The 275,015-nt window shown below is 42.5% G+C and overlaps 4 protein-coding genes across 10 annotated transcripts; 2 read left to right on the top strand and 2 right to left on the bottom strand.

The window, feature by feature from the left end:
* Nucleotides 1-6,123: 6,123 nt before the first annotated feature.
* On the bottom strand, nt 6,124-58,084 carry MATCAP2 (microtubule associated tyrosine carboxypeptidase 2). The gene is made up of 7 exons (XM_073332893.1): nt 57,646-58,084; nt 38,899-39,587; nt 25,743-25,886; nt 24,531-24,663; nt 23,122-23,427; nt 22,406-22,503; nt 6,124-9,819 (listed from the first exon to the last, which is right to left on the bottom strand). Exons 1-7 carry the CDS (start codon nt 57,671-57,673, stop codon nt 9,658-9,660), a joined length of 1,560 nt encoding a protein of 519 aa, XP_073188994.1. The 5' UTR covers nt 57,674-58,084; the 3' UTR covers nt 6,124-9,657.
* A 20,974-nt stretch (nt 58,085-79,058) lies between these two features.
* On the top strand, nt 79,059-120,812 carry ANLN (anillin, actin binding protein). 3 transcript variants are annotated; one of them, XM_073332882.2, is made up of 25 exons: nt 79,059-79,184; nt 86,863-87,016; nt 87,606-87,902; nt 88,363-88,703; nt 89,469-89,688; nt 91,316-91,509; nt 91,654-91,761; nt 92,298-92,418; nt 93,421-93,537; nt 94,068-94,303; nt 96,132-96,283; nt 96,933-97,080; nt 98,381-98,516; nt 98,914-99,096; nt 102,562-102,688; nt 104,308-104,356; nt 104,438-104,497; nt 107,104-107,142; nt 107,503-107,524; nt 108,258-108,370; nt 110,007-110,060; nt 113,037-113,123; nt 116,328-116,435; nt 118,741-118,913; nt 119,368-120,812. In XM_073332882.2, exons 1-25 carry the CDS (start codon nt 79,167-79,169, stop codon nt 119,489-119,491), a joined length of 3,381 nt encoding a protein of 1,126 aa, XP_073188983.2. In that variant the 5' UTR covers nt 79,059-79,166; the 3' UTR covers nt 119,492-120,812. The 3 variants fall into 3 exon arrangements, with proteins under 3 accessions (XP_073188983.2, XP_073188984.2, XP_073188982.2); XM_073332883.2 differs by lacking the exon at nt 110,007-110,060; XM_073332881.2 differs by lacking the exon at nt 110,007-110,060 and having other exon boundaries at nt 104,308-104,497.
* A 2,981-nt stretch (nt 120,813-123,793) lies between these two features.
* Nucleotides 123,794-259,369, bottom strand: AOAH (acyloxyacyl hydrolase). 5 transcript variants are annotated; one of them, XM_073332885.2, is made up of 22 exons: nt 259,220-259,368; nt 258,268-258,419; nt 236,918-237,013; nt 229,297-229,363; nt 227,583-227,682; nt 210,888-210,947; nt 194,170-194,240; nt 192,392-192,452; nt 191,839-191,909; nt 189,674-189,722; nt 188,747-188,795; nt 187,435-187,529; nt 175,192-175,283; nt 171,568-171,650; nt 162,695-162,731; nt 158,491-158,565; nt 150,506-150,678; nt 148,364-148,422; nt 148,219-148,278; nt 145,528-145,624; nt 134,214-134,290; nt 123,794-124,399 (listed from the first exon to the last, which is right to left on the bottom strand). In XM_073332885.2, the coding sequence occupies exons 2-22, from the start codon at nt 258,416-258,418 to the stop codon at nt 124,271-124,273; spliced, it is 1,752 nt and encodes a 583-aa protein (XP_073188986.2). In that variant the 5' UTR covers nt 258,419; nt 259,220-259,368; the 3' UTR covers nt 123,794-124,270. The 5 variants fall into 5 exon arrangements, with proteins under 5 accessions (XP_073188986.2, XP_073188988.2, XP_073188987.2 ...); XM_073332887.2 differs by lacking the exon at nt 259,220-259,368 and adding an exon at nt 259,134-259,187; XM_073332886.2 differs by lacking the exon at nt 259,220-259,368 and adding an exon at nt 258,880-258,984.
* LOC140907306 (uncharacterized) lies at nt 137,431-139,263 on the top strand. Its single transcript, XM_073332896.2, has 2 exons — nt 137,431-138,155; nt 138,743-139,263. The coding sequence occupies exons 1-2, from the start codon at nt 137,573-137,575 to the stop codon at nt 139,261-139,263; spliced, it is 1,104 nt and encodes a 367-aa protein (XP_073188997.2). The 5' UTR covers nt 137,431-137,572.
* Nucleotides 259,370-275,015: the final 15,646 nt, after the last annotated feature.

Below are 275,015 nucleotides of genomic sequence, written 5' to 3'. Positions count from 1 at the left end.
GCTTTCAAGCCAAACCAAACCCTGCAAATGCAGCCGACTGTCTCCAGCTCACGCTGTGCTCCTTCCTGCTGCATTCATCTCCACCAGAAACTCCGAGGAGAAAAGCAAAACTTAGGCAGCTTTTGTGTGTGTGTGTGCGCCTAAAGCAGAAGCAAAAGTAGTTCACCTTTCCATAGCCACGTTGGCTCCGCAGTGCTGACAGTAACACAAACTTGGGCCTGTCAGCAAACTAAGTAGATGGGATTCAGCCAGTGCAGAGAGGGGCTGGAACATGATGGCATCTTTACAAGCCACTTTATATTACAGGTCCGTCCAAGCTACAAACTTGACTCAAGATCTGAGTTTTGAACACATACACCCCAACACCTATTCAGGATGTTTAGATCTGGGGTGGGAGTGTTTGAGCTCTTAGGGACACACAGGTCAGATAAGACATTCAGATCTGGAGCCAGTTGTAGATTCTGAATCCATCCAGCCTTAGGGGGTGTTTTGTGGATCTGGGTTTGGTTGGAGCCTATCACTAATTGTTAATAATTATAACCACACACTAATTCAGTTAGTGTCTGAGATGCTGTGCTTTCCAAGTGACCAGCTCATATGATTCTGCATTTTACCCTTTCAAAGGAGGCACTATTCTCAGAGCAAGTTGTGAAAACTGACAAGGCTGCTTACTATATACGTAAATCTAGAGTAACTCCGGAGCCACTCTGCATTTACACCAGCAAGTGAGATCACAAGTGACTGGAATTAGTCACACCAATGTAAATACAGAGTAAGAGATAAAGTTGGTCTACAGTTTTCTTCCATGCTCAGGAAATACAGTCCATGAAGTGATAAGACCAAGATTCTCAAGGTCTCTGTTCACTTTTAATTGAACAAATGAAAGCAAGATTTTTTTTTTTTAAGGCAGCTATGAAAATGACCCACCTAGAGTAAAGGTATGTGGATAGCTATAGCTCAGAGCTATTCACCTCAGTTAATTCTATCTGATACCAACCATTAGATAGGGGGCCTAGTAAAGTTGTCTATCTTGTAGGCAAGTTTGCTTTGTTAGACACTAGTATTTTCCTTTTGGTTCCACTTTAGGGTGTGTCTATTTTTTTGTGAACCTAGTTTATATCCAGCTTCAGATCAGTTAAGAAGAATTTCACTAGATAAGACTGAATTTGTGAGATGTTTAGTTCTCTATAGTATCATTTCTCTCCATCTCCTTCCCCTGCACCACATACCCAAATTGACAGACTTCTTAGAACACACAGGACTAAATCCTCCTTGAGTTCTTCAGCTGCCTTGTCCTGTTGACTTCAGGATCTGGCCTATGCTGTGTACCAACTACCTGGTTACCAGCTTGTACAATTAGGAGAGTGTGTATAATACACGGCAACTGGTCGGAGGACTTCAGTGACTTATTTAACAACACAGTGTTCTAAATGGTCTGCAGAAATAGTCTGGCTCTGGGCAAAATGTTTCCTGAAAGGTCTCTGAGGCCAATATAGCCTAAAAGAGTGAATGCCAAAAAGTGATTAAATGGGTAATTCTGTCCTAGAGATGGATTTCATCAAGCTGATTGAGTGATCAATGGCTAGGGGTGAATCATACCTAGACAAAGATCTAATGTTAATCTATCAAGCATATCCTCACTCTCTCAAACATAACATCAGATTCAGTGTCCTTTCAAGAGGCTTGACCATGGAACTGGCCTTCTGATTATGCGATGTACTGCTATGTGGCAGATTCAGGTTTGATACCGACCATCACCTGGGCAGGCGATATGGGAGGGCTGCAAATATTTACTAAATAAATCAAAAGTACCCCGATGGATTTTAAGGCTCTTGTGGGCAACGTGTATATTTCCCCCTTGAGAGAAATGAAATATTTTTGATCTATGTATCTTGTAGGACTTGAATGACAGTGCAAGAGAGTGAAATTCTCTATGCAGAGAATAGGTAAAGTGTGGCTAGTGCAAACTCCTCCACAGTACTGAAACTTTAAAACTAATGTTTTTTGGTCACTGCCAACCTTACTATATACCACATCAAAAAATAGCCTGTGTTAAAAGACCATTAAAGTTGCAAAGTCAAGCACTCAAAAATAGTAAGCGATCATGTTAATTAAGACTGTATCCTCATGCGTAGTCACAAGGGGGGCAAATTGATGTTGCATGGGCAACCTTAATGTTGGTATTTCCTGACTTTGGAATACTTAACTTTTGGGTCATCAGCACAAACCTCTACCACTGCTAGCTGGCAGCAGTAGCAGGTATTCATCCTGAATGTGGACCTGTCACTACAGGAGCATGAGACATACACATTACCAATGGGTTTCCCAGCTATGTGGGGCGGATGTGAGGATATGTATGCTGTGTCTTTAGATCTGTAGCAGGAAGCCAGGCCAGAGAGGCCTAAGGAAGGTTCTAGGCAGAAGCTCTGCAGTGACACTGAGTAAGTGCAGCTTTAGGGACAATTTCCCGTCTTCTAATCATGTTCCTTGTTCAGTATTAGAAGAAAGTGACTCTGATTCTCGTTCTCATGTCAGTTGGCAGCAAAGACGGAGACTAGTGCAAGGAGGGGTGGGGGAAGGAGACTTAAGAAGGGCTGTAAATGGATGGAGGGTAGAAAGATAGACAGGGGACTGGGAGAAAAGGGTGTAGCGAGGGGTTGGGAGATGTGGAGGTGTAACTGAGGCAAGAAATGAGGATTGGAGGTAGGATATAGGTTCAAGGTAATACGGAGTGTAGAGTGGGAGGATGGAAAGAGATCAGATTGCAAAGGAAGAGGGGGAGGACAGATGAATTTAAGAGACAACAGCAGGAGGGAAGATTGTGAGGCTAGCAAAGAACAGGTGGGGCAGGACCAGCGACTGGGAGGGGAGGAAATGGGGAAGTGGGCAGGAGAATGGAAGCTGAGCTGGATGGAGTGGGGCAGAATGACAGGGGTGTCTAGGGCAGAGAACCAGGTGTGTCTCCCATTGCACTCATGGTAGGACACCCACAACATGTTTCCATTGATGAATCAGAGACCTACTGGGGTTGGAACAGCTTCCTTCCTAAAAGGTCCAGAATCAGAAGGCAGGGCAAAAACCAAGGTGATTTAAAAACACACAAACCCCAACATGGTATTAAGCCAGTTTTAAGCCAGCGTTTTGGATCTGGCTCATAATTTTGGAATACTGGGGATAAGCAATCCTGCAGGGGCCTGGAAGTGAGCATGTTTCTGGGGGCAGGGGTGACAAAAGATTGGGAATGAAGAAGTGCAGCACATGGTGTGACAGGAGGGTAGCAGGGAGAAAGGAAGGGAGGGAAGAGAAAAGAGTGAGCAGATTGAAGCACAGAGAGTGAGCAGAAACAGGGGTCCTGATAATTCACTTCAGAAATCTAGTTGCCCTAACTGCAGTGGAAATTTGGCTACAGCAGGCAGCATGGAATTACCTGAATTGGAATCAGGCCAGGACATTGGGGCAGTATTCCTAATCTTGTGAAAGGGATCTCAAATAACCACCAGTGACAGACTTCAGTTATACGTCTCCTCAGGTAGATGGCACCTCGCTCCAACAGTGTGCACAAGATCATGCTGGGGAATTGATACAGTACTGGCTTGGAGAAGAGCACCATCTGCTGAACCGCTAGCATCGATTCCTGCATCACTGGTCTTTTTCTTGCTGTTTTCCTATTCAGACAGATCCTTATGCAGCATGATCCTGCATGCATCATTCCTATGATGGCTTATTCTCTCACTGTATCATCACAATGGTGCCAGGGACCTCTGTATTTTCATCCCAAATGCTTTGAAGAGCCTGCAGATCCCCTGGACATTTGGGACACCATCTAGTTACAAATAATAGATTAAAAAGAACCCTTTAATTTGGTATTACCATTTTATGAAAAGTGACAATTTTTAAACTCCAACTTACTTTTCAACTCTTTATGCCATTCGTGTACTCTTTTTTGCCTTTCTCTAAGTTTAGGCAATGAATGTCTGTTTCACTTCTGTTTAGATTTTGTTTGTAGCCTTCCATTATGGGTGTTTTGTTTTGTTTTTTCCAATGCTACAATGCATCACCTGGGACTATTTAAATCAGAACCAAACTTGGTTCAATTAACTCTTTTTATTTTATATTTATTTCTTAAAAATATTCCCCTTTGTCTTTCTTTCTCTTCCTCCTTTCCCCTCCCTGCCATCCTAAACTTGGTAACGATGACCCTTCAAATATCTTTTGCAAGAGACTAACTGGCTTAGTCTTGTGACGTGACCCACTTCAATCCAGTATCATGCCAAATATGTGGCAATGAATATTCACTGTGTTTATATTATAATATAAAATGTCCACTTAATTAGTAGGGCTTTTTTTGTATTCTGTGATTTTTGATGTTTCATTTCTCTTTGGTTTGCCTTAAAAATATTGATACTATTTGTATGTTTTTTTGCAGTGCTACTAATCTGTGAACGTCTCCTCCTTATAGCAGGTCCAACCTGTAGAGCTGCTTAGATTAGGTTCAATGGGCAAGATTTTTAAAAGTAACTAGTGATTCTTGGATGCCTTGGTATTTATGTGTTCAGACTGAGACATCTTACAGGGACCTTGTCTAGCTCTGGCCGGGCAGCGCGGTTGCCAGACTTGCTGCTCAGAGCAGCACGGTAAGGGGCAGAGGGTCCCAGGGAGCAGTCAGGGGACAGGGGGCGGTTGGATGGGGCAGAGGTTCTGGGGGGCGGGGGCAGAGAACGGGGCTGGGGTTAGATGGGGAGGTCCCACGGGGTGTTTATGGGTGGGGGTCCCGGGAGGGGGCGGTCAGGGGACAAGGAGCGGGAGGGGGGGCTTCTGAGCGGAGCAGTCAGGGGGCGGGAAGTGGGATGGAGTGGATAGGGGGCGGGGGCCAGGCTGTTTGGGGAGGCACAGCCTTCCCTACCCAGCCCTCCATACAGTTTCACACCCCGATGTGGACCTTGGGCCAAAAGTTTGCCCACCCCTGCTCTAAGGTGTCCAGTGTGGTGTAAATGCTCCTTAGAGGGAGGCTAGAGTCTTCCCCCTTATGCCTTTCCTCCTTCATGTCACTCTGGACCTTGTTCTCCTCTCATATACATACCCCAGCTTCACACTGACTTCATTTGAGTTACTCCTGATTTACACAATTTTATGTGAGTGGAGGATCAGGCTCTTTGTTTTTATTTTTAAACTTGCTGGCTGTCCCCCTGTACCACTCAGCTCCATGATTGCTATCCCCTCTCACAAGCTAAACAGGATTGGGCCAGCTCAGTACTTGGATTGGAGACCTCCCCAAGCAAACCCGACGTGTTCCAGAAAGTGGTGGCGGTGTTGATTCAATAGGGGACACACTACTCTTAAGAGTTCCTACTGAACCAAGACCCCAGGCAGCTAAAAGCTATTTCCTGTATAAGGCATCTTCCATACAAGCTGTTTGCATACCCAGAGCTGTTTCTGTTATTGACAAAGGGGGTGGGAGGGACTGCAGTGCTGCCTGCAAAAAATAATTAGTATAAATTTAGGGCTGGTCAAAAATTTTCCATCAGAACAGTTTTTTCAAGGGAAAACTGGGTTGTCAAGTAAATGAAATTTTTGGTGAAAAGTGTCTGCGATGGGCTTTTTGTCTATATATTTAGAATTTTGACATTGTAGTGCCTCATGGGTGTTGTAGTTTGCCCCTCCAGAGCAACATTGGTCCTTCAGTGTGGAGAAGTTTGCATTGCTGCTGCCCATGCTGTATCTGTTGTGTGAATTAAGAATGATCGTTTATAAAGCTGCCTAACTGATGACTTGCACCAACACAACTCAAATGCTGTAAAAGAGATCTAAGATATGTTCTTGTCGTACGTCTGCCACTGCAGTGGGTCTAATGAATTTCAGATTGGTACTGAGAGCAAATGGGAAATATTCCATCAGCTATGTTCTATCACCCTGAATTAGAGTTGGTAACGTATACACGGCTATTTCATGAGAGTACAGTACGGAGGAGAGAGAGGGGGAGGAGAAACCTCAACTACAACTCCCGAGAGACAGAGTGGCAGCATTTGGCAACTGAAGTTTTGGAGAAAAACTCTTGGGTTTCAATTTTTGCTAAAAAGTCAGAATTTTCCATGGAAAATTTTGATAACTTTTTTTATTAGTCATTTTTGCCAAAATTGTTCACAGTTTAAAAAAAAAAATCTGACTTGCTCTAGAGCTAACAGGGCAGTGAGCCCCACAACTCTTTCACATCCTAACTTGTGTGTTTACATTTGAAACATTTTTTTTGCATCTAAAGGTCTTAAAAGTGATTTTAAGTTCAAGAGGTGTGACTTTTCTGATGAAGATCAGGCTCGGAGTGGTGGTGGTGAGGGGGGCGGGGGAGATGGAAGGGCGTGTGGGACACTTTAGTGATATTCTTCACTTTTCAACTTAAACAATTATTAAAGACCAGAAGTCTGTTTTCACATTAGAGACATTGTGAGACTTTCTGATCATGTGAGTTTCTATGCAGTATCATCCACATACTTTATTACAGAACTTCAATACTATGACAATAACAAGGTCCATCACAATAAAAATTTCAAAAAGTTTACAAAACTACCATTACAAATCTGAAACACTGTTACAAAAGAGGCAGGACAAGTTAGGTGCTGAAAAATAGAGGTTGACATTTGTTCCTGTTTCAGTACGATGTTATGCTGAGACATCCATGCTGACACTTCTAGAATCTAAGCTTGTGCTGGGGTACACCTATTCGCATAATGGAGAATGGTAGAAGTGGAATGGCAGCAACTTCTCTGGGGAAAATAAACCCCAGGTCTCTTAAAGAAGAAAAATAAGCCCCTGGAGTTCACATCTGCAAACCCACAGAGGGGTGATGGAGTATCAACAGGCAGTTGAGAAGGGGCTGTAACCATCATATTGTGTAGTAAGGCAACACATAAATGTAATGTTTTCAGGGACACCATTATTGTAAATATAAAGCGCAAGACTATTCTCATGACTACGATTGGGTTGCTTACGCATGTTTGTATTGACTACAGAAGTGATTGGAGAAATGCAGGGGTATTTCAGTTAAGAAAAGTTCACCTCTAACGTACGGCCCTTTCGCAAAGAACGGGACATATGGAACTCTTCTTCAACACAGTGGGCCAAATTAATCTCTGGTGTAATTCCACAGACCTCAATCCAATTACCCCCAAGGATGGATTTTTACCTGGAATTTTCACATTCAACCTTTGACATGTGAAAAGTCTGATCTGCACTTCTGCTGCTCACAGCAAAATAGCTGAGCTGACACATTCTGAATGTCTAGGTGCATTACCGGACACTGACGTGCAAATATTTCCACCAGCTTGATGCAATTGTACAGCACCTCCCCAGGTCGCCTGAAGGGCTTTGAAACAAAGCTAGGCAGGCAAGGCTAAGACTGATATTTTGGGGGCAGAAGGGAAGATTCACCCACTAGAATTCAGAGATTAAGAGTCTGAAGCTGTTAAACAATACAAAATTAAGGCTATTCTGAGGTTCTTGGTCCATGTTTTATAAAACACTCAGATCAGCACATTTGCTCATTGAATTCCTGGAGCAGCTCAAATGTTTTTCTTTTCTTTTTTTTTCAAGCAGGCAGCCACCACAGCACACACACGTAATAGTACCTTAAAGGCAGCTGGTTTTATGGGTTATTCAAAAACTTCAAAAGCTCTAGGCTAGGTGAGATCCCCACTGGTCACAAAATGTGGTGTTTAAACTTTAAATCTGGAATGGACACCATTGTACTTGGTGTAAAGTCGGAGGCTTTGGGAGTTATTCCATTCCTTAATCAAAAGCCACTAAGTTCCACACAACTGGATGCCAGGGGCTGGATTGTCATTCAGCCGGATGCAGCCATGCTGGGGAGTAAGACCTCCCTACCCCCATGGTGTGTCTGCATTAATGTTCCACATATCGCAGGCAGCTCCTGCTGTACAGGAGGAGGGGAGGATTGTGGCCAGTATTCCCGCTGCAAAGCAGGCCACTTTGGCTCCAGTTCTCTTCCCCCACCTGCCGACCCACTGACCAGCAGAGCTGAGCCAACGTGGGGGTGGGAAAGCAAGCTGAACCCTTTTCACGGTGGCGGTACGCTGCTCCTGTCCCCACTCCCCACAGGCGCAAGGGAAGGAATTGTGAGTCTGGGACTCTTCCAGAGGCACAAGGGACTAACGGCTGCATTTAGCCTTGGTAAAACGATCTGAATTAAACGTAAGCCCAATACTTTAGGTGCAAAGCTCAGTTCAGCATGTGCTGTGGTGCCATTATTCGCGCTTTTCTAATACCCCAGACTCAGAAACTGTGGTCTCTGTAGGGAACAACCCTCTTGCCTTGCCTAAGTTAGCCGTTTGAATAGACGACCCTACACTGAGGTGTTTTCGCTATGTGTTTTGTATGGCACCCACATTTAAAACAGAGCTCAGGATGCTTCAGGTGTGCCAGAGCTCTTCAGTCGCTTTGCATAGTGGACTAGGGCACTTGTGAATTTTGTCATCCCCCCCGCCCCCCGCATTAAAGTTCCCAATCCGGCAGTGAGCTCCATGAGGGCTGAGCTCCTTGCAGCATTAGGGCCGAAACCACTCCAAGTAACCTAAACACACGCAGGGTTCAGGTGCTAGAGCGAAGGGGTGCTTTTGCTTTTTGAAATGAAATATGGCTCCATATCTGGATTCATTACGTACATTAGTCAGAAAACTCAGTTCAGCCCAGTCCTTCTTCCGAACCACTAGCACATTCGATTTGCTAAACATGCTAACTGGGTCCTTAAGGGCAAAAAAAGGCCCTTTCCTGCAACTCCTCCTCTTGAAACCTGTATTGTACAAGCCAGAGGAGGACAGTCACTTCAGGGAAAGGCATATATACAATGCTGCAACAGCACATCCCCTCTTGGGATTAAGAGGGCAACTTTCTAGCCTGTTTACACCCATTTAAACAGCAACCTCAGCTGCTGCTATTTGACACATGAAGTGTGGAAATCACATCTTTCTAACATATCCAAACTACAGCACTGTTGTGCAAGGGAGAGTGTCTGTGCATTGTGACCTTACAATGAGGGAAGCAGTATACAATGCGGTAGAGTTAAGAAGATGGTGGCATAGTCTACAGCAGTTCCGCAATTTTGCTGCTGTGGGGGTTTGTTGTGAAGGCCGTGACCAGAAATGAGGCCAATGCGAGTGAGCCAAGGGGAAAAATTACAAAACACAGACTTTAGAAAGAATAAAAAGCAGTATATCCTAAAAGCAAGACATTTCGAACGATCCTCCTCAGTGTACAGAACATTTAAGGGACAATGGGACTGACCAGTTACAAGGGAAGTCCTAAATGATGTTCACTCCATAATTTAATTTGGAAGAGGCACCAAACCTTTTTAAAAAAAAAAACCAAAAACACCCACCAATATATATTATGGGAGTGAGGAAAGAATCTCAAAGAACTCTTCTTTTTTTTCTCTTTTTTCCTTCAAATAAACATTTCTGAATTGACAGTCTGAGGTTTGTATTTTTTTCTTTTTTTAAAAAAAAAATTAACAAATCTGAATAGTCAAGATTTTTGCCAGATAACAAAACAAAAGTTGATTCATTCTAGTTTTGCAAGCTGTGGTGAAGTCTAGTTCTGTATAACCGGCTGCATACAGAACAGATTTCAGGTAAAAGAGACTGACTGACTTTACACTATGAGATCCTTGAGCTCTTGGTCAGTCAGCTCATTCACCTCCATGATCTTTTCCAAGTGTTCCATGTATCTGACATGGTCTTGCAAGAAGTGTGGTACTCTCACGTTCTCTATCACCGCAAATTCCTTCAAGTGATCCACATCCTCGTAAGAGACCTAGAGGAGAGGACAGGGGGTTAAGTCAAAGCTGTACCCATTTTGCAAACTGACATGTCTAAAACACCCAATTTAATTCCCCTCCCATAGGTGACAAAAGGATTCCAGGGCACAGGTGTTTTAAAGCAGCTTGTCAGAATCCTTCTCTCAAAGGGATGGTAGGGTCTGGCTTTACGCATGGTCCAGTAAAGTGTGCATTAGAACATGAGCCCAGGGAATTACTAAATCCTTTCAAAGGAGGCCTGGTTCTGCTTCCACTGAAGTCAATGAACAGACTCTCAGGGCATGTCTACGTTACAAAATTAAGTCGACTTAAGTTAGGTCGACCTACAGCCACCACAGTAATTAAATCAACCATTTGTGTCCACATTATGCTCCTTCTGTCAGTGGTGTGTGTCCTCACCACAAACGCTTGCACCGACGTAAGTGGGGCAGTTCGGGGCACTGACAGCCAAAGCCCCCTACTGCCCCAAGGCAAACAGCTGTCAAAGGCAGCAGCAGACAATGTAAGTAACGCAGTGTCTGCATGGACACTGCATCAACTTAACTATATCGACCTAAGTGCTACGCCTCTAGCAGAGGTGGAGTTGTTAGGTTGGCGTAGTGGGGAAGTTAAATCAGCAGGAGGAACACTGTAGTGTAGATGCTTACACAGTCTACTTGGTCTGTAGTGTAGACCAGGTCTTAGTGACGTCAATGGGAGCAGGATTGGTGGCTGTTAAGGATGAATGAACTGGTCCGGAAAAACTGATTTCCTTCCCATCCACAAGGATGGCCTTTCTTCTTCTTTTTTGACATTCCTGTTGTACGTGCCAGCAGACAACCAGTTCCTTACACTGGGGCAGATTTCTCCTTGCAAACCTTACGTGCTCTGGAGCTTTCCTGACAGAGATGCACAATGCAATTGGGACAGGGGTGCTCTGACACAGAAGCCACCATGTGAGCAAGATGTGAAAGACAGAATGAGCTTGCGCACATGAAGGATCAGAGCTATTGCAGGCCTCTTAGGTGATGGGGAAGGGATGGAAAATCTGCTCTTACACATGTTCACATGCAAGGGGAGGGGCAAGCCCCATGGGAGATGTGAGGAGGGAAGGGGGGCTGTTGTGGCCAAGGTTTGGGAAACTAGAAAGGGATATGAAAAGGCTCTGTGGATGTATGCAGACTGCAGGGATGGCAGGAATCATAGAGTCATAGAAACATAGAATATCAGGGTTGGAAGGGACCTCAGGAGGTCATCTAGTCCAACCCCCTGCTCAAAGCAGGACCAATCCCCAATTAAATCATCCCAGCCAGGGCTTTGTCAAGCCTGACCTTAAAAACTTCTGAGGAAGGAGATTCCACCACCTCCCTAGGTAACGCATTCCAGTGTTTCACCACCCTCCTAATGAAAAAGTTTTTCCTAATATCCAACCTAAACCTCCCCCACTGCAACTTGAGACCATTACTCCTTGTCCTCTCCTCTTCTACCACTGAGAATAATCTAGAACCATCCTCTCTGGAACCATCTCTCAGGTAGTTGAAAGCAGCCATCAAATCCCCCCTCCTTCTTCTCTTCTGCAGACTAAACAATCCCAGTTCCCTCAGCCTCTCCTCATAAGTCATGTGTTCCAGACCCCTAATCATTTTTGTTGCCCTTCGCTGGACTCTCTCCAATTTATCCACATCCTTCTTGTAGTGCGGGGCCCAAAACTGGACACAGTACTCCAGATGAGGCCTCACCAATGTCGAATAGAGGGGGACGATCACGTCCCTCGATCTGCTCGCTATGCCCCTACTTATACATCCCAAAATGCCATTGGCCTTCTTGGCAACAAGGGCACACTGCTGACTCATATCCAGCTTCTTGTCCACTGTCACCCCTAGGTCCTTTTCGGCAGAACTGCTGCCTAGCCATTCGGTCCCTAGTCTGTAGCTGTGCATTGGGTTCTTCCGTCCTAAGTGCAGGACCCTGCACTTATCCTTATTGAACCTCATCAGATTTCTTTTGGCACAATCCTCCAATTTGTCTAGGTCCCTCTGCATCCTATCCCTGCCCTCCAGCATATCTACCACTCCTCCCAGTTTAGTATCATCCGCAAATTTGCTGAGAGTGCAATCCACACCATCCTCCAGATCATTTATGAAGATATTGAACAAAACCGGCCCCAGGACCGACCCCTGGGGCACTCCACTTGACACCGGCTGCCAACTAGACATGGAGCCATTGATCACTACCTGTTGAGCCCGACAATCTAGCCAACTTTCTACCCACCTTATAGTGCATTCATCCAGCCCATACTTCTTTAACTTGCTGACAAGAATACTCTGGGAGACCGTGTCAAAAGCTTTGCTAAAGTCAAGAAACAATACATCCACTACTTTCCCTTCATCCACAGAACCAGTAATCTCATCATAGAAGGCGATTAGATTAGTCAGGCATGACCTTCCCTTGGTGAATCCATGCTGACTGTTCCTGATCACTTTCCTCTCATGTAAGTGCTTCAGGATTGATTCTTTGAGGACCTGCTCCATGATTTTTCCAGGGACTGAGGTGAGGCTGACTGGCCTGTAGTTCCCAGGAGTCCTCGTATGGTTCATAAAAGTTTTGGGGAAGCAGCCAAACTCTCAGTGCTAACATGACCCAAGCTTCCAAAGCTTTAGTTTCATCCCCAATAATTCATTTGTGCTTGTGCAAAGTGAAATAAAAATGTGTCATTCTAGTCGGAGGGCTGCCACCTCTGAGTTACAAAATATCTGGGACATACAGGATGATTTGGGGCCCATAAAACTGGACAGCTGGCAGTGTGTACTTAGCTGTCTTAGGAAATCAGTATCTCCAAAAAGGAATGATACTGGGAAAACTTGCATAGGTGGCAACCCAATTAGTAAGTAATTTGTTACAAATTATGATTGCAGTATTGGCAATCTAAGCATTCCAAAATGATGAGTAAGGTCTCAACGATCATGAGATTGTTACAAAAATAATAAATTATGGGTTTATTTTCTTAGCCTTTTGAGCCTTCAGAGTGCAGGTGGATGATTTTCAAGCATTTCTCCGCTACCATACAGACTATATAGTTACTTTTTAAATGACAGCTGAGATTCTCACATCATTACTACACTCCAGGAGCTGGGGCTTTAAGAAAAACTCCAAATATCCCAAGACTCCTGATAAAATTATGAGAGTTGGCAGCACTGTGATTGAATCGTGCAGGGAGGAAGAGTGGAGGAGTGCTGGCTTGGGTGTTAGCTACAAGAGCCATTCCCCCAGCAATGTCCAGCGTGATTGGACTTGCACTGTTGTGCCACAGGCAGGCTGAGGCATGGATGTTTCTACTAACTGGCACGCCACATTTCACTGAGGCTGTGTTGTGCCAGATCCTCTTCCCTAGAAGTCTCTTAAGTACAAGGTTGTAATCCTGCTCTGCTCCTGCATGGGGATGGGGAATGTTCTCATGAGCATTTTTGCAAGCTCTTACCCTACACAACTACCTGCTTCTCTTTGCTAATCGATAGGGCCCTACCAAATTCATGGTCCATTTTGATCAATTTCATGGTCATAGGATTTTAAAAATCATAAATTTCATGATTTCAGCTATTTAAATCTGAAATTTCACGGTGCTGTAATTGTAGGGGTCCTGACCCAAAAAAAGTTTTGGGGGGATCACAAGGTTATTGTGGAGGGCGGGGGGGACTGCAGTACTGCTACCCTTGCTTTTACACTGCTGCTGGCCGTGACGCTGCCTTCAGAGCTGGGCAGTTGGAGAGTGGCGGCTGCTTGCCGGGAGCCCAGCTCTAAAGGCAGAGCCACGGCCAGCAGCAGCCGCCACTTTCTGGCCGCCCAGCTCTGAGGCAGCAGCGCAGAAGTAAGGGTGGCAATACCATAACCTGCCAGCCTTACTTCTGCGCGGCTGCTGGTGGGGTGCTTCCTTCAGAGCTGGGCGCTTGGCCAACAGCTGCCGCTTTCCAGCCACCCAGCTCTGAAGGCAGCGGAGAAGTAAGGGTAGCAATACCGTGACCCCCATAAAATAATCTTGCGACCTCCCAACTCCCCCCGCCCGCTGCAACTCCCTTTTGGGTCAGGCCCCTCAATTTGAGAAAGGCTGGTCTCCCACATGAAATCTGTATAGTATAGGTTAAAAGTACACAAAAGACCAGATTCATGGTCTGTGACGTGTTTTTCATGGCTGTGAATTTGGTAGGGCCCTACTAGTCGAGCATGTGCAGTTACTAAGTTAAAAAAACAACAACTGTCTTTATAAAATTAAAACAACCTTAGAAATTAAAATGTTTCTGCAACAAGGGATTTCAGCTAGAGCTTTTTGTTCATTTTTAAATAAGGAACAAATACAGTACATACCATTTGTTTTTACAAAATGTGGTAGGTGGCCAGAGAGTTTTGTAATATTGCATAGGTTTCTCCCACCCCCACAATTCTCCCATATGCTATTGCAGGGCTGGAAAGACATGTAGCTTCTCTAGGATATAGCTTTAATCACAGTGTAACAGGCTGGCAGTGATATAGCAGATTGGGGAAAGAGTTAAAGAAAGTTCTGCTGACTCCCTGAGGCAGGTGGCTTGTCAATCCATCTATACATAATTGGGTGGGGTGGAAAGAGAGGATGTAGGGTTTAGACTGAGCAGTCTGGAGGAAGATTAGAAGCAGCCACGTCTGGGGAGCTGCTCTTATGTTATCGTGTCATTGTTACTTAACAACTCCACGCTCCAGGAAAGGGGTGAGATTGGACTTCATATCGTGTGCAGACTGTGTTCGTAGAGCATCTTGGGAAAGACACCTGCTTGTGCACAGATAAGTCTTCTGAGCTACAGTGGAAAAATAAATCCTGATAAAAGAGAACAAGCACAGGCTAATCCAAGTCAAATGGGAGACTTACTGTTTAAAAGGACCATAAAAAGGGAAGATCTACATTACAGCCTGACTAGTGCAAATATGGAAACATCTAAAAAGCCAAACACTAGCTCAAGTTAACTGGCTGTGTGCAGGGAAGCTATGTGGAAAGTTGCAGGAAATGGACTCTTTCCCCTAACTCTGGGGACACGGCCCTGAGCACTGCTGTGTACAAGGTAGGACGGCTGAGGTTAGATGCCTACAAGATGTCACAAGTTGACTGGCCCCTTTTAAGAGGAAGTGGTGTCCAGTGCACCTGTGATTCATCAGCTACCTCCCACATGAGTTTAAGTGAAGGCCTTGGGCCTGAGAGGGTTCCAGTCAGGAAAGAACCAGGTGAGAGGTGCCCGACAGCCTGAGGGTACAGCTACGCCCCAATAAAAAACCTGCAGCGCCAAGTCTCACAGCCTGGGTCAACTGGCTCAGGCTTGCAGAGCTTGGGCTGTGGGGCTAAAAACCACAGTGTAGACGTTCAGGCTCGGACAGGAGCCTGGGTTCTGAGATTCATCCCCCTTGTGGGGTTTCAGAGCCTGGGATCCAGCAATTTTTAGTCCCACTGCCTGAGCCCAGCAAGCCCAAGTGTGACCCAGCCCAGCAGCAGCCACGCTGCAGTTCTTTTACTGCTGTGTAGACATACCCTGAGAGAACCAGGCAAACAGTAAGTGAGAGCTGCCAGAGACCAGGCAACTGAGAGGTCCCTGAAGGAAGCTTTAGGTTGTTCCTGGGGGAAGGCTAAAGACAGGGGAGCAAGCAGGGTTTGCTGGCTGGTCTTCCCAAGCCAGAGGGCTGAGGGTCCATGGGGTATTAGGGATGTTCCCTAATTGAGGATGAACTCCCAGCACAGAATCAATGGGGGATCAAGAAAGAGCCTGGGTGTGGTGAAGATGCTGGCGTATGGTATGTGCTATGCTGATGGACCCAAGGATGTGGCATTTTATAGACTACACACACTGGCTGTGAGAAATGGACCATGCTTGGGACTTTGGTTGTGGATCTGAAACTATATTTTGGCAATATTCTGCTCCCCGCCCCCTGCAGGTATCAGTGAGTCAAGAAAGCTTGTGTGGAGTTACTGGGGACTCCGAAGGAGGGAGACTGAAGCAGGTGCACCTGTCATGCAGTGGCCTCCCGCTGGAGAGCGCTGAAGGCAGGGCCACTCTATGAGGCCGCCCTTTCAACACCCTGCCTTCAAATTTCAAGCCCCTCCCTCCACAGGACAAGGAAGTCTTTATTTTTGTTTCTTACAAAAGGTCAGATTCCTATCTGACCTGAATTTACCCAGGTGCTCAATAGCTGTGATCAAACTATGCCCCAATCAAGCTGCATTTCCCCCAGCCACTGCCATCACTAAAAATGGTATTTGGCAACATTTTAGGAGGGAAAGATATGACTCACTACATAGCTCTCTCTTAATGTACTTTCACCACTTTGTGCAAGCAAATCTATTGTACTGGGTAAAAAAAAGAGATTTTTGCTTTTGAGTTTATTTTGAGGCTGATTTTTCTGTCACGCTCGCCAGATTGCTTTCCAAAAATGTATATTTGTGACATTTTACATTCTGACTTTAAAAATTCTTGGATTTAATGCATTTAGGAATTATGTGCAATGTATGAGCTCTATTTCTGTTGTCTAGCTTAATTTGTACATGATTATCACATTCTGGGCTGTAAGGATTCTAAGATTTAATTCCTAGCAAACCATTGCAAATCTCTAAAATGGCTACTTCTCAATATTATTTCTCTCCGGGCTTCAGCCTCTTTCATCTGTTTCTCCCCTCTGGGCAGGCCAAGCGGCTTGCACAGCACATTAGTCTTACTCTATGCATTCCTACACACTGCTGTCTTCAAAATACCAAGTAAAATGAGAAGTAGCAAAAGAGAGGACTTTTCCTGGGATTGACAAGGCTTTCAGCACTGGGGAAGGGAAGAAGATATAGAAACTCCTCAATGAGCACCATACTAAACACATTCCCATGATAAATCAGGGATTGATTTTACAGACACATTAATTTAACTATCAATAAACTGTACAAAGTAGTTATTCCATTTTGGACCCATACAGAACTTGTATTCATGGTAGAAAAATGCCAGAGGAAAATGCATATCTTGTGATCTGTCATCTGCTCAGAATAATCCATACATTTGCTGCAATAAGCCATGAGAACATTTTCTGATTTGCAGTGAGAATTTCCCAAGTGAATGGCAATCTTCACTATGATTGGATCCTTTACTTTTTCAAGTTCTTTCAGCAAAGCTTAATATTCTTTTTGGAACATCAATATCCTCTTTTCTTTTTTTTTTAAGTTGGTCTCATCATAACACTTCTTTATCATTTGTCAAATTCCAGTGGGAGCTTTCTGTTCATATCTGATGGCAGAATTTGACTTTCTAAGAATAGCCACTGCTCTTACATGCCTCTGACTTAGTTTTCTTGCAAAAGATACATGTAACAAAATGTATTAAAATTATATTAAAAACCCACATTAAAAGAACACTAAAGTTGCAAATGCCAGAATGAAGGGTGTCTGTGTAACTGTACTTTGGCCCTCTTGTGTGCATACATTATGATACACTCTAATAATAATTGCATGCTCCCATGCTATGTTTTCCACAGGACCTCTGCCTCTTTCAGTGCACAGGATAGGGACAGTGCTTACTGATTCAAGATTTCTTTTAATCCTCCTCATCACTCAATGTGTAGTAGCCACAGACTACATTTATTGCACACCATTTAAACCCTGCACCAACACAAAATTATTAATTTCCTCAAGGGCTTTTTTATTACATTTAATCAGTGTTATATCTCAGTGTTTCACAAACAATAATGAATTTATCTTCACAAAATCCCTCTGACATAAGGTGGTGGTATTGCCATTTTACAGATGGAGAAAAGGCACAGAGATTAAAGCCAAATTTGTCAAATGTGTTGACAAATTTTTGGTGCCCAATTTGAGGAATCTAGTGCTTGATTTTTTTTTCCAGAGTACTTAGCATTTTTATAGCAGTTTATATGTTCAAAGCACAGCTTCCACTGACTTCATCTGCAGCTGGACGTGCTCAGTTCTTCTGCAAATCAGACCTTAGGATCTCTAGTTGGGCACCCAGAAAATGAGGAACACACAGTTAGTGATCGTGTGTGAAAAGTTTGGCTTAAAAGACTTGCATAGCATCATATATGAGTTCTATGGCAGAGACAAAGATAGAATCTAATTTTCCAGGGTAGCATTCAGCTGCCTTAACCATGAGACTCTCCTTTCTTTTCCTGCAACTCCCTGCCTCATTCATTACACACCTTCCAACAGCAAATGTGGGAGGGGTCCTCCAGGAATACTACAGCTTCACACATACACCAACTCCTTTCATTCCCTGAGCCTAACCCATCCTGTGCACTATATGAGGCTGGGTCCCATGAGAAAAATAGTATGTGATTATGTAATTGTATCCAAATGCATGCACACAAGGGGTTGCACAGGAAACCTTAATTCTGGCAGCTCCTAACTTTTTGAGCACTTGATTTTGAAACCTTATTGTTCTTTTAAAGTAGTTTTTATTCTATGTAATTTCCTAAAGTTTTAATAAAACAAAACTGCAAAATCAGAATTTAGATCATATAGAATTATGTGGGTCATTGGCATGGGACCTTTGGATCCACAGCTCAGATTTTCACCACTTTAATAGAGTACGTGGTAGCAGAAGTCGGCTATTATCCTCTATATGGACCAGCCACTAGACACATAGGACCCTAAATAATTTTGAGAATCTGGGCCTAACTTCCACTGAAATCAATGAAATGTGGGAGCCTGTGGTGGGGCAGTGCCCCACCCCCATGCCAGATTGGGCTTCAACAGGCCAGAGCAGCTGCGCAAGGCGGCAGCCAATCAGGGAGGGCCTGTTAGAGCCAATCAGGGCTAGGCTAGGTCCTATATAAAGGCTGCCAGGAAGGGAGCAGGCAGTCTCTCCCAGGTTTTCAGAGGGTGAAGTGCTGTTTCCTGTGTGAGGACACCCACACCTGAGGGATCTCCTACCTGGTATCTGCTGGGCTGTGGACCCTGAGAAAAAGGGCCTAGCTGGTGCAAAGGGGCTGAAGGGGAAATGGCCCAGGGAGAGAGACTGACAAAAGGAGAGAAGGAGGGTAGGCAGGAAGGCTGCTGCCAAAGGGTCCCTGGGTTGGGACCCAGAGTAGAGGGTGGGCCTATGTCCCGTCCCCCCCCACTTGCACTTCCACCTGGCCGTTAGGAGTGGCCATCATGGACTGCACCAGACCCTGCCAAAAGGGGTTAGACTTTGGGGTGTAGTTGGCTATGGTGGCTGAGGCAAAGAGAAGGACTGCTGATAACACCAAACCCCAGGAAGGGGGTGAGACCAGAGCAGTGGGCACTGCTGGAGAGCAGTGTCCTGAAGAGGATGCCGCAAGCTGGGAGCAATGTGGGTTGAGATGCTAATCTAGGGTGAGAGATGGATGGGACACCACTGGTGAGGGTGCTCTGCATGAACTGAGCTAATTCCCAGGAGGTGCTGCGGTGGTGAGTCCCAACCCTGTCACAGAACCTAAATATTTTTGAGGGTCTGGGCCACAGTTTGCAAGTGGGTTTCACACCTATTTGCTGACAGCAGAGGAATGCTGAACTTGGGACTCCTGGGTTCAGGTCTAGGTTCTGAAGGGGAGTGTGTTCAAAATGGTTCTAGATCTTTCAGCCCCCACCCCCCAATGCCCCATTCCTCCTATCCCCCTCTGCTTGTCTTCCCTCACCCTTTTCCATTCAAGCAGTCTACTTCCTCCCGCTTATTGGCACCCAGGCAACAAAGAAGAGTTGAACACTGAGTGCAAAGGGAAAATAGTAGCCCTGCTCTCAGTTCCAGTGCCTGATGCCACAGTGGCCCCTGGCAACCAGAAGGAGTGATTGCAGGAAAACATCCTGGTCAGCCCCAGCAATGCTATGACAGAGCATGCTCAGCTGAAGCCTTACCAATACCCACAATTTGATTATTTTAAAGACCCAGCTACTGGAGTCCACTTATTACCTGAAAAATCTCAGCTTTCATTAAAATAAAAATACGTTTCTAGCCCAAAGAAAACCACCAACCTTAAATAATCCAACACCAGAAGACAAAAGGAACAAAACTTATTATTTTAAACACCTCATCATTTTTAAGCCAATGTCCTGATTTTTGAGGGGCTTGACTTGTGGATTTTTTTTTTTAAACACTGAGGGTTAGTAGTACTGAAGTCACTCTGCAGGGATGGCACATGCTCAGTTCGCCTGGCACACAGGAACTCTGGGGATTGAAGTCCACAGAAAGAACCTTCAGAAAATAATGCTGCTAGCCTCTAAAATACATCTGTTGAGTATGTGTGAACTGTGATTTTTTTTTCTAGAGGCTTATAACTTAACAGGGAAATCACAAAGACATCAAAAAGCACATCCTCGATACCAGAGTGACTTCCTGTCAAATTTCACATCTCTGCTCCAAACCATGGAAGCACGGCAGCTGTAAGAATTTTTTAATATGGGCAAAACAACATATTTTCCCCTAACCAACAGCTGACCTGTTTTGATGGAAACTTTCCCAAAAAAGTCAGCCTATGGTAGACCCTCACTGTGGACAATTTTAGCCCAAATGGTAAGGTCCAGCAGTTAGAAACAACTGAAAATAGATTCTTATCATGGAAAATGTTAGACAACCTTGACTATAGATATTGCTACCACGGACACCTATAAATAGTCCATTTGTCACATGTCTATCCAACGTGACACATTATTTATATAGCTTAATATAATATGGATCAAATGTAACTCCAGTGGATTTGGCCCATTGTGTATTTCTAAATGGTTTGCAAACAAGAAAGCCAAACCACTTGGCAACATCTATATGTCAATGACTTCTGTTATAGTTTCCTTGTTGGTTGTATACTACTAACCACATCTGCTTTCTCTCCATATAAAGTACTTCCCTATAATTTTCTCTAGAGGGCAGGAAGCAATTTATGACCTGAGTCAAATATTCCTGACCATGCTTCTGAAATGGAGCAAAGGCCTTGGATAGACCAAGGTCATTCACTGCCTCTCCTAGACATCAGTCCCTGACGTTTCCAGCCCCTTCAAATATGAGGAATTCGTTCTAGCCTTCCTGAAGCTATGTAGAGAAAGAGGTAACATCAAATTAAGTTTTCAAGTGCACAGCAAGAAGCCTGCCAGCGGTTATCACTGAAGCTGTGGTGAAACCACTACATGGAAATATTACCAATGTGCCCCACTACTGCAGGGTCCAGATAATGGACCACATGGCTAGCAGCAGCTAAGAGAGGGGAACCTTGCTTGCACAGGACTCTGCTTAAAGTGGAACTCAGTAGATTTTGTGGGAAAGTCTGTTTTAGTGGTTTCTGCAAAACTTGTACATTGAGGCAATTTCTACAATTTCATGTAATTCCTCCCCCTGCCCGCCCCCAGCTGACACCCAAAGGGCCAAAACATTGGTCTGTACGTTTACAGTGCATCTGGGAGCAAGCCTCCCAGACCAGTTAGACAGATTCATGCTAACACGCTGAACATAGCAGTGTGGATGTTGCTGCATGGCCAGACACCTGGGCTCGCCACCTGAGCTCGGGCCAGGTGGGTCCTGAATGTGGCTGGGGCTCTAGGTGCTAATATAATACAAGCAATAATAGCACCCATTTATAGATGAGCATACTGAGACACAGAAGAAATGAGCCTTCTAGCCCAGGTAGACTGATCTAAGCTAGCTATACGTGAGCTAATGAACTAAAAATAGCGGTGTGGCACCAGCAGATGCTCAGTATAGCCCCTACCCCTCCGCCCCCCAGCTCAGACCCAGGCAGTTGGGTGGGCTTAAGAGCCCAAGTTTCCCCTGGTGCTGCAACATCACACTGCTCTTTTCAGCACGGTAGCTTGAACCCCGCTAGTGCAAGTCTGTCTAGCCAGGATGGGGGGCTCGCTCCCAGCTGGAGTGTAGACTTACCCAGAGATGTTAAGTGACTTGCCAAGTTGGGAGCAGAGCCCAGGATTCCTGACCCTGTGTCCTTCTTCAGCTACTAGATCACACTTCCTACTCTCATCTGAAAGTCAAATCCCACATTGGGGTTATGAACTGGTGGCTACTTCCCTGTATGTGCAGTTAACGCTGCAACTGGGCTAAAGGAAACTTTTGTCTGCAAATACATTACCTGCCATTGTTACAAACACCTAAGATAAAAATGATTTCGAGAGAGAGAGACATTATTTCTTTTTTATTTCATTTGTGTACTTTGTAGATTTGACAGCACTTTGTGTAAGTCTGCCCATTGCTCCTGTTGTTGCAGTGCAAAAGGCCCATGCAAACAGGGAGGAGAAAAACATTTTTAAAAAACAGAGAAATGTGACTGTAAAACCACAATCTGTCAGGTATAGGGTGGTAGGAACTGACAGGAAGGTATAGGTCCTGAAAGTACTTCTGACTTACTATTTGAAATTGACTATATTTCAAGTTGGTGGTGTCTCTTTACTATAATGTACAGTGATGTCTGATTTTACAGACAGTGGAGATTGAAGATCAAGGTGATGCAAAGGGCACAGCACATTTTAAGACAACACCTACAGGAAGTGATCCTGTCAGGTTCATGCAATTTAACAACTATTTAGGAAAGTGCTTATTAAAATGATACTACTATTGCTTCTGTTCGGAGATTGATTCCACTCACCTTTCCAAGAGCCATCAGCAAGTGGAAATCGATAGACTCCCTGTATCTTAGGATTTGGAGGATGCCATCCAAGTATACCTGATCCTTACTGAAGCAGCCTAAAGGAATCAGAGTCATGGTATTGTTTTCACGCTTTTTCAAAGCAATGCATTTGCCAAAAGTAATTGTACACAAAATTACTTTACTTCCTGCCATAGGTATTTTTGTCCCAGGACTTGCAAAATTTACCTGACGCTCATTGGCTAAAGGATTAAGCCTACTTGAAAGACACTAAGCAAAGGCACCGACCGTTAGGCAGACTGGCTTACTGGGAATCTCAGTGAAAGGCAGGGAGCTGAGCAGCTTTAAAACCCCGGGTCACATAAATTTGCAGCACTATCATAACAAGCTCTGCCCAGGACATAAAAAACAAGGGAGGGCAAACTGTGAACCTAAAGGTCTTGACAGTGTCTCCTTTAACATCCATTAAAAATTCCTTTACCAAATCACTTTGAAAGTAGTAGGGAAAAAATACTGGTTTTCATCTCAATCATTGTTTTAAATGAAGGATCCTTGCCACTTTATAGAATCCATTTTAGAAAACAAAGAGTTTAACTTTTCCACAATCCTTTGCACAAATCCTATCACCTGCCAACAGAGCTGTAGAGGCCCCTTATTTTGAGCAAAGCTTTTGGAGAATGAAGATGGAATGTGCTCAAGCTACATAGGAAACCAACCTGGCTGGGAAGTATCAGTCCACCCTCTCTTGGCTCGTACACAGTAATCCCACCTAGTGTTGGGGTCCTTGACAAATCTCCCCACATCCTGGAACAGTTGACTGAAGGACATTTGGCTAGCTTGATAGACAGTGTAGTAGAGAAGGGCAGCCCTCCATAGAAAGGGGTCTTTTCGGAACAGGACACTGTGAATACTCGCCAGGCCTTCCTCAGTAGGGTTGATTGGCTTTAACCCAAGCTTTTTACGTCCATTCCAATTGCACCAAGGCTGGCTGTTGTTGTTAATACCTCGAAAATAATGAGTTCCTAAAAGGAAAGAAGCAGAGAGCTTAGAACAGTAACAACCAGTGTCTCAAATAATAGTAGAATTAGCTACCACAGGAGCTAACTAAGTTTAGGATCCAACTTCAGGATTCTTACCTATTGGGACAATGGGGGACTGGGAAAGGAGGTAACTTTGGCCTTGATAACCGTGGAGAATGTAATCAATGGTAATTAAACGAGTGGAATCACAATCATCTAAGTGCCAACAGTGTAGGGTGTCCACCGGGTGATTCCAGCAGAGATTTTCAAAAGGACCTATGGGATTTAGAAGCACAAATCCCATTGAACATTGGTGGAACTTTATGCTCCTAAATCCCTACAGGGAGATTTTTCAGAAGTGTCTAACCCACTCACATTTCTCTAGTGTAGACAAGGCCTTGCTGTGGATGGGAAGTGGGGAGAACAGAGGAGGGAAGATTCAACATGCACTAGTATTTCTTTCTCCTTGAGGCTGATCATAGAGCATTACTGCAGTTGTAGAGGAGGCTGTTGCCCTGGAATAAGAGGGTAGTTATACCAGTGGTGCAGGGCATTCACAGGCATAAAACCTAAAAGAGTAACTTGATCAAAGCCATTGGATTTCATCTGGGTTTGGTCTACTAGGGTTTGGCAGGTTCACCCAAAACCTAGAAAAAGTTTGCGAAAAACTTTCTATTATCCTGAGCTAAATGTTTGTAACTATTCTATGTTATAGAGGTTTTTATACCATGGTCATCACTGTAGTGTCTGAGTGCCTTCCAGCAGTGCATTAAGCAATATGACTACTACACATACGTTGTGTTGTTTGTTCTCTCATCCTCTCTCCAGATAACTCAAAAAGGGGGATTTGCACAGATTTGGGGTTCACTGGCAACATTTCTCACATCTACATCTCTCAAGGTACTAGTTGGGTGTTTTAGTTCTACTGTATACTACAATTATAAATAGTCCTTTCTTATGCTTTACCACATCTACGGTAACAGGAGCCAGAACTCCTTTTGGGTTTGTACAACGCCTAGCACATTGTCCGCGTTACTGAAAACAAATAATAAATAGGAATGCACATATTCACTCCGGCATGAAGAATTCAAAACATGTGTCCATACCTATTTCATGCCTCAGCATCCCTTCTAGCCAGTGCTCACGTGCAGTGGAAACATTGATAGTCAGAGTTGGGCGGCCATTCACCACTGTCATTGAGGCACGAGAAAGCAGGTCCTCAGTGAGATGAACTACAATCTAAGGAGAAAGGAAAGCTTGAGGCATAAAAAAGTTCTTTTCCTTTCCTGCTTTTTGCCGCTTCTATTCTCCCTCTCGCTCCCCCAGCGCTCTGTCTGGACTCGGTCATATGCTGCTCAATGCTCTTCCCAACAAGAGGCAAATTACCCCTGTGTTAAGGTTTTGTGTCTCTAGAAAGGTTCTGTTCCCCTGTGCCTGTGTGAAGCCTCACTGACTTCAGTGGGACTTTGCATGAATATAAGGGTTCAGACATGCAAATTAGATGGCAGAATTGGAACCTAACTGTCCTAGAGGGGAAACAGTGAAACTGACTGAACAAAAAGTGCGGTCAAATGCACGAAGTTAACAGACTAAGAAAAGAGAAAATAAATTGTCTTTTAAGTCATTTATTGGAAATTTGTATATTACTAGTAGCAATAGAAAGTAAATTTTAAAAAAACAAGCTTGACAAACAGGTACTTGTTTGTCTGAGTTTTTTTTTTTTAAATTATAATTATATATATCAATGAGGTCTATCCGGTAAAATTCAAAATCCAGCACAGCTCTCCTGTTTAAACCTAATTCAGCATAAATGTATAAAACAGGAATAAGAAATATAGGAAGCAGCAAAAAAAAGCTTTGCAATATAAGATGACTGCAAATTAGAGGAGTTTGTGCTGTGATACGGCATTAGAAAAACTCAGCGCAGGTTAGGGCAGACATACACAGTAGTGACTAAATGGGGATGTGCTACGCTACAACTAACTGAAAGGCTAAGGGAGGAGAGTTGTTATGTCAGGTTCACCTCCAAGTAATAGACTGAAATTAAGAATGGGAACACATAATTCAAATAGCAGGAAAGCTTCCTGATGTGCTCTATTCCACAGTGTAATAATCTCCCAAGAGAAGTAGTTGGAAGCCACATTGTTTAGATCATTTAAAACTAGAATGGACAAACCCATTAGAAAATATACTGTAAGGAGCAAGTCTATATTGACAAGGGATGCACTACTAGATAACCTTATAGGTCTTTTCGATCTCTAATTTCTGATTCTGTGATTAAAGGGGAAGCTTTTTCATTGATCCTGTGTGCATCCTACCTCACCAACGCAGCCTTCTTTCACCATGTACTTCCTGACATGATTCCAAATGCGACTTTTTGGTAGCAGGCTGCCTCCAGTAGCCTGCTCAAACTTTTCATAGCTTCCATATTTCTGCAATGTCCTTTCCATAATATTGACAGACTGTAAAAGACAAAAGCATAGCAGACATAAGTGCAATAAGATTCCAGATGCAGACTAGCAATTGTATTACCTCTGTAGCTACGGGACAAATGGTTGTTTGTTCCCTTTCACTCTTACGGGATGCATTACTGAACTCCTGTAGTTACATATAAGCTATTACCCTCAGTAATCAACTTCTGACATCCTCAGAGTCACGTATGAATGCAAATACATTAAGAAAAAGTTGCAGGAACCTGGTTTACTCGTCTTAGACCACCATGCCCCACACACCTACTATTAGCTCAGTAAATGGCAACCAATTCCCTCTACGACTTTGGGAAAAGTCATTTAAATCCAAATACTCAATGGGAGTTAGGCACCTAAATACCTTTGAGGTCTGGGCCTCTTTGTCTCAATGTCCCCATCTGTAAACCAGAGATGAAAATACATCCTTCCCTACTCACAGGGATGTTCTGAGGGTTAAGGAGTTAGTACTTCTCTCATTCAATATACAAATGAGAAGCATTATTACAATCTCTCTGTTTATTTTTTGGTATTTTTTAACTTAGAAGTGCTGAATCATGACAGAGCATTCCTGATGATGACTGATATTTTAACCCCTCTGTACAATGGATGCATGTGTTTGGAGAGATGAAATGTGAAGGACTGGGAAATCTGTTCACAGTTTTCCCATTTAAATATAGAACTATTTTTTCTTATAAGCACAAGAAAGGAGGCAAAAACACTTGGCACACAAACTGATATTAAGTGTATTTATCTGGAAATGCTTACACTTTGTTGCTGAAAACAGAACTGAATATATCTAGCACAGCACAGTGTTCAGCCCTGTATGATGGGAACTGAGGTTACTGTGGCTGAAGATCTTATAGGAGAGATGGGGATAGCCCAATTTATTTTCAAATATGTCATTTAGTGCATTCCAAAGACAATAAAATACTTATAAGGATCAATTTTATGATTCCAGAGATATGTCAACTTTAGTAGGAATGATTTAGCAGTAGCAAAGCAGGGAAGAGAACTTCAGAGACAGGATGACTGAGGAGAATTAAATTTGTTGGGAGAATTTTTACAAACAGCTCCCAGGAACTCCATCCAGCATATCACTGCCAGTATTGCCAACCACAAATGTTAAAAAATCATGAAATTGACTTAACAATCATGAGATTTTTAAAAATGGTTTGAGTTCTTTTTATTTCCCTGCTGATTTTTGAGCCTTTAAGGTTCGTTTGGGTCACATTTTCAAGCTTTTCTCTACAACCATCAGACCTAGAAATCTCCTTTTTTTTTTAAAAAAAAGCTGATATTCTCATATGTTCACAAGACTCCCAGAGCTGGAGCTTTCAGACAAACATGAAATATGAGACTTGCTATAAAACTATGAGAGTTGACAATGTTGCACTGGACTGTTTATAGAAAGCTACCCGTCTAAGATGATGTGACATCATTTCAAATATATTCCTCCAATATTTCTTGTTGCTCCCTTATTTCAGGCCTCATCCTAGTGCCCTCAAATACAGGTAATATGAATGGGATTTCCGCATCTGCACCATTTTACAGGACTTGGCCTTGAGTAAGTATCTCTGAGGCTAGGATTAGACTGCAGTCACTGGGCGTGATTGTAGTTTGTATAGACATACCCCAAGCTAGCTTTAATCTAACTTGCTTAGGTCCCAGAGTAGTGAAGCGTAGCAGTGCACACTTCAACGTGGGCTAGCCCCGCAAGTAATTACCCATGCTTCCAACTGAAGTGCATGCTGCCACAGCTTCACTGTTCCAGGACCTGAGCTAGCTAGATTAAAGCTAGCTTGGGTATGTTGACTCGAGCTGCAATCTTGAAGTGTAGACATAGCCTTAGTTTCTTGCAAAAATGAGATTTTAATGTTTTAATTATGAGAACTGCATCTGCAAACTGTGTTGCTGGTTATAGGTCTGCTCCTTCAAGATGCTGGAACCTCCCTGAAGAAGAGCTGAATGTCTTCTGTTCACATTGAAGTTAGGAGGAACTCAGCACCTTCCCTTGGGGAGAGGATCAAAGCGAGAAGGAACCATACTTTACCAATGTTAGTCACACTGCTAAGCCTTACTGTATTACTGGAAGGTGCCCAGATGCTACAATGATAATGATAAGAACCTATATAAAATAGATTAGAACAGGACTGAGCCTTACCACATGAATACTGCAAATATACCACTAATAATAATGGGAAACTCAAGACTTTTTTTAAAATGCTCTGACTCCCAGCACACTGAGCTAATAAGGTGACCATGCACACTGTTTGCGACTAGATTGTTCTGATATTTGGGGAACTTTGTGGGTAGACTTACTGTCCACAAAATATGATTAATTTAGAAACTTACACAGGTACAGATAGTCTTGTTTTGTTTTAACTAAAACTGAGCAATGCCAAACAATCATCATTGGAACACACTATAATGTTATACATGAGACACTCTTTAAGTATTGTAGCTCTTGGCTGAACATGAGAGAGATTCTCTGAATGCTGAACAAATATTCCACACCATTTCTGATATTTTCCTATGATGAAGCTTAGAATGCTGCCTCTCACACTTATTACAGTATCTGAAGGGTCTCCTGTAAGACTGAAGGCTCTAGTCAACTATGGCTATCAGCAGCATAGTTTACTAAATTTAGCTCTAACGAAGCCATTCTTTTATTTCTATACAAAACAATAGAAATATTTTTGTATAGGTTCAGGGGCAAAGGATATATCTGTGTATTATGTGTACAGTAATTAGCATGACCTTTCCTCCCTAACAGACATCTGCGCCTGATTTGCCAAATCAAGTTATTTACTGAACTGCTTTATAAGTGACGTGAGTGGAGTGAATAATAATCTGGACAGCATAGGAGTAAGTGAGATAAAAAGGAAGTTTTCATTATCGTTGGAGCAACCTGGCCAGATCCTCAGGTACATGCAGCTACGTTGTGCAGCACTGCCCGCACAATCCGTCCCCAAAGTCAGAGTATCTGGCCTTGGAAAGCTCACTCCAGTATAAGCAGGATCTTTAGTGCTTTAAAGCCATGTAAGGCTTTTACACCATCCCCAACTCCCTCCTGCTGCTGGAGCAGAGCAAAGAAAGTGGCCAGAAGGCCCCATACCATATTAATGGCCCATACAAGCTGCAGTTTCAGCCCACTGAGGCCATCTGCAGCTGGCACACATTAGAGAAACCCTCAGCTGTTCTAACTTACATTGGATAACTGGCCCCTGCTCAGGACAGTCCCAGGATCAGGGGAGTGCAAAGGTGAGCCTTAAGTCACCATTGCCCTCCCCTTCAGACAAGAGACCCCTGGATCTGGCCAATAACCAGCAATAGAACACTTAGAGTTTTCTCCTGTGCCCCCTTCAGCCAATGGGATTTCTGTCATTGATTTCAGTGGGAACTGGATCAGGTCCCATTACCAACAAACACACCAGTGAGTAGCAGTAGTTCATATGTTTTAATTTTTAAAAAGATTTTCTTGTAAAACCTGAGGTGATTATATATGTGTGTGTGAGCATATACACAGCATAAAATCATGCACACGTCTCAGGTTTATGATGGCATCACAAACCACTTTACTTTGGCTCTTGTGGTTACTGAGATGTTGTCCGACCCCTGGAATGTGTGTGTTCAGCTGTACAGCTCAGTGCTCAACAGAGGGTGAAGCTTCTCTTTTGAAATGATGGTATGGAAAATAAATCCTACAGATAGGAAAAACATGAAGCTATGGAAACACTGCATTTAAAAACAATCACATTTTTAAAAATATTTATAAAATATAGAGGCTGGATCCTCAGCTGTAGTAAACTGGAGTAACTCTGACTTCAACGGAGTTACACCAGTTTGCACCAAATGAGGATAATTTTGAACATTCAAATAAAATTTAGTGAGTTCTGTTGTTTTCACTCGTATGTTCATTGGCTTATTTGAGAGGTATGGGACTGAGTGACGAGAACTATGACTGGATGTGTGTACCACAAGCCTGATCCAAAACCTACTGAAGTCAGTGGGAATCTTTTCAGTGATTTCTGTGGAGTTTGGATCAGATCTATATAGATGCCCAGTTGTGAGTGGGTCTAACGGGTAAGCGAAGTTTAGAGGAATTGCCCTACATTAATAACTGAGTTATTTCTCTTGCAACAGATCAGGTCAATTCGCCTTATTTAAAAATGACCTCAGACAGATTATGTGCTAGTTTGTTTTTAAGGGAGGAATATGAGTTCCTTAAAGGTGGAATAATTTGCTTGGTTCTCACAGACCAAATCTTTATTATTAGACCCTATTCTTCCTGGGTAAAACCCTTGTGCGGAAGGGCAAGCACAAGGCCTATACATCAATGAAGTAGGGTGATCACCTTTTCAGAAGGCAAAAGCAGGACACAAGCAGGAGCCCCCTGCTCCACCTCTTTCCTCTGAGGCCCTGCCCTGTGGCCAGCCCAGAAGCTGGAGTCAGGCCATGGTAAGAGGAGCCTGGGCCACTGTGAGGAGCCTTGGACCCTCCACCAGGTGGGGGGAACATGGTGTCTGAGAGCAGCTCCTGGCCCATGTCCCCCACCAGATGTACTGCCCACAGCAGTCCAGGGTCCCTGGGTGTCTCTTACCATTGCCAAGCTGGCCACAGGGGAGGGGCTTAGGGGGTTGAAAGAAGGCGCAGGGGTGGGACATCATGGAAAGGGGGAGCTAAGGCCCACCTCAGCACTCCCCCCACTGGGAAGAGGCTGGCACCTAGGGTTGCCAACTTTCTAATTGCAGAAAACCAAACACCCTTGTCCGGCCCCTTCCCAGAGCCCGGCGCCTACCTCGCCCCTGCTCACTCCATCCTCCCTCCCTCCCTCCGTCACTCGCTCTCCCCTTGCTCACTCGCTCATTTTCACCGGGCTGGGGCTGGTGGTTGGGGTGTGGGAGGGGGTGAGGGCTCCATCTGGGAGTGCCGGCTCTGGGGTGGGGCCGCGGATGAGGGGTTTGGGGTGCGGGAAGGGGCTCCAGGCTGGAGCCAAGGGGTTTGGAGTGTGGGAGGGGGCTCCAGGTTGGGTCAGGGGATTGGGGTGGAGGAGGGGGTGAGTTCTGGGAGTGTGGGCTTTGAGGTGGGGCCAGGGATGAGGGGTTTAGAAAGCAGGAGGGGGCTCCAGGCTGAAGCAAGGGATTGGGGTGTGGGAGGGGGTATGGGCTCTGGGCTGGAGGTGCGGGTTCCGGGGTGGGGCCAGAAATGAGGGATGCAAGATGAGGGAGGGGACTCCGGGCTGGGGCAGGGGGCTGAGGTGAAGGAGGGGGTGAGGGCTCTAGCTGGGGATGCAGGCTCCAGGGTGGGGTTGGGGATGAGGGGTTTGGGGTGCAGGAGGGGGCTCTGTGCTGGGGCCAAGGGGTTTGGAGTGCAGGAAGGGGCTCCGGACTGGGGCAGGGGGTTGGGGTGTGGTAGAGGGTGTGGGGTGCGGATGGTGCTGAATTCAGATGGCTCCCAGGAAGCGGCGACATGTCTCTCTAGCTCATACGTGGAAGGGCGGCCAGGGGGCTCTGCGTGCTGCCCCTGCCCACAAGTGCCACTCCCACAGACCATGGTTCCTGGCCAATGGGAGCCTGTGGAGCTGGCACTCAGGGCAGGGGGTAGCATGTGGAGCCCCTGTGGATGCCTAGAAGCCAGAGGGACATGCCGGCCACTTCCCAGGGGCCGCACAGAGCTGGACCGGGAGCCTGCCTGCCCCGCTGGCACAGCAGCCAATTGGACGTTTAGCGGCCTGCCAGGATCCCTTTGCGACTGGGAGTTCCGGTCGAAAATTGCTGGCTGTTAGCAATTCTCAGGCTCAGGGGATAAAAGCAAAAAAGAAATCTAATACTCCTGAGGGCATTCTGCACCAAAAAATTAAAAATTCTGCACACAATATTTTAAAATTCTGCAAAGTTTATTTGTCAAATAAATGTGGAGGCGCAAGGACCACCCTTCCCCAGAAACACTCCAGGGCCCTGCCCCTCCATGCCAGGTGCACCAGGTGTGTGCAAGCAGGCACAGCAAGGGAGGATCCAAGTGTGGAGGGGCTTAGTGTGGGGGGATCCAGGTGTGGGTTGAGAGGGTTCTGTGTGGGGCAATCCGGGTGCGGGCAGCTCAGTGGTGGATCCGGGTGCGGGTGGGTCTGGATACACAGGGGCTTGTTAGAGGGTTCTGGGTGCAATGGTAATGGGACTCTGCAGGGGGGTCCAGGTGAAGATGGCTGGGGCTCAGCGGGGAGCTCTGTGTGGGGGGGGATAGAGCTCGGCAGGGGGGTTTGGGTGTGGGGAGCTCAGTGAGGGGGTCCAGATGCTGGGGAAGTGGGGTTCAGTGGGGTGGGATCCAGGTGAAACTGGTTGGGGATCGGTGTGGGGGATCTGGGTGCAGGTGGATCATTGGGGTGGCCCAGGTGCGGAGAGGGGGAGGCTCAGTGGGAGAGTTTCAGTATGAGGGGGTTTGGATGCACAAGGGATGGGTGGATGGGGGAGCAGCTCCCTGTACAGTGATCCATCCCCTTGCAACTGAGGAGCGATGGGTGCAGGAACCACGGGAAGGGGAGAGTTTGCAGAGCTTCCTACAGCCAGGGGAGAAATCTGGATGCCGTGCAGGGGAAGAGGGAGTTCCATCCTCCCCAGAAAAGCCGGGACTCTGAGCTGAGCCTGGCACAGGGTAGGAGCCACCAGCTGAGTCTTCCCCAGTCCCACTCCCCGCCCCACAGTGATTTTCCTCTCTGCTGGCTGCCCCAAGCACCCGAAACATACTGCTGGGGAGGGTCATGTGACCACTCTTGTGGTTTCCCTTTGCTTGCCCGTCAGAAAGTCATTTTTCTGCAGGGAAGCAAAGAAATATGTGGGGGACATAGATTCTGTGCATGTACAGTGGTGCAGAATTCTCCCAGGAGTAATCTAAGCAACATTTCATTCTCAGTTTATAGTCCAGTTTGTTTATTAGTCAGAGAACCTGTGTGCTTTTTCCAAGTTTTTTTAAAGGCTGAATTATCAAGTTGTTCTAGCCATCTTCTGATATTCATTTTAAATAGATGTTTTCCTGTCACTGTGTAGATTCTGATATGTACTCTCATGCTTGTATACATCACTTATAAGAATAATAAGTTCCCCACTTAGTTACAGGAGTGCAGTTTACTTTCACTGAATAACCTGAATAATTCCGTACAACAGTTCTTCAGTTTCTCTTATAGTGTACCAGATCTTTTAAGATATTTATGTTACCTGTTAGTTGCTATATATATCTGGATTCACTGTCCAATCAATTTAATTTCACTCTTTCATTTAAACAGAATATCTCCTTTAGTATTTTATCCTTTGGCATAGACTTTTCTTCACTGCTTTTGAAACAAGGACATTCAAGGAAATCAGTAGGGGAAGCACCTAAAATGCTAAGAACTGGGCACTTATTTATCGTCTTTGAGGCTCAAATCCCTTTGAACATGCCACAGATATCTGCATTCACAATGAAACTTAATTGACCAATAGTCTCTTATTCTGATTCCCAGCCCTCTTTTCTTCTCTCTTTCTTGTTCCCACATCTATTCAATTCCACTTCTTAAAAATGAATAGTGGATAGGTTTTACCAAAATGTATTAAGATGCTGAAAATAAGAATTTAAATTAAATTTAACAGACAGTTCTGATAGGAGAAATTACTGCACTAATTGATCAGTAAAGGCCCAACTCTCCCATCCTTACTCACACTGAATGAACTCCCTGCAGATTATAGTACTACTCAGCATAAGGGTAGCAGAATCTGTCCCTGTGCGTAAAATCCAGTTCTCATAAATGCCAATGAGAGCTTCTCAACTGAGAGCTAGATCAGGCCCTAAAACTTTCTGTCACAACTATGTTAAACTTCATAATTTAACCACAACAATAATACATTAATTATATAATAATCAGTAATATGTTTAAGCAAGAATGAACAATAGGGAGTGTCCCAGGCTAGGATCCTGCCACACTTTGAGGGGGTTGTTAGTCATGAGGCCAAAGGCAGAGCAATGCAACTCCCCAAGAAGCCGTAACATGTTGTATCAGCAAGATCCATGTATCTTTTTATCCTTGTAAGTCTAAAGTCTGTGCAATCATTTATTATGACACTGCCTTTAAAAAGCTCTTAAATAAGTTGATCAAAACTGTAATAAATCCTTTGTGAAAAAAGTTTCATATTTTGAATTCTGTAAATAGAAAAAAATGTTAAAATCATTCCTTTAAAAGTAAAGTCAAAGTGCTTCACACACATTGCTAAAATTGGCTTCTCTACACTCTTGTGGGGACTTGGGGAGGTAATAAATGTCCCTATTTACTAGCTGGGAAACTGACTCACAGATAGGTTAAGGCCAACATTTTCAGAAGTGGCCGCTGGTTTTGAGAGCCTCAGTTTTTGGAAGTCCAACTTAAGATACTTCAGGCAGGACTCTCAGAAAGTACTGAACACCCACAACTCCCACTGACCTCACTTGTAGTTGTGGGTGCCCTGCACTTTCAAGCCCTACAAGTCTCAAGATGAGCACACCAAGAATGGAGGCAAACAAATTAGAAGCCGCTTTGGAAAATTTGCTGGTAAGTAACTAGCTCAAAGTCACACAGCAAGTCAGTAACAGAATCAGGAATGAAATCCAGGAATCCTGACTCCTGTCCCCTACTTTGATCACTCAATTTATCTTAAATAAAAATAAAAACTTTACAAAAATCTTTATTTTACATATTTTAAGTGGCTTCCTACTCCCAAGACTTTCCCCAATTCCTTTTTTTCTCCTCTTTTTCCACCCTAGCCACCACTTGAGGACCTTCTTTTTCATTTAATTTTTACTAGATGCTGAGTCGGAAGCAGCATGTGGCATTAGCATCATCTCTGTTGTTGGGGTGTGGAAGTGGGAGTAAGAAGGCAGTCCTCCCGCATGCTAAGGGCTGCTAAGAGATGCGTCCCAGCAATGGCTTCAACATACTGTTTCTGTCAGAACCAAGTATCTCATCAGGGCTTCAGAGAGATGCTTCAAACACGAAGGGCAGCCCGCACTAGTCCCGGTTCAACTTTTTTTAAACATTAAATGAAAAAACAGTTCTCATTGGTGGGGACTAAGCCTTGTTAAGAAACAGAGATGAATAAGGAGGAGGGAGAGCTGGAAGGAATCTTGAGAATGAAGTTGGGCAAAAGGAGTGGCAAAGATGACGAGAATAAGAACTAATCTCTAAAGCTAGGGAAGGGATGGTATCTGAAAAGAGCACGATAAATTAGAGTGATGACAAAGGACAAAGGGATTGAGAAGAGATTTGAGGATGTGGATGAAAATATATGTAATGCCTGGCGCTGAGTAAGTTTGTTCACAACATGAAAGCTCATAGATAAAGGAAAATGAAGAGGTTTAGTAAATGCAATTATAGGTAATCTTTAGTAGATAATCCTCCATTTTGACATGGTTTAGAGAGGAATGTTGATATTACCTGTGATGCAGTTTAGCAATAGAAGCAGCTCTGACATATGGCACTGTCCCAGAAGAATGCTCTGCCATTTAACTAATCAGAATGCAGTATTTTCTAATACTACTTCATTATAAATAGCAGTGAGGAAATTTCTTTAGAACACTGAACACAAATGAAGCTCTCGGTGACAGGAAACTCCGATCACTAATGCTAGGCTAGGAGTTTCTGTAAACCAGTGGATGGAGCACTGGCCTCAGAGTCAGGAGACCTGGGTGCTATTGCTTGTTGTGTGACCTTGAGCAAGTCACTGAACCCCTCTGTACCTCTATTCCCTATCTGAAAATGGGGTTTGTGATACTTACTAACCATTGTAAAGTGCTTTGAAACCTATGGATCAAAAGCACTATGTAAATATTAGGTCCTCATTCCTGTGAAGAGGTGGACAGAATCCTTTGAGGATCATGAGATGAACCCTTCTTAGCTAGATGAATTCAACTCCAATGGAGAATAACCTATTAAAATATGTAAAAGTGTTGGGATAGATTGAGGACACTAACAGCAGCCTAACCCATCCACAGTGCAAATACAACCATTGTATGCTCTCACCTGATCCAATTATAATAAACATGGTTGAGCTGTGTTCATGACACAGCCATGTGTCAACTGAGTTTGTGTGTCCACAACTACTACACTGTGCAGTCTGAGGAAAACCTGGGCAGTTATCCCAGTGCCAAAGTAAGGTACAGAGAGCCTGAGCATAGGCAGTACCTGCAAAGATGAGACAATGCACTGTTCTTCTGCACAGAGCTGAAAGAAAGGAAAACTAGCCAAACCAGTTACAAAGACATAGTCAGAGGATCAAGTCAGCAGTATTACATTCCAGGAAGCCAATCATGGGTAAGTTGTTAGAAATTTATTTGGTTTCTCTTGTAGAAAGAAAGCTCTTCCAGAATAATTATGGTAACCAATCAAAGCCTGAGAATGTTGCAAAAACATTGAGGCCTATGTCCTGTTATAGGGAAAATGCTTTATGTACTGTATAGAGCAGTGTTTGACTATAAACTACTTGACATACTGGGTACTGTTTGTTAACTAGTTCCAAGAGTTGAACTGTCTCTTCAGAATGTATCAGTCACTATAAAAGGCTATAGAGTGTTCCCCCTTCGCTTCCCAAATTCATTTTTCAGTTCAGACTTCCAGTTCACACTGAAGTGAGGCAACAACTTATATGGCCCACATCTTAGCAAGAATATACAAGTTCCTGATTGTCATTTTGGATAATATGTTGGTTCATATGGACAAAATCTGTAAGAGTCTAAATTCAAAACTGCAGGAAGATGAGGTTTTCTACAGTTAATGAAAAGAATTAGTGCCATCTGCTGGGATTGGTATTATTTGAGTTATGACCACTGATATTTTGTTTATTTTAAGTCCAGAATCTGTTTATTCAATCCTTAACAAGTCAGACTTTGAGATGTTATTTCTTATAATTTCAATCACTTAAAATAATGAATTTGATCAGCCACTTGCAGCTCTATCTGGGAAGAGAAGTTTTCCCTTGTTACGTGCCTGACTAAAGAGAAAACATCAGAAATATCAGAGTTCACTGGACAGAAGACAAACGTGCTGCATTACTTTTGTATTATGATATTAAAAATTGTGATTCTCTGCATTTAATTCTAAAGTAGAAAAGCTTAAAGTGACACATCAGTCCCTAAAACCAGACAGCATATTGCTGAGGAACCATTCACTATTAGAAAAGGCATGCATTTATTATTACAGTGTTTTGGTTTACTGAAATAGGCTGAAAGAAATCAAACCTTTAAACAGGTATTTCACAGGTTTTTGTATATGCGATCTTCACATAAAATCTTTTTAAGGTCTCATTTTTTAAAAAAATTCCAACATACCAGGCTGAATTGTTTGTTTTTTCATAATATCACTAGCTCTTTTTTAATTTAAGTGCAATCTGCAAAATTTAGTTTAACAATAAAACTATTGTATTAGTTATAGACAGAAAAGAGGACCTGAATTTAAAATCATCTATTTTTTTAATGCTTCTAAAATTATCCAAAGAGCAAATGGACATTTGTTTAAAAAAAAAAAAAAAGACAGAAAGAGAAAGAAAAAGCCAAATACATATGCTCCTCAATAGAGGATTTTTTTGCCACTTTTTAGGACAGAGTAGATAAATTATAAATTCTATTTTTCATAATGGTAATAATCAAACCAAGCTAGTGGGTTATATTAATATATATATATTAATATAAACCTGCAAACTACACCTTTAAATATCATAAGATAGCTTGTGAATCATGAAAAAATGGATCTCTGAGCACATCAGTGGCCATAAAATTCTCCCTAAAGCAGATGTTAGAATCATAGGTGCTTGTTTTTTGTTTTAAATTTTTGCACTGAGCTTCTTTGTTGTTTTGAAGTGAAATAATTTGCCTTCTCATGCTCACAAAACCAGAAGCTACTACACAATGACAGGGCTTGTAACCAGGGCATCATTTACAATATTGGATTCTTTGTTAAACACATTTTCCAAACACCCTTTATTTCCTAGGCTAGTCAAGGACCGTACCAAAAAAGCACTAGTGGAAAGAGGGTCACTTCTGAAACTGGGTAGATAAGCACTGACTGTCTTACTTTGTTTACAGTTAAAATAGTTTAAAATTAAAATAAAAACATTTTGAGCCTGAGAATACATAGGTAGGAAGCCACATTACTAAAACAAACGGAAAACTCTGCACATTTGTGATCAGACAAACAACATCATCCTAGTAACCCACAATAATCCACACTGAAATTAGGCCATGTATCATAGGAAAACTGATTTATGCAGCTTTACCTGTCCCTGGAACAGAATTTCAGTCACAGTCAAGGGCACTGATTTGCTGCCTGACTGAGCCGGACGCAATGTGAAAATCCTTCCAAAGCTAATTAAACCAAATGAAATCAACACATGCTTATCCAACAATCATGACCTTAAGACAAGCAATAATGAATGTATGATTGCCCCCTAAATCCCTGTGTCATCAAGAGGACTGGCAGGTTTTCTAGGCTCTTTCTCTCTGGCGCCCTCTTGAAACATATACAAAAAAAGCCTACTTTATTCACTGTATTTTTCGTGGATTACATCCCATGTAATTACTATGGTGGTCCCTTTCATGCTTTAAATGGGGTTAGAGCCACAAAATGTTATAGTAAAATCTTTATCCATAGAGCAAACTACTCAAAGAAAACAAGAAATAAAGAAAGACATCTAGTAATTAACAGTTTGTGGACAAATCCTTATAGATTATGATAGTATGTTTTAGGTGCTTTAGTCCTGAAAAAGATTTTTAAAATCAAATCACGTTCAAAGTGAAAAGGCTGCTATAATACAGATGTGCATTCAGTACTTCTAATGTAGCATATAATTTGTATTCTGTCAGATGCCGTATTTTCATACTCTATTTTAATGTAGCCTGTTATGAGATAATGAAGACTGTTCTCAACTCAGCAAACAAAGCCAAATGCTGTCTTTATAAGTGGGAAAAGGTACTACAAAGAGGAGTGAACAAGGAACATGTGTAACAATAACTATACCTGTTTAAGAAACTTGTCGGATGCTTGGCTGTGCTTAGCTAACACATTTGGCAATGCAGGATTTGCATATTCAAATTGAGGATTATAGGTAAAATCAGACTTGAAGAATTTAATCTTCTCTTTTTCCACATTGGAAGGCTTGATAGCCGTTAGTATACAGAGTTTTCGGCCAGAGACATCTACCTCTTTACCATGGCTTTTTGACAATTGAGGATGCTTTGGCTTTGGTAGACTAGAAAAATAATGTCTCTTAGCCTTGCTTTTGGGTCGAGGTGGCAGTCCTATGCTGTTCCCTGCAACGGAAATACCGTGTGTAAACTTTACACTGCTGGACGCTGGGCTAGCGATAAAGATGGATGGCTGCCTCTTCATGCAATACCAGCCACTGCTGAGCAAAGGTAGTGGGACTTTGATCTTGCGGTGCTCGTTGCTTCGCGAGGTAGTAGAAGACTTGGTGGACTTTCTGTTCCTCTTGTGGTGGGCAGATGACAGCTTTTGAGAGTGGTGTTTTTTCTCCTCTTTGCTTTGCAGAAGGACATTGTAGCTACTGCTTCCTGTTGTGAAAATATCCTTAAGGATTCCAGAGGACAGGTGCTGAAGACTGCTTTCATTCTTAATGATCAGCTTATGTTCTTCTGAATTTAAGACTGATTTTTTAGAGAGCTCTTGCTCAGGCCAGTGAAGTTTTTCTGCATTTAAAAAAAAAGAAGAAAATAGAAAGCTAGAACAAATCTGACTGTTCTGTGATGACACAATAAACAATACACAATTCTTAGGACCTAACAGAATAACAAGTATGAAACAAATCTGAATACAAAGTAACTTTTTACATGACTACAACTACCTTAAGACAATCTTGATTTTAAGATAAAAGGAAACGGGCGTGTGTGTGTGTGTGCGCGCGCGTGCACACATATTGTTAAACAAGCTAGATGTGGAATTTCAGACCTAATTTGCACAAGCAACTCTGCCTATCTCAGTGCACATCTCAGCGACTACCTTGTTTAAATTCAGGTGCTGTTCATGTGTACACACATTTAAATAGTTCAGCTATATAATTATCTTTTCTACTTGTGTTTACTTTGAAGCAAATTATTATTATCTTTAAAGATTCTTTCAAAAAGTAATTGCTGTTTAAAAATATTGTGATCCTTGAATTATACAAGCAGTAAGAGGCAGTCTGTAGGTGCACCTCACCAAAAGGGAGACATGCCTCAGAAACTCTCCTCTTAGGCTATGTCTACACATAGGGCAGCATGTAGAGTACACACACCATACGCCCCGCTAGCATGGGTACAAATAGCAGGGAGGTACAGCTTAGGCAAGTAAAATAAAGACACACCAGTACCGTATGATTGGAGAATTGCTAACATAGTTCCTATTTTTAAGAAAGGGAAAAAGGGTGATCCGGGTATAGGCCTGTTAGTTTGACATCTGTAGTATGCAAGGTCTTGGAAAAAAAATTTGAAGGAGAAGGTAGTTAAGGACATTGAAGTCAATGGTAAATGGGACAAAATACAACATGGTTTTACAGAAGGTAGATCGTGCCAAACCAACCTGATCTCCTTCTTTGAGAAAGTAACAGAATTTTTAGACAAAGGAAACGCAGTGGATCTAATTTACCTAGATTTCAGTAAGGTGTTTGATACCATGCCACATGGGGAATTATTAGTTAAATTGGATAAGATGGGGATCAATAGGAAAATTGAAAGGTGGATAAGGAATTGGTTAAAGGAGAGACTACAATGGGTCCTACTGAAAGGTGAACTGTCAGGCTGGAGGGAGGTTACCAGTGGAGTTCCTCAAGGATCGGTTTTGGGACCAATCTTATTTAATCTTTTTATTACTGACCTCGGCATAAAAAGTGGGAGTGTGCTAATAAAGTTTGCAGATGATACAAAGCTGGGAGGTATTGCCAATTTAGAGAAGGACAGGGATATCCTACAGGAGGATCTGGATGACCTTGTAAACTGGAGTAATAGTAATAGGATGAAATTTAATAGTGAGAAGTGTAAGGTGCATTTAGGGATTAATAACAAGAATTTTAGTTATAAGCTGGGGACACATCAATTAGAAGTAACGGAGGAGGAGAAGGACCTTGGAGTATTGGTTGATCATAGGATGACTATGAGCCGCCAATGTGTTATGGCCGTGAAAAAAGCTAATGCGGTCTTGGGATGCATCAGGAGAGGTATTTCCAGTAGGGATAAGGAGGTTTTAGTACCGTTATACAAGGCACTGGTGAGACCTCACCTGGAATACTGTGTGCAGTTCTGGTCTCCCATGTTTAAGAAGGATGAATTCAAACTGGAACAGGTACAGAGAAGAGCTACTAGGATGATCCGAGGAATGGAAAACTTGTCTTATGAAAGGAGACTCAAGGAGCTTGGCTTGTTTAGCCTAACTAAAAGAAGGTTGAGGGGAGATATGATTGCTCTCTATAAATATATCAGAGGGATAAATACCGGAGAGGGAGAGGAATTATTTAAGCTCAGTACTAGTGTGGACACAAGAACAAATGGATATAAACTGGCCACCAGGAAATTTAGACTAGAAATTAGACGAAGGTTTCTAACCATCAGAGGAGTGAAGTTTTGGAACAGCGTTCCAAGGGAAGCAGTGGGGGCAAAAGATCTATCTCGCTTTAAGATTAAACTCGATAAGTTTATGGAGGAGATGGTATGATGGGAGAACATAGTTTTGGTAATTAAATATTCATGGTAAATAGGCCCAATGGCCTGTGATGGGATATTAGATGGGGTGGAATCTGAGTTACCCAGGAAAGAATTTTCTGTAGTATCTGGCTGATTAATCTTGCCCATATGCTCAGGGTTTAGCTGATCGCCATATTTGGGGTGGGGAAGGAATTTTCCTCCAGGGTAGATTGGAAGAGGCCCTGGAGGTTTTTCGCCTTCCTCTGTAGCATGGGGCATGGGTCACTTGCTGGAGGATTCTCTGCTCCTTGAAGTCTTTAAACCACGATTTGAGGACTTCAATAGCACAGACATAGGTGAGAGGTTTTTTGCAGGAGTGGTGGGTGAAATTCTGTGGCCTGCGTTGTGCAGGAGGTCAGACTAGATGATCATAATGGTCCCTTCTGACCTAAATATCTATGAAAAAAAAAAGCCTTAAGCTATATACGCTTCCTGGCTCTCTACATGTCCTAGCAGTGCCTCTCCTGTCTACACTGCTATCTTTAGCCATGTAGTGTTCCGCTGACTCCCCAGTGCTGGAGCCCTTCCCTACCATAGGGAGCTGCCGGAGCCTTTTCCTGCTGCAGCGAAAGACTCAGCAGTGGGCAGATGCTCTGGCAGGCAAGAGGCAAAGGGGAAAGGTCCCTGCCAGAACCTTTCACTGTCGCTTTTAGCTACACACAGCCATATGGCTGTTGTCTGCTTTTCACTGCGGTATGTAGCTACATGTACCTACATGTCACTGCCAGTGTAGACAAGACCTTAGACACAGTTCCTCAGGGACTCCTCTGTTGTGCTGGAGAGGAAAATAATGTGTAAAGTCCTTTAAGAGTTTCAGAGTAACAGCCGTGTTAGTCTGTATTCGCAAAAAGAAAAGGAGTACTTGTGGCACCTTAGAGACTAACCAATTTATTTGAGCATAAGCTTTTGTGAGCTACAGCTCACTTCATCGGATGCGTACTGTGGAAACTGCAGCAGACTTTATATATACACAGAGAATATGAAACAATACCTCCTCCCACCCCCTTGCCTACAGACAGCCCCGCAACCTGAAGCAAATACTCACCAACAACCACATACCACACAACAGAACCACTAACCCAGGAACTTATCCTTGCAACAAAGCCCGTTGCCAACTGTGTCCACATATCTATTCAGGGGACACCATCACAGGGCCTAATAACATCAGCCACACTATCAGAGGCTCGTTCACCTGCACATCCACCAATGTGATATATGCCATCATGTGCCAGCAATGCCCCTCTGCCATGTACATTGGTCAAACTGGACAGTCTCTACGTAAAAGAATAAACGGACACAAATCAGATGTCAAGAATTATAACATTCATAAACCAGTCGGAGAACACTTCAATCTCTCTGGTCATGCAATCACAGACATGAAGGTCGCTATCTTAAAACAAAAAAACTTCAAATCCAGACTCCAGCGAGAAACTGCTGAATTGGAATTCATTTGCAAATTGGATACTATTAATTTAGGCTTAAATAGAGACTGGGAGTGGCTAAGTCATTATGCAAGGTAGCCTGTGTCCTCTTGTTTTTTCCTACTCCCCTCCCCCAGATGTTCTGGTTTAACTTGTATTTAAACTTGGAGAGTGGTCAGTTTGGATGAGCTATTACCAGCAGGAGAGTGAGTTTGTGTGTGTATGGGGGTGGGGGGGATGTGAGAAAACCTGGATTTGTGCAGGAAATAGCCCAACTTGATTGTCATGCACATTGTGTAAAGAGTTGTCACTTTGGATGGGCTATCACCAGCAGGAGAGTGAATTTGTGTGGGGGGTGGAGGGTGAGAAAACCTGGATTTGTGCTGGAAATGGCCCACCTGATGATCACTTTAGATAAGCTATTACCAGCAGGACAGTGGGGTGGGAGGAGGTATTGTTTCATATTCTCTGTGTATATATAAAGTCTGCTGCAGTTTCCACGGTATGCATCCGATGAAGTGAGCTGTAGCTCACGAAAGCTTATGCTCAAATAAATTGGTTAGTCTCTAAGGTGCCACAAGTACTCCTTTTCTTTTTCCTTTAAGAGTGTGATTTATTCTCCCACATGCATCTAGTCTGCGCTGCAAGACACTGAATAGTAGGGGCAGAACCACAGATCTCATCTACCTGCTACTCTCAGCCCAGTTGCTCCTGGTATGAGAAAGCCACAAGTGCCCGGGCTCCAATGCAAGCAGCCCTAATGTTACCACACAATGGAATGAGGAGTACCTTAGTACTCCCTTCTCCTCTGAGCTGCTGTGCTATCTAGCCTATAAATAAGCCCCTTCGTTTTCAGTTTAAACTGATTTTGACTGAAAAAATCCCACGTTTTACAAAAAGTATTATTTGTTTTTTTCTGATTTTCACCCTATTTTTGTGTCATTCAAATATATAAAAAATAACTTGTTGTAGTAGGAAAATACAATGCATTGCATGAGATATATGTATTACGATAATACATGAGTCTGTGTGTATATGCAAAGCTACCTGTTGAAGTACGGCTACATGTATTAGTCTGGAAGATACATACAATAAACAAACAGGCACGCACGCAAGCTCTGAAGTGCATGCACCTCTGAACGTACTGATGAATCTCACACCCACCACATACACATTTCAAGCTGTTAACAGATAATGGTTTAAATATTTGACACACTAAAATGAGAAGAAAACAAAAATCTGTAGCAGAATACCTTTCAGAACACAAAGAAGTATTAGAAATTTAAAAAAAAAAAAAACAGGAGAAAAGGGTGAAGTTAAGCATATGTGCTGCAAATGGTGTGGCCCAATTATTAAATGCAAATATTTATAGGCTGATAGTTCTAAGTCTACAGCAGTAAACTGTTTATTCAAATTAACATTTTTATTTGGGGCTTAGATATGCATTGCTTTTTAAACTCAGAGGTGGCATTGTCTTTTTAGTTCTGTTTTAGTTCTGCAGCAAACCACACTGAATGCCATTAATCAAAGCATTAATCTACTGAATACTTTTTTTCCCTATCCTTCTGTCCATCAAAATAGATCCCAATATTTACCCAGAAAAAAAATATTAAGATTTTTCCACCAATTTTCACCTGTTTTTATTGTTGTAGTAATAAACACCAATAAATTCCTGGCAAAAATTAAAATAGCCAAAAATGAAGGGCCCTACCTATAAAGAAACTGTCCCTCTCCAGAAAACTCCCCAGAATAAGGTCCCAGAGAAATGAGGAATATCTAGGACGTGCCAGCCCCTGCGAACAAATTTCAACATGACAAAAATGGTAGGGTATATTCAGGTATTTAGTATATTTCCCCAAACTCACATTTTTAGTTGCCGGGGGTTTATCAGCTATCACTTAAAACCCTCTATTAATTAAGACTATTAAGAAAAGAGAGCAATTAGTACCAAAGCCATTTATAAGGAACTTAACCCCATTTGCAAAACATCTACTCAAAGCTGTATAATATCAACACTCAGCTGGGTTTAAAAAAATGTGCTTTAAAGTATAAAAATGACAAACTAAACTAAATTCAACAGGCAAATAAAGTTCCTTAAGGTCTGTGTAGCAAAGAAGTGTGGCCTCCCTCTGAGATTGACAGTAAGGGAGGCCCACATACCCCTTGATGGGCGGAACCAGGAAGTCCATGCCAGAAGCAGAGAGGCGGGACAAGAATAGGAAGCATAAAAGGCGGGCCCTGTAACTCAGTTGAGTGGGAATTGTTGAGGGAGACAGACATGCTGTGCTTGCTGTTGGAGCCTGAGTGAGACCTCTGTGCAGGAGGCTCCTAATCTACCCGAACAGCCAGGCATGTCTGATGCTGAGGATTTGCTGGGACTGCTACTTGCAGTGTACCCTGGGGAGATGGAGGATGACCCTTGAATGCAGATATGCCTGATGGGGAGTATAGGAAGCAGCCATGGGGAACTAGACCACTGTCTGGCAATGGTGCTGCTGGAGACATAGTCACTGTTTTGTGGGTGGAGTCCTTGCTGACTTGGTGACAGAACACTCTGTCCTGGGCTGGGACATGGTGATGTTGGGTGGGCCTGTGTCCCCCCTGAAAGCCCACCCCGGGGGGGGGGCAGTAATCCCTATCTTTAGGGTGGGAGGCCTGCATTCCTCAGACACCACAGACTCTGCTTGGTGCTTGTCCCTTGTGTGGGTCCCTTGACTGCTTGGTGCTCACCCCTGCCTGAGGGCTAGAGTATTAGACTGCAAGGTGCCTTGCCCTGCCCAAGCGCCTGGGCCCCTGAACGGTCCCTAACTACTTTACTGTGCTTGAGGGTGGGAACTCTAAACTGAGGCTCTGCCTCAACCTATGGGCTTAGGCCCTGAAATCATTTGCTGCTCTCCCTTGCCTGAGGTTGAGCCCAAGAGACTGCTAATTCCACCCCCCCTGCCCCCTCCCCCCCCCGTCCTTTGATAGACTGCTACTCCAGGGGCATGACAGCAAAGAGGTGTGGCCTCCCTCAGAGATTGACTGTGAGAGACAGCCACACACCCCTACAGGCTTACTGACTGTGTTAAATCCACTTTTGCAAAGCCAGTCCCTTGTTCCCCTGCTGGGCTGTGTGGTAGGGCAGCTCTAATGGCTTGGAGCCCTACTGGCTTCAACTCTGCAGCTGGTTCCTTCCCCTGCAACATCCCTCAGGGAGGAGGGAATCTCTACAGTGCCAAGCACTGGCACATAAAAGTTAATACAGTCTCCATCCATATGTAGCATCTGTGCTGATTCCTCATGGAGTTAGTGGAAGAATGATGTGCATTTCACTGGCCCTATCTACTCCTCCCAAGCAGATCCTCAGCACTACAGTTGGGCTTCTGCAGGGCCTAAGGGACTAAGAGGGTAGGGTTGCCAATTTTCGTTAGACATATTCCTTGAGGTTTATCACATGACAGACAATAGAACATTAACAAAGGGATCATTAAATCCCTCCCAGGTAACTGAATCAATAATTTAATTCCAGCTTTGTTTTCCTAGTAAAATTAGACTTGGCTCTCAGAACAAATGAGACCAAAAACACCATACCACTATGTAAGTTTTCATGCTTTATGAATTCATTTTCATTTTTCACATTGTACAAACTCATGTTGTTCAGTGCTACTGGGGATACTGGTGCAAGCAGTAAACTGATCAAGATACTGTGGTCTCACATTTTGCATGAATGTACACATCTAGAAATGGGGAAAATACCACACAGTCTTGGTGCGTCCTTCCAACACTGAAAGGATGGAGTAAGAAGTACAGTAGAACTTCAGAGTTACGAACACCAGAGTTACAAACTGACTGATCAACCACGCACCTATTTGGAACCAGAAGTATGCAATCAGGCAGCATCAGAGCCAAAAATAATAATAAAGCAAATACAGTACTGTGTTAAACATAAATTACTAAAAAAGAAAGGGAAAGTTTAAAATTTTTTTTGACAAGGTAAGAAAACTGTTTCTGTTTCAATTAAATGAAGATGGTTAAAAGCAGCATTTTTCTTCTGCCTAGCAAAGTTTCAAGGCTGTATTAAGTCAATGTTCACTTGTAAACTTTTGAAAGAACAACCACAACGTTTTGTTCTGAGTTAAGAACACTTCAGAGTTATGAACAACCTCCATTCCTGAAGTGTTCGTAACTCCTGAGGCTCTACAGTATTTTCCCTGCTCTGACAAGCAGATATTATGTAAGATTAGTTTTGCTTTATGGTCAATTTGAGAGACTTCCTTTAGGCTTGGCACAGAGATGGCTTCAGGGCATTACAGTTCAAGTTTAATAAAATCAGTTTAATCAACGCAGGACAGATTGCTTACCTAGCTTATTTTGCGTATACTGTAGTGGTGTGCAAAATCACAATTCCCAGCATAAAGAAAACAATATCAAGTATCTGTCCCACAGAGTATGGTGCAGTCAGGATACTCTCCAGTGGGCTAAAGTTCACAAGCCACATTAGTATACATATACTGCTACACAATGAAAGGTCCTTTTGGCAACAAGAAAAGGATTGCTCTCATCTCTTTCTTGGGGAGAGGGTGAAAGGAGGAAGGTAGGGAAACCTACCTTCAGGCATATATTAAATATAACAATGTGAGGCTCTTTGACTTTAAGAAAGGTGGATGCTTGAAAACTTGCCCTTTAACAAGTGACCTCAACCTAGTCTCTAAATGTTAGAGTGCCAATCTGATTGCCGGATCATGTGAAATCTTACACAAAATTTTGGGCACACAGTTTTGGTTGTGCATGCAAAACTGAAAGTGTATATTTGCTGACCACCTTTGAAAATTTAGCCACAGTATTTACAAAACAATTAAATTCCAGCTATCTAACGGTGGAAATTTGTCACCTTTACTATGAACCTAACCAAAACAGTGTTGAGGTAGAGAAGGGTTTTCTATTGCTACAATGTAAGCAATTCTTTGGAACTGAAGAAGCATGTCGCAAGCATATCTAAGAAATGATAAAAGTGAAATAGAAGTAAAATGCAAAAAAAACCCAGTCCAAAATAAAATACAATCCCAGAGATTCTTGCATAGGGTGACCACATCGCAAGTGTGAAAAATCGAGACGCTTTTATTTTCAGGGGCATAGTTGCCTATAGAAGACAAAGCCCCTAATACCAGGACAGTTCTGATGATGGTAATAGGATGTCTGGTCACCCTACCCTTGCATCAATCTAATATCATGTACCTATTTGGGGATGCACGTGCCAATGGAGCTTTTGGGTCGAAGTACTACTGTCTTGGCAATCCATGAATGGATCACCCAATTATCTGCCAAACTCTGCATAACACAGGGCAGCAGCAGCAGCAAACAATCCGAATGCTGTTGTGACTATCATGCATATGTGGGTGTTGCGGTCTGGGCTGTAGATTCCCAGATCCACGCAGCTCAAATATATGGTAAATGTTCCACCAACTGCCACCTCCAAATCTGTAGTTAGATTTAAATGTGCATTCTGCAAGAAAAAGCCTTACAACCATCTGCCAAACACCGTATGGGCTCTTTAAACGTTCTCCAACCTAAATTTACACAGAATATGACCAGGATTAATATTGTGTGAGACACATTTGTGTTGGAAGATAAGGGTCAATGGATGAGCCAAAAGATTTGAATAATTATAACAGACATTATTTTCCATAGATTATACAAAGGTCAAAAATCGTGTAACTGTTGTGCTGAATCCTCTATCTGATACTGTAATCTTCACTACTTTATTTTCCAAAATAAAGTGGAAGGGACTGACATTCTGAGATATAATGGCAAAGTATCCTTGAAAAAGTGTCGTGAAAATTCAATTGTTTTGGTGTATATAATCAATTAAACTGGTGACTGATAATGATTAAAACATTTATGTTATTTTACTTGCCCTGGGCCAGTGACAGGTGTATATAAACCTGATTTTTTCAGTGACCTCTCACCTCGGTTGTGCCATGTCACTGCCAACCTGTGGCACTGTATATTTTTGGTGTCATGACACAACTGAATAGTAGGCATGAGACCAGCCTGTCAGTTCACTGCTATACATGCAAACAGGCCTCAAAATGGTACAGTCCTTCTTGCAAAATAAATGATCGATTTGCTGTTTTTTCACATTGTTTTCAACAATGATACAAAGAAAAGCATATCCATTTTACTTCAGAAGTCCGAAATATCAAAAGATGATGCTAAATAATACTCTCATATACCTGAATTTATTCCGCTTGAAACACATTAAAGTTTTGAAATGTCATTATGATTGTTTTAAGACATGGCTACAATGTCCCTTGAAGACCTCCATGTGGAAGCAGGATTATATCTGCCCCAAACAGTCAAACAAAATTCTTAATGGCACTAAAAGCCTCTCGAGGATTGTTCCCAAATCCACAGGATGTTCTTAAGTGCTAATCTTGGAGCCTTCACCAGATGTGCAGCCATACATGCAGTAGGCCTGGTTTCCCGCTTACTTACACCAGTGTGTATTAGAGTAGCTCAGCTGAAATCTCTGAAGTAGATGAGAGGAGACTCAGGTGCAATAATCTTATCTTCTGCCTAATGCCTCTACATCTGCAGAGGCTGACACACTTCAGTTGCTCCATCTAAGAGGTAGAACATTATTTGGGCCTGAAATGTCCTTCACTGCAGCAAATATCAGAAAAGTTGGTTTTGCAGATCTGTTAGACTGACTGAGGACATGGTGCACAGCCATATTTGCTCTATATTTTGTGTGAGCAGTGCCATTAGGTGTGCAAACAAAAATGTACAAGCTACACACAAAACACTGTCCTTGACCCATATGCTCCCAACTCCAATACACTGCAATGGGAGTTTTTTCCGTACAGGGCAGTATCAGATCTTAAAGGAAAACTGTCCACTTGAAATCTAGTATACTTTTTAATGTTAGATACAAGTAGTTGCAGGCCCTCTACCGCCCCCCAAATCCTTCTGCCAATTGTTACAACCACTTCTTTTTTTTTTTTTTTTTTTAAATTTCCCTCCCCTATTACTGCATGAGACCTACACAATTAACAGGGAAAACTAACAGGGAAACAATGAAAGTGATTTGAAACATTGCTATCAAATGCACACAGTGAGTAAACTAATGTTATTTTCCTCTTTTTTTTTTTTTTGTCATTTTTAGTTATCCTAAGAGCTACAAGTAGCAAAATAGGCCAAATAAATTTAGACAATGATTTTTTCCTTAGTTTGATGGTGTCCCTTTTAAGTGCACAGTTTATATATACACCATTAAAGACATTCCTCTTTCTTTTCCTGACTGCTAAGAGGGAACCTTCCATTAGGGCTGCCACCCAACCAGGTCTTACCCAGAACAGTCTGGTTTTTGGCTTCTGTGTTTGGGTGCCATTTAGGGTTGCCTGGTGTCCAATTTTTGACAGGATACTCCAGTCAAAAAGGGGACCTGGCAACCCTAAATGGCACCTGAATGAAAAGTTTGGTTACCGTGGGGTGGCGGAAAGGCGCCAGGTCATTAACCCACACTAGCCACTGCTCAGCCGGAGCTGCCTCCTACCTGCAGGCAGGCTCTTTCAGATGATCCAACAAGTGATGGCAAGGAGAGCGACTGATGGGGGCAGGGCCTTGGGGAAAGATGCTGAGCATGAGCAGCGCCTTGAGGGAAGAGGCAGAGCAGGAGCGTGGCCTTGGGGGAAGAGGCGGGGCAGGGCCTTGGGGCTCCTGTTACCAATGATTGGAAAGGTGGCAACCCTACCTTCCACCTTTTTGATTGCTAGGAAGGACTGGGAGCCCCCTCCCCTATTTGATTCTGAGATCTTGTCCACACTTACAGTGCTGTTGTAGCATTTAGTAAAGATGCTACCTGCGATGATGGGAGAGCTTCCCCTATCAGTGTAGGTACTCCACCTCTCTGAGAGATGATAGCTATGTTGACAAGAGAAGCCCTCCTGTTGCCATGGCATAGTCTACACCGGGAGTTCATTTGATATAACTGCAGGATTACTATTGAGATCAGTGTGAGTTTTGGGTTTAAAAAATTATATGTAGCATATGGCTGTGATACTTTAGGGTTCAATCCAAGCCAGTAGGGCAGAGGTGGGCAAACTATGGCCTGCGGGCCACATCTGGCCCGTGGGACCGTCTTGCCCAGCCCCTGAGCTCCCGGTCGGGGAGGCTAGCCCCCGGCCCTTCCCCTGCTGTCCCCCCTCCCCAGCAGTTACACCGCCGCGTGGGCAGTGCTCTGGCCCGCCGTTCCTGTCAGGCAGCACGGTGGCGTGGCTGGCTCCAGCGTGGTAAGGGGGCGGGGAGCAGGGGGGTTGGCTAAGGGGCAAAGGGTCCCGAGGGGCAGTCAGGGGACAGGGAGCACAGGGCAGTTGGATGGGGCGGAGGTTCTGGGGGTGGGGGGCAGTCCGGGAATGGGGAGCAGGGGGACTTGTATAGGGGGTGGGGTCCGGGGGGGCGGGGGTGTGGATAGGGGTCATGGCAGTCAGGGGACAGGGAGTGGGGGAGGGGGCGGGGTCCTGGGGGGGCAGTTAGGAGCAGGGTGTCCTGGGAGGGGGCGGTCAGGGGTCAAGGAGAAGGGGGGTTGGATGGGTCGGAGGTTCTGAGGGGGTCGGGAAGTGGGGGATTTCTGACTTAATTCTATTTATTTCAATTTATACAACAGAAAATAAAATTAAAAAGAGCATCTGTTCCAGACTCTGGGCAGCTCTGATGACCTCTCTAAAACTATGTGATATACACACAGGTTCTCTCAGTTGATCCCACTACATAATACCCAGCAACTGCAACTGTATCACAAAAACACAATACCTCTGACAAAAAATCATTAGAGTCCCTTAAAACCACATTATCCCAGTTTGGCTTTCTCCATATCTTTTGCTCCCCTCTGCAACACACACACAGAAGCTGCGAACATTGAGGCCCTACCCAAGTGTGCAGTCCCTTTCTAACACCGGTGGATTAGCTTGTACACTGACTGGGTAGTTTTCTCCTTATTCCCCTTTTCCTGCAATTAAATATGAAATACTTTCTGCAATATTATGGCTGAGTTCTTAACACACACAAGTCAAGAAATTGTCAGGATTCCTACAGCAGCTAAAGCTCAGGCACACTGAAAGTTCACAGAACAGCATGAAAACCAACACCATACACTGTACAGCAACAGAAAATATATGGGACTTGATTCTGATTTCTCTTACAATGGTTTTATACTACTATAACTCCATTTACTTAAGTGGAGTTACATGTGATCTATCCCACTGCAAAAGGAGACTCAGGCCCAAGACTGGGGATGAGTTGTGGTTGTTGTGGGAGCCATAATTTTGCCTTTCGTTATTTGTGTATGTGGCACCTCATCAAAATGTTGTATTAACATATATTTTGCATTTATAAACTGCATTTATTTTAGCCTATGCATAGCTTCAGATCATGTAGAAACACAGTGGCAGCAAATATTTGTTGGAGGTTATTAAAATTATTACTATAGATTTAAATTTCATATAATTTCTTACTGAAGTTATTTGCTTTCAACATCTAGAAACTGGCATGTTAATACCATCATTTATTACATTGTAACTAAGCGCCTGATCTGAAGTTCATTGAAGGGTTGTTTTTTTCCATTGACTTCAGTGGGCTTTTGATCAGCACTTACGGCCAAATCCTGGCCCAGTGTACAGCTTAAAGATTGAACACCATACCAGGGATCTCTAAAAAGGCTTGGTGGAAGAAAACTTCTCCCACCTAGGCCACCTGTGGTCATTCTTGCACCCCCAAGGACTGGGTAATTCCCAAGGCTCTTAAATCTTGCTCTGCAGGTGGAGACAATGGAGTGAATGGTTTGGTGGATCTTTGTAGTCGCAAATCTCCCTGGCCGTTCCATTCCCTGCTCTCAGCACATAGGGAGCCCCTGTGGAGTTAGGCTGCATAGCACACAAGGAGAGTGGCCTTTGCTGCATTAGGGGCAAATCCTGTCCTCTCACTGTACTGATTTTGGGGAGAATCTTTGCACGGAGGTCCTCAGAAAGATTTCTTCCCCAGCCCACCCCACCCGTGTGTTTAATTGTGGGAAGGTAAAGATATGGCTGTGATTTTTTAGTTTTGTGGCTGTCATTTTAGAGCATGACTCTCAAGAAGTTACCCTAATATGATTTTTTTTTCTATTCAGTAACAGCGACCACACACAATAACATCATGTGTTTGGCTATTTTGCAGGAAGGCCAAGTAGTTTACAGCATTTCATGTACAAAATAATAAAGTAGCAAAAGTCTAAAATGGAAAGCTGTAGGGAAGATATCTCACTAATTTCTTTAGGACTGATGTCCTCCCTCTGACTCATCCCACAAATTTCCAGTTATGTTTTTTTGGGTATTTTTAAACTTGTAAACAATTCAGTATTTGTCATGAATATTTAATAGATGGTACATGCTCTGACTGTATTGAAGACTCAAGCTAATGTGCATTGTTTGTACAGACAGCTGCAGAATCAAAATTCTGATGGCTATGCAATATCATAAATGTATATGTGCACCAGATTCTTATTTAGCGCAAATGACAGAGGCCAGTGCTTTTGAAGCCTCAGCTTCAGACTCCTAAACCCTCTTTCACTGTGGTACTAAGTGACCATGGTTTGCAGCACAGTGACAACAAAAAAATCCTGTCTGGCCAGCCTTTTCTTATAATGATAAACATATTCCAGCTGACTCATTATTTATAAATTATATTGCAGTAGCAACCAATCTCTGCAGTAAGCAAGGAGGCGACCGATCCAAGGATGGGTGCAATAAACAAAGTGTGTTTGGCTCTGTAAAAGCACATATGAAGGCACAGGATGTGAGTCACTGCCCTAGGGCAAGTATAAGGCCTCTCTGGGGAACAGCCCCAGTACTAGGGAACCCTATGCAAAGCATAGAGTGACCTGGTGCCCCCCACTATAGGGAGCATTCTGAGGTGGAACAGTGATGTATTGGGTGAGTATGGCTAAGGCAGACCTGCATTCTGGTGATTCTGTATCCGTGCAAAAGCTTACAAGGGCTGCTGAAACAGGGTCATATCTTAAGGTGGCCTTCTAGGCTGCCCTAACCTACACAGGGTCTGTGCAGGACTCTGGTTGACCATGAATAGGGTAGGCTTCAGCCACCTCCACTTATTCCCTGTCCTGGTGATGAAGTTGGTCCATGGTCCCTACCTAAAGAATTTACAATCTACAGAGACTTCATATGTATAGGTGCATATATAGTACATATGACACGGGTGGCGGCGGGGGAAGTATGTTAGAATGATTGGATTGCAAAGTAAAGAACTCAAAAGATGCCTGTGCAACCTTAACTCAGCCTCCGTGTGCATCTGCATTATTATACAGTCTTTATAAATGTGAATTATGTGTATAATTATGGGTATTTAGTCAATATTTCTTTTTACACTCCTCATTCAGTAAGCCTCAGGAATTATTTAATGCACACCATCCTAACCCTGCACTTAATACTAAATTATCCATTTCCTCCTAGGCATTTCTATAGTGCTCTCACAATGGTAGTATCCGGGTGCTTAAGACATTAATGAATTTCCCTTCACAATACTACTGTGAGATTAGATGGTGGTATTATCCCCATTTTATAGCTGGGGAACTGTGGCACAGAGAAATTAAGGCCAAAATTGTCAAGTGTCCACTAATTTTGGGTGCACAATCTGAGACACCTAGGACCACATTTTTCAGATACTTAGCATTTTTAGACAACTTTAAAAGTTTCCAAGACACTCTCATGTCTGCTAAGTCTCTATCTGTGTGAAGTGAGATTTTTCAGAGGCTCACAACGTGGGTCTTACAATGGAAAAGTGTCGGGAAACCTGAGCCATATAGGCGGTGTGACCAGCTCTGCCATTGACTGAAAATGGTTTTTAATTGTACAGCTTGTCAGTAAGCTCAATAAAAAGAATAATAGCTAATTTTCATGCCATCACAATAGCTCATACATTAAAACAGATAATTGCCTATCAACAGGGTCTACTCTGTGTTATGAAATACCTGCAAAATTAAATTTTAGAAGTCAACACTGGTCATAAGATTCTTTAAAAATTCCACTTAACATTTGTATCTTGCAACCTAATATCTGCTATTCAAAGTGTATTTTTTATATTAAAACTATAAATTTAGCTGCAAGGGTAAGTTTCAGCCCACTGGCTTCAACTGGGTTCCAAGCATGATTACTCTGGGTAAGAACCAATGGTCCATCTGGTCCAGCATTAGTGGCCAGTGCCAGATGCTTCAGAGGAAATGAACAGAATAGGGCAATTTATCAAGCGTTGTTCAGACTCAACTTCTGGCACTCATAGGCAGAGCATCAGATTGCATCCCTGAAATCTTAGCTAATAGCCATTGATGGACCTATTCTCCATGAACTCATCTAGTTCTTTTTTAAACTCATATATACTTTTGGCCTTGAAAACATCCCTTGACAATGAGTTCCACAGGTTGACTCTGCGTTGTATGAAGTACTTTCTTTTGTTTTAAACCTACTGGCCTAGGTTTTGGGAAACCCCTGAGACTTGTTACATGTGAAAGGGTAAATAACACCTCTTTATTCACTTTCTCCCCACCATTCCTGAGTTTATAGACCTCTATGTATACCCCTTAGTGATCCCTTTTCTAAGATGAACAGTCCCAGACTTTTAAATCTCTCCTCATATGGAAGCTGTTCCACTCCCGTAATCGTTTTTATTTCCCTTCTCTATAGTTTCTCCTATTCTAATACATCTTTTGGAGATGGGTGCCCAGAACTGCACATAGTATTCAACGTGTGAGCATACCATGGATTTATATAGTGGCAGTATGATATATTCTGTCCTATTATCTATCCCTTTCCAAATGGTTCTTAACATTCTGTTAGCTGTTGTGACTGCTGCTGCACATTATGCAGAAGTTTTCAGAGAACAATCCACAATGACTCCAAGATCTCTTTCTTGAGTGGCAACAGCTAATTTAGACCCCATCATTTGGATTATGTTTTTCCAATGTGCAATGCTTTGCATTTATCAACACTGAATTTCATCTGCCATTTTCTTGCCCAGTCACCCAGTTTTGTGAGATTCCTTTGTAACCCTTTGCAGTCAGCTTTGAATTTAACTATCTTGAGTAATTTTATATCATCTGCAAACTTTGTCACCTCACTTTTTACCCATTTTTCCAGATCATTTATGATATTATTCAGATTCAGTAGCAGAATCAGAACCTAAAATTAATACCTTCACGGTTAATAATTTAAGATTATTATTATTACTGTACATTTCTAGGGGAGACTTCATCTACTCTCCCCTCTAGTTCTTATTTTTATTCCTTTAACTTCCCCAAGTACTGACATTTTCACCATCACTCAACTGACAGTGCCACTATCAATCTGAAGCCATGCACATTTTAAAAGCCGATACAGCTACTCAGGTTAATGCTAATTAAAAGCAATCCTAATAATGAGCATAACAATGTCTTGTGACAATGCACTTACAATCAACTCCATCATGCCCCCTCATTGCTGGACAGGTTTCCCAGTGGTGGGCTGTATTGGCCAGAAGCACTTTAAGAAATTATGTACAAAAATCTTTTAACAAAGCAATTGTATGGGGAAAAACAAAACAAAACTGGTTTCAAGCTACAGGAAGTTAATGGGATATCCCTGTAGTTTAAAAGTAATTATATACAGTACTGTACATATATTTATTCCTATATCTTGCATTTATTATGTAGTGGTACTTTTTAATTGGTATTTATAGTCTACGCTGCTTTCTCTATTGTTGTTGTTATATGGTAACTTTGCACAGTTCTCTAAGCATATTAGTGGCAAAGGGGTAGGAAAGATACTGAAGAAATAATTGTCAATACTTTTCACTACTATTATTTTATGCTTTATTTACTTTTGTTACCTCTCTTTTGTGTTTTCATTAAAATGCTGTAGTTACATTTAAATTCTACAACTTCTTAGGATCGAAGGGTGCCTCATAATCAAAATTATTAGCATTCTTGTTTAGTGTTTTATTTGATTTTTATATTGCCTCTTTTGTTCTCTCCTTTTTTCATTAAATTTAAGCTGTTTAGGTATTCAGTATCCCAAGTCACCTTGTCAATGAACACCTGGGAAGCGAGGGGTTTATAAACTAAGTGAGATCATTTAGTATTTTATTTGGTTGCCATTTTACTGTTTTTTTTTTCTGTTTTGATATCATTTTTATTGATGTTGCTAGGAAATGTTTGTATTTTTGCAAGGCTGTGCCCTAGAACATATATCAGCAGGTGGGAGATGGCCACTTCATGAATAAAATTACGAGTCATTTAGTATTTAATTCGTGGTTTGGTTTTTTTACTATGGCTTTATTCCAATGTGATCGTTATTCATTATAATCATTATAACAGTGCAGCATCCCAACTTCATCAGGGGACAGAAGACACCTCAGAAACTAAATATTATCAGTTTAATAATTTAATGGGGAGGGGGGTATTTAAAGTCCATTTAATGCCTTTTTTTTTTCACTTTACTGCTTAAACTGTTGCTTTCCTGCTGTAGCTGGCAACTGCAGGAATAGGATGGGAAGGGAAGGATTGAAATCGAATGGTAATAATGATAGTAATGAATAGTGATACTCACCAGTGACACGGATGGATTCAAGCATCATTCCTCTTGCAGTCTGTGTGTGTGTCTACCTCTCCTGCCCTAACACCCTAAATATGCCCCCTCTGCATGGAGAGCTGTGAGACACAGGCAAGGAGCAGGATGGAGATAGTATCCTCCTTTTCTTTATCCACAGGCTGGTGAAAGAGGGAGGCAGGGGAGGAGAGGGCTGAGGTGGCTGCAGCAGTGGGGAGGGTGCAGGGCTCTGTGCAGCCTGTCCCCCACCCACACCTAGCAGCAGCTGCTGCCTCCCCTACTCCCTGCTTCAGGGACCGCAGGAAAAGGGCTGGCTAGGCTCTGTTGCTTGGACACTCGCCAGCCTTCCATGGCACGGCACAGCCCTAGGGCGAGAAGGTCGGAAGAACAAAACGCAGCACCCGCGCAAAGAGGGAGACAATGCGGTTTTCCGCATGGAGACTACAAGTCCCAGCATGCAAAGCGCTACAACGGTTCCCAGCAGTCCTATGCACAGCCGGGAGCAAAGTGGAGCATTGCATCCTGGGATTTGTAGTCTGGGAGGGAGGTTAAGCAGCGTTGCCGACCCCAGATACGAGGCAGTGCTATGTATGCCATAGCCGGCGTGGAGATCTTTCTTGCACAGTGGTCTGTGGCTGACACCTCTCCATGCCATTGTAGGCAGAGTTGGGCCAGTACCCCTACTTTTTATTTTTCCAGTTTGATCTCTTGTAATTTTACTCTAGTTGATGTAAATGCAAATACTGGACCAAATTCAGCAATGAAATAAATTATAGTGTAAGTTACACCTCGGGTATAACGTAGGAAAATGGATATAAGTGCCCCAGTAATGTGACTTGTGCCAGTTTAACATTCAGTGCATGTGCAAACTGAGTGTGGCTTATACACAATGAGTTCTCTGGGGCCCGAATTGAATCTTAGCATAAGCAGTGTCAACTCTCACTGAAGTTACTGCAAGTATCCACTTACACTAGGGCTGCATTTGGCATCTGAGAGTTTGGGTGATGCTGTGGATACAATTCAAAGCAGGGAGGTTGTTTGCATTTCTTGTTATGACACCCATCCATCCTTTGACATGTAAGTTACCCAAATTTTAAATACCCACTAAGTGTCAAATAGCAGCAAATTACACTGCCTTGACACATACATTTGTTTGACCAACTAACATACATTTGTTCTGGGAGGTTTTTGGTTTTTTTCAGACTTCAGAATATTACAGAGATAAATATTTTTGAATCTGACTCTGTTGGAATACACTTGGTACAGTAATATATTTTGATTTTTCTAAATGGTCAGCACTTTGTTGACACTTTCAGTCCCTGTTTTCCAATTATGTACAATGTCCAGTAATTGAATTAACCATTTAACAAAAATATACAACATACTGTATATAACTTTTTTCATAAATCATAATAATACAAAGTCATGACATCTGATTGTATTAGGATGTAACAGAAAATGAATGTCCATAAGCCCCAATTCTACAGAAGTTAAAAATCTCATTCTGAGTCCTACCTGATAATGTTTCATGGAGCTCCATGAATCCTCCTATTGGATATCTTTAAATATAGAATACAATGGCTGAGTAACTGGGCTCTCCCCACATAATGCTGATCATACAGATTTTTATCTTCTTTCTATTCCTGTTTATAGGCCATGAATCTAGATAGCAATATGTCACCCATCCATTTTTGGTAGTTTTCTAAATGCTTGAAGCCCCCAGGCTATGTACAAGAACCTAAGGAGAACAATAGGATACAAAAGCAATGTTTAAAAACTAGGCTTCAGATTGTACTACAATACAAGCAGTCACAGTTCAAAAAAAATGGCCTTATGCTTTTCATTATCATCACCACAGCTTTATATGTACTCAAAAGCAGGGATATTAAACTCATTCTGTGAAGAGGGCTAAATGACATTTTCAGAATCTATACTAATGTGTGAGCTAGTACTGAAATACAATTATACATAGTTGAAGGCTGACAGACTTTAGGTCATTTTTAACTTGAATTCTAGGAGTAGAAAGGATTTGCACTCTGTCCAAAGCAAATCTAAGCTTAACCTATAAACAAATGGATCTAATCTGTATATTTATAATAAATCTTGATAGCACTGGAGTATCCAAACCCACAGGCTTCACTACAAGTCAAAAAAATCATAGGAAATTAATAAACACGCTGTTTAAATATAGATAGACCAAGCTATCTGTGGTAGGTTAGAGTCTGTTCACAAGCCAGTTATCTCTTCACATGATATCTGGCAGTTATAATAAAAACAGCAACTCAGTTCAAGCAATGCAAATAATCAGAATAAGAGAATAAATTGATTGGTGTTCACCAGTGCACTCAGGTAACATGCTAATTTAGCACATCTTCCATGTGGTGTTCGCTGGTGGAGCTCCTACACAGCCACGTCAAAAGTTTAGAGCCGTCCTCCCCACCGCAGAACCCTGAGGGCCAGGGGGAGCAGAGAAGCAGACCTTGCCTTCTCTTCATCAAGGGTGAACTTCCATGGGTACAGCAGCCCTCACTGGCATGGGTGCAGTTTTCAGCAAATACCACTAAGGAATCTAGCCCACTCTCAGGAGATATGAATGAGTTCTGGCTGTAGTCAGCCAAGTGCTAAGCTTGCTAAGCTTGAGTCAGGTTCATTTTGGAGAAGTACACAGGTCCTGCAAGTGGTAAAATAAAGCCCTCAGTGGTAGGTAGTGGATATCTGTCTGATAAAGTAACTTCATTAACTGTCTGCAGACTGATGTAGACTCAGAGTTTCCTGATTTTTCTCTGTTTTACTGTGAAGTTGGGGATGAAGGGAGAGTCCTAAATTGGTTCAGTGGATCCTGAAGGTAGCTTAGATCCTGGAGGTAGCTTAATTCAGTGGAGTCTTGTGGCCACAGCCCAGAGTCACTGGAAGCCAGAGCATTTGAAAAAATTAAATAGTTGCAGTTCACCTTCCTCCCCCAACTCCCACTAGACATCTTCCTATCCTTTTTTGGCTACCTGCCAGCCACTTTTCCATGGTTGTTACCTCTCCCTCATATCTCATTTCTCTCACATTCACACTCACTCTTGCAGTCAGTCATCTCAGTGTAAGCAGAATGAAGGACTACATAGGGTCCCAGTGGTTTCCAGAGGTGGGGAGCCCCTGAGAATTCAGTGCCAGTTTTCCTGTTGGTAACAGGAGCAGGGAAGTGGGGAAAGCTGCTCAAGGAAATTTTCCCTGGCAGCAATAGCAAGCAGCAGTGAGGAAGCAGGGTGCTCAGTCAAGTGCCCAGATCACCTCTGGAGTGGCACTGATTGTATTCTGTGCAGTGTCTATTGAGCAGGGGTCATTGCTGCACATGAGCTCACCCTAGAGGGAAATCTGGCTCACGTAGTCATAACAAGAATCTAGTGCACTTAAAAAGGTACCTGAAACCTGGTACAGCACCGCAAAAAGACTCTGCTCTCCCTGGAAAGTCAGTACAGTTGGAGAGTGGGTAAAACACTGCAGGGCTCCCCTACTTCCACAGAAAAGACATGTCTAGATAAACTGGGGATGCAGCTAGCATCTGTTTGGGAGGATGGATGTTACTGTGGGGAGGGGTGGGGAAGTCTTGTACTCTGGGGGATGATGTTTGGGATCAGATGATAGTTTCCTAGAGTATGAATATATTAAATAGCAGGATTCCTGAAAACAAACAAATCTAAATCCCAGTTTCAACCTATTCACCCATTGTTAGGAGATAGAATGAAAACTAACATGGGAACGGAACCTGGGATTTAAAATCTGCACTTCAACATTGCATTCATTCCAGAGATAATTTCACTTTCTTTGGTCAGAAATATAATTATTTGACCTACTTGCATGTAGAAAAATATCCTTACAGGAGTATTATTGTCTGTATGTGCATGATCCAGAAGAACAGAAAGATATTATGTGGTTCCCTACTCTGTAGCAATTTAAGTAATGCTGCCAAATCACAAGCTGTTTTATTTTTTTAAAATAATCTCTGCTTTATTTTGTTCCTCTCGCTGTGTTGGTCCCTGTGTTCGGGCTAATTTCTGCTATCCATGAGATCCTACTCTGTTCAGAAAGATTAGTACAGACCCAGGGTAGCTGAAATAAAAAGTTCACATTATTTGGCCCAGACTCAGAGCAGTCGCAGTGGAAGGGTCATCCCCCATTATCTGGTTTAGTGGTTCTGCTAACTGCTTGACTAGTTTCTGACCAAACAACTTCACTAACAATCTGCCTTTAATTGATTCTCTTGTCTGTTGCACCTTTTCTAGAACCTTCTCCTAAAGTCTCTATGACATCGCTGTCTGACTGGATTCTAAAGTTCTCCCTGTAAACAGCGACTATGCGACGTGTTTAGAGAGGCCCAAATCACCTTACTTGTGCAAACCACCCTATTCAATGGGACTACACCTTTAAGGCAAGCAGGTACTGTCCAGATTTTTCTGAAAGAGTAAGACCTGATGCAGGGCCTAATTAGCCTGAATTCAGGAGCTAAATTCAGTGGTGGTGTATGCCAAGGAACTCCATACAGCCAGCACAGCCTGGAGTTAGTGGCACAGCCCGAGAGCAATCTGGTACTAAAGCTGTTTCCTGATGGAATCATGAGGGATGGTGGCACTGGAAATACTTCCTGCCCCACCTGATTGTGAATCCCTGGACTGTGGCAGCCATTGGTCATACAAAATTCCACCTTCCTACATCTTCAAGAGTTGATCTCATCCAGGGACGAGTTTAATTGACTGAAGAATTTGGATTTATGTCTTTTTCCTTCCTATTGAACTTAGATCACTAAGTTTTACCAACTCTGGACCAAATCCTGAAGTCCTTCCTTAGTTTTTGTTCAGTCTTTACTCAGGCAAAACTCTCACAGAAGGTGGAGGTAGTTTTCATTAAGTAAAAACAGAGATAAGAGTTCAGGATTTGGGCCTAAAAAACCTCTGTTCTTTTAATTTATCATACCGATTTCCCCGGTGCTCTTCAATCTTGTTGGAGAGCAATAGTTCAAATCCCATTTTGGGTACTTTTAACAAATCAGATATTTTAAAGAGGAAGAGATTTTGTAATAGATGACCAAGAAGAGCCCCTGAAGCTTTCTTTGCATGTGGATCTCAGTGCTCTCGTAGAGTTTGGTCCTGCACTATGGAAGCTTTGCCATTGACTTCAGAGGCCACTGCCTCAAGCAACTCTGGCAGGAAGGGTCAGCTGCCTCTGCAGCTTTGTCTCATTTATGGGGAGCCAGTCATCAGGGTCAGGATCTGCCCTTTGTCTAGCCTGGCCAGGGTTGTCTCCTCACCAGTCCTGTGGAGTTCCTCAAGGTCAGGCAGTACAGCCTGGGAGCTCTGACCTTTTCAATGAAGGCCCTCCATGGCGGGGTATCCCCCTTTCACAGGGTCTCAGAGGCAGGTGCGGCAAGGGCAAGTGTTCAGCATTCAAACATAAGCTCAGAGGGAGAGAGAGAACCAAGACAGTGCAACACTCAAGCTTTGTTTCCTGCTCCACATATATATTCCTCTTTAATCTAGCACTTTTTGAAAGTAGACTTCCTTAAGAGTCTGGATATTACTCTATATATAAGCCTACATACTATAGCACCCCCCTGTTGGGAATCTATCTTTCATAATAGGAAGCCCCGGTAGCAAGGCAGTAGTGTGGAGCTACAGGGTCTCTGCATAAGTAACACTGGCCTCCTGTGGATCCCAGACTTGTAGAAGGACAAGCAGCCCCTCTCCTCCTCTCACCCAAAACAGCACCACCAAAATGATGGGAATCCTCTGAGGGAATCCTTTTGGTGTTTTCTTCCTTTGGGTTTTACTGCAGGAGGAGGTGGTCCTGCCCATAGTCCATGGATTATATACTACTGCATTTGTATTACACCCACGCATTCTATAACACTGTATTTGTATTAGACCCATACAATACATAACACTGCATTTATGTTAATATTAGTATTTTATGTATTATTTTCAGAGGCTTTTGCGCCTCATTGATGTGCATGCCAAAATCTCCGTTCCATGTCCCTTTAGTTATAGTTAATCTACTCAATAATATTTATAAAAGCAGGACTGAAATGTTTGGGATATTTAGTTGTCTCTTGCAATGCCTTCTTGTGTTTATCTGAGTAGCTTAATACTGCAGCAGAGATGGCTATGTTAATAAAGTCTCTGCAGTGTAGCATGTGAAAAATATTTTCTACATTATATTTAGATTAGATTTGCTCACAGCACGGTAGCAGTTTACCCTCTTACACAGCCTCTTGTTAATTTCAGCAGTGCTTATATATTTTAATGTAAAAATAGATTTCCAGTTGCAAAATGTTTTAAATAGTCTTAAAATCCATTAGTTGTTTAAGTCATGCCCTCTAGTGTAAACATGTTGTTATTGCATAAACAATTTCTGGGGTCACTGCACCCACTTGTTAGAATAAAAATGCAAAAGAAATGGTAGAGAAAGCAAGGTCATAAGCCAATATTCTATCCATAAGATGCAGTTTTTAGGCCATGATTCAGCAAAGCTGTTAAGCTCATGCTTGTGTGCTTGGTATTCAGCAAAGCACTTAAGCACATGTTTATTGTGTACTGTCAAACAGTAATTCAACATGACAAGAATCAGTCCTTGGCAGCAATAGAGTACTGAAAATTATTAGCTTTTGAATTTACTGCATGTTGCGCCACCAAATTGTAATTGGTTTAATTGTTTTATCAAAACAAATTTTCGATTAAAAATAGCTTTTCAAATAAAATCTTCCAGGTTTTAAAGCGTTATTTTCTCAGTTTTTCAAAAACTCCTTCCAAAATACAAAATATGATACTATGTTATGTGGGATATAATTAATGATGTGATTTTGTCATTTATTGAGTCATTTTACATAACCAGCAACCACCGTTTTGTGCACATTTGAAGCCAGATCCTCAGTTAGCATAAATAAGCACAATTCCATTGAAATACTTCCATTTTTGCCATCTGGCCGTTGGTCTTTGTCAGGAGTTTTGTGTCAGCAAAATGTCTCAGCTGTATTGAATGGCAAAAGATAGAAGAGAAAGTATTTAATAAATTAGACACAAATGAAAGCGGTCTTTGTCTTCTCCCCCTCCTCTATCTTTCTACATCAATGATGAAGTCTGAAGACTGAATTCAGAGAGGTCCTGGGAAACCTTCTATGATTTTGTGATACAATATTACACTGAAAAGATTAAGAATGGAGCAACGTTTTTCAAATTCCAGGGAAATGTTTCTTAACCTACATGGCCCTGGAAAGATGCAAAGTTGGATTGCTCAGACAATGTTTTTCTTCAGCAGATTTCAGTTTTGAAAGCCTGCTATTGAGTTGCATGTAAAGTACATTTCAGCAATTTGGGATGGTGCTCCAACAATGACAGAGAATTTGAAATGTATATATCTTTTTGGTTTCCTTACCTTAGGTTAAATGTTTCAGCCCCTATTCCTCTAGAGCAGGGGTCTCAAACACGTGGCCCACAGAGCTATTTCCTGCGGCCTGCCATAGCTCCCCCACCCCCCAAGTGCACCACATCCTGCTCCTCCGCCTACCTCCCAGTGCTTCCTGCTGCCAAACAGCTGTTTGCTGGCACTTAGGGCTTTCCAGTAGGCAGGGGTGGGAACGTGTTGCACTCAGGGAAGAAGGCAGAGAAGAGCCGGGGCCGGGCCAGGGATTTGGGGAAAGGGTTGGAATAGGGGCAGGAAGGGGGTGGAGTCGGGGCGGGGACTTTGGGGAAGGGGTTGGAATGGGGGTGAGGAAGGGGTGGGAAGAGGTAGGGCAGGGGTGGGGCCTTGTGGAAGGGGTGGGGTGGGGGCAAGGCCAGGGGCAGAGGGAGCGGCTTTTGTATCTTTGTATGAAAAGGTGTCAGTGATGTGGCCCTCGGCCAATGTACTAGTCTTTATGTGGCCCTCATGGTGATTTGAGATCCCTGCTCTAGAGTAACTGGGTGGGTATTAAACTAATATTAAAACAGGAGGGTAAAAAGAGGGAAGATATGAGCACTCAGCACAAAATCGAGATGTTGAGAACAAAATTAATCAGGGACTCAAAGGGAAGAGAAAAAATTCTTGGATTGCTTATACCCAAAATTTAGGAGTCTGGGTAACAAGCAAAAAGAATTGGAATTGCTCATTTATGAGCATAAATTTGATCTAGCTGGTATTACTGAAATTTGGTGGGATGATTCATACTATTGAACTGCTAAAATAAATGGTTATAATCTATTTAGGAAGGATCGAGGGAACAAAAGCAGAGAGGGAGTGGCACTCTGTCAAAAATAGCATTACCTGTTTTTGAGTCACTGGTAACTCAGAAGACAATGATCTTGAATGCTTATGGATCAATATCCTAACAGATAAAGCACAAGTTGGGGTATGAGGTGGTGTCTGCTACAGATCATTAAACCGCACAAGGGAACAGGATGAATGCCGCCTTATACACCTATCTATAATATGTATGATAATATAATATGGCAAAATTTTATGATGAGAGTAGTCAATCATTGGAAAAATTTGCCAGCGGCTGTGGTGGATTTTCCATCACTGACAATTTTTAAGTCAAGATTAGATATTTTTCTAAAAGATACGCTCCAGGAATTATTTTGGGGAAGCTTAATGGCCTGTACTATGTACAGGAGGTTAGACTAGTTGACCACAATTGCCCCTTACTAACTGTGGCATGTAACCTGTCATTTAAATCAGCTTATGTACCAGATGACTAGAGGATAGTTAATGTGATACCAATTTTTTAAAAAAGCTCCAGAGGCAATCTTGACAATTACAGGCTGGTAAACCTAGCTTCAGTACCAGGCAAATTTGTTGAAACTGTAGTAAAGAACAGAATTATCAGACACGCAGAGGAACACAATTTGTTGAGGAAGAGTCAACATGGCTTTTGTAAAGGGATATCATGCCTCACAAATCTATTAGAATTCTCTGAGGGGGTCAACAAACATATGGACAAAGGTGATCCAATGGACATAGTATACTTCCACTTTCAGAAGGCCTTTGACAAGGTCTCTCACCAAAGATAAGCAAAGTAAGCCGTCATGGGATAAGAGGGAGAGTCCTCTTCTGGATCAGTAACAAGATAAAAGACAGGAAACAAAAGGTAGGAATAAATGGTCAGTTTTCAGAATAGAGAGAGGTAAATAGTGGGGTCCTCCAGGTATCTGTACTGGGACCAGTACTGTTCAACATATTCATATATGATCTGGAAAAATGGGTAAACAGTGAGGTGGCAAAATTTGCAGAAGATGCAATATTACTCAAGATAGTTAAATCTGAAGGAGCTGACTGCAAAGAGTTACAAAGGAATCTCATAAAACTGGGTGACTGGGCAAGAAAGTGGCAGATGAAACTTAGTGTTGAGAAATGCAAAGTAATGCACATTGGAAAATATAATCCCAACTATACATACAAAATGATGGGATCTAAATTAGCTGTTACCATTCAAGAAAGAGATCTTTGAGCAGAGGTGCTGATTTTGTGATTTCCCCAGGGGTACTGGACTCCCACTCTGCGCCAGGCTCACCTCCCCCTCCACCCAGACCCTCACCCCCACCCGCCTCTTCCCGCCCCTGTTCCACTCCACCCTTTCCTCCAAGCTGCCACTCCTTTCTTCCCCCTCCCCCGGCCTCTTCCTGCTCGCAGTCCTTGCCCTCCCCTCCCAGTGTCTCCTGCACTCTGCAGAACAGCTGATCAAGGTGAGTGGGAGGTGCAGGGAGGAAAGGGAGGAGCTGATCAGTGGGGCCCGCTGGCAGGCAGGAGGCGCTGGGGGTGGGGGAGGAGCTGATCTTCAGGACTGCCAGTAGGTGCTGAACACCACACCCATGGAGTTAGTGACTATGTCTTAGAGTCATTGTGGATAGTTCTGTGAAAACATCTGCTCAATGCGCAACGGCAGTCAAAAAAGCTAACAATGTTGGGAAACATTTGGAAAGGGATAGATAAGACAGAAAATATCATAAAGCTACTATATAAATTCATGGTACACCCACCTCTTGAATACTATGTGCAATTCTGACCCCATCTCAAAAGGCAAGGTTGGGGGGAGCAGCTCTCGGCCCCTGGAAGGGGCAGGGCTGGGGGCAGACTCCTCCAGCTGGCCCTTCAGCGCTGCCCGGCCCGCACCGGCTGGGGCTCCGGTGGTGATTTAAAGGGCCCGTGCCCTTTTAAATGACCAGGCCCCGGGGCAGCTGCCCCTTTTGCCATCCCCTCCCCCCCCCCGCATCAGCGGCCCTGCTGGTATGGTCCTTAAAGCATTGCCACAGCAGCAGTACCGGCCCCTACCAGTGGCTGCTTTCTTACCGGTACGCTGTACCAGCCCATACCGGCTTACTTTCACCTCTGACTATTAACCAAGGTCATCGAGGTGCACACCCATGCGCTAAGTGTTCCTAGCCTCTAATTTCCAGAAACTGGGAGTGAACAACAGGGGATGGATCACTCGATGACTGCCTGTTCTGTTCATTCCCTCTGAAGCATCTAGCACTGGCCACTGTTGGAAGACAGGATACTGGACTAGATAGACATTGCTCTAACCCAGTATGGCCGTTCTTATGTTCTTTGGGCCTTGGAATCTATTAATCTTGGTCCTGCCACTTCCTTATACCTAAATTGTCTTTCTGAAGGTTTTTCTGGAATCTAGCCTGTCTGACAAGAGGTTCCTTTTGTTGGTGGAATGCATTATTTTTTGTCTCCTTCCATGTTACACTACCTCTTATTCTATTTTGTCTTCTGATTTCTTCTTTTCCTTTTTCTCTTCCTGTTCTTCCACTTCCTTCTTCTTATCTCCTCAGTGGTATTCACAATTCTCCATTCTTCATCATCTCCTCTTATTCCCCACCACACAACCTTCTGTTGTTTTTATCTTCCAACCTCTGTTTCCTCACCACTTTCTCCTAACCATTCTTAGTGTTAGATGATGCATCTGACCTCTAACCATAGCAGTGCTCATCTATCTAGATGCTTATATGGCCCCCATCTACGCAGACTATCAGCATTTATGTGGTGCTTATAATGCAGGGGCAGGCAAACTTTTTGGCCTGAGGGCTGCATCAGGTTTAGAAAATTGTATGGAGAGCCGGTTAGGGGAGGGGGGCTTGGTCCTGCTCCCCCCCCGTCTCCCCCTCCCCACTTCTTGCCTCCTGATAGCCTCCCCCTGGGGATTCCTGCCCCATCCAACCCCCCCTCATTCCCTGATGGCCCTCCCGGGACCCCTGCCCCATCCAACCACCCTTTCTCCCTGTCCCCTGACTGCCTCCGGAATCCCTGCCCCTGACTGCCCCCTGCTGCCCCATCCAATCCCCCCTCTCCTTCCTGACTGCCCTCCTAGGATCCCTGCCCCCATTCAATCACCCTCCGACCACCACCCTGAACTCCCCTGCCCTCTATCCAACCTGCCCTGTCCCTTACCACGCAGCACAGAGCACCAGGTCAGGCCAGGATCTGCAGTTGCGCTGCCCCAGGAGCTCGCAGCCCTGCCGCCCCAGTGGTGCAGTGAGCTTAGGCTGCAGGGCAGGGGGAACAGTGGGGGAGGGGTCGGGGACGAGTCTCCCAGGCCAGGGGCTCAGGGGCCGGGCAGGAGGGTCCTGCGGGCCGGATGTGGCCTGCGGGCCATAGTTTGCCCACCTCTGTTCTAATGTGTAATATGAGTGGTGCTACCAGTGATAATTGATGAGATAGCTTTGCCAGAGGCCAGGAGTTTGGGAATGGGGGTATAAACCCTATATGGTCCCCTAGGTGCAGTCCCAAAGTCTAAAATGAACTCTGTGCATTTTACCAATTTTGAAAATGCAATATATTTTTCCTTTTTTGCAAAGATCAGATTGAAAGAGTATTTTATTCTTTTGATACTCATCAGGCTGGACTAATAAATTGATGCTGAGTTTCAAATCGTAAAACAAAGTCTCAACCATACTGAACATTATATTGCAAGAGTTAGGGACCTCATGTTCTCTTACTGTGGTTGTGCTGATCACATATCTCCCACTAAGGTTAATGAGAATTATTTCTGTGATCCGAGCATAGATAGTTTAAAGCCGTGCAACATGTGAACTTGCACAGGTTGCTTATTCACATTCCCTCACCGTTGTCATAAGTAAATTTCCTTTCTGCCAAATTTGCCAATATATAATGCCGAGATGATTTTCACGTATATTCAGAAAAGTTGTATGATCAGCTCTGGTTCTGCAGAGAGAACAGATCCTAAGGCCTTGGTTACACTGGTGGTGGTATGGAGGGCAGGCCTAAACTACAGTGAAAAGCAGACTGCATCCAAATCTCATATGTAGCTGCATGCAGCAGTTGAAGGCTCTGGCAGGCTGTAAGGAAAGGCTCTAGCAGCAGGGAGCTTCTAGCAAGGGTGAAAGTAAGGAGGTACGGGCCGGTACGGTGTACCGGTAAAATGTGGCCACCGGTACCGGCCGCTACCGCCTTACTTTAAAGCACTGACATGGCAGTGCTTTAAGTGCCCTTAAAGGGGCTTTTGCGCCCCCCCCCATTGGTGGCCCTGTCTTTTCTTCATTATTTGAAGACTGTTCAGCCACGTTGCTGAGGTATAACCATCTTTTTTAAGGTTTCAGAGTAACAGCCGTGTTAGTCTGTATTCGCAAAAAGAAAAGGAGGACTTGTGGCACCTTAGAGACTAACCAATTTATTAGAGCATAAGCTTTCGTGAGCTACAGCTCACTTCCTCAGATGCATATCGTGGAAACTGCAGCAGGCTTTATATATACACAGAGAATATGAAACAATGTAGAAGCCCTCTACACCAACATTCCACACAAAGATGGACTACAAGCCGTCAAGAACACTATCCCCGATAATGTCACGGCTAACCTGGTGGCTGAACTTTGTGACTTTGTCCTTACCCATAACTACTTCACATTTGGGGACAATGTATACCTTCAGATCAGCGGCACTGCTATGGGTACCCGCGTGGCCCCACAGTATGCCAACATTTTTATGGCTGATTTAGAACAACGCTTCCTCAGCTCTCGTCCCCTAAAGCCCCTACTCTACTTGCGCTATATTGATGACATCTTCATCATCTGGACCCATGGAAAAGAAGTCCTTGAGGAATTCCACCATGATTTCAACAATTTCCATCCCACCACCAACCTCAGCCTGGTCCAGTCCACACAAGAGATCCACTTCCTGGACACTACAGTGCTAATAAACAATGGTCACATAAACACCACCCTATACCGGAAACCTACTGACCGCTATTCCTACCTGCATGCCTCCAGCTTTCACCCTGACCACACCACACGATCCATCGTCTACAGCCAAGCTCTGCGATACAACCGCATTTGCTCCAACCCCTCAGACAGAGACAAACACCTACAAGATCTCTGTCAAGCTTTCTTACAACTACAATACCCACCTGCAGAAGTAAAGAAACAGATTGATAGAGCCAGAAGAGTTCCCAGAAGTTACCTACTACAGGACAGGCCTAACAAAGAAAATAACAGAACGCCACTAGCCGTCACCTTCAGCCCCCAACTAAAACCCCTCCAACGCATTATTAAGGATCTACAACCTATTCTAAAGGATGACCCAACACTCTCACAAATCTTGGGAGACAGACCAGTCCTTGCCTACAGACAGCCCCGCAACCTGAAGCAAATACTCACCAACAACCACATACCACACAACAGAACCACTAACCCAGGAACTTATCCTTGCAACAAAGCCCGTTGCCAACTGTGCCCACATATCTATTCAGGGGACACCATCACAGGGCCTAATAACATCAGCCACACTATCAGAGGCTCGTTCACCTGCACATCCACCAATGTGATATATGCCATCATGTGCCAGCAATGCCCCTCTGCCATGTACATTGGTCAAACTGGACAGTCTCTACGTAAAAGAATAAATGGACACAAATCAGATGTCAAGAATTATAACATTCATAAACCAGTCGGAGAACACTTCAATCTCTCTGGTCACGCGATCACAGACATGAAGGTCGCTATCTTAAAACAAAAAAACTTCAAATCCAGACTCCAGCGAGAAACTGCTGAATTGGAATTCATTTGCAAATTGGATACTATTAATTTAGGCTTAAATAGAGACTTGGAGTGGCTAAGTCATTATGCAAGGTAGCCTGTTTCCTCTTGTTTTTTCCTACCTCCCCCCCCAGATGTTCTGGTTTAACTTGGATTTTAACTTGAAGAGTGGTCAGTTTGGATGAGCTATTACCAGCAGGAGAGTGAGTTTGTGTGTGTATGGGGGTGGGGGGGATGTGAGAACCTGGATTTGTGCAGGAAATAGCCCAGCTTGATTGTCATGCACATTGTGTAAAGAGTTGTCACTTTGGATGGGCTATCACCAGCAGGAGAGTGAATTTGTGTGGGGGGGTGGAGGGTGAGAAAACCTGGATTTGTGCTGGAAATCACTTTAGATAAGCTATTACCAGCAGGACAGTGGGGTGGGAATAGGTATTGTTTCATATTCTCTGTGTATATATAAAGCCTGCTGCAGTTTCCACGATATGCATCTGAGGAAGTGAGCTGTAGCTCACGAAAGCTTATGCTCTAATAAATTGGTTAGTCTCTAAGGTGCCACAAGTCCTCCTCATCTTTTTTAACCTATTTTGGTTTTCTGAGCCCTATACTCTGCTGACCTACAACCTCTTTTGAGCAACTCCACTGGCACAGAAGGTTGCAAACTTGGTGATCTGGGGAATTTCCTATGGAAAGGGATTCCTGGGATGGCATGAAAGCAGTGTACTACCAGCTTGGAGACAGCAGAACTGTAGGATGATTTGGGAATAAAGTTAAGATCCCAACTGCTTTAGAAAATTGAGCCATTTATTAACATGGTTGTGAGTGATCCCCTGATACGCTCATGTTTGTAGCGTTATGAGTTATTCTACACGGCGATTTGTATAGATCTCTCAAAATTAAACCTGTCTGCACTGGAGAGGAGGAAACCATGTTCCAGGGCAGAAGCCACACTTGATGGAACAATCCCAAATAAACTCTGCAAAGGATCCTCCCTCTTAGCTCCCTCACCTAGGCTAAGTAACTTGCCCAATTTTGGAATAAATATCAGAGCTGGGCCCATTTAGAAGATTGTTTCTCCCAGTCCTGTGCACTAGATAATGGTCCGATTCTCCTCTGCCTTGCACCTTGAGCAAATGTAAAACACTGCCAGATCAGAGGGGGAGTGTTTTGCACCCATTTAGCACAGATGTAAATGATGGCACAAGGTGCAATGCTGTGGAGAATTAATCTTTGTGTATTTCAGCTCTTCAGTTCCAGGAGCTGTTTCAAGCACTGTGCTGATTAGACTAGCTCTTAATGGGTTTAATTGATGGCAGCTTTAATTGACAGTACTGAGAACAGCAGCCAGAGTATAAGAGCCATCTATATTAGAGCTCTCACTACAGCAGCTGACCCAGCATGAATTTTTATGAAAATGACTTAGTGTAGACAAAATTCTACTGCATGTAAACATTATAAGAAATCTTTTTGAAATGTCCTCATTACTTAGATGCAAAGGCAAATAACTTCAGTGTAAGCTTTCACTTTGAATTGTGTGTGTTGTATCTATCGTATAGAAAGGGAACTGTTCTGTACTGTTTGGAAGAAGGCAGTCGGCTAGGATTTGTCTCTCTAATGCATGGTTCCTCTAAGTTTGTCCACAGAGCTAGGAACGCACTTTGCATGCATAATACCTCCCAATTGTCTTTGCTGGTGGACCACCAGGATTGTAGACGCCATCCTGTCAGCAAAGGGCAAGGTTTAGGTCCTCTCAGGATTAGAGTAGTGCTTCATAGGTGAGTAGTAGGGTTGGGCTGCACAGTCTGGCTAGCTCCACACTGTGGACCATAATAAGGCAAGGATTTTGTCTTCAGTGTTTAACGCACAAGTTAAAGTTTAACGCACAAGTATCTTTAAGGAAGAAAGCCAGAGCTAGGCAGCATTTGGCCCAAACTTTCCAAGTGAGATAAGAAGGTGCTCCACTTTATTAGTCATTAGATACGTGCTTGTCCAGCTCTTTGAAAATGGAAAAATTCCATATGACTTGTGCAAGTAGTTTTTGTCGGGGAAATTGACAATTCAGGTATTTATTTTAATTATTTATTACCATGGTAAAAGGCAAGTGACTAGTTTCTGTGTCTGGGCTGCTAGTTTTCATGACAAATTTTTAAAGCTGCAGAAAGTATTCTATATCTACTTTGGATTTTATCGTTTATTACCCACAGGATTCTCTTTCACCACTGCTAGATGACAATTGCCAGCTGGCAAAATGGAAAATCTGATGGTCTCCCAAATTGATCTCTCAAACCAATCTTATGATATTTGGGTGCCTAACTCACGATATTTGAATCCCTGAGAGTGACAATACGGTGAGTCCAGTGCATAGTGCTGGGCATTGTTTCACCTATCCCCAAAACAGAATTCCTTGCTCTCTTTCAGTTTTTCAAATTTGTAAAAGATTATTTGATGTCTGTCTTTTGATTCCTTTTTAGGCCCTATGGAATACTAAAACTCAGTATTAATTTACTTGGAGAAAAAAGTGTGCCATTGTGATGAAACCTAGTAACTTTAGGTCCCTTGGCCACTGTTGTGCTCACAAGCCTTTCTGTAGCATTGTTCCAGAAGACTGACCACCTTTGAAGCCTTTGACTGATAAAAAGATACCATGTTAGCAGGATGGTCTAGCGGTTCTGCCACTGGCCTGGAACTTGAGAGACCCAGGTCCAATTCCCTGCTCTGCTATAAACTCTCTTTGTAACCTTGGGCAAGTCACTTAGTCTTTCCATGCCTCAGTTCCCAATCTGTATAATGAGGATAATAGCACTTCCACCCTGTGTGTTATGAGGATAAACACATTAAAGATTGTAAAAGATTTTGATATCTAACTATGAAAAGTGCTATGTATTATTAGCGATAACAGATAATTTCCTTTGAGAATGCCGGTATATAAATTTTCCCAGTCACATCAGCCAAATCAAATCACGTCAATCAAATTGATAAGGCATTTATTAACTACATACTGAACAAAGAAAATAAACATATTAAGATTTCTCTAAGTCAGGGGTCTCCAAACTTTGAGACGAGGGCCATATTAGACTTTTGAAGGGGCTTTGTGGGCCGAAGCGACTGTGAAAGAAATTAAATGTATGCAAAATATATGCAAAATTGTTTAAAAAACAACATTACTCTATTGTGTCTCTGTTGCATTAAACTCTAAATCGGGTATAAAAGTTAATCAATGCAGGTACTATAAGTTGGCTCCCCTTTTTGGGTCTGCTCTGCCCCGTACCTGCTCCCTTCTCCCTCTGCCTGCTAGGCGTGCCTGCTCTGCTGAAGAAAATGACAAAGGATTGAAAGTTTGGCTGTACTTTGGTAAGAAAAGCTCCAGGTTCCCATTGTTGTTGGGACTGTTTGGTTCGATTAGTGCTGTAGTTAAAATGTAACCATTATGAAATTGTTCATTTCCATCTTCTTTACTCCATTTATTGGAGATGTAATTAAGCATCTGGCTTGTATTTTTACTCTTAGGGAGGGGTCCGTGCCTGCTCGGCTGCAGCAGCAACTCTCCCCTAAGTTGGCTCCCCTTTTGGGGGGACACTGGCTCCCGGGGGCATTCACCCATCCGCACAGCTCAGCTGAGCTACTCCCCCGCCCCCGAACCCACGTGAGCTGCTGCCGGCAGCCCCTCCCCCGCCTGCTCGGTGTGCCTACTCAGCTGTTCGCTTCTCCCCTGTTGGTTGGAGGGCCGGACAAATGCAAGCCCCAGGCAGGATCCGGCCCGCGGGCCATAGTTTGGAGACCCCTGCTCTAAGTGTATCTTAGTTTCATTTTAAAGACTAAACTCAGAGGGTTAATTATTGACTATTTGCACCGCACACAGTTGAGCAAAATTGTGTACAATATACTAATGCAGCTTGACAATGTCTAAAGGGGAATGGATGGACTTGCCAAAATGATGCCAGTATTCACCACTGTCATGTAATTAGGATATGTTTTGTACAAAGTATGCCTTGTCTAGCAGATCAAGACTTTTAGAATGATACCTGAAAACATCTTGTTGGATTGTATGTGCTATCGCCGTATGTGAAGTTAAAAGCTGTGTTTGTGTTACTGAAACATGTTGCGAGGTTGAAAGCACCCACAAGCAGCCTTTCAGGTACAACAGTAAAAAGGCTAAACAATATTAATGGCTTCTTGAGGAAATGCACACAAGCACAAGGATTACCCCAGGAACTGTGTACAATAGAAACCTCCCAGAGGTAGCACTGCACAATGGAAACTGCTTGATCCAGTGAAGGACAGTAATTCACACCGTGTAGAGTCAAGTACAGGAATTTATTACGCACAGCGCTGGCAGAGTGTCACTTTGCTTATTAGGCTCAGAGACACTGCAGAACAATTAATTACAATAGAATATATATGGTGCTCATTGGGCAGAGAGAAGCAACAGGGATGGGTTCTCCCAAGCCCCTGGAGAGGTTCTAGCAGCAAGACAAGATAAGCACAATAAGCCAAAGGTCTAAAAGATTACATAATGGTTCCATCCATGGCCCCAAATTAACATATTGTTGACACACAGGTAATTACCCTCAAACTATGTCTATTAAAGTATATAGGTTAAAGCATAATTTTGGGGTCCAGGGGAATGAGCTAGCAGCTCTCTCGGTTGACCAACAGGAACATTCCTAGAGATTTAAAGCAAAAAAGGTAGTAATTAGTATTTAACAATGACAATTGTTTAGAGGTTTACCCTTGAATTTCTGTGGGCTAGGATTGGCATACATCTGTGAGAGGAGGATGTCATTACTCATTTCAATCATATTAGGCCTCTCCCTAACTCTGTCTAGAATCTGAGGGGTATTGTGCCACTATCTTCTCCTTGCATTAGGGAGTTAACTTTGAGGCCTTTCTCAGCGCTTCGTGTGCCTATAACTCATGATAAGGATGCCCAATTACATTCGGAGTTAAGCTGACTCCGCTCACTGACTTTAAACACACAAAGTTGTCTGTTTACCCCAGCTTTCTCTTAGCCATGTATTGTTCTTTGTTAGCTAGCCCTCATCTGGGCCTGTATGAAAAGTTCTTATCAGAAATTGTAGTTAAGATCTTACATCCACAGCAAATGGATTTTGGCCCTTCACCCAGCTCACAGCAAAAGAGCTTTCTAGCAAATGGGAAGAAGATATAAAAGGGGGAAAATGAGATAATGAAGGAACCTCACTCTCCCTACAACAACACACCTGGAAACACCTGAGGAACAAGGGATGAACTGTGGAAAGGAATTTCTAGCCTGTGATGAAAACCTGGAATTCTCAAGCTGCAGAGCCACGGCAGCTTGTGCCTTAAGAATCTGCAGCCTGTTTATCACTCAGGGTGAGAATTTGCTAATTCATATCCTACCTATCTAGTGTGTTAAGCTCAGTTTGTGGTTTTGTTTATTTACTAGGTAATCAGCAAACGGATCAAAGCAATCACTTAAAATCTATCCTTTTGTAGTTAATAAACTTATTTTATATTTTAATCTATACCAGTGAGCTTTGATTGGAGTTCTTGGGGAAAATCTCCACTTGGTTATCACAAGTGTGCATTGTTCTCTTTACATTGAGGGAGAGGCAGACCGGGTTTTATACTGGCCAGATTTGACTGGCCAGATTTGACTAGGGCAGGACAGTACTGCTCTGGGTTCCTCACCTAGGAAGCAGGATGTGAATGCTGGTGAAATTGCAAGCTTGGAGGGCTTTGCAACTTGTTACAGCAGCACAGTATGAGAGGGAGCCCATGCTAGTGGGTCAGAAGGCTCAGTGGCACCCCAGTTCCAGGTGGCGCCCCGGGGGGAACCCGTCACAGTGCCCCTAGGTGCAGTATAGTGCAATATGGTACTGTATATACATTTGAAAGAGTGCAGTGGCAGGACAGAGTGCTTGCATGGCGGTGCAGAAATACAGGCTAGAGCAGCACTGCATGATCCCACTGAGTCTGCATATGTAACAGAAGATGTAGTAAGTCAAACTGGAGCAGTTCTAAAATTGCATTCCAGGGAGCTGAAGACCTCTTGTGCATGCACCAGGTGTTTCATGGGGATGTCTGATGATACAGCCTGCTGGTTCTTGATCCATCTTCCCTTTGCTGTGGACTGCATGTTGGATGTCCTGCTTTCTATACCTCTTCTATCATTTATGGAGTCTTCTAATACTACAGCTAAAGAAATTGATCTTTTACCCCCACAAGTAGTGGCTTGTTCTTTGGGAGAAGGAAATGAAGTCTCACCCTTCTTACAGTTGTGAATGCTTGTGTGGTCACAGAGCATATTATAAGTGGTATGTCTCTATGGGGACTCCAATGCTGCTCACCTCCCATGAGCACGTTCTAACCTCTGGATTGAGAGCTGCAGCAACCCCCATTACATGTGGCAGACTAAGGCAGATTCTCATCAAATACAAAATCAGTGACCATAAGCTAGAGGAGGAGGCTGGGAGAATCGTAGCATGGGATAGGGTACATCTAAAGAGGAACAGAGAGTCACTTTCTACTCCAACTATAGCACAGTACAAAAGACATCTCCATACATGTCATCTGAAGTGACAATGGACTTCCCATTTCAGTGCAACAAGGAAATGCTGTTCGTGACCTTGGGGAAAGATGGCAGCAGAGCTGGAATAAAGCCTGGGCATTATTGTCTAAGTATTTCAAAATCTCAGCTTTTGAAGTGTAGTAATGGCTCTTGTGGGTCTGAAGAAAAGTTTGAAAACATGAAGTGCGTTTAAGCGCAGCAGCCCTAGTGGCCTGAGGCTGCAGAGAGCCTGAAACAATTGCTCCGAGAGGGAAGAGTCCATGCAACCTATCAGGGTGGTGATGCCAAGATGCTGTGCTTTGTTCAGCAGAACGCTGCTCTGACCCCAACCACTAGACAGGGCGGGTGGAAGGCAAGGGTCAGGGCTAGGGTTGCCAACGCTCCCGGTTTTGCCAGGAGTCTCCAAGAATCGGGCTCTATCTCCTGGAGGCTACAGAAGCAAAGCCCTGGGCCGGAGCCTGCACCCCATTGCCCTAGTGAAAAACAGTGAGTGAGGGTGGAGGGAGTGCGCGGGGCAGGAACTTCGAGAAGGGGCGGGACAGAGGCAGGGCAAGGGTGTTTGGCTTTATGTGATTGGAGTGTTGGCAACCCTGGTCCCTCACCCTTCCTTCGGCACCCCTTTGCCGGACGGCCAGTGCCTATGTCAATCACCGCTTTTATCCCGCCCCTTTCCCACTCCTCTACAAGCAAGGAGGATCGGGATTCAATCCGTGGGTTAGGTTGCGCGGAGACTTCTGCACGCACATGCGCAAGAGGGAGGCTGGGGGTGCCTGAGCCCGGCTATCACGTGACCGCTCCGGCCGGCCCGAGGGCGGAATTGTCTCCTGCGGCGCCTGCGCCGTGGAGGCGGGCGCTGAAATTCAAAATCCGAAGAGCGGTTTGGGGTGGTGGTTTGGCCACTCCCGGGGCAGCGCGAGAGGGGACGGAGTCGGGGGTGCCGGGCGGCGGCAGCAGCAATAGCAATGGACCCTTTCACCGAGGTGAGCGGCCGGTCCCCTCCCCCACGGCGGGGGAGCTGACGACCGGGCTTGGAACGGCCCCCGTGGGAGGGCGGATGGGGGCGCTGGGGTGTCGGACCCCGTGGGGGGAGGGTAACGCTCAGGGCGGCGGGGATCGGGGCGCGGGCGGTCGCCGCTGTACGCGAGCTCGGTGTGAATCGATTCTTCCCCGCCCGCAGCCCAAACCGTTGCTCTTTCAACACGCTCCTGGGCTGCGCCGTGCCCCGCTGAGGGGTGGCCTTGGCAGTGTCTGCGGGGTGGGCGGCCCGTGGGGGTGAGATACCGCCTCCCCCCCCCCCCCCCGCGCTGCTCCCGCAGCAAAGCTGGCAGAGAACGGTAAGGTGCCACCCCCTGCTGCCGCCGCCGCCGCCGCCGCCGAAGCCGCCCTTGCTTGCGCCCTTGGTGCCGGCTGCTTCCCGCTGTCCAGCCTGTGGAACGTGGCTGGCTCCCGCCCGCTGTGTCGGGGTGCGCAATGGGCGGCTCGCTCGTAGCACGGGAGAGACTAGAGCAGTGGCTCTCGGACTTCTGTACTGTGACCCCCTTTCACAGAGCAAGCCGCTGAGTGCAACCCTCCCTTATAAATTAAAACCACTTCAAAAATCTATTTAACACCATTATAAACGGTGGAGGCAAAGCGGGGTTAGGGGTAGAGGCTGACAGCTCCGCGGCGCCCCCCCCCCCCCCGTGTAATAACCAAGCAGGGGGTCCCAACCCCAGGTTTGAGAACCACTGGCCTAGAGGCCATTGGGCAGGGCGCTCCCACTTAGCGCGTCTAGCAGATGTAGCCACCCTTGTGGAGTTTCTCCCTTTCCTGACTTTATCATATGGTCAAGGCGGCGGCTGCTTCTAGGATGATTGTTAGAAGTGGCAGTGCTTAGGTGATGTGTGGCTTCTAAATACAAAATGTGAAGTCAAGGTGAACTGAGTGAGGTTGAACAGAGTCTGAGTCTGTATGGTGGGTGCAACTGATCTAAACATGCTACTTGCAGAAAATAAAACATCTGAAGAATTGTCCTAACTCCAAAGAGATGACACTGAGGTACTAACGTGGAGCTGACTTGTGTGACTTGTTGATATGTTGTACTGAACACTAATGGCCTTAAGAAGTCTAATTTACCCTTTTTTAACCGAAAACATTTGACTCTCTTATCAATCAGTGTGTGTATATATACATTTAAAATGAATGGAGATCAGATTTTCTGCTGTGATAAAATTTAAAATCTTAACTGAGACTGGTCTAAACAGTTTGTGCACTGATGTAACTGAAGCTTAAAAACGAATTCTATACTGATTTTAGTTAAGTTATTGCAGCCTCCCCCATATACACTCTTAAACTGGTTGAAGAGTATCTGAATGTTTTACTGTGATTTAATTTAAATGATTGGAAGAGAACCTGCACAAAGAGGTAGCACTCATTTAATTAAATTGGAGCACAAACTAGCTCTGCCCTTAGTTTATGTTAAAACGGAGTCCATCTAGTTTCTATGTATGTAATGTTTGTTATATATAAACAACTTAATGTTGCTTCCTTAATTGGTAATGGGTGACCTGATGAGACTTGTATTAAATTCCTTTTCAAGTCTAAACTACTGAACTGAATTTAAAATAGTTTTGCATGGTGGGAAGTATTCCAATATGCATACAACCTTCTTGTACATAACTGAATTTTGAGAAGTACAGGCTGGAGCTGTTAGGTTGTTCCTTAGAGTAAACTTTATTCAAATATTTCACAATACTAATGGGTACCTCTCTCCAGTGCTTCAAGAGAGAAGCGTCCTTCAAGTAACAACTTTTTGGAGGAACTGATTCCACTATTTCTGGAAAGGAGTATGATATGCTAATATTGGTCAGCCTTCAAGCCTAACACAACTGTCCTTGAACTAAAATTAAATACTAAGCAACATCTGCTTAATATTTTAGATACATGAGTTGTATAATATATCTCTTGATAAGCCTCAGGCTATGCCTACACCATGTACCTTACAGCAGCACTGGTATGCAGTGTAGCTGATCTTTGTCAGCAGGAGACAACTCTCCTGCTGACAAAATAAAGCCACCCCCAATGAGGGGCAGTAGCTTTGTCGGTGGGAAAGTGTCTTCCACTGACAAATCGCTGTCCACGCTGGCGCTTTTCATCAGTAAAACTTTTGTTGGCTGGCGTGTGCAGGATTTTTTTTTTTTCCCTTCAGGCTCCTGACCGACAAAAGGTTTACCGATGAAAGTGCAGTGTAGGCATAGCCTTAGATACAAAAACTAACGCAGATCTTGACTTCTGAATGTCAGCTAACAATTTATCGCTGTCTTGTCTACACTACAGACCTATATCGATGTAACTACATCACTTAGGGGTGTGAAAAATCCACCCCCCTGAGCGACACTGTTATGCCAACCTAACCTCCTGTATAGATAGTGCTATGTTGGCAGGAGAGCTGCTCCTGCTGACATAGCTACCACCTCTCTCTCATCAGCTTAGTGTCTTCATAAAAGTGCTACAGTGGTGCAGTTACGCCTATGCAGTGTTCTAAGGCCTGGTCTACACTGGGGGGGGGGGGGGGATTGATCTAAGTTACACAACTTCAGCTATGTGAATAACTGAGTTGACATACTTAGACGTACTTACTGCGGTGCCTTCACTGCGGTGAGTCGACTGCTGCCGCTCCCCCGTCAACTCTGCCTGCGCCTCTCACGGCAGTGGAGTACAGGCGTCGTTGGGAGAGTGCTCGGGGGTCGATTTATCGTGTCTAGATGCAATAAATCAACCCCTGCTGGATGGATCGCTGCCCACCAATCAGGCAGGTAGTACGGACATACCCTTAGTTTAGACATGCTGTCAAGGTTCCTTCCCCACCCTGAACTCTAGGGTACAGATGTGGGGACCTGCATGAAAGACCCCCTAAGCTTATTCTTACCAGCTTCGGTTAAACACTGCTACCACCAAAGTGTTACACAAAGAACAGGGGAAGTGCCCACTTGGAAACGTCTCCCCCCCCCCCAAGCAATCAGGTTCTTAAAAGAAGAATTTTTATTAAAGAAAAAGTAAAAGAATCACTTCTGTAAAATCAGGATGGTAAATATCTTACAGGGTAATCGTATTCAAAACACAGAGAATCCCTCTAGGCAAAACCTTAAGTTACAAAAAGACACAAAAACAGGAATGTACATTCCATTCAGCACAACTTATTTTATCAGCCATTTAAACAAAACAGAATCTAACTAGATTGCTTACTGACTTTACAGGAGTTCTGACCTGCATTCCTGCTCTGGTCCCGGCGAAAGCGTCACGCAGACAGAGAGAACCCTTTGTTTCTCCCCCCCAGCTTTGAAAGTATATTGGTCATTTTGGTCAGGTGCCAGTGAGGTTATCTTAGCTTCTTAACTCTTTACAGGTGAAAGGGTTAAGTGTCTACCCTTCCCTTTATATTTATGACACATGCCCTTAACAATGTTTGGCTGTGTAGGGGAGAAGTGGAATAACTTGGAACCCAACACTTGAATGCACCTTTAAGATATGATAATAGATCATGCATGCACTGTGTATACATTTAGTTTATTATATATTTAGGAAGTATGTTTTTATGGCAAGTACTAAAAACTGTGAATATTCTAATTAAACTTCTAGCCCTTGGCAAAACCCTTACACAACACGGTAAGACTCTTCCCCCCCACTCCCCCAAATGCCAGTGGGCTTCAAAACTAATTCTAACGGTCACTTCAAAGTGTGGCTTACTCATCAAGTGTGTGAGAGCAGAATTTGAGTTATGACTATTACTTGGAAAACTTGAGTATGCTGCAAACCAGTAAAAGTTTGAGCTCAACAATGGAGCTGCACATTCTTGTGAAATGACATCCTAGCAGCAGCAACTGAAATTTAGCTCAAGCTGGGCTAACGGAACAGAATGGAATGTAGATGTATATTTGAATTACTCTGGGTGTCCCACCTTACACGTGCTATTTAACTATTCCTTTGCTGCATATTTATTACTTAGTCTCTGCATCTGAAAATTTTCTCTCACATGCATGGTTCCCTGTGCACTTCACTTTTTTTGTGGGGGAAGTGGGGTAGAGCAAGGGAACAGGGTGGAGTCCAAAACTGACATGCAATTTGTCATTATAGGCGCTCCTGGCTTCATGTAGTTTCCCAGAGTCCTCCTTTGTTACAGAAATTTAGAGTCAGTATTTTGCTTTTACACAGAACTGCTGAGATTGACATGCCATTAGTCATACAACAAGAACATAAGAATGGCCATACTGGGTCAGACCAGTGGTCCACATAGCCCAGTATCCTGTCTTCTGACATTGGCCAGTGGTAGATGCTTCAAAGGGAATGAACAGAAAACAGGGCAATTATCAAGTGCTCAATCCCCTCTCACCCAATCCTGCCGTCAGAGGCTTGGGGACACCCTGAGCATGGGATTGCATCCCTGACCATCTTGGCTAATAGTTATTGATGGACATATTCTCCATGAACTTAACTAATTCTTCTTTTGACCCCAATTTTACTTTTGGCCTTCGCAACATGCCCTGGCAACGAGTTCCAGGTTGACTATCAGTGGATAAAAATCCATTATTTAAAAAAAACAATTTTTTTATTTAAATCGGGTTTTGTATTTAAATAGGATTTTTTTTTGATAAAATGTTTTTTGAGGAAAACAACCTGTCTAAAGATATCTTTGAGTTATAATATATCTTAATTAAAACTATCTCATCATGTAATAGGGATTATAAATTCTAATTCTATAGTATGAGACAATATATTCACGTAATGTTTAAGAAAAGTTTTGTAAATGAGTTCCAATAGTTCACGGATTAGGGACCCAATTTTATGGGGCCCCAGAGGCTTCTGTATAGATTATTTAGGTTAATCTTTCTATCTATCCAATGGGACTCAGTGCTGAGTCTAGAAGATACCATCAGAGATGCTTAGTTTTGCAGTTCTCAGACTGTGGATTTGTGTCTCCAGAGATAACATGCTTTAACAGCAAAAATGTTTTTAAATAAATAAAATAATATATAGAGGTGAGAAATAACAGACCTTACCCTATTGTCCCTCTGCAAATTTGTGTACACAGTCAATCCCTTAACTCTCTCTAAAAGTGTAAAGTTTCAAAAAGTTCAGTGAATAGAAGATTGTTGTGGGTGGAATAGATCTGGACAAGAAGAAGAAGTCTGGAGATAAATGTGAGAAGTGTGGGATAGGCAGTTGAAACAAAACTGAAACTGTTTGAGCAGCATATTCCAGAAGTCTTGAGGTCTTTGAGCGTAGCCTTCATTGGTTTGAGATCTACCATACCAGTCTCTCACTAGAAGGGAAAACCTACAATGGCAGCAGGCCGTAAAAGAGACCCAGTTTGGGTCTCATCTGTCTGAGTTGTGAAGAATATATATTAAGGGTATAACAACCAACAAGAACGCACTTTTATATAGAAATCCATGATTAAATAGAGTCTTCCTGACTAGTATTTTAAATCAAATCCACCCTGTTGACTATGCATTGAGTGAAGAAGTACTTTATTTTGTTAGTTTTAAACCTGCTGCTTATTAATTTCACTGGGTATGAACCTGGTTCTTGTATTAAATGGAGGGGGTAAATAACACTTCCTTATTCACTTTCTCCACATTATTATTGATTTTTATGAACCTCTATCATATCTTCCCTCCTGTCCCCCCCTTAATTGTCTCTTTTTTTCCAGGCTGAAAAATCCCAGTCTTTTTAATCTCTCCTCAGATGAAAGATGTTCCATACAACTAATCACTTTTGTTGTTGAGTTGGGGCGATCAGAACTGTACACAGTATTCAAAGTGTGGGCATATCATGCATTTATATAATGTCATTATGATATTTTCTATCTTATTATCGATCTCTTTCCTAATAGTTCCTAACATTCTGTTAGCTTTTTTTGACTGCCGCTGCACATTGAGCAAATGAAACTTTGTCTAAGACTCTGAAGTCTTTTAGACAGTTAAACTCTTAAATTTATATTTGACTGCCATGCATCAGGGAGGATAATGGGATACAACAGCTCACAGAATTTAACTACTTTGTGCCATCACCACAACACAGTGCTAAGTGCTGCCTTTTCAAAGTGAATTAGAACTTTCATAACTGAACTTTGTCTCAAAGTGCTTAATTTAGCTCAAAGGAGTTTGTCATGCTTAAAAATTGATTAAATCAAGCAGTACTGTATTCCTTAACCAATATCTGATACAAATACTTTAATTTTAAATAGTACTTGAAGGCAGAGTAACTCCAAATATCACTTGTTACAACTTCTAAACTTTCATTGAAGTGATTTATAAGTAATGAAGTGGGTCAATACAACCAAAATGGAATGTGAACTATAACAATCAGATCAGTTGATCAGAAGAAATATCCCATATGTTTGGGGCGTAACTGATATATCTTTGTTTAAATCTTTCCTCTTTTAAATGGAATACTTTTGTCAGTATAAAGACAAATTTTGTGGTTTTGTTTTTTTCTGTCTAGACATGGTAGTGCAGATCTTTTTTTTAATGGCATCCTCTGCATCCATGATATCTTCAAAATGCTCTTCTTTCATCTCTAATCCCTACATCCCTTTGGCCATGCTCACTTCAGAACCTGTTAATGGTGCACCTCAGTCAGCTAGAAGGGTTGCTGTAGAGCAGAAGTCGGCAACCTTTCAAAAGTGGTGTGCCGAGTCTTCATTTATTCACTCTAATTTAATGTTTCGCGTGCCAGTAATACATGTTAACATTTTTAGAAGGTCTCTTTCTATAAGTCTATAATATAACTAAACTATTGTTGTATGTAAAGTAAATAAGGTTTTTTAAATGTTTAAGAAGCTTCCTTTAAAATTAAATTAAAATGCAGAGACCCACCCCCAGACCGGTGGCCAGGACCCGGGCAGTGTGAGTGCCACTGAAAATCAGCTCGCGTGCCACAGGTTGCCTACCCCTGCTGTAGAGAATGCACATCTGCAATACAGCTGGCATGTACACCAATTTTGGCAACTTTGTTTAAAAAACAAACAAACTAGTAACCAAATACTTGGCTGTTTTTTAGCAATGCTACTGTCACAGTTTAGAAGTCAATTGTCACTAATTCACTGTTAGTCACTGTCACTACTTATGAATTTCTTTATTTAGAAGGATAGTGTAATTAGTAAGCTTGCAACATCTGATAGATGTACAGTCTTTTGTTTCCATAGTGAGAATTTTTTGCATAGGACAGTGGTCCCCAAACTTTTCAGCGTTGTGCCCCTCGTGCCCCGTCCACGTCTCCTCCACACACCTGTCCGTGGATCCTGGGGAGGTGTGGAGATGCTGTGGACAGGAGTAAAGGGGCTGGGGCCGGAAATAGAGCTGCGGCCAGGGGCTGAGGCTGGGGGCAGTGTCGGGAGCTGTGGCTGTGGCCAGAGCAGAGCTGGGAGTGTAGTGGGGCTGAGTGGTGCTCTCCCCGCACTCTCTGTGGGGCCCCGCCACGCTCCCTGAACATTCCTCTGTGCCCCCCTGGTGGGCACACCTGACAGTTTGGGGACCTCTGGCGTAGGACGTTAGAAACATGTAACTGAGAACTTACTGTAAAAATTCAGGGTTTCAGTAATTTATACTTTATTAGTAACACGCGTTTCCACTAGAATACCGAAGTATGTAACAATCTGTGCCTTTCTAAATATTTTAGAAACTTCTTGAACGAACCCGTGCCAGGCGAGAGAACTTGCAGAAGAAAATGGCTGAGCGACCCACAGCAGGAATGAGGCCCTCGATACAGACAAAGAGAACGAGAGAACCTTTGTCAGAAACTAGTAACCAGTCACCTTTGTCCGGTGAAGAAGGTATCTTGAATAGGCATAGTACAGAATAAGAAACCTCTTGGAAAAATCATATGGATCACTGTTTCTATGTGAAAATTCCCATTTATTTCTTTCGACACATACTACTTTGACTAAAAAAATACTACTTTTTAGCACCAAAGTTTAACGCTCTTCTTTCTAAACTCAGCAGTAAGGGATGCTATTGCCTGCGTTTTTAATTAGGTCCAAAATGTGACTAGCCTCTAAACTGGTGGCAAATGTCTTGCAGATGACGAAGTAACTTTAAACTATTAAGTGGGCACTAATTTAAACACATCACTGCTATGAAAGTCGCTCGCCTTAGTTAATAATAGTGAAACACATTGGGGAATGCAGAGTTTAAAGGGACAATCAAGATTTGATGATGGACATAAAGACTGGGCAACTATTCTCTTCTCTTCTCTCCCTCCCCCCCCTCTTTTTTTTAAATGAACTCTTACATAAGACGTAGTGGGGGGCTTAAAAATTAAAAAGCTGTTTCAGAAAGATGAAGTATGTCAGTACTTTTAATTGCAGGCTGTGAAGATTATGGCTGATAACTGACTGGTTCAAATACTTTTAATTTTTACAGTGAAACCTAGTACAAAGCCATCCCCATCAAAAAGGCTGTGTTCTGACAGCATGGAGGTTCCCGTTTCTAGTGCCGAGAATAGACAGCCAGTTAATTCAACTTCCATGAAACCTCTTCCTCCTGAGATGAGGGCACAGCCACAAGCAACTGCAAATAACAGGGCTCCCTCAGTTCAGCCTGTTCCACTGCTTGTTGAAAAGGAAGAACAGAACTTGAAATCTGAAGTACCTGTAGCCCTTACAGTCAAAACACGTATGCAGAAACTGGCACAACAGCGACGTTGCTGGGATGATAATGGTATGTCCCACTTCATAGAATTTAAAAATTAAACCGTTTGTCGTGACAGTGGTGTAAGCAAGCACAAGAAAAAAATTTTCTCAGTGACTGTTCCTGACACAGGATTTCTTCACAAAAAAATATAAAAGTCAGGAATTTAATGTTAATACTGTAGGAAAAGAAATGGGTGTCCAAAAAAAATGAGAAATCATTGAGAATACACCTTCTGTACACTCTCTCTCTAATAAACCCCATCTGATTTTTACATCATTGTTAAAATTGATGTAATCAGGTTTTAAAAATTTAACATTTCTTGGGTTCTAGTGAAATAATCTGCCATTGTCTTTGCAAAATAACCTAACTCGTTAACAATTGTAATTGAGTTGCTTAGGAACTCTATTTTTACAAAAGATGGACTTTTTCTAGTGTCTTATGTTTCAAAAAGTGTGTGTAGCTCTTAACTACCTGTCTTAATTTTCAGATTCATCTGAAAGTTCTCCCCTATCTCCCCTCCTATCAAAAGAACAGGCCGTTTCCCCACCCAAACAGCCATCTCTCACAAGTGATACCCCAGTGGGGAGAAAAGGCCGTTTAGCTAACCTTGCTGCTACAATTGGTTCCTGGGAAAATGATCTAAGTCATCCATCTGCAAAGCAAAACAATACACAAGAACAGCCTGGCACTACTTGTTTATCCAAATTGTCCACTACAAGTGAAGCATCTGCTCCAATCAATAGTGGCAGTGTAAAGCAGGAAGCTGCATCCTGTTCTCAAAGGGCTGTTGAGGTATCTGTAAATAAACCAGCAACCTCTAAGATATCGGTGAGTGATCAAATTTAACAACTAACCTGATGTCTTTTTATTGTGGGATGGATGTTAACCCTTACATGTCTAATCTGAATGTTAGTGACAAATGATCATGACCGTTTTAAAATGAGTAGCCTTAATTATTTCTTGCTTATTATTTCAATCTTAATACTGTTGATCATCTGACACTTAAATGGTATCATAAGCTTCTTCTCTTTTCATTGCAAAAATTAAGATGGGCCATATGAGCAAGAGAGGGGAGCAATGGCTTCCAAATGTATGTGAATTGCACTTCTTTTTAGCCACCAGTGGGGATTTGTAAGAGTGGCACACTCCTTGAGTAAATTTGACAGGCAGGAATTATGCGGGTATGGCGTTTAGAAATCAATTGTTCATGTGATTAATTGCGACTCAACTGTAAATGTAAAGGTTTTTATAAAATGCAACTCAGACATCTGAAAGTAGTAGCATCTGTTAAGAAAACTATCCCATTCATGAACTTGCAGTGTTCCACTGAACTTAGAATTAAGGTTAGATGAATATTAAATAATATGTACAACAGGTGGCAAATTACAGAATCAAATATTGAAAAACTGATATATTTGATCTAAATGCTTTAAAGGCATCATGTAACTTGTTCTGCCTTTTCTGTTGCTCTATTGGGAAATAAGAGCTATGTGCAAAATTTCTTCATCTAGCCTTTTCTGGGTGAGTGAAGAACGTGTGGTCTTCCCATTTAACTAAGATCATATCCATATGTATATTTCTTTTCCTCTTTAGGGACCAAGTTACTTAGGAAAAGCCTCTAGAGTAACCAATCCCAATCCTAAGGAATCTGAGGTACCACAACTATTAAAAAAGAAGCCGTGCAGCCCCCAGAAAACAGAGGAACGTAAGCCAACAGTAAAACCAATCTTATCGCAGCCAGTTCAGTCCAAAGAAGAGCCAATCAAAAGAACACATGTGCAACCTGAACATAAGGATAAGCCTACAACACCAGGTAAGTGACTGTGTTTGTTTTTTAAAGCAATGAGTGATACAGTTGATTTTTAACCCTTACCTTCAGTTTTAAATTTAACTTACTGTAAATGTTTCCAACAAACTGTACTAATCTTTTTTTACTGCGGTCCAAAACTACGTTCCAGCTAATGCTGGTCTATACCATGTAATGGTTAGCTGTTCATATTCTGAATTATGGCTTAGAATTTCTTGTAACTTTCTACTAATAGAATTCTAATCAAGCATCCTAGTAGTAATTTAAGAGAACTTCCATAAATATAGCTTCCATATTCTCATCTTTTTCTGAACATAGTTCTCAGTAGAACCATTTTAAACTGTGAGCTAACTTCTTTGTAGATAAAGAATATTTCAATCCCTTTAAAACCAGGTTTCAAAATTTTGGTGGTTTTTGAGCCCTTTCTGTGGTCTGCTGAAGGAATGCTCTCTCAGGCCTTCAGCAGTTGCCACTCTGGGTAGGGATCAACATCCCTTTCCCTTCTGACTAGGGGTTTAGGCTTACAGCACCTTTGACCATTGGGATCATAATGAATTGAATCAATTCAAGCTGGCCTTTTATTCCCAAAGTTCTGTCTTTGTCTCCTGTGTCTTTTGAGCCAGTCCCTAACCAGTATATCCAAACCACCCCAATGGATGGTACTTTTCTGGAGCTATTAATATTCCCAGTCACCGCAAGAATTACCCCCACTGTTTCTAGTTCTTGGCGGAGCTGCAGTAACCCTCCATTATGGAGTGGAACATAATCCCTCGCCTACAACTATACATATTAACTTTATGGCAGTTATACAATACTCTCCAAAGACACTGCATATGGTTGTGATATGTCACACTAGCCAACTTGGTACATTTAAAGTGATTTGCAAATTATTAAATCCTATAGGTTCTTGCTGCATATGGACCAAAGAGGTGTTCGGTTGATATCTTACACGGGAGTTACAGCATGAAACTTTCATCCATTCCTCAGTTTCTAAAGATATGTGTATAATGTCTGGATTTTTATGAGAGCTCTTCTAGTGACTCTTAATGATGTGACACTAGAAGATCTGGGAAGACTGCTTGAAAGTAATCAAACAGTCTCTGCTACCTAGCTGATCACCTTTACAAAGAACTGAGCTGGACTGGCAAACTGAACTTTATTTATTTAAGGATAGCTCTGCAGTTTTGTTTCACTAAGTTTCTCTTTCCAAGACTCACTTAGAGTAGAAGACAAATCTATGCTATTATACCCAACAATGCTATTTTAAAGTAAGGTAAATGCCAAACCGCTTCTCCACCTTGTATTTCTCAGCCATGTTGTACAGACTTGTGAGTGAGATCTGGTTCTGGAGAGAGTAGGTGAGGAAGCAAACCATTTTAACTATCAGCTGATGGACCTTTGTTTGCATTGAGAGACATCTCACACTCTAAACTTTGATTTGCACTGCTGTAATGTCCATTAGTCTTCTGTTTGGAGCCAGAGCAACAATTACATGCTGAGCATGTTCAAAAGATAGTGGAGTAAGATATGCAAAACATTGAAGGCTTTACAAGAAAGCAACTAATGTGTCTATGGTCTAAAAATTGTTAGAAGTGTATGATTCTTACAAAGTTTAAAACCATTGTTTTTGTAGGGGGATCAGGAATCAAACCCTTTCTGGAACGTTTTGGAGATCGCTTTCAAGAGAATAGCACTCAAAGTCCTGCTACAACTACTACTGGATACAGAACACCCATTATTACCCCAAACACAAAGACAATCCAGGAAAGACTTTTCAAACAGAATGAAACATCCTCCACTGCTAGTCTAGCACAACAGCTCAAGCAGGTATGGTTTGCTAAATTTTAATAGCTTACTTATAATCTTCAGGAATGTTTCTTAATGCTCTAAAACTGCCAAGGGATTAAAAAACAACAAATAGCTACAGCCTACAGTATGTTCTTATATAACATATATTTCTCTTCTGCTTAGGAACGTGAAAAAGAACTTGCTTGTATTCGTGGCCGGTTTGACAAGGGCAGTCTGTGGAGTGCTGAGAGAGGTGAAAATTCAAAAAGCAAACATCCAGAAACTAAAATGGTAATAATATATGTTGGAGTGTATTTTTGACATACCCATCTATAAATGGTCAGGGAACCCAGAACACATGGATAAGCATGTAAATGTACAATAATCTATATTAATCTTTGCTTGCTACAAAATCTTAACTTTTTAAAAATACTTGAAAGGAACAACTTATAGTGTGTGTACTCTTGAGTATATTTATATCTGCCAATATTTTAAAGGAGAATTTCACTTATTTATTACTGAAATTCTAATAGTATCTCAACATTAGGTTTGCCTCACCTTCAAGGTGCTATTTTGCAATGTTAAAAATTTGCCATTCTGGATATATAGTGTTTTAATAAAATACTTCTCTCCATGGAATCTGACTTGCTGGGTCATTGCATCTGAGTAGGAGCCTCCTAGCTGTAACTTTATTTTCTAGTCTTTGAAAATTTGTTTTGAATAAGTAATAAGGTTGTGCCTCGAATGTTCAAATATCATTTAGTTTTACAAGCCACAAGTTGCAGTACATTCTGAGACTGACTTTAGTGTAATTTTTTCTTATTCAGGAAAGCCAAGCTCAAGCCTGTTCAAAACAGCTCGCTAGTTCAGATGCTACTTCGTTTGTAGCAGCAGAAAAGACCACAGCATCTGAGATACCAGTAAAATCTGTCCCCTCAGAATCTTCAGGTGAGAACAATCCTCCTTGAGTTGATATGATTAATATTGGTGTCAAGGGTTTAGTGTTCATACTTTTGTTATGAATGTTTGGGACTCACAGCACTGGTTACAACTGGGCATAGTGTATAGGCATACCACTTCCCCATGTGCTGCCAATGCATCTTGATTCTGACACGTAACATCATTGCACTTCCAGTCCTAGGCGTCTTTAACAGACTGTCAACCAGGTAATAGCATTTATGATACAGGCAGATGTGAACTAAAATCACAAACTGGCATTAATATTTTAATCTGACTTGTGTATGTAGGGAGTGGAGACAGTATATGTGAGTGCTGTAACTACCCATACTGGAATAATAAAACTGGGGAGCAACCCAATTGAGTGTAAGACTTCCTTCCTGACTTCTGAGAAGCGTCCCCTTTCCTTCAATGTGATAGGCATCATGAAGCAGCCAAGTGTCTATCACTGTAGGGGAGGAGGAGTAGCAGCAAGAGTGGGCTCCCTGAATCCGGCAGGATCTGGGAGGCTTATAGGACACTCCACCAAATACTTAACAGTCAGGGAATGAGAACTTAGGTGACCTGCCCCATAGAGGAAAAAGGGACAGAGTTCCCCTTTAACACCCTTGTGCATAGAGATGCTAGGCTGGCTCTGCATGCCCAAACACAGCTGTTGAGGGCCAGGTGATCTTCTGCCCCATTTTTTTTTTGTAGTGGGGTGGCTCCTATGTCTTCCTTCGGAGCAGAGTGGCAGTCTGTCAGTACTGTTCCCATCCAAGTGTCTCTCCATTCAGGGAGTGGGGGAAAGAGTCTTCCCCAGTGTCCCATGATGTTCAAAATATTTCAGATTAAAATTTAAAAACAAAACAAAAAAAACTTATAGTAATATTTTGTGGATTATTCTTTTCTTCCACTTGTAGGTTTATGGACTTTTTAAGAATTAGAAATCTTGGATAGTTCCGGCCATACCTGCAGAAATTTTACCTTTATTCCTTTTTTTAAACTTCCCAGACACTTCAAAATGTGAAGAGACTGAAAAACTCAGTCCTCTGAAGACCACGTTGCTAAAGAATACGCTAAAAGTAGTATCTGTCTCAAAGCTTGAGCAACTTACAGAGAAAGAGAATGGTTTGTAACCCTTCATTAGCTAGTCCTAAATAAGCTTGTTCACTATTATTTTGTCCAACAAAACATCAATTTCCCGCAAATTAAGTGGGCTTCTAGTTCAGCAAGTGTCTTTTGCTATCAAAGCATATATTTGAGATCAAATTCATATGAACATTACCGGGTTTCTTTAATTATTTTATTGTAATTGGAAAATAGAAATATATTGTGATATTCAGACTTCAAAGGAACACAAGAAGGCTGGTGTGTGAACTTATCGCAATGAAAAAATAACTGGTCCTACAGTGATGAAACACTCATTTAATTTTAAGACCTCCATTCAAAGTTGGGATTTGTTCGCTAAGTGCACCTTTAACTGATTTCAAGTGCCAATACTTTATGGAGTTATAGAAATAAGCCAGCAGAGAACCACTTGGAAAATATTATTGCATCTTCTATTTAATTACTTCCGCCTCTTTTTTTAATAAAGATAAGTGCTTTAAATGTACTACAGGATATGCTCATAAGTAACCTTGGGATCTCTGACTTTTCAGATGCAGTATGTGAAATTGAGATGAGTGTGAATGATGAAATGAATAGCTCAAAGGTAATAAATGACATCTTTGATGAAGTTCTTCAAGAGGATGGGCCAGACATAGAAAAACTAAAAAAAGAAATGAGTATGAACCTGGAAGCTGAGAGTGATGATGAGCAGGAAGAGTCACTGAATATTTCATCAATGTCTCTGCTAACTCCGTTAGCAGAGTCTGTTGGTGTTGTAAGTCCAGAGGTAAGAACAGATATTAAATACAGGGATCTACAATTTGACTGTACGCCAAAAATGTTATTTCATAAATGTTTGTATTATGTATTGTGGTCCCTGAACAACTATGAATAAAATGTGAGACTTTTCTATTAAATCAGTGAAATATTTACATTCTTGTCCTCCACATTCTTGCCAAAATCCGTCCAATTTAAGCCACTGTGCCTAAACATTTGTTAAAATAGCATGCAATCCTGTTTAACCTCTCTTCATAAGAGAAGCATCATATGCCTTGGGCAGTACGACTATCCCCACTTATTCCATGACCTAATCACTGATGCAGAATTTTTTTTCACGGGGTTTGCTCCCTAGTTTTAACACTCCCAAAGCGGCTCTGTGAGATCTCCTCGAAACAAACAGCATCAGCTTGAAAGTTTAACTCTGGTACCTGCTATTCGCTGCTGATAGTGCGAAGGCAAGGGGAAAATAGTAGTTATCATCCTCTTTCCCTCTTTCTATTTTAGCATACTTCACCCATGATAAACTGTGCTCTGTGGCTTGAAAGAGGTGCACACCAGCTGTTTTATTTTTCCTATGACTGTCAGTTAGAAAGAACTGCAGTTTTCCCTGGTACTTGCCCTTCTGTGGTGGGGTGTGGTTGCAGGGAGGAGGGTCAACTAAATCACTCTGGCAACATTGTTGCAACTGTCTGCAACCCCTCCCCAGTTTAACAGCTGTTGTTTTATTTGTGAAGTGGCTGCATTTCAGTAATATAAAGCTTTCCTTTCACTTCTTAACTTTCTTCATAACGATCAACTTTCTAGAAATGGAACAGCTGAAAGATTATTCATGTTACTTCTTGTTTTCTAAAGAAATCATAGGGCTTTGCAGGTCAGAAGTGGTGGGGACAAAACTATATATAATCTACTTTTTTTTTTTTTTCTCCATCTGCACTTCATACTGAACCCTGGACTTCTTCAAACTTTCATCTAGTGAAATCACTGTGTAGTGGTGGAAGAATCATAAGAAACATTTTGGCAAATCTTCCTGCTATGTGATTCTGGGGTTATAGCTTACAAGATAGTTGCAGCTTGGTGTTTGCTTATATAACAAAAATGCTAAAGAAAGATTAAACTCTTATTTTACATAGGGTTTAAAAGTACAACTAGAAAAGGAACATTCTGACGCACTGCTTCCAAGAAGTTATTGTTAAATCACATTACTAGTCAAATACTTGACTTCAAGATAGACACATCATCTCCAAGGAAAGGCTTTACTTAGCCAGAACTCCCATTAATGTCAGTGGGAACACTGGCTGCATAAGGATTGCTGACTCTCGTTCTTGGTCATCAGTCAGAATCTAGTAAATTTGTTTCTGGTCCTAGATACAGTGCTGTCTGTTAGAATAAAATATAACAGAACTAATTATGCAATAAGATACTTCATCTTCCCTTAAGATATTTTAAGGGTTTGTGTTTCCTGCTAGTGGATCTCAGCTTAATGTCAAGCTGACAGCATCGTGTTCTTAAAGACTAACTATGTTCAAGTTTCAACCAACCTGTCAAAGTACCTAAAGGGGAAGGCAAGGAACAATCAATTAAACTGTCATTGTATATCCTAAGAGTATTTGCAAAGTACAGTATAAATAGTTCTTCTGACTTTTTTATGGAAATGTAAATATAGGCAAGGGGTTGCTTACTCAAAGGGAATGTCTGGGAAGAGTAAATAAGGGTGGAGAGACAAGTAGAGGTGGTGGGAGCAGAATAAGCCACATTTAACTGGCCAGTTATTTATGATGCATACCTCCTCTTCCTCTTCCTCCTCCTCCTTCCCTCCCCCCCCCCCCCCCCCCAAGGTTTTTGTTTCCCCTAATAGGTCAGTTGCTGAAAGCAGCAGTATAAGTGATGAAAGTCCAAAGTCTGGCAAATTCCAAAGGACACACGTCCCTAGAGCAGAATCTGGAGACAGTATTGGCTCCTTGTCAGAAGATCACAACCTTCTATATAGGTAACAAATTTTCAGAGGCTTTGGCTTAAACATGCAAATCAAGTCACTGTGGAAATATTTGGCATTATTAAACTGGGTACCTCCTGGAGCGGGGAAAGACAAGCTTGAAAAAGCTTCAGTCTTTTGGCCCCCAACAACAGACTATTTCAGTGGTGTAGCTATGACAGGTCTTCATCAAGAATTTCTCTCTCACTTTCATAGAGTTTAAGGCTAATAGTGTAGGCCATTAAATTCACCCAGATACATCTGTTAAGACTCTAGTTAGACCAAAACATTTCAGTCCTCAGGGAAATTAAACTGTGTGCCAAAGGTAGAGAACAGGAGAAAACCAGATGCCACCGATGCCAGAGACCCCTGCAATGGCAGTGAACTGTTAAGGTGAAATGCCCAGATGATCCCAGCTGGCAATTAAGCCTTCACCAAAGGCTTCTTCTCTACATCTTTATTTAAAAAAAAAATTAAAAAATCATCTTTATATTGCCACAACCTTAATCTGGACAGGAGGTCGCAATAAAATTGCTCCCATCTAAATGTGTTGACTTGGGCATTCTTCAGAATGTGTGGGCCAAAGCATCAATGCTCTAATGTAAAAGGGTGTGCTGGACCCTAAAATGTTAAATGTATCTAACACTTGATTTCTTTTAAAAAGCATTGATGCTTATCGATCTCAAAGATTTAAAGAAACAGATCGTTCTTCAATAAAGCAAGTGATTGTTCGCAAAGAAGATGTTGCTTCAAAACTAGAAGTAAAAAGGAATGGAACTTCTAATCAAGTTAATATTAAACAGAAAATGCAGGTATGTGTAACTTTAAAAAACAAACAAACACCTAGTCTCCCATTTACTGCTTTCTTGTGGGTTTTTTTTGTTTTTGTCCTGTATGTGCCACAGACAATAAATGTTGCGTAGACTGGCAAAATTAAGGTATTTTGGCCAAATTTAGGACTCTTATATTAAAGACAGGACAAATGTAGCATCATTTGATACGTGCTAAGTACTTTTGGTTCTGTATAAATTTTAATGGAAGCTGTTGTGTGAGGCCATTACCTGTGAGCCAATAGTCTGGAGCAGGGGTGGGCAAACTTTGTGGCCCGAGGGCCTCATCAGGGTTGTGAAACTGTATGGAGGGCCGGGTAGGGAAGGCTGTGCCTCCCCAAACAGCCTGGACCCTTCCCCCTTCCACTTCCCACCCCCTGACTGCCACCCTCAAAACCCATCCAACCCCCTCCCCTCTCCCTCCCCCCAAGCTCCTTGTCCCCTGACCGCCCCCTCCTGAGACCGACAGCCCCAACCCCTATCCACCATCCCTGCCCACTGACAGACAGCCCGCCCCCCCACCCCGGACTCCCACGCCTATCCAAGCCACCCCCCCCCCCGGTCCCCTGACTACCCCCCCCAAACCTCCTGCTCCTTACCCAACCTCCCCACCCCCTTACCATGCTGCTCAGAGCAGCAAGAGTTTGCAGCCCTGCCGCCTGGCTGAAGCCAGCCATGCCACTGTGCTGCCTGGGAGGAGCAGCAGGCCAGAGCGCTGGCGGTGCAGTGAGCTGAGGCTGCGGGCTAGCCACCCCAGCCGGGAACTCAAGGGCCGGGCAGGATGGTCCCGTGGGCCGTAATTTACCCACCTCTGGTCTGGAGAGAACATAGCTCTTTTATTGGGCACTCTTGCCTGTTCTCACTAATCTACGATACTGCCATTTCCAGGTTTATGTAGGAATTGTAACTGTAGCTTTAATCATGCTGTGTTCTGACCTTACTCCCTTGCCTACAAATCCATCTGTATCTCTCTACCATGTATCTCCTAACTTTTCGTGAGCAGCCCTATTGAAGGTGGTAACTCCTAGAACATTCCCCACTTGTTGCCTTGTCACATCTGTACTGTTGTCAGCAATGGTGGAAGGGAAGAGAAACCCTTGAGAGTAAAACTTCATACTGTAAGATTTATAGTTTGTCTAGCTACGTTTCTACAGATTGGAGGAAACCATTTAAAGAAAATGCTGTTCTGAAGGCTTTCCTCTTGGATACTAGCTCAAAGAGTAAAATTCTTTTGTAACCTCACTCTTTTTTTTTTTTTTTTTAAATTATGGGACTATGTTAGGAGCTGAATAATGAGATCAGTTTGCAGCAGACTGTGATTCATCAGGCCAGCCAAGCTCTGAACTGCTGTATTGATGAGGAACATGGAAAGGGGTCACAGGAAGAAGCTGAAGCAGAAAGACTTCTCCTTCTTGCAAGTATGTCTTAAAGAATGGCTAAAATTCAGACTCATCCTTTAAATTACAGAACAATTTCTGAATGGTTGAAGTTTTCAAGTTAACAGGCCCAGGAAAATCCAGTTCAGATGGCAGTCTGTTGTTCTCTCTTGTTATTAGGGATTAGTTATAATCCCTCTTCTGAAAGGAAGAAGTGATTAGGTGGGTAAAGGTCACTTGCCCCTCCATTCTCCCACACCCTTCTGTTAGTCCACTATACTTCCTTGCACAATTTCCTCTTGCATATTGGCACTCTGTCCTCAAACACTTCATAATGGTACACTTACCCAATAAAGGAATTGATAGCAAATGGTACTTAGCTACACCCTCTCTCCACTTTTTTTTCCCTTGTTCCAATTTAAATAATCTCTCTTTACAGCTGAAAAGAGAAAAGCTTTGCTTGAAGAACTCAACAAATTGAAGAACGAAGGACCTCAGGGCAAAAAAAATAAAGCTGCTTCTACGCCCCGTGAATTTGCTCCGTCCAGGGGATCTGTTACTCTTTCAGAAATGCGACTACCTCTGAAAGCAGACTTTGTTTGCAGTACAGTTCAGAAACCAGGTAAGGTGCTTAGGTGTAACTTAGAAAATATATTTAGCCTGCTTTGCTTGCATTTTAATCATTATGATTGTTGGTGTTTCCCACAAATGCCATGGTATTTGAAAAGGAGATTGTAGTGACTGTAATACGAACCTGGTTTTAGCTAAAACTTTATTCTAAGTTCTCTTAACGGCACCTGTCATAGTATCTGAGCACCTCCCAGGAAACAGCCTGACTGCCTTGAAGTAGGGAGGAAAAAATGAGACCTCTGGACTGTTTTGGATCTTGTAGTTCTCATTGCATCACCTTTTCTCACCAATTTTTTAAAAGCTAACGTAAGTGACTTAAAAATCCTAAAATAAATGTCCCATGGATGGATTGAATGTCCCATGGATTCTGGGGATGTATCCCAGAATTCTTACAACCATAGTTATCTGTCATTGCTCTAGGGCTTGGTTTATGGTGTTTTGTGGGAGAAGTTGTCTGTCCATAGAATCATAGAATATCAGGGTTGGAAGGGACCCCAGAAGGTCATCTAGTCCAACCCCCTGCTCAAAGCAGGACCAATTCCCAGTTAAATCATCCCAGCCAGGGCTTTGTCAAGCCTGACCTTAAAAACCTCTAAGGAAGGAGATTCTACCACCTCCCTAGGTAACTCATTCCAGTGTTTCACCACCCTCTTAGTGAAAAAGTTTTTCCTAATATCCAATCGAAACCTCCCCCACTGCAACTTGAGACCATTACTCATTACCATCCCACAGAACTTGACTGGAAATGCTCTTAGCCCACCAACACATCCAACTGAGCCATTTTTGTGTCTGCGCAATCACTGTAACTGGGGTCAGCAACATGGATTCAGCACTGACGGAAGAACTTCTCCTGCTTGTGTTTTCACTACTATTTCAGCATCAGGTAGAGGATTTGTGAGATGCTAGTGGTCATTTCAGGAGTGGTATTTGTCCTATTGTAGGCACTTCTCTGATGGGGGATAAAGACTCTGAAATCAGGGCCTTTGGAAGCATAAGATTTGCTCTAGCTGCTCTACATGTGTCACTGCTGAGTCATCTTAAGACCACAACTCTCCTTTTTGTCTTCCTGGGGTTGTGGCAGAAATATTCCTACAATCAGTGAACAAAAATTCCCAGACCCTCTATAATAAAAGCAGGGATTTAATATTAAGGAAATGCTATAACACTGACTTCTCACAGGAATAAAGAGGCAATATTATTGAGTACCCAGTTGCCTAGTCTTTGGATGGATTGCTTTCATAGTCTGGTTTCTCAGAGAATAATTTTTGTTCTGAGATGCGGTAATGCCTGGAAATGATTCATAGGAGAAGAAAATCCTGAATGAAACCTGTTGTCAAGCCCTTTACAATAGGGTAGAAGTTGCAGATTTAGGTGATCCGCTAGCAGTTGGTAAAAATGTGGCAAAAAACCCCTGTCATCAACCTTGAATTTCAGAAAACCTTGATTCTCTTTAGCCGGCTGCCTGCACTGTATTCTTCCAGTAAGGTGCGAATAATATCGTAAAATAAGCCTATTTGGGCCCTGATCATGCAAATTAATTTGACTGCCTATGTGGAATAATTAGGTCCTTAATTAATTAGTATAAATTGATGCATCCAGAACTAGTATAGTGAAAATCCTCTGAACTTCAAGCTGTTCTTATCAATAGACCAAGGAAATGTAAAAGTAAACTTCCTCCTTTTGATACGGTACCTCATAACTCACTAAAAATGTTCAAGAAATTCTGACTTCCTCTAAGTCCTGGTGTTTGGAAAAAAAATCTGATCCTGTAGTTTTCCCTGATGTTTTGAGGGGAAACCTTGGATTTTAGTTCTCTACTTTCTGTGCTGTTTAAACTTGCTGTATGAATTTCTGGACTATATCTAATATTAGCCTTGTATCAATGTGGATGTTGAATTATGAGGTTTTTTGTTTTAAATTTGCTCAGTGCATGTTTAACCTAGGGTTGCTGAGGAACAGGAATAGTTACGTTTCAAATTAAATACTCTTTCTGAAAAGTAGTCCTCTGTCTGCTTGGTGTGTCTAAATCAAATGAGTTGAGAAGAGTTAAGTTAAGATCTAAATTTGTTAAACATGGATCTGAAGGTGCAATATTTCATCTAGCCAAGCTAACTAAAATTGTATCTGCTTAATAAGTTTTTGAAGGTTTTTGCTGCAAATACTTGAAAAATTACTGTGCCCCGTGGTGGTTAAATCTGACCATTTGCAAGCTTGCATTAACCAGCACGCTTTATCCAATGTCAGTGATTTATGTAATACCACCAGAAACTTCAGTGGTTTCTAATGTGTTAACTGCTTTTTGCAGCACTAAATTGTGAGGATAAGATTTGGTTCAATAACTCTTATTGACTGCATGCGATAGCTGTATATCTTTAAACAGCCTGTTTTTACATATCACATATCATAAAACCTAAAATGTGAATTCTGTTAACATTCTCTAATGTGAATCTTGGCAGCGGGGATGCACACGTATCTGATGTGATACTTGCTTTCTATCCCCATGTGTTACAAACATGCTGCTGTATTTTGTTCCCTTTTTAGTGATTCTGTCAATGGTGTTATATAAATTGGCCAAAACCATTTTTCATTTTGTATCTCATTTGCAGTCAGGTTGCTATGTATTCCACAAATGTGGAATTTGCCATAATTGTGCTTCAAAATCTCAGCTTTCATTTTTTTGGTGGAAGTGTTCTGCTTTTATTGTTGAAGAGAACCTCAAATGTGAACAGTGTAAGCCATTGTCTGTCTGAGTCTGCTAAGTTCCTGAACCAATGCCTGAGAGAACTGTTCCAGTCATCTCATTTTGGGTCCCAGGGACTCTAGGCAGCTGTGGAGCTTGTTATCTTTCTAAGATGCCACAGAACTCAGCACTTTTGCTGTAGTTTGTTTGCTGCAGCCAGATACCCAGGATTCTTGTTTTGCCTCCTTGCCCTGCTCAGATATGCCTGCAGCTGCCTCTTACTCTGTACCTTTCCCTACAAGGGGGAATTAACGAGATGACAGTATATACTCCTTCATTGTTCTACAGATGTAGGCAGGAAGGAGAGGGTTAATGAGCCAGGGAGCATAGGAAGCTAGTATGCAGACAGGGTAGTCAGGCTGTTAAGAGAACAGAGCAGCAGCAGAGGCCTGTAGAGCTAAGATGAGGAACTGCTGAATTTTGACTACAAGCTCCCCTCCATTCTCTGGCATGTAGTGGGTATGGGTAAGACCTAGATGAACTACCCAGACCACATCTTAACTGATGAAGCCTGGAGAGCTGGACTGCCTGAACATAGTGAAGAAGAATTAATCGCAATTTAATTCATCAAGTATTTTTGACTGAAATATCTGTGGAAGGTGAGAATGAAGGGTATTTTCACGGCCATGCAATAAGCTAACTTTGTAGAATTTGGGGTCCTTGTTCCATGGGGTGCACTGACCCTACTTACAGTGATCATCTCAAATCTGTCCACAGAAGCAGCAAACTACTACTACATAATATTGTTGAGATCGGGAGCAGAAAACATGGTAGCAACTCCCGTAGCAAGCACCGCAAATTCCCTGAATGGAGATGCTCTTACTTTTACTACAACGTTTACTCTGTAAGTACCAAAAAAACAGTTTCAGAACTCAACTAGCTGGCTTTTGAAGAAAAGTATACCTGAGAATCTTGTCTAAACTAATTTAAAATGTTAACCTTTCTGTAAGGATATTATATTCTACAAACATTCACAGGTCTTGTGGCATGAGTATTTTCTTCTAGAAATATTTGGAACAAACTTTTTTCCATAAAGAACAATTTCATGAATGGATTGGTTTTTCTCCCGTCATCTCTTGGATACCTGCAATGGCTGATTAGTCACTCTCCCTGAGAGAGTTTTCTGCTGGCTGTAATGACTGACATTCTACTAGGCCATTTTTGGTTTTTGTTGTCTCTGACGACAACACTGTTTTGGACTAAAATTTAACTACGTACCTGTCAAATGTTAGAGTAATAGCTGGCTTAAAGGTATTCTTTATAATAATGTGAGTTTAGTTGGATGATTTAGGATGGGATATATGCTATTTTAAACGGTAGACTTGGAATGATAAAAATTTTTGTGGTAAATGTCATCTTCACTAGTCATGCACAAACAAAGAAATGCTGCTTCAGAACTTATTAGTTTGATTTAAGCATATTTATTTTGTGTGTATTTTGACATGTGATGTTGATGATTTGTTTTAATTGTTATATAGCTTTAACTTTTTGAATCTCAACGTCTGTCATTAAATGTCCGATCTCTTCCCCCCGCATAATTTCCTTGAATTGAAAATTGACTGAAAAAATGCTTAAACGTCTATATCCTTCTAGATTCTGCCAACCCTATTAAAAGTGAATATAATATAAAATTTTAAACCTTGGAAAGTGAGAAGCCATGCAAGGCACTGAAACCTATTTTGAGGTGATGGTAAAGGTAACTATTCTGAAAAGTAGTAGTCTATGTAACTTTTGGTCTGGAGAGATGAATCTGCATTCTGGACATACTATTGTCCTGCTGTAGGTGGGACACTGTTCGGAGGGAGTGTTTACAACCTAATGTAGTACACACATTACATAAAACCCCTTATCTTATGAACTAATTGAGGATTGAGAGTTCATAAAATTGAACATCTCAAAATAACAGAAGGTGTGATGCATAAATTGCAGCACAGTGCATTGCATCACTTTCTTGTACTTCAAACCACTGCAAAGAGATTTCCAATGCACCGAAGGCTTCACAATGTGAAGGAATATCAACTTGTTCTTTAACATCACTTAATCTTTTTTTCCATTTTGGGGGAAAATGATCATATAATCGAGGTTCTATCGTATTTCACTTTCTTTTGCTTGTGACATCTGGAATCTATCTCAAGATAGCAGTGTATTAGTCTCAAATATTCTAATGTTTCATGTGCTGGAACGCTTTGTTTGTTGAAAACAGGTTTGTAGTAGAGATGGAAAAGACTTTGACAGACCACCATGCGTGCCTGGAAGAGCCATGCTATGATGTACTGATAAAGAATATCTGCTATTACATTTTATCTTAGATTCACACCCAACACTTTTGACTACTGTAGATGTTGCTTTCAGAATAACTAGTTACTGTGAACCCCTCTTCTGTTTTGAGGGGATAACTAACTTTTTAAAAACACTACTGGCATTATTAATGCTTTTAACTATAGTCTACTCTCTTTATTTTAGGCAAGATGTGTCCAATGACTTTGAAATAAATGTTGAAGTTTACCATTTGGTATGTACTTGTCTTTTTATTAAAAGGCCACTTGGGGGAGCCAGGCACTCTCCATTTCTCAAATGCTTTCTTGTCTTACAGGTACAGCGGAAAGAAGGCACAAGCACTACTGATAAGAGGAAAAAGGCAAATAAGTCAAAGGTAAACACAAGAACTGACACACTAGTTCAATAAGAAAGGTACACTAGAAGCAATATAAAGCAAGGAGAGAAGAACTGAGCTACAGTCTGTTTTTAATATTGAAAGCGGATGCAATTTCCTCTTACTGATTTGGTTACTGGGAAGTTTTCTTCATTCACAAAAAATCTATATACTTACCTTTCATCACTTTACCTTTTCTTTTGATCAGTCTGTTTAATGTACTGTCTCTCTAAATGTCTTTTTATATTTGAAGTCCTTCAACTGAGTAGAATTGAGACTTGGCCATCTTCACGTGGCACTTAACTACGTCAGGTCTGAAAGTTCGTTGTTTTTCTCTTCTAGCAGTTTTGCAAAGTGGCACGCTTTCCAAGCTTTCATCTAGTACAAGACATTTTTGCCTCTTTGGTAATGATTCTTAATGTGGCTCGTTCCCTTCTCTACTGCCTCACGCTCCCAAACATGTAAACTGTGTGCCAGTGCCCTGTACTGCAGCCAGATGGTTAAAGCCCTGCGAATCTGCAGATATCTGCTTTACATCCACAGATATCTGCATCCGTGAACCATTTTTGTGGATTGTGGATAGATGTGGATCTAAATTTTGTATCTGCACAAGGCTCTACAGATTGGTCAATGGAAATGTATTAAGCACCTAAAATTAGAAAAAGAATGTTGCCAATGTAGTCATTGGGATAAAGTCAGCAAATGCTATTTTAATCAGATTATCATTTTTTAAAGCAAACTGAAGCTAGTATAGAGTGCAAGCACTAATTACAGGTCTATGCACAGGACTATGACAAGCTACGGTATTTAATAAGAATAATGAGTTAATTTCCCTATTCTTTCAGTAAGTAAAGACACAAATTTTGGCCACTTCTGAAAGCCTATAAGTTTGTTTTTGTTTGTTTGTGGGTTTTTTGTTTAAATTTAAAATATTTGCTCTTTTCGTATTTAGTAAAATATATACTTCTGTGAGTTAACCTTTTGGTATTTTGAAAATGTGTGTTTTGGGGAAAGGGCAGCAGTATATCACTACTATAATGGAACAAAGATTGAAACCTTAACTGTGGTGTTTTTCTATGACTAAACATTGGCAAAGATTACTATAGACTTTCCAGGACAAATGAGACTGGACTTTGTGGCTTAAAAAAAAAAAAAAAAAAAAAAAAGCTTAACTATTTTTTGGGTGGGGGAGCAGGGGACTTTGAACGCTCTAATTTAAAACAAAGAACCAAAAGTTTGTCTCTTCCCCCATCATCCCCGCCTGCCTATGTAAATTAGGCTCCTACAGGACATAGAAGGCTTGCTTGGGCTTAGCTCCTGCAAACGTTGGCCTTTGGATTTCCTTTTCCTTCAACCTTCCACTTCTTTTCCCATATAAAGATGATCTTGAGACCTCTTGTGTGCACTCTTCTCTCCCGCCCCCAACCTACGCTGTGGTAATCTACAACTGTACAGATCCAGGGTTGGAGGTGTGAAGTACATCTATTCAAAGTACCCAATAGTGCTGCAACTCCTTAGCTCTCACTTCTGCTGAGGAAATTGGTTGCAGCTGGGAGAGGACAAATGGTCATCACAGAACCAAGATCTTACTTTTTAAGATCAGTTTTTGCTCATTGAAGGATTTTCATTGTGTTCATAACTGACTGATTAAAAACATTTTGAGTGTCTTGCCACTTGCCACAGACATCTTGAGTGGAAGGGACTGTCTGATTCTCTCTCCCTTGTCCAGCTGATGCAAGCCTGAGAATCTGAGATCCTGGGTCCACCTCCCTCCTATGTGCTGTAGTTTCGGGGGTGCTTCAAAGTTTGCCAGGAACCAGCCTTCTTAGAAGCACTGCATTGACTTGTTAGCTGGAACTGCAGTTTTTCTGTTGTCTAAGGAAGGGAGAACCAGGACCATTCAGTAGGTACTTTTCAGAGCTCAGTGAAAGTTTGCAGGGGTCAAGTCATCTAGAAAACTTTCTCCATTCCAGCCCCCTGGCAATCGGTCTACTGTATCTGCTTTTGATGACAAATTATCTCTTGTGTATCTTTTCCCATCAGTTGCAAGGATGGACTTGTCTTGTTCTTAATTACTGTTCATGTATTTTTCTCTTAAACTAAACAAAGCTCCAGGTAATATATTTATGTTCATTTGATAAGTTAAACTTGACACTTGTCAATACACAAGAACACAAACATTAGGCACTCATTTACTTACAATATATGCATTATTTGATTCTCATTTCAATTAACTGCTAAACTTACTAGAGTAACAGATGCAAGTTGAGCTGCTAAATGCACCAAAGATTTGCACGTGAATAGAAGGCTTGGATATTCATTTTAAAACACCTGCTGTCCAGACCCAATTAATGTAAATGTATGTTTTCTACCTCTTGATCTGTGTATTTTATTACATGCTTCAGTGGAATTATTCAACCTTGAGTCTTGGGTATAGGAAAACAAACCTGGCTGACTCAGGACAAGAGTTAATCACCGGTCAGAATTGCTTTAGACCATAAAACTTGAATGGCATTTTTATCATACATATTAAAACTATACTTGGTTTGAACTACAATGTGCAATCTGAAATGTACTTGGCTTTCATGCTATCTTGTTTTTCATAGGTTATTACTCCAAAGAGATTATTGACATCTATTACTACTGTAAGTACTAGTGTAATACTCTAATGACTTCTGGAAATTAAATTGCCTTTTCTAAAAGCCATGTTCACACATGCTGAACAACATTGTTTCCCTACTTCAGACAGCTTGTATCTTCTTTCACTTGAAACTCGAAACTACCTAGCTTTCTATCAAGCCTTTTCAGCACATAACCATGAGCTAGTGAGCATTCTAAATACATTAAAAAAGATTAAAATTAGTACATATGCTTTATTTTTAAGAGATCTAGAATTTCAAGTGCAGTGTTTGACTTAAGACTGGTCTTAATTTATACAAAGCAAGCTTCTAAAATCTGTTGATTTCTCTATTTTCTTTCCCTAATGAATCTTTCTGTCTTTCCAGAAAAGCACCCTTCTTACGCCAGGTAAGCAAAACCTAACCTTTTTGTACCAAAGGGAATATCTATAATGCGGGGTAGCGAAAGCAATAATAATCTCTCAACAGGATTGTTTTGTACTTAATCCCAAGCTAAATTCTCAGTTGGTGTGAGTCTTGAAGCTCTGTTAGTTTACACCAGCTGAGAATCTGGCCCCAAGTTTACATGTAAATTATTGCTGTGAGTAGCTGAATTTTACTGTACAACTCTAAAATTTAACATCTGGCATCAAATATTTATAGCATCCATTTTTTACCTGGAAAAGTGTGTTTTAAGTAAACCAACACTTGGTGGTTATTCTATTTTTAATCCATATATTGGGCTCTGTTGCTTTCAACAGATGCAATATCGCATAACATAATTTTGTAACAGTCTTGTTTGTTGGAGACTAACTCTGAGAACCAAAGTATCATCAATGTGCATTTCATTGGCACTTCTCACATGTCTCTAGTCCTAACTTTGAGGAAATAATCTCTGCTGTATGGCTTCTGCCCAACTCTGCATAAATGCCCTGTGTCTCTGCCTTTCGCAGGGATGAGGCACAGCCCATTCATGCAGAATCAGGGGAGAAGTTGCTAGCAGAAAAATCATCCTTCCCTTTCCATTCTTTCCATCTCTTACTTAATATTGTAGTGTATGAGCCCAGCAACACCTCATAATTTTGCATGTTATGTTGTCTTAACCTTTTTCTTTTTATTATTATTTTTTTAACTCATCACAGTCATGGCCAGTCCAGGTGGCCCCAATGCTGTGCGCACTAGTAACTTTGTACTTGTTGGATCTCACAAGATTTCACTGTCTTCAATAGGGAGCTCCAAATTTACTTTGGACAAGGTAATGGAACCTATTTTTCACTACTACTTCAAATATATCCGCGTGCTACTGTGAAAGAATGGAATTTTGCCTGGCCTTGTGTTTCTAGGCAATATTGCTCCTTAAAAATAAAATCATTTAAAAATCTTCAGACAATACCACATCTAGTTTTTAGAGGACTGAAGTACAGGTTTGCAATACAAAAAAATCTAATATTTGGCACTGAGAACCACTGTTACTAGGACTAAATGTAAGATACAGTAGCATATGGCCACCAGTGCATTGGTATCCATTCTTAGATCAACGAAATTTATCAGAAGTAAGCTCATTCATGCAGGTCTTTAAGAATGGTCTATAAACAGCCAATTCTAAAAATATGCTATAACCTGAGAAATAAACCACTTAACTGTTCAATTATTGTCAGAAGACACATTATCTGAATTCCTCTGCACTGAATTTCATTTGGAGTTGACTTTAAACAAAACCACAACAACATTCTTGCCATGTAACTGATACTCCTGACTATATTTATCTTATGCAGATTGAATTCAGGTACTAATTAAAACTTTTGTTAGCCTCCATGTTCTTCATGATGATGGATTTTTAAAAAATGGAGAGCTGTTTTCTGTAGAGCTTGTCTTGTGTAAATATGGCTTTGTCACAGTTGCATTCCACGTAAGTGAGTGACTCTAGAATTTGTAAACACTAACTGCATAACAAAGAGAAAAAACAGACCCTTTACAATGTAAATACCTGTTAAACAATTTTATTACTATATGCCAAGAGCTGGTCTAGTCTGTTACTTTTTTATATTTGTGCAAGTTAACTCTTGTTACTTCAAGAATTCTCCAATAAACTTTGAAGTGTCATACTGAAGTCTGGTAGAGAAGGATTGGACTTAGTGCAATTCAATTCTGTAGTAAGGTATCTTTATAGACCATGACAGGCTAGGGATTTGCAAACAAGCTCCAGATGCCAATTCTGATCCCCTTTGATGCTTCCTTTAATTCTTTATTTAAAAAAAAATTTAAAAAATTTTTTTTTCTTTTTTGATTTGGGCCTCTTGTGGGAATTGTTCTTGGGTTATTAAGCACTTGATTTGGTTATTGGAGTCTTCTGGTTCTTTGGGAAATAGTGTCTTTTTTACCTTTGTGCTCAGTGCTTCATGTTTGAGTACTCTCCTTTTTTGGATGGGAAAAGTAAATTATAAAAGCCATCATGATCATCTGATAGTGTTTGAATGAATTTATGGGCCAAGCTGGGAAATACAGATTTTTTCCTAGAAATCCTTCTAGGAATATCATTTTAAGATATTTAGTTTCTCAATACCATAAATGCACATTGTTATACAGGAAGAGTGGAGATCTGACACTGCTTACAATCACGTGACTTTTTTTTTTTTAAAGCTTTAGCTGTGTCCTGCCCCTCAACTGCACTGAACTGCTTTTTAATTTGCTTTATACTTCCCCTTATGGGGGCTTAGATGACCACCACAGTGGTGTTGCAAATGCTTCTGCTCTAATATCTTATAATGCAAGACTGAATGCAGAGAGAGGAATGAAACATACTCAAATGTAGTTTTATGCTGCTTTAAAAAAAAACAAAAAACCTTCATTTCACACCTAGTCACATTCAGCATATTTCTTTTTTTCCCCAGATAAATTATGGAGGGAAGGAAAGAGAGCTACTGGGCTTTATGTTCCAGGACAAGGTTGCTATGTTTACTTGCTTGTGACTAAAACTTAAGACACTCTTTTCCTAGTGCATGTTGCTCATGTCTGTTGCTCTTCTTCTGCAGTAGTTAGAAGTTGAAATCTTTCTAGAAGGACACTTACAAAGATTCTCCTAATAACTTAGCAAATTGGCAAGTGAAATATAATACAACTGGGTCATTTAAAAAGAAATCTCTGCAGTGTTAGTCTGTCCAGCATGCTAGAACTCAAATTTGTTTAAATGCCACCAAAGCTTCCAAATTTAAACTGTTGGTTTTTTTGTTTACAAACTAATGCTGTCAAGTGATCCTACTTCCATTTTTCCACACAATTCCATCAAAGGGATAAGGTTGACTGTTATGCTTCTAGGATAGAAGGGATCAGAAAACACAAAACACTTAGCATCCCACAAATTCTATGGCTTTTTCTCTAAATACTTTTCTCCTACTGTTAAACAGTCTCCACATATGTGTTAGCCTGCTTGGCAAGCTTTTAGGTAACTTCAGACACCTCAGCAGGCGCTTGCATCTTAGTCTAGTTCCCCTCAGGTACTCTCCCACACTTTGAGGTGTATGGGGAAAGGGGTCCCTTCCTGTCCTGGCATTGTCTCTTAAACCCTCAAGTATTTGTGGAGAAGTGGCTTATCTTGAGCCACTTTCTTTTTTTTTCTTTTTCTTTTTTGCTTGGTTTAGCTTAATAGGGTCTATAAGGAAAAACAGTGTATTCCTACAGTCAACATGCCAATATCCATGTCCATATATAGTATTCATAAACTACAGAGAAGCTCCAAGTCCATCAGTGTTAATGGTAGTCCCAGGCTAGGTTACCAAAGGTCATGGACTAGAGTTTTCTCTCCATGCAGTTGTCCAGCACATCTACCTCTCATTCAAGAAACTTCAAAACTGAAGGAAACTTTGTCAAGAGAAGCATATTTCTCCCACACAAGAGGAGGTCTCCAAGAACCCTTCCACACACAAAATAGCTGGCAGTAATCCCCAACTCTTCTTAGTCACTTGATAAATCTGTGTCAACTTGTTAGTCACATGATCAAGAGCCTTCATTAGCTACCATGCAGCTATATTTAATAACTTTCCTATCATTTACAAAGTAGTTTGTAACTATGATCCTCACTGGAAATGAGAGGGGAAATAAGGGAGCCAGACTAACTTGCTTAAACTAACTTTTCTAAAGTGGATTTTACTGTAGTTTGATTGAATATAAGTAACTTTCTCTTGGCACATAGTAAACTATGGAGCCATGGGACTTCTTTTGTTGTAAGCAAAAATCCAGCATTAGTCCTTTTTCTCTCCAAACTATAATAGTCTTGCTTTTTTAACTTCTTTGGTACCTGAAGACTGCCTATCTTCTGGTGCTCAAGATACATTCTCTATTCCTTTACCTAGTGCAGGAATAAAACCACACACTTCACCTGGGATAGTCTAGTACTCAAAAAATGGTCAGATCTCTTGCCTCTGCAGATGTGCTTTATGTATCTGGGCTAAACATACTGACTACCTAACAGCTTTTCAATTCAAAGAGTGCTAACATTTCTGACTGATAAGTCATCTTATTTAGGGAATTTTCTCCTTGATATTGTATATACCCTTAAGCAATAAATATGGAGGGCCTGATCTTGTTCCCATAGAAGTCACTGACAAAATTTCTAGCAATTGTGATGGATGGCATTGGTTCTGTTTGATGCTTCTTCACTCGATAGACACATCAAGTCCTCTCAAGGAGAAGGGATTCTTCTTCATGTATAGTAGTGAGCACGCTGGTGTTTCAATATTGGTGTATCTGCTGGAAGCATGGGCTCTTTTTGCTTTTAGACATTGCATGGCTACAGTGGATCTCATCAGTAACATGAAAAACAAATACAACATTATGCTTCAAAATAACACACTTAGATTCTGAGTTATCAAATCATTCCAATCCTGTGGAGATTCTGTGAACCTCTCACCTTTTATATCACAAAGTTTTTCCCTACTGAAATAGTTTCTACAAGGCAAAATTGAGGTTTAACAGTTGGCTTGTTATAAACACTCCATCTGTCCCTGAAGTGGAGACCTGTGAATGATTTGGGAAGATGATAGAATTTAGATATGAATGAGTCTTCACTTGCATGGAATTGTTTCAAGGCATGTATGTTCTGTTCAACAGCTTAGCATTCTAATTACACTTTAGTGACACAGAACCTACTTATGCCCTAGTTTTAGCTTGGTAATGTTTTAATAGGTTTATACAAACAACTGTTTAAAATCTATTTTGTCTCATGGCTTAACTGTAATGAATACTCTAACCAAGGTTTTTAGGTTTTAGCTAAAAAGCACTATTGGTGGATATATTGTCTTGTGGTCATGTTTTCCGCTTTACTCGGGGCTGGGTGTGTGTGTGCGCGTGGGTGGGTGGGTTAAATACATTTGTAAGCAAAGGAGAGTTCAGATGGCATCCAAGTGCCTCCTAATACTGAGGACAGTAGATTACGTGCCCATAGCCAAACCCTGAAAAATGAATCTTTCTAGATGGCTATACAAATAGCATCCTGCTCATACCCTAGAAAAGTAAAATTTGGGTTTGTCTACACTGAGAAGTTAATTCAGATTAAGGTAGGATGTGAATTTAAAGTGGAGTAGCTATTCCTGATTAACTCCTTGCGCAGACTTTGGGAGTGGATTGATTTTATTTGGAATATGGCACTCTTATTCCATATAAGAGCATCCACACATGGAGTTCATCAGGAATAGCTCCTTGTGTAGATAAGCCCTTATAAGTGGAGTCAGAAGATCAATAACACTTTTGACAGCAAGTGGCTGTTAGCCCTGGTATTTAGGGATCTCTGGCCACTCTTCCAATGACAGATGTCAAAACCATTCGTTGCTAATCTCTTGCTGTTGCTGATTTGTTTGTACTGGGAACAAAGCTGTTAAGATGCATCAAAATTAAATAACTAAGTTAAGGGGCTTGGTTTTTTGCAGGTTCCCTTTTTGTCTCCTTTGGAAGGCCACATACATCTAAAACTAAAATGTCAAGTAGACTCCTGTGTGGAGGAAAAGGGATTTTTGGTAAGTAACTTGCTCACTGTTTGCTAAATCACCCTGACTTCCATTAAGTAAAACAAACACATTTATTTTCTGGGCAGTAACCAAACCAGGCTTAATAAATGCTCAGGTGGAAATGATTCCACGCTACCCGTATCTTCTGATTTAAAGTAAAGTTTCTAAGACTGGTTTAAGATATCTTATTTGCCTAGTTAAAAAGCAGAGCCTATTGAATCTACAAAGTTGTCTTAGGCTGAAATCACTTGGTATCAATATTGCCTTTTGATGGACTGATTTTATTTATTTATTTATTTAAGTCTAATTGTCTGTTTTGTATGGTTGTGGCCAGACCTTTTATTGTCATCATGCCCTTCCATTAACCTCCCTTTGAAGGAGCTAATCTGGCTAGTAAATGACAGTGACATTGGGTGAGATTCTAGAGGCTGCCAGAGGCTTTTTTTCTGACAACTTGGACTCTTTTTGACCTATTAAAAGCAAATCGTATGTAATAGAATGTATTCCGTTTTGTGAACAAGCAAAACTTTTTTTTTTTTTTTAATCTACTCATTATGCTCTCCTTCTAGCTTTTGGCTCATAGCAGGCAAGTTACTCTCATTGTATCAGAAACAAATTGTTTAAAATCAACATCTGTAAAACCAAACCTTAATTAATCTGGCCTTGGTTGTTTAAATGTAGCTGCCATTCCAACCTAGTGAAATGCATTACTGCAGTTGTATCCAGCAGATGGCACTAAATGTGTTGTAAAAATGCCTTTGCAAAACAAGTGTCTACTATAATTTGATTTATTCCTAGTCCACGATCTGTCTTCCTTTCCTCTCTATATAGATGAAATTGGAGCTTACATTCTACCTCTTGAAATCCCCTTCATTATTATGATCTGCAAATTGTTGCATGCTTCGTTATCGATGCCCTCACTTTCCTTAACAGCCTCTTTTTGGGTCAGCATTAAACTTCTATTTTCATGCAGTTAAATGGACTGCTATACTATGCTAAGCACAAACAATAATATTTGTTTTCACTATAGTCTTAAAAGCCTTCTAGAGTGGGCTCTTTTACACTGGCTTCCTGTACTATTGAAATGTGTTGCCTTCTGAATTGCCTAGAAAAGGGTGTTTAATGTGATACAGGAAAACTACTAATCTTGCCAAGAGAAGTAAATGCTCTGCATAAACTAAAGAAATATAGGGGTGTAGGCTAGCCCAGTATCTTGTCTTCTAACAGTGGCCAATGCCAGGTGCTTCAGAGGGAATGAACAGAACATGTAATCATCAAGTGATCCATCCCTTGTTGCCCATTCCTGGCTTCTGGCAGAGGCTAGGGACACCATCCCTCCCCATCCTGGCTAAATAGCCATTGATGGACCTATCCTCCATGAACTTATCTAGTTCTTTTTTGAACCCTGTTATAGTCTTGACCTTCACAACATCCTCTGGCAAGGAGTTCCATAGGTTGTATGAGCGTTGTGTGAAAAAATACTTTTTTGTTTGTTTTAAACCTGCTGCCTATTAACTTCATTTGGTGACCCCTAGTTCTTGTGTTATGAGGAGAAAATAACACTTATTTACTTTCTCCACACCAGTCATGATTTTCTAGACCCCCTTTTCATCTCTTTTCCAAGCTGAAAAGTCACAGTCTTAATCTCTCCTCATATGGAAGCTGTTCCATACCTCTAGCCATTTTTGTTGCCCTTTTCTGTACCTTTTCCAATTCCAATATACCTCTTTTTTTGAGGTAGGGCAACCAGAACTGCACACAGTATTCAAGATGTGAGCATACCGTGAATTTATATAGAGGCAATATGATATTTTCTGTCTTACTATCTATCCCTTTCCTAATGATTTCCGACATTGTTAGCTTTTTTGACTGTCATTGCATGTTGAGTGGATGTTTTCAGAGAACTATCCATAATGACTCCACAATCTTTCTTGAGTGGTAACAACTAATCTAGACTCTATCATTTTGTATGTATAGTCGGGATTATGTTTTCCAATGGGCATTACTTTGCATTTATCAACATTGTATTTCATCTGCCATTTTGTTGCCCAGTCATCCAGTTTTACAGATCCCTTTGTAATTCTTGGCAGTCTGCTTGGGACTTAACTATCTTCAGTAGTTTTGTAACGTCTGAAAATCCCCCTCCAACTTCTTATTTAAGCTTACTTGACTCCTCACTCAGCTTATCATAACATGGTTAAATTCTACATAACTATGTGATCACTTAACGTTTTTAATGACTCCTATATTGCACTCTTACAATAGCATTTTGCTGAACCAGTTCTGCCAGTGTCTGTTCTAGGTCAGTGGTTTTCAACCTTTTTTCATTTTGTGGACTCCTAAAAAAAATTTTGAATGGAGATGTGAACCCCTTAATTTTAGACTGATCTGTGGACCCTCAGAAGTCCACGGACCAGAGGTTGAAAACCACTATTCTAGCCAACACCTTGAGATGCTTGCAATTCAGTGCTAGAAGATCATTTTATTTATTAAAAAGTTTATCTTTTAAACTAACTTCTTAACTTTTTTTTGGTTTTTTTTGAAATATTGGGGGTAGCAGCACTCTAAATCTAGGATTAACTTCTAGATTGCAGGTGTGTGTTAAATAAAAAAGCTCAATACGCACATCAACAGCTTTTTCACATAAAAAAGCTTATTGGATGTGAGGTCTGTGGAAGGCAACCTGGTGTCACATCATGGTCATTACAAATGCCAGCTCTTAGCAGTGAATCGGATCTTGTGAAAAGCCCTATACGAGAATTAAGTATTCTGGGAAGACAAAACATGTTTTAATATTGAGGCGAGAGATGGGAGGAAATGTCACATGTATAGTGAATTCTAAGTGCTGGTGGTGGCCAATACTATCCTCTGGTTCCTAAATGCATAGGGATACCATGACACTGCCAGATTTCGAAAGCTCAGCATGCTGGGTGCTGAACTCTTGAAAATCTGCCCTACTGTGTCTAAAGGCAAGATCTAGCCTCTGATTTACTACAGCCTTGACTATACACAAATTTAATATACTAATATCATTAAAGTGGTGTGCTCCCTTCCTGCCCCCCCCCCCCCAAAAAAAAAACCCCCAAACAAACGACACAGTGGTCGACATAAAGGTGCTTATAGCAGTATGATTAACCAACATAGTTTAAACCAGGATAAACTGGTGTGTAGAACATGTCTAAGTCACACAGGTCACTTAATTTTTCTTTTTAGACAATGTTTGAAGATGTTAGTGGATTTGGGGCTTGGCATCGGCGCTGGTGTGTGCTTTTTGGAAACTGCATCTCTTATTGGACATATCCAGATGATGAAAAGCGAAAGGTAATGTAGTTTATAATCCACCTATTATATTGCTTAATGTGGGGATTCTTAATCTGAAATATTTCACAGTATCTGTTTTCCCTTAATCCTGCATTCATCTTTTACTGATGCAGAGTTAGTCCTTATAAACCTAAGCTCTTGAAGCTTTTTGGGGTGGGGTGTGCAAGATAACTCTTCTCTCAATTTGATTAACTTCTGTATAACCCAGGACAAAAACCGAGAGGCAGATCCTAAAGTTGGTAGCAGTTTCCATGGTAGTGGGGCAGCAGGTCCTCATTTTCTCTATTTAATTTTCAGGATTTAAAGCTTTTTCTGTTAGTGATCTTGTCTGATGATTGATGTGTCTTGTTGTTCAATTTAAGAGGTGATGTAACACCCCTGACAACTCTAATAAGCAAGTTTCATTTAAATGATATATGTGGATTACTTCAAGTTTGTCAGGAAGAACAGCATCCTTAGTCTGACAAACCCCGTCCATAAAGCTTACTTTTAAGCAGTATGCTTTACCATAGTAGGGGCCCAACTGTATTTATAGCATGATTTACTGCGTATGGAATTTACCAAACCATGTTACAACTATGGCTTGTAGTCTTGCAGCTCCTTAATGTGGTTGAGTGTATGGTGCTTAAACACACACCTTGTAGACAGTTTGTTACTCTTTAGCTAATGGCCCAAATCAGAAAGGTTCATCTCTCATTGATTTGGACCCCTCTTGGCTCCTCAGTCTGGTTCTACATGTGTATGTAAATGTTTTTAACTCCTGAGGGCTCCCTTCAAGGTGTTTTTTGACTCACTTAGGCAGTTTACCATTAAAAGACTAATTTATTGTCAAAGCACAAATCTCCTCTTAAAATTCTGGGTCAAACACTGGATCTCTTGGGCTTTCTATGCCAGTTCGCATGCATAGATATAGCATCTCCCTGTTAGCAGAAGACAGTGCACTGGCCAGCTTTGCCATAATGAATCATGTACTCTTCCTCCCTGCTGGCTGGGAGAGATTATACTGTATTTTACAGCCTGAAAGATGACTTGGATAGGAAAGTTCTCCAGACCTTGCTGTCTAAGGAGCTTTGGGATTGCTTCCCAAACTTCCTTGTATCAAGTCTTCCAGGTTGTATCATTGCCTCTTTCTAAAAACTGTGGGCAGGGCAGCTATGGTAATAGGTAACATTATTAACAGCATGTAATTTTTTTGTTGTTGTTGAGTCACTGTTCTTCCTACTGGCCCATACACAAGATCTTGTGTATACCATGGCAAGAACCCCTACATTCGGTGGCATAGTTAACTTGCTCTATCTCAGTCTTTCATTCCCAATCAGAACTATGGCTCCAATAACATTAAAATTTGTCAATGATTACTTTAAACCATAGGTCGTCTTAGGTTGGCCTTTCTAAGAAAACCTCCGTAGTTTTTTCGGTAGCCCAGCTCATAACCTTCTTCCCCATGTGTCAAGGGAAATCCCTTATGTGGCTCATCTGCTCAGCTTGTGAGCCCTACCCTTCTTGTTCTCGTGGCTCCCTAGCTGCAAGCCGAGACTATAGCTCTGCCTCTGTGGAACAGTGCAGGGATCATACAATGTAATACAACTAACTTTCCTTACACCAAATCCTGTGGCTATAGAATCATGCTGTACACTAAAATGAATGGTGCAGTTTACATCTCAATGCTACTATTTCAGGCTTTCAGTAGATTTGGGCAACCATCACTGCATCAGCTTTGGTTCATACTTCCAAAGCTATCTTTGTGACTAATAACTAGGTTTGGAAGGATTTGATTTTTGTTGATAAATGTCAATTTCACAGTACACACACACCAACCAACCAACCAACCAACCAACCAACCATTTTTTTCCATAGATGATGGTGATTTAAATTTACAGATAGGTGAAGTAAGAAAAGTGCTTCTTGAGAACATAGTTTGATTTAGGGATATTTATTTTGTATATTTTGACATGTGATGTTGACAATTGTAATTCAATAATTGTCTGACTCTTCCCCGCCCACCCCCCCATTATGTCATTCAACTCTGAAAATTTAAATAGATGCTGGTGCATAGTTCTGTAGTAAGTATTGAATTCTGCAGCCATGTAGTACATGGCAGGGTAGGGCTTGCTTATTCCACTGTAATATCTGCAATCTCCCACTCCAGATATGGCTGTTTCAACTTTTGGGTGAAGTGAACCCTGTTCATGTATGGGTGGAAAATCTGTTCTGGGTGCACGTCATAGGATACCTATTGGCAAACAGTGTTATGTAGAATTACAAATCCTGTTTGCTATAACCTGACTTTTCCACTAACTTTCAGCATCCTATGGGCCGGATAAACTTGGCTAACTGCACTAATCGTCAGATTGAACCAGCCAACCGAGAGTTCTGTGCCCGACCCAACACTTTTGAGCTAATCACTGTCCGACCTCAGAGGGAAGAGGATAGAGAGACTCTGGTCAGCCAATGTAAAGACACTCTCTGTGTTACCAAGTAAGTGAATAAATATGAACTGTAACCTTTCTGCAGCGTATTAGGATTGATATTAACAGGCTATGATGCTGTTGATCTTCAGAATTTGAATAGGACCATTATCAACTGCCATGTTAAGACACTGAGTGGGTTAATCTTGAGCCATTTTGTTTAGTTCTGTTTTGCTGTTCTGCTCACATCCAGTCTTGTGAGAATGAGGAACCGCAGCTCTCATTTTGAGAGCAGTATTAGTGTCCTATAGTTTGTCTGACAGCACTGTGTGTGGCGGACAAGTGTGTTTGTTTTGTTTTTTGTTTTTTCCCCCCCTTCATTTTTTCTGAGCTCTGAGTCTTGATTGGTTGGAGGACTAACAGGACTTTTTCGGAAGGCTGGTTGGCCTTAGTGACTTGGATGGAGAGTGGGAAGGATGTAGCAACAGATCTTATTAATTTTTTTTTTTTTTTTTTTTTTTAAGGAACTGGTTATCCGCTGATACTAAAGAAGAGCGTAACCTTTGGATGCAAAAACTCAACCAAGTTCTTGTTGACCTTCGTATGTGGCAGCCTGATGCATGCTATAAACCTATTGGAAAGCCTTGAAACGATGAGGAAAATTGCCATGAGATTTTATGTACAAGAAAACAAACACAAATTATATTATAAATCCTTTTATATGTAGGATTGTCTAAGGTCCTCTGGGTTACTTATACTTTATGCTTTAAATCTGGAAGAGTATGTGCCATTCATTATACAGGACTATATTATGCAGTATTTGTATTTCTCTATTAGAATTTTAACTGATCTTTTTTTCCCTAACATTTATGAGTGTGATAGGAAGCAATTAAGTTCTTTGAATGTGCTAAATATTTTTATAAACCTCTACTTCTTGGAAATCTATACAGCTTAGTATGTTCTCTTAAAATATCAGTTTATTCTGAAACAGCTAAATCAGGACTTAGGTTTATCACAGGAAATCAGAAATTTCTTGTAAAACACAAGTGTACTAGTTAACTGTATTTTCCTTAAGGGAACAGTGACTCCTCAGTACACACAGTTTACTAGGTAGAGTGCTGAAGCAGGAAGGAACTTCAATGCTTTGAGGTTTTCAGTAGTTCTTCATTAGGCATAAAAGTTGCCAGTTTTGTGCACTTTACAGCACGCAGTATAAACTTTCGCTTGTGGAAACTACTTGTGAGCAGAACAAAAAATGTACAGATACATCCATAACTGTTTCTTACATTCTTAATCTTGTCTGCCATTTCTTATACAAACCAGTTTATGGACAAGTGCATGGCACACGCTATGTGGTTTACAGGAGTTGAATTATGTATGCGGTATGTTGCACATTTTCATAGAAGTCTTGAATATTTTACTAGGGTTTTATAAATTTAGTTTCAAACTGCCCAAATGTTTGGTTCTGGAATCTCATGATTTGTACAGACTATAATTCTCACTATTCCGCATTTGAGCACTAGGAAAATATATTGTAAAATTGTCTGAGTTTTATTTAAAAAAAAAAAAAAGCGCTGCTATATCCCAACTAATACTTTTCTGGCCATAAGGAATACCATAGAGTTGGCTGTAAGTGCAGGTAAAACGTACTGTACTTCAGGCCATCTGTAAAATGGCAGAACTACTCAGTTAAAGTCCAAATATGCAATGTTCACAAGCTTTCCACTGGGCTTAGTGTAAAGTACTATAGCACGACTGCGAGTGCAGTAGTGTACTTTTAAATTGCTATGAACTGTTAAATTTTCACACTTGAAACACTAAATTCTGTCACCCATACCTCTTTCATCCTGTCATTTTGTACTATCGCTCTTGAATCTAGTTTTTTTGTGTCTTAAATATTTCAGAATGATGTATTAAGATTTATTTTATTCCCTTTATGTAAAGAATAAAAACACTGAGTAAGCTTCTCAGAAATGGGTCGCCTACAGTAATAGAAGTAAACTTTGGATTGGAGGGGGGAGAAGAGTGGCTCTGAAGGAAGTAGATAACATTTCAGGGCTTCTAGTCCATGTACAGATGGTGGATTGGGTTGTGCTCAGTGGAGGGAAAGACTGACTTGTATATAGAAAACAAGATGCATTGCTGATGTCTGGCCCATACCATACTAAGTCTGTAGTGATCTGACAATTGTCTGGTCTGTTTGTTTGATACATTCACTCCAGTTCAGAGGTCAAGTAATCATGCTACAGACCTCTACCCTCCTGGCAACTTTATCAGAGACCAAGTGTTGGGTATGGAGACTAGCGGTGGTCCAACCTGATCAGGACTGAAGCATGTTGGCAGGGCAGCATGAAGCTTGAACTTCCACTGTCTAAAGTCCTCTATCCAGATAGAGCATAATCTCCAAGTTTATGCACCATCTTCTTTCACAAGTGAACAGCAGGAAAATGGCAAAGAAAGTCTCTTGGCCACCAGTGATGGACACACTCAAAACATAAGCAATGCTCAAAGCAGTGTCAAGGGACACCTCTCAAGTTGAGGGTAATGGAGCTGATGACATATGAAATGTAGGTACTTCAGAATTCAATATGAAAAGAAAACTGCCCTCCCTGCTTTTTTTTATCAGGCCTGTCTGTGAATTTAAATTTTATTGAAATGAAAACTTTGGACTCTATTTTAAACTTCTGACCACTTCATTTGCATGCTGTTCACAAGCAATCTCTTTTTGAATTGCAAGCAGTCCAAACTCCTGAGCAGCTTAACCCTTCTATTGCCAACATAATTCCTGCACAGTGATGGGTATATTTGATATCTTGCAACTCCAAAACTAGAAATGGGATCTTTGTCTCAACAGAAAGCCAGGGACTCCCATCCTTCTATAGCTAGCTTCCAGCCCTAATAAAACAGCAAGAGATTGGATCCAAAATTTTGTGTATGGAAGTGTTTTTAAAACTTTGGAAAACTGAGATCTATAGAGTAGGTCTTACTGTACAAAGGGAGCTTTATCAGTGGAAGAATAAAAGAATAGTGCATTTCTAAATTTTAGTTTGTAAATACATGGTGTACTCAGATCCCATCACAGGCTGATGTGAGAAATACAATCCAGTGCAGCAATTGAGTCATGTAGGCTTGCAGTGAGCAGAAACATGCTTCATTAGTTTATCAGTAAGCAGTTGTTTAAATTTTCAGTGGTTATATTTCAGTGACTTTTCTCTTTAATCCTCTTAAATGTGAACTATAAAAGCTATTTGAGGGGCTTGAAAGTGACTAGTTAAAATACAATAATTCCTTTTTTAAAAAAATTAAATTTGTTCCCATGTGCTTTGAATCTGGGCTGCTGACTGTAGCACCTCAGTGAGTGTGACAAGAGGAAAAAGTGGTTTAAATGGGAACTGATATTTTAATTTTTTTTAATGGTATTAAGTGTTTGAATTATAAGCCTCTGTAAATCACCAGACAGGAAAGAGATTATTAGAGTGAAATGCTGGCTTCCAACAGAAGGTGCTAGGTCACGTCCCCCAGGAAATGCACCTTGACTCCAAACTATTCTCAAACATCAGAGGACAAAAGTGTTTTTGAGTGCTTTCTTCCCACCAGCTAAGTTTGCAACTCAAAGCAGGGGTAGGGGAGTAATAAAAAGCCCTGACATGAAGGAACTGTAGCTGGCTGGTACTTGAGGGCAGGTTTTCTAGGCATAAGCAAGAGAGCCCCAGTGTTTAGCCTGGATTAGATTTAAGGGACTTGTATATAGCTCAGATGAATGGCATATGACTCCTGCACTTGAGGAGGCTGGGCTGGAGTGCTGGAAGTAGGGGGGACCCATTAGTGCTTGGACCATGCCCCTACTCCCTGTTCAGCCTCCTGCCCTGGAGGTTCACCCATTCCTGCTTGCCCCCGAGGCCTGCCCATTGCTCATGCCCCTTCTGACACTCCCCCAAGGTGCCCTGCCTGCCACCTGCACCTCTTCACCCTCTCCCTGAGGGGCTATCCTGCCCCTTTCTCTCCACCCCATCCCCTTGCAGTCCCATTTCTCCCCCCTGCCCTGCCGGCCTTTCAAGGAGTGAAAAGGTATGAGAAGAGGGAGGGGAAGAGGTGCAGTGTGGGTGGGGCCATGGGAGAAGAGCAGGCTGTGATGAAATCTAAGTATAGAACCCACAGCCAATTGGGGTTTGTGCCCTGCCAGCTTGACAGCTCACTCAATAGCAGCGGACACAGTAGTTACAACTCACCCCCAGCTTACCTGCAGTACTGAGCAGCCTTATCTCACACTGACTTCAATATGAGTTACATGCACTCAGAAGCTTGCAAGCTTAGGCCATATTACCTACGATCTGGGAGCCTCCGTTATGGACTAGGACCCCATTGTGCTAAGCACTGTACAAAACAGAGAATAAAGACCGTCCCTGCACCAGAGAGCTTACAATCTGATCACAGGCTGTATTTTTTTACGCCTTAACTACATTATATGGACTGAGGTATGCTCGTTTAACAGATTTTTCCTATTGGCTAGCACTGCTCATGTATAGATTGGCATAAAGAATGGAATAAGGGGCATGAACTCTTCTTCATTAGGGCTGTTTTATGCAAAGTCTAACTTTGTAACTTTTTGTTTAAAAAGGCAGGTGATTGCTACCTTTACCGGCTTGCCGTGAGGTCACTGCTACCAATGGATCCAACCCTCCATCACTTATATATAGAGTCCTAACCTGAGCTGACCCCTTCTTAGCTTCAAAAGCTTCCTCATGTGAGTAAAGGCTGCAGGTTGGCCCCAGTATTTTTGTGTGACTTTGACAACTCACAAACAGTGTAAATAATACTACTTTTTTCAGAGTTTAAGTATATCTTTTTTCCAAATGCATAACGGGTTGTCAAGGTGGACCCTACATACTCTCAATGGGGGCAGGGGAAACACCTCTGCCCAATCAGATTGACTTAGTGCTGCCAGGCAAATCAAAATTCTGTTTCATAGTCCTCCATGGCACATTTTTAATAAGCAAATAGCAGTTTTAATAATAGATTGACACAGCCACACCAACCGTTACATACAATTTATGGCAACATCAATGAGTTTTTGTTTGATCGGATTAACCATTCAAAGTCATCCACAGGGAGATCACCAAAGAAATCTGAGGTAGGCTTCTTCAATTTAGTAGAGGCAGAGAAAGCCCTGTTGTGGATTTGCAAATTGAGGTGGTTAAATAGTCCTGTCGGCAAACATCTATTGATTCATTTTCATGACTCTATACATAACCAAAGCTAAAGCCTAGGTTACTCACGTATGTGGCTTTGCAGATGAGATGCAACACTTTTTGGAAAGATGGCTCTTACGTCATCTGGCCAAAAGAGGCTGGCTTTGTTTCTTTTCCTTGCAGCCTAGAAGACACTAGTAAGAATAGACAGTGCTGCATGGCTCAGGCAATGTTGAACTCAGTGTCCCCCTTGATCTTTGAACACATCTTCAATCTGTTTATTGAAGGGATTCTCCTTTCCAAGCACATGGGGCCATTCGCTTAGTGCCTTCTGCCAGATAATGCGTGCCCCCAGGGCTGAAGTAATCTGCAAATAGTTTACACAAATACCGTCAGTTTCTTATTTTTATTTGTGTTACCATAGTGCCTAGGAGCACTCAGCATGGAGCAGTACTTCATTGTGCAAGGTGATGTACAAACAGAACAAAAAGACAGACCCTGCCCCCAAGAGCATTCACTTTGACGGGCAGAATCCTGCTTTCCTTACACCTGCGGGTCAGTTCCACTTAGACAGTGAGCAGGTGCAATATTCTCTTTTTGTGAGGAAGTAAAGCAAATCTGGAGTAGAAGAGAAGAGATGGTACTACTGGGCAGAGCAAGGAGCTGGACGGAAGTGTTGTTCCTGGTATGAGATCTAAGATGCAACTGACCTGAGGAAAGTGACTGGTCCTTGTAATTGGAAGCAAGCTGGCCGCATGTTTAGCTGGTAGCCTTTATTTTTGCAGGTTTTTCTAAGCTTAGATTAAACAAGCACTTCAATGAAACTGTCTGTCTTGTTCAGGCCACTCATCAGAGAAGGAAAGTAATCTAGGCTGCTGGGTATCTGTAGACAGCTCTATGCAGCAGCTACTTAAAATTCATTTTTAGATGTGCTTTCAGATTATTATGAGGTATGAAAAAATGAGTAAATTGGCTGCAAGTCTTAAGCAGAGAACCACAGAAGTGTAGGACTGGAAGGGACCTCACTAGGTCATCTAGTCCACTCTGCTGCATTCAAGGCAGCATATTCTGTTGCAGGCTAGAACCTCGTATGGCTGCTGCCTTCTCCATGAGCTGCTATTACAAACAAACTGGGCCTGATTTTTCAGAGGTAGTGAACACTCTTAGAGGAGCTTTTCAAAAGCACCTGCAGGATTTAAAGCAAAAATCTGTTGAAAGTCAAAGGCCTTTGTGTGCCTGAATGGGTCAGGTGCTTTTGCAAATCCCTCTTACCCCCCTCGAAGTCAATGGGAACTGCAGGTGCTCAGCCCCTCTGAAAATGAGACCCATTAGTTCTAAGTTCAAATCAAACCAGCAAGTGCTACTTCACGAGTGGTGCTGGTTGATTGCCAGTCCCTTTGTATGAAGACAGCATTGACTGGTTACACATGTCTTAATTAGTCCCTTCATTAGCAGAGTGACTGTCTTCCCACAGTGGCTGCTTAAACACTGTAGAAGGGCAAGAGGGTGATTTGATAACCAGTATAACTTCAGTGCAAAAAAAACCACTCCTAAAGAAAAACAAAAACAAAAAAACAAAAACTCTATTTCAGTCTGACTCTTCTGTAACAAAAGTTCTTTCATATGCAGTTAATGTATTTTTTTAAAAAACTGTAATTTCTGACCTACAATTCTACCTCTTCATTTTGATTATACGGTTGCTTTACTTTCATCTCAGAAGATTCACTGTTGCATTGATTATAATTACAAGACTAAAATAGGACTGTGTGTACATGGTTTTACCAAGCTGCAAACTTCATTTTAACTGCAAAGGCTAGTTGCCTTCGCGGTTGCCTTTTACCTCCGCTGTGGACTGAAATTCTGAGAGGTACAGGGCTGACAACAGAGGGTCATTAACCCAGGCTGGTCCTCTGTTCTACATCCACCATCCTGGGCAACAGGTTGGCTCCCACTGAGGATGTTGATTTATCAGGGGAAAGGACACTTGGCACCTGCTAGTGGTTTGTGATCACCTGTTAAGGCTGCTCCTTGAGTCACCTATGCAAGAGATTGAAAGAGCCATGGGAAGGTTGGGCAGGAGAGGAGAAGGGGATGGAGCAGATGAGGTCAAAAGAGACAAGCTGGGAAAAGGCGGCTCAGTTGTTCAGAACACAAATGATGGCTCCCCTGACTCCAGCGCAACGAATGGTCTGGGGTGGTGAGGAAACTGAGACAGGGCAATGAGGGTAGGTTATTTTTGTGTGAATCTGTTGGTGTCTTGTGCTATTAAAGGGAGAGCAATAATATGTTAAAACCCAGGGTTCTCAAACTGGCGGTTGTGAGGTTAATACATGGGGGTCGTGAGCTGTCAGCCTCCAGCCCGAGTCCTGCTTTGCCTCCAGCATTTATAATGCTGTTATAAATTAAAAACACTTTTAAAAAAATATATTTAAGGGGGGGGAGGGGTGTCCCACGCAGAGGCTTGCTATGTGAAAGGGGTCACCGGTTTGTTAAACACAGGCCACATAGAGACTTTGCACAGGATTCTACCTTATCCGAGGCCCCCGGAGCACGTAAAACCAGAAGGTTCACAACTGCAGGTGGAGTTTTGGGAGAGGTTATGTTTAAGATGTCGAGGTGGGTAGCAGTCTGAGGGCTGTGACCTTGTGCTAGAGATTGAGCAGTGGGCCTTGTGGTCTAAGCTCCCAGCAGGGTATGTCAGATAGAAGATCTACACCCCATGAATGTGCCTAGGGAACCCATGGCAGTGACTGGACTTTGTTCAGTCTCAAGAAGCTTAAAACATATGGGATCTGGTGTCTGAGGCCTGGTCTACACTGGGGGGAATCTATCTAAGTTACGCAACTTCAGCTACATGAATAACATAGCTGAAGTCGACGTATTTAGACCTACTCCCTGCGGTGTCTTCACTGCGGCCGCTCCCCCATCGACTCCACCTGCGCCTCTAGCAGTGGTGGAGTACAGGAGTCGACGGGAGAGCTCTCGGAGGTCGATTTATCACGTCTAGACTAGACGTGATAAATCGACCCCCCCCGCTGGATCGTTTGCTGCCTGCTGATCCAGTGGGTAGTATAGACATACCCTAAGTCCCCTGACAGCAGTCTAGTGAGTGGCCAAGATGTGGCACTCAACTGATCTGACCTCGTGGTAGCAATGAGCTTCAGCTCTGACCAAAAAGGCCACTTTGGGGATGAGAATCTCCAGCACTTGGTTTTCTTCAAAGCCAACAAGCGTACCAATTCTAGCAGTGGGTTTTGGACATTTGTCTGTACCTAAATCAAATGGCTAAAAAGATCATCAACTACATTTTGCATGTGCTACTATGTAACTGCCAGATGAGCAGAGACCCAGAAGGGTCAGATGTCAGCCAGGAACCTATAACTGCAGTGACCTGCTACTAACCTTTTGCAGACCATTACTATGTTTTTTAGAAAAGTATACTATCTGATTTCAATGGAGAGCTATACCAATTTACACCAGTGGGGATCTGGCCATGCATGTTTTATTTTATTTATTTTTTTTTTGGTTGAGCTGCTGCGAGCTGGGGCAGGGTACGTTTCCCTTTAATTTTAATTACATAACTTGTCCACATGTCATTTTAGCTTTGTCTTTCTAATACAAATGGATTTTGTCATGACTTAAGGGAGACTCTAATCACCCTAAAGCTGTGTTTTCCTGCCTGTACATAATCATTAGGAATCCTTTAGAACATCTCATACAGGCTCTGATTGTGACTCAGGGCTTAGAATTTTTTTTTTTGTAGGTTCATGAAACAAATAACGGTTTTGTTTTTATAGGAGCCTGTTGAAATGCATAGTCGTGTCATATGTACAAAGTAATCAGCTTCTTTTAAAACAACTATTGCCCTTAAAGCTATGTAGGCCTTGCAGTGACTTTTAGTGGGATTGTTGTAGTAAAACAGGATTCTGGGAGCTTAAAGGAAAATAATTGAATTTTCTGTCTGTTTTAAAAAACAAAACCGTTCTCTCTCTCAAAAAAAATTACAGTATAAATACAACCCGATGTAACTTCCCTAAAGGGATGAATCACAAGACAACATTAAGGGTGGGATTTTCAAAACCACTTAGCCTTGGCCTGACTGTACCCACTGCAGTAGGAGCAGAGATAGGCCACAGCTGAGTGCTTTTCACAATCTCACCCTCTCTAGTTCCCACTTCAACATTTGGAAAAATATATTAGCAACTTATGTAAAGTCTCTATAAGAGTGATTTACTTTCTTAATAGGTGGAAAACTCGGGCACTTGAATTAGGGTGTGCATTTCCACACTTGCTTGAAAGCGGCATTTAGGCCGTTTCAGGGAGTGAAAATTCTTTACCTCAAAGTAGCACCCTGGAACCCCCATATTCACCACTGTGATCTGATGATATGTTTGGTACAACGCATGCCTTGTGAGGTATCATTTTTAAAAGTCTTGATCTGTTGAATCTTAATATCCTGTTGGATTGTACTGTTGTATCATTGTAGGTGAAGTTAGGAAGTATTGCTCTATGTGCTACTGAAATATGTTGCAAGGTTGGGAAACACCCATAGCCAGCCTTTCAATTGCAACAAAGGAGAGCCCAGACATTGTTAATGGCCCATCAAGAAGAATCCACTATCCCTGAGACTTCTCAGAGAAGGTACATATTCCATGGGGCTGGGCAGACTAATCACATCACAGCAAGGATCTTTCTAGCCTCTGGAAGAAGAGTGGCAGTGACATCATCACTTAGCCTCTCACTCCCCCCCCCTCAACATCTGGAAGATCAAGACGTTGACTTAGGGAGATTGGTCCCAGGCTGGAAGGATGACAGTTTGGTTCAAGTCTTGCTTAGTCTAAGTTAGATTGTGAATTTATTTTTATTTCCTAGGTGACCAACTCTGTGCTCTCTATGCCTGCTACTTATATAATCACTTGCAATCTATCTTTCTGTAGTTAATAAATCTGTTTTATTTTACCTACAACGTTTGTAATTTGAGCTGAGATTCCCCTAGCACTTCAATCAAAAACCAAGGCTGGTGCATATCCACTTTCCTATGAAGAGGTGATGAACTTATTAATGAGTTTGCACTGTCCAAGGGGTCCTTGAGCAGCGCAAGACGTTACGGTTCTGAGGTGGGGCATTGGCTGAAGCCTCTCTATTTATGGCTCATGAATGGCTGGGAGATCATTCTTGTAACTCAGTTGGGTGTATAGCTTGTGGATGGCTATGTACGTGCAGTGCCTGTCAGAGGCTGGTAGCTTGATATTAGCACCACAGTGTGAGGGGCAGCCTAGGGTTTGGAGGGCTCAGTGGTCCCACAGTCCAGGTTGTATTCTGAGGACCCTGTCACGCAAGGGTCTGTGGCAGGAATCTGTGTGGCCGTAGCAGTGGCTGTGTCTGTATCTTGCTCCTACCTCAGCAGCCCCTTCCCCTGCCCCTCAGTCCTCCCTCTGTCTCCCTTGCTGGCACCAGCCTGATCTCTGCTTGGGGAGGGGTTGAATCGCCATTGGGGTTCCGTGGACTCATCTCACTTCCTGCTACCCGGGTCTGGGGATTGTTCCCGATCATCCTGCTGCTGGCCCTGGCTCCTCTGGAGCTGGTGCTTCACCTGCCAAGCTGGGCAGTGTACAGGAGTGGCTCAGTTTCGGGGGAGGAGGGGAAGGCTGAGCCCTCATTAGCCTTAGCTCCCCGCTGCCTGTGCTAATCACATGGTTAACTGTTTGCAGGATTGGTGCCTACATTTGAAAATTGGGCCTAGGTTGTCAGGAGAAGGATGACCGTTTGGCTATCGCACAGAACAGAGAGCTAAGAAATCTGGGCACCTCCCCCCACCAGCTCTGCTTCAGCCTTATCGTTGGAGCTAGTTGGAACACTTTTGCCTAAAGAGCTGATTTGTGCTAGGTGCTGTACAAAGACAGGATTCCGGCTCCAAAGCACTTATCATCTAAGACGACACATGAGATACGCCAGAGCTGAAGGGGAGAGAGCCAGGTGTGTTTAAAAGATGATGATTATAAGGACATACAGTACTGTGAGCCCCATTTCTGATCTGTGTCCTCTTTTTCCTTTGCAGTGGGTGGCCCCTGAGCAGATCTACCAGACTGGGCTGGGCAGGCATAAGATGTGGGAGAATGTAGACACCTAGGGGATTTAGACATCTACAAGGTTAGGGCACAGTTGAGTTGGGGTTTGATGATTTAAATTTTGGCCATAGGCACCTTAACCATGAGATCTTCAATGATCTAAAAATCAAAACAGAGTCCTACAAAAAGTGGACACTAGGTCAAATTACAAAGGATGAATATAAACAAATAACACAAGTATGTAGGGACAAAACGAGCTCAAACTAGCCAGAGCCATAAAGGCTAACAAGAAAACATTCTACAAATACATTAGGGGCAAGATCAAGGACAGGACCAAGACTTCCCTCTTCTGCCCCCCCATGTCCTGATGCCTCTCTACCTCCCTGCCCCTGACAGCCCCCCCCCCCCCGGACTCCCATACCCTATTCAACCCCCACTGCTCTTTGTCCCCTGACAACCTCCGCCCCATCCAACCGCTCCCTGTCCCCTGACAGGCCCCCGGAACTGCCTGCCCCTTATTCAATCCCCCTGCTCCCCGCCCCCTTACCATGCCGCTCAGAGCGGCAGGACTGGCAGCCATGCTGCAGTGCTTCCCGGCAGGAGCAGCAGACCACAGTGCTGGCAGCGCAGCGAGCTGAGGCTGTGCAGGTGTGGGGACAGCTGGGGACTAGCCTCCTGGACCAGGAGCTCAAGGACTGGGCAGGACAGTCCCACGGGCTGCATGTGGCCCGTGGGCTGTAGTTTGCCCACCTCTGTTCTAGATAATTAGTCCTGCTACAAGTGCAGGAGACTGGACTAGATGGCCTCTCGAGTTCTATGAAAGCGGATCAGGCCCCTGGAAAATAAGAGAAAAAGAAACTGCCAAGCCCTCCTCATCATGCTAACAGCAGGAGCACTAGACTTTAAGAGCTGCAAAAGGCTAATGGGAGAGGTGAGAGAAATAATCCAACCAGAAGTCTAAACTCACATGGCCAGATCCTGGTCCCTGTTAATAGCTACTTTCTAATATCCCAGTGGCACAAAGCAGATTTACAGCTGTCCCCTAAGTGGCCAGCTGACAACTCCCCTTGCAGATGAGAATCACCTAGAGTGAGCTACAGCAGCTGCATGCCACTATGTCATCTTCACAGCATAGGGAGTGTGGGCAAGAGAAAAGGGGCCTGGAGCACTGATGCACTCCGGCAATCCATGGATGCTACTACTGGCCCTTTGGCAGCCATTGAAGTTAGCTGTAACTTGGCGCAACCTCTGCTGAGCCTCAGGATAAGAAGGCATAAAGGTGATGTAATACCACCTTTGCTCTGCCCTGAAGCCCCAGGTTCTGCTCTTTGCACAGCTCAATCAGATCCAAGGCTTTGGACTGTAATTTGTTATTTCAGTGCTGTTGCCAACTAAAAAACAACAGTTTCTATTAACCTCAAATAGTTCACCAAGCTTTGCAAATGTTTCATTCAAAAAGTCCTGCAGTGAAAACTGAGCCCATTCCAAGCTTTCCCCACTACATTAGGCTCTGAGATGGTACTTTTTTGTGACAAGCTACTTGTACTTTTAGCCAAGCAAGAATGTCTGCTGCAAAGGAGACTCACTTCTAGCAGGAGTCTGTTTTAACTTGAAAGAGAGATGCTTGTCTATTACGGATATAAAAAATAGATGAGGCCTGTAATATCTAATACAACTTTAACACTCTCACAACCCTCACTGCATAGCCAACAGCAACATTTGAGAATATTGGGTTGTATTACAACTAGGGATGGACTGGTGGATCAAATCCCCCACCCCCGTAGGGTACTTCACATATATTCTGTCATTAACTAGGGCCACCATACTGAATGCCATCACAGTAGGCAGTAATGCCCTTGAAAGCAATACTCCTAGCAGTGGCTTTGCCATAGTGTCCCGTCAACTTTATCGGACACAGAAACATCACCATCACCAAAACATCACCAAAATAACCCTCAGTTCCTTCAGGCAGTGACCAAAATTCAACATGCTGCCACAATCAGTCTGGAGAGTAGGTCAGACATTCCAATAGCTGATCTGCCTATGGTTCAAGGGCATGTGTTTCTAATATAGGAAGGAATGCAAATGTTTCTAAACTCGTAAATCCACCTCTAAAGGATGTGATGATTAATAGCAGCCACTGTTTTTACTGCAGTCTTGCACACCTCACATATATGAGAGTTTCAGCACAAAACTAAATGACACAAAGATTGCTGGGCTGATTCCATTTTCAATGTGAAGCCCAATAAACTTTTCACCTGTTCTGTGTATTTTAATGTCCTGTAATTATAGCCAAGTATATAACCTTTTGCTCTACTATCTTAGATGAGCTAAGCTTTAAAAACATGGGAAATTGAACTGTCCTGTGAGAACTGATAAAATGCACAAAGGCAATAACTCCAGCATGAGCCACTCCTGTGCTGAGTCATGGCCTGGGCTTTAATGGATAAGCTGAACTACAAAGTTCAGGTTTTGAATCTCCCTTTGTAGTAGTCCACAATGTAATTAGCCAGCAAAGCCATATGACAAAAGTACTGTTCAAAACAATCCCTCTGGATACTAACCAGCCCTTTATGATGATATTAGGATCTTGGGACTATGGCTTGATTTTACCTAATTCCGTCTAATAAAATAATCACAATAATATTTTACATCTATATAGCCTTTCATCCTTAAGGATCCCAAATCCTTTTACAAAACCTATGGGATGAATCCAGAGGCCTTTACTCAGTTTGTACCTGGGGCCAGATTTTTAAAGGTAGTTAGGCAATACTCCTAGTAGGTGCCTAACTCCCATGCAAAGCCATGGGAGATAGGCACCTAAATATCTTTAAAAATCTGGCAGTTGGTCCTTACTGAAGCAAATTCCTATAGCGACAAGTGGAATTTGGCCTGAGTTAAGGACCAAATATAAACTAAGGAAAGACCACAGAACTTGGCCCCATATAGGGCAGGACCCTAAGGCCACTGCAGAGAACGGCAGTCTTGCCACTGACAAGGGGCAATTCAGAACTATTCACTCACACCAGAGGAGGTGGCTGCTAACAGTTAATATTCATGCCAGGCAGTGACTGCTGGGAGATCTGCCATGGCCTGTTGCAGCTGCAGCACTGGAAGCGTTTGTGCACTGTGGCAGCTAGTCCTACTTGGGAGCAATGTTGGAAATATTTGCTGATATTTTACTTCTTGTGGATTTTTGAAAGCCAAGAAACCAGCAAAGAGAAAGTTGTTCTAGATCATTTTTTTTAAATGCCAAACTATGCTCTCTTGGAGCAGTTTACAGATATGGAATAAGACAATTCCATGTGGCCAGCTCCTGGATGTCAAACATGAAATGAGGTGGAAGGCTTCTTGTGCCCCTCAACATTGTGCATCCATGAGGCAGTGGAGTGCAAACTGGCCCTAACTGAGTAGCTTAATATATTAGGGCCTGAGCCTGCAAAATTTCATGTACGTGCTTAACTTGAAGCATGTGGGTAGTAGTGAAGCACACGTGTAAGGGTATGTCTTCACTGTAGCTGGGAGGTGTAATTCCTAGCTCGGGTAGACATACACGCATGAGCTGTGCTTGAGCTACTTGGTAGCAAGGGCGTTGGCTCAGGCTAGGTGCCTGAGTATATACCCCGTGGTCAGGCGGGCTTGTACTCAGCTGGCTAATTTGAGCCTCTGCCTGTGGTGCCATACACACTTTCAGTGTGCTATCTCTACACCTCCCAGCTGCTGTGTACACAGACGCAGACTTCGCCTCAATGAACAACATACAAGTGAAGGAAAGCAGCAAATTGAGAGTGAAGGTTTCCAACTACAGCATACGACACAGTACAACTGAAATGGAACTATTTGGGGGCATTATGCAGGGACATGGCACTCTGAACTACATGGGAAAGCAGGGAAACTTTGGCCAAGGACGCAAGTATCTTTAATGCAGAGCAGAACCAACCTCAGTTTATAATCTGTCCTCCAAACACAAGGGAACGCATTGTACTCATCTTAGAAGGCTGAAGGGCTGACAGTCCCTCCTGAGACTTGAACTTGTGGTTCCGGGGAGTTTGAAGCATGAGTCTTTGAAAACTGAAACAACTTTGCCCCTTTTTTCCCACATTTTTTTTTTACCTGATTAGGATGGAATCCATCAGCAGGTTCTATCAGCTGCCAGCTTTCTCCTCCTAGTTTGCGCCACTCATCATCAACTGTAAATCACATCATCACAAAGGATTAAAGACACACACACATCACATCCCCTTCATGCCACATCAGAGAGAGTATTTTTAGCAGACAACTGCTGTGCATAAAGATTATGCTAGTTTATGAAACAGGGCCAGAGCCAACACTGCATTCAATCCCATTTCTGTAGGGTAGTATTTAAGCCTTTATTTGTTTTATCCATTGTATTTATACAGGGAGATTCTTTGAACATAAATGATTGTAAAACAATTAACTTTGCCTTCCAACTAAGAATGCTGCTGCAGTGAGTGACACTATGAAATATTTAACACTCCCTCATTTTACATCAGCAGCATCTTCAGCAAGGCCAAAAATAAAGACACTTCTGCTCGGAAAAAGAGAGTGTACCAGTAGACAGTTGGGTTGATGTCTTCAGGAACAGAATGTCATTTTCAGTTACTTTTCTTGCGAGTGGCCCTTTTCAACTCTGACAAAATAACCTTTCTGAATTATATAAGCACTGCATTCAAGGCAAATGGTGCTGTTCTGTAAGCCCCAGAGCCATGGAAGGAATAAAAAGCTTCCTTCCTTGAAAAGGGTTGAATGGCGATCATGCATCGGACCAGTGGAAATGGCCTTAGCCAACTCCTAATTCAATAATTTATTTTATAATGATGGAATGAGAATTTGTAATGGTATTATGCACATATTCCATCATGAGAGAACATGCTCTCTTCCTCCATCTCCCTTTTGAAAATAGCATTTCTGCTTGGCTAAACAACCTGCCCTAGAATCATTGCTGTTGCACCTGGGGCCCGATTCAGATTTTTTCAAACACTGATTTATCTGTAGAATCAGACCTACAATATTGATTTAAACAGACAAAGAATAAGTGATGCAAAACAGATAGATTTTTAAAAAACCATATTGCTTATTAGTAACACACCATACACTCTGGATCTTCCTTGTACATTACACACACACACACACACACAAAATCATGGCGCTCCAAGTCCTTCTTAAAATTAGGCGATTATATTATTAAAAAAATAATTGCTCATGAAATACACACTGCATTTTCATAAGGGATCTGGGATACATTAGTGATACAATATTACTCAGCCATACCTCAATACTATATACTTTAATCCAGGACACGTGATCTAAAGTAAGACAACACTGAGCTGTCACAGTTACAATTATTTTCGGTCCTCACATAGACAAGAAGGAATAGGAGAGCAAGGATGCAAAGGGATGATGCGTTTTGGTTTGTATTGCTGTTAGTATCTTTTTTTATGCATTAAGGATCTTGTAAAAATTTCCTTTGGGATGCATAAGCATGGACCAATCCTAGGAAGCGTAATAGTGTGAGGATTTTGGATTGAAGGTACCATTTCATTTTGGGATTCAAGTTAGTGTTTGAGCATGTTTTATTCTTTTCCTTGGCAAGGAAGGGAGTTCACCTGTATTTACATCAAAGTGGGTAGGGGAGAGATTGTGCTTCAGCCACGTATCCCATGTTCTCAAACATCTTCAGAAGCTATTGGACAGGTTCTCAACTGGTGTAAACCAGTGCCGTGCCACTAATCTCCACGGAGCGGTGCTGATTTACACCAGCTGAGAATCTGCTCTGATATATTTAATGGCTACATTTAGCATCTCTAGCCAATGATGCAGCAATAGGCTTTGTAACTCATTGGACCATTACACACACACACATCCCTCCTGCGGCGGTGCTACATGGCTGTATCACACTCTCTGGCCCTGCACCAAGCACAGCTCAACCAGACCATTGGTTCTGGGACAAGATTTGTAGGCTACACTAGTGTTTAAGTGGCAGACTCTGCCTGCCCTTGCCAGGTTGCACAGCAGGGAGAGAGGGTGCAGAGAGCCCTCACATTCCCTTGCACACTAGTTCATGGAGCAAATAGAATTGCACTAGCATGGTGCAGGGGAGTGTTGGTACTACACACCCCAAAGGCATCACAGACAGATGCCATTAATGTGTGTCCAGATCTGCAGGGCTCCCTCCCAGGACCTGTGAAGCTGAGAAGCTCAGTGAGCTTCATCTCACAGAGTTTCCTGGCAATTTTGTCTGCCCTCTCTCTCCACAGGACAGGATCATCCAGCCCTTAATAATTTTCACTTCACTTTTTTTTTCTATTCCTACTTTAAATAAGCCTATGGACCAATTTCTGACTGATAGTTGCCCCTGCCAGAAAAGCCACAATGACAATACTGGCTGGAAGTTGTACTTCACTGTCTGTCTATTGCCCAACCCGTGCAAAGCCCCTGAGCCACAAGCACCCTGGAATCCTGGCTCTGCTGTCACACAGGGGCATCCCATTGTTTCAAAACCACTGGCTTCTGATCCAAAAGTGGATCCTGAGTCCCAGTGCTTGTTCTTTTTTAAATAAACTTATTCTTGGTTTTACTATAAGTTCATCTCAGTGCAATATATTAAAGGGTGAATCTTCAGCTGAGATAACAGGCTGGTATATACACTGTCTCTTGGAAACAGCAGACTTGGTCGTCTCTGAGAGTGTCCATTGGCAGGGGCTGGGTACTGTAGGGGAACGCATTTTAAGGAGGTTTGGGGATTGGAGCGCACCTGAGGTTAACCTCCAAGGCAGAGTAAAGGCAGGCAGACCTTCTGAGGAGACAGTCTGGGAGCCTAACAGCAGGGAGTGTGTGGCATTCTGTACCTCAAAGCAACCCCCATATTCATCCCTGTCATATAATTATGATACATTTCATACAAAGCATGTCATCTAAGATATCATACAAAAACTCATGATCTGCTGAAACGCATTGTTCTGTCCAAATACGCATATCGTTAGTGTGTCTGAAGTTATGAGATTTTTGCTCTATGGTTGTTACTGAAATATGTTGTAAGTTTGAGAGTCTCTACTGCTAGTTCCCAGCAACAGCAAGGGTGGTTACCCACTCCTAGCCCTGGTCTACACTAGGACTTTAGGTCGAATTTAGCAACGTTAAATCGATTTAAACCTGCACCCGTCCACACAGTGAAGCCCTTTATTTCGACTTAAAGGGCTCTTAAAATCGATTTCCTTACTCCACCCCTGACAAGTGGATTAGCGCTTAAATCGACGTTCCCAGCTCGAATTTGGGGTACTGTGGACACAATTCGATGGTATTGGCCTCCGGGAGCTATCCCAGAGTGCTCCATTCTGACCGCTCTGGACAGCACTCTCAACTCAGATGAACTGGCCAGGTAGACAGGAAAAGAACCGCAAACTTTTGAATCTCATTTCCTGTTTGGCCAGCGTGGCAAGCTGCAGGTGACCATGCAGAGCTCATCAGCACAGGTGACCATGATGGAGTCCCAGAATCGCAAAAGAGCTCCAGCATGGACCGAACGGGAGGTACGGGATCTGATCGCTGTTTGGGGAGAGGAATCCGTGCTATCAGAACTCCGTTCCAGTTTTCGAAATGCCAAAACCTTTGTGAAAATCTCCCAGGGCATGAAGGACAGAGGCCACAACAGGGACCCGAAGCAGTGCCGCGTGAAACTGAAGGAGCTGAGGCAAGCCTACCAGAAAACCAGAGAGGCGAACAGCCGCTCTGGGTCAGAGCCCCAAACATGCCGCTTCTATGATGAGCTGCATGCCATTTTAGGGGGTTCAGCCACCACTACCCCAGCCGTGTTGTTTGACTCCTTCAATGGAGATGGAGGCAATACGGAAGCAGGTTTTGGGGACGAAGAAGATGATGAGGAGGAGGAGGTTGTAGATAGCTCACAGCAAGCAAGCGGAGAAACCGGTTTTCCCGACAGCCAGGAACTGTTTCTCACCCTAGACCTGGAGCCAGTACCCCCCGAACCCACCCAAGGCTGCCTCCTGGACCCAGCAGGCGGAGAAGGGACCTCTGGTGAGTGTACCTTTTAAAATGCTATACATGGTTTAAAAGCAAGCATGTGAAAGGATTACTTTGCCCTGGCATTTGCGGTTCTCCTACATGTAGTCCTAAAGCCTTTGCAAAAGGTTTCTGGGGAGGGCAGCCTTATTTCGTCCTTCATGGTAGGACACTTTATCACTCCAGGCCAGTAACACGTACTCGGGAATCATTGTACAACAAAGCATTGCAGTGTATGTTTGCTGGCATTCAACCAAAATCCGTTCTTTATCTCTCTGTGTTATCCTCAGGAGAGTGAGATATAATTCATGGTCACCTGGTTGAAATAGGGTGCTTTTCTTCAGGGACACTCAGTATAGCCCATTCCTGCTGGGCTGTTTGCCTGTGGCTGAACAGAAATGTTCGCCGCTGTTAGCCACAGGGAGGGGGGAAGGTTGAGGGGGTAGTCACGCGGTGGGAGGAGGCAAAATGCGACCTTGTAACGAAAGCACATGTGCTATGTATGTAATGTTAACAGCAAGGTTTACCCTGAAAGAGTGTAGCGACTGTTTTATAAAATGTGTCTTTTTAAATACCGCTGTCCCTCTTTTTTTCTCCACCAGCTGTATGTGTTTCAATGATCACAGGATCTTCTCCTTCCCAGAGGCTAGTGAAGCTTAGAAAGAAAAAAAAACGCACTCGCGATGAAATGTTCTCCGAGCTCATGCTGTCCTCCCACACTGACAGAGCACAGACGAATGCGTGGAGGCAAATAATGTCAGAGTGCAGGAAAGCACAAAATGACCGGGAGGAGAGGTGGAGGGCTGAAGAGAGTAAGTGGCGGGCTGAAGAGAGGGCTGAAGCTCAAATGTGGCGGCAGCGTGATGAGAGGAGGCAGGATTCAATGCTGAGGCTGCTGCAGGACCAAACCAGAATGCTCCAGTGTATGGTTGAGCTGCAGCAAAGGCAGCTGGAGCACAGACTGCCACTGCTGCCCCTCTGTAACCAACCGCCCTCCTCCCCAAGTTCCATAGCCTCCACACCCAGACGCCCAAGAACGCGGTGGGGGGGCCTCCGGCCAACCAGCCACTCCACCACAGAGGATTGCCCAGAAAAAAGAAGGCTGTCATTCAATAAATTTTAAAGTTGTCAACTTTTAAAGTGCTGTGCTTAAAGTGCTGTGTGGCATTTTCCTTCCCTCCTCCACCACCCCTCCTGGGATACCTTGGTAGTCATCTCCCTATTTGTGTGATGAATGAATAACGAATGCATGACTGTGAAGCAGCAATGACTTTATTGCCTCTGCAAGCGGTGATTAAAGGGAGGACGGGAGGGTGGTTAGCTTACAGGGAAGTAGAGTGAACCAAGGGGCGGGGGGTTTCATCAAGGAGAAACAAACAGAACTTTCACAGCGTAGCCTGGCCAGTCATGAAACTGGTTTTCAAAGCTTCTCTGATGCGTACCGCGCCCTCCTGTGCTCTTCTAACCGCCCTGGTGTCTGGCTGCGCGTAACCAGCAGCTAGGCGATTTGCCTCAGCCTCCCACCCCGCCATAAACGTCTCCCCCTTACTCTCACAGATATTGTGGAGCACACAGCAAGCAGTAATAACAGTGGGAATATTGGTTTCGCTGAGGTCTAAGCGAGTCAGTAAACTGCGCCAGCGCGCCTTTAAACGTCCAAATGCACATTCTACCACCATTCTGCACTTGCTCAGCCTGTAGTTGAACAGCTCCTGACCACTGTCCAGGCTGCCTGTGTACGGCTTCATGAGCCATGGCATTAAGGGGTAGGCTGGGTCCCCAAGGATACATATAGGCATTTCAACATCCCCAACAGTTATTTTCTGGTCTGGGAATAAAGTCCCTTCCTGCAGCTTTTGAAACAGACCAGAGTTCCTGAAGATGCGAGCGTCATGCACCTTTCCCGGCCATCCCACGTTGATGTTGGTGAAACGTCCCTTGTGATCCACCAGAGCTTGCAGCACTATCGAAAAGTACCCCTTGCGGTTTATGTACTCGGCGGCTTGGTGCTCCGGTGCCAAGATAGGGATATGGGTTCCGTCTATAGCCCCACCACAGTTAGGGAATCCCATTGCAGCAAAGCCATCCACTTTGACCTGCACATTTCCCAGGGTCACTACCCTTGATATCAGCAGATCTTTGATTGCGTGAGCTACTTGCATAACAGCAGCCCCCACAGTAGATTTGCCCACTCCAAATTGATTCCCAACTGACCGGTAGCTGTCTGGTGTTGCAAGCTTCCACAGGGCTATCGCCACTCGCTTCTCAACTGTGAGGGCTGCTCTCATCCTGGTATTCATGCGCTTCAGGGCAGGGGAAAGCAAGTCACAAAGTTCCATGAAAGTGCCCTTACGCATGCGAAAGTTTCGCAGCCACTGGGAATCGTCCCAGACCTGCAACACTATGCGGTCCCACCAGTCTGTGCTTGTTTCCCAAGCCCAGAATCGGCGTTCCACAGCATGAACCTGCCCCATTAGCACCATGATGCATGCATTGGCAGGGCCCATGCTTTCAGAGAAATCTGTGTCCATGTCCTGATCACTCACGGGACCGCGCTGACGTCGCCTCCTCGCCCGGTATTGCGTTGCCATGTTCTGGTGCTGCATATACTGCTGGATAATGCGTGTGGTGGTTGATGTGCTCCTAATTACCAAAATGAGCTCAGCGGCCTCCATGCTTGCCTTGGTATGGCGTCCGCACAGAAAAAAGGCGCGGAACGATTGTCTGCCGTTGCTCTGACAGAGGGAGGGGCGACTGACGACACGGCTTACAGGGTTGGCTTCAGGGAGCTAAAATCAACAAAGGGTGTGCCTGTACATCAAGGAGTATTTCAGGCAGGACTGCACGGAGGGTTCCAATAAGAAATGGTGCACCAAAGTTATCATTGTTATTGGAACAAGGAGGTTAGCCTGGCCTCTGATTGATACATGGCTAGATTAACCTCGCTGCGCCTTCTCTGTGACTGACTGCAGTGTGATCTAGACAGGGGAGGAGGAAAATGAGTACAAAACAAATCTGGTCTATTTCTTGTTCTGACCCACTCCATCTATCCTTTACATCTTTGGCTGGCAGCAGACGGTGCAGAAGGACTGCATGCCATCCACATCTCATGGCTGCTTGGCAGAAGATGGTACAGTACGACTGCTAGCCATCTTCATCTCTTGCCTGCCTGGCATAAGATGGTACAATACGACTGCTAGCAATCCTCATCTCTTGCCTGCCTGGCAGAAGATGGTACAGTACGACTGCTAGCAGTCCGTATCGCCTGCCCGCTCACCATAAGACGGTTCAATAGGACTGCAGGACTAAAGAGAATGACCTGGTCAAGTCACTCCAAATTTAGTCCCTGCGCCCATGTCTGCCCAGGCGCTCCCAGCCGACGTGGCCAGGAGCACCTCGGACACGACGAGGACGACTACCAATTGTATTGCACCGTCTGCTGCCAGAAGGCAATGGGTTGCTGCTACTGTGCAGCAAAGCCGTACCGCGTCTGCCAGCACCCAGGAGACATAGGGTGACGGTTACCTGAGCTGGCTCCATGCTTGCCGTGGTATGGCGTCTGCACAGGTAACTCAGGAAAAAAGGCGCGAAATGATTGTCTGCCCTTGCTTTCACGGGGGGAGGGAGGGTGGGAACGGGGGCCTGACGATATGTACCCAGAACCACACGCGACAATGTTTTAGCCCCATCAGGCATTGGGATATCAACCCAGAATTCCAATGGGCAGCGGAGACTGCGGGAACTGTGGGATAGCTACCCACAGTGCAACGCTCCGGAAGTCGACGCTTGCCTCGGTACTGTGGAAGCGCTCCGCCGAGTTAATGCACTTAATGCACTTAGAGCATTTTCTGTGGGGACACACACACTCGAATATATAAAACCGATTTCAAAAAAACCGACTTCTATAAATTCGACCTAATTTCGTAGTGTAGACATACCCCTAGTGTTAAGTGACCATTAATCAGCAGGAGAGTTGTAAACAAGGGATTTGCAATGCTGTAGGAGGGCTATGCAAGCATCACACAATGGGGGATTGCTCAACTCTGTGACTCAGCAAAGCTCACCAGGACATGTCTGGATTGGTGTTTTCCAGGCACATGAACTGAGGATATAAAATAGGGGACAGTAGCATCATACTTTGGCCTTTCTCTCCCCCACATACACTGGAAGCAACAAGAACACTGGGAAGACAAAGACACTGAGGAGACTGTTCTCAAGCTTAAAGGGGAAGCCTGTTTGTTAAGACCTGTAACATCTAGTGGGGGAAGAAAATTGCTTGATCCAAATATTGCCTAGTCTAATAAGGTTTAAGATTTAGATTGTGTGCTTACCTTTTATTTTCTTTGGTAATTATCTCTGACCTTTTATGACTACCACTTATAGTCACTTAAAATTGAACTTTCTGTAGTTAATAAATCTGTTTTATATTTTACCTAAAACAGTGTGCTTTGATTGAAGTGCTTGGGAAATCTCAGCTCAGTTTACAAAAGCTAGTGTGTGTCCTCTCCACAGTGAGAGACAGGCGGACTGGGTAATAAACGTACACAGGTCAGGCTTCTGGCCAGGGCAAGATGGTTTATTCTGGGGGTACAAGGCTGGGGGCTTGGGAGATTTGCTGGTGTCTTTTGCCGTGTGATTCGTGGGTGGCTCAGGGAGCATTCATGCATTCTAGCTGGGTGTGGGACTCCACATGCTATTGTACTGAGTGATAACAGTGCCTGGAGGGGTTTGCTGCTTGTCACAAGCAAAGCATTGTGAGAGAAAGCCCAGGCTGGATAGTTAAGGGGGCACCCCAGCCCCAGGTTGTACCCCGGGGATCCCATCACATAGTTTAGCTCCAATAAGTCCCTTTCTCGATGGAGCATGGGGGTAACAAGGTGACTCACAGTCCTGAACTCCCTGAGAAAGCATCACGGTATGTCTACACTGCAATCAGAGGTGTGATAGCAGCATGTGTAGAAAACCTGAGCTAGCGTGAACAACAACTGCAGTGAAGCTGTCCCAGAATCAACTGGTTAAAATCATCCTTGAGATGTGGAAAATATTGTTAGTTTTTATACAGTTAGTAGTATATGTAGAGGTGCATGTGTCTTAGTAACTCTATTTTCTCCTAGAGCTCCAGGAAAAAATCACAGCCCGGGGTTCACCCTATCTGTGATTTGGGGGGGGGCGTGTCATAAATATAAAGGGAAGGGTAACCACCTTTGTGTGTATGGTGCTATAAAATCCCTCCTGGCCAGATGCAAAACCTTTTCACCTGTAAAGGGTTAAGAAGCTAATTTAACCTAGCTGGCACCTGACCCAAAATGACCAATGAAGAGACAAAATACTTTCAAATCTGGGGGGAACAAAGGGTCTGTCTGTCTGTCTGACGCTTTTGCCAGGAACAGATCAGGAATGCAGCCTCACAACCCCTGTTAGTAAGTAAGTAAGTAATCTAGCTAGAAATGTGTTAGATTTCCTTTTGTTTAATGGCCGGTAAAATAAGCTGTGCTGGATGGAATGTATATTCCTGTTTTTGTGTCTTTTTGTAACTTAAGGTTTTGCCTAGAGGGATTCTCTATGTTTTGAATCCGATTACCTGGTAAGGTATTTACCATCCTGATTTTACAGAGGTGATTCTTTTAACTTTTCTTTAATTAAAATCCTTCTTTTAAGAACCTGATTGCTTTTTCATTGTTCTTAAGATCCAAAGGTTTGGGTCTGTGTTCACCTGTACAAATGGGTGAGGATTCTTATCAAGCCCTCCCCAGGAAAGGGGGTATAGGGCTTGGGGGGATATTTTGGGGAAGATGTCTCCAAGTGGGCTCTTCCCCTGGTCTTTGTGTAAGACGCTTGGTGGTGGCAGCATACGGTTCAAGGACAAGGCAAAGTTTGTACCTCGGGGAAGTTTTTAACCGAAGCTGGTAAGAATAAGCTTAAGGGGTCTTTTATGCAGGTCCCCACATCGGTACCCTAGAGTTCAGAGTGGGGAAGGAACCTTAACAAACTCCAACCTAGAAAATCTGGTGTACCACAGTATAAACAACAATATTTTTTTATTAGAATCATCTGGCCCAGCAGCCAACTCTATGGAGGTTTTTGGGGGGTTAAAAATGATTGTGTAGGTTTTTAATAAAGCATTACATCAGGGTATTTTAAAAACAAAAATGCTATTTCTGCAATATGTAACCACAATAGAGAAGAAATATTAAACTGAGAGGGAAAGTCAGTGGGGAGGGCAGAGGATTGGAAAGCTGGAAAACTTCAGTTTCCTTGCCAGCCTTATAGTACCTCTAATCACTGGAGGAATTTTGGCCTTAAAGTTGAGGGGGACAAGCAGCTACTTGTACACACGCCTCTTGCTGCTGCTGCCCCTCTTGCCCCTTTGGTGCTCCCCTCGAGTTCTCCCTGGTCCCAACAGAAGAGGAATGCCTCCTTCCCCCCCCCCATCCATCCTGTATTTACGCCCAGGCCTCCAACAGCTTTTGGGAGCTTGGGTAAATGCTTACTTTTTCTGAGCCTTAGTTTCTTCATTATTAAAACAAATGTGCAGAGACTCAGCTTGAAGAACCTCTGTTACTATTATTAGATATGTACAAAAATGAAAAATGGGCACCTATCCAAGGGTTGAGATGCAAATGCCATATATTACAAAATTCAATCACTTGGAGAGCACCAAACTTCCCTCTCCCCCACGCGTCTGATTCCTTTCCAAAGCTCACCTCCGTGGCAGCTTGCATACATAGATGTGTCCTGCAGCATGCCCTGCAGGTCAATAGACTAGGAATACTTCGGACCTGGAGTAGAAGCCTGCTCCTGGACTGAGGGATCCTCACGGAGAATGCTCTCTCAGCACCCAGTTAACGGTTAGTAACCTGTCTGCCTGCTGTACCTCTCAGATGCGTTGTAAGGCTTAATTTATTATTGTGTGTAAATCACTTTGAGATGTTTGGATTAAAAGTGCTCCTTACTCTAAGTACAATTTTAGCTGTTCAGAGCGCTGCAGGCTGAATGCTCTTTCCCCTGTGTGAGGCCTCTCAGGTTCCTCTGAGAGTTTCATAATGCCCCTGTATTTTATACCCCTGCAACACACACATCCAAGATCCTGCATTGCTTGGAAACCTATGAATGCCCCTTCTTCATCAGCCAGGGGGCCTGCGGTTGAGCAACATGGGGCACTCTATCTCAGGGGCTGTGTGCGCTGTCTATCCTAGAGACAGTGGAACTGGGATGGGAAACTAAGAAGAGTCTCCTCACGTGACCAACAGCCCTATCACTAGGTCCATGTTGGCTGAATGACTGTGCTGCTATTTTCACTGTACAGCACTAAAAATAAGAAGGATATTAAAGCTGTTTGTCTCATTCTTATCTAAATGCTTGTTGAATAGTACAAAATGCAACTTACTTTTCTCCAGTGGGAAATCCATGTAGAAAACATCAAAATTGTCAAACATCTCAGATCTTGCTATTTCTTTCAGGACATTGGAAAGCTGTAAAGCTCTCTGGAAAAAAAAACCAAGGAATTAATGAGATTTTCATGGCCACTGAAACCACTTCACTTGGGTTCAGCTTTTGTAACCAATGTGTGGGGAGCAGCCGTCTGGGCTTCTCAGCTCCCTGAGAGGGGAGCTAGGATGGGAGGCAGCCAGGCTCTAGCTGGAGCCCACCACCAGCCCTGGGCTTTCTTGCCAATTCTGGAGCTGTGAAATTGACAAGAAGGACAGCCGACAGCCAATGTAAGTAACACAGTGTCTACATGAACACTGCGTCACCGTAACTACATCGACATAAACCCTATGCCTCTCGTGGAGGTGGAGTTATGATGTCGGTGTAGTAGGGCGCTTACATCGGCGGGAGCAAGGCAGTAGTATGTACATTGGCATAGTTAGGTCGACAGAAGCTGCCTTAAGTTGACATCACTCTGTAGTGTAGACCAGGGCTTAGAACCCTCGTTTTGGAGGCCCTTTTCATCACTCGTACAGTTTGCAGAGAATTGAAATTCCTTATATAGGCAAAGTTCTCTTCTTCCCTGTACATTGCCCTTTCCCATGCTGCTGGTGCAGTACTTACATGCCATATCCCTGACCAGATTCTGATCTCCCTTGCTGCAGAGTAAATCTAGAGTAACTCCATTGACTTCAGTGGACTCCAACTAACTCATGTATCTCCAGTGTGATTTCTACCACCGTAATGGAGATCAGAATCTCATCATTTAATGTGCGCAGTTTAGGTAAGAACGTACAAAGTTATTTTCAGACAAGAGCTCAGAATGGTGACCTGCGGACACTTGAATAGCTCCTGGACAACAGATATGTACTGAAGAGTTTGTATTGTCTTATAAAAAGGCGCAGGCTCCGATCCTGCAAAGACTTCGGTGTGTTCTTAACTATATGCATTGATGATCCATGGTACTACTCACAGCACGTACAGGTAAAGGCACGTGTGCAAGTCTTTGTAAAATGGGGGCCATAATTATTGTCTAGTGCATAGATTTTTTTTTGCATGACTGCAGGGGAGAGAACCTCAAATATATTTGTACATTTAGAGCAGGCGTCTCAAACTCCCGGCCCGCGGAACCTCCCCAGTGTGGCCTGTGGGACTCCAGCAGTTTTGGGGCTGGGTCTCTCCCTTGGCCCCACCTGCTGCCCCTGGGCGCTCCCCCGCCCCAGGCGATTTACAATGGCCTGGGGTCCCGGCAGCACAGCGGAGGTGAGCGGCATCTGCCTGTTAGCTCCACCTGTCTACCGGCCCCTCCCTGTGGCCCTGGGGTGGGGCGGGGCAGGGCTGTGCCTCCGTGGCGCTGTCCCCGCTCCAAGCACCCCTGTGGCCAATGGGAAGCTGCAGAGACGGTGCCTGGGGGCAGCAGTGTGGGGGGGCCCCCTGGCCTGCCCCGCATTAGAGCCCTAGGTAAGTGCCACACCCTCTGACCCCCTTCCAGAGCCACCCCTCCCCACATACCCCCAAACTCCCTCCCCGAACCTGCACTCCCTCCCCACACACCCTAGCCCCCAAACTCCCTCCCAGAGCCTGCACTCCCTCCCCTTCCCACACCCCCCTCCCGCCCCCAAACTCCCGCCTCTTTCCTCCCAGAGCCTGCAACCCCATCCCCTCCTACTGCACCCCCACCCCCTGCCCCAGCCCAGAGCCTGTACCCAGCACCCAAACTCCCTTCCAGAGCCCAGCCTCTCACCCCTTCTGCACCCAATCCCCTAACCCAGACCTCCTCCGCCAACCACACTCCCTCCCAGAGCCTTAGAAAGGTGGAGGGAGGAGTTTTGGGGGAGGCACAGTTTTGGGGGGGGGGGGGTTCTGGGTGGCATGAGTGACATTATTGGACCGCTGGGAGGATTTGAGGACTGGCACTGGCCCTAAGCTAAATTGAGTTTGAGACCCCTGATTTAGAGAAAGTAAGTGGCTAACATGTTGTGGCCCTCAGACGATTCATTTGCCAGTTGTAGGGTCAGGTTTCTAGGATAATTTATAGAGAAACCTGCATTGGCAACATTGTGTAGCCCTGCCCATTAAGGTACTTTGGGCCAAATCCAGTTTTCAGGCACTCCCTGCTCAGGTAAATTGGCACTTAAGTCAGTGGGATTTGCCTGAGTAACGACCTTATAATTTGGTCCTTTAGAACTTTCCGCAATGCCAGTTATCTCAGCTCCTGCTCCCACTGAAAGAAATGCAGTTGGATTTTGTAGTCACAGTTACTTGTCCTCTTTGCCCTGTTCGCTCACATGGGTTCCAAGCAGGCCTCTTTTCTTTTTATTAAATAAGCTCTCTTCTTAAAGAACAAGAGGTTACGATATATATATTTGTGTCATAGTGCAATGGGTAAATCATGTCCCATGTGAATAAGTCTGGGGCATAATCAGGACTAGAATCCAAATCTGAATTCCATAACTTAACCCCAGATCCCAGACCTGGAGAGCCCTGAACTTCAGAGGTGTTTGAAATCCAGACCTTCATTTTCTGGGCTTGCCTCCATCTCTATGAAAATAAAAATACTGACATCTTTCATTTGGGACCCTATCCAAAAACACTCCCTTTAAAAAGGGGATGACCAAAGAAATTATTAAACTGTCCTTTTTAGACATACCTCTGAGGTGAGGTTCCTGAGGGTTTCATTTGAAGACATCCACCCATTGCAGGGACTGATCTGTGTGATCAAACAAAATACCGTTTCAGTGATAGATAAGACAGGAAAAAAAGAGATATTTAACCAGTTGAAGAGGAAAACTTACCTGAAGACAACTTAGGAATGAATACACTTGTTCATATGTGATATCTTTATTTAGCTGACCTGAAAAAAAGAAGTGTTTAGCTTTTCATATTTTAAGTCAAATTTTCTTCTTTGAAACCCTCTACTGTACCTGGTTACCAAGTTTTATACCATGTAGGCTAAGAGGAACTGAAAGTTTGTAGATCTAGGCATCAAATCCTGCTCACTTTACTTGCATGAGTAATCCCACGAGTAGAACGACTCACACTGGTAAGGGGAATAGAAGCTTATTGTCCACCGTCAGGAGTCAAGTAATTCCCACTAAAGTCAACAAGAGTTACTCATATCCTGCAAGACCCAGGATTTTGCCACAGGTACGGTGACAGCTGCAGCAGCATGAACTTTCCGCCATGCCAGTTACCTCAGCCACATTGTTCAGGAACTGTTTTCATTCTCCCACACACCAACGCCTCCCCATCCTTCCACAGGCAATTCAACCTCCATGCAAGCGTAGTCATGTAATAGCCTGTTCAAATCTCCAGGGTGAATGACTGATGCTTTATCCACGAACGCTTCTTTCGCTCTCCAAACAAATGTAGCCATTTCAAACCCAAAAGGAAGATTGAAGGCAACTGGGTACGCACTGTTTTCACGTTTACCATAGAAAGGTTATCTTTAAAAGGCAGAAACAATTTGCCTGTCATAGAAGGAAATGTATACATCTGCGTGGGTGAGCGAATTCAAACACTAACTTAAACGCCAGCCAGACTTTCTCTGACATTCATTGTGCCACACATTGGCCCTGCGTGCTCTGTGAACCGTAGGCTTTTTTTGGCTGCTTACTTCTCTGGTAGTCACTCACTAATTAAACTGATACCAAAATGTGGAGATTGTTCACTCTGTGGTGGGAGAGGAAAATGGGTTCTTTTCAGTAGCACCTGCTATATAAGACAGACAACCTTCTCAGGCTGTAATGACAGTGCCAGTAATTAACAGGATGAACCTAGGAGACAGCAAAATCACAGAAGCTTTGAAGAGCTCTAATACCCATAGATTGGCAAAATCAGTTGCAGGTATATTACACTGGTTTAACAGTATGATCAACTCTTCCTCTATGGACTGGACCCAGTGACTACAACAGCCTTCCACTTATACTCAGAGCTAAGGCAATTACTCCTTTAGATCTAGTGATAGGAGTGTGTGCCTTAAGCCCTTGGTGCAAATAGTCCCAGAGTTGATCCCTGGATGATTGACTGTGTGCATTCACAGTTCCTTACACAGGCTTTGGAGGAGAGTATGCTAAACAGTTTTGCAGTCTCATTATCGCTCTTTGTACAAAACCTTTACATTTCTTATTAACTTTGGGTAGGTGAACCCCAAAAAGCACATCCCAAGCAACATAACTTGTCTGCACATACAAAAAATTGTGAATTCCAGGGAGTTTCCCACTGGCCCATACATGAGCAGCCCTTCATGGCAATGCCCCCTTCTTTGCTTGGCATAATATCAAGGCAATAAACAGGGTGTGCATTTATTAATTATTATTATTAGTAGTAGTAGTAATATTACCATAGTGTGTAGAGCCCCAGTCATGGCCCAGGACCCTACTGTGCTAGGTGCTGTACAAACACAGAACAAAAATACAGGCCCCAAAGAGCTTACCATGGTCATGGGTGCAGCCTCACATGTGTTCTGAAATGAGAGGCTTCCAAGAACTGTCCCAAAGTGCCTTATTACAATTCTATGTTTAAAAAAAGCCCAAGCACATTCTTGTTAATGTTGTGAACTTTGGGGTTGCACAGCTCCACTTTCACTGGGAGCTATTGGGCATGACTTTGTTTTTGCAAAATTTCATCGCTGGGGATTTGTTCTGCAAAACCTAGACATGGGGTTGTTCAAATCTGGGTCCAATTTTATCTAAACATCTAAAATTTGCGTGTGGACAGATGTTCACGTAAATGACTCTGTTTAGCTCCAGGAACAACCTCCCCAAAAACAATGATCATCCAGTTAGACAGCAGGTTTGGATGAACCGGGACAAATCCAACCCTGGTGTAATACCACTGAGTTCAGGGGCTCACCATTCCTAAAACCATCTTGTAATGTACATCAGTGGAGTTCAAGATTCATGCCTAGGAAATTAAAAACAAGGTCAGATATTTACCAAGAGGATGGTATCTGCTATGTAAATGATCCCACAGAAAGCGACCGTCTACCAAGCCTGTTAAAATCACATGGCTGCCTTTAGGAAGTTGAGAGTTTAGATACTGCAGCATCTGCATGACATTGGCGTGCATTTGGTTGGGTGTAGTCATGTGAGCCACTGTGTCAGGTCTCCTATATATGAAAGAATAGGAAAAAAGGTTAGATAGTTTACTGATTAATGTGCTCACACACAAAAAGACAGTGTTTAGCATGAAACAGCAGTGTTATTAGTCAGTGCTTCTCCATTTTGTAATAGCTGATTAAAATGGAATGAAAACAATGTTCTTTGGTTTGGTATCACTTATTTCCACAGTCACAAGTCACGTAAAAAACTCTCAACACAACAAAAAACAAGCAAGTGCATGCTTTTTAATAAGCACACAGAGTGGCCTCCCTATATAAAAGGACCCAACACCTGATTCTCTTCTCTCTTGCACTCATTTTGTTGTGACGTAACTCTACTGATTTCAACTGAGTTAATTTTTATGTACCCAGTGAGAGGGGAATTAGGATTATAGGGCAGACTAGATTATTGTAAGTGATTCCTTCTGGCCTTAAAATCCACAAACCTATACCATATCATCCAGTACCTTGATTCTAGTGGGATTATAATTTTGCCTGGGGAACACCAAGGAACATCAAAGTGCTGTAGGAAATGGTATTTGTGATTCAGCCGGGCATTTTATCCTCTAAATCAGTACTCAACCAGTACCCAGACATGGTGAGAGCAACACTAATTTTCTACCTTAAGGTATAATTTTTTGGATGAGACACAAAACCAAGGTCCTGTCTCTTGTGGTCATTAAAGATTCCATGTCACTTTCCAAGAAAACAGCGATAGTAAACACAGTGATGTACTTGTAAAATTCCAGTTTGGGTATCTACACACAACTGTGCTAAATTTCCCCCTGAAGTTTCAGTTGGAGAAGATATTCTTCACTTACTGTTCTAAATTTTTTCATTGTTTTGCTGTGTTTTGTTAAACAGCTGCTGTGTTTCACCCCAGAAGTGGATGAAATGATTCTTGAGTATATAAATTGCTTAGGACGAAAGATGTGATGTAAATTTAAGATAGTGTTATGACAGTTGCACTGGATAACAACAGATGTTTTCCAAACTAGTGTATACATCTCGCATTCAATACATTGTTGTCTGGGTATAACAGACAGACATCATGTATAGCTGAGGCTTTCAAATCTTGTATGTCTTTTACCAGTGCTCCAAGGGAGAGCGGATACTGTGGATGTAGCAAATGTAGAAAATTAGATGCAGGAGCAGCTGACATTTCATTTTCCACAGAATAATTGCGCAGGCACATTGTTAAAATACTGCGCTTGTCAGTGAGACACAGCAACAAAGACTTAGGTTTTCATTGATCGGGAGTCTCGGTCATTGGTGAGAGCAGATTTATCTTTCCCTTATTACATTCAGCAGGAAACCGCTTTGGAAAAACTCTTTAATGCAAAATAAATTTGAATTAAAAAGTGGGCTGCCTAGAGAACATCCCTCTTTTATATGATTTAAATAACTGGTTTATTATATCCAAAACTTCCTGATACACACACACACACACACGAGCGCGTACACACTCCTGTTACTTGTGCTCCACTGACTCGAGAGATAACAGGCCAGTTTTAAGAACACGGCTCTGCGGCGCACATCCAGTCCTCATGTCTGTGGCTAAGATGTCCCCAAACCATGCAACTTGTGGTGTTCTCTTGTGAAAGAGAGGGTGTTAGGAACCGGAGGGCTACCCACGCCCCTGCTACATGGCTAGGAGCCCAGGCCCCTGGGGCTCCTTGCGTGGAAGTGCACAGGGGACAGGTCATAGACAATCTATGGGAGGAGCCTCCTGCATGGATGCTTCAGCTCTCTCTCTCCACCACTCTGTTTATGCTAAAGAATCTATGGGGCTGAAACAGATGCCATCGAGTCACCTCATTGAGTCACCTCCATTGAGGTGACTCCATTGAGTCACCTCCTCCTTATCTACCCACATCTGCCCAGTACTCAGTCTGGCTATTTGAGGTGGATGCTGGGTAAGGACATTACCATAGACACCTATTTTTACTGTCAAAAACAAAGTATTGTATTTACAGTTCATAGAATCATAGAATATCAGGGTTGGAAGGGACCTCAGGCGGTCATCTAGTCCAACCCCCTGCTCAAAGCAGGACCAACCCCCAACTAAATCATCCCAGCCAGGGCTTTGTCAAGCCTGACCTTAAAAACCTCTAAGGAAGGAGATTCCACCACCTCCCTAGGTAACGCATTCCAATGCTTCACCATCCTCCTAGTGAAAAAGTTTTTCCTAATATCCAACCTAAACCTCCTCCACTACAACTTGAGACCATTACTCCTCGTTCTGTCATCTGCTACTACTGAGAACAGTCTAGAGCCATCCTCTTTGGAACCTCCTTTCAGGTAGTTGAAAGCAGCTATCAAATCCCCCCTCATTCTTCTCTTCTGGAAACTAAACAATCCCAGTTCCCTCAGCCTCTCCTCATAAGTCATATGTTCCAGCCCTCTAATCATTTTGGTTGCCCTCCACTGGATGCTTTCCAATTTTTCCACAACCTTCTTGTAGTGTGGGGCCCAAAACTGGACACAATACTCCAGATGTGGCCTCACCAATGTCTAATAGAGGGGAACGATCACGTCCCTCAATCTGCTGGCAATGCCCCGACTTATACATCCCAAAATGCCATTGACCTTCTTGGCAACAAGGGCACACTGTTGACTCATATCCAGCTTCTCGTCCACTGTAACCCCTAGATCCTTTTCTGCAGAACTGCTGCCGAGCCATTCGGTCCCTAGTCTGTAGCGGTGCATGGGATTCTTCCATCCTAAGTGCAGGATGGACTTGGCCCAATCCTTTTGGCCCAATCCTCTCATTTGTCTAGGTCCCTCTGTATCCTATCCCTACCCTCCAGCGTATCTACCACTCCTCCCAGTTTAGTGTCATCTGCAAACTTGATGGTCCATGCCATCCTCCAGATCATTAATGAAGATATTGAAGAAAGCCGGCCCCAGGACCGACCCTTGGGGCACTCCGCTTGATACCGGCTGCCAACTAGACATGGAGCCATTGATCACTATCCATTGAGCCCGATGATCTAGCCAACTTTCTATCCACCTTATAGTCCATTCATCCAGCCCATACTACTTTAACTTGCTGGCAAGAATACTGTGGGAGACCGTATCAGTTTGGCTCTCAAAAGTCATTTCAAAATGGAAGTTTAAGATACTGTGGTTAAAATTCAGAATGCGTATGTGTGTGCTGCCATGCACAATATGGAACAAAATCTTATTGAATACAAACTACTGGGAAATAGTACTAAATGGACCATACGCTGTATGGGGTGAATGAACTTAGGTTTACACTGCTCCTCTGAACTTGGAGTTAAATTGTCTTAAAGTCATTCATGAAAGTCTAATACTATTGCTTTCTATTAGTGCTGGCTGAATGCTGTAAAACAGTTCCCATTAATATTCATATTTAATTTAAAATGAATGTATTTCAGCCATGCGTGTGTCCTTTTTGCTTTTGCTCTCCACAAATGTTCATGCAATCAGTGTCTGCAGGAAGTGATTCTAAAGTCACATATACCAGAATTCACAGAAAGCAGATTTGAACTTTGTGCACCTAAGTATTCATATTGGAAGTGCTCAAGCCATGAAGCAGACACAATCCCATGAGACTTGTCTGACCAATCACAACAAAACACAGCTTGAAAATTGAATACCTGCAGAGAACTTTTTATAATTTAGCCATAGTGTTAAAAATATTGTGCCAGGTTCTTAGATGATGTGAACTGGTGTGGCTTCACTGAAGTCACTGGAGCTATACAGATTTAAATGGAGGATTTGGACTAGTCAGTACAAAAAAGTTAAGTGCTTTCAATTAATGAACGAATTACCACCACCTGGGGATGTAACTCACATCGTGTATTGCTATATCTGTTTTCATTATCATGCCTGTCCTCTTTTTTCTCCTTGTGGGCTTGGGGACAGGTTACTGTACTAGGCAGTCAGGAGACCTGGATTCCATCCAGACTTTGTTCTTGGGCAAGTCACTAAGGGTATGCCCAGGGGTGAAAGTAAGTTAGAGGACTTACCGGTACGCCAGAGTCCTGAGCAGGGGGCGTGGCCTCAACCAGAAGAGGCGTGGCCTTAAATCCCCAGGCCCGGCCCTCCAGCTGCAGTAGTGGCGGCTGGGAGCCTGGGGCCCTTTAAATCCACTCTGGAGCCCCACCGCCGCTACCCCAGGGCTTCGGCAGCAGGGCTCAGACGGGGATTTAAAGGGCCGGGACGGTAGCGGCGGCTGGAGCCCCGGGGCCCTTTAAATCCCCGACGGAGCCCGGCCGCCGCTACCCCAGAGCTCGGGCAGCAGGGCTCAGGTGGGGATTTAAAGGCCCCCGGAGGGGGGAGCGACAGCTGGAGCTCCGGGGCCCTTTAAATCCCCACCAGAGCCCCGCCGCCACTACCCCAGGGCTCTGGCAGCAGGGCACAGGTGGAGATTTAAAGGGCCGGGGCGGTAGCTGCGGCTGGAGCTCCGGGGCCCTTTAAATTCCCGCTGCAGCCCGCCGCCGCTACCCCAGGGCTTTAAATTGCTGTCTGGGAAAGCCAGTCCTGGTACGGCGCACAGGCTTTTACCGGTACACCGTACCGGCTTACTTTCACCTCTGCGTATGCCTATATAGCAAAGAAAAACCCATGGCTGGCCCGTGCCAGCTGACTCAGGCTCACGGGGCTTGGACTGTGGGGCTGTTTCACTGCTGTGTAGATTTCCAGGCTCGGGCTGGACAGGGCTGGCTCTAGGTTTTTTGCCACCCCCCAAAAAAAAGGGTGTTTGAAACAAAAACAAACCAAAAAGATGTCTTACAGACATTTCCATTTCAGTCTTTGCAGCAGTTGCTTCCAGGCTCGTCAGAGAACACTAAGGATGGATGCACTGTCAACACATCGTCAAAGAACATCAGCACAGTTCTTAGACACAGTGCTCTGCAATAGCTTCCTATCATGTCAATCCATGTCAATCCATAACACTAAGATATTCAGAAACTGATTTCCGTCACAGTACATTGTGTCAATTCAGCAAATATTAATGTGTGGATGTTTGACAAAATGCTACTTCGTGTCAATCTACTCTAAGGGGCTCTTACATTATTAGGGCCATATATTACCTTTAGAGCTACACACAGACTTCTCATTGTTATCCTAACACACACACACACAGTTTAAAAGTTTGCATACAAACAAGTTTTTGTCTGATAACTGACAAGATGGAATTCCTTGCTTGCTTTAGGCCTTATATCCATCAGAGTACTACAGGATTGGGTCTTCCTCAGAAGGCCAGATCAGGCCTATGCACCATTTAAATACTCGAAACAGGATTTCAGTGGGACATCAACAGCTCACAGGCCTTGGGCTGGTCCTGTATACTGCGGTAAATTTCACCCATAGTTCTGAGATGCCCCAGTCCTGCAAACACTTACGTAAGTGAATACATTTACACATGACTCATCCCATTCAAGTTTATGGGAGTGCTCATGAGCATAAAGCATTTTAAGAACTGGGGACAGTTGGTAGTGGAGCCAGTAATGGCAGCATTGTGATATGAAATGTTAATCTATTCCCATCATACATCTCAGCTGTCCTTCATTTTAGACAGTGGATTACCTCTATTTCACACTAGTTTGCTATCATTTCAGTTGTAATGTCTTTAGACCATAAATACAGAATCATGAAAGAGGTTGTAGAAATGGTTTATTATATAAAACTGAATGAATATATTTAATAATTCCACAGCATTTTAAGCTTCTTGCACTACTTATTTTCTCTCTCCCCCCCACCCCATTTTGGGTCTTTGAGCCTCATTGTGTCCCACTTTTGGGCCTCAGCAGGCAGAGAGATATAATCTCCATCTGTCTTTATTTTTCTAACCCCCACAATTGGACACCACAATGTGGGTACTAGAGGGAAAGTAGTCCATGTGCTGCCAATTTTATTATCTTTCTCCTCTACAAATGCCTATATTACTCACTGCCCAGCTCCCCACATGGGAGGAAATATTGGCATTTTAGCTGTGCTTTGGCTAAGAATTGTTCCTGCAGCGTATACAGCAGTATTTATCTCTTCTGAAGAGAGAAATGTAGGATTAGGCTGGAAGGTCTTTATTACTGCAGTTTAAAGCTGCCTTAAAAGACATTTTTATTTGTCTAGACTTTTGTTTAAAGTCATACCCAGTAGATGCTCTGCATTCAGTAGAGCCTCTGTGGATGCCTCAAAACAAGTTTCACTGTATATAGAGACATCTTGAAAACCAATCCACGGTTTCCTTTCCACTCAGTTCGATCTGTGGGAGCAGTGAATTTCTGCATAAGGCAGCAGCATCTTCCCTTCACAGAAAGAGTCACAAGAATGACTGTATTCTTACAACCCTGTGCTTTTGATCCCAGTAATGTTTTTGGTGGGAAACAGACAGCACATAATATTTCACCACACAAAAGCACCACTGTCATGTGATGAAGGCTGGGATAAAAATTTTGAAATGTTTATTTTGAATACATATTAATAATCAATATTAATAATCTATATGAAAATCTATGCAAATGGGGGAGGCAAAGAGAAATAATTTTGGGGAAGAGAAATAATTTTGTAAAATAATAAAAAATTATGTGAGAGACAGGAAAACAGAGGGGTTACCTGAATTAGAGAAAGAAATATTGCAGAATAAAGGAAATTCATAGATTCTAAGGCCAGAAGGGACCAGTATGATCATATGGTCTGATTTCCTGCATGACAGATACTAGCATTTGTATGGCTTCTAGGATTAGATTGATGTCTAAGCTATTGCATGAAGATGCATAAAACCTGATATTTCATTTGTGTAATGATATTATGATTACATATTACCATGAAAAGGTAGTATGTATTTGTCATTGTCATGTCTTGTCTATTACTGTGAACTTCATTATAGCCTGCTTCTATTCCAAAGCTTTAGACATATTACTGAGCCACTGGGTAATGTAATGGCTTTATTTTCTAATCAATAGCTCACTACTAGGTTGTACTGTTATATAGAAGATTCTTGCCTCATTGAATGCACTCATTGGGCAGTGTTGGCTTAATAAGCAGCTCTTCAATATTTTTTTTTTCAGTGTTCAGCCTGTGGTCTGTGGCCTTATTTATTGCACACTATTCAAACTGTGCTCTATGAATTTCCTCATGGCTTCCTTATGGTACACATCACTACAATATCTGTGTGCTTCACAGACATTAATGAATTTATTTGCACAACAACCCTGTGAAATGAATAAGTATTATTGTCCCCATTTTACATATGGGGAACTGAGGCACAGAGAGATTAAGATCCAAAGTATACAGTAATTCGGGTGCTGAATTTGAGGTACTTGGGACCTGATTTTTCAGAGTACTTTGTATATTCAAAATACAGCTTGTACTGACTTTAGGTAAGATGCCTGTACACGGCTTCTTGTTTTAAAATCTGATTTTCACTCATGCTTTGTTCCTACTGCTAAATAATACTTTGTTTTAAGAACGCCGTTCAGAGGCTCCTGAAAGGAAGAAACGCAAGTGTCCAGTTGGAGCTGTAGCGTGCTAATGATTGAATGACACAGTGTAGTGTCCCCAGGTCTGGGTTAAGAGTGGCAGAATCATTTGATTTCACTTAGACACACGTAAGGGAAAGAGGCCTATCGGTGAATTGATGCACTATGAGAGATGCGAAAGGGAACACAGCAGCAGCTAGCCCTGTAACTGTGACTAATATTTTTCAGCACAAATAAAAAAGAGCACTGCTAACAACCAAAGCAAATTTTAATTGAATGAAGTAATAAGATTGAAATGTCTCACTAGTGAAAAGGCCTCCAAGCCATATATATGGTAATATAAATGGTATTTAATTTCTAGGCGCCTTACCCATTGCAGACATCATTCCCAATTGAAGCATAGATAACTATGGCGGGATTGTCCAACAGTTGATTCCTAGCCAAGCTAAAAAATATAAAACAAATAAGTAGCAATATTAATGGAGAAGACCATTTTCATACAGTAGTTTGAATTACACACTATGCTTGTTAGAGCATGTTGCACATTGCGAAGTATTTCTTTTAGATTTAGGCTATATTTGAATAATTCTAAATCTGTTTTTATTATAGTCCTATATTTTGGTAATTTCATTTTTTTTCATAATTCCCTTTTCCCCCGATATATTTATTTTCAGTTCTTTACTAGCTGCTATTCCATCTTCTTTGCATGAATCAGAATCTAAATCAAGCACTCTCCTTTCAGGTAAAACCATGACCAAAGCATTTTAATTAGAAATTGGACAAGGAGGGCATGTTTCACTCCATCTCACTCCAGAGATGTCAAGAGTAACAAGAAGGGTTTCTTCAGGTATGTTGGCAACAAGAAGAAAGCCAAGGAATGTGTGGGCCCCTTACTGAATGAGGGAGGCAACCTAGTGACAGAGGATGTGGAAAAAGCTAATGTACTCAATGCTTTTTTTGCCTCTGTTTTCACTAACAAGGTCAGCTCCCAGACTGCTGCGCTGGGCATCACAAAATGCGGAAGAGATGGTCAGCCCTCTGTGGAGATAGAGGCGGTTAGGGACTATTTAGAAAAGCTGGACGTGCACAAGTCCATGGGGCCGGACGAGTTGCATCCGAGAGTGCTGAAGGAATTGGCGGCTGTGATTGCAGAGCCACTGGCCATTATCTTTGAAAACTCGTGGCGAACCGGGGAAGTCCCGGATGACTGGAAAAAGGCTAATGTAGTGCCAATCTTTAAAAAAGGGAAGAAGGAAGATCCTGGGAACTACAGGCCAGTCAGCCTCACCTCAGTCCCTGGAAAAATCATGGAGCAGGTCCTCAAAGAATCAATCCTGAAGCACTTGCATGAGAGGAAAGTGATCAGGAACAGCCAGCATGGATTCACCAAGGGAAGGTCATGCCTGACTAATCTAATCGCCTTTTATGATGAGATTACTGGTTCTGTGGATGAAGGGAAAGCAGTGGATGTATTGTTTCTTGACTTTAGCAAAGCTTTTGACACGGTCTCCCATAGTATTCTTGTCAGCAAGTTAAGGAAGTATGGGCTGGATGAATGCACTATAAGGTGGGTAGAAAGCTGGCTAAATTGTCGGGCTCAACGGGTAGTGATCAATGGCTCCATGTCTAGTTGGCAGCCGGTATCAAGTGGAGTGCCCCAAGGGTCGGTCCTGGGGCCGGTTTTATTCAATATCTTCATAAATGATCTGGAGGATGGTGTGGATTGCACTCTCAGCAAATTTGCGGATGATACTAAACTGGGAGGAGTGGTAGATACGCTGGAGGGGAGGGATAGGATACAGAAGGACCTAGACCAATTGGAAGATTGGGCCAAAAGGAATCTGATGAGGTTCAATAAGGATAAGTGCAGGGTCCTGCACTTAGGACGGAAGAACCCAATGCACAGCTACAGACTAGGGACCGAATGGCTAGGCAGCAGTTCTGCGGAAAAGGACCTAGGGGTGACAGTGGACGAGAAGCTGGATATGAGTCAGCAGTGTGCCCTTGTTGCCAAGAAGGCCAATGGCATTTTGGGATGTATAAGTAGGAGCATAGCGAGCAGATCGAGGGATGTGATCGTTCCCCTCTATTCGACATTGGTGAGGCCTCATCTGGAGTACTGTGTCCAGTTTTGGGCCCCACACTTCAAGAAGGATGTGGATAAATTGGAGAGAGTCCAGCGAAGGGCAACAAAAATGATTAGGGGACTGGAACACATGAGTTATGAGGAGAGGCTGAGGGAGCTGGGATTGTTTAGCCTGCAGAAGAGAAGAATGAGGGGGGATTTGATAGCTGCTTTCAACTACCTGAAAGGGGGTTCCAAAGAGGATGGCTCTAGACTGTTCTCAATGGTAGCAGATGACAGAACGAGGAGTAATGGTCTCAAGTTGCAGTGGGGGAGGTTTAGATTGGATATTAGGAAAAACTTTTTCACTAAGAGGGTGGTGAAACACTGGAATGCGTTACCTAGGGAGGTGGTAGAATCTCCTTCCTTAGAGGTTTTTAAGGTCAGGCTTGACAAAGCCCTGGCTGGGATGATTTAACTGGGAATTGGTCCTGCTTTGAGCAGGGGGTTGGACTAGATGACCTTCTGGGGTCCCTTCCAACCCTGATATTCTATGATTCTATGATTAGGTTTACACTAAGGCTTTGGGTTCAAGATCAAATCAGGATAGGGTTTCGGCAGCAACGTTGCTGACCTCTTGAGAGCTAAACTCTCAAGACTACCGCCCAAGAGGGAGGAAATCTAATTAAATCAGTTAATTTCATGATTATCAAAAAATTTCCAACATTCAGGGTGGAAGAAAATCTGACACAAATTTAAGTGGAACTGGAAAATAGGCCCCTTCTGGCTTTGGAGCTGACCTGGAAACCCATAGGGGTAAGTTCAGATCCAGACATTTGAACTGGAAACCACCTCACCTCCAAATTCAAAGAGGATCAGATTCCAGTGACTGATTAGCAGAGGGTCTTCTCAGACTGAACATACATGTTCCCATTGGGGGATCTAGCCAATGCCCAGGACGTGAAACCATGGCATTTCATGAATTCACATTTTTCTACAAACGTGCCATTATATTAGAAGATCAGTTCAAAAGTCTCTTGTTCTATTTTCATTGCTCTATAAACTATATGCTTTGAGTCATAGTTCATGAAGACACTGCTTTTCTTCCTATGTACTGCACTGATAGCTGACATCAGCTGGAATGCTCTTGCTCATCACTCCTATATTTGAAAGGGCTGGGGGCAGAGTGTGGTTGCTTAAGGCCCTTGACTCTGGGACTTTCTCTTCCTGTTGATCCAACACAGGCAGAGTTCATTCACCTTCAGGGTACAGTGTAAGGCCCATCTAGTCAGTAAAAGCTAAACTGGGCTCGCCTTGCCTGGATGCAGAAATATGGGGAACAACATGCAGGGGCTTTTCTTACTTTGTCCCCACTGTGTAGGGGCCAGCCACATGTGGCTAGGAATCAGAGCCACTGCTCTGTGCTAGGTTTCTGCCTTCCGGAAAGGGGTGGCAATGGGCCAGCCCATGGCAGAGCAGGCTAGGTGCAGAGAAACACGCATTGAACCTATTGAAAGACTGTCACAGAAATAAGTGATGCATCAAAATTTCACAGCAAAGGTTAAGCCTAGCTTAATACAGTCAAACTTTTTCCTCTTTAAAAACAAGCTGCCAGAGAAAAGTGAAAAAATATTTACAATTAGCAACGAGAAGACAAAGCTACATTTGAAAGCAGCTGCCAGACACACAGGAGTGTAGACAAGTAGCCACAGCCAAGAGGAACTGCCAAGCGCACTCATGGAGGGAAATGAATGGAGTCATTGGTGGCTGGGGATGCTCAAGGAGACAGACATGTCTCTCCTGCTGGTGAAGTGGCCCAATAGCAAAGAAACACTTGTTTCTCCAATGACTCAGCACTTCCTCCTGTTGTGCACTACGGGCACAAGAGCAAAGAGTGAGGATCTATTACAGGAAAGTCCTGGATCAGTTTTGATTGACCTGGGGCGTGGGAGCCACAATGTACCTCCCTCTATTAACTCTGGGTGTGGCAACTCAAACCAAACCTACTACTCATCTAAATTCAGCTCAGACTTGGGGTTGTTGCTTGTTCATCCTCAGCCACTCAGCTTTATCAGTCTAAACCTCAGAAATTACATTCACAGAATAAGGCAAAGGGCCTGTTTAACCATTAATTTATGCTGATGTAAATCAAGAGTAACTCAATTGAAGTCAATGGAGTTACATCAGTGTAACTGATGTCTGGGCCTGATCCAGACCTCTTTGAAGTCAGTGGAAAGACTCCCATTGACTTCCAGTGGGCTTTGGTCCAGGCCCTAAGTATGAGGCAATTCAATCAAATGTTTTTATTTCAATTACTTATTCTTCATGATGCAGAAGAAATAGGCAGCTTTCCAAAATATGGTAGGTCATTAAATCTATGGTTTAAGACTTACAGCACCGTCAGCCAGTATGTTCACTGCACAGTTTTGTTTTGATTTATTTTTGGAAGGTAGAATTCTAATTAACTACTGTACCTGCATCCAGGATACAAATCCCATTAAGTGCTTACCTTTTCATTAAATCCAGAAGATTTTTTGAAGAACCACCTACACGATCAACCGCAGTGGGAGAAAGAGAAATAGGGTAACACCATTAAAATTACAGATCTCTAGAGTGAATTTGTGTTTTTAGGGATGTAGCACACATGCCCTTTCTTTTGGGTTCTATTTATTGAATAAAAATCTTTCCGTGGACCCCTTTTCCTCCACCTGCACAAAACAGTGCCAGCAACTGACCACCACTATAAACATGCTTCCAATGGTATTTTATATAATAGTGAAGGATTAAAATAATTCTGAACTTTGGGGTAAATTTGAATCTGGATTTGAATCTAGACTTGACTGCTTTGCCCACACAGTCATCTCCAGTAAACCACCCATCCTTGTTTGTGAACAGTCAAACTGCTTCTAACTTTCCCTATAAATTGAGAAGTGAATCATTCTCACAATTTAATAAAAATTAATGGCCCACGTCTTGGTAACCTTATGAGTGACAAGCATATGCAAAATGGGACTATGCCAACAACACCTTTCACAACATATGGTGCAGCTGTGAATTTAAGTAGCATTTCACCCAACTGGTAAGATGAAATGGAGACTTCACTTAGACTTTAAATCAGGAAAATATCCCTGTTCTGAAAAGCACTTAAGCACATGCATAACTTTAAGCAAGTGCTTAACAACAAAGCTTATGTTTAAATACTTTCCTGAATCAAGGCCTTACTCATGTCCACAATCTCATCATTCCACACTGACAAAGTCATTTCCGTCTCTCTGTGGCCTATAAAGTAGTGATAGCAAGATGGTAGCTGTGGCTATTTTGAAGGTAAAGAACAATAATGGTAGCAAGCTGATGACAGTAAAATCCTTCTTTAATTTAATGTACAAAAGGCTGCACTTCAGAGAGGTATCCTCAGTTGTGTGTTTTCTTTAACCAGCTGGACTCTACAACAATCTATAATTGATTGATGATTTATTAAAAAACTCTATTAATCATGTATTAAACCTGTATAAGCAATTTATAAATGTAACCTTAATATAAAGTGACATTTTCTTTCCTTTCTTTTTAATATCAGAGGTGGATATTTTTAACTTGCTGTATACCAGTTTGATGTATTGCAATTAGGTCACTAATGGCTACTCATTAGATAGGTATTTTGATCAGTACACACCAGATTATGCAGGAAATGAAAAGGAGCATTGCTGAAATGTGCTGGAAGAGTCAGGTTCCAAGTTGTGCCAGCGTTCAGCACTGGGCTGCTCGGCTGCAAATGTCTTATTGCTTAATGAACTTTTTGCTCCCTCAAGACAATAAAGCAATTTAAAATGTTAGGGTGCAAAGAAAAAGGCTCCAGGTTTCTTCAAATGCATCCAGGTGAACTACTATTCCCCAGACAGCTGAGATGAAGGTAACATTTTAAACTTCTAACTGTATTCCAGGCTGCAGTGAAATACCTGGTGCTTTAATGTTCAGTGGGCCAGAGTATACGTTAACAGGTACAGTACTTGAGCTTTTCAGGTCAAAGGCAAAAAAACACCAATACACCAGATCATAGAACAAAATAATGATGGAATATATGATAAATGGTGATTTGAAAAACTGAAACAATCCCAGCATTAATAAATAAGGGTAGGTTCAGAACTCTTAACAATAATTAGGGATATAGGGGAAATGTCTTCAGAAGCAAATAGTCTTTTTTGTATGCAGATACTGAAGTTATTGACCTACCTGGAATATATATGTATACACACATAGTATATGCTTTATAATACAGTGACTGTTACACTGTAGTTACATAGCAAATACAGTGTAACTACCCCACAGTGTGCCAACATTTTTATGGCTGACTTAGAACAACGCTTCCTCAGCTCTCGTCCCCTAACGCCCCTACTCTACTTGCGCTATATTGATGACATCTTCATCATCTGGACCCATGGAAAAGAAGCCTTTGAGGAATTCCGCCATGGTTTCAACAATTTCCATCCCACCATCAACCTCAGCCTGGTCCAGTCCACATAAGAGATCCACTTCCTGGACACTACAGTGCTAATAAACGATGGTCACATAAACACCACCCTATACCGGAAACCTACTGACCGCTATTCCTACCTACATGCCTCCAGCTTTCACCCTGACCACACCACACGATCCATTGTCTACAGCCAAGCTCTGCAATACAACCGCATTTGCTCCAACTCCTCAGACAGAGACAAACACCTACAAGATCTCTATCAAACATTCTTACAACTACAATACCCACCTGCGGAAGTGAAGAAACAGATTGATACAGCCAGAAGAGTCCCAGAAGTCACCTACTACAGGACAGGCCTAACAAAGAAAATAACAGAACGCCACTAGCTGTCACCTTCAGCCCCCAACTAAAACCCCTCCAACACATTATTAAGGATCTACAACCTATCCTGAAGGATGACCCAACACTCTCACAAATCTTGGGAGACAGGCCAGTCCTTGCCTACAGACAGCTCCCCAACCTGAAGCAAATACTCACCAGCAACCACATACCACACAACAGAACCATTAACCCAGGAACCTATCCTTGCAATAAAACCCGTTGCCAACTGTGCCCACATATCTATTCAGGGGACACCATCACAGGGCCTAATAACATCAGCCACACTATCAGAGGCTCGTTCACCTGCACATCCACCAATGTGATATATGCCATCATTTGCCAGCAATGCCCCTCTGCCATGTACATTGGTCAAACTGGACAGTCTCTACGCAAAAGAATAAATGGACACAAATCAGAGGTCAAGAATTATAACATTCATAAACTAGTCGGAGAACACTTCAATCTCTCTGGTCACGCGATTACAGACATGAAAGTTGCGATATTACAACAGAAAAACTTCAAAACCAGACTCCAGCGAGAGACTGTTGAATTGGAATTCATTTGCAAATTGGATACAATTAACTTAGGCTTGAATAGAGACTGGGAGTGCCTCAGTCATTATGCAAGATAACCTATTTCCCCTTGTTTTTTCCTACCTACTCCCCCCCCCCTTCCTCAGATGTTCTTGTTAAACCCTGGATTTGTGCTGGAAATGGCCCACCTTGATTATCATACACATTGTAAGGAGAGTGATCACTTTAGATAAGCTATTACCAACAGGAGAATGGGTTTGTGGTGGGGGTGGGGAGAAAACCTGAATTTGTGCTGGAAATGGCCCACCTTGATTATCATACACATTGTAAGGAGAGTGATCACTTTAGATAAGCTATTACCAACAGGAGAATGGGTTTGTGGTGGGGGTGGGGAGAAAACCTGGATTTGTGCTGGAAATGGCCCACCTTGATTATCATACACATTGGAAGGAGAGTGATCACTTTAGATAAGCTATTACCAGCAGGAGAGTGGGGTGGGGGGAGAGAAAACCTTTTGTAGTGATAATCACCCATTTTTTCATGGTTTGTATGTATAAGAACATCTACATGGTTCTGTATTTTCCACAGTATGCATCCGATGAAGTGAGCTGTAGCTCACGAAAGCTTGTGCTCAAATAAATTGGTTAGTCTCTAAGGTGCCACAAGTACTCCTTTTCTTTTTGCGAATACAGACTAACACGGCTGTTGCTCTGAAACCTACACCACGATTATGTTTTTAACTGCTAAGTATTACCTGTTCATATAGGGCCTGATTCAAAATCCACTGAAATCAGTGGGAGTGTTTCCATTGATATAAGTGGGCTTTGGATCAGGCCCATTCTGGAAGTTTAATTACATTACTAAACTGCTTTTTATCACCCATTTGATTTCATACTTGATTGATTTATTTTTACAACTCAGATACATTAACTATATTGTATTTACACTACAATCACTCAGTCATGCAATTAATCTTTCAGTTATATGACTTTAGTAGTCATTACTGATAATAAAAACTACAACTATACCATAATTACACTCAATACATTACAAAATGCATGTAAATACACTAGGGCTGTCCATTAATCGCAGTTAACTCATGTGATTAACTCAAAAAATTAATCACGATTAAAAAAATCAATCATGATTAATCGCAGTTTTAATTGCACTGTTAAACAACAGAATACCAATTGAAATGTATTAAATATTTTGGATGTTTTTCTACATTTTCATATATATTGTATTCTGTGTTGTAATTGAAATCAAAGTGTATATTATTTTTTATTATAAATATTTTCATTTTTCAATTCAACTCATATGAGTACTGTAGTGCAATCTCTTTGTCATGAAAGTGCAAATTACAAATGTAGGTTTGTTTTTGTTACATAACTGCACTCAAACAAAACAATGTAAAATTACAAGTCCACTCAGTCCTACTTCTTCTTCAGCCAGTTGCTAAGACAAACAAGTTTCTTTACATTTACAGGAGATAATGCTACCCTCTTCTTATTTACAATGTCACCAGAAAGTGAAAATGGGCATTTGCATGGCACTTTTGTAGCTGGCATTGCAAGAGATTTACATGCCAGATAGGCTAAACATTTGTATGCCCCTTCATGCTTTGGCCACCATTCCAGAGGACATGCTTCTATGCTGATGACACCCATTAAAAATAATGCATTAATTAAATTTGTGACTCAACTCCTTGGGGGAGAATTGTATATCCCCTGCTCTGTTTTACCCACATTCCGTCATATATTTCATGTTATAGCAGTCTCGGATGATGACCCAGCACATGTTCATTTTAAGAACACTTTCACTGCAGATTTGAAAAATGCAAAGAGAGAACCAATGTGAGATTTCTAAAGATAGCTACAGTACTTGATCCAAGGTTTAAGAATCTGAAGTGCCTTCCAAAATATGAGAGGGACAAGGTGTGGAGCATGCTTTCAGAAGTCTTAAAAGAGCAACACTCAAATGTGGAAACTACACAACCCAAACCACCAAAGAAGAAAATCAACCTTCTGCTGGTGGCATCTGACTCAGATAATGAAAATGAACATGCGTCAATCTGCACTGCTTTGGATCATTATCAAGCAGAATCCATCATCAGCGTGGATGCATGTCCCCTGGAATGGTGGGTGAAGCATGAAGGGACATATGAATCTTTATTGCATCTGGCACGTAAATATCTTGCAATGCCGGCTACAACAGTGCCATGAGAATGCCTGTTCTCATTTTAGGTGGCATTGTAAACAAGAAGCGGGCAGCATTATCTCCTGCAAATGTAAACAAACTTGTTTGTCTGAACGATTGGCTGAACAAGAAGTCGGACTGAGTGAACTTGAAGACTCTAAAATTTTACTCTGTTTTATTTTTGAATGCAGTTTTTTTTGTACATAATTCTACATTTGTAAGTTAAACTTTCATGATAAAGAGATTCCACTACAGTGCTTGTATTAGGTGAATTGAAAAATACTATTTCTTTTGTTTTGTTTTTACAGTGCAAATACTTGTAATAAAAAATAAATATAAAGTGAGCACTGTACACTGTATTCTGTGTTGTAATTCAAATCAATAGATTTGAAAATGTAAAAAACATCCAAAAATATTTCAATAAATGGTATTCTATTATTAACAGCGCGATTAATCGCAATTAACTTTTTAAATTGCTTGACAGCCCCAATATACACACACAATGATGTCTGCGTGACAGAGAGAGGTGGGTGAATACTGCAAAACAAAATTCTGTAACTATTCGATGATTTTTAAGGGAATCCACTTTGACTGTGTTCATGTCCCTCTCATGTTCATCTTTGTGAATATTATAGTAAAATAAATTCACTAGCAGAAATGTTCACCAAAACAAGCAAATATTGCAGAACATACACAAAAAGTAAATTTCCAATTCATAATTGTGAGTATCTGTACTGGAAACCTGATCCTAAGAATTGCACTAATCCAACCAGGAAACAAAAATATGCCACGTGACCTACCGATCCACTTAAAACAGCTTGAATTTAGGACTTCATCTACTGAATAAGTACGATGAACTGGTTGTGAATAAACTGTGCTCCAAAAATTATTTCCAGAAGTTATTCAACAAATAATTTTGAGGAGCAAATAAATTAGATTTGTAAACTATTTACAGATCACTTGCAAACTGAAAAAAGAAACGAAATTGCTAGAGAAAATTATTAGTTATGAATTAGTAACCTAGCTCACATATTAAACATGTTGGAAAGCCACTGGTGAGCTATGTGCATCATCCCAAATGAGTGCAGAGAAAGCCTTTATACCATACCATCGTGTATTCTGTATACACCACATATGTTACAGATAAACTATTTTAGGAGCATTCTGGAGCATTTTTATAGTTTCTAGTGTGACTATTTTTGTATCTCTCCATCTGTAAAGCCAAGTGCCTCAGAGACCATGAGTCCAACCATGCAGGGCTCAGATGGAGCCATAATAATCTTCACAAATAACTTACAAGGGTTTTTCTGTCCCTTAAGGCTGTCACAGATGTAACAGTTGTTATCTCAGACCTCTCCATGGATATAAATGTTTACTAGGTCACCTTGGGAAATTGGGACTCTCCAGTTTACAATGGCACTGAAATCCCATTTCTGGCTTTATAGGCTAGTGGACTTTAGAGGAAGCTGTGACATCATTATGTTTAGGAAAGCTGTTACGGGCCATGCCCTCAGCCTTTCCTGGCTCCCTTTGCACTGTGACCCGGGCTGCTGCTGTGGAACATTTCTCCACTGTACACATAGATGTGGACTGCCTCACTGCAGATGCTTCACAGTTTTTCACCCCCCCACAGCAAAACCACAGCACTCACAATGCATTTAAGACCCCACCTATGCAGACGGGGCACAGGATTTTGCCAGCCTGCAGTGATCAGCATTTCTGCATGTTGTAAAATGAACAAACATAGGAAACGAAACCTCAAAAATTTCCTCTAACCCTAACACCACCAAGAAAATAAACTGTCCTTTAAGTACCTAAAACTTTACTTATGCAACAATTCCTCAGCTGAATTTTGATAGACGTGTTTTTAAATGGCTGATTTTTTGTTTTGTTTTTCTCTCTCTGCTTCACTTTTAATCTCCAAAGTCTGAATTTTAAAGGAAAACCCATCAAAGTCAGTAAGTAAAATATTGATCTCCCATCGACTGAGTCTGGGCCCTCTGAAAGCTCTTACCTGGAGCAGCCCTTCTTTTATTTGTTTTCATAGTGACACTAGGAATATGAAGAAAAGATGACACACAGCTTTCTATGAGGCATATGATAAAAAAAACCCTTGTCTAAGTGTTAGGGGCTTGATTCCACACAGTGCCACATGAGTCCTGGAGATACTAAGCGCTTTCATTTCCCAGTGGCTTCACTGGGAGCTGAGGAAGCTCAGCACATTGCAGGACTGGTCCTATGATAGAGGAAATGGATTTCTGCATTGTGAATTTCTTTGCATCTTCTTTCTTTTCATGTTTCCAGTAGTAGGAAGCATTATTTTAGGCAGATAGGTTTAGTTCTCCCAGATGGGACCACTGTCAGTTCAGTGATCAGTTTTTAGCCTTACCAGTGTTGACAGTGTCCATTTAAATTTTCCTATTTGGGGAAAATATTACACCATAAGAGGAAATACTTTACAATACTCTGTCATGGGGGTGATTAAGAGAAGACACTAAGGGAAGTCATCATGGGACTTTTCTATTGCTTGTAATTTTTGTCCTCCTAAATTTTTCTCTCAGTTTTCTTGAGAGAATTTGCCCTGGCACAATCTCACCTCATTTATACCCTGCAGGTTTCTGCAACAGGAGTGTAAAATATCTATGTGAAATGAAAAGAAAGAGAGATGGGGAGCTCATCAAGATGTATAAAAAAAAAGAAGAGAGGCCAGAGAAAGAGAGGGAAATTGAACATATAGCTGCTATAGACAGGTGATGTTATATGCACAGATTATAAAACCAGAAGGGACTATTGTGATAATCTTGCCTGACAATTTTCATTTCTCCAGGGGACCAAAGGGATTTGAACCTGGGCCCTCTGACCCTGTGAGTGCCAATCCCCTAGGCCACCAGAACACCTTAAATAGCTCTAGTATGTACACACTATACAAAAGTCTGACCTGTACTCTACAACAGCCTTCCAGGAATAAAGAGTTGTATTGCATAGAGAAGATCTAATCTCCCAAACATCCCTGTACAATGGGGCAGGAATACCTCCTAGCACAAACCTGAATGCCAGGATGGGGATGCAACACAATCAGGGATAGGGAGGAAGGCATGTTGCTTCTTTTTAGAGCAGGAATAAGATGCATGAGCCAACCTGCCCTTGAGAAGGCAGGATGACTGTGAACCTAATCATAGGTCACAGCACAATTCAGGAATGATTTATTCCGATCTCCACTGCAGGACCAAATGGTATTCCAACCATGTCAGACACTACCCATTCTGTAACCAGGACTCATAACATGGTGGCTTTCTGTATCACACATGCAGTTTTGATTTTGTATGGCTTTTAATTCTATCACTGATGTAGAATGGCCATGTGAGGTGGGGGAGGAAATATTTTAACTTTCAATCCAGCAACAATTTCTAAAGTTCGTAATTCTGGAGGCACAGAACCTCAGTGCAAACTTCAGTGTTAAGAACGAAACTTTTTTAATTTTAGAAAAAATATTTAGACAGAGAAAAATGAATTCCAGTTTAGAGTTACAGTGAAATGCATCAATTATTAGTCTGGCAGAAGTAATTCATTAGTCATAGAGGAGATGAAAGAGATCAAGCATAAATCAGTTCTTATTCAGAATCAATAGAGAGACTGAACCGAAGAGAAAAAACACTGTGTTAAATAGATCCTGTTCTCTACTTCTCCACAATTCATGCATGCAGTTATGTAGCATTTTTCTGAATGGTGTTCCTGAGCTGTACCCATTAATTCAACATCAAGATAAAACTTTCATCTGTGGAAAAAATTAGGTTATAGTACCATTTTTGGAAATATTCTGGAAGTCTCTGTGATTACAGCGGTTTCTTCTGCGTAAACGTAGATACAGAGAGTCTGTCCAGCCTCTGAAACACATTAACAAAAGGTATTCAACTCATATGCTACAAATGAAACCATGGCTAGCTTTAAAGAGAAGGGCTGTCAGATTACATATTAAAAATAGATTAAAATATACAATATGTTCTCTGAACAGTTTTAGATCCCAATTCTGCATACACTAACTACTGGTGTTAGTATTTACTACCAAGTATAATACTTTTTATCAATAGTAGTCCCACCGAAGTCAATGGGACTACCAAGTGTTTGCAGGATTGAACCATTATTTTGCATTATTTGGCATATTTTGTTTGCTATGCCATTAAGCACATCCCTCATAGTTTAATTTTGGAATTTTGGCATAATTTAAGCCAATGGAGTACGGTAATTTTGACAAGTTGATAATTAAAATTCTAGGAAGAGATTCAAATTAACATTTTGAGGAAGATTTGTCAGAGTTGTATGCAAGCTGGACGCATACAGCAATTTAGAAAGGCAGGATAAGGCAATCAGCAGGTTAACGAGGGTAAGGGAAAACCAAGTAGCCAGAGGAAGCAGCCCGTAGGTGAGAAAAAGGTAAACCTGCCTTTGCCAGGTTTAAATTGCACTGGCTATTTCTGAGGATTTTCATTTAAACTCTTCTCTGACATAAATGACCAGGAAAGCTTTTCTGTGTGGCACAGTAGGGTCCCAAGCCTGAAACTGCCAAACAAGGCATTAGCATCCTTTAGATTTAATTCTCTGAAGAACAGGGAGACTCAGTGGTTTTGAAAATTCAGAAATCAATTTTAGATCCAAACCTGACATTCCTTTGTTTTTCTGCCTCCTCTTTTTACAGTTAATAATTTTCTATTAAATATAATGATTTAAGTGGAAATCTAGATATCCCCCAAAAGCTCTCTCTAGGCTGACAAGAGCTTTCAAATTGTCCATATTTCTAGTTGTGTTTATACTGATTCTTCAGATAATGGCTTCACCAACCTTTATGCTGGATGTCATTTACCAACGCAATACTACTGACTGCAAGGATTTTGGCTTCTTGTTATAGTTGTGGAACAGTAAATAAGAGTGAGGAAGTATTGGCAGGACATTCATTTCCTCGTGTTTTAAATCTTGGACCGACTGATTTGAAAGACAGATTGTATTTGATTATTTTTTCCGTTTCCTTTGTACCGCAGAGAAAAATGTAAAAATCTCCTGTAAAGGAGAACAGCTTTAAGGAAAGCTGATAAAAAGATCGCTCTCTAGAACCCTTGTTGATACTTGTTGATCCCTACTGGGGCTGTTGAAGTTGTGTTGGAACTCAGATGTAGAGGAATTTGGGGTAAAGGATGGCAAACACAATGCAGATAAATATAAAGCCATAACAAGTCTTGAAACCAAGAATGAAAAAACAAAATATTACCTACTTTGAAATGGGATAATGCTGACCATTAACCATGAAAGAGGCTATAGAAGTAACACATTAAATCTCTACAGCCTTCAGCATGAAGTGGAAAGCAAAGCAAAGAAGATGCATTGGTCAAAGAATGCAATATTTAGTTAATCAATATAAATAATAAATGCTTCGTAGAAAACAGCATAATATCCCAGTTTTTTAATTCTGTTTACATAGGATTTTAGCTAGCTTTGCTTCAGTCCTGCTTTTACATATTCCAGATATATATTGGCCCAATTATTTTAAAGTAGATATGTAAATTAAAAACATGGGAGCAAACCATGACACTCAGAATCCAAGCGTATATATGCTAACCCCTAGGGCTACGTCTTTTCTCCAAGTCCCTAGTTTTGTAAATGGACCACTCAGAGCAACAAAAATAACTCTACTCACAGGACTGCAGGCTTGGAACTTGATATTTATTTAATTACACCACAACAAAGTGGTGACAAAAAACCCCGCATACTGACTAAACCGGAAATAAGAGGGTGCAGGAGTGGAGCAGGACTCCATCCCATAATAATTTAGACATAATTAACCCTGTCATGACCACTTTACTACATGCACCCTGAGCAGCCTCTTTAGGGCAGTGGTTCTCAGTCAGGGATACGTGTACCCCTGGGGGATACACAGAGGTCTTCCAGGTCATCTAGATATTTACCTAATTTTACACAGGCTACATAAAAAGCACTAGCAAAGTCAGTACAAACTAAAATTTCATACAGACAATGACTTGTTTATAGTTCTCTATATATGTACATTGAAATGTAAGTACAATATTTATATTCCAATTGATTTATTTTATAATTATATGGGAAAAATGAGAAAGTAAGCCATTTTTCAGTAATAGTGTGCTGTGACACTTGTATTTTTGTCTGATTTTGTAAGCAAGTAGCTTTTAAGTGAGGTGAAACTTGGGGGTACAGAAGTCTGGAAAGGTTGAGAGTCAATGCTCTAGGGCAGTAGTGGGCAACCTGCAACCTGTCAGCTCCCATTGTCCGGGAACGGCGAACTGCGGTCACTGGGAGCTGCGGGCGGCCATGCCTGTGGACAGTCAATGTAAGCAAACTGTCTCACGGCCCGCCCGTGGATTACCCTGATGGGTCGCAGATTGCCCACCACTGCTCTAGGGCATGAAGCATTAGTGGAGCTGCTCTGTGTCCATAACGCTATCCCCTCTGCACTCCATACCACTTAGCCTATTCGAGCGGGTCAAAAAATGGAAAAAATTTCAGGAAAAATGTTGACGATTTGAAGTTGTTTCCATTTCACTGGCATCAAAATGGAGCAATTTTTCATTTGCATTTATTAATTTTTTGTGAAATACTTTTTCTAAAACATTTGCATTTTCCTTCCTTTCTTCCTCTTGTTGCCCCCATTCCTCAACTTTTTGCCATTCAGTGCAATAAAGTGAATGAGGTCAAGGGCTTCTCTCCCCCACATCCCCACTTTTTCATTTTCTCTTTTAGTTCTCTACTTTTCCAAACATCTCCAACTTTGTAAAAGTTACAGAATGGCAGGGTTAGTGTTTCATTTTCCTTTTTCACTGTAACTTTTTCAAAGGTGAGGACTTGCAAAAGTTGCAGGGTGGAAAAAGGGGAAAAGAAAAATGAAAAAGTGAAACACTCGCTAAAAATGCAAACATCATTCATTCAGTGGCAAAAAAAGGAAATAGGAAGGGGAAAAAGTACAAATCCAAACAAATCCACATTTAAAATTTTTGGAATTAAATTTTGGGGAGGGGCAGTATACCAAGAGCTTTATGCTAAAGTTTCTGGTTTTGAAAAAAGGAAAATTTAATCTTTTTTTTTTTTCCAAATAAATTATGTTGACCATCTCTAGAGACTGCACAGAGGGCAAGCAAAGTTGAAGGAGTAGGTGAGGCAGGTCTGGCAGCCCACACATTAGTGAAAATGTTTGAGAGGAGAGAGAGTGTGGGGGAAAATCTTTGAGACAAGCATGATTTTAGGAAGAGCAGAGGCAGAGCATGCCAGCACTTTTATTTTTCCATTCAAACATTGGATTTTTCTCCCATCATCTTTGCTTGGTTTCTCCTCCCCTGTCTTTCTTTTCTTTTTTTTTTTCCCCATCAAGGCTTGCTGAAACTTGGCTTAGTCCTTCTATGAACTTACCCAATTGTGGAGTTCAGAAATCCAGTGGTCCCTGAGAAATGGGGCCAGTCAAGCTCATTGGTAAGAGCCACTGGGAGATCAGAAAATGATTTCTGAAAGGAAATTTAAAAGCAATTAAGATGGTTTTGCTTTCCCAAATAAAATCCCACCCACAGAATCAAACCAACATTCTCGGTTTGGAGCATCAGCCAATTAGGGATAATACCATACGTTTATATAGTGGTTACACTTAAAAAGTTGCTACTTATTTCGGAGATATTTCCTATCCCTAACATGGAGAATAAGAGTAGAACCAATAAACGCTTTCAGACTAGTAGAAACATTTTAAATGCATACATTGTAATATCAACTGTGATTCTGAAAGACCCCACAGTGCTTCACAAACTACAGCCTATACAATACTTACAGCACCACTGGAATGGTAGATATTGGCTTGCAGCATTAACTTCTGCACCCATCTCATGGACCCTTTGTCTGTGGGCAAAGGAGCCAATGGCTGCAAGGTTCCTAAGGGCCCATGCTATGGGGGAGATGGGATGCCAGGCATAACTACCTAAGGGATCATGTACCTCAGGGCTGAAGCCTTCTTTTCTCCCTGATCCCTAGGATCTGTGGGAAGGGTAGGGTGCAAACACATGCCATTTTAGAAACTTCACAAAGTGAATCTGGGTTTCCTAGGCCTCAGTCAATCTCCTCCAGGTTTTACCACAGACATTTTTATTTTTATATTTTTTATTCACAGAGTTTGGAAGGAATCATCCCCATGGCAAGACAGATGTGACTGGGGATCCCTCTGCTACAGGGGAGAATCCAGGGATGGGGAAGGGAGTCAGGGGAGGGCACATGAATGGAAGGAGAGCGGGGAGCAGGGTATAAACCCTCCTAGCAGCAGGAAGAGCTGCTAGTAAGAACTTTCATGAAAACAGATACAGCCTTTATGTTTTTCTAGCCTCTGCTCTTATTTATCTCTGTAATACGTTTTAGAATACAGTTTCTATGAAAGACACTATGGGGATGAAAGCTCTATTGTACATTCAATAAATGGCACTCTATTCTTTTCCATTTCGATTTGTGAAAGCGTTAAAAAAATCACAAAAGGGAAGAAAAATAGCCTGGAGAAATCACCCCATCTCATCCTTGTGAGAAGACAGAGTAAATGTTCAGCTTTTAGCAATCTGAGGTACACTTTCAGAGACAAATGCACAAGTCCTTTGTGCTCATGCTGAAAAACTGTTGATGAAAAACTGTTTATAAACAAAGGAAGGTCAAAGCATAAAGTAAGGAAACCTACATGCTGCTGTAATGCATTTAATTTATTGACTTCATTTTCTTTTTAAGCAATTGTGTTTTTCTAAAAACCCCCACAACTATACACAACCAGCATGTGGATAATTCTTTCCAGAGGTGAACAATGAACAATAGAAGAGCTAAATGCTGCAATCCTTACAGGTTTTGATTCTTAGAGGCGGGGATGGGGGAAGGGGAGACTGCAAGTCGCATCATATTTGACCTACTTACAGTAAATCTGCTTTAGCTACCAAGGTGAAAACAGTTCTGGCTTGATAACCCTTCATCTCACTCTTAAGAAAAACACTGGGGACAATTTTCAGATCTGTCTGCTTCCAATTCTATATTTGTGTGTGCAAGAGGCACTTACTGCAGATGCACAAATACTCTGCACAAGAGAAGGAGTTTAAGCACACAATTTGGCTGGTCACTTTTGAAATTTTGGCCCAAAATATGTTTATTATAAGAGAGTAAGTGAAATGTTTAAAATAAAATCAGTAAATATAAAATAATGTTTAAGATCCCTTATCAATTACAGAATACACATGTAAGGCTTAAAAAAGATGATGAAATGTATTTTAAAACAAAAGCATCTAAAGCCACTTCTTTCTTTAGGACCTGCCAACACTTGGGGGGCTGGGAACTGTTGTCAGGGAACAAGTTTTATAGTATGATTTTAAACTGGTTCTCAGGCTAATTTAGGTTAAATATAGTATAGCCAGCACCTAGCCATGTTGAAACTGACTTGGAAACCATGTATTAGCTTAGAACTATGTTCCAACCTAAAACTGTATTCCAGTTTAGCAGAGACCCTGATCCATCAAAGTACTTAAGGCCAGACTTTTAAAGATATTTAAGCATGGGAAGATGCAGACTGGTGCCTAGCAGGATTTTCAAAAGTGCCTAGGGCCTATCTGCATCTTTAGGTGCCTAAATGCCTTTAAAAATCTGGCCCTCAAGCTCTACAGGGATGTCGTTTAGAAAGCATGTTGTAACCTAAAAAGATAATTCTAGCTTAACCTACCATGCAAACATGTCCCAGTCTAGAAGGGGGCCCTAGCTGAGTTCTACATTAGAATGGTATCCAACATGGTCTAGTTTAAACACCATATTCTAGACTATCCTGGTTTGGAAATGATGTTGCACCCTAGGAACCAGTCTTTAGCAGAAAATTATGAGAAGGATGTTCCAACCTAGTTTTGAAACTGTATTCTAGCATCAAATGTTATTCCAGCTAAGTCTAGTTATGAAGCAGTATTCTAGCCTAGGAATCATTTTCTGGCGATGTCTTAGACGAGTATACTAGACTATAGCCTCGCCTGGTTTGGAAATCATGTGCTAGCTTGAAGAGTCACAATTCTACCATATAGGGCAGTCAAAACAATGGGTAATTGTGTGTACAGTTACGAAGCTAAGCTGAAATCAAGTGAGCCTGAACCAAAGAACCTTCCCCTCACTGTAGGGGAATATTTTACAAAAGGGAGTTGGGCACCTAATCCTCATCTGAGCCTATGAAAAGTTCCCCCATCTATAAAACCATTTAACATACTAAACATGATGACTGAGATTTCCAAAGCCACTTAAGGGATTTGGTCTGGGATACACAGTTCCCATTCAATTTAATGGGAATTGCTTCCTTCATTTTAATGGGAACTAGGTGTCCAAGTCCCCATGGCAGCTTTGAAAATCTCAGGCTGTGTTTCTTTTCTAACAGCATAAATAAGTAATTATTAAAATTGCAGACCCTCTTTCTTTACTTCTTTAACATTCCTAATTTGCAACACTGCACGTTTAAAATTAGCAAAATAAAAATCCAATTTCTCAATAAAACAGTATCCTGAGGACCAAAATGTTTGCTAACAGAAAATAGCATGAACTTTGCAGGAGATGAGATTGAAGCTAAAGCATGGATGGTTCTGTACCGAAATATTGAATTTCAGCAATCACAGCGCCTGATCCAGCTCCCATTGAAATGGCCAGATTCCCATTAACTTCAGTGGTGCAGGAGCAAGCCTGTAGTGCACAGTTTTCAGACTATGCTTTCTTCATGAGCTATGCATCTAAAAAGTGAGGAAAATATTTCTTGCTTGAAGGGAGATGAGACATGAATATGAACCAACTATTTCATTTAAAGACCAGAACCACTCTGCTCTTGGGTAAACAGATATTTATTGCATCACAGCTAGATTAAGGATTTATTTTGCTCTTGCTACAGCATGAAATCAAAACCTACTGAGTTCAGGAACATTTATCTAAAATTCAACTTCCTAGAAGAAGTGTCACCAGCATTTCAGAACAGGATGGTATAGAGCCTTTACCTTCAAAAGAATCACCTTTCAAATGAGATTTAGAGGTAATCTCCTATCCTAGACACATTATAATAGGAAAGTGCTACATTTTGTAAGTCAATTCTAAGCAGATGGCCAGAGCAGCCGGAGGGCAATATCCTTTGCTAGACACGAGAGTCTTTTTTTAAACATGAGTTGTTCAGAAAAGCCCTCCACATAAAAAAATCTACAGTACTTTTCCACTTTGGATAACCCCTATAAAGACATATATCTCTGTGTGATAAACTTTGTATTTCAATGTCAAAGAGACAGATCACCCATGCTGAATGTTTCTATGCAGGAGGGAGGGGGGGAATTAATACAGCACAAAATATGCTAGACCCTAGACCCACTGATGGGAGTGAAGCTGAACCTGAGTTGTATCAACCTTCCTTGCCCTGTCAAAGATCTTCCATGTGATCTCTGTATGTTTGAGGCTCTGGTGATTTAAGGGTGGTGTGTCTGGACTGATAATTAGGGCCCTACCAAATTCACAGTCCATTTTGGTCAATTTCACAGTCATAGGATTTAAAAAATTATAAATTTCATGATTTCAGCTATTTCAATCTGAAATTTCATGGTGTTGTAATTGTAGGGGTCCTGACTCGAAAAGGAGTTGTGGGGGGCTCGCAAGGTTATTGTAGGTGGGGATTGCGGTACTGCTACCTCTACTTCTGAACTGTTTCTGGTGGTGGCGCTGCCTTCGGAGCTGGGCAGCTAGAAAGTAGCGGCTCTGCCTTCATGTAGAAGTAAGGATGGCATGGGATGGTACTGCCACCCTTACTTCTGCACTGCTGCTGGCGGGGCGCTGCCTTCAGAGCTGGGTGCCTGGCCAACAGCCGCTGCTCTCTGGCCGCCCAGCTCTGAAGGCAATGCAGAAATAAGGGTAGCGATACCAGGACCCCCTAAAATAACCTTGTGACCCCCTGCAACTCCCTTTTGGGTCAGGCCCCCCAGTTTGAAAAACACTGGTCTCCCCCATGAAATCTGTATAGTAAAGAGTAAAAGCACACAAAAGACCAAATTTCATGGGGGAAGACCAGATTTCATGGTCTGTGATGCGTTTTTCATGGTCGTGAATTTGGTAGGGCCCTACTGATAAGGCACAGAGCCACTCATCTGCTGCAAAACACATGAAGACTTACTCACTAATACTCTCAGCATCAATTCTTATATATTGTTGCTCCTTGTATTCAAATCCCTCAGAGCAGGCATTTGATAAGGGGGTTTTAGGTCAATGGACCAAGAGAGAATAGTGGAAGCCTTAATGTTCCGTGACTGTCTCAGGATAGACAGGTTTTACCTGTTGTGACCAGGACCCCAGTGGGGGCCAGCTAGGGTGACCAGACAGCAAGTGTAAAAAATCAGGATGGGGTGGGGGGTAATAGGTGCCTATATAAGAAAAAGCCCCCCAAATCAGGACTGTCCCTATAAAATTGGGACATCTGGGCACCCTAGGCCCAGCTGAGGTTACTCAATTAAGGTGAACTGCAAAGAATGGGGCAGACAATCCCCCCAAAAGCTGGTGGATATTCCAAGACTTAGATTTACCAAGCCACCATAAAACAGCTTTTTTTATTACCTCACTGGTTGCCCAGAAGCCAACAACACAGTTTCACTGAAGAAAGCCAGCCTCAGGTCTTCATCCAGGTACCCAAGTCAAATATGATGAAGATTTCTGAAAATCTTATTTCATCATATAAAAGAAGAGGTTCTACCAATCCCAAAGGATCGGACCGCATGACCTCCCAGGTTAATGAATATTCCAGATCTTACCCAAATACACGCTACAGCCAATTCTTACTATCTAAACTAAAATTTATTAAGAAAGAAAAGGGAGACAGTATGGTTAAAAGATTAATATACATACAGACATGAGTTCAATTCTTGAGGTTCAGATTCATTGCAGAGATGGTGAGCTTTGTAGCTGCAAAGAGTTCCTTTAGAATTTAGTTCCTAGGTTATAGCCCATTGTCCAATATCATATTCAGGCTGTACCAGTTTAACTGGGATCTCATCTTGTGGCTTAAGCTTCCCCTGATGAAGCTTAAGCAAATCTAAGATATCAGGATTGGGACCCAACTGTCTTTTACACAATTTTCTAGCCTCCACTTGACCATAGAGTCCTGGGTAAACAATAGGCTTTTGATGTAATCTTCTGTTTCCTGAACACCACCAGTAATTAGTTACACAAATTAACATAGGGCAATTTATCCATTTGGCAGTTTATCACAAACTTTAAAGAGACATATAGACAATAACATTATTTCACGCAAGATTAATCTAAATGTTAATATTCCCTTTTGATCTCTGAATTAGTAGCTATAATGACAAACAGGAACTGTTTGTTTACATCAGTGGTTCTCAAAGCCGGTCAGCCACTTGTTCAGGGAAAGCCCCTGGCGTGTTCGACTGGTTTGTTTACCTGCTGCATCCGCAGGTTCGGCCGATTGCAGTTCCCACTGGCCACGGTTCGCAGCTCCAAGCCAATGGGGGCTGCGGGAAGGGAGGCCAGCACGTCCCTTGGCCCGCCCCACTTCCCGCGGCCCCCATTGGCCTGGAGCAGCGAACCGTGGCCAGTGGGAGCTGCGTTCGGCTGAACCTGCAGACGCGGCAGGTAAACAAACCAGTCTGGTGCGCCAGGGCTTTCCCTGAACAAGCGGAGGACCAGCTTTGAGAACCACTGGTTTACATGGCTAGCATTTATGATGCACACAATTAGTATCACTTCTAATTTCTAGCAATATAGGTTTGCATTTCAAAGTTCTAGCCTATCAACCATGAATGGCCCTAATTACCATTTGCATACCTTTCTAACATGACTTTAAAGGTTGGCTCTAGGTCATCCAGCCTGCAAGCTGCTTAACCTTTTCTGGCCATGGATTATATTTTGTGTAAGATTTGCTGCAATTATATAGCAGTGGTAGCAATAATGCTTTGCATGATTATATCTTAATGAGACAACGTCACACCTGTGGACATTTGGTCATCTGAGGACTGGAGCAGAAGAGGTCATACTCCCATCTGCTTGTAGTTTTCAAACCACTATCCCTTCCTACCACATAATACAGTGAAATCCCTACAGATTTTTTGCCACCTGCACTCAGTTCTGGGAATTTTCCTGTGGAAAGGCATGATATGGGCCAGAGAGTGTAAGTGTCTGTCCTAACTTTCATTTTACTGGGCCAAAATTTTGAAAATGGGATGCCTGATTGTAGGTATCTAAAATCCATATTTAGACATCCATGGGATGATTTATCAGAGGCGTGGAGTAACCCGCCGTTTGCATGGAACTTGGTGAGGCTGTGGATGCTCAACACCTCTGAATAAAAAAATCAGATCTCTTCTGTAAGTGCCTAAATATAGATTTATCTAACTAAATTTAATCACCCACATTTGAAAGTCTGGGTCTCATTTATACTGATGATTGCTAAATTATCCAAAATGATAACCTGAGACTTCTTAAGTAAGGAGATTGATCACTTATTCTATAATCCTCCCCTGGTTCAACCTGACTTCCACTGCATGGCAGAGCAGGAACAGCCAGCATAACAAATCACAAAAGACATTCCTCAGAGTCTCTTTACTAAACTCCCAAAGTCTCTCCTGGAAAATTCTTGCCTAATCTAATTCGCTTTCAAACAGCAGTTAATAGTCTCCCGCAGTGTGGTGCTGATGAACTGAAGGGTGCATGGAATTGCTGTAGACTGTAAACTTCACCCTTTAATAAATCTGAAAAGGCAGCATATTCATTTCCTACTCTCCACAAGATTTAAATACTCCAGAAAAAACATTTCCTTTTTGAACTTTCATCTTTGAGTCATTTTGGGAGGCAATGAATGCTGGGAAAAACTGGTCAGTAACTCACTTATCCAAGTATTTATTCACAGGAGGGTTGGAGGAATCAAAGCAAAGTGTATTGTAATAAATTAACAGTAGCTATGTGACATGGGGAGCTAAGTGGTGCAGTAGGTTAATGCACTAATCTTTTCCCCACTGGAGGCCTAAATTCATGTTCTTGCTGTAGTCTCAATTAAGGATGATTTTGGATGTGACTACCCTACTCTCTCTGTGTTCACAACCCAAAACCACATTTGTGGTTAGCAATTCCTGCTCTAGAAAGGCTTAGAATTGGAAGAGCAGAGAACTTTTAAGTTAAATTTTAAGCAGGCCAACAAAGCCCAGTAGGTAAAGATGTGCACTACTTGAACTCACTGGCATTGGCTCAAGATAATGCTAATAGCCTTTCCTTTTCCCATGCACCAAAATTCACCCCAATTTAACCACTCATTTATGTTGTCAGAAAAAACTCACATGCAGTTTAGTAAATCTTTTCACAAACGAAGTGGTCAAGTGATAAGAGACGTTGCTCTTTGGCTTTCATCTACACTCTCTGCCTAACCAAAAACTAGTATCTTTAAATGAAAGAAAAATTAACAATTTTCCTGTACAAATTCATATTCAACTAGAATTGTATTTAAGCATGTACATGAAGTATATTTAACAATAATATTTAGCATTATATATCTTCAAAGTGCTTGAGAAACAATTAATATTCACAACCCCCTTGCAAGGTAGGAAAATTGTTGTTACCCCCATTTTACAGATGGAAACAGTGAGACACAGAAATTAGATGAGAATAAGAGAATCAGTGTCAGAGACAGGATTAGCCCTCAGGGATTCACTGCTCTCAATCCTGTGCTCAGACCACTAGACTACAATGTTCATTCCCATGAGGAACTACAAATCAAATCAAATGTAATTATTGCAACTGTTTGAGCAAAGATGTTTAACTACTTTTAGCACTCCATGCTCCATATAATTCTACATTAATGTTTAACTGTCCTATTTTCACAGGTTGGTAGGAGAGTTTGCGTAGTGCACAGTAAAAAATAATTTGATTCTGTTATCCTGAGTCTCATGGAGCCATTATACCTGTGCAACATGAGGGAAAGTGAGTATAAAATCATACCAAGGCAGAATGGTAGAATTTTACGCTCATTTTGCACTGGCATAAATAACTGCATGAGGTGCAGGGCAACAGAGAATCAAGTTCTATGTGTACAAATCAGCATGTTCAAACTTTTAAAAGTTTGATTGGAGAGCTTGGATACTGGTACCAACAAAAGGACACACAAGCCTAAAAACAAGGGATAGCATATGAAGAAGTCATGGTCTAGTGACAGGTTTCAGAGTAACAGCCATGTTAGTCTGTATTCGCAAAAAGAAAAGGAGTACTTGTGGCACCTTAGAGACTAACCAATTTATTTGAGCATGAGCTTTCGTGAGCTACAGCTCACTTCATCGGATGCATACCGTGGAAACTGCAGCAGACTTTATATATACCCAGAGAATATGAAACAATACCTCTTCCCACCCCACTGTCCTGCTGGTAATAGCTTATCTAAAGTGATCATCAGGTGGGCCATTTCCAGCACAAATCCAGGTTTTCTCACCCTCCACCCCCCCCACACAAATTCACTCTCCTGCTGGTGATAGCCCATCCAAAGTGACAACTCTTTACACAATGTGCATGATAAACAAGTTGGGCTATTTCCTGCACAAATCCAGGTTTTCTCACATCCCCTCCACCCCCATACACTCACACTGCCAGCTAATGGGGCTGCTCCCACGTTTTGCCTGTTGAAGGTCTTAGGTTCTATCCCTACGCATTACGCATGGTGTCTGCGTCTGAGGTTTTATATTTTTACACAAGAATTTCTTTCAAATTCCACCATTCAATGATCACATACGTTCTCCTTTTAAAAAGATAATATGGCAAATGAATATAGTGCTCATGAAAGGTGTCAGCTGGACAAACACAAAGTCTTCTATTTGTCACCACTCTCCTGTTGATGCGCCTTAAACCTGACCGAGAGACACCACTTCTAGAAATAAAAGGACAGCACAATCTCCATGTGCATTCTGTCCTGGAGCTCTCTAATGAGCCTGTCAATGGGGGTTCTGCTGGGGGTTTTTGTCTACCAGGTGCTGCATTGAGAAGATCAGTTCATTTCATATACTGGCCACTGAACAGCTATCAGACAGTAACAACATTCAATCCCAGCCCAGCTGGACAATATTCAAACCACTGATTTAGAAGTGAAAGCTTCTATATCCCGTTATCAACCCCCTGACCCATCTAGTCAGGGGAGGATTTAAGTGTGAATCATTGAGTTGTAAGCCCAGTACTCAGCGAAGGCCAATGCCCAGCCAAAATCAGAAAGCAATACTGGGTCAGACTAGAGCACGACAACAACAGTACGAGGTGCACCTCACAGTGGGTTGCTGCCAGCTGCTGCCTGCTCCCAGGAGACTAACATTAGCACCAGCGGAGGGCATGAGAACAAGAGGCATTCAGCTCCCTAATACAAATCATTCACAGAGGCCACTTTGTGACCCAAGGGAATAGGGGAGGAAGGGAAAGCAGCAGGCAGAGTGCCTCCTAACTAAGAAGAGGTAGGATATGCAGCCATATTAGCAGGTACATATGACGCCACTATGGATGCAGCAGGCCCCTCCCTTCAGTCCCTCAAGTCATGACTAGCAAATGAGCAGAGAGACAGGGAATTGTGGGGACACTGGTCGCACCTGGGCAACTGAGGCATGTTACTGAGCTAGGAAGAGTGTAGACTGGCTGACAACTGTCTGAGAAACGAGGGGAAGGGCACGCCATTGGCACCAGAGAGAGGGAGAGACTGACAGGGATGAAACAGAAGGTACAAGGGAATCCATTTGATTCTGGTGGGAGCAGACCTGCTTTGCCTGGGCACAAGGCAAGAACCAGTCAGTCCGTGATGGGCTGGACTGGATGGGACTGCACTACTTGAGTAGGAAGAAAGTTAATGAATCTTTCAGGGCTTGGGAAGACTAAGAGGAAGAGCCTGATAGGGATTGCGTTATCCGGGCTGGGAAGAGACGGGGAGGGGGAATGTCTGTTTCAGGAATGAGGTGGCTGGAACGTCTCTCTAGGAAAGACTGAAATTTTGAGGAAGCCCCACAATTTTAGTGCCTCTGAGGCTCAGCTAGCTTTAATCCACCCCTGCATCCAATCCTCCAACAAGTAGGTTTTTAAATCAGAAGAAGGTATTGGATTAATCTGAACTATGCTAGGGTTAAACCTATGCTAACAAGAAACTGGGTAAGCCTGACACATCTTAAAACAGATGCTGTAAACCAATTTTTGTTGCATTTCGTACAGAAAATAAGAGTATGAAAGGTTATGGGGCCAAGTTTCAACCTAGAGAAATTGTTTCTAGAAAAGTTCTGAAGTCTGAACATCAGTGATTTGTAACAGAAATGCTGACAGTCTAAAACTGTAGCTTGAATGCATCATTTTGTTATTGTATTGTTATTGTCATCGTCGTCATCATCGCTATTATCATTATATTTATTAGACAAGATAAACTCAATTATCATTACCACTAATTTGTTACGTTCCATCATCAGTTCTGTCATCAATGTCATTCCTATAATCATCTCTCAAACTACTAATGAGGAAAAACAACGGCTAACCTAGAAAATTTAAATCAGTTTGGCTTTGCAAATGAAAGATGAAAAATGCATACAGTTCTGATAGAAATTTGCATGCCTCCAGTAATGCGGCAATTATTGGGACTGAATATTTTCTTTAAAAATGGCACATTTTCCATGTTCCTCTTCCTCTGGGGCCAGTGTGAGTTTAGCAAGCTACAGAAAAATTCAGTCTCTTTGGCTAACTTGTGTCACTTCTGATCAATCCCTCTGCTACTGACCCAAGTACAGTGCCGATATACTCCAGAGGGATTAATATACAGCTCTTCTCAAGTAGAGGGTCAAGTCTGTACAACACAAGGGACCCTGTTCGGGGAAGAATAAAGAGGAGGAATGGGGCATCTTGGAGGATTCCCCTTCACCAACAAGTGGAAATTTTTAAAGTGACTTACTCCCCTTGCCTTTTTATTCCACCTCAGTGAATGGCACTGCAATATCTGCATCCTTAGCATAATTTACATTCAGGCTTTTTTTTCCATTTGAAAAACATGGAGCTCATGCTGAGATATGAAGCAAATGAAGAGCATCATTATGCTACTGATAGAGTACCCTGGACAATCTCTTTCCTTTAAGACTAGTGTAATGAGTCCTACTGACTTCATTGGGTCTGCTTATGTAAATAGTTTTTAATGTAGGAAAGGATTCCAAAACTGGGCCCACTGATAGCAAAACGACATTCTCCTTTTGTTCAAGGCTTGCGTTTATAAAGCCAAACGTCCTGGGTTCTATCTCCCGTGCAATAGTGGCACTTTGGGGCCAAATTCTTTGCTGACCTAACTCCACTCATGTCAAAGAAGTCATGGCAGCAAAGAATTTTCCCCTTTATCGTTATCTTATAAATTTGGTGGGTTTTTTTTGTTTTTTGTTTTTTTTTAAAAGAACCCCTTGGCAGTGTTTTGGCATAGATTGGGATGTTTCCTCTTCCTAAGTCTCTCCAGAATTCATTCCAATGGAGATTTCCTCCAAAAATGTGATGGATTTCCAAAACAAAGGGCATTTTGCACCTGTTCTCTTTTGGCACCCTGTATAATAGGAGAGAAGGCAAATATCAATCCGAGGCTGGCGCTGCTTCAAGGATCAGAACAGAATTCCTTACCAGAGACATCTGTGCTGCTGTCATCCATTCAGGAGGGATGTGAAAATGAGCTCCAGCTGAATCTCCCAACAGAATGATCCCCTTGGACTCTGCATCTAATAAGTACATTTCATTAATAGTTTTAAAATGCCCTTGGCCTCGAATCTCCGTATAAAAAACAACAAGATTAAGATAAAAAAGACATGGCACTGGTAGATTCAGTGTGTAAAATGGAAGTAGGGCATTGGCCAGTATTTGTGTTTGAAATGTGTTCATTTCAGATCCTAGAATGGGAGATTTTCACTCCATCTGCACCAAAAGCCTGCCTAAACAGATGTGCCAACAATCTAAGAAAAACAAGTAGGCATGCTGTATGAATAAGAGAGAGAACTTCTTGCTTAATGAGAAAGAATCCCTTAAGATTTTATTCACATTGTTATTTTAACACAGGCTCTGCTGTGAAGCTAACATTCATTTTTTCTACCTATGGAATATTTATTAAAAATACTTAAAATCAAACATTTAGGGAAATCAGAATACTCAGGGAATTGGTAATGACTCATATTAAGAGTAGATTTGTGAGTCAGGGGCTCTCAAGGTAATTTCATTGGAATAATCTGGCTTTTTAATAATTGATGTTACTTAGCACTCGGGTGGTACTTTCCGTCTAAAATGACAAAGGGCTTTGCAGAGGAGCTTTTCACCTTTAAGTCACTAATTTAGTGTGAGTCAATGTAGGTTTGAAAGTTGTTATTATGGTTTCTTAATATTAGCATATTATAATACTGGTGTATCTATATCTATCTATCTATCTATGGCCTGAGTTGTTAATGTCAGTCCATTTCCTAGTGAATAGATAGCCATACCAGGAAAAATATCATCACTACAACTGGCTCCATTATTGGCATTTCCAACAGAGTGATGGACTGGATGTGCATAGAAACTAAACTGTCCTCTCACTCCTAGAGGGAGTCCCTACAAGTTCAGCTTGAGGCACATTGGCAGGATGAAGAGGTCTCTTCTGCTGCTGCCTTCGCTGTACCTGGTCTATGAATAAAAAAATCAAATTCCAATTCTCTCAGCTGGGTATCTTTCAACTCTAAAGTCACTTTTTAAATCATTTTTCTAAATTTATATTGATATTATAACAGCACGTGCCCTTTGAGTTTTCTCCTCACATTAAAGCAAAGAGTGAATTTGCCATTTTTGTCATTATAAAGAAGCTGTGAAATCTGTCATCTTTTCTCTGGATTTACAATGACCATGACTATTTGTATAAAAACATATGTAACAGAAATATTGCATTAGCCATGTATTACATTTAATGATTTACCTTTACAGAATTTTTTCTCATACGGAATTCCATCTTTTGGATCTGCACCCTGTTAGAGGAGAAAAGGGAAGAGAAGTCTATTTGATACCTGGAAAGTGACAGCACAAATCAAATAATAAGACTATCATTTGGATTATTGGCTTTTCAGAACTTCACATCATAATAACGTTGTTTTTTAATTCCGTTGATGTTTATTCATGACCTTAACTCTCTTATAACTAAGCTTTTTTGTCTGGGAATTCCCTTTTTTTTAAATAGAGATCATAAGGAAGTTTAAAGTTCTTGCTATGTCACTGGGGTTTGGTTTAAATCGAATGTAAATTAAAATAGCATAATGTTTGAGAGATCGCAAATGTCATGCTGTTTTGATTTACACTGGATTTGATGTCTCTTGCAAATGCGGCACGAATAAAAGTGATATTTTTTCCATATTCGCCAGTAGATAATTTAATTTCCCAATGGTCTCCAGCTAAGCCTGTGGAAGCACTATTATAACTTCCGTGAATTCTCTTTTGGACATTGCACTCACAGACCTTCATAAGGTGCCTCAAACTTTGGCAAAACAACCACCCCCACAACACCTCAAAACAAAACACCAGACTGGGAAACACTTGCATATTTGGGTTTTATTGTTACAAACCTGAAGTATTGTGAGGTTTCCTGCCTAAGGGTCATGTTTCAGAATGTTCTGGATGTCTCTCTACACACACCCACCCACAGTGGTGTCCTTTATTCACAAGGATATTCTGCAAGTAGACCCAGTGACTTTAGTGGTATTACTTCCGATATCACAATCTGGTATGCAAATGAAAATAGTCTAAACACTTACAGACTAATTGTAAAATAGCGGGATGGATGGATGGAAGGGAAGAAGAGAAGGGAGGGGGAATCAGGAAGAAATTTCAAGATTTAACATCATTTACTTACCCATATACCGTTACAGTTAGAATCTCTTTCCACATCCCAGTTATCTGGGCTAATATAGAATTACAAAAAGAGATATGGCATTAAAAAATAATAAAATAAGGTTAACGGTAAAATGCTTTGTGCTTTTCAAGGAAACCAGCCTCCTTGGTCCATATTCTATAAGAGCATAATGTCAGACCATGTGCTTCTTGGAGGTCATCAAACAGTCAGCATTTTAAAGGAAATAATTAGAAATTTCAACTTGTATATAAGTTTTTCTTTTCAGAATTTAAGAGAAGTGACATTCCCCCCAAAATACATTGGTGATTTAGAGCCCAATTCTGCAAAGTGCTGAGTAATTCTAACCCAGGGTACGTCTACCATGGAGCTGGAGGGGGCATTTCCAGCTTGGGTAGCGATACCCACAGTACAATGGTAAAAATAGCTGCGTAGCTCCAGCTGCATGGGCACCAAGATCAAAGAACTGAAAGGGACCTCGAGAGGTCTAGTCCAGTCCCCTGCACTCATGACAGGATTACGAAGTATTATCTAGAGCATTCTTAACAGGTGTTTGTCTAACCTGCTCTTAAAAATCTTCAACGATGGCGATTTCACAACCTCTCTAGGCAATTTATTCCAGTGCTTTTAGCTGCCCCAAGTACAATCCCATCTGAAACTGTAGGTACATATTTGGAGTGGCTAGCCCATTCTGATGCCCATGGACACGGTCACTACACTGCTATTTTAGTGTGGCTATCTTGCCCAGAGATATGACAAGTCTACCTGAGCTGAAAATTACCCCTCCAACTCCAGTGTAGACATAGCACAAGTGTTTGCAGTCTCCACCTACCCTTTTCCCTCCTAGTTCACCACTATTTCAGATCTCATCAAATATCATTGAGGGCTTTGACTTCAGCAAGCTTTGGATCAGGCCCATCATGTAGTACAACTGGCTCGTGCTCACTTTACATTGTGGCCCTATCTAAAGTTTCTCCTGTGTTCACTGTGGTTTTAGAAGATTGTTTCTGCTAACACAGTTGTGCTGCTCAGTGTGAGTGGAACATAATTCTGCTAAGGCTGTATTTTTAAACTATTCAGGACTTGGCTACTACAAGGTTTTAAAAATAGTTCTGAACTATGCCCTGTTGATGCTTGGTGGCACAATCATGTGAGCAGAAACCTTTTTTTAAATGATTTTGTAGCATGGGGTAAAGTAAGGGGCAGAGAGGGCCTTTGTCAGAGGCACATAGTTCTCCACTCAGCATGTGCATATAAGTCCCACTGATGCTACTGGGAGTTATTTACCTAATATAGGATAAAATATCACTTACACTGAATTTATGGCAATGTTAGTGAGACTGGAATCTGGCCCTGTATCTAACCAGTCATCTATATGTGGAATTTCCACCCACTTCAGTAGGAGCTGCACATGTGGATAGAGGGTTGTATATGACTCCCAAATACACATGATATTGGACCATTTCTTCTTTCAGTAGGCCCATTTCTGCTTCTGCTTCAGGAGGCCCATTTCAGCGGGAACCCTGCATGTGCATCTGAGGGCAGAACATGGCACAGTGTGTGTATGTGTTTCCTCCTTGCATCAAGGTATTAATATGCCCTACTGTATGTAGTTTCCATTGCTCTTCTGTAATACTTTCTGTACCAGCATATAAGTATATTCAGCTTCTAGGGAATGAGTAAATAGGAGCTAGCTTTGAAGATCAAAAAGGGTCAAAAGGGCCTACTCTGCAGTGGTGCAGAGCACCTGCAATCACCAGTGAAGTCTGGGAGGAAGTGATGAGAAGCAGTGTAGCCTACTAGATTAGGACTCAAGAAACTGGGATCTATTGCTGGCTCTGCCACCTACTTGCTATATAACACTGATTAAGATCAGTTCACCTTTCTGTGCTTCTCTTCACCCTCCCCTCTCATCCTCTGTCTGTCTTTCCTATTTAGACTGTAAGCTCTGTGTGTCTGTACAGCACCTACCACCATTATGTCTGATCTTGATTGGGTCATCTAGGCTCTATCAGAATACAAATTAATAGATGATCATGATGATAATAGTAATAAAATAAATAATAAATAATAATAATAATAATAATGCATACACTTTCAAGATTTGACCAAACATTGTAACATATTTATTTTTAACATGAGTATCTAAAAATAATTAACAGAATTACCGTCTACCAGGGTACACTAATGCTTTTCGTTCATTGCAGTCTCTGCCTCTCCAGTGATATCCCCTCAATGTCTAAAAGACGAGAGGCACAAATAGGATGTTCTTGTTATTCTTTCTTTTTTAATTTCAAATATCTAAAATGACAGTGTAACTCAAGGTGCAGGAATAAAGCCTAGTAAATGGGTTTTATTCCAAATTCCCAACACTAAGCTTTAATACATGACACTGTGCTATTTTGATGCAGAAATAAGACAAGCTGCCAATTTTAATTTTTTTAAATGGCTTTGCTTCACCATCTATTAATTCAATAAACATACTACTCAGTGGCAGAGCAGTTTGCTTCTGCAGACAATGCAGCTATCTCCAAAAATGGCATAAATTAGTGATTTCTTTCCCTTTCCCCCAAAAGAATATTACCTTCTATAATAAAAACTGCTCTCACTCGACTCCTGTGCTCTCCCATGAAAGAAAAAAGTTTTGTAGAAGCTAGCAGGAACTTCAGAGAGATTCTTGTCAATAGGGGATTATCCCACCAAAAGAGAAGCTTTACTTACTGGGAAATCACTAAATTTATCTCCATCAAAGTCTTCATAAGGTAACTTATTTTTTATGACACTGTAAAAAACACCACAATACTTTGTTTCAGAAACGAAAATACAATACAGAGATGAAAATATACACGCTCTTTGTTAATATATTATTAATTTTTCACTCCATGTTCAAGCACAAGGATCTGCATTTCAGAGTATTGATTTCAGTCACTCTGTTCTCCGTTCAATGGAGTTACACCTGCATAACAGCAGAATCTAGCACTAAATTCCTAAAATAAAATATCAAATCAAATCTCTAGTAAAATTAGCCTAATACTTTCTGAATTATGTAAAGTGACAGCATACTGAACCCCATGGATCCTGTAGTTCTTCCACACATTATGACATCTGTCCTTGGCTAGGGAAAGCAGATCAGCATCTGTCTTCAGTGGTGAAACAAGCACTCTCATGTATTGCTTAGCAGGTAGTGTTCTTGGAATGACATGCTAAGAATCCTCTCCTTGGGAGGCTAAGCATATGACCTTCAAAGAGTTTCCAACCTCTTGGACACATGAGAGCTGCTGAATCAGGGTAAATAAACTAAGCTGGTGCTCCTGGGCTAGGTGGTTTCAAATTACATTAGCATCAGGTACTGAGAACCAATGGAGATATGTTATGCACATTTGTATTTGTACTTGTCACTCTGGTTCTTTGTGCACTCAGTGCTTTGAAAGTACTGCCTGCTTTAGGCTAGTTCAGTCTCTGTGACTAGTGTTAGTTGAAAGGAAATGGCACAGATCCAGAACAAGTTTGAAGAGGAAAACATATTCTGCCACATATTGCGGGGGAGGGAATTGAACATCGTTGATCTGGCCTATATTTTATAGTGTGTATGTATGTACATTTTGGCTCCCACTACAACTATCTGACTCACGGAGCTAAATCTTCTAGTCTCCCTGCTCATAATACTTCTAGCCTTGACTTAATGGATTTTACAGACTCTCTAGAAATTTTCTGCACAGATTACCCCAACTCCTACTATTGATATTTGAGGTTCACTCACGAGAGTGGAATTTTACTGAACTAATTGGGCTGGGAAATAGGGTCATTCTAAAAATGCTTCATGTGTTCCTATCCCTTACTAGATATGCTTCATGTGTTCCTCCTCCAACCCATAAATTCTCTGCTCCAACAGATGCTCTCTGAAAACAGTAGCCCATTTGATGCCCAGTCCTACATTCCTTTATTGAGACGCGAGCTTTAATATATGTGTAATTGAGCATTTCCCCTGTGCACTTCTTATCTTGTGCCTTTTAGAATTATACAGATGCTACTTGCTGTGATCAAAGGAGAGCATGTTTCTCTCCAGTGGGACAGGAAGCACAATAACTGGGTGAGTGACCAATATTGACAAGTCTCTTGGAGACAGGAAATCTGAGAGGAAAAGTGGTACTAGATGATAACCTGGCTTGCAGACATGGAATCTCTGGGTGGGAAGATGCCAAGTTACCCCCAGTTTGGGACAGGGTCTACATGTCCTCCTATCACCACTGTCATTATACTTTTGTTTTCAATATTAAAAATATTCAAATTCATTTCCAGCATCTTCTTCTAGGAGCAAAATGCACCTTAACTGCTGTACTTTCTAAAGAATGTTTCTGATGGAAAACAATGTTGTCATCTTTAGGAGGAGTACAAAGCCCTTTTAAATCTGAAGGTTTTTTTTTTTTTATTTATAAAAAGGAACAAGTGCCCCAGATATTACAATTTCTCTTATTAAGGACTGGAAATATCATACATACTATTTAATCTTCTCACACAGCTTGACCAGAAGGGGAAGTGCACATATACTTGAAAAACCGGCTGTGTTTTTCTAGGAAAAGAGAACAGTGCATTAGTTCATATAGCTCACATACTTTCCACCTGCTTGTGTAATGTTTGTCACATAATGAAAGGGGATGAACAATTTCCTGGGGGGAAATGGTCATTTACTGGGATTCTTCACTTTAATAAAGTCAACGTTTTATAAACCATCTGCATCTTGCAAGAGAACAGAAAAAGTGACAATGATACTTACCGGGAATTGTGGAAGTGTTCATTGAACATAAATCTTGTCCCTGAATGCTCAATGGGAGTTTTGGGTGAGCAAGGGATGCAGGCTCAGGCTAAAAAGGAGGATAATTTAAGGAGCTGGATGTGTACATAGTACATCCATTGGTTTTTAATGGGATTCCTACTTAGAAAACCCCAGGCAGGGCCGTGTTTACCGCCTGTAGAAAGTTATGCTCCAAGGTCAATCCTTTTTACAATACATGACCTTCATTGGTGACAAACCAAATGTGGAGGATACAGAGTAACCCTAATATCCCAGAACAAAGTAGCACTTACTGGTACATGCTTATGTCAAAGAAATGCTCACATAATGTAAATGGGGCATTAATTTAATGCACATGTGGCTAGTATGACCTACCATATGTTCAAATGGACTATAAATATGAAGGGCTAAAAATTCTTTTGTCAGTGCACAGCCTGAGTAACTGGGCTGTGGGCTAAGGAGGTTTGTAGGGTGTACACATGAACAGCTTGAACAGCATCTTTTCCTCAGGCCATGGAGGATTACTATTATTATGTTCAATACTATAGTACCTAGGAGCCCTAGTCATGGACTAGGATCCCCCTTGTGTTAGGCACTGTATAAACACAGAACACAAAAACAGTCACTGCACCAAAGAGTTTACAATCTAAGTATAAAACAAGATACAACAGATGGACAGACAGACAGATGGGGGAGTACAAAGAAACAATATTGGTCAGCATGGCAATCACAGTCACAGATCCACCAGTCTCACCCCACTTTAACTCCACTCTCTAATTTAGCTCCCATGGTGCAGTGCTCTGCAGCATGCAAGAAGACTCAGACCTCCTGTGTGGGCTCCCTGCATCCTAACTCCCAATACTGTACCAATGCACCAGTTCTGCTGTGTTTAGGACTCAACATGCCCCCGGTGGCAGGGATTAGGGTGGAAGGAAGCAGATTTGCTCAGGCAACAACACATGATTAGAAGTTAACCACATGTCTTGGGTGCATATTGAGTGGCCAGCTACCTTCAGTATCTGATATTCAAGAAATTCTTGAATTGACTATACATCAATGCTAGGAGCCTGGGTTACAAACGAGAGAAATTGGAATAGTTTATTTATGAGCATAATTCAATCTAGTTGGTATTACTGAAATCTGGTGGGATGATTCGCACTATTGGAATGTTAAAATCAATGGTTATAACTTATTTAAGGAGAACTAAGTAGACAAAAAGGGAACTGCCAGAACTAAAACATCCTTGTAATTTCTGATTATAGATGACAATTTCCTAACTCCAAAAGTGTTGCAGCCAACACAGGGGAATGCTTTATTAGATCTGTCCTAACAGTCAAAGAAAAACTGATCACAGAACTAAAACTTAATGGTAGCTTAGGTACAAGTTATCATGACTTGGTTATATTTACAATGTCCAAGCAGAATAAAGTTCAGATCAGTAATATATATACTTGATGCTTTAATAGGACTAATTTCACAAATCTGAAAACAATTATGAGCCAAATTGGGTAGGAGGAAGATAACTGGATAATTGGGAATTATTTAAGAACACTTTACTAGATGCCCCAAAAGCCACAATCTCACATTTGATGAAGAAGGCTGTGCTGGTTAAAAAAAACACAACAATCTGGTATAAAGGGGAAGTGAAGGCATCTATTTATATCGTTCTCAAATGTGGGATTGTGGCTTTCGGGGCAACTTCTATCTATCTATTTATATCTCAAATGGAAGAAAGGGGAAGTTGATAGTAATGAATATAAATCAGAAATTAGGAATTGTAGAAAATTGATAAGGGACACAAGGAGAAATCTATGGCCAGCAGAGCTAAGGACAACAAGAATGACTTTTTTAAATATATGAGAAATAAAAAGACTCCTGACAATGGTATTGGTCCATTACTAGATGGAAATGGTAGAATTATCAATAATAATGCAGAAATAGCAGAAGTGTTCATAAAATATTTCTGTTCTATATTTGGAGAAAAAACAGACAGTCTCATCAGATGGTGATAGCACTCTTTCAATCCCACTAGCATCTCTGTGGGATGTTCAACAGAAGCTGCTAAAGTTAGACATTTTAAAATCAGTAAGTCCAGATAACTTGGATGCAAGAGTTTTAATAGAGCTGGCTGAATCATTAATGGTGTTTTTCAATAAGTCTTGCAGCACTGGGGAAGTTCCAGAGGACGGGAAGAAAGCTAATAGAGAAAGTAATGACTCAGAGAAAGACTTAGGGGTTGTGGTGGATAATCAGCTGAATATGAGCTCCCAATGTGATGCTGTGACCATAAGAGCTAATGCATTTTGGGATGCATAAACAGGGGAATCTTGAGTAGGGATAGAGAGGTTACTTTACTTCTATTTTTGGCACTGGTGTGACACTGGTGGCACTGCTGGAATACAATGTCCAGTTCTGGTGCCAACAATTCAAGGTGCTAATTGGAGAGGGTTCAGAGAAGAGCCACGAAAATGACTAAAGTATTAGAAAACAGGCCTGATAGTGATAGACTCAAAGAGCTTCTCTATTTAACAAAGAGAAGGTTACTGGGTGACTTGATCACAGTCTAAGTATCCACATGTGGAATAAATATTTAATAATAGGCTCTTCAGCACAATCCAAATGTCAGGAAATAGAAGCGAGATAAATTCAGAATGGACATAGGGTGTAAATTTTTAACAGTGAGGGTAATTAACCATTGGAACAATTTACCAAGGATCATGGTAGATTCACCCTCACTGACAATTTTTAAATCAAAATTGGATGTTTTTCTAAAAGATATGCTCGAGGAATTATTTCGGAGAAGTACTCTGGCATGTGTTATGCAGGAGGTCAGACTAGCTTATCACAGATAGTCCTTTCTGGGCTTGGAATCTATGAATAGGTGTAAATATCACACAATAAAGGGATACTTTAACATGCTATACACACACCCAACACACACCCCAACTAGCTTGTGTAATTGTTTTAAACAACTTTGGAGGTGTGTATATGCTGTAGTTAGTTTTGTAAAAATATAATTTGCACAAGTATATCTGACTTTTTAAATGACTCCCCCCGCCATGTAAATCTAATCCAAATGAGGAATACAAAAGCAACAGGAGAGATTGTAAAATATTTTTTAGCACCTTAAGCTTCACTCAAGCTGTCAGCTTTTCAGTTTCAGCCTAAGGGCTAGTCTACGCTGGCAACAGCAGCACTTTAACGTGGCTTGTGTAGTCGTGGCACAGCGCTCTTAAAAAACCCACCTCCACGAGGGGCGTGGCTACCAGCACTGGGGGCGTGGCTACGCTGGTGCTTTACGGTGCTGAAACTTGCAGCGCTCGGGGGGGAAGGTGTGTTTTTTCACACCCCTGAGGGAGAAAGTTGCAGCGCTGTAAAGTGCCAGTGTAAACAAGCCCTAAGTCACGATGTTCTGCAGTGTGCAAAAGCCTTTGATGTTAACACAGCCACATCTGAAGCCTCTTTGGAAAGACAATCTGGTGCTTTAGATATATTACAGTCAAATTTAAGTCCAAACATAGCTGTAAGTAGAACAGAAACTTTCCTCCCCTCCCTTCGGTTTCTCATTTTAAAACAGCTTCAGATCGAGGCCACATTAACTTCAAAGATTTCACATACACAGCAGACATCCCAGCTTGGGCAGAAGCAGCTGAGGTGATGGTTGCATTGAAGACTTTGAAGACACAAGAAAGAGATTATAGCTAGTCCTTCTATGTGTACACAGTAGGTCTCCTCCCCTTGCGTCGCACACGTGCAGGCCAGCTAACAAATGCAGTATTTCACTCAGGGGACTGCAGGGATACTTTCATCTCTGTGTCCCAAGCGGGTAGAAGAAGATAGCTAAACCCCCACAATCCCAACCCCAACATCCACACACTGGCCCACAGTACAGGATTGGTGAACTGAGGGGAGCAGACTGCACCATCCTACAGCCTACACACACCCTGTGCACACACTGGGAACTCTCTCTGGCTCCCTTTGGGGCAATGCTGCTTCCCCTGCTCTCTATACAGGGCTGTGCTTAAAGAAACAGGGTATGATTTGAAATGATCTTCTATTCAGACATTTTTGAGTCGGTCAGGCAATTTTCTGCCTATCTGCTGGGCCAACTGCCATTTTGGGAAGCACACTCAATGCAGCATTTTACAGAGACCACACACGTACACACACTGTGCTCTCTGAAGAGTGATCTTACCTTTTGTTTTCTTCTTCGTTGTTACCCTTAATCTAAAATAAAACTCGATCAGACTGAAAGTGTATGGTGGCACTTTTTTGTATGGAGAGTAAAAAAGATCATTAAACCCTTGGAAATTATATTAATTTTAATTAATGTGTAGCTTTAAAATATGTTTCAATAAGGATAGCTGTGAGGTAATTGCTAGCAGTATGCTAGGATTAACTACAGGATGGACCTAACCAATTTATTTTTATGCAGTTTTGAATTGGGACCATGTAGTTTGTCTGTCTTAAACAATTCATGCCCATTATTCATTGAACAGTGAATGGGAGAACTAGTATTTTGAGGAATAACTGAAGGATTGTTCATCCTGTCTCAGGGCCATCATCTGCCTAGCCCTGTTGTGATAAATGAGCCTATAAATTTACCCTAATTGTGAGCTCAACTGTGAAAGTGAGTTAATATTCATAAAATGTCACAATAACCTATAACACCAAAAAGTTGATGGGAAAAGGTCCAAACAGGAGACAGAAAGAATGAATGAATTCAAACAAAAAGGCCAACTGGTATAACTCATGGAAACAAAGAGACATGGGACCGAAAAATCAATGGACCAAAATTGGTGTGTCAGAAATTAGGCTTAATTGGTGAACAAAATGAGAGGGTGAACTGTTCTGTCCATCATTCCCTCTTGGCACCCTTAAAAGAAAAGATGATTTTGTGAGGAAAGGAAGAAGAATTTGTCCATTAACAGCTACTGACTGGGAGATGGGCGAACCAGCAGGAGCAAGCTTTTCCATCATGGCTCCACCACCACTGTCTCCTGGAATCCAGTCACCATTGGGCTGTCTTCTTCCTAATCCTGAGACATGTGCTGACCAGACTAGGCCAGAGAGAGGGACCCAGATGACATCAGCACCTCCACTGTCTGCAGCTAAATCCTGACAACCACCTGGGATGTGAGACTTTTTGACTCCCTTTATGCACCGCTACAGACTAGGGACCGAATGACTAGGCAGCAGTTCTGCAGAAAAGGACCTAGGGGTGACAGTGGACGAGAAGCTGGATATGAGTCAGCAGTGTGCCCTTGTTGCCAAGAAGGCCAATGACATTTTGGGATGTATACGTAGAGGCATTGCTAGCAGATTGAGGGACGTGATCGTTCCCCTCTATTCGACATCGGTGAGGCCTCATCTGGAGTACTGTGTCCAGTTTTCGGCCCCACACTACAAGAAGGATGTGGAAAAATTGGAAAACATCCAGCGGAGGGCAACAAAAATGATTAGGGGACTGGAACACATGACTTCTGAGGAGAGGTTGAGGGAACTGGGATTGTTTAGTTTCCAGAAAAGAAGAATGAGGGGGGATTTGATAGCTGCTTTCAACTACCTGAAAGGGGGTTCCAAAGATGATGGATCTAGACTGTTCTCAGTGGTAGCTGATGACAGAACAAGGAGTAATGGTCTCAAGTTGTAGTGGGGGAGGTTTAGGTTGGATATTAGGAAAAACTTTTTCACTAGGAGGGTGGTGAAACACTGGAATGCGTTACCTAGGGAGGTGGTGGAATCTCCTTCCTTAGATATTTTTAAGGTCAGGCTTGACAAAGCCCTGGCTGGGATGATTTAGTTGGGGATTGGTCCTGCTTTGAGCAGGGGGTTGGACTAGATGACCTCCTGAGGTCCCTTCCAACCCTGATATTCTATGATTCTCCTCAGTGTGTGCTTTTCCTTCCCCACCTTATTTCTTCTCATTCCTTTCCCTCTCCTTTTTCCTTCCATCTACTAAGAGTCTGGCTTTGCCAGCCAAGATTGCATATTTTGCAACACTGTTGTAAGCCTGTGACCAGAGAGGCAGATAAAAACAATGCCCCAAACAGTCCAATGCTGGCCCAAGTTGCCAGGTTTTGGAGTGGCTAATAAGACTGTGTTCCATGCACGTGTTTCTTGAGCAGTGAAATTGCGAGAAAGAGTCAACACCAGAGACAGAAACTGTGCTTTCTATGTTTGCTGTTCTTTTCTCTCCCCTCGTTCGTGTGTGTGTGTGTCTTGTTTTGTCTTTTAAGAAATGGGATTGGGCTTTAACAGCAACAATGGCTCCAGTCCCTCTCAACTAACCTTTTCTCTCCTCCTCAACCTTCCCCTCAAGGACAGCTATCATCCTCTTTAATATCATGTAAAAGACTGTCAAAAAATTCTCTCCAGCTAAAGGGAATGTGAGCAAGGGATGTTGTTAAAGTGAAAGCCTTGCTTAGTACTTTACATTTCAAATGCTTTAACTCTTTTCGCTTGTGTCTTTAACATAAGGTTAAAATGTTTTTTCCTCAAGACACTAAGCAGGCTGAGGTCTCTGCATTACTAAACCCCAAACCTTACACAGTTTTAGATTTCTCCGATGATGGAAAAAAGTAGAAACTTCATGCAATTTGCGAGGAAATATTTGACCATCACTAACATGATATTCAATGGTAAGAATAAGGAGCATGGTCCTGTTTTTGCTGCTCCACATGAGCTGAAACCCTTATTTACAGTGTATTGTTTATTGCCTTTGATAGGAAAAAAACCCAGAAAGCGACCCTATAATCATGTAAAGCTACGCTGCTGTCTTTTTTCTATGCTTATCTGTCCTTTCTACTTTGTTTATGGATAGAAAGAATGCGAACTGTGTGTAACCTGCACTCCCTGCTTTTGGGGAGAGAATTCCTTATACAGATAAGCCTCCATGCTCTTACCTACCCCAGAACTTCAAACAGACTGGGTTAACCGGTTCGAACTGGAAGAGATATCACAATGTATGTTGAACCAAGCTATAAAAGCTCATCCCTGTTCTTTGTTCGGGGCTTCACCATTTTCCTCTGAAAAGGAATTGGTGAGCCCTTCAGCTGTCATATTCGCTAGCAATAAAGTGCCTCACTTTATCAAAGAGCCAAGACTCTGTGTTTTGTTTGGCTAATACAGAAGTCCAGGGAAGGCTACCCTCCTAACCCTAGACGGGAGGGGAACCCTTTTTCCCTAACAATTTGGGGGCTCGTCCGGGATCACCTCTTCTCCAGACCGGTGGACGGTCGGGACTCTGAATCCTTCTTGCCGGCACCCGGGTTGCTTTAACCCTGAAGGCTTCCCGTCTCGCTTCCACCCGCCGCTTCGGCGAAATAAGGCATCCCGAAGGCACTAGGGTCCGGACCTATTGGTGAACACCGGCCGGTGGGAACTTGGTGAGTTCTGAATTTTTCCTTTGTGATTGTCTAGACAACAGCCGGGGGTCCCGTCTTTGGGAAAAGATGGGGGGGGGGTCCAGTAGAACTGTTGATCCTTCTACGCCTCTGGGCTATATGTTAAAACATTATGATAGGGATATCAAGGCCTTACAATCGGATGGCAACAAAGCTTTGTATAAGTTTATATTTTTGTGTCAAGGTCCCTGGGTGGGAATGACGCAAGACGACCCGGAACCAGGAAATCGCTGGCCGGGGGAAGGAACATTTGAGTTACATAACATTGTTCAATTACGAAAAGTATTGTATGATTTACAACCGCGGCAACTTAAGTATTCTGATGTATGGATAAGGGAGGCCGAACGGCGCAAAAGTGCCAGTGTAACTACTAGTTTACGTGCTGAGGTAGAAAAACTTAAAGCCATGCGGCCCCCACCATACAATCCAGAATCTAGTCATGCTGACCAGAAGCTAAAAACGTCAAAGTCTATTTATCCCCAACTCCCATTGAAAGAAGCGGGGGATCCTATACCATTGGAAGAATGTAGCTGGCTATGGGGTGGGGTACCGCAGCCTGACCCTGATGCACCCACGCCCCCAACCGGGGAAAGGAGCGGTCCCACTCTCCCACTAGCTACCGATACCCCCACAATTAACGCAGAGCGGGGGGGCGATCCGGAGGCTGGCACCTCTACCAGGGGGTTGACACGTCCTGATCCGCGACACCCCAGTGATGCAACCCCTGCAAAGACCCGGTCTCACGGTTCTCTAGGCACCCCTAAGGCAAAAGTTCTTGGAGCTGCAATAGCTAGTGCAGTCCAAATGCCTATGCGACAACTGCCGAGCGGTAGGGGGGGGACACAGATGGTGTATGTCCCTTTTACCAGCACGGATCTAATGAATTGGTCATCTACTTTTCCCTCATTTCGACAGTGTCCGGAAGAATTTATTAAAAAGTTAAAGGGTATTTTCACAATGTATAATTGTAATTATGACGATGTGGAAATGATTTTAAATCAAGTGCTAAGCGAGGGTGAGAAGGAAACGGTGTATAAGAAAGCTAGAGAGACGGTGCAAGGCAGGGCGGCTTATCCGCAAGAGAAACCTGAAATGGATTGGGATGTTCCAGAGACCGTTCAAGAGTGGGATAAAATGAGAAAGCGAATCTTAGAAGCATTAGAGGATATGTCTAAGCCTGTGTATGATTGGGGAAAAGTAGATGCATGTGTTCAAAAGCACGATGAGCACCCAGGGGAATTCTTCCACCGCCTTTGTAAGGTTTTGAAAAACCACGGCGGCTTAGATCCAACCTCCCCTGTAGCGAAAACACAAGTGATCGGCCAGTATGTAAAAAATTTATTACCATTCGCTCGAAAGTATGTGTGTAGTCAACCAGCTTATGAAAACAAAATGCTGGAGGAGGTGGTGGGGTTAGCAGCCCATGCCTGGAGGAATAGGAAGGAATTAGACACTAGGAGGTCCGAAAAGCTCCTTAATCTGCAGTTGCAAGGTTTCCAAGACGGCTCTCGGGGACGGGATGCAAGCCGCAGGAGGGGAGGCTTTCGGGGACGAGGCGGAAGAGGAGGCAGCTCTACCCAGGGATGGGGATCACAAGGTCAGAGCTTCCAGCCACGGCCCGGGAGGGCAGGGCCAGATGAGTGCCGGCGGTGCCGACAAAAAGGACACTGGGCTGCCCAGTGCCCAAATTACCCCCTCCAGCCAGCTGACCCTCTTATGCAAGCCTACCAGAGGGTACAGGAAAGGGGGGGAGAAAAAGGAAGTACTGATTGAAAGCTAGCCACCCACAATGCTTCGTCCCCCTCGCCAGGAACCCCCTCCGCTTCTTGGACAGTGCAGTTGGATGCAAACCACCCGGAGCTTCCAGTTGTGGTGGGAGAAAAAACTTATTCAATGTTAATCGACACCGGGGCAGATAGAAGTACTCTACAGGACCCCACCCTTCCTACCACTTCTGCAACCGTAAAAGCTATAGGCGTTGGTGGCACCGTGTGCGCCCTTCCTCTAACTGCGGAGCAAACGGTCCAGCTTGGCCCGTTATCAGAGGATCATAGCTTTTTAATTGCAACTTCCTGTCCTGCAAATTTATTAGGTAGAGATCTGTTATGTAAACTACGAGCAACTATAACTTGCAGCCCGGAGGGGCTATATCTCTCAGTCCCTACTTCGGTCCCTGAAGCTACGGTAATGGCATTGTTAGCCACTACACCCACCGCCCCCTTTGTCCCTGCTGAGTTATCTGATATTCCTGAAGCATTGTGGGCCTCGGCGTCCACTGAAACTGGACTTTTAAAGTCAGCAGAACCGGTGTATATCAATTACCTTACAGATGTCCCTCTGCCCCGAAAAATGCAATATCCATTGCCTAAAGAGGCCATAGAGGGCATTCGGCCAGTCCTACAACAGCTTTTAACTCAAGGAATCATTAAGGAGGCTACCAGCCCTTGCAATACACCTATTCTTCCTGTTAAGAAACCCAAGCCTGGCCCCGATGGCAAACCGGTTTACCGTTTCGTGCATAACCTCCGACTGATTAATGCTATTGTGATCCCGAGAGCTCCGGTTGTTCCCAATCCAGCAACTATTTTAACTGCTATTCCCCCAGGGGCTACTTATTTTACTGTGATTGATCTGTCTTCAGCATTTTTCAGCATCCCTGTGCACCCAGACTCACAGTTCCTATTTGCCTTTACCTTTGACGGATGTCAATACGTATGGACCCGCCTCCCTCAGGGCTACAGGGAGAGCCCTACCATCTTCAGCCAGTATTTAAAGCGAGATCTGGACTCTATTTCGTTGACTATGGGTTCTTCTTTGATTCAATACGTTGATGATCTGTTATTGTGCTCTACAGCCAAGGCTGCCTGTGTACAGGACACTCGAATCCTTCTTTTTGCATTGGCCGAAAAAGGTCACAAGGTGGCACTCTCCAAGCTACAGTTTGCCCAACCCGAGGTGGAATATTTGGGGCATCGTATTTCATATGCTTCTACTGCACTTACTCAGGACAGGATTGAAAGCGTTCTGAGTATGCCAAGGCCTACCACTAAAAAGCAACTCCGCCAGTTACTGGGAGCAAGTGGCTATTGTAGAGCCTGGATTCCGGCTTATGCGGAGTTAGTGCACCCCCTCACCGATTTGCTGCTGGATTCCGTTCCCGAACCCTTACCATGGACGACTCTACACAATAACGCCCTTACCGCCCTCAAACAAGCATTAACTTCTGCACCAGCCCTGGGCAGACCGGATTACGCAAAGCCTTTCACCTTATTTTGCCATGAACAATCTGGCACGGCGTCTGGTGTGCTAACTCAGCCCTTTGGGCCTGGCCAGCGACCGGTGGCTTATTTTTCGGTCCTTCTTGACCCAGTGGCTCAGGGTCTTCCGCCCTGTCTCCGCGCTGTTGCGGCTGCCGCCGTGTTGGTCGAGAAAGCTTCGGGGCTTACCTTGGGCCACCCTCTTCTAGTTCAAGTGCCTCATGCCGTTGCAGCACTTCTTAATCGTGGATCCACGCAGCACCTCACAGCAGCCAGACTGACCAGGTACGAATTGGCCTTGCTCGCCAATCAGGCTGTTACCCTACGCCGCTGCGAAGTCCTGAATCCTGCAACCCTTTTGCCTCTGCCTGAGGATGGGGAACCCCATAATTGCCTCCACGTGGTGGATTTGATCTCCACGCCTCGTCCTGACCTCTCTGATATTCCATTGCAGAATCCTGACCTCCAATTATTTTGTGATGGTTCCGCCTGTCGGGACGAGTTTGGGGCCTTGCAAGTTGGCTATGCAATTGTTACCCTGATGGCAACGCTTAAAGCGCATGCCTTACCTACACAAAAGTCAGCGCAAGCAGCAGAACTTGTGGCGCTTGTTAGGGCCTGTCAATTAGCTGAAAACAAAACTGTGGCCATCTATACTGACTCCAAATATGCCTTTTCGGTATGCCACTCTACTGGACAACTTTGAAAGCATCGTGGGTTCCTTACCTCCAGCGGCTCTCAGATCTCCCATGTTGCCTTGATTTCTGCCTTATTAGAGGCTATTCAACTTCCTGCAGCTGTTTCGGTTACACACTGTAAGGGCCACTCCCGCGCCTCGGACGAGGTTTCCAAGGGAAATGCTGCAGCCGATTCGGCGGCCTGTCATGCTGCCCTCTGTGGGGCTCCAGCCCCTTTTCCTTTTTTGGCACCCCTGCTACTGCAACCAGTGACGCCAGCCGTTTTGCTCTCTGCCCAGCAGACAACGCCCCCGGCCGAAGTTAGCCGTTGGAAATCCATTGGATGCCACCTAAATGAGGACAACCTCTACGTCAGCCCGGACGGTCGTCCGGTTCTCCCAAGACAACTCCTCCCTCAGGTTTCCCAGGCACTCCACCTGGCCTCGCACCTGGGAAAGGGGGGATTAGTGGCTCAAATGGAGAAGTTGTTTTTTGCTCCGGGGGTCCATGCAGCTGCGAAGACCGTCACTGCACAGTGTGAATTGTGTCAACGGTACAATCACCAAGGAGCAGTCAAACCACAAGCTATGGGACATTGCAAACTGCCTGAGTACCCATTTGCTGTGGTCCAGATGGACTTCATGGACTTACCACCAGTGACAGGACTAAAACACTTGCTTGTCCTGGTTGATCTTTTTTCAGGGTGGGTTGAGGCTTTCCCCACTCGAAGGGCAGATGCAGTATCCATAGCGAAGTGTCTCCTCAAGGAGATAGTGCCCCGCTTCGGGATAATGACTCGTTTGGAAAGTGACCAAGGCCCCCATTTCACTTCCCAAATTATTCAACACTTAGCAAAGGCCCTCGGCATAAAACAAGCCTTGCATACCCCCTATCATCCACAAAGTTCAGGAAAAGTAGAAAGGGTGAATGGGCTGATAAAAACCCAATTGGCAAAGCTATGCGAGCAGACTGGATTAAAGTGGCCTGAAGTGTTACCCATAGTGTTAACCAATCTTCGTAATACACCCCATAGGAAGCATTCGTTGACACCGTTCGAAATTCTATTTGGCCGACCCTTGCCGATTCCTCTAACCAGTGTAGACGGGTTTGCCCCAGCAAAAACTTCATTAATGGCTGGGCAAGATAAGTTGGCGGGTTATTGTCGCATGTTGCAAGATGCCTTGAGTGATGCATGGGCCAGAGTAAAAGATGCCCAACCTTTACCGCTTGATACTTGTGCGCACTCTCTTTTTCCAGGAGACTTTGTCTGTGTTAAAATCCATCGAAGGAAGCATTGCCTGGAACCAAGGTGGTCGGCCCCGGCCCAAGTCCTTCTGACTACTCCAACTGCAGTGAAGGTCGAGGGCATCGATAGATGGGTGCACTGCAGCCACTGTAAAAAGGTTCCTGCTCCAACATCCCCAACGACTCCCATCACGACCGCCGCTTCTACATGAACTGGGTACCGGTCAATCAGCGGAATCAGAAGCAGTTACAGAACTCTGAAGTATTAGTATACTGTTACAAATATTGTATTAATATTATTTTTTTTTAGAGTTGTTAGTAGCTGGTAGTGTTTATAATGTATGTATGGCTATGGGCGTTAACCTGGACCTCTGCCCTGGGGGGTTGGGATAAAAATACGTTTCTACAATTAGCCCAAAATTTAACCAACGCATGGAATGTTAGTGACTGTTGGGTGTGTTCCCACTTCTCTTCCCATTCACTGCAAGGGTTCCCCATTTTGCCGGTTCCAGCGCTCCTCAATTCTTGGCAAAATGGTTTGGCGTGGTACGGCCAAAAGGGAAAAAGGGGAAGGGGACCCATAGATTTTAGGACCTGGATCCCGAACCATCGCCCAGACTTGCTCGTTAAGGCCCCCTTGTGCGTAGAAAAGAGGTCGCTACGCACCCGAGGCAAAACTACTCTGGGAAAATACCCGAAAACCCACTGTGAGAAAATTCTAATTTTGGGAAACAATGCAAGTACTACTCTTTTGCTGTATCCCAATGGTACTGAGGTAGCCAACCATGCCCGTGCTGGAGGCTATGTGGGGTACATTCTCAGAGAAAATGCGACTCAATTTGCCGGCCTTACATTATGGAAATGGGGGGGAATAGGACCCAATCCTGATGATGCTGCATCCCTGGTGGGACGATTGCAGGAAGTATCTCAGAACTCAGGGGGCAATAAAGGCAACTATAGCATAGTATTAGGAGATCATCACTTATGGTGGGTATGTGGCACTTGGGCAGGAAAGACCTTGCCCCCAAGGTGGTTGGGAAGATGCACGGTGGCCTTTGCCTGGCCAGGAGGGATGCATCGTAAAGACTTAATAGAAATCAGAGACACAACCCGACGAACCCGTCGAGATACCAGTTATAATCCTATTGTCGAGGAAGGCAGTACAGGTATGCGCGCCTTCCGTATTCTGTTTCCGTGGGTGGGGGTGGGCCAACTTGAATACGCGCTAAAAAATATGTCAGCCGAAATGGAAATATTTACTAATGCCACTCGAGATGCAATCCAAGCTTTGCAAGAAGAAATAAGCTCACTAGCTCGCTACAGTATGCAAAACAGGTTGGCCCTGGATCAGCTTTTAAGTGCACAGGGAGGGGTGTGCACATTTCTCAATGCCACATGCTGCCTTTATGTAAATCAAAGCGGACGCATAGTCACAGATACTAACATAATTGCAAACGTGTCAGCCTTCTTTCATAAGCAGGCCTCTATTTCTCCCAGTGTGGGCTTTGACTTGTGGGGCTGGCTCACCAGCTGGTTGCCTAACTTTGGATGGCTAAAAACCTTGTTTGTGTATGGAGTGGGATTCCTTATGATTGTGGGTCTGCTGTTTTGCTGTGCGTCCAGTTGTTGTGCTCTCTTCCACCGGGTATGTACCAAAACCATGAGCCCAGCAAAGATACTATATGTAAAGAAGGGTGGTGTTAACCAAGATGAGAAACACATGAACATGTTAAACAATGAATAATGAGCCATGTAAGATAATTATCTTCAGGCTCAAAGGGGGGAACTGATAGGAAAAAAACCCAGAAAGCGACCCTATAATCATGTAAAGCTACGCTGCTGTCTTTTTTCTATGCTTATCTGTCCTTTCTACTTTGTTTATGGATAGAAAGAATGCGAACTGTGTGTAACCTGCACTCCCTGCTTTTGGGGAGAGAATTCCTTATACAGATAAGCCTCCATGCTCTTACCTACCCCAGAACTTCAAACAGACTGGGTTAACCGGTTCGAACTGGAAGAGATATCACAATGTATGTTGAACCAAGCTATAAAAGCTCATCCCTGTTCTTTGTTCGGGGCTTTACCATTTTCCTCTGAAAAGGAATTGGTGAGCCCTTCAGCTGTCGTATTCGCTAGCAATAAAGTGCCTCACTTTATCAAAGAGCCAAGACTCTGTGTTTTGTTTGGCTAATACAGAAGTCCAGGGAAGGCTACCCTCCTAACCCTAGACGGGAGGGGAACCCTTTTTCCCTAACACCTTGGTATCACAGTTTGGCAGTAGCCCAAAGGCTAATTAGGAATCTCAATTTTCATGACTGTGAGCAGCATCACAGTGAGGATTCAGGAAGAAACAATATCAATAATTTCTTTGCAAACAGCAAAAAATGTTTGCTCAGTAATCAAATGCCTGAAGAAAATTGGAAGCAAACTCCATGGCTTACTTGACGCATAAAACTGAAGGCATAGCCAGCTACCAGCAAAAAAGTTGCTCTTCTTTTCGCTGCTACCAATTAGAGGTGGGTGCAAGGCTCAAAATGTGAGGTTTCCAACTCTAGTGTTTAAGGCTGGCTGGAGCCAGGCCTTTACTTTGGTTCAGCCCACCCATAAACATGTTTGGATTTCAAAGAACCCCAAAACGCAGGGGTGTTCAGATCCAGGGTTTTGGTTCAGGCTTATCTCTAATAGCCAAAGGTCTGCACATGTAGAAAAGGTTGGAGTGATGGTGGGTTAGGAAGAAAAGTGTAACTGCAACACAGACAGGGTGGACCAGCAGCAGATCTGGAGACCCAGCTGGAGGAAGAGCCCTGGACAGAACTGACAGGCTCTGGAAACTTCTGCTTCTGTAAAGAATCTAAATAGGATTTGAACCAAAGGGTCTGACATCGGGCTACTGAAGCAGACTCCTAAGCTCTGCAGTGTCATGGTGTTTTGTGTTTATTATCTGGATTCCTGCCACCGTTACACTCTCATGAAGGCCCTATGGGGTTCAATGAGGTTCTTGTGTGAGTGAGCACTATTCAACACGAGTGAGGCTGGCAGCACAGTGTTGTGCATAAACAAACACAAACAACATAGTAATAAATAATAATGAGGCATAATGCTGCAGTAAACACTCAGATGAGGATTTGAGCATGGGCACGGAGTTTGAGTTCAGGGAGCTTCTTGAACCATTATTAGGTTGGCAGGCTTAATAAAATTAATTAGAGCTCAGCAGGCTTTTATTCATATATTGCTAGCTTTTTTATTCCCCCATTTCCTTTTTTTAAAAAAATGCTATGTATTAAGGATGGACGAATCATCCAAGAGTTAAGCTAGCACCAACTGTGCGCGAGTATGGTACTGCACCTCAGCTGACGTGTAAATCTGCTATACCTATTACGGCTTGAGAGGACCTAAATTCTTTTACTTTTCATTATAGTTTTGGTCTTGCTGGCTCTATCTTTTATTTTCCCATACAGTCTCTCTGCATTTGTTTTTCATTCTGCAGTATTTTCCACCTATTTTTACACTAGACATTCTCTTTGCTCCTTCTTTATTCCTGTATTCAGTCTCACCTAACCACAGTGCAGAACTAATAAATTCTGAAGTCTGAGTCAGCATTTCAAATCTATGAGGTTCAAACAGTTTTGAAATGCATCCGATGAAGTGCGCTGTAGCTCACGAAAGCTTATGCTCAAATAAATTGGTTAGTCTCTAAGGTGCCACAAGTCCTCCTTTTCTTTTTGCGAATACAGACTAACACGGCTGCTACTCTGAAATTTGAAATTATGCAAACTGAGGCCACCTATCCCTGATAAACGCAGTCACAACATGAAATACCTTTTGTTTCTTATTTCTTACCAGAACTTTGGAATTCCTGACAATCCTGTTTGCTTTCCTTACAGCCTTATTCAGCCCCATCTAAAACAGCAAGAGAAAAACAAAATATATCAATTTTGCATTACCTATATATTTTTCCCCAAATATTTTCTCTCTTCTGTCATTAATCATGGCACAAAAATGAAGGATGGATCTATAAATAAATCATTCACTACTTTTTATTGGACTAATAATCAATTATCTAATCACCGTGTATGAAACTCCAGTTGCAAGAGTTCATTTATTTTGCTTCAGGGCACCATTTATTTTCTTAGATGAAATCCAGCTCAGTTTACGATTTTTGATTCAGATCTCAGCTATGCTGAATTAGTGACAGTGGACAAAATTCAACAACTCTTACAGAAGCGCTATCTATTTGTTCTATACAAGATGGCCAGAAATAGGATGTAAGGATGCACAAACCACCCAGTCTCCAGAAAACAAGAGGTTAACTTCAGTTCAGATTTGCCATCTGTCATAGCTCTGTAGTGTTCCCTGTCGGTTGAATGTGGTACTTTCAGTACTCTTAGCCTCAGTTTCCCTCTCAGAGGTGGTTCCCTTTGTTATACCAATAAAATAAAAACCAGCAGGATCTTATTAAAGGGGAAAAGGCAAAATACCACACTTATTGTGAATACAGAAAGAATCCTAGTAAGCAGTTAGTTATAGCTATGACATTCCATTCAATCTCATATTCATTCATGTACACACACACACACAGGTTCTGCAAGGTTGTTATCATAGTTACCAGCCTTAGAGTTGCTCATGCCAAACCACTGCCCAGGTGGCCTGGACATGAGGAGGGAGCAGGGCCTTGTCAGATGCTCATCTGATGCTCCTGGAAGTTGGTTTGCAGAATCAGACCCCAAAGTTCTCGTTTTCTAGAGTCCATTTTTATAGGAATTTCTTCCTATGCCAGTCTATGGGAATTGCTTCATCATGCTGTTGCTGAATCAATCAGCAGATGGCACATTCCTGATGGCTCCGTGCTGCCAGATGTTATCTTGTTCTTTGGTTCTCCCATTCTTGAGGCTGTTGGGTGGATTCCAGTCTGCCCTCCGGGGGTCCTCTGGTTATTTCCACTTGACGCCTTCTTCAGCCGATGGACACTGGATTCTTAGGCTGGCACCTCCCTGATCATTCAGTTATTATCCACACCAAGCATCCATCCACATACATCCTCTATCTCTATTTTAATCACAATTGTTAATACAACAAAAGGGCGGGGAGTCTCTGGGTGCTGCTTCTGTTGTTACAGAGTATTGCTTTGAGTCTCTCTCTGTGTGAAATGCTTTGAGAACAGACTCTGTCTTAGAATATACGAACGCAATTAGCAGTTGCAAGTTTCACACACAGAGGGAGAGAAACAGGACCAAAAACCCAGAGACCTCTTAATTAGTAATACCCTGGAATTTAAACTATGGGGAATCAAACTCATTTGTGATTTTAATACAGAACTTCTTTAATATGATCCAACATCCTCAGCTCTCCACACACCAATTTGTGCTGGAGATGTGGCTTAGCTCTCTGGCCTAGTCACAAACAACACAACCCCCTCTGGGGTACCAAAGTTGAAACTAAAAAGTCTCTACCAAACAAAAAGGTCCCTCTGCCCTTTGGGGCTTCTCTTTAACGCACCCATGGGGCACTGTTCCCAGCCTGTTTCTGGGCTTGGTGCCTTGTGTCCTTCCTGGCTCTGGGTCCCCAGGCTGGCTCCCTTGGAGTATCCTTTTCCTTGCAAACCCTGGCTCAGGGCTTTCCACAGGAGCTGGTGGTTCCAACTCACGGGATGCGTCTTCCATCATAGAATCATAGAATATCAGGGTTGGAAGGGACCTCAGGAGATCATCTAGTCCAATCCCCTGCTCAAAGCAGGACCAATCCCCAGTTTTTGCCTCAGATCCCTAAATGGCTCCCTCAAGGATTGAACTCACAATCCTGGGTTTAGCAGGCCAATGCTCAAACCACTGAGCTATCCCTCCCCCGCTTCCCAGAGAACTTCCCACTTTTTCTCCCCTTATTCTCAGGGAGCAGGTGGGGAGAGTTTCTCTCTCTCTCTCTCTCTCTCCCCCCCTTAGACCTGATTCACCCAGACTCTCCTTCTTTGGGTCTCTTACCCCCACCCCCTTCCTACTCTATGCCCAGGTGCCCTCTGTAAAGCCCTCTTAACTGGCCAAAATGGAGAGTGCTGATAAAACACAGGTGCACCGGCCCAGCTCCCTCTTAACGGGCCAGTGTCACCCTGTGACACAATCCACTTGCACATGTTCTAATGAAGCATTCTGTAGGTGTCCAAAAGACAGTAAATTTACTTACACAGGGAAGTATAGCAGAACAGGGGGACAGACTGGCCAAAAAGAGGGCATGTCAAGGAGAAAAGCCTCTCCTGCATTTGTACAAGTGGGTCAAAAGCAACTACACTAATATCCCTTACACTTGGCAGCAGTACACAAAGACCTACATAGCCACCCCCAATTGCAGTGGAAGTGTCACTCTTTGGAACAAGAAATGTTACTGGGCCATCTACCCAACCAATCCCATTCACAAGGGAATTCACATGCATCGGGCACCATGAACATGAATGACAGCAGTAATACTAGAGACCTGTTCATATTGCAGTAGGAGGTAATCTATGCAGTGCTCTGTGAAGGTCAAATCCACAGCAACCACTGGCTCTCACAGCCAGGATCTGCCAAATATTCAGCAATACCATTAGGACTCAGCGGGTACTCTGGATACAAGAGGAAACAGCAAGGGGGCCTAGTTTTTATCAATGTGTAGGTTCTTATCAGCAGCTCCACTAATCTGTAACACCTGCTGTGTGTAGTGTGTCACAGAGATCTGTGAGTAGGCATCTGCAAGACACATTGTGAAGCAAAGCTGGCTTGTCAAGCCTGCACTCTGACACTTCACTTGGGACTACACCTAAGATTAGGGCTTGATACTGAGAGTCACTAGGAGCTCATTGTCTCTTTGGATCAGGCCCTTGTTTTGCTTGTTCAGACTTGCAGAATCCAAAATCTGGTGCGCACCGTTGACCACAACTAATTTACACTTGCGGTTTCATTTTACACTTATTTTGTGCCTCTCCTATAGAATTTGTCCAGATGCGTTTTCTTGTTTTGGTTAACTTGCGCCAAAATCTTCAGTCCAGATAGACTGGCCTGAGAAAAGTGCAGAAGGAAGTGGGTAGTGGAGCAGCTGAGAAACTGCTCTGCAGCCACTCTCACAGCACAAAAATATGCTGGCCTCAGACAGTAGATCTTTCAGCCCTGCTCCCAACACCACACCAGCCCCTTGCATGAATGCTGAAGCACAGAGAGCCACTGTGGAGTAGACCTCTGCACCTTACTGTGGTGTGAAACCCTCCCTTCCCCCACCCCACTATACAACCTTCGGGAATTCTTTCCCTATCCTTGTACAGAAGAATCACACTGGTTCCTTTGCCAAAGGACCCTTCACTGTCGAGGTGGTGGGGGATCCTCCCTCAGTTACACTCAGATATCCCTACTGATTGTGTTGACTGGGGTGTAATTGAGACTAGAATCTAAGCCACTGTAGCTAAGTTATTGGGGAACTGTTCTCCCCTCTGTTATAAATAATATTAATCCGATTGATGCAGGATACTGAGGGGAGGTATCTCCATTAGTGAATGACAGTGTACTCTGGAACATAGAATCATAGAATCATAGAATCATAGAATATCAGGGTTGGAAGGGACCCCAGAAGGTCATCTAGTCCAACCCCCTGCTCAAAGCAGGACCAATTCCCAGTTAAATCATCCCAGCCAGGGCTTTGTCAAGCCTGACCTTAAAAACCTCTAAGGAAGGAGATTCTACCACCTCCCTAGGTAACGCATTCCAGTGTTTCACCACCCTCTTAGTGAAAAAGTTTTTCCTAATATCCAATCTAAACCTCCCCCACTGCAACTTGAGACCATTACTCCTCGTTCTGTCATCTGCTACCATTGAGAACAGTCTAGAGCCATCCTCTTTGGAACCCCCTTTCAGGTAGTTGAAAGCAGCTATCAAATCCCCCCTCATTCTTCTCTTCTGCAGGCTAAACAATCCCAGCTCCCTCAGCCTCTCCTCATAACTCATGTGTTCCAGTCCCCTAATCATTTTTGTTGCCCTTCGCTGGACTCTCTCCAATTTATCCACATCCTTCTTGAAGTGTGGGGCCCAAAACTGGACACAGTACTCCAGATGAGGCCTCACCAATGTCGAATAGAGGGGAACGATCACGTCCCTCGATCTGCTCGCTATGCCCCTACTTATACATCCCAAAATGCCATTGGCCTTCTTGGCAACAAGGGCACACTGCTGACTCATATCCAGCTTCTCGTCCACTGTCACCCCTAGGTCCTTTTCCGCAGAACTGCTGCCTAGCCATTCGGTCCCTAGTCTGTAGCTGTGCATTGGGTTCTTCCGTCCTAAGTGCAGGACCCTGCACTTATCCTTATTGAACCTCATCAGATTCCTTTTGGCCCAATCTTCCAATTGGTCTAGGTCCTTCTGTATCCTATCCCTCCCCTCCAGCGTATCTACCACTCCTCCCAGTTTAGTATCATCTGCAAATTTGCTGAGAGTGCAATCCACACCATCCTCCAGATCATTTATGAAGATATTGAATAAAACCGGCCCCAGGACCGACCCTTGGGGCACTCCACTTGATACCGGCTGCCAACTAGACATGGAGCCATTGATCACTACCCGTTGAGCCCGACAATCTAGCCAGCTTTCTACCCACCTTATAGTGCATTCATCCAGCCCATACTTCCTTAACTTGGTGACAAGAATACTATGGGAGACCGTGTCAAAAGCTTTGCTAAAGTCAAGAAACAATACATCCACTGCTTTCCCTTCATCCACAGAACCAGTAATCTCATCATAAAAGGTGATTAGATTAGTCAGGCATGACCTTCCCTTGGTGAATCCATGCTGGCTGTTCCTGATCACTTTCCTCTCATGCAAGTGCTTCAGGATTGATTCTTTGAGGACCTGCTCCATGATTTTTCCAGGAACTGAGGTGAGGCTGACTGGCCTGTAGTTCCCAGGATCTTCCTTCTTCCCTTTTTTAAAGATTGGCACTACATTAGCCTTTTTCCAGTCATCCGGGACTTCCCCGGTTCGCCACGAGTTTTCAAAGATAATGGCCAGTGGCTCTGCAATCACAGCCGCCAATTCCTTCAGCACTCTCGGATGCAACTCGTCCGGCCCCATGGACTTGTGCATGTCCAGCTTTTCTAAATAGTCCCTAACCGCCTCTATCTCCACAGAGGGCTGGCCATCTCTTCCGCATTTTGTGATGCCCAGCGCAGCAGTCTGAGAGCTGACCTTGTTAGTGAAAACAGAGGCAAAAAAAGCATTGAGTACATTAGCTTTTTCCACATCCTCTGTCACTAGGTTGCCTCCCTCATTCAGTAAGGGGCCCACACATTCCTTGGCTTTCTTCTTGTTGCCAACATACCTGAAGAAACCCTTCTTGTTACTCTTGACATCTCTGGCTAGCTGCAGCTCCAGGTGCGATTTGGCCCTCCTGATAACATTCCTACATGCCCGAGCAATATTTTTATACTCTTCCCTGGTCATATGTCCAACCTTCCACTTCTTGTAAGCTTCTTTTTTATGTTTAAGATCCGCTAGGATTTCACCATTAAGCCAAGTTGGTCGCCTGCCATATTTACTATTCTTTCGACTCATCGGGATGGTTTGTCCCTGTAACCTCAACAGGGATTCCTTGAAATACAGCCAGCTCTCCTGGACTCCTTTCCCCTTCAAGTTAGTCCCCCAGGGGATCCTGGCCATCCGTTCCCTGAGGGAGTCGAAGTCTGCTTTCCTGAAGTCCAGGGTCCGTATCCTGCTGCTTACCTTTGTTCCCTGCGTCAGGATCCTGAACTCAACCAACTCATGGTCACTGCCTCCCAGATTCCCATCCACTTTTGCTTCCCCCACTAATTCTACCCGGTTTGTACACTCTCTTTCCTTTATGTATGAAAATGTTAATTTTTTACCTATTAAAATGTCAATACATTAAAAAGCTTCAGTAGAGGGAAAAGGGTAGCTCTATGGATGTGAGAAAGATCTTCCAAGTTTATATTTCACCGAAGTCAGAGACCCCTGTAATTGGGGTTCAGTTTTGTAAGGTGCCGAGTGCCTCTGGAAATGGACTCTGCAGATTGCTTTCAGGACAGAGCCCAGAACTCAAGACAAATTAGTGAACTTTCATAAGAGCAACATCTTAATACCCACCCTTTATACAGCTTACTTTTTAAATAATACTCTTCCACAACAGTGACGATGAATCCCATGTGTTGTTCTGCTTTTATTAGGCCATCTTTTATAACCAGTCATATCAGTCGCGGGCACATTCTCCTGATTCCCTCAGCCTTTGTCATTCGCTGACTTTTCAATGTGCATGCAGAATTTATTATGAGACAAGCCCTGGAAGGAGCTGGGATTTTCATTGATGGACACCTCTTAACTGACCTCAGATATGCTGAAGACACAAAACTCTTCGCTACAGCCACTGATGCAATATGATTAAATGAATGTTGGAATCTGTACAAACAGATAGTGAGGAATTTAGGAGCTGAGAATATGCCCAACTAACCTTGCTATGGAAGGAATCCCTGCCTTTTTTCTGTGAATTATAAGAATCAGTGAACTAAGAAATCAATTAATGTTGAACAGTTTTCAAACTGAAAGGAAAATTATACGGTCAGATCACAACTGTGTGAGTGCTTTGCTGCTGATCAAAATGGTTAGTCAGGACAAATTGCTCCTTTTGACTATGACCTATCAATCCCTCTTATAATCTGCCATAAGAATATAATTGCTAGCTTTAAATCCACTAGGCTTGAAGGCTCAGTAGAAAAGTTCAGTGCAAGTTTATATTTATCTGGATGGAGTTATAGATATCCAATGTGGGGAAAAGCATACTTTGTCGAGCCCGCAGATTTAAAATATTAGAAAAAACAAGTGATGTTGCCATACTGAGTGGCTGGGATGCCAGTTTGGATTTTTAAGCAGCATATACTTGCATTTCAAGAAATTGCCATCAATATTTTTGCTGGAAATAAAATTCAGTTTGTTATTATACTTGATGTAGATACTGATCAAAGCAAAATTAATTAACTCAGAAATTTAAGGGTCAAAAATAAAAGGCAAACAATATGAGGAATAATGAAGTATAAGAATAACTAGTAGAAGAGTCTCTCTCAAAGCAAAGGTTGTTCTTTATGTACATTTTTATATGCAACATTATTCTGCCTACAGCATGAGCACTATGGTGCTTTTATTCTAAGACAATCTTTAAAAAATATTGGTTTGTAGCATATAACAAGTACACGAGAGGTGCCAATAAGGAGCCAAGATAATGTAGCCCAGTTTCTTCCCATTGGCCTCAGTACATACATGCATCTCCCATTTGCAATAGTTATCTTGAATAAATATTGTCACTAGAGTGCACCCAATTTTTTTCAGCAGATTTCGGCTTGTTAATCCCCTGACCCCCATTTTATATGGGAAAAATTGTCTTTCCACAAAATGCTAAGTCCAGTTGTCCTCTGTCTACTCTGATTAGGGAGAATCGAGGATAGGCTCCATGTTTATGGAGGTGGCAAGAGTTTCTCTCTTATTCCCCTCTAGCATCCTTGTCCTATCCTTGGCTCAGAGCTCTATTTTGGAACTGTCCCTGTAGGCTACACAGCCCATGCAATCTCCCTTGCTGTAACTCAGCCAGAGAGTAACCTCTGCTGCTACACAGAAGAAGCACTGTGTGCCTGGGATGCTATTTGGTAGCTGATTGGTGAACTCAGACTCCTTCCCTGGGGAGGGAAGATCACTGGGTGCCCACATAGCCCTCCAGAGTAGGTCCGGCTCCATCCACGTTGATGAATGTGTCCCTGGCTGCACCGCCTAGGGTTGCTGCAATGCTACTGAGGGCTCCATGCAACAGAAGAGAGCCAAGGAAAGGTTGGGCACCATGGGATTTCATTTACCTGGCTCTTTCACTGCTGTCTTTTAAAGATTATACAGCCACATTTATGACTAGTACAACATGCTACAGGCATTACTGTGCCAGTCTGCATGCCTCTTCAGAGCCACTCACAACACAGAAAGACAGAAAGGAGAGTACAGAATCCTGCAAGAGGAAGCAGTGCATGCTATTACGAAAATGAAGCCTGGGAAAGCCCTGGGGGTAGGCATGGCAATAGATAACGGTCCAACAGAATTGTTAAAAGCGGTTGGTGACAACAGAATTGTTTTCATGTGGAAAATTTGCAAAGATGGATGGATGGATGAGAACAACAACTGGATGACGGGAATCTTTCTACTCTTACCAAAGAAAGGAGACATAACATGGTGTAGTAACAATCATCTCCCTGATATTGCTTGAGACAAGTTCTGCTCTACATAATCCAGGATTGCCTGAAGCAAATGATAGAAGGTAGAACTACCACCACAACAAGCTGGTTTCAGAGAGGGATGAGGCCCGTGTGATCAAATCACAAACATCAGTCACATCATTGAAAAACGCAGGGCGTACAATGCAGTTTCACAGACTACTCAAAAAGGGTTTGATACGGTCTGGCATGACCATCTTTGGAGGACACTGGCAGACGTGGGGATTCCAAAGCCCCTAAATGAACTCATTGCAAGTCAATAACATCAACAACAGACTCTGGTGTGAATAGCAGCAGGTGATAGTGAGTGGTTTTCAACCAGGCAGGGTGTGAGACAAGGGTGTATCCTGTCCCCAAGACTTTTCAATGTGCATGCAGAATTTATTATGAGACAAGCCCTGGAAGGAGCTGGGATTTTCATTGATGGACACCTCTTAACTGACCTCAGATATGCTGAAGACACAAAACTCTTCGCTACAGCCACTGATGCAATATGATTAAATGAATGTTGGAATCTGTACAAACAGATAGTGAGGAATATGGACTATTCCTGAATATGACAAGAATTAAAGGCATGTACACTGAGATGACTAATAAAACCAGGATGCAAGCAGACATCATGATTAACCAACAAGCTATAAAGGTAACCGAATTCAATTATCTCAGCTCATACATATCCAATCAAGAATACTGTTCCAAAGAAATTGGAAGAAAACTAGGAATGGCTCACTCAGCCATGGACCTCTCTTACCAAAGTTTGGAAAAACCCTGGCCTCTCAAAATCTATGAAGGGTCAGCTAGTGAAAAGCATATTTTTTTCCATAGTGACTTATGGATGTGAATCATGGAAAATGAATGCTGCTGACAAAAAGATAATTGAAGTCACTGTGATGTGGTACTGCCAAAGACTCTGCATATGTCCTGGACAGAAAAGATGATGAATGGTTAGGTCAGAAATATTACTGGAGAGAATCAGACCCTGCTTTCGGAAATCAACAAACTTTGGTCACATCAGGAATAGAGACTGAAATAACTTTGAGAAAAGTTATCCTGGAAGGAATGGTGGCAGGTCATTATAGAAGGGGATGACCAGCAAGGAGATGGATAGATGGTATGCGGCAGACCACTGAGAGGTCAGCTGACTGTCTGAAGCTAGCAATGGACTGAGAAGGCTTCTGAAAATTCTGCTAGGATGTCACCAACATTTAGACATAAATAAATGGATTTTACTTACTTATTTACATTGTCATGTTTTCTACCAGCCTTAATGGTAGAATCATAGAAGTGTGGACCGTGAGAGGTCATCTAGTCCAGCCCCGCTGTGCTGGCGCAGGACCAAAAATGCCTAGACAATCTTTGCCAGATGTTTTTATAACCAATCTTAAAAAACTCCAGTGACGGGGATTCCACAACCTCTCTTGGAGCATTGTGCATGTGATTTTTCCTTCCTAAGTATTGTGCTTTGTGCTTGTGTCTTTACTGAATTTCATCTAGTTGAATTCAGACCAATTCTCCAATTTGTCAAGGTCATTTTGAATTCTAATCTTGTCCTCCAAAGCGTTAGCAATCCCTCCCAACTCAGTGTCATCCTCATATTCTCCACTCCACTATTTCAATCATTGATGAAAACAGTGAACAGTACTGGACCCAAGACAGACCCCTGTGGGATCCCACTAGATACATCCCCCCAATTTCACAGTGAACCATTGATAATTACTCTTTCAGTACAGTCTTTCAACCAGTTTTGCATTCACCTTATAGTATTTTAATCTAGATCTCATTTCCTTAGTTTGCTTATGAGAATATCATGTGAATCTGTATCCAAAGCCTTGCTAAAACCAAGATATATCATGTCTACAGCTTCCTTCCACCTACTAGGCCAGTAACCCTGTCAAAGAAGGAAATCAGGTAGATTTGGCATGCTTAGTTCTTGACAAATCCATCTGGCTATTACTTATGGCCCTATTATCCCTCTAGGGGCTCACAAATTGATTATTTAACCATTTGTTCCAGTATCTTTCCAGGTATTGAAATTAGGCTGACTGACTATAAGTCCAATTAGTTTCCTTTTTTAAAGATAGGTATTATGTTTGCCCTTATCCAGTCCTCTGAGACCTCACCTGTCCACCACAACATCTTGAAGATAATCACTAACAGATCCAAGATTGCTTCCAGCTAGTTCCTGAAGCACCCTAGGATGAATTTCAGCAGACCTTGCTGACTTGAATACATATAACTTACCTACATATTCTTTCATCTTTTCTTTCCCTATTCTGGCTTGAGTTCCTTTCCCCTTGTTATTAATATTAATTGTGTTAGGTATCTGGTCACAATTAACTTTTTTAGTGAAGACTGAAGTAAAATAGACATTAAACACCTGAGCCTTCTTGATGCCATCTGTTATTCTCTGTCCTTCCCCACTAATTAGAGGACCTACACTTTCCTTGGTCTTTCCCTTACTCCTAATGTATTTATAGAAACTCTTCTTACTCTCCCTTAGGCGTAATTCATTTTGTGCCCTGGCCTTTAGATTCATTCATAATGATCCCCTGTATCCTTTTTTTTAAAAAAATCAGAACCTTTCATCCTTTCTCATTCATAACCCTTGTTAACAAGCTCTCTTTTCTAGTACAGTACATATTTATTAAACATATCATTTTCTCTTCTCACTCAGGATCAATCCCTCAATTTTCATCTTCTTTTGAGAAACTCCTTTTGCCATCAATAAGTAGAGAAAGGAAAAGATTGGAAACCTTGATGAACAACACTTGCAGATGTTGGATTCACTCTTTCTATCTCTCATTCCTTACTCTTGCATTGTGCATCTTAGTTGTGGGCACAAGCAGCAGTAGGAGAGAAGGCTTTTTTGCTTCAGGCTATGTTTTTCAGAAACACATTTCTTATTAACATGGTCTACTCTGATATCACATACATCAACAGTGTCAGAAGGGAAGACTGAATGTTCTGTTCTGCAATCTCACATGGGTTTGAAATATAGCAGGGCTGATTCCGCTTTTTATCTTTTGGAGGCAGTTACATTGAGTTCCATGCATTTTAAAGCACGTGGATCTTTTGGAGGAGACCATGGTTTTGTGTTCTCTGGATTAAAGGTCTGTGGCACTTTTTTGTAAGAGCAGAGGATTGCCATAGTGTCCTTTCCTTTTCTTGCCCTATGCACTTTTGCTGTATTATGTAGCATGCCATATACAAGTCGCCTTCCTAAGTACCTCCCTCTCACCTGAGAAGAGTCTGCACTTCAGTGTGACTGGATGTTTAATATTTGTGAAGTGCTTTGGGATTCTGCTTGAGGGAAGCTGCTGTGTACATATTATATATATACACATATATATACACACACAAACATATAGCTGCTGCGTACATATTATATATACTCACATATATATACACACAGAAACAGACGTGTGTGTGTGTGTGCGAGCGCGTTCTTTGTTAACTCCATACTTATGGTAGTAATGACAGCTATCAACAAAAGTGGAGAAGCACCTGGGAAACGAACTACTATTTTCTTTGTGGTTTTTGCATTTCATCTATTTCTAATAAGTTGTAGCTAAGTGAGGTGGAGCGGGAATGTGTTACTGCTCAAACTGCGTACTCTCTGTTAGGCTTCACCCAGAGTTCAGAAGCATTCAGATCAAGGGACTTGGATCAGTCCCACCCCTAACTATAACGATGCACACTTACACCTGAAAAGATAGGTGAACAAGTTAAGAGTAAAGAAGATTTTTGGGGCATTTTTGTTTTGCTTTGTGTTTAATATTTGCTTCTTTCATATACATTTGATTTCCTCTTAGCATATCAAGTCTGAAACTCTGAGAACTTGCCACAAACTGAGTGAGAAGCTAGGATACACACATAAAAGTTCTCTCACCACTTGAGTGATTTGTATTGCTAGTGATTTGGGTAGTCTGGAAAACTGAATCAGGTACAATCCAGAATTTCTCTGGCACACAGAAGCAGGGTGTACGCAAGTGTCTGAGGTTGTCTGAAACAATCAAACACTACAGCTTGTAAAGTAACCCGTTTCCATTAATTTCTTTGTTTTTATCTATCCTTTGCATCAGGTCCCTGTTTCACTTATGTATCAGCATGCCAATGGGCCACAGAGTTTCAGTTCCAATACAAATGACAGGCTAGGTTGTTGGTCTCATTCACCTGGCAAAAAATTCTGTTAAGTCTTAACTCCCTTCAATATTATTGAGATTTCTGGCAAATCAATCTGTGTCACTGAGAGAAGGAGTAATAATTATAGTATTCAGATCAGAAGTGTAAGGCAAGTCTACTCTAGAAACTTTTGTTGGTACAATAATGTCAGTTAGGGGTGTGATTTTTTTTGCAATGTTTCTATACTGGCAAAAGTCCTAGCGTAAATACTATTATACTGGCATAGAAGTGCTTTTCATAGAATATCTTATTTCACTGGGAGAATTGGTACTAGCTATACATTCAAAAGCACTTTTATGCTAGTATAAGTTGCATTTACAGTAGGAAGGTTTCTGGTACAACTATACTGGCAAACCTTTTCTAGTATTGCCTATACTTAATTCTCAGAGACCAAGAACCCTGACAAGCTGTGCTGGATAAAGACACTGAGCTGTAGTGGATGCAGACTTGAAACATTTTAAAAGCAGTGCTGGAAAGCAGAGTCCCTCACAACGTACTACTAAGCTTTGTTTTACACCATCACCTGATTCCTAAGTATGTAAGCTGTATGAACTTAGAATGGCTAACTCATCAGTAAGTGGGTGTAGATAAATCTACACCACAGCTTACATATTTCCTCTGACTTTGATCCATATTGCTTTCACCATGTCAAAAGAGAATAATAGATACAAGATCCGAAGAGCCCATTCTCCTCACAGGCTTCACAATACAGATTTGCTACGGGACTGCTAAAGTATTCTCTGAAGTGTACAATAATGAATGCATGGGCATGGAATCCTCTTGTTTTCACAGAATATAACCAAGATAAGGAGATAGGCTGAGATTTCCAAAAGCCAGCACGGGGTTTTAGACAGTCATTTCCTATTTTAATAAGGACTCAGTGTCAACATCCCTTGAGCAGCTTTGAAAAGCATGCCACCTTCCCCTTCCCTCTCCCCCAGTTCCACTACATAGAGTAAATGGGTAGTTCCCCCACACAATCGCTCCATGGCCATCCACCCACACCAAGTTGGTTCCACTGTTTTGGAACATTCTACAGCTCCTGCTATGCTAAGTGAATTTCATGCTTCATGACGAGAGCAGTATTTTTAATCATAATTATCTGAGTCTCCTATAATAATCAGGGAGCATTAATGGCTATAGCACAAAATTTAATTGATGTTAATTTGTTAGAACAGTGACTCTTATTTGCTGAGAACATTTGCCCTTGGTACAGCAACATGTTCATTTATAAACATCAACATTACCGTTAACACTAATTGTAAAATATTGATTGAAAAAACTGTTAAACATCAAAGTGCCATTAATATTTGTTGTCATAAAGACAATTAAAACAAAAAATTATGCTGTCCTATAAAGAAAAGAAACTACATATTTATTGCATTCACTTTGCCAGTACAAATATTGCACTAACTCTGGGAAAGCGTGCATCCAAATGCATAAATGATGTACCTGAAAATCAGTAGAGTTGAACGAAACAGTCATTAGTATTAAAATCTTGTTCAAACACTTGGCAGGGAATTTAGCCAACATTTGCACGTTCATATAACTGAAATGATCAATCAAACTACAAACTGAAGGAGCAAATGTGAAGTAAACTGGGTTTTATGTATCTGAATCCCTGAACTGCATATTAAAGTTTTCACCCACAATTCCTACTTGTCACAGAATTACGGTGGGCAATTTATCAGCCAACAGAGCCTGGTTTCTAAATGAAACACCTTCCCCTCCTCCATTCATAGTTTCTTGGGGTGTCCAAATAGTTAAAGATTCAGGGGAAAAGTTGGGGAGGAAAAAACTCTGTTAATTGATCTGCCTGGCTGGTGATGAGAGACAAATGAAGCCTGTCAGAAAGAGTAATAAGCAAACACTGATGAGCTGGAGAAGATTTGCACGAGCCCCAAAATAACACTGGGCTGGGCCAAATCTTGACTTTTAAGAAAAGTTTCCAGCCATTTTGTTTGCTGATTTATTCTGAAAAATGTAATCAATGTGAACAGCTCTCTAGGGTTGGAAGAGGCAGGCAGAAGGATTCCAGTTCTGCTGTAGGAGACTGGTGGGGGTGAACCAAAGATCAAATACGCAGACACACAGGATGAAGTCTTGGCCTTATTGAAGTCAATGGGAGGATTGCCATTTACTTCAATGGGTCAGATTTCGTCTCCACACACTTATTTATACAAAGAGTCAGTTAAATTTGGGTGCATCCCCAAATCACCTAACTAACCCCTCCCAGAGTTCTTAGGCTGACTCTCTGCATAGCAGTATGATAATGGTGGACTGGAATAAAATATTTTAAGTGGAGGGAGTGGCAAAATATACTGTGGCCATCTTGGCTTGTTAAAATGTTTAGTCTTCTCTGAGGATGGAACTAACCCAACTGCTGCTGGCTCGGGGTAGATACAGTCTTTAGGTACAGCCCTAGGGTATACAGTGCACTAGCCCAGGAAGCTCTGTGCTTTCAGAGACACTTCTCTGCTCTCTTTAGGCACAGTTCACTCCTGCTTTCCCCTTGTTCTAGAGGGTAGGTGTTTGCTGCTGACCAAGGTAGTCTTGCGCGTGCAGAGGTCCGAGGGAAGTTCTTGCTCCTCCTTTCTCCCCCGTATAGGCACAAATCAAAATCTAAATTCAGATCAAAATCTAGTCCACTACCGGTGCATCAGCTATTGCCCTGGCACCTTCTGGAAGGGGAACTGCCTTTCTGCCTTCCCCCCCAATGCTGGTAGGAGCGCATAGAGGATGCACTACGTAGTCCCTCCACATACCCCTACCCACTGCTCCTGGAACAAGCAAGCAAGCAAGCAAGAAGCAGGGCTAAGCTGCTGCTGCAGCACTATTACTATCCCGGCAGCTACTGACACCGCCATTGCTGCTGTGAGTGCTGGGGAGGGGTAAGCCCAGTGGGCCAGGAGATACTGGGGCAGGTGCCGGGGTGGGAGCAGCGGTGGATTTATTTGTGGAGAAGAGTATGTGACTTGTGGATTTTAGGAGGAAGGCAGGAGGAGTATAGGACTGATGCAGTTTGTGGAAAGGTGGAAGGGGTATTTCACCCAAAGAACAAGTTGCCAGCTGAGTCAGAATATTATTGAGGGAAGCACTTGGTTAAAGTCTTGGCAGCACAGCATCGGAGCTGAGGGAGGTCGCCCCCCGCCCCTCTACCGCGTTTACCATCTCTCACACCACCTGTAGAATGGCCACTGCTGTAGCTGCTATGTGTTGGTGGTGGTGGTGGGGAGTTAGTACATGTATGCAATGCACGCATGGTGTAAAGTGAAATTTATTGTCATGCTCAGCGGTTGGCACTAATGAAGTCAAAGAAGTGGGAAGTCAGTTATTTTCCCTCTTCTAAACAGCAACAGAATTTAAACCAGCTCGCTTCTTATGGACGTGATTCAAAGCCCACTGAAGCCAACAGAAAGGCTCCGATTGACTTCAGTGGACACTGGATCAGAGACCACACACAGCATTTTACTCAGATTTAGATTTCTGAATTCTGTCCCAGGTTCTATAGATTTTCAGAAATGGATGCCTAAATATATGGATTGATTTTCAAATGGGCTGAGCAACCCAATATATCTCACAGATGACAATGGAACATGGGCATGCTTCGCACCTTTGAAAAATCAAACCATTTCTATTTAGGTGCTTAAATATGCATGTAAGTACCTAACTTTGGGCATCTATGTTTGAAAGTTTGGATTTGTGTATGTGCGTATTAGTTTTTTACTTGAAAAACTGGATGTTTACTTGTATATAACATGGAATCCAGAATTTTACTCATTCTAGGGCAAATGCACTCACACACAATGGTGCAGGAGAATTTACCTCTAAGATTCCCATTGTGATAAATGGAGACTGAGAGCCATGCATCTGGTACTACAGACAGCAGGATCACACATAGTCAAAGAAACAATTAAGATGTACCATGTACCCTTTATTCTACTGAAAGCTTTCTTGAACTGTCCACATTTAAAGTGTTTCTGCTTGCAATTCAGTGCATGAAGATTGCAAACTTCATTCTTTCTATTGTACAATTCAAGTTTAGCAGACCTCTACACTGTAATTTCAGAAATCCAAGCATAACTTACCTCAGGAGGAGGGTACAAGTGACAAAACGGTTGTCCTGCATTCTGTTTACACAGCTTAATGGAATGGCATACCACATCAGCATTCATTTTATACTTCAACCTACAGGGAAATGGTGCACAACAAAGACCATTAAGCTCTCCTGGGTATTAGGAAATATAAACTACTTCAATGGAAGGGTGAGTATCCAGAATACTAAGACCCTTAACTCATTTTATTCTATCATCTTTAAGCTCAGTTCAGTGTAGCTACCTGAACATAATTATTTTCTCCCATTGCATTTTACTCAGCATTTAAAACCAGATTCTAGGGCTAAGAAGCCCTGAGCTTTATATACTGCCCCTGAATCAAATATACTATAACTGTACTCATTTTTAAGCAACCATACACGTGACAAAGATTTAAAGGACTCCTCGTTGTTGTTTTTTAAAAGGATAAAGTTAATCCAGATGCAATTTGTCTAGTACAAATTTTCAACCCCTGACTCAACAAAATAACTAGAAATCCTTCAAACCTCTAGTCAGATACAAGTGCCAAGATAGTTTCCTTCTTTTGGGACAAACCTCTGGATTTATAGAGAATTAAATCAAGATGTTTGATTACTGAACTACTTAGCTCTGTAGCATGGTCTCCGGGCTAGATTTTTTTTTTTAAAAAGCCCCAAGGAAGTAGAAAGTAAAGCAAACATTCATTTAATTAATCTTGCAAAGAGAACTTGCAAAGAGGAATAAATGATCTACTTTTATTTTTAAAGGAATTTAAATTAGTTTGTGGGGCTCCCAAGTGCTCAGATCAAGCTCAGGGGCTGGAAGCAAGTAGAGGATGACAGTTAGAAAGCCTATTAAGGTATAAAAGGAAGCTAGGGAACAAGCGATTAAAATATTATGACCCTTTAGATGATCTCCCCCACATACCACTGGTTCAAGAAATTTCTTCCACAGCCAAATGGACTGAATTTCAAAAGGTAACAGAGACAGATGGACCTGATTTGAGATTTACAGATATGTAAAGATCTATAAAAATGCTTAGTAGTAGGAGCTAGCGATAGCATTTATTAATTCATTCAGGGACAGCTTTATGGGACCGGAGCATAGGCGGTCTGGCCTAGCAGGCACAGCCAGGCTGAGGTCTGCTCACCAGGAACAGTAAGTTGCCAGGCAGGAGCTGGAGGAAGCATCAGCAAGCAGGTTCCACAAGCAAGAGTCAGGGTCAGAGTCAAACTGGACTAGGAGACAGGAGATCAAGCAAAATCTGGTGTCGCAGCAGGCCAAAGTCTGTATGGTTGCCCAGACAACTTTCCTGGGGTTAAATAGAGTGCTTGGCCAATCAGAGGTTCCTCAGAGTATCACCACTCTGAGTCTTTTGGGTGGCACTTCCTGTGGCGCCTATTCTCCATTGTGCTCCCTGGCTGTGCCGCTGCATGGCCCCCAGGGGTGCTGTGGGACTATCAGCCATCGCAGTCTCTGCAGACCCAATTTTAGTCCCTGGGTCCTTACAACAGATAACTTCAGTCTACTGCCCAAACTACCTAATCGAGTGTCTCTCTGGAACACCTTATATATAAAAAAGAGTTATTCTCACTCTCATACTAATGGAACTTGAAGAGTGAAACCCCCGCAATTCACACTGACAATACATCAGTACATTAAAAACCAAAAACAATCCCTTAAAACAAGCAAACTTTAGATGAAAAATTACAGTTTAATTAGTACTTACAGTTTAATTAGTTCTGGCCCATAAAGCTCAGCTACCAAGTAACAAATGCCTTGCAAGTTCAGTATTTCTGGAAAACATACATTTTTGAAACAATGGAACATAATTAAAGATAGTTTTACAAACCCATGAAACACAGCTGGACTTGCTCTGTCAAGGTAAATATCAGGTTATTTTAGAGAAAGGCATGTGCTCAGTCAGTGGTTTCAGCACATGACTGTGAACCAGAAAATTCTTCTAACCAAGGCTCTGACTCTTTGTGTGTTAGTAGGTGAGTCATACAGAACTATAGTGAGAATTAATGTTTGTTAAGTGCAATGATGAATAGCATAATGTAAGCGCTAAGAATTATCATAATATTTATTAAAGAGCATCTTCTAAGTAGTTTAAGGACAAAGCACTTGTTATCTTATACTGTAACTCAAAAAGAAAGCAAAACAGATAAATCAATGTGCAGAAAATGATGTATGAGTTCATATTACTGCTGGAATTACCTAATGTCTTCAAGTATTTATGCAGGTAAAAAACTCATATCTTTAGTACAGAAATAATTTTGCAATGAATAACAGAAGGAGTAATTATAGTTTAGCAAATAGCTATCGTGTTCCTTTTTCCTTTCATCTTTCACATTACTATGGCCTTTCTAAATACTTGCTAAAATCTCATTCTTTTAAGTTGAACAAATAAGGATACACATCGAAATACGGTTTATAAAAAAAGTCTTTAGCAACATATTTACTGAAAAAGACAAGTACTTGGACTATCATATATTAGCCTTGAGGGAAAAGCGGTGCACTGCTGTGAGAGAAACTTGAGTTTGAATCCAGTTACAATCTAATACTAGGGTCTGATCTTGTAGTTCTGTGGAGGAATGGGAGTAGTTCCTGCATATAATTGGACTCAGGCCTGATTCAGCAAAGCACTGGTACATATTGTTAAATGCATCTCTGTTCAGTACAGCACTTAAGCATGTGGCTAACTTTAACCAAGTGCTTAAGAGATGTGCTGAACAGGGATGTACTACTCAATTGGGGCTGTAATGCCTACCAGTCTCCTGTATCTTGTAATCAACAACTGGATATCAGTTTTTGCTTATTAATAAGCAGTGAAGCACGACTCATAGCCAGACATTAAAATAAAGGTGCATTTACACAGGTATGTATATGGTAAATGTGGCAAAATACATAAGCAAGAATAAAGCCCACAACTCCTAGGACTCTAGAAAGTAGCTATGTCCAAGTCTCCAGTCACCTCCCCCTTAAACACTGTTCCGCAAACTCCTATGTATCTCTCTCCTGTCCGTCTTGATGTGCCCAAATAAACACTTAGGATCCACCAATCAAAGTAGCTATCTTTCCTCACCCAATCAGATTTATCAGAACCAACATCCAGCTGGAGTGGTCTATTCTGAGGTTCTTCCCCAGACAAAAAGTATTTCCTTCCAAAACACCGCTAGGTTTTAAGACAGCACTGGATCTGACTCTCCTCTCACTCCCACCAGAGTAAATCAGGAGTAATTCCACTGATGTGAACAGAGTGACATCAGTGTAAAACCTGTATAAGTGAAGGGAGAGCCAGGCCCCAAAGGTTTAACAATGTAGCTGTGAGTACATAAATTAAATACCCAACTACCTCTTAATGATAAGGTGCTGATGATAGCTGCAAGAGCTACTGCAGCTTACCCTTCTTATCCCATGTTAAATATTTTATTTCAATTAAGTTATTAGACTCATTTATTTGCCTCCTTTGCCACATAATTTCTTTTGATTGGATTTTTATAATCAATCTGCTGGTTAAAAATGGGTCTCCTGACCAGAATTAGATCTTGCTATTGCCCTCCTGAAAGGGCACATGCAGTGGATAAACACAATCCCATGTCTGCTACCATCACTGATTAAAATACCCTTGGTAAAGCTAGCCAGCAAGCCAGCTGGCTCTTTGAAGTGTCCTGTAAGAGAAAATAGCTGGCTTCCCCAACATCTCCCATGGCGGACAAAAGCTGACAGCATCCTCTAATGTTTCCCGTTGAGGAGACAAGCCAGCAGGTTTGTACAATGTCTCTTGCCCAAGAAGAGATAACTGGTTGGTTCAGTCTCACAAGCAGCTAGGAGGAGGGGTTGGTTTGGCTTGCAATCAACTCTAGAAAGTAGACACTGGGGAGCTGGCTAGCTAGAGCCATTTCTATGCACACAAAATTCCTTATGAGCATAAGAAGCTCAGCATATAAATATCCAATGGCATAACAAAACAAATAATGACTGGCTCTAGGGGGAATAGCAGTAACATAAAACTGTTCTATCTCGGGGCCTCTCCTTTTGTCCCTCCAGGCCCACGAACATGATACAGTTCTGTGGTGACCTAGAATCCTACTTTTGACGTCTCCGACTCAAAGAATATTTCCAACACACCTCTGAACAACATACTAACCCACAGAACCTTCCTACCAACCCTACAAAAAGAAGGATTCTGTGTGGACTCGTCCTGAAGGTTGAAACAACAGACTGGACTTCAACATAGATTGTTTCCGTCGACGTGCACAGGCTGAAATTGTGGAAAAGCAGCATCACTTGTCCCATAACCTCAGCCATGCTGAACACAATGCCATCAACAGACTCAGGAACAACTCTGACATGATAATAAAAAAGACTAACAAAGGAGGTGCTGTCGTCATCATGAATAAGTGGGATATGAACAAGAGGTAGGCAGCTCTCTAACTCTACATTCTACAGGCCATTATCCTCTGATCCCACTGAGGATTTCCAAAAGAAACTACATCATCTGCTCAAGAAACTCCCTGAAAAAGCACAGGAACAGATCTGTGCAGACACATGCCTAGAACCCCGACCAGGGGTATTCTATTTGCTACCCAAGATCCATAAACCTGGAAATCCTGGATGCCCCAGCATCTCAGGCATTGGCACCCTGACAGCAGGATTGTTTGGCTATGTGGACTCTCTCCTCAGGCCCTACGCTACCAGCACTCCCAGCTATCTTCGAGACACCACTGACTTCCTGAGGAAACTACAGTCCATCGGTGATCTTCCAGAAAACACCATCCTGGCCACTATGGATGTAGAAGCCTTCTACACCAAAATTCCACACAAAGATGGACTACAAGCCGTGAGGAACAGTATCCCTGATAATGTCATGGCAAACCTGGTGGCTGACCTTTGTGACTTTGTCCTCACCCATAACTATTTCACATTTGGGGACAATTTATACCCCTTCAAGTCAGCGGCACTGCTATGGGTACCCGCATGGCCCCACACTATGCCAACATTTTTATGGCTGACTTAGAACAATGCTTCCTTAGCTCTCGTCCCCTAATGCCCCTACTCTACTTGCGCTACATTGATGACATCTTCATCGTCTGGACTCATGGAAAAGAAGCCCTTGATGAATTCCACCATGATTTCAACAATTTCCATCCCATCATCAACCTCAGCCTAGACTAATCCACAAAAGCGTTCCATTTCCTGGACACTACTGTGCTAATAAGCGATGGTCACATAAACAACACCCTATACCAGAAATCTACTGACTGCTATACTTACCTACATGCCTCCAGCTTCCATCCAGGGCACACCACACGATCCATTGTCTACAGCCAAGCTCTAAGATATAACCGCATTTGCTCCAATCCCTCAGACAGAGACAAACACCTACAAGATCTCCATCAGGCATTCTTAAAACTACAATATCCACCTGCTGAAGTGAAAAAACAGATGGACAGAGCCAGAAGAGTACCCAGAAGTCACCTACTACAGGACAGCCCCTGTCATAAATATAAAGGGAAGGGGTTAAGAAGCTCTGATACAGTACTATAAAATCCTCTTACCTGAAATGGGTTAAGAAGCTCAAGTAACCTGGCTGGCACCTGACCAATAAGGGGACAAGATACTTTCAAATTGGGAGTGTGGGAAGGCTTTGTCTGTCTGTCTGTCTGTATGATGCCTCTGCTGGGGACAGATCAAGAAAGAAAGCAATCCAACTCCTACAGAGTTAGTAAGTAATCTAGCTAGAAAATGTGCTAGATTTTCTTTTGTTTTTGGCTTGTGAAATTTGCTGTGCTGGAGGGAATGTATGTTCCTGTTTTTGTGTCTTTTTGTAACTTAAGGTTTTGCCTAGAGGGATTCTCTATGTTTTGAATCTGACTGCCTGTGAGATTATCTTCCATTCTAATCTTACAGAGTGTTTCTTTTATCTTTTTTTGTTCTTCTAATAAAGTTCTGTTTTTTTAAGAATCTGATTGGGTTTTTAGGGTCCTAAAAACCCAAGGCTGGTCTGTGCTCATCTTGTTTATTCTCAAGTCTCCCCAGGAAAGGGGATGCAAGGCTTGGTGGGATATTTTTTTTGGGGGGGGAAGACGTCTCCAAGTGTCTCTTCCCTAATTCTTTGTTAAATCGCTTGGTGGTGGTAACATACTGAATCCCAGATACAAGGAATTTTGTGTCTTGGGGAAGTTTTAACCTAAGCTGGTAGAAATAAGCTTAGGGGGTCTTTCATGCTGGTCCCCACATCTGTGCCCCAGAGTTCAGAGTGGGGAAGGAAACCCTGATAGGCCCAACAAAGAAAATAACAGAACACCACTAGCTGTCACCTTCAGCCCTCAGCTAAAACCTCTCCAGCACATCATCAAAGATCTACAACCTATCCTGAAAAATGATCCCTCACTCTCACAGATCTTGGGAGACAGACCAGTCCTCGCTTACAGACAGCCCCCCAACCTGAAGCAAATAATACTCTCCAGCAATCACACACCACACAACAAAAACACTAACCCAGGAACCTATCCTTGCAAGAAAGCCCGATGCCAACTCTGTCCACATATTTATTCAAGTGACACCATCATAGGACCTAATCACATTAGCCACGCCATCAGGGGCTTGTTCTCCTGCACATCTACCAATGTGATATATGCCATCATGCGCCAGCAATGCCCCTCTGCCATGTACATTGGCCAAACCGGACAGTCTTTACGCAAAAGAATAAATGGACACAAATCTGACATCAGGAATCATAACATTCAAAAACCGGGAGGAGAACACTTCAACCTCTCTGGCCACTCAGTAACAGATTTAAAGGTGGCAATTTTGCAACAGAAAAGCTTCAAAAACAAACTCCAGTGAGAAACTGCTGAGCTTGAATTAATATGCAAACTAGATACCATTAACTTGGGTTTGAATAGAGACTGGGAATGGCTGGGTCATTACACATATTGAATCTATTTCCCCATGTTAAGTATCCTCACACCTTCTTGTCAACTGTCTAAATGGGCCATCCTGATTATCATTACAAAAGTTTTTTTCTCCTGCTGATAATAGCTCATCTTAATTAATTAGCCTCTTCCTCGCCACCTTTTCATGTTCTCTGTATATAGATATGTATAATCTCTTCTTACTATATGTTCCATTCTATGCTTCCGATGAAGTGGGCTGTAGCCCATGAAAGCTTATGCTCAAATAAATTTGTTAGTCTCTAAGGTGCCACAAGTACTCCTGTTCTTTTTTTAGGGTAAATATAGTCTTCTTGGATTGTACATATTACATTTAGCATTTGGCTTCAGGCAATATACCACAACCTCTGACCAGTATTTTATAATTATGTCCTCAGAGTCAGTCAGTATTTGTACTTACACATATCTCCTGCTGTTTGTATGCACACAGATACAAAGAGAAGAATACACAGAAGTCTTTTTTATAGAAACAAGCCTTGCTAAGGGAAAGAGGTTCAAGTAAAAAATGTTTATTTTAAGAGGGTGAAGAATACTGACCTTAAAGAAAGTTAGATTAGGCCAACAGAAACCCCAACTCCCTTTAGTTCCTCTGAAAACCGAATTGTTGTATATTAGCTTTGTTTTTGTTATTCATGAGGCTCTTCAGGCGTATCTATAATAATAGAATTGCTCCTTCAGCTTAAATGGTACCTTTTTCTTCAACAGCTCTGCTCCCTGAGTGCATTCAAAATAATATCTATTTACTTGAGTGATAAAAGTAAGTTTTACTGCTTTTTACTCTTATTAGCTCTGCAGAGCCTATACATCTAGGAGAGAGAGAGGGCTTGATTGCATTCTGACTCATGCATCATCCATAGAATTGTTAACAAATTTCTAGTCCCAGGTCAAACGTTTCCCTCAAGGAATAGCAATAGCATCCATGTGCCTCACTGAAGATAATGAGGTTGCACAGATGTAACTTGAAGGGATGATGGGGTTATATACCTACAGAGGAGGGCAGAATTTGGCCTGTAGAATTTTTACACTTACAATGATGTATAAACCAGAAAGACTGCAACTTGACCTTCAGAGTAGAGGGCAAGTTTACAGGTCTGGCAGTTAAAAATAAATTTCATCACTTGTACACTGAACAAATTTGAAATAGATTCACTGTGTGAAAATAAACATAGAACCACAGTGTGTCAACTTTACAGAGCCTTTTTTTTTTAAAGAAGAAAACCATAGTTTAACAGCAATATTAGGGTTTATAATTGAAGCTCTATCGTTATCTGCCTGTGATGTCAAAAATGAAAACATGTCTCATGTAACAGGAACTGACTGACTTCATTTGACTCAGCGAATGACCTCTAGCAAATGCTTCTCCACACCTTAGAAAGCATAGATTTATTATTCTACATGCATCCTCCATGAAACTAGGGACTAAAGAGAAAGATATTAGTTTTTCAGAGATGGAATTAATAAGATACTGTATGAAAAAACTCTTTAATGAAAAATCCTAAACTGTCTTTTTAAATTCATGAAGTTAGAGACAGCTTCAGATTCATAGATTCCTAGGCCAGAGGGGACCATTGTGATCATCTGATCTGCCCTTTGGTATAACACAAGCCAGAGAACTTCCCCAAAATCATTCCTAGAGCAGATCTTTTAGAAAAACATCCAATCTTGATTTAAAAATTGTCAGTAATGGAGAATCTACCATGACCCTTGAGGGGTAGCTCTCCTGCTTGCCTTTTGTGAACAGCACCTCTTCTCCTTCTCCCCCTTGGCAGCACAGCACCTACCTGACCTCATTCAGGCCTTGGCTGCCCATGATACGCCATCTGCATGCTGCGGATTGTGTTACTGTTGCACAAGTGCAGCCCCTGGGTTACGTTTTGGACGGGTGAGTGAGGTACGGTTCCCTACCAGCACTATGGCATATATCTAGTCCATTTTAAAAAGTTACTTTGAAGTAATTGAAGGTCTTACACCTGCCCTTTAGTCCCTCTGCCAGTTTTTGTGACTTTACAACAGTTTATAACAGTTTCTTATTTCTGAAAATGTTTTCATCTTCCCAGTTGCTATGTAAAGACTCGCACAAATGTCAGGGGAAACTGACTGAATATACAGTGAAACTGGCTATTCTTAAAGTGCTGACAAATATACAAAGTAAACAAACTGAGGGTATTATATGCAAGTATCTTTGGGGTGAAATTCTGGCTCCACTAAAGTCAGTGGGAGTGATCACTGACTTTAGTGAGCTACAATTTCACCCTTGATGTCTTTCACATACACTATTCGTAGATTTTGTAACAGTAGTGGGTAAAACATTTTCAGATTCAAATGAATTTTTAATTAACAGTGAAATACAGTGGTACCAGCATAACATATGGTGTATTTGATATTTACCAGGTAGATAGTTGCAGACTCTCTCTATTGCTGCTTTTGCTGTACAGTTGTGAAACATTGCAAGCTGTTCAATTACTGATACCACAAGCACACATCCTGCAAACAAGCAAAAACAAAGAGATCACTATCTCATACATATGACAGGATTAAATAGAGTGTGAATATAGCCAAGTGGACATGAACCATTGGGTGTTTTGTTTTTTGAGATGTTCCATGGCTGACAATAGTTCTGGAAAAAAAACCCCACTTTATTTCTAACTTTTATTAAAACAGTGCTACTTATCAAGCCAGAGATTGGATGCAATTGGTAGATGAATGCACAAAAGAGCCTGAATTTTATACAGCCATATTTAGATCTGGTCAAGTCGCCCATCAAATCTGACATTTCAAAATTTGTTTTAATTCTGAATCAGAAGAAAACCAGAAATTTCCTGGAACAAAATCTTTCTGAAAACAAAATTCATTCCAATAAAATAAAGATGTTTTGTTCAAAATTTGATTTTTGTACGTTATGTCATAATTTATCATATACAATAAATTTCTAAAAAATTCACTTTGAAATAAAATATCAAAATGCTTTTTATCCAAAAAATTTTAAATTAATTTTTTCGAAAATCTACACGTTCCAGCAGAAAGTTAAGATTTCTACAAAATGGTATTTTCCAATAGAAAAATATTTTGTTAGCCACATTGGTGAGAAACACTGTACAAACAAACTAATTTCTAGGTTTGATTCTTGTCCCTAGTGTGAACCCACCTGCAAGGAAGAAACAAACTGAGGAAGGAAAAAAAATATTCTAGTGATCCAACACTATTCCAACAGACAGTATTGTAATCAGCATCTTGGCATTTTGCACATAGCTGGCAATCACATGCCCAAGGTTGATTCACAGTGACTTAACTGTTACATCTTCACAGCATGCACCTGGACAGAAATAGGCAAAAGCTGAAGGACAAAAAACTCCTGCATGACTGTAGATTAGAAATCACCAACCACAAATATAACACATCAGACAAAACACTCCACTGACAACATGGCATAGTCCTGCACAGGATCTCCATGGGAGTCAATGGAGGTTCTACACACAGAGGGCTTGCAAGAGCAGGCCCCAAGACAACAAAATAAACAAAATAATTTGCTAAGGCCGAAATATTTCCTAAATTCACCATGCTCCCTTTATGTGGTTGTATAGGGGTCACTTTCTGAGCTCTGGTAAGCTCAGGGACTGCTCGCTGCTGCTCTAGGCCTGTGCAAGTGGGAACACAGCCTTGCCTCCACTGCACCAGACAGCAGAGAAAGGCTGGTGCACCAGGGGAAATGGCAGAGAATCTTGAGGTTTTATTTAATCCCAACAGAGCACATTTCAGTCTCCTTGTGTGCAAGGGGAAGCACTAGAGAGCTGTGCCTTTGAGAGGTCCAGTGTCTCTGGTGCTCCTCGAGGGATGACTCCACATTGGCCCCTGCACAGAGCTGTTGCTCAAAAGCTGAATATAGCTCCATATAAAACTGGGGTACCTGTCATTGGATCTCCCTTCAGTGAGGCTATGGGGTGAAGGATCTGCAATTTTAAAAGGAGCCATGTTAGATGATGCAAAGTCTTAATAGGCAGCAGGTTTAAAACAAACAAAAGGAAGTATTTCTTCACACAACACAGAGTCAATCTGTGGAATTCCTTGCCAGAGGATGTTGTGAAGGCCAAGACTATAACAGGGTTCAAAAAAGAACTAGATAAGTTCATGGAGGATAGATCCATCAATGGCTATTAGCCAAAATAGGCAGCGATGGTAACCCTAGCCTCTGTTTGCCAGAAGCTGGGAGTGGGCGACAGGGGATGGATCACGCGATGATTCCCTATTCTGTTCATTCCCTCTGAAGCACTTGGCATTGGCCACTGTCGGAACCCAGGATACTGGGCTAGATGGACCTTTGGTCTGACCCAGTATGGCCGTTCTTATGTCTTGACCAAAATAATCAGCAGACCCTTCCTTGACTGCGAAGTTCAAGTCAGGCTTAGGCTGACTCCCCTGAAACTGGGGCTGTGATCTGCAGCTCATGTAGCTGTACCCTTGCTAGCTTTAATCTAATTAGCTTACTAGAAATAGCAGTGAGGACATCCTGGCCCTGGCTGGACAAGAAAGTATGTACCCAGCAAAGGAGGAGGGTTTGTACAGCGTTTGCTGATGCCATCGTGTCCTCACTGCTATTTTTCCATGAGCTAGCTAGATTAAAGCTCTCATGGGTATGTCTACATGAGCTGCAAATTACATCCCTGGTTGCAGTGCAGACAGACTTAGAGAGTGTGCCTGTGTAGTGACAATCAGTAGCACAGTGTGTGTTTATTCTAGGAGCTAGAGAGAATTCTAAGATCTACTTGTTGCCAGCAGCGCAAATAAAGAATTCCCTTTGTATTCAATACAGCTGAGTCCTGTCTCTTTTCTCCCACCAGGGACTACTGAGGAGACTCAGATCTCAGGTTTTTGTTTGACACAAAATAGAGATGCAAAATTCAAATACTGATACAGATCCAAACTTTCCCAAAGCTCAGAGCTATTAACATTCAGGATTTTGGTCAGGCCTATATCTAGTAAGGGGCAGATAAATTCTCTATTGATGACCCTGCCACAATGTGCTAATAAACCAAACAAGGTGTTATTTTCCAACATAAGGCTGCGATATTCTTCATGGGCCAGGTTATGAGTTGGAAAGTGGTGGAGAAAACATACCACCACTGGAAATTATTAGGCCCAATCTCTTTATTGAGAGTTTTTATTACAAGGTAATATAATTCTATATAGAGAAAAGCAAACTTTATATTTTATAGGAAGTAATTCAAGGACACCAATGGGAATAGCAGGGAGCTCACCATCTCATAGCCCTGGTCTACACTAGGACTTTAGGTCGAATTTAGCAGCGTTAAATCGATGTAAATTTGCACCCGTCCACACAATGAAGCCCTTTATTTCGACTTAAAGGGCTCTTAAAATCGATTTCCTTACTCCACCCCTGACAAGTGGATTAGCGCTTAGATCGACCTTGCCGGCTCGAATTTGGGGTACTGTGGACACAATTCGACAGTATTGGCCTCCGGGAGCTATCCCAGAGTGCTCCATTGTGACCGCTCTGGACAGCACTCTCAACTTAGATGCACTGGCCAGGTAGACAGGAAAAGAACTGCGACCTTTTAAATCTCATTTCCTGTTTGCAGGTGACCATGCAGAGCTCATCAGCACAGGTGACCATGATGGAGTCCCAGAATCGCAAAAGAGCTCCAGCATGGACCGAAAGGGAGGTACGGGATCTGATCGCTGTTTGAGGAGAGGAATCCGTGCTATCAGAACTCCGTTCCAGTTTTCGAAATGCCAAAACCTTTGTCAAAATCTCCCAGGGCATGAAGGACAGAGGCCATAACAGGGACCCGAAACAGTGCCGCGTGAAACTGAAGGAGCTGAGGCAAGCCTACCAGAAAACCAGAGAGGCGAACGACCGCTCCGGGTCAGAGCCCCAAACATGCCGCTTCTATGATAAGCTGCATGCCATTTTAGGGGGTTCAGCCACCACTACCCCAGCCGTGTTGTTTGACTCCTTCAATGGAGATGGAGGCAATACGGAAGCAGGTTTTGGGGACGAAGAAGATGATGATGATGATGAGGTTGTAGATAGCTCACAGCAAGCAAGCGGAGAAACCGGTTTTCCCGACAGCCAGGAACTGTTTCTCACCCTGGACCTGGAGCCAGTACCCCCCGAACCCACCCAAGGCTGCCTCCTGGACCCAGCAGGCGGAGAAGGGACCTCTGGTGAGTGTACCTTTTAAAATACTATACATGGTTTAAAAGCAAGCATGTGAAAGGATTACTTTGCCCTGGCATTCGCGGTTTAGATGTACTCCTAAAGCCTTTGCAAAAGGTTTCTGGGGAGGGCAGCCTTATTGCGTCCTTCATGGTAGGACACTTTACCACTCCAGGCCAGTAACACATACTCGGGAATCATTGTAGAACAAAGCATTGCAGTGTATGTTTGCTGGCATTCAAACAACATCCGTTCTTTATCTCTCTGTGTTATCCTCAGGAGAGTGAGATATAATTCATGGTCACCTGGTTGAAATAAAGTGCTTTTCTTCAGGGGACACTCAGAGGAGCCCATTCCTGCTGGGCTGTTTGCCTGTGGCTAAACAGAAATGTTCCCTGCTGTTAGCCACAGGGAGGGGGGAAGGTTGAGGGGGTAGCCACGCGGTGGGGGGAGGCAAAATGCGACCTTGTAACGAAAGCACATGTGCTATGTATGTAATGTTAACAGCAAGGTTTACCCTGAAAGAGTGTAGCGACTGTTTTATAAAATGTGTCTTTTTAAATACCGCTGTCCCTTTTTTTTTCTCCACCAGCTGCATGTGTTTCAATGATCACAGGATCTTCTCCTTCCCAGAGGCTAATGAAGCTTAGAAAGAAAAAAAAAACGCACTCGCGATGAAATGTTCTCCGAGCTCATGCTGTCCTCCCACACTGACAGAGCACAGACGAATGCGTGGAGGCAAATAATGTCAGAGTGCAGGAAAGCACAAAATGACCGGGAGGAGAGGTGGCGGGCTGAAGAGAGTAAGTGGCGGACTGAAGAAAGGGCTGAAGCTCAAATGTGGCGGCAGCGTGATGAGAGGAGGCAGGATTCAATGCTGAGGCTGCTGGAGGACCAAACCAGTATGCTCCAGTGTATGGTTGAGCTGCAGCAAAGGCAGCTGGAGCACAGACTGCCACTGCAGCCCCTCTCTAACCAACCGCCCTCCTCCCCAAGTTCCATAGCCTCCACACCCAGACGCCCAAGAACGCGGTGGGGGGGCCTCCGGCCAACCAGCCACTCCACCACAGAGGATTGCCCAAAAAAAAGAAGGCTGTCATTCAATAAATTTTAAAGTTGTAAACTTTTAAAGTGCTGTGCTTAAAGTGCTGTGTGGCATTTGCCTTCCCTCCTCCACCACCCCTCCTGGGCTACCTTGGTAGTCATCCCCCTATTTGTGTGATGAATGAATAAAGAATGCATGAATGTGAAGCAACAATGACTTTATTGCCTCTGCAAGCGGTGATTGAAGGGAGGAGGGGCGGATGGTTAGCTTACAGGGAAGTAGAGTGAACCAAGGGGCGGGGGTTTCATCAAGGAGAAACAAACAGAACTTTCACACCGTAGCCTGGCCAGTCATGAAACTGGTTTTCAAAGCTTCTCTGATGCGTACCGCGCCCTCCTGTGCTCTTCTAACCGCCCTGGTGTCTGGCTGCGCGTAACCAGCAGCCAGGCAATTTGCCTCAACCTCCCACCCCGCCATAAACGTCTCCCCCTTACTCTCACAGATATTGTGGAGCACACAGCAAGCAGTAATAACAGTGGGAATATTGGTTTTGCTGAGGTCTAAGCGAGTCAGTAAACTGCACCAGCGCGCCTTTAAACGTCCAAATGCACATTCTACTACCATTCTGCACTTGCTCAGCCTGTAGTTGAACAGCTCCTGACTACTGTCCAGGCTGCCTGTGTACGGCTTCATGAGCCATGGCATTAAGGGGTAGGCTGGGTCCCCAAGGGTACATATAGGCATTTCAACATCCCCAACAGTTATTTTCTGGTCTGGGAATAAAGTCCCTTCCTGCAGCTTTTGAAACAGACCAGAGTTCCTGAAGATGCGAGCGTCATGCACCTTTCCCGGCCATCCCACGTTGATGTTGGTGAAACGTCCCTTGTGATCCACCAGAGCTTGCAGCACTATCGAAAAGTACCCCTTGCGGTTTATGTACTTGGTGGCTTGGTGCTCCGGTGCCAAGATAGGGATATGGGTTCCGTCTATGGCCCCACCACAGTTAGGGAATCCCACTGCAGCAAAGCCATCCACTATGACCTGCACATTTCCCAGGGTCACTACCCTTGATATCATCATATCTTTGATTGCGTGGGCTACTTGCATCACAGCAGCCCCCACAGTAGATTTGCCCAATCCAAATTGATTCCCGGCTGACCGGTAGCTGTCTGGCGTTGCAAGCTTCCACAGGGCTATCGCCACTCGCTTCTCAACTGTGAGGGCTGCTCTCATCTTGGTATTCATGCGCTTCAGGGCAGGGGAAAGCAAGTCACAAAGTTCCATGAAAGTGCCCTTACACATGCGAAAGTTTCGCAGCCACTGGGAATCGTCCCAGACCTGCAACACTATGCGGTCCCACCAGTCTGTGCTTGTTTCCCGAGCCCAGAATCGGCGTTCCACAGCATGAACCTGCCCCATTAGCACCATGATGCATGCGTTGGCAGGGCCCATGCTTTCAGAGAAATCTGTGTCCATGTCCTGATCACTCACGTGACCGCGCTGACGTCGCCTCCTCGCCCGGTATCGCTTTGCCAGGTTCCGGTGCTGCATATACTGCTGGATAATGCGTGTGGTGTTTAATGTGCTCCTAATTGCCAAAGTGAGCTGAGCGGCCTCCATGCTTGCCTTGGTATGGCGTCCGCACAGAAAAAAGGCGCGGAACGATTGTCTGCCATTGCTCTGACAGAGGGAGTGGCGACTGTCGACTCGGCTTACAGGGTTGGCTTCAGGGAGCTAAAATCAGCAAAGGGGGTGGCTTTACATCAAGGAGTATTTCAGGCAGGACTTCACAGAGGGTTCCAATAAGAAATGGTGCACCTAAGTTATTGTTCTTATTGGAACAAGGAGGTTAGCCTGGCCTCTGATTGATACATGGCTAGATTTACCTCGCTGCACCTTCTCTGTGAGTGACTGCAGTGTGACCTAGAGGAATGAGTCCCCTAGACAGGGGAGGAGGCAAATGAGTACAAAACAAATCTTGTCTATTTCTTGTTTTGATCCACTCCATCTATCTTTTACATCTTTGGCTGGCAGCAGACGGTGCAGAAGGACTGCATGCCATCCACATCTCATGGCTGCTCGGCAGAAGATGGTACAGTACGACTGCTAGCTATCCTCATCTCTTGCCTGCCTGGCAGAAGATGGTACAATACGACTGCTAGCCATCCTCATCTCTTGCCTGCCTGGCAGAAGATGGTACAATATGACTGCTAGCAATCCTCATCTCTTGCCTGCCCGGCAGAAGATGGTACAGTACGACTGCTAGCAATCCGTATCGCCTGCCTGCTCACCATAAGACGGTTCAATAGGACTGACTGCAGGACTAAAGAGAATGACCTGGTCAAGTCACTCTAAATTAAGTCCCTGCGCCCATGTCTGCCCAGGCCCTCCCAGCCGACGTGGCCAGGAGCACCTCGGACATGACGATGATGGCTACCACTCGTATTGCACCATCTGCTGCCACAAGGCAATGGGTTGCTGCTACTGTGTAGCAAAGCCGTACCGCGTCTGCCAGCACCCAGGAGACATAGGGTGACGGTTACCTGAGCGGGCTCCATGCTTGCCGTGGTATGGCGTCTGCACAGGTAACTCAGGAAAAAAGGCGCGAAACGATTGTCTGCCCTTGCTTTCACGGAGGGAGTGAGGGAACGGGGACCTGACGATATGTACCCAGAACCACCCGCGACAATGTTTTAGCCCCATCAGGCATTGGGATCTCAACCCAGAATTCCAATGGGCAGCGGAGACTGCGGGAACTGTGGGATAGCTATCTACAGTGCAACGCTCCAGAAGTCGACTCTAGCCTCGGTACTGTGGAAGCACTCCGCCGAGTTAATGCACTTAATGCACTTAGAGCATTTTCTGTGGGGACACACACACTCGAATATATAAAACCGATTTCTAAAAAAACGACTTCTATAAATTCGACCTTATTCCGTAGTGTAGACATACCCATAGTAGACATAAAAAACCCTGCTTCATTATACTTAAGATCATTAAACAAAACCCTCAACAGGACTCCTTTACAGATGTAATTTAGAAGGCATGCTAATTATAAGAACACAGCACATTTCAAGGAATTAGCACTTAATAAAAAAAAAATCAGTTCATAATGAGGAAAATATCCCAAATAATAAAGACCTTACCAACAAAATCAGAGACCCAACATCAATGCCCAGAGCAGACATACCGTACATCCTATACCCACCGTGGAAACCCTGCTAGGAACATATCCAGGAGGGACTTCTATTCTATATACCTAAGGCCCCCACCACTGTATGTCTGAGCACCTTACAAATATTAGCAAATTTACCCTACCAACCCCTATTGCTGCTTCTATTTTACAGAGATTAAATGACTTGCTCAAGCTTACATAGGAAATACGTGGTAAGGCTAAGAAGTAAACTTGTCTCTTGAGTACCAGTCCAGAGCTTTAACCACAGGACTACCCTTCTTTTCACAGCCCTCAGTCTAAAGAGTTTACAGTCTCAAAGAAGGAGTAGAAAGATGAGATGCACTAGCCAAACGAGAGGCAGGAGTTGGCTTTGACATTTCTAAAAAGTAGTAGTTATTATTTTTCATTTTTATTGTGTGCGGGCCTCACTGAAGAAGTGACTCTTCAGGGAAGATCTGAATGAAGATGGGACACTGGCTGGGAGAAGTGGGTTCGGAACGTCATGCATTGCATTCATGGCAGCCTGGAAAAAGTGCAAAGATGGGAGTGAGAGAAGAAAACTATGGAGGCATCGAGGTCAACACTGTTGGCAAAGCAAAAGGCATGAGGGGAGAATGTGACAGGAGACAAGAGCCAAATGTAGGCTCAGGCAGAAATGAGCACAGCCTGGAATTCAGGGCAAAATATTCAAACTGATGCCCTGGCAAGGAGAACCTGATGAAGTGGTTCAAACAAGGGAGTGAGAGGATCTATTGGCAAATTCCAAGGCTGGTCACATTCACAGAGAAAAGACATATTCTCCCCTATATGCCCCCCCGCCCAATGTAGGTAAAATTTGCAGAGATTTTCATTTAGATTTTGAACATCTACTTCCTCAAGCTGAGCAACCTGTCACTTTGAGCAGCTGAAGGTTATAAAGTCTGCAGCACAGAAAAAATAATGTTCCATTTGTCTTTGTGATAGAACAGAGAACTCCTCATTTTCACTGCTCTTTCACCACGCAAGCCCCTGATAGCATTCCCTCTGTGTCTCCTGTTCACGATATATTAATTTCTCAATTAAGACAGCAATAAAGCGCACATCCGCTTTTCTTTCAAAGCACTGTACTGTAGCCATTTATAGCAGGGATGAAGTTTCAGCCATAGCCATGGTTACAATCCTGTCAGTCCTTGTGGAAGTCTTCTTCCTACCTCAAGCATCTTCTTGCACTCTATCAGGCAGGAAGGAACTATTTGCTGTTGTGGTTAGGGATCCATATAGCTGCCATTTAATGTAACCAGTCAGTGTGATACCATACGCTCATTGATGATGTGATTAGATGTTGTAATCATAGCATGTTTGCAGTCTTGCAGAAAGGGGAGGATGTATATCCTGTGTCATGTCACTTCTTTTCTGGTCTTCACAGTTGTACTGTAGTATCCAAAAACTGAACTAAGTATTATATTCACTTCATATTTCAGATGCAGCAGCATGTCAATAAGATGCATGCAAAAATGTTAATTACACTGTTACATGGATGCGTGTCCAGATTGCATTCTGATATACTACAGACAGATTTATTTCAGTGTAAAACTAAGACTGATAGAAAACAAATCAACATAATGATTCATCCTTTCCTTCCCAAAGCCCTAGAAAAGAATGACATGGTGAAGTTATAAATATTCCCCAAGTGGATTTTGGGAAGTTCAGGGTGGAATTCTGATCTCTTTAAATTATAAGACACTCAAGGCAGGGACTGTGCCTTAGTGCACACTGATCATACCATAATCATAATGATACAATCCATTTTTCTCCAGGCATATACTAGTAACATCAGCAGAGTTCACTTTTGCTACAGCCTTTTTTAAAAAACACTTCACAATAAGTAGACAAATCATCAGCTCCTCACACAGACATATTAGCAAATCTTCATAAGACATTTATGGTCAGTACTCTGTTGGCTAAAAATGGAAAATCATTAGGTAGATAAAAAGGAAATGAGGGGGGGAAAAAGAAAAGTCAACTGCCTTTGAAAACCTGGTGAAATCTCACTGCTTTAATCACTTCTGCTGATGTCAGAGAATATTTTCAGAGAGTACATAAGCTTTTTAATACCATGGGCTCAGTGGAAAAGCAAGTTAACCAGTTTCAGATCTAGAAATACCTGTTTACAGCTTTTTTAATTCAGCAAATTGATATTTGATTTATTTTTCATATTGTGGGAGGCACATATGAAGCAAGTTAAATTGGTTCCACAATTGAAGTTAAAAACTTGCATTTATTTTGTAGTTGTGTGGGATTTTCTTTATAAATAAGATTCAAGAAATTGACTGTTCCATGGTACTTGATAATAGGTTTCAATGCCTTGACAGGTTGAAGAATGTTTTCTCTAGGAGAAATGCATTGGTATTATGATGCTTACTAGCCATTAGAAACTAGACTCTGGTATTAATAAAATACCTGCCTCTTTTAGAGATAGTTTGTCCCATTTGCTGTTAATTTATGAGGAGATAAGAGGAAACCATAACCATTTTACTCAGTAGCAGTAATCTGAAAATTCACATGTCAAGGAGCACTTCTCCCCATGTATTTGAAAATAGTGTTTAATAATAAAATGACATTACCAATAGACTAGAAAAAATCATACCCTTATAATAAAACCAGAGCAAGAGAAATTCATTTCTTGGCCATGCAGTCTCTAGCAATCTCAGCAGACTGTTTAACTTAATCCACTTCTGCAGCAACATACAAAAGAAACTATCATTAGAATTATATCTGTGGCTGCTGTGAAAGTGTCAAGGCACACAGAGTTGCCTCTTTAGTTTTCAGGTTTCCAATTTCAGATAAGTTTTTGTAAAGCCAAGACTTTATCAAATGGATTCTCTGGCACTCTACATGAACCCACAGACCTTCAGGTTACTGACTGAGAATAGCCTGTCATCCTTTACTTTGATCTAGGGTTCTAGACAATGGAGTTTTTCCTCACCCCTCCACCCCCCTTACTGAACTCCTAGTTAGGCAAACAGCCCCTCTGAAAAGTGCAGTTCAGACAGGAAATGAGAGAAAGTTTCCAGGCAGATTGCTTTCAGCATTGCGCAAACTCTGTGGGCGAGATTGTGGCTAGCCCTTTCACAAACATACATGGTGGTGAGGAAACAACTAGCTTCCCCTTTTAGGCCGCTAACGATGCTTCCCCTGTTATGCAGCTCACCCAAGCTGAGCTAGCACAAGTCTCTGTACTTGGGCTAGGGTGTAGATGGAGGGGCTACCCAGAATGGCAGTCCCCGCGCTCAGAGGCGTGTCAGGGCTGCGACTAATTTGTTTCCGCTGGGAGCAACGCACTGAAAAGGCAGCGGGGAGTGGAAGGAGCAATGGCTCTGCCTTCTCAGCCCCAAGGAGCCAGCCAGTTGTGCAGCAGAGAGAATGTTGTACCCCATAAAGGGGTGTTGCAAATTATTCTCTGCCCCTTGTGCTACTGGGATGCACAAGGAGGCATTCTCTCTAAAGCGGTGCCGAGTTGTGAGAGGGGGGTGGCAGTCTGTGCAGAAGAGTACCTAAATAATGAACACCATTTGGCGGAAAGGCACAATATTTGGTCTTCAGGGGTATCTTTTTGAAACTTGGACTATAGGGCAGTGTCTCGAGAATGGGATGAACTTCACTCCAACAGAGAACTCCACCCTTCCCCTTGAACATGAGTAATCATTCCTAGTCCTCCCTCCTCTAGAAGCAGTGCAAGGTGTAACAGTGTGTACTGTTTGCCCTGCATGTGTCTACTTGCATTGATTTCATGACTTTATTTACATATTGTCTTCCCACCCTACTGAGCAAACCCAAATAGGAAGACCTACTGCACGGGAGAGTCACTGCTGCTCAGGCAGCTGGCATAAAACAGTTTTGTTAGTAAGTTGTGTCTTTCCCTTGTGTGTTTAAATAAGACATATGCTGCTGCAGAAGGAAGTCAGGAAACTCTGATCACTCCATATTAACAGTGTAATAGCTGAACTGGTGAGGTGTGGAGGTACCATTTGCTACCCAGGTGCACTGAATGTTCAGGAGCCAAGCTAACATTGGCTGACTCCCCTCACAGTTGCTTAGAATCAGCCGCAGAGAGGAGGGCTATTTCTTCTCTAAGGGATAGATTTTTGCTCAGTAATCGATGGAGTCAGGAGCAAAGCACCCTGCAGAGAAGAACTGATTGCTGGCTCCATTTCTTGCTTTCTCCACCCCACTTCTAAAGATCCTAAGCCTAGCCCTGCAGAGCTCCAGTGGAACAGCATCCCCAATCTCCAGTGGGCACGAGCCTGCAGCAGTCCATTCTTCCTGCTTTCCGCTTTGAGTAGGGATTGTTTTTGCCTAAGGTGCCACAAGTACTCCTTTTCTTTTTGCGAATACAGACTAACATGGCTGCTACTCTGAAACACAAGACAGCATCTGATCCTATTTCCCCATGTTAAGTATCCTCACACCTTCTTGTCAACTGTCTAAATGGGCCATCTTGATTATCACTACAAAAGTTTTTCTCTCCTGCTGATAATAGCTCATCTTAATTAATTAGCCTCTTACTCCACCTTTTCATGTTCTTGGTATATGTGTGTGTGTGTATATGTATATATATATATAATCTTCTTACTATATGTTCCATTCTATGCATCCGATGAAGTGGGCTGTAGCCCACAAAAGCTTATGCTCAAATAAATTTGTTAGTCTCTAAGGTGCCACAAGTACTCCTGTTCTTTTTGTGGATACAGACTAACACAGCTGCTACTCTGAAACCCATCTGATCCTAGTTATTAAAGAACATCTTCCATAAAATGAGTTCAAGTTCAATGGAAAATAAAGACAGATCTAAATATACAGCAAAACCTCCTGATTTCTATCTGTAAAAGAGTGACCCTTATAAAATGAATATCCATTCCCAAATGTTGTATATTTCTTAAATGTTTCCTATTGATATCAAGAACGAAGATTTTCTGAAGCACATTGAGCACTTCTCCCATTTCATGCAGTTGTCTGGCCCCTACCACCTTGCCTTCCCATACACCTGCATTTGGACGAGGAGTCTGGTTGTCTTGACCTCTCCTATGTTTACTGGTATTTTTATCTTCTTCAGCTGAATAGATTGGTAAATTAGCTAAGAGCTGGGGCTGATAATATATGGTTTCAACAGGCACAACATTGTTCTAAGTCAATATCCCTTAATCTATTGTATTTCACAGTTAATACAATACTTGTCCAAGTTTCAGAAAACTCTATTACAAAAGGAGCCTTAGGATATGGAGGAAAATCAGGAAACCGAATGAATAAAAAATGTCTTGGCTATCTCAGTTGGAGTCCTTAGGGATGATTAATACAGCATAGAGTGTATAGCCAGAGAGGGCTCTGAGACATTTCTGGAACTGTACTTCTGAAGAGAATTTGTTGTATTTTGACTTGCTTCAACATCCTGGGCTAAAATTATCCCAGAAGCCAAAAAAAAAAAAAAAGAGAGAGAGAGAGGGGAAACGTGATCTAATGGTGAAGGCACTTGAACTGATTTTCAGGTGAAAGTGAAGTCAATGGAGATGTGACAATTTACACCAGTGGAGGATCTGCCCATGGAGTTGTGAGTCTTGGAGTCTATTCTGTCACAGACTTCCTGCGTGACTTTGGACAAGCCAATTCCCAAGGCCTGAGTTTCCCCATCTGTAAACAGGCTCAGTGTTTGTAAAGTGCAATGAAATCCTTGAAGGCAATTATAAAATTATTATTTTATAGGGCTTGTTCACTTTCCCCCCTACCTGCTTCCTGATAAGCACACATGCAGATGCATGCTATTCTATAGAAGACAGTACATCTGAATTTCCATGTGGCCAAATGTGCATTTCCCCACACAATTCCTGCAACTCTGCATCACTCATTGTACAATGGATTTATATGGGCCTTGTATGTCAAAAACCTCACCTACCAGGCTACCCAGAGGTTCTATGGCTTTTGAAGAAAAAGTACAAAGAGACCTGAGTCTGAGAGGTTCTGAAGGACAAAATTCAGATTTTAGTTTTCCATATCATATATGCATAATATGTAAATACATTTGATAGAGAGACTGATGTGATTGTAATTTTAGGTACCCACTTTTAAAAATGTTCGCATAAACTATACATTTCCCCCTAAATTTGTTGTGTTACGCAACATATTTTGCATGTTAAATACATGTGGCAATACACAAATTTTATTTAGAATATCACCAAATTTGTCAATTTTCATTATATTTGAGCTATGCTGCATAATGTAATGTAGTGCATTACCATACATTTAAAATATTAATATCAATATATTGATATTTTAAGTGTATTGCATCTCAGTAGATGGCATAAAAACCTAGGAACATCACATGTGTCACTTTTCTTGTTTACCACAGTCACTCTGAGCATCATGCAATAGCAGGGACAGAACTCTAATCCTACTGCTCAAAAAACAGAGGTCTGTATTTATTATTCTCTCCTCTAGATACCATACAGGGGCCATGATATAGATGTGGAAAGTTCTGATTCCACCCAGTAGAGGTCAGTGGTACCTATCCACATTGGCAAAATAGATGCCTGGTGCTACAGAAGGTATATCTGAAAGATAATCATTTAGCAAAATATATAACAAGCATTTCCAATGGACTTTCCTCTTTGATATTGTTTAATATAAAAATGTGTGCGTGTGTAATGTAAGAAGTGATGTTCTCTATTCCTCTTTTCTCTGACGCCCCAATTCAGGAAAGTTTCCCTCTTCAGAAAGGTGCTTAAGCACATGCTTAAAGTTAAGCATGTGCTTAAATTCCACTGAAGTCTGAATTGGCGTCAGAAAGGTTTAATCACATCTTTACTTCCAGTTTGTCCACAGTCTAATGAGAAAAAACCTACCACAGTAATTATTGATGCAGTAACACCTAGAAGCCCCAGTTGTTCTAGGTACCGTATATATACAAACATACCAAAAAGATGAGTCAGCAGTGTGCCCTTGTTGCCAAGAAGGCCAATGGCATTTTGGGATGTATAAGTAGGGGCATAGCGAGCAGATCGAGGGACGTGATTGTTCCCCTCTATTCGACATTGGTGAGGCCTCATCTGGAGTACTGTGTCCAGTTTTGGGCCCCACACTACAAGAAGGATGTGGATAAATTGGAGAGAGTCCAGCGAAGGGTAACAAAAATGATTGGGGTCTGGAACACATGACTTATGAGGAGAGGCTGAGGGAGCTGGGATTGTTTAGCCTGCAGAAGAGAAGAATGAGGGGGGATTTGATAACTGCTTTCAACTACCTGAAAGGGGGTTCCAAAGAGGATGGCTCTAGACTGTTCTCAATGGTAGCAGATGACAGAACGAGGAGTAATGGTCTCAAGTTGCAGTGGGGGAGGTTTAGATTGGATATTAGGAAAAACTTTTTCACTAAGAGGGTGGTGAAACACTGGAATGCGTTACCTAGGAAGGTGGTAGAATCTCCTTCCTTAGAGGTTTTTAAGGTCAGGCTTGACAAAGCCCTGGCTGGGATGATTTAACTGGGAATTGGTCCTGCTTCAAGCAGGGGGTTGGACTAGATGACCTTCTGGGGTCCCTTCCAACCCTGATATTCTATGATTCTATGGTCCTTTCCGCAAAAGGCTTACAATTTTAACATATTATATGCACAAAAGTAAAGAGATTCAAATGTAGGACTCCCCAAACCACCGAAACGTGTTCACTGAGTACGTGCAATACTTCTGATGACTCTATAAGGAGAAAAGATATATATATACACACAAGCATTTGTGGCTGAGTTACACCTATTATGTGAATCATAAACAACTTTTCATCATCATATCATTCAAATGGGCCAAAAAAGAATGTTACTAAAGGTGCAAGGGGGAAAAAAAACCAAACTTACCTTTGGGCTAAGAACAAGTACAAGGAATTTCAACCCCAAGGGTGATGGGTAAAATGTTCAAAAGCACCAAAATGTATGTAAGTACGCTACATACATTCTTTACAGCACTCATTGTTATATGTATGATTTATGGTCACTGTCTTTTGATGAGATTCCTAAGTGCCTAAGTCACTTTTTAAAATGGGACTTAGGTGCTTTTGAAAATGTTACCCTATATTTCTTGAAATTTCTCTGAAAATAGAGGCTTAGAATGAAAATATCTATTCAACTGTTGGTATAGTATCACTACCATAGTGCTATATACGCCTGGGATTCATATATCCATATCTCAACCAAAGGGGAAAATATATAGCAAACATTTGACATTCACTACTGGGTATGGGCCAAATCCTGCTCACTTTCATCTGTGTAAATCAAGAGTAACTTCAATTAAGTGAACGGCTTCACTCTGCATTTACACTGGTTTACGTGAGATCAGATCTGAATCTAGCCTAGACTGTCAGCCTAAAATGAATTGTGGTTTTACACTGATGCCAAAATATGACATTTTACAGCACTCATTGGTCTATACATTATGTTTTATAGCACACTGCTTCCCTAGACAATATCTACACAGCCATTTTGTTTCAGCATTATTATTAAAAGCCTCTCACTGTGTTAGGTATGTGCCACTGTACTAAATTATCAGGAACTGCAAACAACATTGATCTGAGATTTGGAATTTATTACTCTACAGTAAGAGATAGGGTGGGCGAGGTAATCTTTTTAATATCCTGGGACCGACACAGCTACAGTTACACTGCATACGCTACAGTAAATTATTCAGTCCTGCATCCACGCCATAAAAAGCACAGCTAGACAGTTTTAAAAGTTGGATATCACACAAACTATCAGGGCTGCAAATTAACGCTTTATAACACAGGAGAGCCTGGAATTATGGGTTGGGTTTTTCTCTGCTTTTCTGAAGTTGTTATTGTTATTATTAAAAATATACATGGTTTTAATATGGTGCCTACTGCATCTTCCCCCCTACCCCCAGAAGTTAGGTTTTTACAGATGAATGTGAGAGGTGGTCCAGGGAAGTTGATGAGAAGAATGAAGCAGAATTACATTGGTCCTGGTAAAGCTAAAATTGGCCTGTGTGGCTGCTGACCCATGCAATATCGGTCAGCTAGAGAAGATTAAAAGAGCTGCTGCCCAAACATATTGTGCTCTCTCTGACTAACAGCCTCATTCCACAGGTCAGCCAAAGGGGAGCTGCGAAGGGGGCTGTGCAAGCTGAAGTTTTAAAAAAAATAAAATGTGCAATTAGCAAGAAGAGCCCGGCAACTGCAACATGCAGTCTCATCCTTACAAGAGACTCCACAGATCGTTTGCACAGATCCCCTACAGCGCTCTCTGGCAACAGAGGAGAGAACAGAAGCTTATTTTAAAAATCACTAGCAATGTAAAAATATACAACAGAGATGCAAAAGAAGAAATGACAAGAGACAGAGAATGTGATGTTAGACATGGCCAACAATAATACCGGGTATTCAAACTGTGGTTAGCAAATATTAACTATTTATTTCCCACCACAGATGGGGAAAATGGAGACATAAGAGGTTAAAGGCCACACTCTCAGCTGTGCGTGTAGTAACTTGCTCAACAAGTTGTCTCATTGAAAGCAGAGGGCTACTCTTGTCAAAAAGTACACATGAATGTTAATAAGGGTTTACAAATCTGGTCCTAACTGGCTTTTTGAGGACACACAACAAGATAGTGGCAAAGCCAGACTCAGAACTCAAGGGCTCCTAACTCACCTATCTTGCATGCAGAGCGCTAGATCTGGGCCTCTATAGGGAAAAGCAGCTGTTTCCTATAGTTGTAATTTAAACATATAAAATAGGCAGCAGTTTAAACCCTTCTTATCTGTCATGTGCAACACAAAGAAGAGCGGAGGGAGTCCCTAAATTGTTTGTAATGTCTTTATTTTAAAAGACAGCATCATAAAAGTCCCCTTTGACATAGGACAACATTGAAATTGTAAGGATAGTTTTCATTTTCATAAGTATATTCCCCAAAAGCCTTCTGTAGATTGAGGAACAGATTTTTTTCAGACTAGTCTGGCATGTGATTGTGTGTGCAAAATGCACACACAATTATATGCATTATTTTTGTGCAATTATTAGGACTGAATGAAAGTTAACTGTCAAAACTGATTGTTGATGGAAAATTCAGTTTTCAAAAAATTAATTGTTTTGCGAAAAATGCCTGCACTCTGCAGAACATTTTGATTTTTTATTGAAAAATCAGACATTTGAAAACAAATATTTTGACCAAAACCCAAAATATTGATTTCAATATCCTGTCCTGGTTCCTCATGGGAGTTGTATCTTGGTTTCCTCTGCCTCTGACCTCCTCCATGGGCTTCTGAGGCAAACAACATCTCCCATGATGCACTGTGGCCACTTCCCCTCACCATGAGAGGAGAATACAGTGCATCGTGGGAGATACAGTCTGACCTCAGAGCCTGGACTACAGAGGAGACCAGACGCATGAAACACCTGAATTGCAACTCCTATAGGGTACCATAGCAGCATTCCTGAAACAAAATATTTTGATTTTCAGTTTCACTGAAAAGTCAAACTGTTTAGTGGAAAATTTCAACAATTATCTTTTCCCCCAGTTTCCACTGAAATTTTTCACAAGGCTCATTTTCCAACCAACTAGTTATTACCATGGTTACACATGTAAATCAGGTAAATTGCACACACAGGTGCACTGAACTGTCCATTCAAATGAGCAGTTGCCCAATTCACTTATCCAAAGGATGTAACTGTCTTGGAAAGTTAACCACCAGTTGGACAGCTAACCTGTCTGAAAGTCTGCTCCTCAAAGAAAATCTTCCTATATATTTTACAGTGGGCATTTGCACTGGAGAGTTTGCCATTTCCTGTTAAAAATACTGCTTCATCTTATATCAACATATGACGTATATGAAAATGGGAGTCCTGTATGATTCTTCAATCTCTCTCACTCCTGTCCAAACCAGAGAATTCAGTTAATAAATCTATGGCTTAGGGAAAGCTGTTGAAGAGGAGTCAGAAATGATGTCCACACTTCCCTAAGATAGATAGATAGATAGATAGATAGATAGATAGATAGATAGATAGATAGATAGATAGATAGATAGATAGATAGATAGATAGATAGAAAAGAATCCTATCTTCCTTGCTTTTAAGCAGGTTAGTTTTATTGACTTAGGGACTGATTCTTCTCTCACACTACTTTAACTCCAGGCATTTCTGTGCAGTTACTCCTGCTTTACACCAGTGTAAGTGTAAAAAATCAGATCCTCAGAGCTTTGTTGATTACAGGGAAGAAACATAAATGGCTTGTCATTGTTTTCAAAATTAATACAGAAAGCGGGTAATAAGAAGTTAAACCACAGGCATTGCAGCCTGGGATAACGAATGGTTGTGTGTGTACGAAATTACAAAGCCTCTCTTGCAGGCCCCCTGCACTTGCATTTTTAATTATCTGAACAGCACCAATTTAGCTTGCAGAGTTTTCAGGGGCATGACAATCTGTTTTGGTCATGAGTCAAATTCTGGTGTTACATAGATGGTTTCAGCACAATTAGTGATTTTCTCTACATCAAGAAGAGTGATCTGGATTCTCTCTCTCTATACACAAAGTGTAGGGGCAGAGTTTTGAGGGTCTCTTCAAAGAGGGAAGAGATATTAGATGGAGGGTCAATGATGTTAGGGATGGGATGAAAGTAGAATTTACTTCCCTTGTATTCCAGTGCCTTATGCAGCCAGCTAGGATTCAGATGCTTACCATGTTGATGGATGTGGTATTCAAAGATAGATAGGATAGATAATGGCCTTGTGCAAAAATTAAAGGGACACAAACTTTAACAAAAATCACATATTGTAAGCAAACTAAATCCCTTACCCATGTTAAAACTTGAATTATTACAACTGAAGGAATTTAAAAAATACAATTTACTTTTCATTGTTTGTTTACCATTTGCACTGCTGTCTCCTTGGACAGTAAATAGCAATTAATTCCATTTTGCTATGTTTACAGTTCGTTTCACTTTCAGGTTCCCCGTGCTTCAGTGATTGGGTTACAGACACTGCAGGGCAACATTTATTTGTTGAAAAATAACTGTTCCTATTACACATTTTTAATTCATGGAAAAGTTTTCTACTCATCTTAAGTTTTGCAAAAGCTTGTTTTTACAAAGCCTACATTTAATTCTCCGTTTCCGAATCATAAAAGTAATTTTATAGACTCAAAATAGAGGATTCTTCCTTGTATACACAGAAACATAACAAAACTTGTATAAACAGTGTGAAAACTGATATGTGAATCCTATGGGAACTAATTCAGTGAAAACTGAATTATCTAGAGAGGGACAAAAAGGTGTCTGTTTGGTCACAAAGCAAATTGATGTTTGTTTTGTCACTATATGTCAATTAAAAATAAATCAATAAAAGCTGCACTCCCTACCTTGGTTGATTCTCCTGCCTACTGCACTTTAACCACAGATGTCAGAAATGCTCCGAGATGACTCTGACATTAGTACTTTTATCAAATTCGCTACACCTTGGGAGTAAATTGACCAAGTCCATGTTGGGTGAACATCACTCCACCCTCATAAAGCCCAAATCATCTCATATTTGGTTAAGTGCATGGACCCTGGGTGTGTGCATTTAAATCACATCTCAACCTCCATGGCTACTGGTTCAGCATGCAAGTTAGAAAAGGAGCTGCAAACCTCCATGCCATTTATACAGGTAGTTAGGACCACTGAATCCATGTATCTCAAGGCTTCTTCCCTAACATTTCTCAATGCTTCCCTTTGTGCTGGCCTTTCAGACCAGAGCAGACACATCCTCCAAAGCAGGTAAATGCTTAAGTGATGCAAAAAGCCTTGCACAGGCCCGTCACATTAGATGAATTTCACCCTGAACACCAGGAACATATTGTCAAACCCAAAGAAGCACTCACAAAGCTCTGTGTCCCAAACCTAAATGTATTTCTTAAGAAGATTTTGCCAGGCAAAACCAACTGAGATGAAACTTCTGTTTTTTGAGGGTGTCTGGGGGGAGGGAAAGGGGAGCTCATCTGTACAATAAAATAAAACATAGTAACATACATTCAAAACAGCCACAATAAATATTAAAAACAATCACATCCTGTTTTCAGTTCTCTAGCTACTAGGTGTGAAAGCCAGTATCACTAATATTTCCTGCAGACCAAGGGTATGAATTCTATCAAACAGCAGCTCCAAATCCCATGTTAGCCTTGAGAGTCTTAAAACAGTTATTATTTGGGCTAAGATTACTGGTGGTTTGCAGCAGCGGCAGCTGTTGAAACAGATAAAGGATGATTTATTACGTGCACAGCTAGCCTCTGTTTACCAGTGTAATAACAAATGAACGAACAAAGCAAGCAAACAAAACCTGAATACATACCAAGACAGGTGTGTCCATTGTCACTCCCACCAGAGACCACAGTTGGTTGGGCTCTACCAGAGAGAGGTGAGGTTGAGATGTCCTTCAGTGGAAGCATGAGGAGGAAAAGGGAGAAGAATAGAGGGGGAAACGCCTGCCAGGACCCCCTCATCCTAGAGAAAGGAAGAAAGAACAAACTGTAATATAGGAAGAGTACTCAGGGACACACATACCCCTAATACTCAGGGAGAGAATGGCACACCTGCTTCTCATTCATAATCTGGGGGACAGAAAGAAACTCACACACCCTCCCTGCTACACAGGGAGTGTCTCTTTCACCCCCAGGTGCTCTTTTGGTGCTCAGGGAGAATCTCACACACACATATATTCCCCCCCACACACACACACACACCCTTCACTGGTACTCAGGGAGGGTCTCTTCCTCCAATCCCCAAATACTAATATTCACGGACAGTTGCACAGCCTCTCACTATTACCCAGGGGTCTCTCCTCCCTCATAAGTACCTAGAGAGGCTCCCCCTCCCTCACTAGCACTCACACAACATCCCCCCTCTCACCAGGAACTTAGAGAAAATCAGTAGGACTGTACCCCCCCCCTCAGCTCCCCCACACCTGTATTATCCCTTTCTCTTTCCCTCCTTTTCCTTCCCTGCTGGCTCTGGAACAGAAGGGGGCCCGTATGCACTGCTGTGGCTCTGGGCTCTTCAGCCACTTGTAGCAAGGGCAGCAGCAGCAGATGACTAACTGATCATAAAACCACAGCAAGTGCTGGAGCCGCTCGGCATTAATAAAGCAAGACACTCCCCGGCACAGCTAGTGTGGCAAAAACAAAACACAAAAGAAAAAAGCCCAGAAAAAAATAATACCTAACCCAGACTCTTCCAGTAGTATCTCAGCCTGGACCTTCCACTTTCAGATAGAAATAATGAATATTAATAATAGAAGAAAATACCCTCTGAGTTGGTGACACACTCCCAGCAAACAGCTCAGTCTTCTGTTTTCTTCTTCCCTTTTTCTTAACAAGTGTAGTTTGATCACTGTGGGGGGTGGCAATTAGGCTGTAGGGTTCCCAGACCAGTGTTTTACTTGTGTCATTCTGCTGAAGTCTAATGATGAGGAAAGAAAAGAAGCCAAGCCAAGTTGCCAACATAATGGGAACAAAGGGGATGCAGGGAGCTGACTGATTCAAAGCAGACTTGGACATCTCTATTCTCATCAGTATTTTCAAAGTTTGTTTACAACCCCCACCAGTGTCTGAGGGTTAAAAAGCCAGATACATTTCCTGCTTGGACCATCTAAGCACCTGAAGGTTTGCTGCCTGTTTTTCAAATAAGGTTTGAAACAAAAATTGAAGTAAAGTCCACCTCTGCCTGCAGCAGAAATGAATAGTGAAATGTTAACTTAAAATGGCGTAATGGCAGAGATGGAATGAGCCCAAATGTCTTAACTACAGAGGCCGTAGGAGTGGGAGGAAGGATGGTCCTCTGGGTTAGGTCTCGGGGTTCATTTCCCAGGTCTGCCACTGGAGTTGCTTGTTGTATCTGTGCTTCAGTTCCCCATCTATAAAATGGGGCTAATCATATTCCATTTCTCCTACTTTTTGTCTGTTTTTTTTCCCTTTGGCTTATAAATTCTTAGGGCTTAGCCAGCCTCTGGCAGGGGGGTACAAGAGGGCTCCAATCTCAGGTGGCAACAGTGCTTAAAGTGGTCTAAAAAAAGTGGGTGGGGGTCACATCACCGTCACATCTGCCTGCCCCTCACCCAGCAATTAATTCTGCCCCTAATCACCAAATCAGTCCTGTCCCCACAATCCTCACATTAGTTCTACTCCCATATCTATTCTGCCCCCCCCCCGCCTCCCCTCTCCTTGTCCTATAGCTCCTGGAGTTCTTCACCCCCTCTCCCAGGCTGTAGCAGGCTGCAGTGGGGTCCTCCCTCTTCCTTCCCCAGCCAAGTGTTGCTGGGGTGGGGAGGGAAGGGAATGGAATGGAATGGAGCCACTCTGAGGTGCTGGGCTCTTTCTGCTCCTTCACCCCTCTTCCCTCCTGTGAGAAAGGTGCTGGATTGCTGAGGGGTGGGGGAGAGATCGCTGATGGATTCCTGCAGCAGGCCTGAATGGCTGCTCTACCCCAGGAGGCAGGCAAGTGGGGAAAGCAACCAGTGAGAGGGCCGTATGAAAACTATACACTCCTTAGCAACCCAGGTTGCCGCCTAGAAATTGTATTTCCTGGGCCTGCAACCCATTTTGACCAGGCGCACTTTAAGCTCTAGTTGGGGTCTCTAAGTGCTACCTTAGTATAAACAAACAGTCACAAATTGTGTTGTCTTTCTTCCCATAAGGAACCTAGTTAATATAAAAGCTAGACAAATATTTATCAAAGAGGGTTCAAGAACTGAACGTTTGTCTTCATTTTAAGGAACAAAAAGACATGTTCAAATTCCGATGCAATGGCTGCAAAAAGGTTTATTCAAAAATGTAAAATGGATGCACCTCATGGTATATGTAATTTCATCCTTTAAACCGGAACTCAGCACTATTCAGTACATTGCCCTTAATGAACATTAAAAACAAAATAAATGTAATAATTAGTACTTGAATTTCTCAAGCCTGTCTCCACTTATTCTTCTTCTTGAAGCTGGCAATCTTCATCGTGAATGGCCTCTATTTTCAACAGCAGACAAGCAAATATGTTAGTGTAAATTACCTTTTCAATATGCCAGTGCCTGTAATCCGCAGGGATTGTTTTCTATCTCAATAAAAACTCACTATAAAAAGACATTATGCTACAGTGTCTGCATCTCCCTTAATCCCCTATTAAATCTTTTTAACACACATATTAGTTGGTTCCCAATAATACTCTGAAGTCCTTTAAAACCATGGATACTGGCTCATAAAAAGCTGCTTCAAAAGCCAGAGCTCTCATACTCATGCTGGAAAATCTTCCTAGCACCTAGATCTTTGAACTGGTTCCATTTTATATCTGCAGCAAAATACAAATCTAAATAACATCACTGCCACTTAGAAAATATTTACATACATTGGCCAGATACTCAGCTGCTGCTGGGGATGTAAGACAGGAAAGAATATAGTTCTCATCTTTTATCAGTTATTTACAGTGGTGTTGTAGTTTTTTATCAGTTATGTTATTTGTTACACATATGTGGTGTTAGAAATACTGGTGCAGTGATGCAGAGGTCTGTGTAACAAAGATCTGAGTGTTTTTTCTCTACATTTTATATATTTTCAAAGCTATTAAACCAATTTTAAAAATAAACCTCTTAAAATGCAGTCTGACTAGGCAAATACAGGATTTACATGGTCAATTTTAGAGGCCAGGCAAAAATTAACTCAGCTACTCACTCTTTCCTTTTGCCAAAGATATTTTGAAGGTAAAAATGTTAATAGCAGATACTTAAGGCGCTTTGACATTATCAATTTACTGGTCTTTATGATCTATATATTCATTTTAGTACAACAATGAGGGAACAGGTAATATTGCAAACGTCTTGATAAGTAGCTCACGAAAGCTTATGCTCAAATAAATTCGTTAGTCTCTAAGGTGCCACAAGTACTCCTTTTCTTTTTGCGAATACAGACTAACACGGTTGCTACTCTGAAACCCTTGATAAGAATGTGAATGAGATTAATGAGGAAAAAAAGCCTTGAAATTTCTTCCAAACTAAGGGCCTCAGACCCATTCCTGACTAAAGACCTCTCTACACTGCCTCAACACAAATAAATAATAAATAAAACAACTACAATAGGCAAAATTCTGCCTCCTACAGGATGCTAGGGAGAAGGCCTACTGCCTAGAGACACTTCTGTTATCTAATCTTCATCTCCTGTTTTTCCCAGCACTCTGTTGCCAAATATTGCTTGATACTTGCATGGGTGCATTGGAGGATAGAGGAAAGTGCTCGCTGCACCTTCTTCCCCCTCCCACACACCTGCATTGAGTCAGCTGTGTGTGGGTAAGAGATATACACATCAGAAGGAGGCTGGGGAAATTAAGCCTACGTGTGGCATTAGTCTTGCCCTAAGCAGGAGGTGAATTTTGATGTCTTAACAGCTAGTTGGGACTTTACATCTCTATTCTCCAGATCTGAAGGATGCCTGACTCCACACACATTTTCTATGTTGCCGCATCTCCTCTCTGCCCCTGCACACGTTGAGCAGTAACATACTCTGCCTCATTAATTTCACTGGGACTTCGCATGTAAGGATGGTAAAATGAGTGCCTGAGAACTGGCAATTCCCATCTGAATGTTAATTCAGAATCAGCAACAATAGTGATACAGGGTCATTTCGCAACAGCTGCAAGACCTGGACTTAAGTGGCAAGCACTGCCAGCCAGGTAAATCCCAACAGATATCTATCTGCATCCATAGGCCCTAAATACCTTTGAAAAACTGGCTGTTAGTCTCTCTCTGTCCCAGTTGCCCACCTGTGAAATGGAGTTAATAGTACTCTCTACCTCACAGGGATGTTGTGAGGTAAATACAGTAAAAGATTGTGAGGGGCTCAGATACTACCATAACGGGGGCCATTTAGGATATGCCTACACTGCAGTGTAATCCCTAACTAAATACCTGACCCTGTGCAGTTCTGAGCATAATAGATGCTACAGTTACACTGAGCTTCTTCAACTCCTATTTCAATCACTAGGAGGTGAGGGGCCCATGCACCATCTTGAAAGAGACACTAAGGACCTCCTAGGACTAGGGATTTCAGGGATTCTCAAACTTCATTGCACCGTGACCCCCTTCTGACAACAAAAATTACTACATGACCCCACCAATGGCAACTGCAGCGTAGACAGGACTCAAACCTTTTTATCACCATGTTGTGTCACCCTGCTGATGTAAGAGTGCTCTAATATTTGTATATATGCCAAAATCGATAAGGTGGCAGTTGCTGGCACTCAAGAACATGCAGCACAGTTCCTGGGTATTATAGGACTCAAAGCTTGTCGCCGTACACTACAAATGGTTTCCTTTGAAAAGTTCTTTACATCAGCTCCCAACACCTACCATAAGGAAAGTCAGATGACCGGGGGCAAAAGCACTGTGCCCTATCTACACTACAGACTCCACTGCAGCTGACACCGATGAGGATGCAGTAGTGCTGAATATTGGATCCTAATTTTCCTAGGGTGGATAAGGCTTTAAATACGCTATTCAACATTCCCAAAGGAATAACGATTGAAAAAATATATACTCAGTCTACTCTAATCTGTTGTATTCGTCACCGATTACCATTATAACTTTCTTGTTTTGATAATATTTTATTTAATTTAAAAATATGTAAGTCTCTCTCACACTCAAATATATTGACAATTTTATAGTTACTTTGGAAGGCCTCTCTTATTGGACATGTTATTTGCTCTTTTTAAATGAGCGGATATGTACCTCATGTTTTAGAAATCTGCCTACGAGATATAAATCCAGCAGAAAGAAACCTTTAGACCAGTGATCACCTTGCTCCCTTTTCATGTTTTTATTTTCATAGTGGCCTTTGACAGCTAAATTCTCACTGGTTCATTGAGTTGGATATTTTTCATTACCACTCTTACAATTTCTGGGACTGTCATAATCATCTCTGTGGTTGGCGCATTATCGCTGGCATGGATGAACATTTCCAAGGCCCCATGTGGATTTTCTACAGTGCCACATCCAAGTGAGTCATTTCCCCACTCTGGTTTCCTTATCAGTTGCTGCTTGTGGTTCAAGTTATACATCGCTCTCCGACTCTCTTTCAATCTCCTTGTCATTCAAAACTCCAGGGAAAGCATTCAAACCAATATTGTTCTACATTCATATCTGAGAATGTGTTCTGACCTATTACTATGCTGTAGAAGAGGTGATTATCCTTTATTCTGTAACCTTTAATGAAATTATCTGTCTCAGCCTGCAAGAGCTGTTGACATCTGTGCTTTTTGAAATGTAAATTGCTGACATTACTCAGTTCAGTTTCAGGTGTAACAAAATATGTGAATCAAGACATTTAAGACTTTTAGAATAGAAGTGATAATATAAAATGTCTCCAAATTAACAGCATATGTATCGCATTTTAGCCGATTGTTCTAAGTTTGTAGATACAACCATAATCGTTATTTCAGTAACAAAACACATTTATAGCACCATAGGGTTGCATGTACAGCTTTAAATACATAAGTCCTGATCCTGCATTTGGTTCTGTGCTGACACAGAGTTTTGGCTGTGTGGCCATAAATAAGACATAATTCCTGCTTTACTAGTCTAAACACATGATGAGTTAATGAGAACAAGGGTGTGGGGGTTATTGATGAGGAGATGATGATGGGAGGAGGGATTAACGAGAACATTGTGTCATATTGTAAGAAAAACTTGAAACACTGGACCAGATTCTCCAAAGCCTTGCACTTGATATAGTCAATTAATCCTATGCAAAGTGGATGTAAAACACTACCAACTCAGAATGGTAGCATTTTACTTTCACGTCACACTGGTGTAAGTGATTCATATGTTCCAAGCCAATAGAGAATGAGATCCATGAAATCCATCCTTGCAGAATTACCACTGTACAGTCAGTTTAATCAGAAATGTAGCAACTATTTCAATTTTTACTGGTTCTGGTCAAAAACATTTACAGGTAGCATCGTGTGAAAAGTATTCGTAGTTGTGAGTGTAACACCTCAAGGGCTGATTACATTTATTCCATCTGGGCTTCGCTCCATTGGTGAAAATAATATTAACAGTACTCCCTAGTCTTTGTCAGAACATGAGATATCTGTAGATAAAAGACCCATTAAAAATGGTAACAATTACTCCACAGTTTGGTTTGTGGCACAAACATGTCAAAATGGGCATTCTTAGTGTAAACTAGGGATTACAACATTGTTTAAATGTATTGTTTGAGCTTTGTGACTGTGTTTTTTTGTGATTATAAATGGGACATATGTTGTGCCTATATAAACTGTATTGGTGGTAGCATAAAAATTATCAACATTTGTTTTTTAAAGAGACATTTCCCAGTGACGCATGTATAAATACGCAGAGCCATTACAAGATGATTTTTAAACTATTAATTAAACAAGCAATTAGTCATCCAGCCATTTACAGAGTTTCCATACTGTACAGGAAGCCTAGCCATATTAATGTGCTCAAGACTCTTAGGATTTACGACAGTCCCCTGTCGTAGGCAGGCAGGATCAAACCTGGGATCTCTGGAGCTTAGTGCATGAGCCTCAACTGCATGAGCTAAAAGCCAACTGCCTGTTAGCTAAGGCTGTAGAGCCAACTCATTTTATCTCTGTCTTCAAGTAGTCTCAGTGCCACTAGGTGGGACAGAACACCACACCCAGAAGGTGTGTGGGTTACACATACTCAGTTTAAACAGTATGAATTTTAGGAGACTCAGTACCAGTTATGCACAAAGGTGAACCTATCCTTTAGTTAAACACTAAATGCCATATATTCCTGTTGTGCTAATGTTGTACAGGTTGATAACCTTACACAGATAATCCCAGTGCAAATGATAGTTCAGCACACAAACCTTGGTCTTCCAGGTATTTTTACAGAAATCTGATTCATGAATAATCTGCATTTATCGGTCTATTACATCGATTCCAAGGCCAGAAGGGACCGCTGTGATCATCTTGTCTGACCTCCTGCATAACACAGGCCATAGAACTTCATTGATATAATTTCTTTTGAAATCGAGGCTGAACATATGTCTTTAAAAAATCCGTATTTGATTTTAAAACTGTATAGATGCCTAAGTCTCCTTTCACTTACAGCAGTTTTATGCTCATTTAACAGCTTTGAAATCAGTGGAGTTACTCCTAGTTTAATCCTGCCTGTGTATATAAAAGCAGAATATATGGGGACACAGTCCCAATTACTATAGTATCTGAGCACCTCACAAAAATTAAGGAATTTATCCTCACAGCACCCATATGCACAAGGGAATTACTTTATTCATATGTAGCTCTTTCCTCACTCCCTTTTGTTATTATGCTGGTTGCGAAACTTTTGGGCGTGCCTGTTTGTTCCGGAATCATGATAGATTTTTCTCTACGTAGGGTTTATTACTGTTAGAAAGAAAGAAAAATTCTTGCATTCCTGAAGAAAATATAACACCACTTGCTCAGGCACTTTACTGATTTACCTGATAGGATAAGTGACTAGAATTCACTAGACTAGAGTTTGGTAGAGTGAATTCCCCTTTTAAGAGGCCTAATCATGGAGATTACCAGTCTGATTCTTCTCTCACAAACCACGAGTAGTACCAATGAAATCAAAACAGTGAAATCAAGGTAGCCGTAAGATGGTGTAAGGCACTGTATTATACTTTCGCACTCCACCAATCCCTTGAATGCAGAATGCTTCCTTCCACCTGGTCTCTGGTATTATTGCCCAGGTTGGAACCATTAAGTCAGCCATCAAGATACTGTACTTTGTGCTCTGTGGGATAGCTGACTGGTTGGCTGACTCCCCCTCTCATTACTGGCCTTCTGCAGTCCTTTTTCAGCTGATTTAACTAGGTGATTCAATGAAATATAAATAGTATTTCAGATAAATCAACACCTCCTTATAATTCTTTTCTAACGCTTTTTCTAATCTCACTTCTGGATACATAAAAAGAACCATAACACTCTCTGATGAGTTATTGAATCCTTTCAGAAACTTGATATATGCTCAGTTCAAGGTTTATTAAAGTACGAGGCGTATAGGCATATGCATTAGCAAAGTCTAGCCAAGTAAATTATTCCTGTCTGTTTCAGCGTTACAAATCAATTGATCTACCACACTAATGTGTTCCAAGATTTTTGAGAGCAGGCACTCCTTTTTTGCACAGAGGTGTCCAAATATATGCTGATTATAAAAAGGATTTTTTTTAAAATCAAGCTTAAGCAGCTGAACATCAAGATATCAGAAAGACTTATTATTCAGTTTTCTTATCCTAATTCTGTATTCTTTGTCTAGATACTAGTGGTTGGTACCATATAAATATCACAGACCAACAAATAGAGAGAGCAGATAATTTTATCTGTAGTTATACTGAGGTAGGGAGAAATATTTTCACCCAGATCTTTGCTTAGCAAAGAAGTTAACTGTGTACTATCCCCAGATTCTCTCACTTCATTTTATTTATTTGCTTAACACCACTCATCATGCAGGCTCTGAGTGCATATTTCATATTTAAAGCAATAGGCACAATTTAATAACAAATGTCAAATTAAATAGACTCCAACTTGATCATGAAATTCTTTGCCTTCATCACAGCCAGCTCCCATAAAGACAAAAATCTGAGTAAACAGATTGGCTTTACACTGTGTCCGGAAAGTCAACAACTTGGGGCTCAGTCCTGCAAACCATATTCACCTGAGTAGTTCCATTGACTAGGAAACTCAGTGAGACTTCTTATTACTTTAGAAAGGACATTTCAATGAGTGAAGTTTGCAGGATTGAGCATTGGGGGGTCTGTCAGGCCAAAAGAGAAAGCAAATAGAGGTATAGATTCATAGATCATAAGGGACCATTGTGATAATCTAATATGATCTCCTGTATAACACAGGCCATACAACTTCCCTGTATTAATTCCTATTTGATCTAGAGCATATCTTTTGGATAAACATCCAATCTTGACATTAAACTTTCCAGTGAGGGAGAATGCACTACATAGACACCACCACAGTTCTGGGTCACTTTTCACTAAATTCTCATGAAACAAATTTAAAAACAATGAAAGAAAGAAAATGGGTACGTTCTCCTTGAGAGAACACAGTGTATGTCTCTTTTATAGCAAACTGCATTTGAACTGAACACAAAATGGCAGTGGCCTTCAACAAGGATCAGATTCCTAGAAATTTAAAGGAACACTGTTCAGGAAACAAAATCATAACAATTACCCAGAGGTATACACCACAGCTTATTGCATACTTTATATATATATATATATATATTTTTTTTTTTTCAAATACAACAAATATACCAAAATACCAGATATTGCATGCATTTCTAAAGTACCTGCTATTTTGTCATCTGGTGTATCTGATGAATGATACTTCAGATTCCCACTAGGGGGGCTGATTCTGAACAGAGCAAGTGTAGAGCATTGCCTGAAATACAAGATAGAAGGTGACGTGCAGAATAAGGAGTGTACAGAACTCAATCCTGCTTTGAGAATTCTTCGGTGAGATCATCTGTGTTCCTGATTAGTGACAGACGTAAGGCCCAAAAGGAGAACACATAGTTAAGTGTTTCATTATCATAAGCATCTACTCCTAGACAGTATGAGGATAGGTGCACTATGCAGAATAAATAAAATAGGTTGCCTAGATGTCCATATCTTCTCAGACACATCCATTTTCTGCCCAAGCCTCTTTCATAGAATCATAGAATATCAGGGTTGGAAGGGACCTCAGGAGGTCATCTAGTCCAACCCCCTGCTCAAAAGCAGGACCCATACCCAATTAAATCATCCCAGCCAGGGCTTTGTCAAGCCTGACCTTAAAAACGTCTAAGGAAGGAGATTCCACCACCTCCCTAGGCAACGCATTCCAGTGTTTCACCACCCTCCTAGTGAAAAAGTTTTTCCTAATATCCAACCTGAACCTCCCCCACTGCAACTTGAGACCATTACTGCTTGTCCTGTCCTCTTCCACCACTGAGAATAGTCTAGAACCATCCTCTCTGGAACTACCTCTCAGGTAGTTGAAAGCAGCTATCAAATCCCCCCTCATTCTTCTCTTCTGCAGACTAAACAATCCCAGTTCCCTCAGCCTCTCCTCATAACTCATGTGTTCCAGACCCCTAATCATTTTTGTTGCCCTTCGCTGGACTCTCTCCAATTTATCCACATCCTTCTTGTAGTGTGGGGCCCAAAACTGGACACAGTACTCCAGATGAGGCCTCACCAATGTCGAATAGAGGGGGACGATCATGTCCCTCGATCTGCTCGCTATGCCCCTACTTATACATCTCAAAATGCCATTGGCCTTCTTGGCAACAAGGGCACACTGCTGGCTCATATCCAGCTTCTTGTCCACTGTCACCCCTAGGTCCTTTTCCGCAGAACTGCTGCCTAGCCATTCGGTCCCTAGTCTGTAGCTGTGCATTGGGTTCTTCCGTCCTAAGTGCAGGACCCTGCACTTATCCTTGTTGAACCTCATCAGATTTCTTTTGGCCCAATCCTCCAATTTGTCTAGGTCCCTCTGTATCCTATCCCTGCCCTCCAGTGTATCTACCACTCCTCCCAGTTTAGTATCATCCGCAAATTTGCTGAGAGTGCAATCCACACCATCCTCCAGATCATTTATGAAGATATTGAACAAAACCGGCCCCAGGACCAACCCCTGGGGCACTCCACTTGACACCGGCTGCCAACTAGACATGGAGCCATTGATCACTACCCGTTGAGCCCGACAATCTAGCCAACTTTCTACCCACCTTATGGTGCATTCATCCAGCCCATACTTCCTTAACTTGCTGACAAGAATACTGTGGGAGACTGTGTCAAAAGCTTTGCTAAAGTCAAGATACAATACATCCACTGCTTTCCCTTCATCCACAGAACCAGTAATCTCATCATAGAAGGCGATTAGATTAGTCAGGCATGACCTTCCCTTGGTGAATCCATGCTGACTGTTCCTGATCACTTTCCTCTCATGTAAGTGCTTCAGGATTGATTCTTTGAGGACCTGCTCCATGATTTTTCCGGGGACTGAAGTGAGGCTGACTGGCCTGTAGTTCCCAGGATCCTCCTTCTTCCCTTTTTTAAAGATTGGCACTACATTAGCCTTTTTCCAGTCATCCGGGACTTCCCCCGTTCGCCACGAGTTTTCAAAGATAATGGCCAATGGCTCTGCAATCACAGCCGCCAGTTCCTTTAGCACTCTCGGATGCAACTCATCTGGCCCCATGGACTTGTGCACGTCCAGTTTTTCTAAATAGTCCCTAACCACCTCTTTCTCCACAGAGGGCTGGCCATCTATTCCCCATGTTGTGATGCCCAGCACAGCATTCTGGGTGCTGACCTTGTTCGTGAAGACAGAGGCAAAAAAATCATTGAGTACATTAGCTTTTTCCACATCCTCCGTCACTAGGTTGCCTCCCTCATTCATTAAGGGGCCCACACTTTCCTTGGCTTTCTTCTTGTTGCCAACATACCTGAAGAAACCCTTCTTGTTACTCTTAACATCTCTCGCTAGCTGCAGCTCCAGGTGCGATTTGGCCCTCCTAATTTCATTCCTACATGCCCAAGCAATATTTTTATACTCTTCCCTGGTCATATGTCCAACCTTCCATTTCTTGTAAGCTTCCTTTTTATGCTTAAGATCCGCTAGGATTTCACCGTTAAGCCAAGCTGGTCGCCTGCCATATTTACTATTCTTTCGACACATCGGGATGGTTTGTCCCTGTAACCTCAACAGGGATTCCTTGAAATACAGCCAGCTCTCCTGGACTCCTTTCCCCTTCATGTTAGTCCCCCAGGGGATCCTACCCATCCGTTCCCTGAGGGAGTCAAAGTCTGCTTTCCTGAAGTCCAGGGTCCATATCCTGCTGCTTACCTTTCTTCCCTGTGTCAGGATCCTGAACTCAACCAACTCATGGTCACTGCCTCCCAGATTCCCATCCACTTTTGCTTCCCCTACTAATTCTTCCTGGTTTGTGAGCAGCAGGTCAAGAAAAGCTCCCCCCCTAGTTGGCTCCTCTAGCACTTGCACCAGGAAATTGTCCCCTACGCTTTCCAAAAACTTCCTGGATTGTCTATGCACCGCTGTACTGCTCTCCCAGCAGATATCAGGAAAATTAAAGTCACCCATGAGAACCAGGGCATGCGATCTAGTAGCTTCCGCGAGCTGCCGGAAGAAAGCCTCATCCACCTCATCCCCCTGGTCCGGTGGTCTATAGCAGACTCCCACCACTACATCACTCCTGTTGCTCACACTTCTAAACTTAATCCAGAGACACTCAGGTTTTTCTGCAGTATCGTACCGGAGCTCTGAGCAGTCATACTGCTCCCTAACATACAGTGCTACTCCCCCACCTTTTCTGCCCTGCCTGTCCTTCCTGAACAGTTTATAACCATCCATCCTGTAACCATACCATACTGTATAACCACAGTACTCCAGTCATGTGAGTTATCCCACGAAGTCTCTGTTATTCCAATCACGTCATAATTCCTTGACATCACCAGGACCTCCAGTTCTCCCTGCTTGTTTCCAAGGCTTTGTGCATTCATATATAAGCACTTGAGATAATCTGCTGATCACCCCTCATTCTCAGTATGAGGCAGGAGCCCTCCCCTCACAGACATTTCTGCCTGTGCTTCCTCCCGGTATCCCGCTTTCCCACTTACCTCAGGGCTTTGGTCTCCTTCCCCCGGTGAACCTAGTTTAAAGCCCTCCTCACTAGGTTAGCTAGCCTGCTCACAAAGATGCTCTTCCCTCTCTTCGTAAGGTGGAGCCTGTCTCTGCCCAGCACTCCTCCTTCATGGAACACCATCCCATGGTCAAAGAATCCAAAGCCTTCTCTCCGACACCACCTGCGTAGCCATTCGTTGACTTCCACTATTCGGCGGTCCCTACCCAGGCCTTTTCCTTCCACGGGGAGGACGGACGAGAACACCACCTGTGCCTCAAACTCCTTTATCCTTCTTCCCAGAGCCACGTAGTCTGCAGTGATCCGCTCAAGGTCATTCTTGGCAGTATCATTGGTGCCCACGTGGAGAAGCAGGAAGGGGTAGCGATCAGAGGGCTTGATGAGTCTCGGCAGTCTCTCCGTCACATCGCGAATCTTAGCCCCCGGCAAGCAGCAGACTTCTCGGTTTTCCCGGTCAGGGCGGCAGATAGATGACTCAGTCCGCCGGAGGAGAGAGTCCCCGACCACCACCACCCGCCTCCTTCTCTTGGGAGTGGTGGTCGTGGAACCCCCCATCTCAGGACAGCGCATCTCATGCCTTCCAACCAGCGGAGTCTCCTTCTGCTTTCTCCCCCAAGACGTATCATCTGGTCCACTCTCTGCAACGGTACCTGTGGAGAGAACATGAAAGCGGTTAGTTACCTGTGTCCGCGTTGCTGGAACCCGGACATTCCCCCTTCTTCTTCTGGAGGTCACATGTTGCCAAGCTTCTTCACTGGCCTCTTGGCTCCGCTGTGCAACCTGCTCTAAATCTTTAGAGCTTTGTGCCCGTAGAAGCATATCCTGACTTTTGTCCAGAAAATCCTCCGTTTCTCGTATGCAACGCAGGGTCATTATCCGTTGCTCCAGACCTTCAATCTTCTCTTCCAGTATGGAGACCAGCTTGCACTTTGTACACACAAAGTCGCTTCTGTCCTGTGGAAGAAAGACAAACATGGCACATCCAGTGCAGGTCACAATGGCTGAACCCCTCCCTTCCATACCACCTTCTTACTATGAGCTTCCTCAGAGAAGTTGGCAAGATGTAAGCCTCACTGGGCTCACTCCAGGCAAACTCCCAGGCAAACTCCTGCTGTGTGCTGCTCTGCTGTCCCCCTCTGCTCAGCTGGTTCGCTGCCGCTCAGCTGGTTCGCGAAGCTTCCTTTTTACCCTCTACACTTCTGAGCTGTAGCTTGTGGGACTGGACACTGCTCGCTGTGAAGTACCAAGGCAACAACTTTGCCTTACATGCACCCATGAGTATCTTGCCCCGGTACCCATCAAATACAAAGTTTTGTAGAATCAAGACCAAAGGCAGCTATACTATGTCCTCACCTCCCTCAATCAGAACAACCTTCTCACAGGGAGTGGCTATCTAGGAGCATGTGGCCCATAGGATTCCATAACTCACGCTGCACAAAGAGATGGGGCTTGTTTGCTCAGATGGTGGTTGAATTGGGTTTAACCATATCTCCAGTAGAAGAAAATTCCAGTTAAGGGGCCTCTGTTGAGAAAGTCTTTCTTCTTCCACGCAAGTTCTATAGATGCTACTTTCTTAAATAACTTTTACATTAAAATTTTAAAAAGTTGACAAAGTCATGACAAAGGTAGAAAAATTAGTCAAAGGTAAGTAAAACAGAACAAAGGAGATTTAAACATTAACATTCATTTTCAAAAGGGACTGAGTGATTTTGGGTGGTTCCATTTTTGGTTGTCCAACCTGAGATACTTTAAAGAGCTTGGTTTTTAGAAAGTGCTGCACGCTATCCCTTTAAAGCATTTCAAGTGGGGTACCCAAAATTTGAAGCACTCAAAATCACTGGTCACTTTTGAATATTTCAGCCCCCACATTCCTCCATATATGTACTGAGAATTCTAAAGATTACACAAGGAAGTTAAGAAACAATTGAAAGTAAAATAAAGGAAGTTTACACAAGACAGTAGGATAAGTAGCGGGAAATATTTCCAAAACACATTACCAGTGTCACTTCCTTCTTTACATGAGTACAAAACACTTGCAGGCTCTAAATCTATTGACACATCATAATAGTCTAGAAAATAATGTCATGCTGTACAGTGATGTGAAATTAATTATTCATGTGTCTACATCTTTCATTTCTTTAATCCTAGATACAGCAGTTTCTTTTGATGGCCAGAGGAAGTGAACATAGTCAATGAAGATGAAAGAAAGCTGTAACTTCTATCCAAAATTCAGTGTCTATTTTTATCAAACTTTTGTTTGTTTGTTTTTTTCCCAGAGACACAGCACAATCCCACATAAGAATGGCCATACCGCATCAGACCAGTGGTCCATCTAGCCCAGTATCCTGCCTTCAGACAGTCACCAATGCCAGATGCTTCAGAGGGAATGAATAGAACAGGCAATCATTGAGTGATCCATCCCCTGTTGGCCAATCCTTGCTTCTGGCAGTCAGAGGCTAGGGACACCCAGAGCATGGGGTTGCATCCCTGATCATCTTGGCTAATAGCCACTGAAGACTATCCTCCATTAATTTATCTCTTTTTTTAATCCTGTTTCTAGTTTTGGCCTTCACGACATTCCCTGGCAACAAGTTCCACAGGTTGACTGTGTGTTGTTGAAGAAGTACTTCCTCTTGTTCGTGTTGAATCTGCTGCCTAGAGATTTCATTGAAGGACTTCTGGTTCTTGTGTTATGTGAAGGAGAAAACAACACTTCCTTATTCATTTTTCTCCACAGCATTCAAGATTTTATAGACCTCTTCATATCCCCCCTTAGTCATCTCTTTTCCAAGCTGAAAAGTGCCAGTCTTTTTAATCTCTCCCCATATGGAAGCTGTTCCATACCCTTAATCGTTTTTGTTGTCCTTCTCTATACCTTTTCCAATTCTAATATATCTTTTTTGAGATGGGCAACCAGAACTGCACGCAGTATTCAACGTGTGGGCATACCAGGGCTTTATATAGTGGCATTATGATATTCACGGTCTTATTATTTGTCTCTTTCCTAATGGTTCCTAACATTCTGTTAGCTTTTTTAGACTGTGCATTGAGTGGATGTTTTCAGAGAACTATCCACAAAGACTTCATAATCTCTTTCTTGAGTGGTAACAGCTAATTTAGATCCCATCGTTTTGTTTGTATAGTTGAGATTATGTTTTTTAATGTGCATTACTTTGCATTTATCAACATTGTATTTCATCTGCCATTTTGTTGCCCAATCATCCAGTTTTACAGATCCCTTTGTAATACTTCACAGTCTGCTTTAGACTTAACTATTTCAATGAATTTTGTATTGTCTGCAAATTTTTTCACCTCACTGTTTATCCCTTTTTCCAGATCATTTATGAATGTGTTGAACAGCACTGGTCCTAGTACAGATC

This window comes from Lepidochelys kempii, chromosome 2 (assembly GCF_965140285.1).
Source record: "Lepidochelys kempii isolate rLepKem1 chromosome 2, rLepKem1.hap1, whole genome shotgun sequence".
Lineage (NCBI taxonomy): Eukaryota > Metazoa > Chordata > Testudines > Cheloniidae > Lepidochelys > Lepidochelys kempii.
This window is presented reverse-complemented; position numbering and strand designations above follow the sequence as displayed.

Coding starts and splice junctions, on each gene's coding strand:
- MATCAP2 (XM_073332893.1), bottom strand. CDS start 57,673: ATGATGCTTGAATCCATCCGTGTCACTG. Junction 39,588..57,645: donor TGAATCCATCCGTGTCACTG/GTGAGTATCACT, acceptor TTTTAAATGCAG/AAAAACTTCACTGGCCTGAG. Junction 23,428..24,530: donor GATGCTGAGGCATGAAATAG/GTATGGACACAT, acceptor CTTTCCTTTTAG/GAACTCATTATTTTCGAGGT.
- ANLN (XM_073332881.2), top strand. Junction 93,538..94,067: donor ACTTACAGAGAAAGAGAATG/GTTTGTAACCCT, acceptor CTGACTTTTCAG/ATGCAGTATGTGAAATTGAG. Junction 96,284..96,932: donor GATCACAACCTTCTATATAG/GTAACAAATTTT, acceptor TCTTTTAAAAAG/CATTGATGCTTATCGATCTC.
- LOC140907306 (XM_073332896.2), top strand. CDS start 137,573: ATGCAGAGCTCATCAGCACAGGTGACCATGATGGAGTCCCAGAATCGC. Junction 138,156..138,742: donor AGGCGGAGAAGGGACCTCTG/GTGAGTGTACCT, acceptor TTTCTCCACCAG/CTGTATGTGTTTCAATGATC.
- AOAH (XM_073332885.2), bottom strand. CDS start 258,418: ATGAGGGGGTCCTGGCAGGCGTTTCCCCCTCTATTCTTCTCCCTTTTC. Junction 158,566..162,694: donor CTTCTGGATTTAATGAAAAG/GTAAGCACTTAA, acceptor TATATTTTTTAG/CTTGGCTAGGAATCAACTGT. Junction 148,279..148,363: donor CATTCCTAAGTTGTCTTCAG/GTAAGTTTTCCT, acceptor TTGATCACACAG/ATCAGTCCCTGCAATGGGTG.